Consider the following 240,424-nt stretch of genomic DNA (forward strand, 5'->3'; position numbering starts at 1 on the left):
ACGTCAGCTTGATCTAGGTTTTCACGCTCAGGAGTTTAACAAAACATGGCATCATCATTCACAGACCTAGAGCTGTACTGGTTGTTATTAAAAAAAAAAATTAAGACATTAAAACCCTTTAACATTCACATTAAACATTTCATACTGATGTCGAAGTGTGGGGACTACTATGGGTAATGCTAGCACTTCTTGCTAAATGATATAAGTTTTTCCCCAAAGATCAAGTTCCCAGCATTATGCGATTGCATTAGGCATGCGGTTTTTGGATAGGAAAAAGTGTACAAGAAAACAATGGGGAGAAAGTCCCGATTCTTCCACTCCCGCTTTTTTTACAGGAAAAGTTCAGAATATAAATGTTAAAAAGCTGTTTAAAAAATCCAAAGTTAATAAAAACATTCAGAGTATGTGTTAAAATCTATAACATATATGATAATATATAATGCATATAAATGTTTAAAATTTGGAACCTGTCTCACAAAGTCTTTTTTTTTTCACATTTTTAACTATAGAAACTGACAATATAGTGAGAAAGACTTAAGAAAGTAGCCATACTTACATGTTGTTTTCTTTTGTTTTCTTTTCCAGAATATTCTTCACTTCAGTGGTTCCTTCTGCACACCAGGAATTGGAAGGGGGGAAGAACACAGGAGAAGGTGTCTTCCTGTGCAGAATGCATTCTGACATCACTCAAACAATCCTAATTTTAGGCTCATTTTGACAAAACCACTATAGTTATTGCTGGTAATCATTTTGTCTGTACCATTCATTCTTAGAGTGAAATTACGGAGATTTTAAGAGGAGGGCAGTCTGATCAAACGCACTTGGTTCTACTTTGAGGAGCAGGAATAATCAGGGTAACTGTACAATCTACAGTTCTGTTGGTCTTTGGGATTATTATTTCTACTGGGAAATGGCTAGGAAGCAGAGTCTTATCCTCACTCTTCTGAGATCCATGAGGAACTTTGTGCCTTTTGAAGATCCCATGATCTTTTAATATTATATATGCAATGTTTAAAACAAAGGAACACAATCTTAACTAAGGTCTGTAGTCTCTTTTGTCCTAATTTTAGTATTAACGGTAATTAGTGTACACCATTATTGATATGATATTAATAGGCTTGCAGAACCTAAGAGAATGGATGAAGTTGTACTTCAGTAGCAATATTATTGCTTTTTCAATTTGCATTTCAACAGTACAAGAGATTGCATATACTTCTACTTAAAGGTCTTCAGAATTGTTTTTGCCTCCCCAGGCTATTTCTTTTCCAATTATTCTGGCGAAACACTAAGATATTGCAAAGCAGACCTTTCCAAACAGTTAGACTGAGCTCTGTCTCCCTCTCTGCATCTCCACTGTCTTCAGCAGTCTTCCCGCTCTCTTTAAATAACCTGCATCCTTCTCTTCATCTGAATGATGCTAATATAAGATCCTATTAGGACAGTGTAAATAATGCATATCTAGAAATTGTACCACCGTCAAGGAGTTGAAAGCAGCAACACGAGATTTGTGTTAAGAACCACTGTTAACTGCCTAAAGGCAGTATGATATTTAATGAAATGTTTGCAATATTTAAAAAAATGCCCATGCTCCCAGTATAATTTGCCTATTTACGTTTCCTCCATCATATTTTTTCAGAAGGTAGAAAACATGAGTCTTAAACAAGGAGTTTGTATGAATCTATGACCCTGTATCACTGTTGTTGTCTGAACTCTTTCTTTAGTGACATGTTTTAGATTTTGATTAAGTTTTTTTTCTTTTTTCCTGTTTTTTTTTTCCTTTTTTCTGTGACATCTGTTTTGTTTCAACTGTCTGGGATAGGAAATGAGGAGCACTTTCATAGTCAGATTGCCTGTCTTTGCTCTAGCATCTACAGGTACCATTCATTTTCCAGCTGAAATATTGTTTTGGAATGTTGTAAAATGATACTCCCTTTATGTCCCAAACTATTCCTACAGCGTTGGTCAAAAAACTGAGAAACACCTAATTTTGAAGCATAGTCATAGGACCAGGTCACAAGTGTAATTCAATGCTCTTTATATAATGTTTTTCCCCTGGTTGTTCTGATGATGAAAGAAGTACTGAGAATTTATTAACTTGTTTAGCAAGTGTGTTTTTTGTGGGGTTTTTTTGGTTTTCTTTATGCATGAAATTGAAAAGTAAAGATGGGAGAAGTCCTTGCAAACTGGTACCCTACCTGATCTGGCCAGGAAAAGGTCATCCTTTATAGAGTCCTGGTTTATTAACAGGGATAACTTTTTTATTCAGTCTTATATGAACCCTCACAGCTGGGTTTTCCCCCACAGCCTGTTTAATATTCAGATACATTCTGTAAGGAATGCCCCGATCAGACTGTAGGCAGACATGCATGCAAACTCTACTCAGTGTGGCGCCTGTTCTCACCTATGATTTTCTCCAGAAACATCATAAGCCAGCTGCGTGAGTGAGTCAGAAAAATTACCTATCACTGTGCTAGAAGAATTGATCTAGGAAGGGGGTTTAAGGCAAATTTTGCTGGGTTAACTGTCATTAAAGAAAAAAAAAAAAGCATGACAGGTAAATCCATTGGAATTTGCACCTTCTCAGGCTGCGATAACAATGTGTTCAGAAAATTTCAAGATCACAGGTACTCAGATTCACTGAACATCAAGCTATCGCTCAAGGTGTCACAAAACCGTTATTGATTCAAACTCTCCTCTGATTACAACTTTTCAAAATTCAAATCTCACCCACTAAGATTATTGAACAGAATTTGAGAAAGGCCAACAAAACCATTTTAACATTCAGGTGCTTTGTTATTTGGGACAGTTGAGAAGAGAAAGAGCATTGAATCTGGAACCGCTTCAGAATACAGACCACTGTAAAGCTCAGGCTGTCTAAAAAATGAAGACAAATTAAAGAAAATGGAAAGTGATTTCCTGTTCCCTGTGTGCAGAATTACTTCACCAACATTGTGAAAACCCTAACATTCATAACTGTAAAAGTCATTAACCAAACGTCCTCCAGCTTGAAGAAGTCTTGTTTCTTACATTTCATCAATACTTAAGACATGGGACAAGACTGAACTGTTATTTTTGACCACCATTCTTGTTCCAAATTTGGCATTATGACCTCTGAAAAACATTTGCTTAATTGACATATAAAGCAGATTAAATTACTCACTTCTGCTCAAGGTTTGTTTCTTTGTGGTGGAAAGCAGTTTTTTGTGTGTTTTGTTTTTTTTTTAATTAATACTTCAGAGTGACAGCCAAGAATGGGCAGAGTTGTTTCAGGTAGATGAGTTTGAAAGTTTGAGACAAATGAAAAAAGGTGGCTTAGAACAGCAGCTCTACCTTAAGTATAATTAGTTTTTTTCAATTGTTATTAATTACTGTAGCACATTTCATCTGAGAACCAAAAGCTTCATCAATATTATTGCCTGCTGTATACTGGTGGTAAAACTGATGGCTAAGTTAAATTCAGCATTTACTTTTCTTTTTTTTTTAATTAGTAAGTGAAATAAATGCTGAGTCTAAGTTCAAGGCCCTGGATGCTAGCTTGCCTCTGTGTGTGTATGTATAGGACACAAACTGGACACTCTCTGCCTCCAGAGTTTCAGCCCATGCATTGTGCCCGCTCCAATCCCATGACAAACAGCAGTAGCGCAGCTTGCTCTTTTGGCTTGTGGCTGCACCAGACCTCATTAGACTCCTTTATTTCATGGTACGCAAGAACACAATGACAAGAAAATGACTGAAAGACAGTGGTGGCTGAGGCCTGAGTCAGATTGCTGAACTGTGTCTACAACACGACACCTGCATAGGAACCTACACCTCATACCCTCGTGGCAGGAAGATGAGGAATTACTTACCTGCTTGCCTGGAAATTGCATTTGCTTCTTCCAGTCAAGCACATTGCTTCTCCATGGCCACAATTAGGTAAGCATGAACACAGCTGTACCCTGGAGCAGATCATTTTTTGACTGTTACGCTTAGTTCACACTGAGATAAAACCATTTTGTTGTTGTTGTTGGCCAGTATGCTGGTATTTGAACTTGTGGGGTAAGCAACTCTGTCTTATTGTATGGCCTAACAGAGGACACGAGCCCTAGACCAGGCTCTGCAGTGCTTTTCAACACTATGCTCACTTTAAAAGGGACAGAAGAAAAACAAAACAGAAGAGAAAACATTTCCATATCTATTGTTTCAGGGGTTCAGAATACAACTTTTGCCTGGTGTCGTGTATATCAATGGAAAGAATGTGGCAGGGCTGCAGGCTGTCCCCTCCTTCTCCTCCCAGTTTCCATTTAAATGCCCAACACATTTGAGAAGAACAAATGTGTTTCCTATTTTCCGCACAATAGGGATGCAACTTTTAGCTTCAGGGGACAAAAAACCCCAACAACTCAAAGTAAAGTGCATAAGTTCATGAAACAACCCTCAGCACAAGAGAGACTGGAGAAACTAGAAAATTCAATAGGAGACACATAGAGCAATAAAATTTGCCAGATGTGAAGTTAGCGTAGTAGGAGCCAGGGGACTTGCAGGTCTGTTCTTTTTCTAGCAATTATTTCCTGGGTGTCTTTGAGTAAGTGAAAGAAACTTATCTTTAGGTGGCTGTGGTGTGTTCAGTCCCTGACTCTAGGAGTCACACACATTTTGTGTTGCCTCAGATTACCAAAGTGGGGGCAATAATAGTCCATTTGTCTATTCATCCTCCCAGGTCCTTACAGCAAGTACTTTTTTCTTTTTTTCTGTTTTTATATAAACCCAAGGAAGGCCTTGATAAGACCTAAATAATGGTCCTAAATGCAAGGATCTGACCCTGAACACCCTGACCCAACTTCAAAGTTGACCCTGGTTTGAGTGTGGGGTTGAACCAGATGTCCTCACCAAACCAAATTGGCCTATGTTTGTATTTCACAGCAGTAGAAATTCAGTGTGTGTTTTAATAAGCATATAGGTTTGTCATGAAAGTCTGCACGTTGACAAACTGCAGCTTTGGGATCCAGACAGCTTTCTACAGTTCCTAAAGGCTTCTTGTGGGAGGTTACTCATGGTGACTCCCACATCCATCTTGGGTTCAGCAGGCTCATAGATCTGTGTACAGTTGGTGAGCCATAACACATCTCTCACATTAAACAGGAGGTGCAGTTAAGCTTTTTTCTGATGTGAGATATCTAGGAACAGCAAAGACAATTTGTGAAGGCAATCAGTCAGTCAGTGAGAGCTAGTCCCTTCCTTCCCCCCCCCCCCCAAATAACTGTGGCTAGAGTAGCTAGAGATTCTCTGACTTGGAAAGGCTTTGAGCAAGTCTCCCAGTAGTGGTAGACCTGGAAACCTTGATGTCCTGTTTTGAGGTAAAACAGAACCAATTTCTCTTCTAACTAACTGCACTCTCTGGAATTAATGGCATATTTTTCAGTGTCTACCTCTAGCAGATAACGTCTGATGTTTATAGTTAATACCAGGGAATGGTACGCAGAGAGGCTCTTGCTTATACTTATTGCTATAACAGCCAAGCTAACTTTGTTATATGTCCCGTTGGAGGGTCGGAAGCAGAAGATGGTAGAGGGGTTGCACTTGTGAGGAGGAGCAGACAGAACAGATGACCCAAAATTGATCAACAGGGTATTCTATCCCATCTGCATCATGCTCAGTATAAAAGCTGAGGGATCAAAGGGGTCAATCTCTTTTTTCAATGGACAGCATCTGAGGAGGACTCTGTTTGTCTGCCTTTGATCCTGATCCTTGCGTTCCTGAATCCAGATCTGGCATCCACTTCCCATCCATCACTGAGTCCAGTCTGGGACTTTCCCAGTGCCTGCCCGTGACATGATTCTCATCCTGGGAGCTCGATACTGATTTTGTATATACTGTATATATTTCATTATTTTCTTATTAATGTTATTATATTTTCCTTTTACTATTAATATTTCATTATGGTTTAATTTCTTTTCGACCCATAAGTGTCTCTCTCTGTTATTCTCTCTCCCTCTTTGAAGGAGGAGAGGTTAAAGAAAGCAATTTTTGTTCATTTAGTGGCCTACCCAGCCCAAACCACAACACTTAAGCAAAAAACCTACGCCCTGCCATTAAGGAGTTCTGCTGTGTTTAGCAGAAGAGGATGTTGCATGCAATGCCTGTGAGAAAACAGCCACCAGAGAACATACTGAAATTGTAGCGTCCATCTCTCCTCCCGTGAAACAATCCATCAAGTGTTGACTAAATGCTGTGACTGCAGAACCTAAGGGAGCTTTCTTTCCACAGGAGTAGAAAAAACACCTCTTGCTGTGTGTCCGAAGGAAGCCCGTAGTCACCTGCTTTTGTTTGCTTGTGTTCTTTCTGTGATCTAGTCAGGATACACGGCAAAGAGCTGCCAAAAACACTCATATTGGTTAGGAAAGAAGTGAAGCAGCAACAGGGAGGTTCAATATGTCTGGGTAAGACAAAAGTGCAGATCTGCGACAATTACAACTAAGCATCACAGTCTGGGAGCAGAAAGTTCATTCTGACCTCAAAAAGCTTCATCTCCCCAGGTGACAGGTAGCAAGAAAGAATCTAAACCAGAAAAACTACTTTTGGAAAATAGCAACAATGTCTCTGAATTATCCACCACTCCCAAGTCCTTGGCTTCAAGGCCTTCACATACATATAGTAATTTTTTACAGATATCTTTTTTTTTTTTTTGGATGACTGAGTTGGGACATTGAAAAAGGCTGCAATTTAGAAGGATCTGTGAATCTAGATTCCAGAAAGATCAATATCAGTGTTTGCTAATTAAAAAAAAAAAAAAAGAAAATAAAAAGATAATCCAGATACTGTATTGCTGTCTTTCCAAAATCAGAATATAGAAAATTATAGAAGCTTTTGAAAAACAAAACTTAACCATGAGAAGGTTGGAGGGTATTAATACTCCAAATCAAACAGTGCCTAATAATCCTAGTTAGGCCTTAGCCCTTATTCTGTCCCCCACATAGGAACACAGATGCTTAACTTCTGTCTACAGATCTGATCTCCTTCATTATTCAAGGGGGAAAAAAATCCTAAACAATCTGCAGAGCAGTGCAATACACAACTAGGTCACCCAGGAGGAGGTCACTTTTTAAAGATGGTCACTACAAGTACAATCGAGCTTGATGGGAAATCCCGTGTAAGAATTTTGGGGTGACTTGTGGAGTCATGCACACATGCATGCAGCTACAGACATACTGCTCCCATGGTTTTGTATTAGGGGACATTTCAATCTACAAGCTTCAATCGACAGTCTACCAGCTGTCCATTGGTTTACTATAATATTAATTCCAGTCATATCTGTGAATATATACCAAATATCAGGCCCTCACTGCAACATTAGGTAGCACAAACTGAAAATTAAAATGGAAAAGCTTAAGTGACTGAAAAGACTATGGAGAACTTTTAATAGCTGTGTTGCACTGAGAAACTGTTAGTTATCCAGTGACCCCTTATTCTGCAATCGTCTTATTCAACTGATCGCAACTGATTATATCTTTCCTTCCATCTTATATTTGGTAAAAGGCAAAAGCGAGAAACAAGGAAAAAGAGTGAACAGCCAGAATAATGACCCCTTATGTTTATATGGAGCCTTGCATCCCAATATTATCTACTTCAGGGATGATACTGAGATCCATTAGCAAAACGCATATACTCCTGAAGCTAAATATATATTCATAATGGAGTGAGAAAGACCAGAGCTTGTTAGAATACCATCAGTTCTGTCAGCAAAGAGATTTATGTGACACATACATGCATTAACAAAAGCAGGCAGGTAATCACACCCTATTTCTAGCAAAGACAATCCTCAGCCTGCTGGCTAATTATGTCAGCAGCAAACTTCCAAATTCTAGACACCAAACACTAGTCTGAATCACATAATAACATTGTTTGACTCATGGTGGTTCAGGCTGGATGAGGCTTCAGGATCCAAAATACCATTCAGAGCTACCTTTTTAATCTTACTATTTCATTTTTAAATCTCTTTTTCATTCTCCTATTAAAAAAAAAAAAACCAACCACCCAACAACAAAACCCTCCAACTACTATGTACCCTCCACCTTTTGTCCAGCATAACAGAATATCCACCTGAGCTGACCTACACCCACCCTTTGATGAGAAGCTTCCTGCTTTGGTGAGAAGCCTCCTGATCAGAGGGCTGGAGCCCCTCTCCTATGAAGACAGGCTGAGAGACTTGGGGTTGTTCAGCCTGGAGAAGAGAAGGCTCTGAGGAGACCTTATTAGCAGCCTTCCAGTACCTGAAGGGGGCCTACAAGAAAGCTGGGGAGGGGCTGTTTGCAAGGGCATGTAGAGATAGGACGAGGGACAATGGTTTTAAACTAGAGCAGGGTAGGTTTAGATTAGACATTAGGAAGAAGTTCTTTACAATGAGGGTGGTGAGACACTGGAACAGGTTGCCCAGAGAGGTGGTGGAGGCCCCATCCCTGGAGACAATCCAAGGCCAGGCTTGATGAGGCTCTGAGCAACCTGGTCTAGTTGAAGGTGTCCCTGCTTACTGCAGGGAGTTGGACTAGATGACCTTTAAAGGTCCCTTCCAACCCAACACATTCAATCATCCTATGCTTTCCTCTAACTTCCACAGAACACTGCACCCCAAAGTCCAAACCTCTCAAATGAGAGTGAATTACCCTGTGCAGTTTCTTGTGAAGCCATTATGCTCTTTGGTGACAAATGCAAAACATACAAGGCTGCAGTCCAAAAGTTCTTCTGACAATTAGTGCCACTGATTTTTGTTAGCTCCCTGATTAGATGGCAAATTGATTACAGATATTAACCAGGCAGTGCTTCACCTGGCTTCCTGTCACGCTACAGATTGTCCATTTGAGTCCCAGAAGGTAGTTCCCATTTCATATCCATGGGACACAAAATCTTTATTTTTCAGGGTCAGCCCACCTCTCTACCTGTGGGATTACTTGCCTTACTGATGAATGAGAGCAGCAGGATCCACGCAGTTGGCACACTCATACTTTAACTCCACATTCACATAAAAACAGTTCCTGACAAAAACACACACACTCAAACATCCCTAGTGCCATTTAAGATTATGGACAGATGGGGCAGAAGAAGAGAAGGAGGAGCTCTGAAGGTTTGCTGGTCCTGTGGTATGCCTGCTTTGAACTAATAAGGCTGCAAATATAATTCTCATGTATCAATATCGACCCTTGACCATGAAAATATGAGACCCAACACCTTGAAATTATGGGACCGCTTACAATTTTTACCTATTTTTAAACTTAACAGCCTTGGCGATATCTCTTACAAGCATCACTACCTAGTTTAAAAGATCCCTTGAGAGAAAAAATGACAGTTTAACTGCACGGAAATACTGAAGTCACCTGGCTGCAGTGAAACTGCAGGGTTTTTCTGGGGTATTTTTTCCAAAGCAAATGATTCCTGTCAGGATTCTTTTTTTTTATCCCAATAACGGATTTAGTTTTTTTCATTGTAGTTACATTCCTATTATGAAAGGCTTAGCTTTTTAAAGAAACAGTTAAAAGTTATTACATTTCATATGTAAAGAAAGGTTGCATGAAAAAGGGAATTCCTCACTTAAGAAATTGCATTAGCCTACAAGAAAGATATAGATATGCATGTATGCGTATAGAAATATATATATGAATTGCAACAGCTTTATGAAAGATTTTTGTAGGGTGAGTTGGCTAGAAATCAGCCCTGAAGCAGCTAACATAGCTGAAACGATGAGGAACAAGGGCAAATTGCAATGGATGAGTGAAGCAACAGTTGCACTGTTTTCAGAACTACACACATGTGCAAGGCCACGCACCTTCAAGAATTTTGGGCACAAAATTGGTAGGATGTAAAGCTATACTCTCATTTTTTCGAACTCACCACCGCGCAGCTCTGCCTGCAGGTGGTGGAACACCTCCAGATGTTGCTGTGAGGGCAGCTCTGAGCACATCAAAAAGTGTCTCTTCTCCATGGACATTCCCAGAGAGCAGCTGGCAGCCATTTGGTGCAGCTTGTTACCCCAGAGGATCTGGTGTTTTGTACCACAGTGCTTATGAACGTCAAAGCTGTGCTTGGTGGTGCTTTCTCACTGTGCAGAAAGGCCTCATGTAACTCACGGCTGGGTTACATTCTCTTCCAGCTCCGGCCAGTCCTGTGCAGGCAGAACATTCAGTCTTTTTAGCACTATTATTATTAATAATAATATACTTAGGCTGTCTCAGACAGCAGGAAAAGGGGGCTTAAGATATCCTTTAAGAGAGACAAGCACGCAGCTGGCTGCTGGCAGCAGTGGTGAGCATCAAAGGGCCTGGAGTGGAGGAGGGAGCCAGAAGCATGTGTGAGGGAGGTGTTTTTGTGGCAGGCGCTGTCCCAGAGGGACAGGGCAAAGGAAACATCACAAAATGATTCAGAAATATGATTTCAGGATGGGAGAGCAGAGGCAAGGGAACTGTTAGGAACTATCAACTTGCATGGGAGAGAGGCCACGAAAACTTGGTGTCAGAAGCGGCGCAGAAGCTCCCGAGTGGGGCAGGGAGGGCAGCTGCTGAAGACAAGAAAGCAAGCAATGACCATGACAGAAATTTCTTCAGTCACACACAGCTGGGCAGAAACAAACAGAGCCATTATAATCATGGGTTGGTCTAAAACAGTGCTAAACTAAGAACCTACGATAATTGGGGGGTGAATCAGAGAGAAAAGCTCCTGAGATGCATAGCTAAAACCTGGAGGTGACCTATATACCTACCTTACAGTTCTGTTAATCTCTGCTGGATCTCTTATGCACACACTGAATGCTGTGCTGACAATCTGAGCTTACTGTGTGACTGAGATTTCCCGGGAAATATTAGGGGTATCATTAATCTTTTCCATTACCATGAGCTTGAAGTTGGCTTATCCAGAGGCCTAACACTCCCTTCCCACCCCTCCCCTGCCCTGCCACACACACAGAGGCAGAGTTTTGACCCTTGCATCTCTTTCCTCCACTCCCCCTAACTCTTCACAGCTTTCGAGTCACACCAGTCTTAGCGCTCTGCCAGAAGTGGCAACCCAGCCCCACTGGCAAATAACACAAGGAAACTCAGCCCAGCCAAGGCATGCGCTTTTTCACTTTTATTCTGTACATTTCCACACAAGTCACAATACAGAAAAAGCGTCCCAAAGGAACAGTAACCAGCTCTTTCACTGTATACAGATTTCCTCCTTCCCCCAGTTTAAAATCTCCTTGTTTAGCAACACAGTGATCGAGATACTTTGTATAAAGAGGAAATGCAAGAAAATCAGGGAAGAAAATACTTTCTCACTTTGTTACAAAAAAACCCTCCCCCTTCCCATTTCCCCCTTCACTGATGATTACCTGGACCCTGATTCTCTGTTAAACGTATAGCTTCGTTTTGTGGGTGCTGCTGCATGCCTCGGATTCCTTTTGCCAGCTGGCAGCCTCATGATGCACAGCTCCAGGGCATTATGCATGGGGTCAGGCAGCATAAAAGAGCCCTTTGTGATGTTATTACAACTCCTGGAACAGATGTGGGTTCAGATAATAGGATATGTACAAATACTGGAACTCTGGATGCCCATGAAATGTTGGCTGAATATGTGCATTTGTTATTTGGCTTTACTGCTTTACCAAGGGGACTAAAGACGTAATGGAGCGGTCCAGATACTGACCTCTGTCACACCTTAGTTCACCTGGAGTGAATTCAGTGCAGAGGAGATCAGGATCTGTCCTTTATCCTTCCTCCACCACCTCCAGGAAGCAGTAAGTGAATATCCACTATATAGCCTGATGGAAACTCAGCCTTTCCATTATAAGCCTGTTCATCACCATCCCACATGAAAACTCCTCCTTAGCCTTGTTCGTTTTTGCAGGAGATATACCTCCAATTTCCTAACTCTTTGCTAACTGTTGTCCTCATTCTTTTTCAATTTACATCTCTCATTTACCAAGCGGCCAGAGAAGTTGCTAGTGTGAAGGCCAGAGTCTGCTCCCTCAGATGTTTGTGTTTGTTCCCCAGAAACACTTTGCATTGACAAACTCAAGTGGTGATTTCTGGGCTGTTGGTCAAAATACTGTGATACCTCAATGACAGGACAGAGGTGACAGAAAGAGGTATTTCTGAGGTGGGCTCTCCTAAATGAAACACTCTGTGCTCAATGAACTCAATGTGATGGAATACAGCTGCTCTAAATTTCAGCAAAATAGTATCCTCTGAAGGGAGGGCAACCATCTGAATGCTTTCGTTGCCTGGAAATATCACCTGAGTTAAAATTTTTAATACAGGGTAGCTCAAACGTGGAAATCAAGCATAAGCAGTGCAAACCAGCTCATTAGAAACTTGTCATCTTCCAGCACTCTTTACTATCTCAATTTAAGCCAGCTAAATTAAAAAGCACGGGACAGGGCTACTCCCATCGTCCTTCAAAAAATGGTTCCAAAAGAAGCAGGATACTATGTGAAAGTAACATTACAAAGCATGACAAAAAACTCATAAATAGCTAATATACAGCAGGTTTTGGCCTTGCAACACAAAGTACCTTACCTGTGTGTGTATGGGGAGATGATATTATCCCCATTTTACAGATAAGGAAACTGAGGCACAGGAAGGTTAAATGACTTCCCCAAACCGACTCAGTGACAGGGGCAGGAATAAAACCTCAGCCCCTTGATTTGCTGCCTTCTGCTCTATCCCTTTGACCACAGTACCTCCAGTGAGACATGCTAATAAATCATAAGAAACAGCAAGTGCTTTCCTTATTCTGTGACGCAACCATATGACACACAGCTGGACTTGTAAACTATCATAAGACAGAAGCATGTCATTAAACATAGTGATCATTTTTTGCATAACCTTTATGTTTTGCAATAAAACAACAGGTCAGTTCTTGCTCAGAATAATCCCAGTGAGCTGGCAGTGACAGTCTCATAAACCAGGTTCAAGTCCTTAAGTACATTGTGTTTTCATCAGCACACACTTGCAGCTTGATGAGTATTTGTGTTCAAAGGAGAATCATGTTTCCCCACAATGAATCCTCGTTTTTCCCAGTGAAAGGCGGCAAAGCCATAGCTGTTCTAAAAGCTGTGCAGAAGCAGAGTAGCAATGACAGTGGCACAAAGGAAGGACTGTAGTTTGTAGCAAAATGTTCTGCTCAGTGACTCAGAGAGGACACTGAAACCTCCATGGACTGCCAGAAGGTTTGTGTGGGAGATACAGAACATAAGTCCTCAGCTATATCGTTGGCGAGACTTCCCAAAATCTTTCAAAAGCCTCCTGCTTCCAAAGAGCTGGCTATATCCAAAATGACTGGCACAGAATTTACAGCACAAAATAACACGGGCAGAAGAAAAATAACCTTGACTTCCCACTGTGAAAGCACGTTTCACCTTGCGAAGATTTCTACAGAGAAACGCTGGCAGTCATATTCCACATTCCTTCCCCCAATGCACTGCACCCTGATGGGCCAGCGGCCAAGGCTGGCAGCTCCCAAGTCCATTTGGAAAGAGATTTTTAACCCTTGGTTATTTCAGTTTCCAATAGAGTTACAGGAGAGGGAGCACATGCAACCCATAGCGTGAGGGCAGCTAGATGGCACCCATTACCAAGGGCTGTCCCACACTGGCTGCTGTGAGAGGAAACAGGCAGGAATCCCCATCCTGGGGCTGCCCCCTGCCCTGGCACCAGGAAAAGAAACACGTTTCATAAAAAGAGCGTGGAAGAGCCCTTAAGAAAGGAAGGCAGCTCCTACGAGCTTACTGATATCCGTATGTATTTTACGCTCCACCTGGCACATGGTGGAGTGTCCGGAATAGGTAGCCTCCAAAGAGACGTTACTTTTGTCAGTAAGGCGAGAGTTGGATCTCACTGCACATAAGGCATCCCCCCCCTTTCGCTTTCCCCAGATCTGTGAGGTGCAGCAGTAAGCTAGAGAGAGACAAAGCTCCCAAGAGCTGCTTAGTGCTTTGAAGGCTCAGCCACTTATTTTCTTTTCTCCCAAAGCTGTTGTGTGATCAAAGGAGGCAGATGGAGAGGAATTGCTCTGCAGTGACATGTGAACGGAACAAAAAACCTGATAAGACTCGGCCATCTTGTGTGATTTTTCTGATATACGTGCTGAGCAGAAAACTGTGGGGTAGCAGGGCCACCATTTAGCACAACAGACCAGCACACTCACTCACCAGTTGGAAGCAGCTGCCACTTCTCGCAAGCACGTCACAGAGCAAACACAATCACATTTGCCCAGGCAAAGATTATTTAACGTGAAAATTGCAAAGGGAAGGAACATGAGAGTAGACCCCCCCAAAAATATTTTTTTTTTTCCTATTGATATTAAAACCAAGTCTGAAAATGTTGAAATCAGCCCCTCAGGTGTGAAATACCCAAGTCCATCATGCTTCCCATCTGCTTAATCCTGAGACATTACAGCTACCCTCAGAGGTGCCTTTAGTGCTGCACGTCCAACTCACCCCTAGTACAGCAGAATCTCCACATTCCCTACCAATGGCTGGGCACGGCCAGTGGAGACCCGGCCACCTACGACTCTAGTCACGTAGAATTGTCCCAGAGGCAAGCACATGAGCGGGATTTTGACCTTTCCAGTCAAAAACAAAGGTAACGTGAGCTGGGGAAAAGAAGAGGTCATCGAAGAGTAAAGACTTCAGTAAGGAAGGTCTGAAAAGGACAGAGCAAAAAAAGGGAAGGAAAAGCAAAGAGCATTCAAGATTATTTTAAATCAAATTTAAGTAAAATTAGGTTCCATTTCCTTCCTGCCATTAGCTGCCAGCAAGCTTCACCTTTTTCATAGCTTTGACATGAATTTACTGCTCCCACATGCCATGGAGATAAGGACACTACTACAATAGCAGGAAAACCACAGGAGAATACAACTCGCAACTGGTCTCATCTCCTATTAAAACAAGCACATCAACACCAGTTTCTCCATTCTGATCAAGAAAAAGAAACGCCTGGTCCTGGGAAAAGGGCTGAAGCCACGGACAGGAGAGGGAGGACAGCTATTCACTTTGTGGCCTACAGCAATCATTGATGTGGCATTGTTTCCATCCATTTGGAAGGAAAACCTCAGGTATGGCTAAAGAGCAGGGAGAGGTGTCATTGCACGACTTAGGGCTCGTGTGTCACTTTGCAAAGCCTCAAGATTTGCAAATAGAAAGGTGTGCCCCACCAGCCGGTGTGGTGATCCCTGCAGATAGATGACATAAATATTGGGAGCAGTGCGCTTGGAGAAGAAATGCACCCATCTCACTTTTTTAAAAGTGGATACATCTAATTGTAGGATGTGGATACTCATTACAGTGACATTCAGTAGCTAGCACTGCAAGTGCCTGAACAGAAAATAGCAATGCTTATGGAAACCATTCTGTAGGGTCCCCATTCCCAGGGGCCAGCTTAGCTTTGCTTGTCTAATTTTGCCTTCGTTCATTTTTTTGTGTGAATGTCATACAGGGAAAAAAAAAAAAATAAAAAGGCCTAGAAAAGCAAGACTATGTATTAGATCCTAATTAGCCAAGCAGAAATCACTCATGTCTGCTGCATCAAGCTCAAGAGCTTCTTGAGCTTCTCCATACCTGCAAACCTAACTGGCTCCTGCAGGTCCTAGACAGGACCCAGGTTCCTGAATACATGTAGGAACAGGGACAGCCTTCTCTCTCTGCTTGGCCACAGGCTAAGGAAAAAGCAATAATTGAAGGTCATGAAGGCAGTTGGAACCAGAAAGCCATTTTTCTCATTAAAATAAAGTGCAACACTAAGAAATGAATTGCTGCTGTGGTTCATGCATTAGTAGTTAGATAATTGCCGAAGCACTTGTGGTATCAAAGCACTGGATTGCCTCCGCACACACTTCGCTGAGTGGTAGGTTACACATCAAGCAGCCTCCTAGACAGGGACTAATTGAAGAGCCAGGTGTTACACTTTGCCAGCAAACGGAGGCTGGCTCTAGATGAAGCAATTACATATGTAGTACTATATTGCTAAAAGAAGTAGTGCTTATTTCTTGCATGTCAAAATGCTACAGCTTCTATGTACTTTGAATATGAATCCTGGAGCTGTGAACTCTGAAATCGCATTCCCAAATCAGGGCTCTGTTTCTAGTGAATAAGGGCAAAATAATATAGAAACAAATTTCTGAATAAAGTATGTCTTTTGCTTTCTCAGATATTCACCTTCTTGTATGTGTGTGTCAACAGAATCACTGCCACCTTAAATTCCTAAAATCTCCTCCATGGAGGGAATGCAGGAGCATAAACTGACTGCTTTTAAAGGGCTAAGCATAAAATTATTTCCTGAATTATAGATGTGTTTATGTTGAAACAATTCCTTTTGTTGCAAGGCTTTCCCCTGCTTAGATTCTAGAAGTCATCACATGCTACATCAGAATGAGGAGTTTTTAAAACGAGCTGCCTGTCTTCCCCAGTCCCTGGGTAACTAGATACACATGTACTGCATAGGATAGATTGTCTTTCTCTTTTTTTTTTTTAAAAAAAAAAAAGAAGAAAAAGAAAAAAAAAGTCTGAGAAACAAGAAACTGCAGCCAAGACTGGAATGTGGCACCTTATAAATAAGGCAGGAGACAAGATGCACTCTGATGGCTGAATACAGTAAGGTTATTCAGCTCTAAGCCTGCCTAATCATTGAAGTCAAATGTAATGAATTTACTGGTGCGATCAAGGCCTGAGGGAGGAAATTTTCCCCTTTTGCAGGAACGGCACCATATGTGGCCAGGAAATCCCTTGGCCAAGGCCGGGGGCGTTGCTCCAGTGCACATGTACGGAGAACGAGAGAATGCCACTGTGGGCATCACCATGGGCAGCCATGCTGGAAACATGCTGGGAAGGGAAAGGAAGGCCCCTGAGCTCTGGTACCTACGGAGGATCTCAGGTAGGCAGTCTGGAGAAGCGTGGTGCCATGGCACAACTTGGAGTACCCTTAGCCATGGTCACTGCTTTGACTGCTGGGTAATCCATCCCTCCCCAAGCCAGATTTTAAATAGAAGTGAGAAATTGCCCAAGTACTTGGCCTACTTTTGGGCAGCCCAAGCCAAGCACGGAGCTGCTCATTCTGTACCGGTAACTCCTCAGCAAAGGCTGAGACATCCTGACCCCTCTATATATTCTGTCCACCTCAAGTGCCGGGTGCAGGGCTGGGTGAGGCATTTCCACAGTGCAGCCACAAGCTGCATCCTGCCCTTCCAAAGGGAGTTGAAGCACTGAAGCTTAAGACACATCCTCCACATGAAATTCTGGTCTTCATCAATATGCTAGCAAGTCACTTTTAGCCCATTAGTGAGTCACCATTGCAGTCAACAGATTTTGGCAGGCAGGTCATGGGATTTTAAAGCTGTGGCGATCCATTACTAAGAAAAATAGTTGCCTACATTGTTGTTAAGAAAGTGAAATGAAAAGATGAGTACCATAGTGAACCCTGTAATACTGCATCCTGTAGTTTCACAGGTGTCCAGAAAGGCACAGGTTTATGATAAGCTGTTTCCAGGACTGCTGAAATGACTGAAGATGCTCTCATTTGATGCTTTAGATTAATTAGGAAGAGAATAACCCAATGTGACTTTTACTCAGATTCAGTAAGGAAAATAAAGGGAGGAAATAATGTCTGAGGCATGGAAAAGAGTAGGTGTAACAGCAATAGAAATGTTACTTTCAGATCTTATACAAAAACTTAAACACCATTCTTATAAAATACATCTCCATGGATGTTAGTCTGGTGCAAAAGAAGCAAAAAGTGAGGGAAAGAAAATATCAGGCCTCACATGGACCAGCATGAGGAACTGCTTCCTTCTTGGAGTACATGGAGTCCAAGGACAGAGTTGTCCTCGGAGTGTTTTCAAGGCATCCAAATTCCCAGCATGTCCATACATTTCTTGATTAAACCCCCAGCAAGCTTAAGGCTACCAGTGTACCTTGCCCATTTCATAGCTTTTTCCCAGACTCAGATTATCTCAACATGCTTTTGATATACTGGAAGGGTCAACACATAAGCATACCCCACAGGAGGCATCTGGGATGGCTGAAAGGAAAATAGACACCTTCTAGGTGAGATTGTGTGTTAGTGACTTTCACTACCATTCGTGTCACTGTCACAGCGAAGACAAAGACAAAAATGAGCAAAAGAGACCATTAAATGCTACTCAAACAAACCTCCCACGGCCACACCACCAGAAAAACCATGCGCCCCACCTATTCATTGACAACTGCGCCAGCTCTGCAAATGTAACTGGGAAGATCAATGGCAACAAAACATCAATTTTGTTCTATTTTCTTTATGACTATGGTGCTTCTATATGACAGTCCTCATGCAGATGGGGCCATCTCATGTAGTCCAAATCCAGGCTACAGCACCATGAGTTGAGTCTGAGCAATTCTACTGCTGCTGGGGAAAAGCAAAGGTGACAGGTATCAGTTAAAACATCTACAGGCATCTGAAAGTGCTGAAACACAGACAAGCCATCACGTGAAATGGTGAAAGAGCCACTGGAGTCTGAGGCCCATTTTGTAATGGCCAAAATTTGCCTTGAACTCCTGCCTTACTTGAGTCACTCAGCCTCACATCTCACAATATTGAAGGATGCTATAATTAGTGAGAAACGTATGACATCGTCATGTCTTGGATAACACATAAAGATATCTCTAGCATTGAAACATGAAATAATAAAAGTAACTGATGCTATTAAATAACAAAAGTAAGTTTATTTTATCAACATTATAAATATTTTCTTTCCCTCCATTTAAGTCCAAAATGAGATAGTAAAACCAGTACAATGGAACAATTCAGGAGCTCCTCAGTTCTGCTGAAAAGGGTCCCCTTTAACAAAAAATTAAATGGAAAATGACATTTTGTCAGTCCAGCAACCCCAGTAGCTGAGCATCTCTAGGTACTTTGTCATTCAAATAGCACAGTTCTAAAAGTGTGTGCGTGTGTGTGAGTCTATATATATGCATACAAATATTTATAAATATACATATATATAGTAATATACACACATAAATAGACACAGCCACAGAACAGACACTTTTAGTAAATCAAAATGTTTATATGTAATTTAAGTGGGTTCTCAGCTGCACACTGAAATGTGGGCCCTGCACAGCGCAGGCACAATGACGCTGTACTAAGCTAGACCCCGAGTGCTCAAGAGATTCAATACGCACGTGTCGACTTTAACTGCTGCAGAGTCTGTCTGCTTCTGGTGGCTGTCCGAAATCAAGAATCCCACAGCACTTGAAGAGGGGTAAGGAATAATCCTGCAGCATCCTGCCCCCAAACTCCTTCCCTCAGCGAACCAGCTTCTGATATCCCTGACCGTGTGGCGAGCCATTGCAAAAATCAATGTATGTACTCTGTTATCTACAAATACAATACATCGCCAGTATCTAATGCATTATGTGTGCAATGCTTTGTGAGGCCTTGAATATTAAAGGCACTACATACAGCCAGCTCCTGTCCTGTCTACAGTGCTGGGGTTTATTTTCATCCTACAGTAACTGCCTCCTACTGAGCACACAGCACGGGCGGCTTTCCAGAGGAACAACAGGTTCACTCTGATCATAGCATCGTACTCCAGCTGCCAGGGAAAAAGGCAAGCCAGATTCTCTCGTGTGCTCTAAGCTCCTTTGAGCAGTTCGAATGGCTCAAAGGACCTCAGGAAATCTGCCCGTCCTGCCGAGCTACTGCAGAGCCAGCCCCTGCTGCAGCCACCCCCCTGGGTACAAGGGATGTCTCACCGAGGGGAGGACCACTGAGGACAGAGAGGGACCAGACCCAGGTCCCTTACCATAATTCACATGTGGCCTCTGGAAGCTACCTGTAATTAGAGCAAGCCTTTGCTGCTCCACCTGCTTCATGGGTCTAAAGGACCAGGGACCTGCAACAGGCTCACTGACCGTCCTCTGCTCAGACACCCATCTGGCCTCAGCACAGGACAGAACCCAGCCCTTGGTGTCATTGACGCTTCCTCCATTTCTCACTTCAGTAAAACAAAGCAAAAAGATAAATCTGATACTAATAAAAGTCTTGGTTTTCATCAAATATATAGAAATATTACAGCAATGTCTTTCCTCACAGCTGGGAAATGATGCAAGGCTTACCATGAAACCACAGCGTGAGGATCTGCCTTGTGGAAATTTCACATACACCAAAATTATACTCTGATTTTTTATTTTAACAGTTGCCAAATTCTGTTTTAAAATAATATATGCATACTGACCTTTGCCACGAGCCCCTGGATGATTGTCAAGGGAAGGAATTTGGCTTTCGTATTTTATTTTTTAAACGAGAAAGGTAAGGACAGAAAATAAGACAAAATACATTTCATGTCGCCATTGATCTATAGATTACAAATACATATAGTTTCCTTCCAGAGGAAGAAATACTAAAGAAATACTTTGCTCATATCAAATGAACTTTTGAAAACAGAAAAAAAATAAAAAATGTATTTTTTCAGCTCCTCCCTCTCTGCCACAACAATCAGTCTTGTTTAAAAAAAAAAAAAAAGAAAAGAAAACATTTGCATTAATTTCATTTCCGCAGCTTCTACCAAGGAAGAAAAACTTATCTGAATAATGACCTGAGTTATTTTCATGGTTTCCAAACTGCACGTAATCCCGATGATCACGATCTACTAGACACCTACACGTAGGTGTGTGAAAACAAACACCGGTGGATCTTTCAAAAAAAACAAAGCAAAATTCAAAAATATATTGCAAGAATTACGCCAAAAGTGGGCTGTCAGCATGTTCATTGGAACTGTTCAGACAAAGTGGAAGTGGAAGCTCTGCTATTTCTGGCAGCTGATTTGTCTGTAGTGATAGAAAACCTAAAGGTGAACATTTTGTGTATGCCTGTGTGCGTGTGTGTTTGCTTTCTCTCCTTTTGTAGTTATAATCTTTGAGGTAAGACAGAGAACAGACAAGTACAGAAGACGCGGCTGGCCTTTACAGCAGCTAAGCAACTTTACATTTCTGAGCTTACAGTGGGTAATGAGGCAAAGAGCTGCTGTTTGTCCTTCTCCAGTGGGACAGCCTCTCTGAAACTTTGTTCCTTTGGGGAATCGGACAGTTTACAGGTTCAGCCAAAGACGGTTTTCCTATTCCCAGCGTGACTGGGGTGGTGATCATTTGTTTGTTGACAGCAGCAAGCCTAGGCTAACCGCTGATGTTCTTGGTCTCCTTCCTACCTCTGGCCGTAATGCAAAGGGGACTGGGTCCGTAAGTCAGTCCATCAGAACCCCCTTCCTCTTGCCTGGATCTCTCCCCAGTGTAAAACCCCTCTTTTCAAAAGTGAAAAATAGCTATTAACTTTTAGACAGGTCTGAAACTTAAGCAGAACTGGGTTAGTCATTATATGCGCAATGGTGGTGTGAGAAACCTGACTGGCAACTTTCTGCTCTGCCATACAACGTGGTGTATCCCATATAACTCCTTTCAATTCAAATGACTGTCTCACTCACAAGGATATTGGAACCATATACCCAGCAACAATGAGGAAGTTAGGTTTTGTTACTGCTGTAAATCTCACTGTGCCCCACACCCTGGGAAAAAAAGACAATAGACAGAGTCCCCTCCAAAACTGAGAAAACTCCTCTGTGACTGAGCACTGAGGACGCAGCTTCCAAGAGGATGGACGGCAAGGGATGGAACGCAGCCAGTAAAAACACTAGGGTTTTTCCTAAGGGCATCCAGAGCTCCTAAAATTTTTTTTGCTACTGCCTGACCATTTGTGAAGACTTAACACAGAGATAACAGGTACTATTTAACTGATGACAAGTGAGGGGAATGGGAGAATAAAAGGAATGCAGGAAACTGTAGAGATGGAGGAGGGCCTGGTTGGGTGTCTTAATGTCCCAGTTAGTTTGGTTCCCCCACATCCTCTTTTCTCTTTCCTTTTTTTTTTTTTTTTTTAAATAAATTGTACAGATGAACATGGGAGAAGTTCATGCTACTTGCTGGAAGCAATAAAGGTAAATTTCCGTGGCCCATGGATTCCACAGACCTTTGAATGTGTCCCGCCTTATCCATCATGGGCTAACTTATGGAACTTAACCGTTCCGTGGCAAGACTCAGTAGCCCTTAGAAACTGGTGGCATGTCCTCAGGTATTTTCCACGAGAGTGAGAGACACTTTGATTCCATCAGCTTCTTCCTCACATGATGCCCGAGTGCCTCAGGTGCAGCCTTGCGATTTCCAAGGATCCTCTTTGATGTTTTCAGACATCAGACTGCTGTCTCCAGATCCTCATGGGAAACCATTTGGTAGTTTTGTCGACTCTCCAGGTAGGAGGCCAGATCTGGGTCACCAGCTTGCTGAGCCCTGTCACGAGGGGTCTTACCCTATAATAAAGAAACATGAAGAGAAATCTTGTGCTAACATATTTAGAACAGATGAAAGCATGACCTAGAGAAATTACAACAGGAAGGATAAAAGCAAATTTGGAGAATTTACATATTTGTTGCACAAGTTGCTGTTAAGTGAAGTTTTTCTGTCGGAGTCATGAGATTCTGAAGATTTTCAAAGTCCTTGTGTGGTTTAGGACAAATCATGCAGTTCTTCAACTATTTGATAAACCACACAGAAGGGCTGACATGCTGGACGGAACTGATTTTTCATTCCAGGGCTACAATCCCTATGTGAATGAATATGATGCACAGTACTGTAGCTAACACTTGAAAAGTGCACTTCACAGACTATACACTTTTCTAAGGATGTGCAGAGAGAGATGCCCAGCATTTGAGATGAGTTCAACGTGTCTCATTCTGTCTCAAGTACAAATCATTTTTCAGTGCATCAATTCACTACTTTGTTATATGAGCTAACTTATGAGTACTGTTAAATTGGACCACAAGTCTTGATCCTAAACTATGAAAAAATACTGGAAACACGTTAATGTATCTCCACAAAAACACTCCTGCTTCTTGGATTTCTGGGCAGATGAAGATTAACAAGTCAGAAGCCACTTGTCTGGATTTCAGCTGTTGTAGAAATTATCTTTTGCAATGTACAGTACTCTCATCTGAAAAAGAGATGATCTCTCTTGCCCTTGTAGGTTACCCCATATAATACCCTACCCCATAGCATAACATGGTAGGAATTGTTTTTAATTGTCTTGCTGCAGCAAAGGTGCTTCTGACACTGGAACCTAAACATCCAACCACCTCTCAGCTGCTGGCCACAGGATGCTTATGTTCAGAAATGCCAGAGGGGCAGCTTCAGGACCATGTTCCCAAGTGATCAGATTGTTGTATTGACAGAATATTCCTAGGGTTTGATTTTGCCCAGGCTTCTTTCTCAACCAAGCGTACACCGAGAGAGGGTTGTGGTTAGTGTCACATCAGTGAGCACAGGGGCAAGCAAGGGCAAAAGAAAATGGTTAGCCATCCTCACAAAGCAAGTCAGCCACAATAATCAAGCCTCACAGACGCTATGTAATCGCAAACCAAGGCTCCCCCAGGTGGTCCTTGCCCACAGGCCTCTCTTTTGACCACACAGGAGGAGGATGCTGCTGTGCCATGGAGATGCTTCATTCACTCCCAACACACCGAATAGTTTGAGGCCAGGCTCCCACTATGGTGAAGATGACCCACGTTGGGGACTGAACTGAAGTCTCTTGTACTTGTTTAAATCAATATAGTTTTCTAAATAAAAATAGCTTGTTTAAAAAGAACTGCTTTTGGCACACACGAGGAAGCCTCAATCATGCACACAGCAGGGACGGATGTTGATCGGTCTCGCTTGGCTGCAGTATTTTATAACTGGTTGACGGGGCTGGGTTACCTTGGAGTCCGTCTTTCTCAGAGAGGCTCCCGCATCCACCAGGAGCTGGCAGACGGCACGATGGCGCTGGCAGGCTGCCTTATGTAATGCTGTCTCACCCCTAGACCAAAGTACAGAAACCAGCAGTGAGACACATCACACCAATGTACATTTATGAAGTATGAGGTGCAGAGGACAGACAGAGAAGGATGTTGTATTTCTGCGAGGTTCCCTCTTGCTGGCAGATAGACTTGTGCACTCTCTCCCTTAGCATCTACATCCTTTGACTCAGTAGGAAAGCCTGCAATGCACAAATAGTAGACGAAGAACTGCTGAGGGGTGGGAAAGAACCAAGCATAGGTTTTATGTATTCAAAGGACTGAATGTCACATTCCCATCCAACCACCAGTTCTGCTAACTGCTGCAAAGGCAAACTAGCCACCTTCTTATTTCACAGCAGGAAAAAGAGCAACAGTGTTTGCTTCTTCCTGCAGTTTCTTTCCTCGACCTCATTCCTGGACATATCCTAGAAAAATCCTGCCTATCAAAGCCATGATGGGAGCCCTTCCTGCCCTGGTTCTGATACCCTGCTCTCTTAGATGTGTTTTTGTTTTCCACTACTGGACTGGTGAGCTACTGGGGAAGCTTGAAAACATGCTTCTCAACAAGAGAAGGCTGTGTCGTGGGAGCAGATCTATTGCAAAGCTCCTCTCTCAGACTGGGGCTACGTGTAACAGGATTCTGAGACTGACTGTAGTACTGAGGTTAAAGAAATCCATCTAGATTCCATCTAGATATCCTCCTAGGAAGAGGAGGAAAGCATGCTTTGAATGGGTTGAAAACGTGTCCCACAAATAGGGCCATTAAATAACTTCCAAAACAACAGATGACAAGAAATACATGTAGCAGGATAAATCTTGCACCTATCTACCCAGAAAGCGAGGGTGCATAAAGGAATTTCAGCCTCAGTCCACAACTGGCCAAGTTGAAATATTAATAGGCAACGTCATAATGAATCTGCCTCTGCTGCATGAGAACTACATTCAGAAAGGGATACTATCTGACTTCCCCCTGAGGGTCAAAAGACAAATTCATGCTGCCAGTTACAGCTTGAACCTTCCCTTTTCAAGACTTAGCAGTATAAGGAGCTTTGTAAAGGCAAGTCATCATAGCCATGTTCACTTGCACTGTATTTCTGTGGCTGTGCTATGCTACTGGATGAAGAGAAACAGGCAGTCTATCCATACTCCATCACCCCTGGACTGCACACATGCACCTTGTGCAGAACCTTTCTGGCATTCTCTGTTAGCAGAGGAAGGCACTGTGGGATGAAGAATGGTAGGTTTAACCCCTATAAGAAAGGCTACTTTTGCTTCCCATATATTCCATATGCTTCCCAGGATTATTCATGCTTCCCATATAGACTCTTTGTGACACCTTGATTATATAACAAGACATGGAGCAGTTGGTAATTGGAACGTAAAGTCTTGTTAATAATAACAGAGGCGATCAATGTTTTAACTACTGGAGATAAATCTTCGACTGCACAGGCTGTGGCCACTTGGGACAACGAAGGCAGAGCACTCTGGATGAATCAAGAAGGGACTGAAGAAAAGGTGTGGAGCAAGAAAAGTAATTCCCCAATTCCCTAATTCCCTCCCTTCTGACTGAAGAAAAGGTGTGGAGCAAGAAAAGTAATTTACCCTTCAGGTTGCTTCCTCTGTAACTGGACTCCGGAAACATCGAAGCCCAATGCAGGACTTGTATTCCTCTAGAAAGATTAAGGAGGCATGGGAAGGAGAGGAAGTCCTTTTTGGAGTTCAAGAAACATTTGTTTTAGGGCAGAAAACCACATATGAGATGGTTGCTTGGGTTTGGGTGGGACTTTTGCTTGCTGGTTTGTTTTTTAAGAGACGTGCCATTTTACAAGCTTTTTTATTTGAAAGTTTGCACTTGAAAACCAAGAGAAATCTGCTAGGATAGTGCACATAATGTGAAGGGCAAGGTAGGTTGTACTTACGTTTCACTGTCTGTCATGTCCAGCAATTCAGATGGACCTGCAAAAGACAAGTCAGGTATGTCATATAGCGTTTGGCTGCATGACTAGAGGAGTATAACAACCAGGGGAAGATTCTGGGTCCAAATATGTAAAAGCAGCCAACTGAAAGCTCAATTTGCACAAATATGCCAAACTTCAAGGTAGTATTTGCTTGTGCAAGCCCTTGGCACTAGGAAAATTCTGAATGCAGAGTCTCTGCTGGAGTGTCAGCACCAGGGAATAGCTGCCTCTAAATTATACTGGGAATGAATATTCATGGAGTTTATTTTCTCTTCACCTTGCTCAATTAAGTGGTTCACATAAGTACAGTGCATTGAAATTGCTGATATACTGGAAACCCTGATATATTGCAAGTTAAAATCTATTGTTAGTACTAGAGGGAAAATGTCATTAGGAAGTTGAAATTAGACAAATTCCACCCTGAATGACATCCCTGTGCTACTCCATTTAATAGCGTTATACAGAATGTAGATCAGGGTGGAATATTCCCAGCGGTCTTTATATTGATATGCAAATCCTGTACTCTGCTGGTTAGCAATGATCAGGAAAGTAAGAGTAAGAAAAACAGAAAAGATTTTTGTTAAGTGGGACAAAATAATGCATTTATGCTAATGTTCTTTTGTCCTTGATATTCACTACAGGCAGGTGTTTATAGCAGCAAATTCCATCACGGAATTACAGTGATATGGAAAGGCTAGGCTCTGGATAGCATTCGAAACGAGAAAAACTTTTCCCTTTGCAGTCTGGCTTATTATTCTCCTCTCCACTGCTCTGGAGCATAGTGCCAGATGGTATGGGGCAGTTAGCAAGGGGAACAGTGAAAGTTTACAGGAATTTTCCTTCCTGTGCATGAATATTTCTCTTCAGCAGACTTTGAAATTCAAGAGTTCTCAAGAGCTTGCAGCAAATCGCTCCTGAAACTGAGGAATTTCGCACTACTTACTTACAAAGGCCTACACACAACCTCTCTGCACTCCATTCACTCTGAGTGTGTGTAAAAATGGATCAGAGCAGCCTGTATCTCCCTCCCTCCTTTTACAACATGCACACACAGTACCACTGGGGCAGCTTGCACTGCCTCAGCTCCTGAGGCTGCAGGTAGCTCCTTCATTTCATCTTTTGACATCATGAGAAAGAGGTGGTCAAAAAAGTATCGTGCTTAGTCCCCAGTGCACAGGGCATTGCATACCCATCGTGGCAGTTCTCCAGACTCACTAACCACTGTCAATTCCTAAAGCACAGCACCCTGACTCTACCACCACACATCCTCATCTCCTCACTTGGCAGTTATGTGTTCAATCCTCCCCATCAAAAAGAAGAATCACTCATGACCTCTGAGCTTCTGAGCTTCCATAAGCATGAAAAGGGATACAGGGGGCTAAGCAGGGCCCCTCATTGAGAGGAAAAAAATAATGCCTGAGAAACTAAAAAGAAAAGAAAAAAAACTCAACAGATGAACAAAAAGACTCCTTTACATCTCCCAGGAGAAAAGAAAATCATGTTATCTCAAAAATAGGGGCAATTCTCCATGGCTTGCTGCAATGCCACATCCCAGTGATAGGTAACCAGGAATGACCTGTAGCATGTTAGAAAAGACATTGCCAAGTAAACTGTTATTTCTGTTCATGGATGGGATAATGAAGGTTGTGATCCAAAGACAGAACAGGGTGACTGGGCTGGCTGCATTGGGCACAGAAGTACTTGCCCTTGTAAGTGGAGGAGAGTGGAAAAAAGTGTTAGAACATTATAAGGAACGATGGAGAGAAGTTAGAATACGACCTGAGAGGGAGGAGAAGGTGGGGCAGAGTGGGTCTGGAGAGATGGGAAGCCAAGGGTGAAGGAAAACTGGTCTAGAGCAGGAAGAAACAGCAAGGCTAGGACAGAGGAGCTGAGTGCTGAGGACTGACTGGGCAGCCTGCGAGCACAGACCTAAGGAGGTGCCAGGTACATCATGTGAAGGGCACTCTCCTGGATGCTGTCCCAAATAAAGCATTTCATGGAAGTGCCCAAACTCCATCTCCATCATACATAAGGGACAGATATTGGGGTTAATCGATTAGCAGCACAATGTGGTACCAGGATTCATTTGTTTCATTCTTTCTGGCCTATGTCTGAAGCTGCAATGTCCCAACTCACACACAGCCTGAGCTGTGCCCTTTACTTCTTTATTTTATTCTCACTTGTGCTTCTCTTAAACCATCTCACGCCCTCCTCCTAATTCCCTTTCCCCTCTTTTTTGGACCTCATTTTTACATCAGTCTCCCTGGCGCTGCCAACCGACCATTCCAAATCCCCCTCTGCCCCGGGACAAAAGCTGCACAGATGTGGGAAGGGCTGGCACTGGGAAAGCTAACGGCACTGTCATCCTGACCCAGCGGGGAGGCGGCTGTTTTACTCTGGGACAAGAGGCAGAGAAAGAAAAGGGGACCAAGGCGCAGAGAAAGAGAGGACAAAATAACCCAATAGAAATCCGGAAGGGAAATGCATGAGTGAGATTTCTATCAAGGAAAACAGCAGGGGGGGAAATAAAAACAAAAGGTAGAAATGTGTGGAGAGGTGGAGAGAGGAAAAAAAAAGAGAGAGAGAAAGAGAGAGAGAGAGAGACTCAAGGGCTAAAGAATGGCAGGATGGGGGGGGTGGTGAGAAGTTCGCATGAAAGGAGCTGAAAAGCATGACACACTGAGGGGAAGCCCAGCTGAGATCACTCTCTTTCCTTAACATCTCCGATAGACTGTCTGTGTAGAATTATTAACTTTTTTCCTTCTCTCCTTCTGCCCCCTTTCACTCCTCCAAAGCCCCTCTCCATTTTCTCATGAGGCAAAGCAGCCTGAGCTGGGGATGGGAGGAGGGAAGGGAAGGAGATGCTCAAACGCAGCTGCCTTTTAGCTGAGCTCACTACAACATAAAAGAGAGACTAAATGACCATATTTCAGAGTCATTTCCAAAATATACAGCACCATGCCGTCCGAAAGGCCTCCGGCCCACAGCACACCCTGCCCTCTCCAATGGATGTGGTTACAGCTACCCACAGGAGACCCACAGCTATTAACCCCTGCCAGTCCCCTGTCCTGTCAGTCCTTCATAGAACTCAGGAAGAAGAGTATTTGCATTAAGCCGTAGTGTCGGATATTATCAGCATTTCTGGGTGTTGATCTGTCAAAACTCTCTGTTTAATAACTTGATTGAGGTAGTTATCTGGGGGACAAAACTGGATTTGGTTCCTTGCCTTCAAAGAGGGAATATTTTTAAAATAATAGTAATCTGCAAAGTCAGAACTATTTCAAGACTTCTCTCAACTCCACACTCCTCATATTCACCTGATGTGAAGCTTAACGCTCTGGTTTTTCCTGCTAGTGTCTTTTAGCTCAGAATTTCCACTGTATCATAGAAGATAGTTGCGCTATAGGAACATGCCTTCCATCGTAACTGTCTCTCAGCCATGTTGACCTAAAGTTTGGTAAACTTACACATTAAAATAGACTTCCTTGTGCCTTCTAGGAAAGCTAAGCTGTTTTCTGCTTGGGGCCCTCACAAACGTCCACCACCCTAAAACATTCTGCAAATCTAGATATACCAGCAAATGTCAGGCAAACTCACTCTCCTCCAGTGTTGCTTTCTGATGACTATTCAAACTTTGTCCCTGATGTACATCTCTGTCATGGAAAAATTTACTTTCCAAAAGTCTTCTTTGGAACTCCTGAATTTGGTCAGGATTCAAATCCAAACTCACTGATGGCTCTCCACTGTTGACTTTGCAGTGCTAAGAGTAACAAAAGCATTCTCCTTCTTACCAGAGGATGCTACCTAATGGAGCAAGGACATTGAGGTTTGAGGTCACAGAAACATTCAGGATAGGATGCTTCACTGACTGACTGTTCCACCAGAAGTTCCCACCACAAACTCCTAAGGCAACTGTAAACTTATTTCCTCTCTTCTGTGTAAAGTTAAAAAATCCTAGGATGAGCTTCAGAATTCTTGTTTGTCTTTCCAGCCTCTAGAGAAGAGAAGACAAGGAGAAAGCAAACCTTGAAATGTCTTGTATAATGGTTATACATTATAAATAGTTCAGAACTGCCAGATAAAGACTCCAAGCCAAATACAGATGATGATTTAGGAGGTCCTTTTTCTAATGGAGCTTCTTAAACCCTCACTAATTCTGTTTTTGTTAAGCAAGTAAACAGTTAACTCTTCTCTAATGTGTATGCATTAGGATGTGAGGCAGTTGCTGACTGCAGCACTAAACAGATACCTACTGAGTTTGGCCCTCAGTTTCAAGCTAAGTGTTCCTTAGCCCAGCTACAGACGGATCTTAAAAGGTGACCCTCCTACTACAAGCAGAAGACCCCTGATTGAGGAAGGCAGTCTTGAACAACAGACAGGTCTGTGTATCTGCCCTTCCTGCACAGGGGATAGAGAGAAACTCTTTTGCAGGAACAGCAGCCAACACAACTGTTCCTGCAGCAGTAAGCAGCTGTCGTCCTGACACCTACTACATTAGTGCTTCAGCTGCTATTCCAGGCTTGCGCTAGTCCACTGCTAAGTGTCTGGCAATACTGCACAGCGGTCTCCTTGTGTGACTCATCTCTGCTTTTTCTAATTTAAGAAGAGTTATTTTCCTCCCTTTAACATCTGAAATCATTCTGATCAAGATCTCAGAATAACCTCTCGTATTAATGTACCCTGCATGTTTGCAGAAAGCATAAAGCCATCTCCATAAAGGACAGCCTCAGCATCACTACACCATTTTCCCTCCTTCGTGATCCCAGTGCTATGGGCCCCACTCTTTTATCACATCTGATTCTACCCCACAGGCAGCTACAATTCCTGGTACAGTGCTTTTTTGTCTTGTCTTCTTTTGTTGTTTTTTAAAAATATTCAGAAGATTTTCCCTGTGTGATTAATAATGGGTTTTCTGTGCTGTGTGCTGGAGGGTATTTTACAGTGGAACTCCTATTAATATTAACCCATGTATGGGAAGCAGACAAAGTACAGAGGAAGTGTGGCTGGGCAGAAGTAATTGCCAGAACAGGAGTAAGACTCATTTTTATCAAGGGTGGATATCAGCAGAAATGAGAAGCTAGATACAGGGAAAGCCTCAGATATTAGTGGCGTTGGATTGGGTCTTATACACTAATTAATCTTGAGAAGATGCCAGAGAACGCAACAGAAAAACAAGGACATTATGATGATGATGATTCAGCAAGAGAGCTCGTTTGTGACTGAGAAATGCCCAGGGTAGAAATGAGTTTCATTAATTGCTTGGTGGGAGAAGAGAGGAGGCCCCTATTAGAGCATTGTCCCATGCACTCTCTGATCCCCGGAGAATGTTAAACAAACAATGCATTCGGAGAAGCCCAGAGGACATATGTCTGGAGAGCTGCAAAAGCTTCCTGCCATCCTTGGGGATAAAGGGGGGAGGAGAGAAACTGAGCTGACATTTGCTCAACCTTCTGGTTTGTCTTTGTCTAACAGTCCGTAATCCCCCACATTTCTCTAGTCACTTCAAAAATCCCCCTGGTTTCCCTGCTCACATCCTTACCAGCTTAAATGATCTTGTTTTAAACCTTCACCAAAGCAACGGTAACCAGGTCAGACTGAGTAAGTTAAGGTATATGTGACTACGAAAAATCTTGGAGAGGCAGCCATGACAGTGAGTTGGCACAGGTCATTTCCCTGTGAGAGGAGAGGCAGTAAGAAAATTAAATTATGCCTGTCTACAGAATTCAGAGGTACGTATTATAAGCAATGTAACTGATGAGATAATCCAGAGAAGTTAAACAGGAGGTAGAGTTAGCACTGGTAAGACTTGTTACAACTGGGGAGAAAACTAGCCAATATTTGGACATAAGGCCAACTACACTTAGCTACTGATGTGTAGGTATCTATACATAAAAGAGTAAAGTAGCAGTTCAGAACCCTCCATCAGGTAGCTGGGGCACAGTTCAGTTGCCCACACACAGATATTTTGTGCCATTTGGTATGCCTACGGGCAGGTTTGGGATGCGTTTGGAATGACAGGGGTGCTTGGTTGGGGTCCAGCTGCCAATCCAGTATGGGTCTCTTACAGGCCTTGTATGTTATCTTGTAGACCCATGCAGATGTCCTGGATATCCAAGGGCAAATGGCATTAGACAGTTATGTTATAGGTAAATGAATGAAGCACACAGGTAACTGTCAGCTGAATCGTTTTCTGGGCTCCAATGACTATTTTGATAGGGCCTCCCTTAAGTTTGTCATGCCAGAAGCCTGCTGCTACTAAAGATGCCCTCCTCACTTCCATCTGCCACTGAAAGAGGACAGGTGTCCTCTGGTACCTCTGTCATACACGAGCAAATGAACTGAGTCATAGATCTCTGTTGAGAGTACAGGCACTTAGACCCATAGATTACATGACACCTATATGTAAACACCTAAACTTAGTCAAGCTTGAGCTAAATCACACGCCAATTAACAAAAATGTTAACAGATGGATTATTGCTTCTGCCTTTCCTATGAGTTGCACTTTTTTCTTCTCCCTCTACAATTTCTGCAGTAACTTTTAGCATCGGCTAACAGTTAGTCCAATTGCCAGAGGCAGTTTCACGGTCTCTGTGTTTAGTGCTTACACTGCTGCTGAAACAATATAGCTAATTTTGACATCCAGAAGTCAAAAGAACCATTAATATTTTAAAGAGGGATCAGAGAAGAGTTACAAGAATGTTTAAAGGACTAGAAAACGTTTCCTACAGTGCAGGAGGCTGATCATTGAGACTTTAGCTCTGCGTGCAGAGCAGTGACCGTATTACTGTACCACTCTCCAGCAACCAGAGAACAAAATTATGGTAGTTCAACAGGCAGAAACTCCTGAATGTGACTGCCTCAAACGTATGTACACACAGAGATTGCTGCATAGCCTGTGTAAGCATGCCTATAATCCTGTTACTGACAGAGATAAACAGAGTTGAAAGGAAAAAAGGGAAATGGCATGATCACAGCCTATAAATATAAATATAAAATGGAGATGATAAATTTTCGTATTGTGTGGTCTTCAATCTAACAGACACATAATATTGGCAGGAAGGGAAGCTAGGTAAATACAGTCTAGAAATAAATGCAGAGTCCTAAACTGAAAAGATTCAGTATTAAATACTGAAATACCACCAATGGTTGGATGGGCTCTCCATCGCTGTAAATGTTTTAATGGAGATTAGGTGCTTTCCACAACATATGCTGTAATTGAAAAACAAATTAGTTCAGAGGATTCCTATGCCAGAGGTTCTAGCTAGCGCATCACACTGCTGCTTCACAGACCCCCAACTGATGCAACTGCAAAAACACCCATCCTCCTCAAAAGCCATCTTTATTTTTGTTTCCATGCTTTCCCTTTATCTGGAGCCATCGCTGTCATTGCTATCATATCCCTAGCTTCCTGCTCAGCCATGCTGCAGGCGGACATTTTGCTGGGGTGATCACGAATGAGCCAGGGCACTTCCAGCTGCATGGTGTGGTTTTACCTGACCGGCGCTCGGCTGAAAGTACAGCGCTCTGTGGATTTGCCCACTGTGACTCACCGTGCTCCAGAATGTATTTCACAATCTCGCCATGCCCAGTCTTGGCAGCATGGTGCAACAAGGAGCAGTGATCGGGTCCTTGGATTAACAAATTGGCTCCTTTTTTACAGCATTCTATGAACTGGAGAAAAAAAAAAAAACACACCAAAGGATAAGATGGGAGGAGCAGAGAAAGAAACATAGAGGCAAATTATTTTCATAGAAGGACAGTAAAAAAATGAAATAAAATAAAATATTACTTTAAAACCAGCTTTTAGGCCCCAATGACAAATTATCTGAAACTAGAAGTATTGACAATTATATGGGTTAAGAAGAGCAGTTTGTATTTCCTAAACAATGAGACATTGCTAATATACTGGTGATGAATTACTGCTTGCTAGCAATGCTTGCAAAACCACTTCTGGTGAAGCTACTGGGATATTTAAAAGTTTTCCTGGTTTGTTGTACCTCAAACCAGGACAAAAGGGTATGCATTTGACAGAAAATTCTGTTTTCTCTACTGGAAACTACAACTTTTCTGTAGCGCAGAAGGCAAACACTTTCTGACTAAACCGGAAAACTCACAATCAAAAATCCACGAGGCAGTGGGGTTCAGCTGCCCTTTTCAGCCTCTGCCCCCTGCCCAGGGCTGGTGGAGCGCAAAGAAAGCACTACGTGGGGTAAGAACAGAGAGGAAACAGCAACCAGCCAGGTCTCAGAACTGCTGCAGACTCTGGGGAGGTTTGCAGTGCAAATCACTGCAGAAAAGCGGGAGAGGATTGTGGCAGCAGGGCATCGTTTATGACGCAGTACATCTGAAGAAGGGCAAGAAGATTCCCTGTCAAAGCAAAGTCAGGCAAAAAGTTTTCAGGAAGCAGAAAGGGGACAGTATTTTTATGACTGCTGGTTGAAGGACTGCTCCCTAGATGCTGCAGCCACAAGCGCAGGGGCAGAGGTACAGAAGGGGCACCTGCAGGCAAAGAGTTAGCCTAACAGTACTGTCATTTTTACAAATGGCTCCAAGCTGGCTTCTTGCAGATAAAATTGCAATCATTAATCACAGTCCTCATCCAAATTTGAGGGCATGTTTTCAAATCCTGACTTGGCTACTGAAAAGTGCAGCCTGAATAACTGTCAGTTATGGTACTTCAGAATTTGGGCACAAAACATTTTTTGCGTGGTTGCCTTTTCCTCCTGGTAACTAACAATACCAAGACACTGTATGTTTTGAGACATCCATCAGACGATAAAACAACAAGCTGAGGTTTGTTCTACCTGGTCTGGTGGTTGCCTGGGCAGAATTTAAGAAGCCTCTAGCAACTCTAGGGGCTTGGCCACCAACCTCACTGCTGTAAAATATCCTTTACTGTGTAAGGCTGTGTCAGAACTACCCTGCTGTTCAGTGTTGCATTTGCCAGTATAGTAATTTCCCTGTTAGTACCTGACACATTGGTCTGTGCAGTGCGCTATGAATCCTGGGCTGAAAGTTGCTAACACCAGATCCTATTCACTCGAATTTCACACCTCACCTGACTGATGTGTTCCCCTAATATTCAGGGTTTCCTGGAAAGGCTGTAAAATGGCACATGCCAGCAGTCCCTACAGCAGTCTATTTATGTTTTGAGCAGAGGTGTGATAAAATTTACAGTATATCAGACCTGCAAAAAGCTGTGAAAGAGTGGACACTCAGTGTTCTGTACTTACCTTCAGCAGATCACCAGCTATGACTGCCTGTAAAAGTGCTGCAAAAGACAAATAGAAAGCTAATGTTAGGCAGAAAGCATTATGCATATAGCCTCGCAGCTGAGAACACAGCTCACAGTATGTGCGAGGTAAGATGGATGCCTGAGTCCACTTGCATTCTCATATACTACCAAAACTGATGTGAACCCTGCACTGACATGTTGGAAAGGCAGAAAAACGCCCATGTTGCAGGGACGTTGTATGGACATCAAGCCAGCATTTTCAATACTGCCCTGGAACTGCATGCTTCTATCTGAATTTTTCTCTTCAGACACTTCAGGGACCTTTCAACAGTCCACAGGGTGGGCCCAAGTCTCTGGCAGCTGAGCCATCACTAGAGACATCAATGTTATAAACACACAGAACCTGAAGGTATCCTCAGACCTCTCAGATTTTTTCATACTGATGGTGGAGAGGTCAGTCAGCCTCAAATACAGAGTCCCAAGTTGTAGACGATTAGGTGGCAAAAGAGAAATTTCTTAATAATTATTTGTATTGCAAAAATATTTTGACATGCCTGGGGCAGCAAGTCCCCCCAGTTTGGCAGGGTCAAACACTGAAGAGGAACCAGTCCGCTACTTTTTAGCCTTGGAAATTTAAACAGACACAGAAGAAAATAGAGACAAGTGAGGTAAAATGAACAAAGGCTCACAGCAAGGCAGGGCAGGGCTGTGCACAGAGCCAGGGGTTGCTCACTACCCACTACTGTCTGCCCCATGCCCGTTAAAAAGAAGAAGGAAGGGAAAAGCCTGGGACTCCATATTGCCCGATGTTTAGACTGCATTCAGATAAAAACACCATGGTGGCAAGTAACCACAAACATGAGAAGTTGTTACAAATCTACTGCTATCCTGCTACGTCCTCCTTTTTCACTCCCTCTCCCTATCATGATATATATAGTAAAAAATAATTATGAATAATCTTTCTGGGAAAGGACTTACTTGGTTTGCATCCTAGAAAGCATTAAACATCTGCCTCAGTTCATACTTTTTCAAGAGTGCCTAAGCCGATTTCTATCTTCAAGTCTAGGCAGCGCAATCAAGTTAAGCATTTGCTCAAGTGCCATCCTTGATAAAGATGCCAAAAGCTCACATAGGGAGGAACAAGGGGGAAAAGAAAACCATAGTATAGCCTTGCCTCTGAAAAATAACACACAGGAAACTGCACAGTGTGAATTCCATGAGGAGCTTGTTACGGCTTCATAAATGACAACACATCCAAGCCAAGCACTACAGAAGAGGAAGGGCGTGCAGAGACAACTCAACAAATGTTCCTTTCTTTGGAAACACCTGGGGTTGTGTGTGCCTTTCTGATCTCGGCAATGCCTCATGCCCTGGCCACACAGCAGCAGGAAAAGCAAAAACCCCTGTCCAGCTAAGTCCTGACTTTGGTAAGCAGTAGCAGCAATTCTTGTAGCATTGGATTTAGGGCAGTTTTTATGGTGACCATGAGTTGAACTAAGTTCTGAAAATCTCCCTGGCACCTGTGGGAGTGAGGACACACAGATTTGAGGCATGGAAAAAGACAAACACCAACGGGTAAGAGCTAGAACTGGAAAAATATATGTGCATCTTTTCTTAAGATTTCATTTTCAGTGGTTTACGTCTTTCTTATTTTTTCCAATAGTTCTAATGCTGTCTCAGCCCAAATTAATAGCAGAGCAGAATTTAACCCATGTGTCATTCATTTTATCTCCCTCCTTTTTCACCTATCTGGTCTCACTGCCACATTTGTTCTGTGGGCTGCTCCAGTCTGGACTTGTATAAATATTTTTGCTCTCCTCACACACATGAAAATCAAATGAACTCGTGACGCCAGCTTTTCATCGCCTTCTACATGCAACATTTTAAGACATGGCTTCTCTGAAGGTACTTCCTAAGAGGCAGAGATACATATTCTTATGCAAACCATGTTTAAGATTATAGTTCAGAAAAGCCAGGAGAGAGATCTAGAAAACTATGAAGTGAAAAGAAAAGCCTGGCAAGCCGTGAGATATCTTCTACGTTGAGTATCCATAACCAGAGGTTGGTCTGATGATAAAGCTATTAGGATAAAGCAGCTCTAAAACACATTCAACATAATTAGACCAATCTTTTCCTCTTTCCTAAGCCTCCAGTCCAGCAAAGCATTTAAGGCAGGTGCTTAGCTTTGAGCTAATCACATTCTTTCCACCAAGGCTACCTGCACACTTAAAATGAAGTGCTTTGCTAGAGTAGAACCTATTGCATAAATGAATACATTATAGATCAACAAAACCAGCTGGCATAACAAGCAGATTAGACTACAGTAAAATAATTCAGTGCTATAAGCCAGGATGCTGGAAGACTTTGAAGCTATTGAACTAGAAATGGAGACAGGTTCTTTAGAACAGGCAACACATTTACATAAATATATGAATATTGCTTAGCACACTAACCCCATAAACCCAAATGGGACTGCTGGGCATATTGAGGAGGAGGGTGAAGATGGCAAAAATCACCTGGTTGTTAAAGAGGTGGTAAAACAAGCAAGCAGATGGCATTGAAAAGAGAGAGCAGACTGAGAAATTGGACAAAAATGCTGTTAACATGCAATGCCAGGCTAGCTTAAAATTAAAAACGTTAAAGTGAGAATAGTTTTATTTCTTCTGAGCAACACTGCACCACTGGTGTAATATATAACATGAATTATGCAATTGTTTTATCATATCATAAAATACCTTCAGGTCTAAAGATGCCTCAAAAATTACTTGATGTAATAAATATTTAAATCAAGTCACTATTTTCTCAAGTCCTCCTAAGACAAGCATTTGTCATGACTAATAAAAATGTTTTATTACTTTTTTCAATTATTTAGCAAGCAGATTTATTGCTGGTGAAAGGTGACAGCTTGACAAGACTGGAGACTGAAGTGCTCTGTCTGTATAACAAGGAAGCGCTCGGTCTGCCGCGGTGGTAAACTCCCCAGGCTGCCTTCTCAGCAAAGCTCAACCCTCTCTACCGATACACCCCTGCGGACAACCCCTGCTCCATCCCTGCTCCATCACTGACCTCTCTGCTGAAACTGCCAGCAAATGTGTCAGTCACTGCCCAGGGTGATGGATATTGACAGAAACAATTACCTGCTAGGATATGGACAGCCAGAAATGTAGACTACGTAGGTAACAATTGCTAGAGACTAGCAACTTTTAGTTTCCACTGGGTAAATTTTGGGACCAGGTTCTAACCACCCCCGTGGGCCAACTTACAAAAGAAACCTCATTTAAAAACAAACAAACAAAAAAAAAAAACAGGCATGAACAAAGGAACAAAAAAATCCCCAAAACAAACAAAAGCCCCACGTATTTGACTTATAAATTAAATACTGAACAGCTACAAGCGGATAATGCAGTAACAGAAAAAAAAAAGCCATGTTAAAAAGGCTGCTAATTGAATTATGGTAATGCTGCAAGCTAGTGCAGCTTGAGACAGAGGAAAACCACCTACTAGTACATCCACAAATGTAAAAAACAATACCTTTCCTGTGGCACGTGTCACTCATGTTATTTCTATGTTAGTGCCCACTGTTTCTATTGGAAACAGTTATTTTTATTTCATATTCTAAAAATATATGTTAATGTCACTGAGTTACAATAAATATTTTTGTTTCCCAGCCATAAAATTAACCTACTAAATCACAATTGCTCTCTGGTTCTGCATGTGAAGTCAGGAGCATTAAAACAGTGCTGCAAAAGTCAGTCATTCAACACTGGGAAACAGATAAAGGAGGAGTGAGGTATTTGTACCCAGTAACTTCAGGGGCTGCAAGATGCCTAGGAGGTCCTACAGGGCTGCCTGGATGGTCAGGAAAAAAAATAACCCTCCACAGAAAGCAACCTGGTGTCCCTGAAATAGTTCCTGTTGCTCATCTCCCTCCATGGGCTGCAGAAGTTCCAGGGAAAATGACCTCCAACTTCCGGTACCTAAATTAAGAGCCAAACTAAGACAGACAGGGGATCCTTCAGAATGACATGATGCCAGAAGCCACATCTGATCACCTGCAAGAAGGACAACCAAACAAGGACAAAGTGGAGAGTCCTCCTTTTAAGGGTTTCCAAGGTATGATACTCCTGGGACCAGGCAATGCTCATGGTCTCAGAAGTTTTGGGAGCTCTTTGTATAACATACAGAGAGCAAAGTATTAGTTGCAATAATACATCTTTACCATGGGTTAAAACAATGCATCTGATCGGTGTATGACAACATTTAAGCATATGGGAAATTATGGCAGAATTCAACTGCCACGACTTAACAGAATTAGGGCTCATAAAATCTTTAGCTCTTTCAAAAGACACAGTAAGACAGCTGACAATCCGAAGTGATCAGGACCTTGTAGAAACCTTATTTATCAGGCAGTGCCTGCAATTGTCCGTGCCTTTCTAAGACACAGCTAACACCCTGATTCAGCACTTGGAATTGATATGCCATCCACATTTCAGTGCTCATTGTTTCTTACTGGTTAGAGGCAGCTAATAAAAATATTAGACATTAGAACTTTTTGTGTGGGGCCCCCAGAATTTAAGCCTCAGTGTCCGCCACCATCTCCTGCTAGACTTGCTCAGGGGAACTCTTAAAGTACACTAGATGAAATACTGCCTCACTCAAACCTTGCTGAGCTGATAATGAAGAAGAAACTGCAGCAGAAGGTGACATCATCAAATTTCTTGAGAGTTATTAAACTTAACTTGGCCTGTCATTACCTTCCAGAACATTTCCAGCTCTTTATTGCTGTTGTAGACTTTGTGAAATTCATAGAGCCAGAAATTTAAAGTAATTACTGTTTTACACATTGAGAAGTTAAAAGCTGACCCTGACTAGAAGAGTGCTTTTACACAGCTGGAGTCTTCTGAGCTGTTAAAGATCAGCATTACAGAAATGATAAGAAAACAAGCCCTCGTTCATAATTTCCCACTAGTTTTATAGAAATCAATAACAACTTCTATTTCAATCACTCAAAAAGCTACGCTCTCAAGGGAGTGTGAAGTCCGTATAGATTACCATTGAGAAACACATTCTTTTCTCTGTAAACAACAATTTGCTCATAATAGCTTTGTACGATCTAGTAAGGATCAAACCTAATATGAAAAACTGACAGTAACATAACTTACCCAGAAATGTACAGAACTGACTTTTTTCTATTCTAGCCATAATCTTCAACCTTCAGCCCCTGCAGATGAAAGGGGTGGAGGGCACCACGGGGATTTGGCTTGTGAACTACTCCCCTTCCAAGATGACTGTGAAAAACAAGCATCTAAGATCTAGAGCAGCACATATACTTGACATTTCTGAAGGGTCTGCCAGTGCTATAGAAAAGTTGTAGGGATCTATGGTGAAGACAGACAGCAAATTTCTGCATTTGAGCTTTTGCAAACCCTTTACTTCTTCCCAATATTTTATCTACTTTTAAAGTTACAAAAAAACCAAACCAAAACCAACTTTAAAATACATGTGACAAACTGTCTACATAACTGAGAAATTAAATTACAAAATTAATAACGCTTTGTTGGAATGACTATCAGCACGCAGGTCTTTGATCTACTGACAATCTCAAGTCTCACGAAAGCTGATGATGCTTAAACATTCCTCTTTGAAGCTAAGCTGAGTGGAAGGAGCAATTAAATATTTCTTCATCTATTTTATGCACCTGCAAGTACTGGAAGCAACTACTGAAGACCATGACAAACAGTAAACGCAAGTTAAGCCTTGTGGGTTGAGGGGTCTCCTAGATGCTGGCAAAAAAACACAGAAATAAATCGTTAAAGCTTTGTGTGGGTACAAGAGAAGCAAAAAAAGCTAGAAAAAATAAAAGCAGCAAAAGCAAAATGTCCACTATGTACACTTGCTGGAACTTCTGCGCAAGAAAATAACTACTTCTGTGTTCACTGAAAAAGGACTTTACATCAAAGAGCTGTCTGACTCTGACAACCAGATTTTTCTCCTGATAGAATGGGGCAAAGGTCCCTGACTATTGGCTAACTGATTGGGCCAAAATAAGCTGCACCAGGCTTAAGGACAGCATAAGGACACTCAGGCCCTTTGCAGCCTGTTATTATAACAGTGAACAACTTATGCCAAGATAAGGACACAAATATTTGGTCCTAACATAACCATCAGGACCGAATTTTTCCTTACAGCTGTGCACAGGAGAAGCTGTGTTCAGCCAAAAAAATGTCCATTTCATGTCTATTTACCATCTATACTGATGGGGAACCTGCCTGATCATAAAGCTTAGTAGTGCTGTTTGATGGTAAGACTCGTGGCTATATGTGTGTCAGATGCTAACCTCCATCTTGTCTTCTTTTTATGATGATTTCTACCTCCACATTGAACTAAAGCTGAGATATGGTAGACGATAAAAAGGCTTGCAGCAAACAGAAGAATATTTTTGCACAATTTTTATACTTTGGGTCTGAGCAATCAATATGGAACATCTTCAGCAAAAAGATGGCTAACAAACTAGGAGAACCAGTTTCACATTTCAATGCTCTAGAAAGAGGCTGCATTACAACTAAACAAGGGGCATTTTGATGGGGAATTTAATTGACTGTAAACCTGAAGAGACAGCAACTTATAAATGCAATTATAGCTTAAAAAGAGAAAAAAAAGGCTCTCACTAGCCCTTTTAGAAAGTCTAGCCCTATATGTTAGCAACATCTCTTTCTAATCTATCATCAGCCATGAGAAAGAAGATGCTGGTTGTCTGCCCCTGAAAGAGCTGTCTGGCTTGGGAATGGAGAAAGGTTCCTGGAATTGCTAGAGGAGTTCTGCCTCAGCCCAAAGGCTGTATACAAACCATGATGGAAACATGACAACAAAAAGACTTGCGGTTTAGAGGCTTCCTGCCTAGAACATAGTCCCTCTTGTGCTGGCTAAAGCAAAGAGTCATTGATTTTTAAAATTTTTCCAAAATGTGTTTGCTTACTGCCACTATCCCAAAGAAACAGGTGGTAAACAAGATGTCCCCACAGGAATTCAGCTTTGGGAAAGGCTTAGGCTTCTTAGGGAATCCTAGAGCAACGGCACCAGTCTAGGTAGCTCACAGCAGCAGTGCTGTGAGGCACTGCTTCCATGAAAGAAAACCAAATACAGAGCCTGAGAGCTCAAAACGCTCCCAAGAGACCAAGAAAACCGGCAGTGCGGCAACCTGCTGCAACCAAAAGCTCGAAAGCAGATCGGCTGAACAGCAGCCAGACACAGACGTCTGATGACTATCCAGCAAGGGGAATATTATGAAGGCCTTCACACAGCATCTCGAGCTAATCCAGCTGTACAGGAAAACATGTGCAGAAGCACACATTCTCCTGTGGTTTGAGAGACACTTTTGAAGCAAGCTGGCCCTCTGAATAAGTCATACCTCAATAACATCTATTTCTAGGATCGCATAAAGAGGTAGAAAACCCTTCTAAACATTGTGGGCTGTCCTTTAGTTACAAAAGCACCTTATCCCATGAGGATTCAAAGGAGAGAACTGACACAGTTTTGCCTGCATCTGTTTGCCTAATTTAGGAAGAAGACAAAAATTTTAACATGCAAAAAAAATCATCCATTACTCAGGTGGTTATAAATATGCATTACAAACCTTTTCCTTTCAAGAATTTTGGATTCAAACAACACACAGCATCAAACCACTGTTTAGAGAGGAAAAAGGAAGTAAAAACAACCACACAGGCTTGCTGGAGGGAAAGAAAGGCTAAATTCTCACTTACACAGAAGTCCCTTCATACAACTCTGGAAGGATAAAGAGGCTTTCAAGCAGATGTAAATTACACTCAAGCTGCCTTTAAGGCCCCATTTGCACTGTCAGACTAGTTTAAAGGTACTTTGATGCCAATTAGAGTCCACCCTGAATTGTTTATGTGGCACTGGTGCTGAGCTGAGAGTGCAGTTGATAGTTAGGAGTGGAAGTATTCAGACCCTAATGCCAAACTTTTCCTGCAAGACCGTTTAACTCAGATTTACAAAAGAAAGGGATGACCATAAAGAAAAAGGGCTTCCTCTGTAAATGGTCTAAAAACCCAAAGAACAGTTGCAGATAAACTAAGTACCATCTGGTAGACATCTTCACTTTTTTTCTTTCCTTTTTTCTTCCACCATTTTTATTTTTAAGCCAACACAGGAACAATTAGTGTCATTCTCAGGAGCGATGTGATGGAAGAAAATGTCTCTGATCAAGCGAGAACACAAGGCAAGGAAGACTGGCTGACTAATGCAGCCACTTTATCAATAGAGTGGCATTACTTTGGCAGGAAGAAAATTCTAGGTAAAATAATTAAGCAATGATTTATTTTGTATTTAAAAACAAAAAGGCCACATTGTTTCCCCGCTTCCCTGACTTGACAATCACAGGCACCCCTACCACACTCCCTTCAGTTTTTTGCCACTGCAAGGCTGGCTGCAGTGCCTTTGCCTGTCAATATCTAAGTAGCTCTTCCTCAACAAGCTAGGGCCTCACAGTAGGACTAAATAATCTGAAAGTCAGTTCAAGCATTTATTTGCTGGCCAGAGTCTTCAGCAGATGGAGCGAATTGTTTTCTTGTTTTGCTTTAGCAAGTTGCCACTCTTATCCGACCATGAGCAGCCCCCATCAGAAACACAAAACAGGAGCAAAGTAGGTTGCAAGGTTACCCAGGGCTTCTGCTTGAAAATAGGTGCCCTGATTCAGACAACACATTCTTTACTCCTCCTTCCTCCAGAGGGGAAAAGGGATAATGGCAGTGGCCATCTGGAAAGAAACATTCCCCAGTTTTCCTCTATTACTTGTTCAGATGTCCACATCTGCCAGACCTCTTCATCCCAGCTGCCTACTGACCCCTCAGCCTGCTTAGATGCAACGAGAGGTGGGACGTAGGCACCTTTTAAAGGTTTGGGGCAGAGAGGACCTCCCTCAGCCATAGAGATGTGCTTTGACAGAATGCCTTCTCTTGCTATGGGTACGACGGCTCTGCGTTGATACCAGCCTCTGCTGAGCTGAGAAGTAAATGAACAAACTCAGAGGAGATCCCCAAGGAACTGTTGGCTCAGCTGGCCACAAACATACTTTCAAAACACTATCCAGGAGGGCTTTCTTCTCAAAGTGGCTAATTAATCAAAATAAATACCTGCAGTCAGGAGCCCCCTCACTGTACTGTCTTTGATTTGTTCAGAGAAAGCATTCCAAGACATCTCAATTTGTTGCTAGGTGAAGGGGTGCAACATCACCCTGAAGAATATAGCTTCTCAGCTGGAGCTGCACGAAAGCATCACTCTCTCTTTTGAAGAAATCCAGTGTACAAAATAGAGGTGCCTTTTTTTTTTTTTTTATAAATTCTACCAGCACTGAGACATTTGGGTTCATCTGTAGTTCCCTGCTCGTCCTTCTATTCAGGATGGCAGGATGCTGAAAAAAACTCTTGAGGAGAACGTCCCTTTGCAGACTATGCTGAGCAAGACTAGTGGGCGGTGGCTCCAGAAAGAAGAAAGGAGGCTGGAGAGTGAAGTCCATGTTCCCACAGGCCACCAGGGACAACAGGAAATCCCACGTATTGGAAGTCCCAGGAAGTGTTCTCAGCTCTTGAGCCCTTTTCTGGGGATCCTACAGCCATCTTTGCATGGGTTCAGGCCTCCTCTCTTTAATGGAGCAGACAGCACTGGAGCAAATACCATAACGCACAGCACATTTTGCCTACAAGGCGGCAGCAGATACTGCACAGCAAAGCATGTTGCTGTGCGGCTGCTGTACTGCAAAGCAAGAGCTGCCACTGCCTTCCACGCACACTTTCCTTGTAATTCATACAGCAGCTCTCTCTATCTACACCGATATCTAGAAACAGAATTACACCTTCCTGCCCCAAGCTTCCAGTTTGAACTTGGGCTAAGCAATCCCTGTGGAAAATCCCTCTGTTCTAATAGAGGCTAATTTGAAGGTCAGCATTCAAACCTGCTTCACTTCTAATGCACTCTTGGCTCTGCAAAAATCCCTCCCAAGGATAGGATATCCATACTGGACGACTCTAAATATTGTCATGGAACCACCATCTGCCAGAATGTGAAAGATCTTTGAGTGTTGCCATTCATCTTTCCAAGCAGAAATATCACCCTTCATCTTCACCCTTTGTATCATATCATGACTTTGTAATAACCAACTGTCTCCAAAATTTCTCTTTGGAATATATTTGCCTCTTGTCTTAATTTCTCAGTTGTCCCCTGTTCCCTCATGAATTTGGAATCTATTGCATGAAAAAAAGAGAAAACAAACAACAACTGAGTTTAATCACAGAAAAGCTTGCTAGAAATTATGCTAATGCAGCAAGAAAAGCATGTCTGCTAGAAGCAATCAAGGCAAAAAGCCCAGTTTCACGGGTTTATAGAGAAACAAGAGCAAGAGACCAGAGACATAAATATTTGGAACGTCCTGTCACCAGATCAGAATGCAACTCAGATGCATAACAACTAAGCACTGGGGTTGACTGCTACTTAAGAGGCATTAATATAGCCATTTAAAACTTTGAGTAGTTCCATCAAAGGCAAGGTTCCTCTGTTTGAAGTTAGGCAAACAAGTATTGAGCTGCATCAGCTCCAAGTTGCCATTAGATAAATAACATGCCAATGTCCACACACTACTCGAGGGTTTGCTGGTATTATTTTTTCCCCAGAAGACTGAAATGGAAATGGAACTCATTGTGATCTTTTAAGAGCATTTCCCCTGGTTGCTCAGGTGATGATGAAGAACAGCCAAATCAGTTACACAGGGTAACCAAAGCATGGTAACGATAACCCAGATGAAACTAGACCAAAGATAATATAAAATATAAGAATATTATTCAATGCATTAGCATAGAAAAGTTTGTATCCAGATTTCTGCAGGCCAGCTGTGAATAAGAGTGCATAGGGCATGATCTAGCATACATACTGTGTACAGTACAGTATTGAAAGGTGCTGGATGAAGAAAGGGTTTGGTAAACCTCAACCATTCACCCCACGATAATCAGGGAATGACCATGTACTGGCCAGGCGATGCATTAGAAGCCTGCATTCCCATCACAGAACCATACCTGATATGATTTTTTTCAATAGCCTCCAACAGCTTCACACCTCCTGAGCATAAGATCAGGATTTTTATAGAATGAAAATACAGCAGGTGGTACCATTCACTAAGAGGGGGGCTCCCTGTCCCCTCCCTCATGACATCCACCAGGTCTTCTGTGGCCCTGTCATTTGCCCGTTGTTGATTCTCAGCTAGTCCTAGCACCCAAAGAAAGACCATTGTCCTCCAAGGCTGCAAGACATGTAACTGCATCAGGGCCCACCTGACTGAGCAGGTAGCCCTTCCATTTCATTCTTCACAGCCATCACCCTAATCCCCTGTCTAAACTACTATGCTTTGGTATTTACTTAGCTTGTTCCATTTTGTCACTCAGAGAATTTGGGGATTAGGGTTTTTTTCTGCTCTATTTGTGATTTTTTTTTTTTTTATTAAAAAAAAGAGTGACAGAGAAAAGGAAAGAAGATGGATTTCACTCTTTTGTTACATATTTTCTAACTACCTCCTCCAAGAACAAAGACACTAATCTTCTAAAATCTTTAAGAGGTTTGTTTTTTTCTTTTGAAGTTTGGGATTTTCTAGCAGTAGTGTTTCCCTTTCTGTGCCAATTAAAATGGCTCTGTTTTGTAACTGATAAAGGTGCCTTTAACTCGTGTCCACAACAAGGAGCATTGTGTGCTGTTACAATTGTTCAGTAGATGCCCAGTCCCAGACAGATGGTGCTTTATCCTCACCCTCTCTTCAAGACAGCATAATGCATTGTCTTGTCAGGGATTAATGGAAGTGCCACTCACATTAGATGCTAATTCTGGTAGCAACTCTGTTGCTACCAGATAGATGTTACAGCTACTGCATGCAACTAGTGCTTGGAGTGGGCAGTCCATACTGAGGAGCAGCAGGACATTCAGAAATCAAAGTGAGGAGCACAAGGCAAGAACCTATGTAGAATGCAACCTCATGGTCAAGGGGAAAGAGACATTTGGAAACGGAGATAAGGATGATGGAAAGAAACACAGAGCAGAAGAAAAAATGAGGACTGAAGATTAAAGAAGACAAAACAAAGATCAGGAACCGAATGGGAAATTAAAACAAAAGATCCAACACAAATAAGAAAAGCACCTTTCTCAGTAGTGGCCAAGACACCACGTCACCAGAAAATCAGCACTAGAAAGGTGCCCCATAACAGGGAAGAGTAGCAGAAACACAGGACATGTGAGGGTAGGTTATTCTAAATTGGATCTCACCCCATTCTGCGCCCCAAAGCATTAGTGCCTTATAAAACTACACATAAATGTTTAACATCTTGAATAGCCACACAGTTGAGTACTGATTATTAATGAAAATAAGAGTGTCAAAACTGATTCCTGGATACCTACTTCAAGAAAAAATACCAGGACAGGTCCGCATAAACACCACAAGGGACAGACAATTCGGAGATAAGTTTTCAGATCTGTCCTGGATCCTCCCTTTTTTGTTTAGATAAGAGATTTCAGATCCAAGACTAATTTTAGATGCTTCCACATATGCATAAAGTGGGCTGAGAAACACCTAGGCTCAAAACAGCTTGTGCTACCGCACTTTCGTCATGTTTTCTTTCTAGTACTGTGGTGACTTACCATGGTCTGTATGTGGCATAGCGGGAGAGAGGAAATCCAAGTATTGGACCTCTCTTTCTGAGAAGCCACTGGGGCATGTGAAATCTTTTGTGTTTGAGAAAAACTCCTACATATTTACATGGATGAAAAATCTAGTTAGATACTCCACACAAAACTTCTAACTAGCACTATCATGTCACTAATTGGTCAAGGGAACATAGGCCTTTCACTCTGCATTTCAGCAGAGGTTTCTTATGGGAGAAAGGGAAGAAAAGGAAGGAAGAAGCTATTCAGAGATGTTCATCAAACCTGAAAAGCCAGACCCAGACCCGGCAAAAGATAGTAGATGGCAAACAGAAAGATTTTGTGAAAAACTAGAATAGTATAAAAACAGTGGAAAGAAGGAAAGCGTTACAGCAGCAGGAAATACTAAAGTCTAAAGATATACAAGGAAATACATTTACACTGTCTGTTGTTCCATTAATAGATAAAAATGGAGCAATAGAATAAATGCAAGGGAAATAAAAAGAGTAGTCTATCACTAACAAGCTTATGCAGTGACAAGCAGCTTAAGTTCAGGTCTTAAGGTCTTGAAATAGTATATTAGACCATAAAGTTTTCAAATTTCTCCTGAGCGCTGGAAAAATAGGGTATACTGTTAACTTCTCACAAGTCTCCAGTACTTTATATTAAGAAGCTGTGGTCATGGTAAAAATCAGATGAACTATTAAACAAGAAAACTGCCTCTGGTTCACAAAGTCAATAGGCTGTAAATCATGGGAACCTGATAGGGTACACCAGCAAATTCAAACTGTATACTTCTACCATTCTCATGCTCTTATTTGTCAGGGGATCCACCGCTAAAGGACACTAGGAATGGACTAGGTGGGCTAGATGTATATTTGGTCTGACAGGTTTGTCCATTTTCGTGGCTTGCTTTATAACTTTCTTTACTAAGAAATGACACGTCAAGGAGATGGAAGAGAATTTATTAATGACAACATGTTTGACAGCCACTATACTGGACTAAAAAGATATTGGCCAGAGCCAAGGACAACGTAGGTTGATACCTAACTCTTCACTCCATGCTCCAAGTGCACGTACTTCAGCAACATACTTCCAGGCTCAGACCTCCTTACATCTCTATTTGCAATAGTCCTTACTATTCCCTAACTGGATCCTTCTTGAATAATACTTATTGTATTGGCCAGAAATTTTACTAATTGTGTAATTGCATACAAATTAAATGCTAGGAGAAAATAGATTTTTTTTTTCTTTTTTGGTCCAAAATTATATTCTAGATTCAGAGCTACATGATGAACTTTTCCACTCAGCTACAGTCTAATCTTTTTTTTTTTCCTTTCCTTGTGCAACTCTACCAGTGCAATTACCACCTCACTTGCAGTATGCTTCTGAATTTCAGTACCAATGCAACCATACTTTTACTGTACTCTGGAGGATATTTACACCACCTAGCTCTAAGCACCGAAGTAGGTCATAGTTATTAACCAGAGAGTTACTGCAAACTCCCTCTTTAGTCCATAGGCAAAGATCAGATCCTTGAGTCTCCTTCAGAGCAAGCATATTACCATAACCTGCAACTCTTGCTTCCCAAGCCATGAGATTTTTATATGTAGAAGCTCCTAGCGGCACTAAATTCCATACCATGCTACCAAACTGATTTTAGCGTTTACTCAAGTGTCCTGGTTTGGGGTAAAACAGAGCCAACTTTCTGTTCAGTGAGAGGCTCTGTTTACACTTGTTGCTGTGGCAACCAGTGTCAGCTGACTCGGTTGTTTACCCTGTGGAAGGGTTACCCCTGTGGGCAGGTCGGGTGACCCAAACTGACCAATCGGGTGTTCCATCCCGTCTGCCGTGCTCACTATAAAAGGTGAGGGATCAATGGGATCAGGTTGGCTCCTCTCCAAGGGCCTTTCTTCTTAGAGTCTTCTCCAGTGGGCTCTTCTTCAATGGACTGCTTCTTCAATGACTGATGTCTGAGGAGGACCCTGTCAGCTCATCGGCTTTTTGATCCAAATCAGTATGTTCCAGTTTCCATTTGTCACCGAGTTCATTCTGGAAATTTCCCAGTGCCTGCCAGTGACATCTCCCTGAGAGCTTGATACAGTTTTGTGTATGTTTATATATATTGTATCTATTTCACGATATCCTTTTTTTATTTTAGTATTAATTTTTCATTACAGTAGTTTAGTTTTTTTCCTAAACTCATAAATCTCTATCTCTCTTCTTCCCCTCAGAGTGAGAGGTGGGGGAGAGCATCTGTCATCTTGTCATTGGCCAACCCGGCTCAAACCACAACACCAAGTTAACTTGGGTTCAAGCCTTCAAACACAATCTGCTACAAGGCGCTGTCCTGTAAGAGTCATAAGAAATCAGCTCATCTGCATGAATACCATATATCACCCATTAAGCCCACACTGAATTTTTCATAGGTGAATCCCTATGCAGTTCTGTGAATAAATTGCAAACACTTGCAATAGTTCAGTTTGCTGTAGCAAGATTCGTTTTACAAATAAGACAGGCTTAACTTCTGTCAGTCCAAACTAAATGAACAAACACTTGATGTCTAGGGGCGAACAAAGTTTGAGCATTATCAGTGTCCTTTTTCACCACCACAACTGCGTTAAACACAGCTGACAGCTAGTCTTTGGTCTCATTTTTAACATGCCATTAGTATCTATAAAACACATCTTACCTTGATCTTCTGAAGAGACTGGTGACCTGGAATAAAACAACAAAGTCCAATCAATCTTTGGTATGGAAAGGCCACGAATAAGGTTTGGTGTCACTGTGGGGAATAGAGTATGTAGGAATTGGAAGGCTTTATTCTTGGGCTAACTTAGAAGGGAGGGCTGGAAGGCATCTCACAAGAAAAGCGCAGAAAAGGGCAGAGACAGAGAGCAGGTTCGGCAGACCAGAGTGGCCTTATGGAGTCATGTCCATAAGGCAGCTGCACTGTTAAGCACTCATGCCAAGAGTTTCTGCAGGTACTTGGCAAAGAACTTATCTACTGCTGTTACTGTTGGAAATAGCTGACAGAAAGTCCTGATCCTTCAGAGTTTATTGAAGGGATCATAATTAAGTGTGGCCCAGGAGGAAACCTCACAGCTAGGGGTGGTTGAGGAAATTATAGCTTCAGAGGACCTTGCAGTCATTAAGGTGGCCATTGTGGTGGAGAGCATAAAAGCAGCATAAGCAGACAAAAAAAAAAAAGAAAAAAGTCTGGACAGATGTAAGTACAGTAAAAAGTAATGTAACAGCAGCAACACAAGAGTTACAGGATACCCTAACCAATGGCTTAAGTCTCTGATAATACATCAGGGGTTATAAAATATGAGAGACCTCTCCGTGCCCCTGATGATGAACAGAAGGTCCCCACTGAATTCCATAGATTTGTGACACAGCTCCCATCACTCAGGATCACACCCATCATTTTATTCAGCACCCACAACAAAGCAACAAAAAGACATGTAAAGTATTGGCTCTACATTTTTCCCTTTGCCGCAGCAGCTTGGATTAGCAAAACTGGGGCTAACTGTACAGCCAAATCTGGGATGTGCCTAAGTTATTTAGATCAGATTGACAGCACAAAGTGGATTGGACCATTGCCTCAGCACTTCCCCAACAAAGATTTTCAACTGCATATATAGCCTTCCCCCCCAACATAACAAGGAGTTTGTTCCTGCAGTGAATGGAACAAGTCATGCTTCCTTTACAGGATATATTTAATTTTGCACCAAGCTACAAAAAAATAGCAAATTACTAAAGATTTAAAAATGTTAGTGTTGCCAGCAAACAGATGAAAGCTGACATAAGAAAAGCAGCCACAGAGGGGTGAAGGGAAAAGAAGGAACAAAGAGGAAAAGAGCACATGTATATTTAACTGAGTCAGCAGGGGCTGGAGGAGGGGGAAAGAAGAGTTAGAAACCCTGGATTTAGAGGAATAAAGGAGCTGAGGAAGGAGTCATGATCTCATTCCATAATGGGTTTAAAAATTAAGGTTGAGGAATTATAGGACATCAGAAGCAGATATGCAAATATATAGATGCAAATGGGAAAGATGAAAAGAAAAGAAGGAAACTTTCCTAATGAGGTACGCAAATTTTTATTTTTAAAAAAGAGATTTGCAAAGAAAGAGAGGAAAGAGTTACAGCACAGCTGGAGCAATGGTCACTGTGAAAGGAAAAAATGTGATCGCCTAATTAAGATTCTGACTGTGCAAGAAGCCAATGTGTCTGTATGGATCAGAATTAATTAATCCTCTACTCCCATTAAATCCTCTGATTGTTGCTGAACATCCTAGGCATGTATCCTGTTCTGCTGCCAACCAGGCCAGCTCTGCCCTTGCGCTTCAACCATGTCTGTAGAAATACAGTAGGAATGCAGGTTACTCAGAAGATTAGGAGGCATCACTAGGACTCTGTCCCGCTGCTTTGACCTGTTAGTTACAGGCCTTCCCCAAAACCCCCCAGTAGTAGCCCTTCTGAAGGTCAAAACTCGACACACAGTGTTTCCTACAAGGTTAAACAGTGCAGAATGGGTCATATCAAGAGGTGCAAAATTTTAGGTACTTAAAAATATTTTTACGTGGAGGAGTCATGCCAGGTTCCTTAGCTCACACATCCTGACTCTCCATCCATTGCTAATGCAGTATCCCACAGCTTCAGTAGAATTTATTCCGTTGTTTTGTTTCTTAATTGCACAGTTTCATCACCTTCCAGATCTTTATTTGAAACAATAAAATAAACCATACAGATTATCCTATAATTTGGCTGTTCTTTATGGCAGATGTCATTAGTACCTGTTAGATTTCTTACTGTTCAACCACTGCGTTCAAGGCATGCAACAAAGGCACATGGCAATAGTATTTTGAAAAATACATACTAATTTTTGGCAAACTGAATATGCATAAACATATTTTTCATCTCTCCCTTCAATGTTTTAATCGAGAAGGTGGTGGTATTGTAATAGTGTCTCTCCCGTTGTTGATGCTTTAAGGAACTAGCGTTGCCACTAGCGGTGTTTTCATTTGAAAGGCTTCATCAAGCATCTTTTGAAACTGTCTAGCGTGGTATCCTGAGAAAATAAGGTTTATATAATCACAGCATCTTGATGTGTACACATGCACCTCACTGCCTCAGCCCAATAAAGTTTGAGCTTATTGGCTCATTTCGCCCATCGTTAACAGAGGGTTTGGAGAGCCAGTTCCTGCTTTCACAAGGAAAAGAAAGAGCATAAGCCCAAACTTTCTGATGTAGCTGCAAAGCCACAGAAAGAGGTTTTGAATATCTCAACCACAGGAAAGCCTCAATGAGAGCTTCCACCAAAGGTTCAACCCCAATAAGCTAGGCTTCCTTTGTTCCACTACTGATGTAAAGTATTTCGGCAAAGAATGGAGAGGACTTTCAACATTCTCCTACAATTTCAGGCCATATGTTTTAGCAGGGGGAGGGATTTTCCAAACCATTCAAGTACTGGCCTAACTACACCAAGGGGAGTCTTGCTTGTGAGTATAATGTAAGGAAGTGAGGCTGCTGAAAAGTCCACACTAATAGTGTTGGGCATTTTATGCATTGTCTGGTCTACCCCGTGCTTATGGGAGCCTTTAAGGGAGGAAAGAAAGAAAGTCTAATGACCTGCTCTAAAGCACATACACTCACTCCAGAGCCACAGGGGACTTTTCCTGACAGCAAAAAAATCCAGTGGATGCTCATATTTCCGGTCACACATCTTTCTCTCAGGTCTGTAAGAAGTGTGAGGGATATACTGTGGCAGCACTGGTCACCAGACAAGTGTCCTGAGAAGGGAGGATTCTCAGCTGCTAACATCCACACAGTAACCATTTATCTAGTGCCTGTCAGCTGCCCTCAGAGTGATTCTAGCTGTGTGTTTGACTGTCATAAAGAAGCAAGTTATCATTCCCACAACTTCTATGCCTTAAAAAAAAAATAGAGGCAAGTCAGAGATACTTCAGAAGAACTAACGTGCTGTTAAGATCTGTGGTCCCACTGGGGTCAAAACACTTTGCCAAATGAAATCTTGAAGAGATTTAAATTTGGTTAAACATAACAAAACAAATCATACCCTGAAAACCTTCAGAAAAAGGTTCAGGCACTGCAATATCCTGTTCTTGACCGTTTCAGAATGGAATTGCTTGTTTTTCATATTAACTGTTACTTGTTTCATCTTGGTGTAAAATTGTAGAAAGGTTCATCACCCACCCCCCACCAAATGAGTAAAGACAGGCCAGATTGTCTATGACTGGCTATATTTCCAGAATTGTGAGATTAAATTAGCTCTTCTACCAACAATGCCCTTTTCCCATGCGTAAGTGTGAAAGGGGAGCCCAAGTTCAAGTATTTTCACCAAAGGCATTAATCTGACTTTTCCCCTGCCCTGGTTTACAGGTGCTTCATGAAAAGCTATTGCTGTAGTGGCCAGTTAAAGGGAAGACAAATATTACTATGACGATAGGGAAGGGGATGAGAAGGCAGGAGGAGGGGAGGTATGTTATCACCTCCATTTGTTGTCCATGTTGTTTGTACCCCTCCTTTTGCTATAGGTCCTACAGTAGTGTTCTCCTGTTGCAGGATGGCAAGCTCTACTCAGAAGAGATAACAGCACTTGGAAGCCTCAGTCTGCAAGGGGAGGTTGTGCATTGCCTGTTCCACCGCTCCCTATGCAAGCAAAGCAGTACCTTCTGTGCTTAACACAAGGATCTCCCAGGAAATGAAGTATACGTATTTATAAATGCATAAAATAGCCTGAATAATAATGTAAAAAAAAACCCCTACTCATACATTCACTAGATGCTTCCAGCAAATTGGAAGACTTACGATACTGAAGACATGAGACATGCCCACCTAAAACAGCACTGTGCCTCAGAGTCAATGGTCTGATCCAAAGCTCACTGGAATTTTCCCACTCACTCTTACAGGCTTTGGATCAATTGCTGGCAAAAATCTAATCCCCAGGATAGCCAATACAGCCTTCAGTATTGTACAAGCCTTCTCCAAACAGCCAAACACTCACAGCTGTTTCCAAGTGCACTCTCCAATGTGCAAGCACTAGATTTGTTCAGCACTGGAAGGGTGGAAGAAGGAATATTCATTTCTAAGGAGGGAAGGGCAGGGACTGTCACAATTTTGAGCCTAGTCAACTGAGGCTTAGGAACCCAGAGAAACACAGCCAGCCTCCAGCAGATGAATTCTAACAAAATTTCAGCAAATGGGTACATTATTCATGAAGACAAAAGCCTCTAGAGAAACAAATCCAGAGCTGATGTAAAGCAGCTATTTTAATCAATAAACCTGTAGCAGAAACCATCTGCACCAGGCCTATTTAAAACCAGCCATTTACAATTTAAAGGCCAAATGACAATCTGTGTGCAGCAATCCTGCTGGTTTTTATGACCATTTCCCTTTTTCCCCTGCTTAAGCAATGTATTTCTGCAAACTTTCAAATTCAGTCTGACAATAGCTACCTGCGATGAGGGGAGGGAAAGAGCTTTCGGATTAAACCCATTCCTTCTCATTTTGTGTGTACATCTCTTCAGAACTGAAAGTGGCATCCCTACTGGGATTTATTCATATATGCTCTGATTGTAGTTGAAGAAAATTTTTAGCACAAAGTATTTTTAAAATAAAGGTGAGGAAACCCCCTCATTCAGCAATCAGCATCAACACCTCTGGGACTGGCAAGTGCCCTGCAGCCCCAGCTGCAGACAGTGCCTCGTATCTTACTGGCAGAAAGACAGAGCTGTTTGCTTTCCTGGTCCCTCAGCATCTCCTACTTGGAGGCACCCAATAAGAGTTAAAGATAATGCTCAGGCATGGGCATCACCATTTTCTGCCATGGAACTTGATGAAAAATAAAAGCCTAAGAATTACTGAGAGCTTCCCCATACTTCTACTTTGACCCTAAATGTGCCCAATTCAGTGACATTACAGGCTGGGAAAATGAACTACCAGCAGCCTAGCAAGTTCAACAAAGGCAAATGCAAAGTCGTGCACCTCAAGAGGAATAAACCCATGCAACAAGACAGGCTGGGGGCCTAACGGCAGGAAAACAGTTTTGCACAAAGTTGCACAAGTTGAATGTCAGTCAGCAGAGTTCCCTGCGACAGCAAAGGCCAGTGACATACTGGGCTGTGTTTGCAAGAGCACAGCCATAAGGTACATCAAAGTGATTTTTTTACCCTCTACTCAGTACTTGTGAGAGTTGAGAACAAGACAGACGTTGACAAACTGGATTGAGTTCCCCAAAGGGCCATGGAGGTGGTGAGGGCATGTGAGGAGAGGCTGAGGGAGCTGGGTTCATTCAGTAAGAAAAGAAGGCTCAGGGAAAAATCTTATTGCTGCCTTCAGCAACCTAATGGGTAGAGTCCAGAGTCTGCTTGAAGAAAGAGGAGAAGAAGCAACAGTCACAAGTTGGGATGTGAGAAATTCAGATTGGATATTAGGAAAAACTTTTTCACTGTTTGGATAACCAAACGGGGGAACAGGTTGTACAGAGAGATTATTGAATCTGCAGTTTTGCAGATATTCAAAACTCATCTGGACAAGCCTCTGAACAACTTCATCTAACTGGCCCTATTTGGAACAGGGGTTTGGATTGGGTGACCTTCAGAGGTCCTTGTCAACCTAAATTTTTCTGCAATTCTATGAGTCTCGCTACAAAGCTTTCTGCTTTTACTATCCCAGATTTCCTGTCATTCTTTCCTCTCAAATATTTCTCATAGACAATGGCCACACTGTCTCAGACGCATGGGAAAATGCTGACCAGCAATGCTCCCTGAATACAAAAAATTCCATTCAAGTTATTTCTTATTTTGCAGAAATCCGTTCGGACATGTCCTGTTAATCCAGAACAGCAACCTGGAGAACCTAATTTTTTCTAATGCTACTAAAAGCAAAGTTCGGTACTTTTTCTAGCATCTCTATAACTTCCTTCTGCAGCATCAGTCTCTACCTGCGCAAAAAACAACGCCTCAGGCTGTTCACGAGCATTCCAACATACAGGAATGTAGCTTGGGGCTTCTTAGAAAAGTAAGGGCAGCTCAGATGTATTCCTTGCTGTGTCTCAGGCACGTCTGTGTCCCTTACATTGTTCCATATTTTTTCCTCATTACTGTCTAACTTTTTATCTCTTACCATTTCTCTGTCCACTGTAGAATGCTTTGAATGAAGGCTTGGAATACCACAGCGCAGCTATACCTGAAGTTGTACTGACACCCAGAGGAGCTGGCTGGGAATTGCTGCTTAACACGGGAATAGATTTTATTGCAAAGTCAGATGTAACCCCAAACATGCTTAACCTTGATTTAAAAAAAGAAGAAGAAGAAGAGAGAGATGTTCTAACACATTCATCTTGAAAAAGACAGGTCTACCTTGGAATCAAGGTCAAAACATGACTTAAGAAAGCTGGATTGTTATTTCCTTGAAGAAGAAAGTATTTCCAAATGACCAGAAGTATCACTGTAGGGTGATTATGTATTGTTTGTTAGGTTGTTTTTTTTTAAAAAAACTTGGCCTCTCTTTCTCTTATCACCATGTGACACCAAAGTATCTCCAGGAAATGTGACATTCATTTTGAAAAGGGTCTGATCCAAGCTTCTTTGAAATGCTGTTCTTCCATTTCAAGATTTGAATTAAATCTTCAAAATCCTCACTGACCTACCTGTGAATTTCTTAACGAATCGGCAGGGCAAAAGGCAAAGGAAGGGCAGTAGCTGGTGTAGCTCTAACTGTAAAAGAAAGCGAGATCTAGCCACTCCATGTAATACTTTGGTGAAACAACAGACTGGATGTCAAAGGACTGGATGCTGTTTGAAGCAGCTCTTCATTAAAAAGACCTGGGACAGGCACTAAAGGGGCTGGGTGTACACACTGCCTTAATAACCTGCATGAAAAGTGGAAATATATGTTAGGCACAATCAGGTAAAAAAATCATCTGACCTCTTTCCTCAACAACAGATCTGTGTACTTTTGCTTTTTCCAGAAAAAGATTAAAACAGAGATCATTTTGCTATGACCTTAACTTTTTATTTAACCCAGAAAAAGGAATTATTTTGATAACCGCAAAGCCATACTGCAAGCACATTGGGTATACATACCCTGAATCAGAAGTCACAAGCCCCACTTGGCCTTCAGGCTAAGGGGAGATGAAGTACATCAGCTGCTTGGTATCTCAAGACATCACCCAAATAATTGTAGGCCAGTTTGGGTTTCTAAACAATCTAGAAGCCACACTAAGTGGTGTGTTTGTTACCACAAAACAAACCAGTGACTCCTGATAATTAGCCTTCAGTGGTTTTGGGAGAAGAGACAGAAACACAGGAATCCCTCCAAAACAGGTTCTTGCAATTACATTCATAAATATGTGGCCTGCTTTTCACAAGCGCTAAGCACTAAGCAACATTCACTTGCTTGCCATCTTTAAAAAGAAAAAACAATTAAAAAAAAAAATCACTTCAGTTAATGTGTCTAACACACAGGTCCTACACAGAGCAGAATTGCTGAGCCCTTTACACTCCTGCTATAGAGTAATTAATGGAGAATAAAACTTGCGATGGGAGTTTCAGATATGGTTTTGTGCTGCACTTTTAGGCACCTGGCACAGAAACAACAATTTAGGAGTCAGGGTTACACTGGCTCCGGGCCACCTCTGGCTCTCTGATTTCAGCTGTTGGCATAATTCACCAGGCCCATCTGTCCCTGCTGGCCCATGGGCATAAACACTGCCAGGAACCTCAGCAAGGCTATGTGTTACGGCCCCACTCCTCATGTATTTCCCTCCCCTGCACGCACCTCTGTGCCAGAACTGCTAAACGCTCGCTCAGTCTCAGCTACCAAGACAAAGCTGTGGGGCTTAGTGCTCCTTTCCCAGTGCAGAGGAGCAATAGGCAAGCAAGGACAACTTTTCTCCCTCCCCATTTGAATGCTTTTAAGCTTTCAGAAGTTTCTCCTCTTACCTGAGAAATTCTTTGGCAGGCATTTTAAGAAGAGACAGTACCTTCTACACCCTGACATATAAGCCCACGGCCAGGGGGCTAGGACGCACATCCTAGACATGAAAGGGCAAGGGCTGCTCCGTGCAGAGCAGCCACGCCAAGATGCACAACCCGGGGAACGTGCTCACACTGCCCCAGCCCAAGCACACTAAACCCAGCACACATTCACAGGTACTTTCTGTTTCAGGCAACTTTTTCCAGAAGAAATAAACTTCTTTCATGCACACCTCCACCAAGCAAAAACAGTTCACCAATATATTTTTCAAGCAGCCCTAGTGAAAAACCTCAACCTCACTTTTTGTTCAAGGAGTTAAGTGAAGGCTTATGCCAAACTATTGCTTCCAGCGTTATTCAAATACCCTGAACTTTGTGGGTCTAAAATACTAAATTGCAAACCTCAAAAGATGACCTGTTTTCACATGACTATGTTTTGCCTCTAGCTTTTTGTTGCATGATATTTTGACAATTTCCAGTTTCCAGCCACAGCTGAAATCCGAACATGCACATATCTGAAGAATGACGGAAAGTTAGGAAAGGCTTGACTTTTTGGAGTTTCACACTGTCAACTCAGGCAAAGTAGTACTTCTTTGTGATAGCCTAGAGCAGTTATTTTACCAAACTACATTTCTATTCTCTTTGCAAGCCTGGTAAACCAGAATATGGATATCAATAAATACAGTCTGGATGCATATTATGAGATGTCCTAGTGTGAAAGCTTGGACACACTGTGTATTCCAATGTGTGTGTTACATATGTACAGGACTGTGTTTCGTACCCATGCCCTGAAGCTTATTAGCTTTGGCTTTAATAAGACAGCTTGGTACTGAGTGAGAGCACATTAAGAACCAGCCTCCTCTCCGAGCAGATGGCAGCTCCTTATGGCAGGGACAGAGCACATGGACATAGGCTCGCTATGCCTGTGCAATGCTCAGAAAACTAGGACCAGGATGTTTTATTTTTTTGTCTTGCTTCAACTCCTACAAATAAGTAACAAGCACACACAAATATAGACATATATATTACCTAAAACTGCAGGCTTCGATTCTTTTCCAACCTTTATTGGACTGGAAGCCTGCCGTGCCAGAGGATATTCACCCTATATTTATAACAGTGCTTAAAGCAAGCCCAGAAGAATACAGGCTGTCAATCTTCCTATATCCCACTAATAGACCCAGCTAGGCCCTCTTCCAGTGCCTTTAATGTCACTGGGGGCCATGGGTCTGCTATTTCCACTCCATAAAGCTAAAGAGAGGAATATTTACCCTCTACAGGGGCATCGTCAGCTCCACTGTCTACCAGGTGCAGTTACCACATGCCTGACACTTGCAGGAAAGCAGTAGGCCCTAAAGATCAAATTATCAAATGTCATTTTCTTTTACCCAGCCAAACAGAAAAGAAGGGTACAAGACGTGACTGTCTTGATATGTTCCCCTGCCTTCTTTGCTGCAGAGCTGCTTTACTTCTCAGAGCAGATTCTGCTTCTCAATCCAGGGGCAAGCAAGGATGGAAGTAAAGGGGAAAAAAAAGGAAAGAGCTGTAACAAGAAGAGAAAAAAGAAAGAACTCTATTACTTCTGCCTTGGCTATCAGCCAGAAAGTGGAAAGCAGATTTATAGCTGTTATGGTAAACAACTTAAAGAAAAGTAAGGCATTCAGCTATCTGTACTCTGTCAACATCAATTTCATCTTTCAGACACACTCCAACAAAAAACCACCTTATATTCCACTTGGAAAATGCTTTTTCATCCCCTTATCTACTGGAACTATTCAGAAAGCATTTTCAAGCTAGGGGGTACTTCACTTTTCCAATGCTGGGGTAGGTAGGTCCGTTTGTCAAGCACATGCATATTCTGTTGCTTGAAATCACCCCAAGGAGAAGAGGAGAGCCGGACTGCTTGCATTTCCCTTTTGGAAAGCGGGATGCTAGTCAAGAAGCGAGATCTCTCTAAAGAAGCCAATTTGTAGTCTCTTGGTGTGTGGGGGTGTTTTGCATGTCACTGTCTGCCAAAATAATTTGTCAGCAGGGTAAATTTCCTCAGCTGCGTATCAGGTGTTGAGATGCTACAGAAATCATTAAGAGCCCTCCTTTTGAGGACTCAGGGGCAAGTAGGTGGGAAAAGAGGAAACTAAAAATCCCACCCAATCCACTCCAGGGAGCCACATTCTGAATAATAAAATTACTCGGTAATAAGTACTGATGAGAAAAAGAATATCTTACAGGATGCAGTACAGGATGTACTCTATTTCTGCCACATATTGAAGGGGCAGAAACAAGAACCCACCTCATCAGATGTGCCTACTGTTGTAAAAGCCCCTTAGCAATTCAGCAGCTCAACAGCAAAGGCTGGAGACTTTATTCTGGAAGAAAACAAACACTATTTGCATTGCACTCACATACACAAATAAGGCCATAGACATGCAAATCTAAATCAAACTCTGATTTCTTCCTTTTCCAATTACAGTTAACAAGATCAGAAGCAAAAGATGATGTCTTAAAGCTCAGTATTACTGGGAAAGAGATTGCCAGAAGGATGTGTAAGTAGGAAATACTACTGACTGTTGCAGAACTTTTAATAAGTAAAAACCAGGATTTTTCTACACCCCAGCTCTCTGTAGAGAAGGACAGGCTTTGGCAGCAGTGACATAAAAATTCTACTAATTAACAAGGGAAGAAATGATTAAATAAGGTTTTCCATGTATTCAATCACTTAAAGGCAACATCAGAAGTTGCTGAAAGTTCATGTTAAACAGTTTCCAGAACCATCTGATTCTCGCCGTTTGCAAAGATCCCTCAGGTCTGGTGGATGCAATCACCATAGAGCCACAGCTCATCCTCTGACATAGCAGGGACCATATGTGGTAACACATTCCCTAGTCCTGCTTCCGTATCTTCAGACATCAGAGCAAAATGCCAGGATCTTCCCATGTCCAGAACCATCCCTGAGATAGTACCAACATGGCTGAAGTAATGCAAAGCCTCTTGAATCCTGAGTTAAGAACGTCTGTTCTTGTGTTTGCCTCACCTACACAGTCTGTACATGATACACTTAGGATATACCAAAAACATATTTCACGTGGGCCAGCCTTTGAAAAGATATTTTGGTGCCAAAGTTCCTCTGCATACCCTGTGCTTTTAGCATAGTTTTCCTCTCTAAACTGTGTTCCTTTTTTCTGCAGTTGAATCAAGGTGTATCTGCTAATCAGACATGTCCAGGAGTCCCTTCTCGTGGCTATAACCAGGATTGAACATCACTAGAACTAGAGACATTGCTTGGGGAAAGTGGACATAGATTAAGTGACGATGTGGGAGAGGCTCAAAACTAACTCATGAATTAATGTTTGTCCGGGTGAAAGTCTTATTTCCAGTTTCATGACAAATCATTTGACAAATTCTTATATATTCTGTATCTACAGCTGGATTTGAGGTTGCTGTATAAACAGCTCCAGAAGGAAAAAGAGAACTTACAGAAAAATTGTAAGAGCTGGACACTTAAATTAGCTTCCAGATAGTAACAGATACCAGCAGCAGTAGCTGTCATTAAAAAAACTTTTGAAATCCCACAGGCTGTAAAGCAGCACAGGGCACTAAACAAGATTTTTCTCTGCTGTCAATCTGGAAAGAGTATGAATTTCACTGGGAAGTATTTCTGTCTGCAGAGCTACAGTCTCCAGATTGTTCTCATATTCAATGATTGTACCGCAAAGTAAAAATAACTATCCGGTTTTTGTGTGTATCTGTGCTGAACTGACTATACAGAGAAAATAAGAGATTCAAACTATTTCTGGAAGGGTTTGATTTTAAAAACATAAGAATCTCACAAGAAAACATGCTATCTTTTGTTAGTCAAATTCCATCATTTTTAAAAGAGTTGCTATTGTTTGTCAGGCTGATTTTTTTTTTTTTCTGGATGGCAAGAAAGGAAGCTTCAAGACAAATTATTCAAGCAATGCCAAAATTCTGCTAGATTTTCATTGTTACACTGTAAGTTTTTAAGGTAATTAGAAAGGGCAGAAATATATCTTTTCAGAACCACAGGCACATATCTTCAAGGTATAATTCCAAAGGAAACCAATAATTATTCCTTTTTTCCCCACTGAAAATATCAAAAAGCAATGAAAGCAGCTAAAATATTGAAGTATATGGAGAGAATTAATATTCACAACAGGAGCATAAAGCACATGAAATTCATTATTTACCATGCCTGGGCACTACTGTGTAAAAAAATTAACACGTGCCCTCTTTTGTCAAGGAAGTCTCCAGAAATGGGGAAGATTTACAGCAGCAATTGAAGAAAAGATTTCCTAACAGTGGATAAATTGTAGCTTCCATCTGGAACGTGCACAAGATTTTAAGTATTGTGATTGCATCACACTGACAATAGCAAGAGCTTTCAAAATACAGGACCAGACCCCACACTGAGATGCATCACTTTTTCCCACTCAGTCTCACTCAGGAAACTTGCTTTCCCTCAAAACAATTTCTTATCTGTTTGCTATATTCTCATATTTTATTTTATTTGCTTTCTTCAAAGTACTTTCCCTATTTAACTCATGTTTATCTCTCCCTGAACTATTCTCAGTTCTCTTTACATCACTTTTCCTCTTCTTTGAGTCCTCATCTTTCCTTTCACTAATGCTTCCTCCTTTTTAACACCACTTTCCTAGTTAAGAGGTGGAAAACTGCTTTAGCCAAACCTTTCTCATGCTCCACTAAGGTATTAAGAGAGTGGTGCCTTACAAGCTATTTGTAAAAGCATCTAAGGCAACAGAAGAGAAATAGAAGGGAGAGTTGAGTGTAAATGGATACTGCATTTTCTTATGCTCTAATTATATTCTAAGGACTACACAGGAGTGTACAGTGAAGGTGGATGGTGATTTATGGCTTCACTCAAATAAGATTTGTTTGAAAGCAATCAGTACTCATGGAACCTTATTTGGGATTTAAAACAACGGAAGGTAATTTGTACAGGTGTACAAATAGCTGGTTAAAACACATGCACATCTCTCTTGTGGCTTAGTCTTGTAAATGTGGCTTGAACTAAATCTGAACCAGAAAACTAATTCATATTTTGCTATCGAAACACACCAGGGCAGATTACTCTGCCTATTTAAGAGCCGATGCTGAGTTTTCCAATGCAAGAGTTTTGGGGAAACACGTGCATTTTTCAAGTCTTCACCAATCTTCGAAATTTTAAAGGTTGACCATCACTAGGGAGTTCCTGCCTAGTGTGTTCAAATCCTAAGGGTGACCTCTTTGTATTTTCTTAACTTTCACTAGATGAGCATTCCTTCTCCTTTCTATGTGCAAACTTGCATCCCTGATGCTATTCTCACCTTGTACCACACAAAGATTTCTTTTTGGAAAAAAAAACCCAAACCACCTTGTAACATCTGTACTGTCACGCTGATTTCCTGGGCAATGATCTGATTCTTGTGGCTGAGTTAAAATACTTGGCATTCAGCCTTTTTCTTCTTCCCTCTCAGGAACTAGGTTATTATTGCCTCATAAAGCAGTGCCTGGGTGGTATTACTAGCTAATTAATGTCTATTTAGTGTAAAGGGCTTCAGCCACCTTCCAGCCCCCACAGGTGTTTTTTCTTCCTCTCCCTGACAGGACCAGATGGCATTTTGGCCAACCTTCACCCACCCTTCACGAGCCATGCACATAATTCAGACAATGCATCTAGCAGCTTTGGAAACACATTACCATCACAGCTGGACAGATGCTAGAAGAGTGGTTGTTACTACCTCAAACAATGGGAAAATGAATGACTTCAATTAAAAGATTTAGATGAAGCCTCTGCCACGGTATAGTCACCTTTTCATTTTTGTATGCTGTGGTGTTTTTTATTTTGTTTTATTATCCAGCTTTCAGCACATAACAGGGTGACAAACACGTAACTAGGAAGAGGAATACATGGCCAACAATGAATGCTTACAGCAGACTGTGAGGGAATGGTCATCCCCATCTCACTGCGCCATTTGATAAATCAGGATGACGAGCCCATTCATGTTCAAAGGAAGAGTCCAATTACATGTTTCAGTGGAGTCAGCCCAGAATACTTTGCTTTTTTCAAGATCAGGCACCAGTAGTTCAAGTAATTGTCTCCCCGTTGTTTTTTTGTATGCACCTTTCACACTAATTTGATGTTCCTATTAAGCTATGATCTGCCCCAGTTCCTGGTTACTGCATCAAGACGCTGTTTCATGTCCTGCCCAGTCCACACATCAGTCACACATCAAAGAGCCGTCAGAAAGGGAGCAAAACATGAAATACCATTAATCAAAAGCCACCTGAGAATTAACTAACACAAAGCTCACTTAATTAAAAACAAAAGCATAAATAATTTTCTCTCAGAAATACCCCTGCCTCAAAACTATTTCAGTCAAATTACTCTTCACCCCAACAGCTTGTGATCAAAAGCAACACCAAACATCATAATTATTTTTAGATCACATGTTCTCTTCTCTACTTTCATTGACTGAAGTAATTTAAGGGATCTCTCTATTTTAGCTACACTCCTCGCTTCTCAGAAATAATTACTTCATCTTAAAGAGATTATGTGTATATGTTGTATGTATACACACACACACAAGTATATCTAGCAATGCCAGGGACACGCTAAGCAGCCTGCAGCCATACTATGACCAGCTGTGGTCTTATCAGCTCCTAATATCTGAGGAGGTCACTCCCAACCCCTGTTTTGGAGAAAAGTGGCCATTGAGAAAACAGCCCCAGTGGGTCAACTAATGACACTTTCTCTCACAGCGGGTCCCTAGTGACAGGTTATAGGGTATTGCTCTTCAAGGTGCAAATGCTGCACAGTATTTTTGACCAGATGTAAAATCCCAGACACTGATGACTCTTAAAAGATCCACGAGAACTCCATGTACAGGAGGAATTATCCCCTCTATGCTCTGCCGTATTCCTTTTCGGGAATTTTGCTAAAATCCTTTCCGCAAGTTTTATTCGAAAAATAATTTCTGATGGGACAAACCTCTGTAAAGAGCCTGTGAGCTACTTCAGCTGTCAAAATATAAACATGCTTTTTCTTTAAATTGCCAGCTTAGAAAGGTTTTTTAGGTTGCAAAGTCAAACACCCAGAAGCTTGGAAATACCAGAGCTCGTGGCATCTGAGCATCATCCCCCAGCCCTGTTGCACTCAAGCATTTTGACAACCTTTAATCACATTGCTACCTGCTACGTTCTTCTACCAGACTCTTGCCCCAGTGTTTAAGTAGAGACCTGCTTGATATCCTTTTTGTATTTTGTATATGCAGTGCACAGCCTCAAGTTTTATTTATTCCACGCTACCAAAACAGTGTAGAGAATGTAAAATGATTAATTTTCTCCTAAGCATCTCTGACGGAGTCTCCGCATAGTATCCAAGTTTTTTGTGACCATGAAATTTACCCTCACTGTGCTCCTCTCAGGTGAGGTTGCAATATTATCTGTATTCTGCAGCTGGGCAAATGATAGTCAGAAGGAAGGCAGGCACAAACTTTCCATTAATTTTAGTAATACAACCTGAGGCACACAGAAAGCCTATTTCTCAGTTTCTAACCCTTCACTCTCTTTCAAAGTCTCCTTGTAATGGCCTCCCAGGAACCCATCGTACTTCACAGTGGACATGCATAGAATGAGGACCCCGTTGTTGCTGGCTATTTGTGAAAAGTTTGTTGTATATCTGCATCATTCAGAAATTCTGTCAGGGAAATTGAAGCGAGAAGCCAGTCCTCCAGAGCAGCATTCAACTGCCTTACCTGTAATAATACCTTGCTTTCTCCACTGCAACCCCCCACCTCACTTCTATACACCATCCAGCTTACAGCAAATGAGGTAGTGTCTAAACATACTTCAGAGTTTACCCCCCAGTGTTACGAATAATCTGCATCAATCCAGAACTCCAGATTCTGGGGAGAAACAGCCACAGACCCTTTCCCCCCATGCCCCTAACCTGTCTGACTCCCCTCTTACTTATCTGCACCCCATGTTCTCCTCCTTTTCCTTGTTCCCATTCTGATTTCCCAGACATCCATATGTCCCCTGTGCTCCTAATTGCCAACTCCCATCCCCTAACCCTGCTCCCCAAGTTCCTGCACACACTCTTTTTGCTTCTACTCCTTTGGCTTTTGCAACCTCTTTTCCCTGTTCCTCCATACACCTTCCCTGACCCACTTCCATGTGGCCATGACTGCTGCTTCCCTTTTCTCCTCGCTACTGGAGATCAGCTGGTGAGCAGCTTCCTTCAGCCCAGTGGGCAGGCCGGATTAAGCAAAACGGGGCACAACTCCTTTATGAGCATGTGCAGACAGAAACTTTTGAAAGCAAAGCTCTTGAATCTGAGATGTCTCCAACATTCACGAACAACATCGTCACTAGGGCAAACTCAGGAGTGCTTTTCTCAAGACAGCAAAAGGCATCTCCCCTGTATTATGGTGACACTTTATTGAATGCCAAGCGCCCAAAACTTCATTCCAAAGAGTTCATTCCACTACCAGCACTAAAATGCCTCAGGAAACAACCACTGGATTTATTTATCTTAAAGAAGGTAATTTAAAGCAACCCATTTCCCACGGATCTTTTCTTCAGAAACAACTGACTTTTTTGTTAAAGTTTTAACTAAAAGAAAAAGAGAAAGAATCAAAGACTGAGTCTTACTATGAAAATTTCAGCCAAAACAATTAAAGTTCAAAGAAGCTATAAAGAAACAGTTCCTTATAGCAGGCAGTGACAGGTACACTTTACTCTGGGCAGTGCTACTGACTTTGCTTGTAATTAATAAATCTACCATAATTGTTCCAGCTAAGCAAACATTTCCAATCATGCTGATGTAAGCAAAATCGTTCCTCTAATCCATTAGAGGTTAGTCCACATGTTGTCACCATCTCTCCACAATGCCTAAAATTGTCTAAGTATCATTTTTCTCCCAGCTTTGCAAGCCCCAGATTTCAGGCCCTGCCATTCCAGTCTGTGGAAAACTGCACCACAATCCACCATCCTGTGTGCAAAGAGCACAAAACAAAGAACTGATCCAGAGTCCCTCAGGGCAATGGGAGAAAACCAGATGAGTGATTCCTGGCAACGCTACCCAGATCACCCTTTCTTACCATGACATCTCCTTCTCACATCAGCAGTTTCCAGTTTGCTGGAAAGTTTCCGGTTTGTAGCCACACAGCTACGCAGCCTCCCATCCACACTACATCTGTCCTGGCAGCCTCCCATCCAACACTGCATTTCCCTGGAGTTGTACTCATCAGGCACCTTGCAGCCCCGTTCCACACAGAAAGACAAAGTGCAACAAGGACCACATGGTCGCTATTTCTAATTTTTCTATACTAAGTTTTAAAACCCATCCATAGGGATCCAGATACAATATAACTAGAAACAAAAAGAAGTGATGTACACAATTATACATTATATACTTGGTGGGGAAAAAACAACCCGAAAACACTAGAGTTTTTCAAAGCCAGCAACAGACTTCAGACAGGTACCTCCCATCTAAACTTCAGTACTGATTCCCTATCTACTGCTGGTTTTGAAAATCTAAAGTGAAAGGACCAAAAAGGTGAGAACTACTTCTAAAATAGGTAAGAAGAGTAAGAGACGCTCTTACACAAATCTGAATGCAGCAAGCATGATTGCTGTGGTAGAAATCTCTTATATAAGGGAATTATCAGCAATAAACCCACTGGTCAGTCCTACACTGACAACAGTATCTCTGGTTCAAGTTTATATGAAAGCTATTGCCTACATCTTTGAAAATAAGCAGCAATTGTAGAGGTTTCTGCTTTGTCACGTTGCATCAGAGCTACCTTAAGGGTGAGTGTTTCCGTCTTTCTCATAACCAGTTACTGTGAAGGTTCCCTTAGCTGGAACTTCAGGCATCCAAAATAATGTATTTACTTTCGGAAACTTGGATCAAGGTTTATGAAGAGTGCAGGGTGCCACAGAGAAGAAACAAAGGCAAGAACATATAATAATGGAGAAAGAGGAAGAAACAGAAGGGAGGAGCAAAAGAGAAGAAGCAAAAGGACTGCTGTAATTTCAGCACGTCAGCACAATTCATTAAGCTTAGAGGAGCCACTAGGAGTTGCTTGTGGTGATGGTGACAGTGCATCATCAAGCAGAGAAATGCAGAGGGCTCTTACTGCAGCATATGTGTCTGGCTGGCGTCCTTTTGTTTGTCAGGTACCTCGTAGTGTGGGGAAATCTTGCCGAGGCCACTGTCGCTCAGCATCCTCTTTCGAACCGCAGGGTTCCACCGATCTGATATTCTAGGCAGGGAAGAAGGAAGAGAAAGGCATTCACCTCTCAGAAATTACCTCACATGCTCCGCTTTGAAGCTCTCTTATGCTCACTGGTTCCCAGTGTTTTTCCACCCAAAGCAAGCTAAAATAGCTTAATTCACTATGAGTACGAGACTGTTTCTATAGATGAATAGGAGCATTTCTGGTCTGCCCATGGGCTGAGAAGAAACAGAGGCGCTTCACCATCATTCTTACGCCCAGAGGACTTCAGAGCCTGGTATCAGAGCCCTGACCATGCAGAGAAGGGGTTTGTAACTCGATCAATACAGATTTATGACAGGACAGATACACTCAGAGGTGCGAGGAGATTGAAAGGTTTAGAGTCCATTAGCCCTGCTCTGTGTTCCAGGATGCCTGATAGAGTAGACGTTATTTCATTGTCATCCTGTCATTACCATGGCTGCATCTGATCCTGTCCCCAGCTCCCCGCCTAAGATCTGCCCTCCCATATCTCCCAACCCTTCAGAAAAGGGGACTGGAAAACAGATGCCCAACTCTAGTACAACTGCTGAAGGCCACATCCCAGAGCCACTCACCCAGAGGCCTGCTCCACTACCAGATCAGGCATTCCTGGTGGCGTCCCCACCTGCTGTGACATTACCATCTCTGGGTCCAGAATAAAAATCTCGTCCTGCGAAATTTCCGTCACAAAGTGCAAATGTTCCTGTTGGAGTGATACAAGGAACAAATAATGAACCTGCAGCGTCACTGGTCTCTCCAAGCACCCAGCTGGCTATAGGAAAGCTGGGCACACATCAGGGTCTCTGAAGAGCATTCATGGGATTCTGTGTATTTATTTAAGTGCACACACATACACACACACTAAAACCAATGCCACTGAAGTCACCAATAAATACTTCATCGACTTCAAGCCAAACAAGATTCCCAACCAGCAAGCTTCACACTCACAGCTTAGAAGGCTGCCCCTCAGTCACCCTATGTCATTCAGCTGAAAACTGGAGGTCTCCCCAAAAAGCCAAGTTTTGCATTTCAAAATGAGAACCAACACGCAAAGTTTGCCCCCTGCTGATGGCTGACAGACTTTCCATTGTTTGGGGATACTCTCACAGACCTCCTTTGCTTGTACCGCCTGGTTTCGCATCTCCATTACCAAAGCTCTCTTTCTCAGTCCCTCTTTTTTGTTATTGACACAGAAGGCTCAATGTCCTTCAAAAAACATCAAGTGAGTAGGCCTGTCTATATAGGCGTATGGGTGGGAAACTGCCCACAGTTTGTGGGCTGGGACCATCACACAATATGAATCTTTTCCTCACAGAAACACAGGGCAAAGGAGCAGGAGGGAAAGACCACCATTTGCACCAAGTCAAGTATTAAAGAAATGCAGAATAAGCCAAACAGAGTTACATTGCCCAGTTTAACCTATAGCAGCATCTTCACCCTTGCTTTCCAAATGTTGAAGCGCAACTCCATCAAAGCATTTATATGACTGTATGCAAAGAAGCCCTGTGGTGGCTACACACAGACATTGAACCCGGGACGTCTGAACTACAGGCACAGCTCCTTCTGCTTGAACTAAACCACCAGCTGATTTTGCTAGGAAACAGTCATACGTTCCTGTGATTCAGAAATAGCTTACAGAGTTCTCAGGGGGAATTGTGTTTCTCAGAAAAAAATGACCACTGTGTGAAATCAACAGTTTGCACTTAATGCTGAACCACTAATTGGCCTGTCCTGGCTACAAATCAGAAACACCAAAAGCTCTGTAAAATTTTCAAAGTGTCTTTTAGAAAATATATTCAGATTGTCTAATCTGTACCACAGGTTTGAATCCAATGGAGCTACACGTTGTTTTGGGGTTTCTCAGGAATATTTGATACAACTCTGGTCATAATTTTCAACTCGTAACATCACCTTAATTTCCATAGTTATTCCATGTCACACACACAGGATCAGGACCTCTGGTGACTAAAAGCATCAGCGAAAAGATAAACTCAGATACTCTGGTGTCACACAGATGCTCTTAGTAAGACATGATAAGGATGACAAATGTAGAAAATTCTGATCTGTACATCAGATTGGTAGTAAACAGAAGGGCAGATGGTCAGCAGATATAAAACTTAAATGAAATTACATCAATGAAAAAACGGCCCATAATTTTTCTCTACTTTTCATGAGACACCAGTAGTATTTTAGAATACACAGGAGGAACAGCAGATAATTCATTTTAAGCTGCATTTGACATAGCTTTAAAAAAAATAATCTATACAAACGGTAATCGAATAAAGATTTACCTGAGATCTATCAATGCGGTAAAAACGATCAGCAGAAGTTGCTGCAAGACAGAGAAACAACAGAGCCACAGTGAAGAAAATGGTCTGAGCAGAGCTGCGTGGCTAAGATGGGCTGAGCTAAAACCACCACCTCGTAAAACAACCTCTGTGTCAGTGAAGTCACAGCAGTTTCACAAGCACATAATCAGATTCATTCATTATGTCCATATTCCTATCCCTTTAAATGGCAAACTTAAAGGCGAGGGTTAACAAAACAATATTCACTGAAATTATTAACTTGAAATAAATATTTAAAAACATTTAAAATGGATTTCAGGCTTATAAGAAGAATTGATTACATTAAAAATGTGACAGAAAAAGCTGCATTGTTCCAGTGAGAGTATAGCAAGCATATCATGAAATTGATGGGTCTAATAGGATTAATTCAAATTTTGAATCTAAAGAACAATAACATGCGTGGGAGCTCTTTGTAAACCAAATGCACGGCCACAGATATTCACCCAGAATTACCAATACACTCAAGGAAAATTTATGCTACTCATGAAAAACACATGAAAATAGGGAGATTCACTAAATGAAGCACCTAATATGAATCATGTCACTGCCAAATAATATATATCACCAAACACAGAAGTGATTTCACCACCTACAATGTACTTCATCAGATGGGATTTTTTGTAGTTGTTTCTGCTTTGCATTTTGTTTGGACAGTGAAATCAGATTCGTTCATTCGGAAGTTTTGACACAAGAGCACAGTATGTAGCAGTGTAGTTTTTGGCACTGCAAGGGAAAAAACCGAATGCATCTACCCACCCAGCTTTCTCCAAAACCCAAGCAGAGTCTCAATATGTTTTTTATCAATTTCCCTCATGAGAGACAATGAAGAGTGATTAGAAATTGTCAAGAAGAAATTGTTTTTGTTTAGAACAATAAAAATTTCAGTTCCCACATGCTGAAGCTTTTACAAAAGCAGATGCCATCCATCTTAGCTGCTAATTCCAGTGCTCTGGAGCCTGATGTAAAACCCAGATAAGCTGTCTGCTTTGACAAAGTCTGGGTCAAATACAAGTGCAGCTCTCCAGGGAGTTATACAAAGTGCAGACTTACAGGGAAAGGGAGGCACTTTTCTGTCACCTAAACACTACAGTACTTAAAGAGAAAGCAGAGCAAAGAACACAGCCTTACCAGCAGCAGTGCTTGCCACAACCGGGCACTGTCATGCAGTAAGTGCTGCTCATCACAGCAGAGACACTAATAAACCAAACCTCTAACCACCCTTAGAAGAATGTGCCTCCTTGGGGTGACAAAGCTACAGCAAGACATTTTGATTGCTAGATGAAGGGTCCAGCTCCTTTTTAACCCGCTTAGTGTAACAAGAAGGAACAGTTACCCTTCCATAGTAATACCCTCACATGCACTATCCTTCACATGCACACCAGAGGCAAGCAGCATGCTAGGGACAAGAAAAGGGAGATGCACTTACCATCTAGGAAGCACCATCTAGGAGAGAGCCTCTGAACAGAAAGTACTCTGGGGAAAGAGCTTTCTTGGTCCTGGATAGGGCAGGGAAATTACATTAAAAAATAACAAACTTTTTTCTCTGAAAAAGACTATTTTCTAGTCTCTGCTTTTTGCATTTTGCTCTACTGACACTGCAAAACATGCAAAACCTACATAGCCCAAACCCGCCGGATAAGTCCTCACTGACATCAGGGTTCGACTGTGATATAGAAGACAGTAAACTGACATGGTTAGCTTTAGCCACATCCTCAGCAATCCTCTTTCCTTTAGCATAGCAGCACCAAAAATCTTTGCATCAAACACAGCTTTCTCAGCTGCCTACAGCCCCCTTTATTTGTGGGAACACAGGAAAAGAGAGAGGTGAAAGAGGTCAAAAAGATACATATCGGTATCAGTACACAACAGACATGAACTCTAAGTACTATGTTCATTTCTTTTCTGCCTGTCACCTTCCTTTATTTTAGTTCAGTATTTTTACGCTCTCCCACCTGCACTGATCTGCCACTCAAAGCAGTTGCCCACTTCACCTGGCCCTAGTGTGTCTCAAATGCACATCAGGGTAAAAGAAGTGTTATTCTCCACACCCAGAATACAGAGAGCGCAGACCTGGGAGCCACCACCACTGGCCAAGCAAACAGACGTCCTACATCAACATCTTCCCATTCTGGCTAAAAAGATGGGCTTCCTGGAAGCCGAGGGACATTATTTCAGGAACCAAACCAAATGACTGGGGAGGAATTAAAGCCTTCTTCCTGACTCGCACTCACCAAGGAGTCAAATAGGCTGCCTCCTGCATTTTCAGCTCTCGCTGAGCTGGAGAGGCAAAAGGAATCTCAGAAAGCAGAGGGTGGTCGTGGCTCTGTCAGGGGACGGCCAGCCAGCTTCCTAAAGCCACTGGGGAACACAACATTTAACCACAAATAGATTTGCAGAGGGCAAAACACAACAGCATAGATGTTGAGCACACACCCAAAATTTGTATAGAGCCAGATTCTGTCCTTATTTACATCTTAAGCAGGAAAATCAGCATATTTGCAAATTATGTAAGTTCAGGCACATACTGGCTCAAGATTAAACTTTACTCCTCCTTCAGACAACAAACTACAGAGTGGAATATCAAATCACAAGGCAAGAAAAGAAAAAGTAGAAGCAATGGGGAGGAAAGGTACCCTTGAGAAAAGTATTGGTGTGCATGGAACCCACAGAATGTTAATAATGTATACGTACATGTATTCATAAAATGGGCATAGATTGGTGAAAACAGACCAGGATACAATGGTATCTCACTGGGACTTCTCAGAATATCATACAGGAGCCCAGCACCTTTCCTGACAGTAGGATGCAGGACAAATTATTTTCATCTTGGGAATTGTACAGCTATATCAGGTGAGTTGTTGTTTGAAGGTCCAACATCAGAAAGTAAAGGCTGGATGAAAGAGCAAGTTCCAAAAAGAGATTTCAAACAATCATGGGTTTTCAGCCAGAAGGGACAACAGAGCTATGAACGCCTAACCCCTGGCATAACACAGAAATCCACCACTCCAACCTGAGCTACAGCAGACCTTTTAGAAAGGCACGCAGCCTAAGTGAGACACTCCAAGTGACGCAAAACCCACCATTCCCTCAGGAAACTGGCACCGTGCGCAGGGTTTGAAGGAAGAAAGTGAGGATGCTTTGTATACAAGAAGAGGGAAAGTGCAGAAACACCAACACAGAGTTAAAATGAAAGTTTACGGTATATCAAACAGATCCAACACATCTGGGACATTCACGCAGATTCTCTGAGGTTCACTGTTTGCTATATATTTTCCTCTGCTTTTGCTGACGGGTGTTTATATCATTAAGAAAACCTAGAAGTAACAGATATTTCTCAGCAATTTATCTTACGGTTTTGCAAATCTGATGTATTTCAAAAATACTTCTTATCTGAGTAGCCACGTGTGAGAAAAGAGTTAAGAAAAAAAAAACAAAAATGTATCGACAGAAAAATGGGAGTTTCATCAGTTCAATTCCCCAGACTGCCCAGACATGTGTCAGTAAGACCATGGGGAAGAAGCAGTTTGCTTTCTTCAGCCTTGGGAAAATCTCAAAGAACGCTGAAGGAGGTTGTCATTTCAGTCTGGCTGGGTTAAAAAAATTTCCAAATTGATTACAGAGCAAATGATGCTCTTAAGTTAAGAGGCAGACATTGCTCTTTGATTTACATAAAGGTGTCTGACACTTTTTCAGACACCTGAGAAAAAAAAAAAAATGAGGCCACGCTGATGTTGTACAAATACGCACAAGTCTGTGGCTTCCCCAGCTTCCTGGTCAGCATGGTGCCTGCATGCACTATGTGTTGTTTTCAAGCAGCTGTGATGATGATTAGCATTTTGATGGACACTCATTTCTCAGCCAGGTGAACGCATACCAGTGCCTGGCATGATGCTGCTACAAAACGTTATTAATTTCATTTGGTATCATGACAGCTTTTGCAAGATTCATCTTATTAGCTTCTGCCTCTGGAATTGACTGGAACCATCTATTATTGCCTTTCCTTTCTGGTTATCCAGAACAGAAAAGCAAAGGCAGCTCCAGACAACTAATTCGTTGTCTCCTCATTACCCTAGAGTTTGGCTATAGTCCTGGCAACAGATCTTGTCTGAAATAGTACTGCAGCAACTTACAGACTTTGCTTGATTAAAAAAAAAATATATATATGTGTATATACCTTCTGATGCATGATACCTGCATCTATAGACACCCTGACAAAAATAAAACAGCTTCAATTCCTTCCCATGTTCAGACTCACAGATTTTAGTTGATCCCCTAAACCATTCTCTCATGTACAGTTTTTTGTCCCCGACCTCTATGCATTACAGGAGAGATGAAGATAACAACAGCAGAACATTCCATAAAGTGAACTATGTCTGCACATGGGGACCCAATGACATACCTCAGTGGTAATCTCAGTGGTTTAAACATCAAATTTAGAACACACCTATGTCTTTCTCTATTATGGGCTTTTGGAGTTGCAGGATGCTTAGGTTTGCCTAAGCATTTACAGCAACAAAGGTGTAAATGGGAGAGTCAAAGTCTTTCTAAAATCCACTATGTTTGCCAATGTCTATGTATCTACATGCACAAAGCTTTACGTATCTTAATATTTAGCCCACTATTTGCAGAAAGGTGAGGACTAGGATACAAAGGACAAAAGGAGGAAAATATTCAAAGATGACAGTGCATACTGAAAAGGTAGATGATACAAAGAGTAAAAATTCATAGGCCTGGCAGAGTACATAATGCTGGGAAAATGAAGATAGGAATAATGCTGGTAAATGTAAATTCAAATCACAAATTGTATATTGTCATATTCTCTTTCCAAGACTTCATTACAGTTCAACTGCAGAACTAGCTTGGGAAGTTTCAGGCCCATAAGAATGGTATTTTATAAGCATTAAACTCATTAGAGAAACAAACTGAATGAAAAACAATTCTAGCTTCATTTTTCTTATTTGCACCTGGGCTTGCTGATGTTGTTTCTGCTGACTCCTCATGTTTTGAGCTGCAGAGGAATCATGCAAGAGAACTGCATTTATGAGACCTAAAAGTACCCGTGACACCTTATTAGTGAGGTAAGAAGATAGTTCCATCAACTCAAGTACCTTATTCATGCCCTTTATCCCCTGCTTTTTTCTGCTTTCTATAGTATGTAGAGGGATACCAACAAACATGGAACGAACCTCAAATCAACCTAACAAGACAGTTTGTAGAAATGACCCACTGAGAATAACTCAATGTTTGAAGAATCCAGGATAAACAAGTCCTGAAGACAAAACACAGAAGGGGGGTGCATTCAAAATGTAGCATCATAAAAAATTGATAGCATGTTGGGGATTTCACACTGATAGGCACTGGAGGAGATGGCTAGGCAATTAACATATACTTCTATAACTGCAGATGTTAGAGCCAAATATGGAGCTGATTTCCAACATGTCATACTCTCTTTTGGCCCTCCCCATACATGCAGATTTAGTTAGCCATTTTACCTCAGGCAGTTCCCTACGCATGGAGCAGTCAGCAGCCACTTTAGGTTAATTTATAATGAGCGGAACAGAATAATACAAGCTGTTTTATTAGCCAATTCGCTAGACACTAGTGCTGCTCTAAAACTCAGTTCCAGGAAAATGATTGATACAAATGTCAAAATATGAGGTTAAAATTGGACAGAAAAATGCAGGAAAAATCCCACGAACTGGTATGAACAAGGCAACTCCAGGAAAACATGCCAAATTGCATTTTCTCATAGCGTCTTCCTGCTTTCAGTGCATTTACAGGCATTCTGGCCAAACTGGAATTCTGTATCACCCAGGTGATCATTAGGCCCCAAGAAATTATCTACAATTTCACTGCAGTGGGTTCCTGTCAGCTGGGTCTTTGTATGCTTTCACAGTGAACTCATTCCTGCTGATCCCAACAAGACTTGCATTGTTAAATCTAGGAAAAAGGCTATCAACACCGTGCAAACTTGTCTTGTGATCCTAGGTGGGTGATGTGTCGATTGGCCATTGTTTGTGTCAAGTCTCTGCACTAATGCCAGACCAGCTCAGGAGCCAGTAGAGTTAGTCTGTTATTTACTCCCAGTTTAACCACTATGCAGGTCAATATTTTACTGAGAGAAGCAAATATTCTTGAACAATACTTCCAACTGCAAAGCCAAGTTCTGTATTGCATAAATTGTACAATGAAGTTGCAAAATGCACAAAGAGATCAATTTTAAAAACTAGCCACCTAAAACTAGCACCTGTTTGTCACATGCAAATGACACATTTGTGCCAGAATGGATGAAAAAACTACTCTGAAGATTATATTAAACTAAAGGTAGACGACTGTGCTGCACCGAATTATTAACAGGTTAGGCCTGCTGGCACACCTTTTTTCTCAGTGATAGACTTTATTGCTACAGCTATGCAATATAACATGTTATTGTTCAGTTTCTTAGACAGAGAAACGATTTTACTTTTGTCATTTGTCCTACAGGACACATGCTCTCATTCACTTCAAGACACTAGGCACTGCTACTGCGATATCACTCACATCATCATGCTGTGCTAATTTTAAAGATTATTCTGTAAGGTTTGCAAGGAAAAGGATTGTCCCAGGGAAAGCAGAATGAACCTCCAACATTTGAGGCTAAATGATAATCAGAAATTCATCTAACATACGGGTATCTAAAAAAAAAACCAAAAACCTGTGTTCAAACGCAAAGAGTGCAGTCCACATTGTTAAGCTTATCTTTGTTCTGATACTAAAAGGAAAGCTTATCTTACCTGGTAATGAACTCTCTGTGTAGTAGAAGTTACCGATTGCAGGTCCTAGTAGGAGGATGAAAGACACACCAATGATGAAAAAAATTAAAGCAACAAGAGCTGTTTGCAGTCCCACTATCTGATGTGGTTGGGCAAACATAAATAATTTTGCAAGTGTGTCTCACTGAAACAAACACCACAGAATAGTCATGGAAAGCTCACTTAAAAGTTTTGATTGGCATATACTTGGTCAAAAAAGTGGTTTTAAAGATATAGAGATTATGTTAATGGATCTTTACCATATCACTATTTGTTCTATGAAAAATATCCAAATTTAGAATATCAGCAACAAAGTGAAAGAAAAGAAGCTAAAACCCATAAATGTTTTTTGCAAATATTATTGAGTAATTAACACACTAAAGAAAACCACTGGCAGTTTTTTAAGACAACCTCGTGTCAGGGAGGTCATATCAGAATGCCCCGGCTATTCATCAGGGTTCAGGAATTTAATTTATTTTAATAGAGATTTTGTGAAATAGTTTTAGCTCATGACATTGCTTACCAAAAAGCCTGGCCTACAGAGCATAGCTCCTCAGTTGGCATGCTAGTTGGCAGAGTGCAGAAAGCCTTGGCACCTCCATTCCCAGCAAATGGGTCTGAGCCAAATCGAGCACACACAAAAAAAGTAGTACAAACCCTGCAATAGGTTGGAGAAACACAGTTCCTCCACAACCACTATGGGTAATTCAACCAGAACTTCTAACTGTGCTTCCTCCAGCACTATACAACTACTCGCAAACCAGTACTGGCCATATTAAGTTGCCTGAGCTCAGTATGACATCACATTTGTTATCTGCTGAGAACATGATAATTATTTAATTGTTATTTTCCACCACTGCGTACCTGAAATATGCATCACCTTACAATACGGTTTTATGTCTGATAATAATAACCACACCTCAGGTGTGACTGATCAGAAAATGCATTTGATGAAAGTAATCCTGGTGGAAATGCAAAAAAGTGAAAGCCTGTAGTGAGATACTAAGGCCCATATTCATGCTAAAAGCGCAGAGTTTCAAACTGCAGAGAAGTCAGAGGATCCCAAAGAGTTCAGTGGGAGGGATGACGTTCATAGCTCCTGTGTAAACTGGACCATCTATTTAGAAACCTACGTAAAGTCCTCACACTTTTAAGTATTGTTCAAAGATATCAATACAAGATTAAAAAGTCAGAAATAGTATATTAATGAAAATCTGCTAGTTCTATCACTAAATGCATACACACTTCAAATTATACAGGTAATGGAGCATTTGGAGTCTCCATTTCCCACACTGTATTGTAGAATGAACCCTCATGAGGCAAGGTGTTCAAGACAATAAGAGCGACATTATTATTAGCTACATGAACACATATTTCTGTATATTTGGAAATATCTAGTAGATATTTGTAGTGCTTATTGGTGTCTCAAATTACTCCATGACAGTATTAGAGAATAACATTTGCATAATTAGACCTACTCAAATATCACAATGTTTATCTTTACATAACACACTTTCTAATCACCAATTTGTATAATTTCAACAAGGTATGCGGAGAATCCTGGTATTCCATTCCAATCCAAGGAGAAGAAAACACACCCATCCACGTCAATTCTGTTATCATTGAAAAGGCGTCAGTATGGCTTTTCATTTCCTGCTTAGAAAATATTTTTTAGTGCTACTCCTGTTTTTATTATCATATCACAACTCTAAAGTTTTGTTTTCAGTGGTAGGCAATCTGCAACACTTAATATATAGTTGTTGCAACTATTAGATCTCTGCACTCAGAACTGAAAGAAGCATGACGTAGATTAACATATGATACCTGAATTCATAAAAACCTCACCTCTTGCAGACGGTCAATGTACATACGACAGGTCTCCAAGTCACAATCTCCTCGTACCACTATAATTCCTAGGGGAATGGCTGGAAAATCAAAACCAAAGATAGACCTCTTTAACTGAAGTCTCTTGAACATTAAAAAATTACCAATACGCTTCATTTTTATATTTTTTTTAAGTTTCCCCACAAAAGTGTTCTGCTAGCTAAATCTTAACAGTCATTTAGAAGCAGGAACATATTATTCATCATTAGTTTCATCCATTTATAATTATCAAAGATTCTGGGTTTCAACTGTCTTTCATACTGAAGAAACTAAACCAGATTCAGTTAAATGGTGTACTTTATTGTCTGATGTCAACATCAATTATTAACTGCAAAGAAAGGAACATACCCCAGAACAAGAGTTAAGGGACGTGCTCTTATGCACTGAAATAAGAGAGTGATATTTCATTTTCAGAAGGTCTTAAGAACGTACAAAAATGATTTAATGTAATTAAAGTCACAGCCTGAAGTCACAGCCTGATTTCAGAGAAAATTGTCCAGCACCTTGTTATTTTGATGGAAGGCTGCTTTCAAATCAAAACAGACATTATTCCATCTACACTCAAAATTGACCCAGTATCTCCATATTTCCTCAGAGAAAAAGAACCGAACTTGTAAAAATACAGCAAATAATTCCCCTCAGTTGAAGTCTGCATTTTTAGTAACAGGGGGTTTAGGTTTCCACTGCCATTCTGTTCTTGCAGACAAAAAAAAATAAATCCAAAAAACCCTACCCACAAACCACCAAACCAAAAAAAAGAAAAAAAACGCAAAAAGAACAAAAAAGGAAAAAAGTATGTATGAACCCACAAGGAAGGTACCAAGAGAGCTGCCTACTAGCATCTCATTAAATAAAAAGAAACAAGTGAAAACTCTTGAGTACCTGCGTTTTCTAAAACTGAATCACTAAATGACGTTCTTTTTTCTCCCTGGAGGGTCTTTAATCAAACAGTGGCCCAAAAAAAGTAAGGGAGCAGCAGGAAAGAGATTTAAATCCTCGTCTGAAGTATTCCAGAAGGAGAGCAGAATGTCAGCTTATAAACAATTTTGGTAACTGGGTAACAAGAAAGCAACGTAAAGTCACTGATGGTTCTGAGATAAATAGAAAAAAATAACTGTGCTGCAGCCCCTCCTGCTGTTCAAAAGAAGTTGATTAAGAGGGCGAGATATTTATCTACCGAGCCACTCTTCATTCCGATAAGAGAACAAGAGAGCACTAAAAGATAATGGGGAACACGGCTTACATTTTTGTGACCCACTGAGGCTAAAAGCACAAAACGAAGCTCAGTGGTCTCAGGGAGGAGAGATGGGGAGCACCTACATAAGTCAAGGTCATTGTGGGCCTCAGAGGCCAGCACAGAGCTCTCGGGACATATCAGTAACACTGTCAGCATCGTGTTTGTAAAGCAATTTGAACAACAGAACAGCTATGAACCCGGGAAAACCAGAAGCAGTGACAAAAAAACAAACCAGAAGGAGAAACAAGAAAATAAAGGGACAAGGCGGGAAGACCAGGGAAGAGCTCGCAGTTCTCCTGAAGCAACACTGACATCGGATAGTGATGCCAATCCACCTTCTCGTTTTCAGGAAGGCCAGAAGAGAACTGTGCTCATTGCGACCTCCCAGATTTTTTCATTATAGAACAAGAGACTGAGAAATAAGTGAGTGGAATGAGGGTCAATCACGAGGTTTGCTTTACGTGCTCCAACGCGCTGAGTTACAGACTGATTCTCTTTGCTTAGTGTTTCTTATTGCTTAACCCGTTCTGACAGGAGACCCTTAAGCTCTTGGTACTGAGTACTTAATGGCTATCTAGTTTCAATTCAGCAGATCCCTCTGCAGCCCTTACTGAAAGAAGCGTTTGTTAAATTCATTTATAGCACTAAAAAGTGAATTGCAGCAGACACGACTACACCTCCAATAGCTACAGAGCACTGGGAAGCTACACCACTGGCTCATAAACTGTCACCACTGATTTTGTCTTTTTTCTATTGAATTCCTTCCCTCATGGAGGAGTAGATGCACTTAATGGGGACCAGAGCTTTGACCTGTCGAAACAACGCAGCTAACACAAAACTGAAATCCTCCACTATCACCATTCCTGACAGCTCAAAGGAGAAGGAAGGACCTTAGGAACGCCTGGAACTTTTCAGACACTTTGGTGGATTTCTTTAAAGACAACACTAATACGCAATAGATAATTTAGGGTGACATTTATGGGCCTCATCTACGCAAGTGAAGAAGAAAGTCGCGATTCACAGTTTCGCTTAAATTATGTCCCATTTATTCTTGGCGATCATGGAACAAGTCTGGAATTCTGGACTGGGTGACTTTGTTCTTAAAAAGACACGTGCAACTTTTGCTGCCTGGAAATCCTGAATTAGAATGACCTATGGTTTTACGGGTCAATGGCTAGCAAAGGAATAAGGTTCGTGAGGTGGATCTCAAATGGTTCCAGTCTATATGGTTCATGCTCATTTGAAAAATCTTTTAAGTCATTACTGGATAACACTACAGTATATAGAATCATGGAATGGTTTAGGTTGGAAGGGACCTCAAAGATCATCTAGTTCCAACCCTCCCCTGCCATGGAGGGCGTCGGAACAAGATAATCTTTAAACTCCTTTCCAATCTAAACCATTCTATGCTAAAAAGTTGCTTGCCAAAGGTGGTTGGGGTTTTTTTGTGGGTTTTTTTTTGGTTTTTTGCAAGACCCATTTGGCTTTCAGGAAGAAAAATGTTCCCAGCTCTCATTTTTATTGTAAACCACAATAAGTGACACAATGCAGCCAAGATTTTCAAAAAGTGCTTCACAATAGCTGCTGTTTGAAAACAAAAGCAAATACTTAATGACTGATAATGGGATTGAAACTATGAGATTGTTGCTCATTTTAAATATAGGGCAATGCTGTGCAATAGGGGCAAAATGAGGTACGTTATGATGAACCAGTTAGAGGCATAAATTTAACATGCATGGCATTCAATGTCATTGTGGGCACTTCCGTTCAGGAATGAATGAACTTCCGCCTTTTCTGAATAGCCATGTGTGGATGAGGACATGGACAGTACAGAACAGTGCTGTGGGACACAGTGATTACAAGGTATGCCAGCTGAGAGGACAGTCTTACATTAAGAGCACAGGCACAGCAGAGCAACTTTCGTGTACACCCATACACTGTCCATTCCTATGAATATATGGATATATCCAGACATGGGAATATGCCAAAAATAAGGGATAGCCTCAGATCGTGAGCCAAGCCACAGCATTCAAGTGCCAGATATTTTTCTCCTGAGGCGCCTTCTCTTATGGCCCTTTGCGTCCAGCTCCCAGTGTCTTCGTGCTCCCTGAATGGTGAAAAGGACTTTGTCCAGGGAGCTGCAGATACAGATTCTAATGCTGCAGTGATGAGCAGCAGCAGAAGAATGCCAGGAGACGAGACAGGCAGACAATTGCTTCATATTCTGAAGCAGTACTGTGGAAAGCGTTTTGTTCCCAGCAACAGTAACCAAAATCAAGTACCAGCAGGAGGAGGGTGGGGTAGGTGCAGCAGTAGGGCCAGCACGATGCTCTAATTGACTGCAAGATTAGTAGTGATTTCCTAAATCCTCAGAAATTAGCTATGGAATTTATAAACAAAGAAGAAATCTTCCGCCTATTAACTGCCCATTATGCTGAATACCTAAAGCTAGTGAACTCTTTAATAGTTCTGAGAACACAAACGGAAGAAGCCTGAATATACTGCATATGACACCATGAAGAAAAAATAAAATTCAATTAACGTCCCCATTTATTGTTATGAAAGGATTCAATTTGTGATCTAAACACCATGATTAACCCACTCAAATCCCAAACAAAACAGCCTCAAGACAGATCATTAAGTTAGATGTGAATGCCAGGAAAACTCATTCCAAGTCTGACATACCTCAGGGGACTGGAGAGATTAGACATTAGGTTGTAAATGTTTAATGTAGCAAATAAAGGCTCCTCACTACTGACAATGTTATAAAAATGTCATTTTCCTGAGGGGTTTCCACTGATATTAGAAATGTGAAGGACTAAATAAATTCTTGGGAGAGGATTCTAAAATATTCAGACATGTATATTACAAGATTTGGCTTTCCCAAGTATGGTTTTAATACAACTGAGTTTGTACAAAAGGATTTTCTTACCACACAAATCTAAGCCATGTGTCTCTTCAGGTCCCTTTTGTTTATTATACTGACAAAAACTAAGCCTCCTTAGGTTCACTGATTGCTAATTTTCTTGGCACTAGTGGTCCGGTTTTAAAATCTGCACGTCAGGAGGTAAAACACAATGGAGGTTATCAGACTAAACCAGGCCACATTTGAGAAGGTGGTCGTCCCCTCCAGGCTCTCAGTGACTTCCCCAATACCCTGCCACAAAAAGGAAGAACCTGCCCAAGTCGAAGAGAGAACTTGTTCCAAACACCACATAAAAGGAAACACGTTCTAGAAAGAAAACTATGAAGAGCTGGGAATTGAAACTGGCAGGGAATGGGTATCAGGACAAAGGGCTGAAAGAAGAGTTCTGGCTGAACAATGAGTAAAGATTTAGGATTAAGGAAAGGAACAGAAACCTGAGCTGCAAATCTGCAGAAACAGACTAAGACAGGCAGGAAGGATGTGCGTGGGATGGGACAGCCAATGGGGACAGCCAGGACTGAAAAGGTAAGAGGAAATCAAATCAGAAAAGTAACAGGAAAGGAAATGGAAGAAGTAGAATATACACAGAAAAATCTCACAGAAAAGTGTATACCAGAAAGAGAAACTATATCATGATTTCCTGGAAAGTCTTAAATGTAACTTAATATTCTTCTATTTCCCCACTCTTCTAGGGTCAATATATATTTATATCTATTTGTATTACTGTCCATGTCTTCTAGTTTAAAGGAGATTGCAAACTTACAGGTGACAACTTCCCCACTAGCTCAAAAGGCAGAGGACTGTGTTGAAGGTAGATAAGCCCCATGTGAAGTCAAGAGAGTGTAGATTTAGATTAAATGTAAGGAAGAAATTCTTTACAATGAGAGTGGTGGGACACTGGAACAGGTTGCCCAGAGAAGTTGTGGGTGCCCCATACCTGGAAGTGTTCAAGACCAGGCTGGATGGAGCTTTGAGCAACCTGGACTAGTGGCAGGGGGTTGGAACTAGATGATCTTTAAAGGTCCCTTCCAAGCCAAACCATTCTATGATTCTCTAACCCAATTATATGAGATGAGATTTTAATACCTCGGATTTAGTCCTTCTTCCCAACCCAGGCAACGATATACCATGTTAAATAAATGTTACTATGACTACAAGATCAAGAGCTCAAAGTTTGAAAAAGCCAAGATTGAAGGTGTCTATTTCGGCATCTGTGTATATATTCATTGTGCTACTCCCTTTATTTATCTGATCACATACTACTTTTTCTTCTGTTGTACTCCTGTGTCTTTCTGATCTTTGAATGCATGTGTGTATATGCATGTGGGTCAATCAAAGCGAGAAATGTAATTCACTGTGCTGTCTGGACAGAGCCCACAAGGTTTCATTCATCAAAAGGCAGAAGGAGATATTTCCTTTGGCACAAACAATGCCTTTGACAACTTTCTCTTTGTTTTTGTCATTTCTGTTTCAGTTACAAACATTTATCAGTGGTTTGCATCTGTATATACCAGCATAAGAATCTGGGAGATCAGTGGCAGCAGAGTTGCCAATATTTAACTCACTGCTGACTTCTTACCCTCTTGGTTTCATCTTGCTGGGTGACTTTAAGGAACCCATCCAACCCTCTCAGTTTCAGATCTTATTAAATCAGTGTAACAGAGAAATGCATGAATTAGCTAACGTCGACACAACATATGTTGAGAAAGCAAAGCTGTTAGAGCAAGGCAGTGACTTTTATGCAGAGTGAAATTTAGTAGACAGTTTGTAGGTAATGCTGCCTTTTACAGAGCTTCTACAGATTAGCCACCGTGTCCCCTAAGAGACCTCCTGACACATACTTGGACCGTTAGCGCTTCCTTTACAGGATGGAAGAGGAGGTTTGTAGCTACACAACCCATCTCATCTAAAGCCATCCAGATCAAAGGTGCTTCCCAACATGAGCACAGTTCCTTCAGTGACTAATCTCCCCTGTCCTGACTCCATCTGCTAATTCAGGATTCCCTCACTATAGTAGCCACCTAGCAGAAGGTCCTCTTCTCCCCTGTGCCCTTTACATTATGGATATTCAGGATGTAAATACCAAGTCCTTGGTGTTCACCTTTTCTTATTTAGCTAGTTGCTCACAATCACATGGAATAGTCTCCAAATTAACTTCACCTGCCATATCCCTGAGCTCTACAGTATCAGAATGCATTTCACAGATCAGTGACTCTCAAACTCTGGTAAGTATATCACTGGTATGAGGAAGCTATAGTATCTCTGTACCTGTACACATCCCAAACGACTCACAAGCTTGTCACTCCATGTGTACCTATCCTGTGTACCTAGGATAGGAACTCCTCAGATGACCCCAAAACCGTCAGATAACCCACAGAAATTAAAGGCAGGAACACATGCAATATGGACATCTGGCTAGATATAATCTGAGAGACAGAATTCGAGGTTAACATCACATTACACCACCCCCTACTGGCACACACAAACAAATCATGGAGGCTGCAGAGAAAAGGATTGTTATATTGCAGATAGTTCAAGTTGTTGAACTAAATATTCTTCAAAAATTGCTTTTTAGATTAGTGTGCCATTTTATTGAAGACGAGACAAAGAACAGCTGCCTCTGTGTAAAAGACAGTGTGGGAGACCTGGAGCTGATACAGAGCTGAGAGTCATTTCTGATACTGCCACCACTGTGGTCAGGTATTATTCCTCCTTAATCTTAGTGGTATTGAGCAAACTAAGGTTGGTTCTCCATGGCTAGAGCATACAAAGCAACAAAGTAAGGGCAGTAAGAACTGATGTATCGTATTTTAAAAAACAAACAAAAAAAAACAATCAACAAACAACAACAACCTGTGCAGCTACTGCTGATGTTGAGCTATTTCACGGCTTCACCTTCATGGTGCAAATCTACAATAGTGTTGGCAGGAAGGACTCAGAAGGGTTGAAGACCACTTGATCACTAACTAGTTTACGGTTGGTTGGTTTGTTGTTGATTTTTTTTTTTAATGTAATTAATTTCTGCATATACCTCCATTGACAGGAATTTCTTAGTAACATCGGAAAGGGGAAAATAAAGTGTGATAAATAGAAAGATTTTGCTATTTCGAAAATAACTCAACTTTTCCACCACAATGCTGCTTTGGATCACACTTTCCTGACAGAAAGTCAGAGAGAGTGCACAGAAGATATGCAGGCAACAGAGACAGAATTAAGTTCTGTCCATCTAGAAACATGAATCCAACTCACTTTTTGAATATGATACTCTCGGTTATGGTCATGCTACAATTATCATATTGGGCAGAAAGTGGTGAAGCTGGTGACCAGGGTGGCAAACGTTTGGGGCATAGATAGGGAAATGTTAGAGAAGACAGCTACATTTGCAGCAAAGAACATTACAACGTAACTAAAATGCCAACATACGTCCCTTTCTTAAAGGGGCGCATAGAAGCATTCACCCCTCCTCACTGAAGGATCAATAAGCATCCTCTGTACCATCATCAATCATCCCACAGACAATACTGAGATGCTGACAGAAGAAAGAATGAAGGAGAAAAGGAGCATGGGGAAGGAAGAAAGGGACAATTCAGAAACAGCATCTTGGTTAAATGCCAGCTGCAGCGACAAGAAAAGTAGAAAGCAACAGAAGGAGAATGGGCTAAGAATGGTCATGCCCTTTAGAGGACAAAATGACATTCTTTAATTGCTCAGGAGGTTTTCAAAATGAGGTGTCTACCTCCAGCAGAGTGAAGATTAATCTTCATGGAACAGTTTGTATGATGAGTTGTTATATGTTGGGAAGTGCAATTTTAGGTGAAGTAGTTGATAGAATCAAATCAGTATTTCAAGCAAACAAGGGGAGCGAAATGTATTGACTGTGAGTTAAAGTGATCCAGATTATTACACTGATGTCAGAGATTTCAAAACTCCATTATGGAGACATGCAACAGGCAAAAAACCATAATAGCTTCTTTGCTATTTTTCCTTCAGGGATAACAGCATGACTCGTTATTAACTGGCTTCCTTTTCCTGTTCAGATTGCTGTGAGATTCTGGTTTGGTTTTCAAATGATTCAAAAGGTAAAAGTGCCCCTGTGGGCAGGGGATGGATAGCAAGTATAGTATTCTGGAATTAAGTTGCAGGTGTTCTGCCAAAGCCTGACAGATATGTAAATTGAGTCTTTTGCAAGCATTTAGGGAGACATACACGCACCTGAGAGCTACAGTCATGCTGAAGGAAGCTAACCCCACTGACAGTAACAGGCCTTGTAAAAACAGTATTGTAGAAACAGGGCCCAATACAAGTGTTCTAGTATTTTGCTAGTACATACATATTATCTGCATTTGAATTTTAATTCACACTAACAAAATTTCAGTTATTCACCTGCCATGGAAATGTATTTATTTCCCCTCCTCTCCCTCCATAATCACTTTCTTTGGTAAAGGACGGAGAGTCTCTTCTCCCTCAACACTCCTCTCCTCCCCCTTTAGCCAAATAACTTTTAATGGCAATGCTCCATGAAGTGGTTTACTGATGAGGGCATAGTCAGCATGCTTATTTCATGTAAGTATTTAGCATGCCATAGAGTCAGGCAGGCAGCAATCCATCGACCTGCCACCAGGAAACCATTTAAAATTTATCCAATTAGCTATGTCAAAAATGCAATTAAAATGGCTATCTGCTTTTCTTAAAAGGAAGACTTATGTGATTTTCCAGCTTCCTTCTTTATAAAAACTTAAGTCCTCTAGTGTAACTATGCCACTTGATGACTGGCTATGCCTCAATTTCCAGAAGAGATGCAAGCAGCTTGCAGTAAGTCACAGGAAAACCGGCACATTAGGTCTCTGCTCAGTGAGCCACAGGGATTTCCCATTTTCTGCGTCACAGAATTCAAGCCGGCTAGAATATTTAAAACAGTTTAGTTTCTGACTGTTTAGGTAGCACTTCTCCTCCTGTACATAATTTCCTTCAGTCGTAAATAGCATCACCCAGAAGTCCTCAAATCAAGATCATCCTCCTGAAAACTAAAGGTTGGACAATTCTGATAGGAGACACTTAAGCTCTATGTCCAGAGAAGACGACCGATGACTATCAGTGTATGCTGTAAGTTATATGTTCTTACACAGGACGTTCCTAATAACTGGAATGGGTAAGGTGAGGTATCTTTTCTGATTTATTTTAGGTTGATGGGGATATTATTTACTTTCTCATATTTTCACGTAAGAATAGTAATGCACAAGCTTTACTGAGACAGCTAAAGGAAGACAGATAGGAAAAACAACTTCATGAAAAGCATCTGCGGAGAATACTCCAGTCCAGCTATGTTATATTATCAAGCTGGCCATGCAGCAACTTGAAAGAGAGATAAAAGGGTCTTACTGCAAATGGCCTGCCAATGTCTGAAAGCAAGCATTTTAACTCTTCATGGACAAACATCTACTTTTTGAATCACAGACAGCAACTGATCAAATGCATGTGTAACTTAAAACCAGATCTCAGAGATTCTAGATCATTCTATGGCATTTTGTGTAGTGCTATCACTATGGTCTTTTGCAGGTGACAACTAACATAAATCCTCATTTACAAATGCAGTGACAACAGTGTAAAGAGATGTATATTTTGTGTCAGAACATGTAAACAGCTTTTAAGGACTACATAATATATACTAAACACACACACAAATTTTACATCCATAGTGAGGATGGATGAGAATAGTTCTCCTCAGATGGGCAACCATAGGATGAAATATCAAATGAGTCAGATTGTTTCTAACAGGGTTGGATAGATATGGGTTCAACATGGCCTACTCAAGGTCCATCCAAGGTCAAACTCTCAATTTAAACTTGAAGCAAATTCCTCTCCAGTGAGCCGTAATCCTCATCCTGTTAAAATTCTTCTCCATCCAGTGATGAAGGCTTTGATTGCTTTAATTACGACCAAAATACACTAACAGAAACTTCAGAAAAGGTCATCAGGACCTATAATAAAATTTAAGCCATTTCAGTTCTTTTGTTGGAAGGAGAGCTGGTGAACTGGGAGAATAAGGCGGGGTGGGACTAGAGGAGTGAAAGTGAAACAGTTTAACTATCTTCCAACAGTAAGATAAGCAAACCAATTAAAAGGATTGTCATCCTGTAATTACCAGAGAACTCTGTATTACAGAGGGAGCTGGAGCTCTGTTGCACAACAAACAGTCATGCTTGTAATTTAATATGAATAATGAGCCAGATGCATGAACAAGACCATTAAATTGTTATCACAAGCAGCCATGTCCCTCATTGATTAATGACTCTATGTGTCACCAAGGAAAGGAACTCCATTTTTAAGTATGGATCATCATCATCCATGTTGCCAAAGCAACCGGCTGTCTGCTTTTGACTTACCCCTGAATGTGGCAATTAAACCATTATATGAGGAAACAAAACAGTGATTATTCTCTTATGTGGAAAACTGAAGGCTGTTAAAGAATAAGAGACTGGGGAAGCCAGATTTGTTTCCCAAGATAAATGCACCCGTGCAAGAACCATGTTCAAGGTCAGAGTACATTCTCAGTACAAAATAAATCATAGTCCCCCGACTCAGTTTCAAATTCAATGCTAATCATAAAATCTTGAATAGTTTCACACACTAGTAGAAACCTAGCAGAACAAACAGAAAGACATGAATAAAAAAAATGTCTGAAAAACACTTATTTTACGGTAAATAAAATCAACTTGCAGAAGGCACAGTTAAGTAAGAAAACAGGTGAATTCTCTATATATGCTTTTTATAGGAAGGAATTTTTATAGAGCGAATAGGTATGTGCATATACACAGATAGATGAATATACACTCCACATGACTCATACAAAAATGTATGCTTGACCCTGCGTTTGGGGCTTTTTGTTGTTGTTTTGGGTGGTTTTTGTTAATGTAAGACTCATACAGAATGTTCTACCAAAAGCAGCTAAAACCTGGCTTCTTCCAACTTACAAGCTTCCCGGAGTTTTTCCTTGTCGTAATGTAGCCCCTCATATTCTTGTAAATTAATCCTGTTCACTCTGATCCGCAGACGGTCTGGGATGGAATGAGGACTGCAAGAAAAGAAGAAACTTCTTAGATGAAATGTTCCATGGAAGATCAAAACGGAAATAGGATATGAAGTGATTTTAGTCTTCTCTGAAAGAAGAAAAAGAGCAAGACTTCAAATTTGGGGCAACTCCTCACAGGACCATTACTGCATTTAAAATTAAGACAACCCACCACACAACAACATAGACATTAGACCGTAAATGACAAGCAAGATCAGGAAGCCCACCTGCTGGCTGTGTGGTCTGGAATTACAGAGGTTTTTCTGAGTTCTCCAATGTCTATATAGCTACCCCTCCCCTCTGCAGTTTGCCTTTTTGTACATCCCTAAACCCCTACCACATCCAGTAGATCTGTCAAACTGTGTTTCAGGTCACAGACGCTTTCTTGGGAAGCCTCTCAGGACAACCGTTCCTCTGCCCATGAGAGCATCCACTCTCGTATCCCTAGAGGATTCTCATTCAGCATTTCTCTTCCAGGAAACAGGCAACAGAAATGTGGCTAAGAAATGCATTTCCACAATAGTGAGTCCAATACACAAAATCCAGGAGGACTTTCAAAAGAAGCAGCAGCACAGGAACCTCATTTCTACAGATTTCAGGCAGATTTAGATGCCTCAACTGTCTATATAATTTTGAAACACTCAGTGGGTCCCTATCTATAAATTTAGGTGTCCATATATTGATAGAAAGTCGTCCTGAAAAGCTTTGTGTTGATTTCCTGCTGGCTTCTACCTTATTGTAACCTATTACTTGATTTTGTAAGTTTAGCTGAATTCTATGTAAATTAACTTGGCTACATTTGCATTTTCTATTTTTAAAGATAGATAACCTGTGTATTATCATGCATATATCAAATGTCTGTCCTCTAAGAACTGGCCCCTGGCTCAGTTAAAAGCAGATTCTTTATCCTGTGTCTTCCACCGAAAGACCATCTATTTTCTCTGTTTTAATCTAGCTACCAACAGAACTCTGCCAGTGTTATGACCACCAAATACATGTGCTGCCTTTTAAAAGTTGAAATACTGTGCTCTGTCATAAATATGCAGACTTACTTTTTTGTTTGTCTCGGTTTTAAGGTATTTGACCCACAGTATTTGCACTGCTAGTTTAAACTCCAATCAGGACAAGCCACATTTAAAAAATGCAAAGTTTTTCTTTCTTTTTAAATGAGTACTTTTTTTGTGCCTGAAAATACTGCAGACCTGACAAAACGCATGGTTTGTGACCATCTCTTGGTAGAGCCTTTGGGATGGCAATTAGTAATTATTTCAGCATTAGTTTAGCGCATGCTTTCTTTCTTGGTATAAACAGCTCTGTCACATCTGGACAGATGAAAATAAGGATGGAAAATCAAGTCCCAGTTAAAAAAAAAAAAACTTTTTTGGCACAAGCACTCTGCCTATAAAGTGATAAAGGATAAAGAATTGAGGGTGCCTTCAAAATTGGAGTGTAAGACAACATGCTAGAAGGAGCGGCACTGAAGAAATTCACATTCTGAACCAGAGTTTCTATATTAATGATGAAAATAAGACTAAAATACATGAAGAATAACTTAGAAGAAATCATAAATGCTTAATGGTGGCAGCAAGACTGATGCACTCAGACACACGTAGGCTGCCCAATGTTTTGCCTGTGCTGATTGAGAGGGACTATTGTATCAAAGTGTCCCAAGACATCAGCAAACTGCCCATATTTAAGATAAGCTTTTGCAGTTTGATAACAGACACCTGGGATGGTAACTTCCAGCACAGCTTCAGGGGGCAGCTAATTCAGGTGCCCTTACATCATCCTACAGAACAGCACACTCCACCTGCAGGTTCTACAGCTGGCTCAGCAACCCAGAGAAGATGAGTGGCATGCAAATGGAGGGGAAAGGTGCATAGATGGAACAAGAACATAATTGCACTGAGTCTGACACTTTTTTTCTTCCTTTCTTTTCTTTTCAAGACAAGTTTAAATGTCACCTTGCTGGCTGAGAAACTAACACGGTCTGAGGAGCTACATTCCATTCCAAATTCTATAAAATGCTATTCAAAACCAAAAATTATAGGACATTTTATTTTTAGACAAGAAAAGATATGAAAATGTTTAAGTCAGAAAACATAGGAATTTAAATGCATAGTCTTTGTCTGTGGAGAGAAAAGAAATATTTCACTGCACGTAGTAGGGTTTATGAAAATGACAGACTGACAGCTCTGACAAGTGAAGCCTTTTATGCACTGGCACAATATGGGAAGAAGCTACGTTGCTTTTCCCATAATGTTCTGCTACCGCCCGTGATGATGAAGGTAGCTGTCTTCCAGATCAGTTCACAACCTGGGGATTGTTGGTAGGTGTGGGGAAGGGACTGCTTGTAAATTACCTCTACTTCTTTGAGCTCAGCAGGCAGGAAAAGGGGTTGGGAGACAGAATTCAGCAACTTCTTTCTGTTTGTTATGGTTTGAGAAACGCACAACAATTTATCATCATTTAGACAATTATTCTATCACCCAATGACCCCTCCCCACCCAGGAAAGGGAATTGGAGAAAAATAAAGAAATCTGAAGGTTGAAATATAAACAGATTTAATAGAGTAAGACTAAATAATTAACATTAATAATACTAAAGAACCTATATATTGATCTTGATGACAATATAAAATATACAACGATTATACTCAGCCAGTTCTATCAGCAGGAAGCTATGCATTCCCAGCAACGGACAGCAAACATTGGACACTGTGAGCGCTACGGCTTCGGGAGGAAGGGAAGGGCTCAGGGGTCCGGCACCGGGGCAAGAAGTTCTCCGGATTGCCGCCATTAAGGGAAAGCAAGCCCTACACAGCAAACTTTCTAAATTTATATTGAATGTGACGTTAATAGTATGAAATAATCCTGTTGCCCAGCTTGCATCAAGTACCCAGATCTCGCTCCTCCTCATCCCAGCACCTGGCTAAACTCGAAAACATTGAGACCTTGAAACCCACCTAGCACAGCTGGCTATAAAGTAAATATTTTCACAGATTCAGGCACTAGAGTCTTCTAGAAGTGCAGTTTTCCCAAGGATTAGAAGAGAAATTAGTCCTGTATTGCTCAAACACTGTTGTAACACTTGAGAGCCATCCTTACTCTGTGCTGAATTAAGATTAAGCCAAGTGTAAACCCAACCCAAAACAAACTGTCTCAAACTGTGGTTTCTCCTGAAACCAGAACAAAATCTGTACTTTTGTGTCAAAATCTTTCAGCAACCCAAGCTGGAACTCTGTAAATAATATGCTTTCCAATCAGCAGTTCAAAATAACCACTTGACCAAAAGCTGACACTCCTGCAGAAGAATTACTCAGCCCAGCACAGGGAATATTTGCCCACCAAACCAGAAGACCACCATGGCCACCTCCCTTCTTGTTCTTTTCCATTTCTTCCTTGCTACAGAGCTCCTCTGTGTATGATGCTCAGACCCTCCCTTCCACTCTGTGACCCAGTGCTGCTCTCGTTACTAGAGGGAAAAGAGTTTAGCACAGGAACTTTTCATCTTCCTGAGGTAAACTGTAATTTTAACTCCTAATAGAAGATCACCAACTCCTTTTTCTCCTTGATTTGTCCTCTTAGATCTTCATTAGCAGATATTTAAGTGATACTTTTGTTTTAAACATCCATTGCATCCCATTAGTCTGGCTTCCCCAGCAACCTACTGGTGTTCTTCACTGTTAAGAGATTAATTTTTTTTTATGTATTTTTGTAACTCTGCACTGTCTGTGCGGAATTTACTACAGCTACAAGATCTTTAATACTTCCCACTCACAATTTCACTTCCTCTCCCTCCACAAACTGGCCTTCTCATGTTCCTTAGGCGCATGGTAGGACAGGAGTGTGCCTGCTACAGGCAACTGGAGACAAGCCATGCTCTATTATGGGACATACTGGGAACAGGGCAGGTAATCCTCTCCCCAGCTTCCATAGGAGCTTGTCCCAGTCATGCAATTGTTTCCATTTCCAGATGTTGAGGTGAAACAACTCAAGCAAGCCTGGGGTCACTAAAAAAACCCGTAAGTGTTAATAAATAATTTTTTGTCTGATCCAGAAAAATCATCATTGAATCAGAAGTGATTTTAAAAGCCACTGTTTCAATATTTCTGTTTAGTACTTATATGTAACTATAATGTTTGAGTTTTCAGAAGTGATATTTTTTTCTGTGGTTTCTGGTTTAGATAAGAAAGATGAAGGAAAAGAAAAGGAAGTAGGGATGTAGCCAAGTTTACACACTTAATCTTTGACAGAGGCAAGAATTCAACAGAACTCCTCAGCCAAAATTTCAATCCCTTATTCCCAAGGCCATCAACCCATTCTTCCCCAAGGCTACACCTTCATTCGGGTAAAAGTTAGGGTTTCAATAACAGTACAGTGATATTTTTTGTGTTGCTTTTTTTGTGTTGCTTTTTTCCCCCCAGAGTCCCACCAAGATTTTTTACTTGTAGCTGAAAAAGGAATGCCTGAAAATACTCAGATGCTTGTCTGAATATTTATTATTACAAATAATTCTAATAACTGTCTATATTCTCTACTGGAGGGGGAAAAAGATCTAAAAATCAACAGCAAATCTAAAATATTTTTGTTGCTCCAGGAGCCACATACACTCTCCAAAAGCACCTTTTAACTAGAAAATATTTAAGAGGATACTTCCGATACTCTTGTAAAAAGTATAATTTTTTGGTATATCAGTGCACCGCATATCTCTGAATTTGCTTCTATGGAAAAAACAAGCACACCATCTTAAATGCAGTGGGTTACCTAAGGAGAAATAGTTCTTTTCCAGGTCAAGTGTGGGAGGGTAATCAGATGGCCAGTGTCAGAGTTTCCTGTTCTCCTGTTTCTCCTCCTGTTCACCCCACTTTTTATAGACATGGAACTACTCCATAAGAAAGCTGTGTGTGCTAAACATAACAACTGGAGAGAAACAGTTTAGCTTACTTAGTTATAAAAATGAAACCTTGTAAACAGCAACCTTCTATAGAAAATAAACTATTATCAGAAATATGAATGCTAAGAGGTCCTTTCTACAGGGTAGAGGTTTTATATATCTAGCTAAGTTCAGTCACAGGTAATACATTCATAACTCACATATGTATATGTATGTGCTTACACACAGCTATAAATACATATATATACACACACATACACAAAAAAAACATTTATTCAGTAACAGAAATTGAACAGTTTTGTTCATGATTTCTTTGCAAATACTCTGCTCTGTCAGAATATGGTTGTTGGCTGGCATTATATTAATGTCCCACTAAATTTTATTACCTATTCGATATAGCTTTGGCTCTAAAATTCACTTTGTGAATATTCATTCTCTGTGCTATCAGACTGGCAATTGACACCAGGGAATATTGTCCTCATCATTCAACTAATTAACTCCTTCATTCACAGAACTCATGAGTTCCATACAGAGTTCTATTAAATGCAGCTGAGGAAAACACTTCTACCATCAATACTTCTGTAGTCTTCACAGATACTGATAATAATCCATATTATTATATGAATTGCATGGTTTATCTTGTTCAGACAAACTCAGTGTATTAAGAAACCACAAAGCTTAAGTACATAAGCATGTCCATGTAAAAGCTAATAAATAGGGTGATGAATGTCACTGAAAGCAAGCATTAGTACAGCATTAATAGAAATGGATGTTTCTAAACACTGTATAAAACAACTTGCTCAACTATAAGGAGAGGGAAAAAAGCTTTACAGATAGAGCAGTAGACAATTGATAAATAAATTTGGGGGGACTGCTGCACTGCAATTTAACATAAAATATTTAAATTTCTTACTCCTATTATTCTTCAAAATGGTGTATTACATAGTCAATGAAAAGTAATTTAAAGTACAGATGAATGAATTCCATTACCTCCTAAAGAATCTAATTAAGAACCTCATTCCCCAAACACAACAATCCACTGAATTACATCCTAAAGGTCATATGCCTCATGGGACCATAAATACAGATTCAGGTCAACTGAAACATTCTGTTCATTCATGTTGATTAGCTATAATGGTTTCATTTAAAAACAAACCTAAATAGCATAGATAGGCTAGTTTACCATATTGAATTTTAGCTGATGGACTTTTGATTAGCATGGACCAGAAGTGCACATTCGGAGCATTATTAAATAACAATCCAAACGAGCCTCGTAGAAAAGCTATGCACATTGTTTAGTCGGAACAAACTATGAAAGATTATACAGAGATGTTATGAGATCCTCTCAAAATTATTACGCTCACATCAAAAAGATATGTAATTTCAGTAAGAGGATTATTTTCTTTCCTGTTTTAGCTGCAAAAATGGCTGAACAGTACAGGGAAATTGTACTACTTTCTATCAGAAAAACAGCATTTGACTTCTCCACACAAATACAGAAGATCACCTAGATATTGAATAATTCCTATTATAAAGAACAGGACATGCTTTCTGGAAATTCTTAAAACCTGTAGACTTTCACTGAAGTAAAGCCACACACACCTATTCTGAGACTACCAGCAGAACCTGATCTACTTCCATTCACCAAGAAAACACACTCAGCTTTTGATGAAGCTGTGACTTCCTCCTCTCACCCCTATTAATCATCCATCAACTGGCAAAGAGATGCCAGCCAACTCATTTGGAGCACAGCTGCTTTTCCTAAGAAACATGTTCCAGTCACCCAGGAAAGAAAACAGGCAGAGTGAGCTTGGGTCCTGCCCTGGGCACTCCTGCCCAGCAACCTGACAGCTCTTCTGCCAGGTCATCAGGTTGATTCAAGTGGGAGGACAGACTTTTACATTATACATGCCCTAATGCTTATCTCAATTATTTATGAACCCTGTGAACAATTTCTTATGCTTCGTGTCCGCATAGAGAAAAGAAACAATAATAATAATAAACAGTACACTACAACACTACAGCAGCCTACGCACATACAGATCTTAATACAATTCCGTAAACATAAAAAGAAAAGGAAATCTTCTACTGCCCCTCCTTTGCAAAAAATAAACTTTAGAAAAAAAACAATCACACCCCTCTGGGGCATGTTTGCAGTGACAGATTAATGAATTACCTATCTCCTAGAGAGGAAATAAACATGCAAAATTAATTAAATGTTCCAGCGTTTAGAACAATTGGCAAGAGGAAAGCAGCAACCAGAGGAGAAAAAGAAATTAACCTTACTTTTAAGATCTCATTGAAAGAGCTTGGAAATGATACATTAAAAATAACTGTGTTTTTCATAGCATTTATCTACTTAAAACATAAGAGCTGCCACAACAGAGCAGAATCATCCAGACACTTCTGATGGGCAAATTTCAGTGCTTCACAGAAGTCCACTGCTATTTTAAGGCAAAGCTCTTACTAAGCTCTTCACCTAAAAAATACCCCTAAAAATATAAGCTCCACCACATATTTTTTTTCTTCCATTTGCTGAGCGTTATCCCAGGTAAGTCAGGTTAACCCAACTGTACTAAACCCTTTTGTACCTTCTTACCTTACACTTGCTTCAGCAAGTGCTTGAGTGTTTTGCTGTAGAAAGGCTAGACCCACACATACACTTAAACATGCACCAAAGCGCCAGGTAGAATCCTGGTCTTTGTTTTCTTTCTCCTTCAGCACTCTAGCTGCAGTTCTCTCGCACTTTACGCTTCCAAGCACAGTGGATTCTCTGATAGTAACGATCCCACTAAATAGAAGCCCTCATGCTAAACAGGAAAAACTAACAAACAGACTCAATTCCCTACAATTCACATAATGGAGAAGAAGAAAAAGATATATAGATATATATATATAAGCATTTCCATCCTTAACTATGCATTTGGAGAATAGCTTACTAACACTTTCTCCCTTGTGCCTTGTCTCCTACTATTCTTTATTAGACAATCCTCCTATAGAAAAAAACCCATGTTCAACCTAACCCACAAAGATGATTCTGTTTGGCATTTGGATCTCTAAAGGCAAAAAATTCTTTCCTATTACTCCTTTGCTATTCACAGTTTTTATATGCATACCTTGCTGCAATCATTACCCTATAAAAGAGTATAAACTAATAAGGGGATGCTTGTATTTTCATTTATGCAGATTTTGTAATAAAAAAAATAAATCACAGCTTATCCACAGTGCTCATTTCACTTGTAAAAGATGGTAAGAGCTATGTAAGTCAATTATGTTTTATTTTTCAAATGGTAATTATTTTTTTTCAGAACTCCTTTGCATCAACCACTCAACGCAAACGTACTCTCACACGTGCATCCTTCTCATCTCAACTGAACATCCAGCTGAAAAATGCAAGTCTTTACCTTCCTTTTAAAAGAGCCTCAATTAAAAATACAACACTTATGTTTACTTATGCACCCTGTATAAATATTTGAAATGGATCACACTACACTTCTACTCTCTTTGCAAAAAAGACCATATGTGCCTGATAATTTTTGGCTGCCCCAAATTCCCCTGCTGCAGAAAACCTGAAATTTATCTTAAGACAGGCTGTATCCATCACCAGGTCTCATCAGGATCTGCCCTGCTGTTCAGCACTAACTGGAAGTGAAGCTCTTTATGTTGTTCAAAAAAAAAAAAAAGAAAGAAAAAAAAAAGAACATTAGAATCTCAAAGCAATCACATTCCAAATCAAATTTCCCTAATACCTCATGGGTTCCTATTTTAATTTGCCAGACGCATTAATTGGCAGCCACAGTGCAGCAGCATGTTTAATCTATTTTTACAGATTTTAAGATACAGAACATCTTTGACTTACAAATTAGTTTGGGGCTCACAAGCCTCTCTCTCCCTGCCTTATCCTGACAGCTGATATCAAATGAGCCATTTAAATGAGCTATCAAAACTTGGAGGTCATTTCCAAGGGACATCCCTCAACTTGGAAGCAATACCCATTCTCCCAGACCCACAGCTTACTTATTTTTCTGTGTAAGCAATAAGGCTTATCTCAACCTTTTTTCTAGAGGCTTGCTTAGATACTGCATCAGTGAGACAAGTTACTTGTATTACTTTCTGTTCCTTAGCAGAGTACAGCAAATATGATCCAGGAATAAAGCACACTGAATTGGAAATCTTTCCTTGTTTGCAAAATAATAATGAGGAACTTGCAGCTTTCTGAAAAAAAAAGAATCACAGAATGATTGAGGTTGGAAGAGACCTCTGGAGGTCATCTGGTCCAAGCCCCTCCTCCAGCAGGGGCCACCTAGGACAATGTCCAGGGAGCTGTTGAATATCTCCAAGGATGAAGACTCCACAACCTCTCTGGGCAACCTGTGCCAGTGCTCAGTCATCTGTACAGTAAAAACATTTTTCCTGATCTTCAGAGAGAACTCCTGTATTTCGGTTAGTGCCCATTGCCTCTTGTCCTGTCACTGGGCACCCCTGAAAAGAACTTGGCTCAGTCTTCTTTAGACCCTTCCTTGAGATACCTATAGACACTGACGAAATCACACCTGAGCCTTCTCTTCCCCACGCTAAACAGACCCAGCCCTCTCAGCCTTTCCTCATGGAAGGAATGCTCCTCAGTAGCCTTCATCACCCTTCAATGGACTCTCCCCAATAGTTCCTTATCTCTCTCACAGCAGAGAGCCCAGAACTGCACACAGCACTCCAGCTGGTGCCTCACCAGTGCTTACTAGAAATTAAGGATCACCTCACTTGACACGCTGGCAACGCTCCTAATGCAGCCCAGGATACCATTAGCCTTCTTTGCCACAAGTGTACGTTGCTGGCTCATAGTCAACTGCGTGTCCACCAGGACCCACAGGCTCTTTTCTAAAAACTGAAATTTGCTTTTAAAATTATTCAGTCAGTTTTCCCAAATAACTCTTGTTTTATTCAACATTTTATATGCCATCTATTGCACGTGCTCAGTCTTTAGAACAGAAAAGTGTTGGTGCATTGGGTTTTTTTAGCATATACCATTGGCTTTCTTCTATGATATAATAGGAATCTTTCTTGGAATCAAGTTTCTGCTCTGAATACCTGGATTTATAGCTCTGAAATTTGTGATTTTCCAACATATATTTCAAATTTGTTTCTTTGATAGTCCTAATGTGTTTGAAAAGATGTCCATCATAAGAGTGGCAAAGCAAGAACACAAAAGGGATGTCGACACAAAGCAAAATATGTCTTTTTTCACTCAATAGTAAAAAGCATTTCTGGAGACAAACAACACTGCCTGAGTTGACATATTATATTAACATGCATTTTGGGTTTTTGGTTGAGAATTTAGGGGGTTTTGTTTGTTTGTTTTAATTGTGGACACACCAAGGTTTACATAATATGGCATGTTTCCATAAACAGGATGAATTAGAAGATACCAACTTACAATGGTACAACAGTACAAGTACTTTTAAGTGCCAATTCACCACATTTTAAAAAAAGACTTAAGGCTCTTGAATAATTTAGCTAGTATCTAGAAAGTTAGTACAGTGGAGTTGCTGACAATCAATATATTGCCAAGGAGCAGGGGAGTTTGGCTCAATCTTCAATGCAGCTGCAGCCAGTGTCGCACCGCTCCTCTGGGGGAATAGTTTCCTGTTTCAATAAGCTCTATCTGGAGGTATGGCTGAGAGATCAGCTCTATCTGGACACACAGCTTATGGCTGAATTTGTTCATAGTATGTTTTTGATCAAAACCAAAGGATGGAAAGCTCTCATCTCAACTGTTTCCAGGGATGGTGCCTGGCACTTAACTTCAAGACCTGCCTGTTGCTATGGATTTGTCTGGTGACCTGGACTCTTAACTGAACCTGGTCACCATCACCAGACATGCCCTGTTCACCTTAGTTGGGTACTGTGGAAGTGTGCCTTTGCTGGTGAGGCCACTGCCCTATGCCTGCCATGCTGTCACCTGAGCTCACGCTTCCCATCTGTCACTGGATTTTACTACCCCGTCTCCTGGCTGAATGACACACAGGGTAACAGCAAGAGACTATGGAACTTTGAAAGTAGATAAAAGCCAGATACTCACACAGTGAAGGAATCGGGGGGAGCCGAGACTCTCCTCAGGTCGGCAGACTGCACTTTATGGATACTATAAGGCAGCAGGAAATGAGTGGCCAGGAGAAAGGCAGCACACAATGTGGACAGACAAGGAAAAAGGCAGAGGGGATGAGAGAGAGAGTGTGGAAGAGAAGAAAGAAAGAGAAAGACATACAACATTTAAACAGAAACAAAAGGAATGTGTCACATAAAAGTTGAATGAAGAGACATGCAGAGCTCCAAGTTCACACTAGGAAGCCAAGAGCAACAGAAGACATGCGAATGGAGAAAAATCACTGCTACATGGCACACAGGAGTTTTCTAAAAGACATAAGTGAGGAGGACCAATGACAAGCTAGGCACATGACTATACAAGGAAGGTGAGGAGCCCCAGGATTTGTTCCACAGACACTGAAAAGTTTCAAGGCAGCAGACTTTGGAAGCAGATCCAGAAATGCAAAGCCAAGATCTGAATGGATGGAATTGTCTCCAAAGGTTGGCCAACTTTAGTTAACATTTAAGAAAAAAAAAAAAAATACCCTTACTGGAGATTTTGTATCCACAATGACAAATTGCTGCCTCCATTCTTCTTTCACGTACCTTAGGGAAACATGCATTTTATATATAGTGACCCCCAAGACTGACTCTCTTTTAGTGTTTATACTCAGATGGACCCTTTCTTTCTCTAAAGGGTACGGAATATGTTTTATCTATGAGTTCTTCCCTCTTCTTTCTCTTCCATCATGCAGGACATTCTTCCTCAACCCAAACTAAAAGCCTGTGAAAGCAAAATACCATCTTTTGAGGTTTTGAGTGATCATCAACTGAGATGTACTGAGCAGCATACTAAACTGTAGTTTCTAATCATAAAGTGACTCCTGGAAAATTGAACCACAGCTTCTCTTCTTATTCCATAGACATTTTGTTTATATCTCACAAGAACCATATTCTTGGCTTGATCATAGAAAACTAAGCTATATGTTGTCTCTTTTACATGTTACCATGATCAATAGTGGAGAATAGGAATGAGAACTTAGCTAGCAAGTCTTTTAAGGGAAGGGGAATACGAATGTAATTCACTGTTTTGCAGAAAAACTGAAGTCTGATGATGTGGCTGTAGCAAAAATTTGCTTTTGCTGATACAAAGAGAAGAGACACATGAGAAGAAAAGAAACCCACCTTTTTTTCCCCCACAGTTCCACTATCTATCTGCCTTGTTTCAATCCATACCCAAGGGTGAACAGCATCACCCTATCCTGTATATTCCTTGCACCTACGAAGTTGTTTCTGGCTTGAAACACTTTATTGGATTGTTACTTATCTCCATTCTAGAGCAATACATTGTAGGATGAGGAAGAGATTATGCCTGCCTTTTACATTTGAACAAATGAGAAACAAATAAGAAGCACTGTAACTGTATTCACCAAGTAACTTTCCTCCACTATGCTTCAACTCAAAATTTTAAAGTTATCAGAAGAGTACAAACCATAAAGATGTCATTGTCACCTACTCAAGAGAACTCATATGTGTATGTCACATCAAGCCAGCTCAATTTTCCAAAAGCAAGTATTTAAAAAATTAATGCTTGATGAATAGTGAGGAGAAAGATCACTAGTTGCAGCAACTAGTCCATAAATAGTTCAGCACAATTCATATACTGAGAAATTTGTTTGTAGGCAATTCAGCAGTGAAAGATGAAATAACCGAATAAAATATTAATTGCCAGTAATTTGCCCAGCTGTGACAAAATGCAGCACATTATATTTACTTGTTCTCTAGCAGCTTGGATGAAGTTTTTCATGCTGCTGCTATCAACAGGGAAGGGAGGCTCCTTCAGTTTAAGTAGCCCCGCAGAAACACTGGATTTTTATTCCTTCATTTGATTCCGTGGCCGACCTTTTGGGTTTTTTTTTTTGTTTTGTTGGTTTGGTTTTTTTTCTAAGACTATAAAAGACTAGGACCTTCTACACTGTCAAAAGCGCTGCTGAATTTTTCCCCACACTTTGAAAAAAGGTAAATTATTCAGTAACAAATAAAACAAGGACTCTCAACATATAGGAATTTCAGAGTTGAAGGTCTGTATAGAACCAGAAGGGGCAGTTTCTGGTACAATTAGAAGGTGCTGGAAGAACAAGAGTGAGAAAATGGAGGGAAAAAACAGGTCAAACAAGGTCAGATCCCCTTTTCTCATATACCAGCGTCCTCTCAGAGCGTCTACAGGTTTTGAAGGAGAACAGTTGCAATCACAAAGATGGGCAACTCTTACAGTCAGTAAAGAATCATATTTCTAAAGTGCTTCTGCTCCCAAGTGAGAAGCATGAAATCTCTGTTCTTCTCACTCAGCTATTACATATGAGCTCTTCAATTTTAAAATACTATTATTCCCTCACTCAAGCGCATCCATAAGGCAAATGACAAACTCACTATCCTCTCTAAACCCCCTCTCCTTAAAACATCCAAAGCAAAGGAGAACAGAGTAAGAAAACAGAAACACAGTGTAAGACTTGTTAAAATTGAGTCTTTTTCTACTTATGACACTGGACTAGCTAAAACTCCAAAGAGCATTCCTACTGCTCTCCTTATCTAGCAATATCATCAAAACCGACAATAATAGCAACTCTGTGTTACTGTGATGACACATAATTTTTTTAATCACTTTCCTGGCAAGCAGCTGAAGAACAGCTGTCTAACAATTAGTGGGATAGCTCCAGAACCACTTACTTATCTCACACATCTAACATTCAGATGACAGTCACATAAGAGAACAATCTATTGTGTTTGATGGAATATAAGGCTTTCTGTGATATTTCAATAGTATAGGGAGATATACTCCAGATATCAAGTTAAGAAATGTAGATAAACATATTTAATTGAAAGTTTTCTCTCTTGTGAAATACTGCAAATCAGCATCATACTGATTGAACTTCTTACAATACTAAATGCTTTCTAGAGCTTAACCTTTAACGTACCATTTACTTTTTATCATTCCAGGAGATTCAGTTCCTCTCTCTCATTCCCCTTCAATAATTGAGAGCAAAGTACATACACATACAAAGATACAAGTATACATGTAGATATAAATATATACACACACCATTTCTGATACGAGGCTGAGACTAGAGTCCCTGACAGATCATTTTGATTTTCCCAAGACACAGGTCTGTAAATATCTCAGCCAAATCAAAGGATGGTCAGCAATGTAGTCTACCATAGCACATTGAAATCAAGCTAAACCACAAACAAGATCCTCTTGACAACTGGCATATATTATGAAACTGTATTTCTATACCACAGTTTAAATTCAGATCTGAAAATCCAAGCCTAATCATGCTAATTATCAGATCAAAATACCAGGAATTTCCATTTTACATTTGCATTATCCTCCCTCAGTGTAGAAAAAGATGCCCCAGGATTGCTCGCTGCTCAATTCTAGCTTTCGCAAACAATCAAGTTGTGGTTGGATGAAATCAGGCATCGCTGCCTACAGGCAAGAGTCTGCTATTCTTCACTGCTCAAGAGAGATGAGTATACCTTATGTATTTTCCAGGCAAATAGGAATTGCACATTACAGATATGGGCTTCTACTGAAGCTTAAAGCATTAGTTTCAGTAAGAGAACACAGAGTGCTAAATTGAACAGGAAGATGTTGAAAGTAACCAGAGAGGCTTTGATTACACGAACAGATTGACAACAGCGGATGACAAGAAGCTCTAAACGGCTGGACTCAAAGTTTGAAGTGAAGCAATATCTTCCACTAGATGATACAGGTGAAAGACACAGACAACCTTTAAGATATCTGAAGAGAAAAGGTGTGCCTGAAACCTTGTCTGTTTTTTCCAGTTATGTGAGTTTAGACTAATGAAAGATATTACATCTCTTCATAAACCTTCCCTTACCATTACAGCTGCAACAGCAAAATCCCCCACCCACCTCCCCAGAAAAATGAAATCCTCAGTGCATGGACATTGGATGTTTGAATGAAATGTGGATCCTTGATAACTTTAGGCTTTTAGGTCGGTATCTTTGTAGAAGGGACAGGCTGGTTTGCTTCACTTTAAGAATACTTGATGTAAAACAGCAAAGGCACTTACTATGTCACTCATTTTAGCAGCAATGAAGGCCTCCTATATGAGAAGTACAATAATCAGTTCTACAAAATAATCTAAATTATTTTATTGAACGGGCATTTTCACAGGTCAAAATTCCATACTTTTTGTTTTGTTTTAAAATATTGATGCAGTGCTTACAATAAAAGTTTTATTATTAAAAGGAAGGTTAGTCTTGTCTTTCCTTCTTTGCATGTTCCTGGTTTCCAGTTATCTTAGGGTTTTTTCTATTTGTCTTTAGACTACTAATTTCTCATTTGGGTTTTTATACTGGAGCAGGATTCCCTACAAAGTGCAAACAGCCCTTACTGGGCCTCCAGTTCCTTCTCCATAAACAGTCACAGGCAGCACGCTCCCACACCAGAGGCTACGAGATGTCCTAAGTAATTCTTGATTATGGCCATTTGTTACAGGATCTCCAATGGAGCTTAAAAAGCAGATCGATAAAGTTGAGAAAAGGAATCAAAAGAACTTCAAAGGCAAAAGGCATACATATGCAGAACTGTCAGAAGCCAAGAGGCACACTGCTGAGCCTGCGCAAACCTCTCTAAATAACTGAAAAATACCACACCTCTCTAAAAAGCAAGACAGAGGGCAACCCATAAGATAAAAAGAGTAAAAGAAAATCAGGTAAGTATTTACAATATGGTGGAAAGGGAGTTCAGAAGGTGTGAATTTTTATTTTTTTTTTTTTGTAAATGTGCTGCAAGTCCAGTACATGCAAAATCTGTGACTGAATATGCTGCCCCAAGCGGGCCTCCTGGCATTAGGACGTGCACATATCCAACTCACTCATTCAGTAAAGGCATGGATGTTCTCCTCTTGCTCTTCTGCACCATGTTGGCTTGGTTCCTTAAGGAGATTCGAATGAGTGAGGGGGCCAATCGACATGGTTCGCCATCCACTTGCATGGGAATAGACTTGTATGTTAAAAGTGTCACCTCACGGCACTGATGCAACCTCTCTCCATGACCACCCACCTGGAGAGCAGCCTGGAAAAAAGCAGAAACCAAAACCAAACCCAAACAAACACAAGCAAAAAAACAAACCCAAAACAAACAGGAAAGACAAAGAAAAGACACCATAGAACAGATAGTTAAGGCAGTTAAATCCGAAATGCAGTTTTGCTGACAGCATCCATTACACAGCCTTCCATGTGTAAGGCATTCTAACAAGTCACAATAAATGTATTTTCACTCCAAAATTGAAAAGCAGAACTTAAAATTTCACAAGGAAAAGGGGTGGGCAACAAGCAGATACCTAACCTTATGAATTGCACATCTCATCACCTCGGTATGTGTCAAGCTGCATGATGCACAAATGAATACCTGTACTTATTCTTAAAGTTTTCAATTTGTTTTGGCTGGTTTGTTTTTACACTAACAGTAATGATACTAATTATTTGATCTTTAAAGCAACAACCCTAATTGGGTACGTCTGCAAGACAAAAATGATTTCCCCTTCCTGAACACAATACGGTTCTTAATGTGAATTAGATAAATCTAAAATCCTTGTTATGAAAGCTTACACAGCAACTCAACCTTGAGACAACTAGACAGGCTGAAAAGGACAAGCAGAAGGACCTTCTTTAAAAACAATTAAATATCACATTTTAAAATTCTGTTCAAAGAAATGAAACACGGAGGGCAATAAGCAGATCCTTCAAGTTCTAAGCAGACATGTTTGGGCATAAATGTTTTTTTTTTAATTTGCAGTGTGCCTATTAACTCTCATCTATCAGATGCAGAAAAAGATCCTGTATTAATGCACTAACAGAAAGCAGCCTAAATAGAAGTCAAGACCTTAAATCCCGCTCTGTGTGTTTAATATTATGGATCAAATGATTAAATGGTTGACAATACTCGTAACAACACTCCTTATAAAGCACTTCTCTTCCTTGGTCTCTCAGACCTTCTTGGGTATGACCAAGCACATGTGGGAGATGTATAGAGCAAGTTAGGATTACATCAACACAGTCTGGGGTTACAACGTTCCTCAGCATCACAGCCAATGTAGACAGACTTGTAGACCCTCAGTTCTGAGCTAGGCTTCCTTTAAAGAGAAACAGCAGCTCAAAGGGCTCTACTACAAAAATTCCGTCCCAACTGAAGTTGTTGGTAGCTTTGAGATCACTCTAGCTACTGCAAGTGGCTGGAGACACGTTAGCAGCAAACCCAAAAAAGATTCCAGCTGAAAACTGCCAGTTGGTACATGCTAAATAGACTTTTGACAGCATTTTCAGAAACATACCCTAAAATCTTCAGGGGTGAAGTAAAATATGTTCATTCCACAAGATCTTCTAGACTAACAAACTGAATTCTGCTTACTTGTAGATTATTTCCCTAATCCACTAGATCCATCAAAAAAAAAATTAAAAACGAATCCTTAACCCAGATTTATAAATAAATGATTGCTGATCAAGGCAACCTTTTGCTTACTTTGAAGATTAGATTTGTCTGAATTTCTCTTTGCAGAAGCAAATGCCATTATCATGAGTATTCACTGAACGCGAGATGCGCTGAGGGCAGGTCACGCAAAAAAACAAACAAACAAACAAACAAACATATGAGTTTAGTGAAAACAGGCTTATCCATGTTAGCTTTAACCTAGTCCACACAAGACACAGCAGCAACAAAGGCCTAAGAGTATGGACTTAAGTGTGACCTAAACAAACTTGCCAGAAAGCCCTGATATCTGCCTTCTGTTGGCCACGCTAAATTCAAGCTGCAGTGCCTTCAGTAGCTTAACACTAGCACGGGGATAACTACCAACTCCCTGACTGCATTTAGTCATCCTCTGAAGAGACTGTCACTGTGTTTAACTGCTGTGATAGTAGGACACTAGGGTATTTACAGTGAGACTGCTTTTATAGTCACTCAGCTTTAGATCACTTTAAGGACAGCCTTGACAGAAAGTGCACCGCCAAATTGTTGTCCCCAGCCCGCATAAGAAGAGAGATAACATTTGTGCCGGAAATATTACGAAATTTTCCACAGCTATCACTAAATTTTCACAACATGTTTAGTGGGCCTATGGTAACTGTATGGGCATTTAATTGTATATAATATTTCACATTTGTTTCCAGTAGCCAGTTTTACCAAAAAAATTTTGAACTTTTATGCCATAGATTGAAGTATACAAAAGCTAACAAAACCAGCAGCTTTGACCATAGAACATTCCCACAGTAAAATCTTGCAAATTAACTGTATTTTGCACATGGTACATTTTTTTAAATTAAATTGCACTTCTTTTATTAGAAAACAACAATTTGCCCCTCTCATTTAAAAACCTAATAGCAGAGCATGTTTTGGCCTTAGTGGACTGAATATGTGGAATCATGGTGGTTCTTCAGTAATGAGGACAACTTTGCACTCTCTAATGCCACCCACAGAATCCACCGAGTCTGGTAGCACCTGCAATATACTCACCAGTGAAGCCATGGTGAACCCAATGACTTCAATGTAGCCATCATCATGGCGCTGAGGCTCAAAGTCTCTGTGATCTCCAGGGTTTCCCCAGGGCATTGTGCCAGCGCAATACCTACAGAAAGAGGTTTGGAAAGCAAGCTTTGAGAAAGCAGTTTGCCTTGATGGGTCCTGACTAGTAGTCTGACTATTAGCCTGTTCTGCTCTCCTCCAGAAGTAATCCAGATATCCATTCCAGGATTCAAATTCAGGGAACATTGAAAGTTACGCTGGCAAGGACTGGACAAAAGGGAAAATCTTGTTCTTGTTTCTAAGCTGGTACATCATCCGTAAACATATCCATCATAATTTTTAGCAGGTTCCTTTGCGTGGGGAAACACCAGGAAATAGGTAACAGAGCAGCAGCACTTTGTTCTCCCTACTTGCTTTGCTTTCTGCAGATGAGCTGTTGAGACAGAAGGCTGCTTAGGCCCTCTGCAAGGCAGGCATGAGGCTGCAGCAGCAACTCCATCCTTGGAGCTCCATTTCCTCTCTACCTGCTCGCTCAGAAGTTCTAGCAGCATAAGGAATGCAAATCATTTCATAGCTTGAGAAGGCAGTAAGAAATAAGAAGCAGGAGCAGATGCATCTGTGGCATCTATCTTTCCTACCATTAAAGAATGGATGTAAAAGTGATCTAAGAGTGATAGAAGGGGGAACTTTGAAGAGGTGATGTCGAATAGAAGCTTGCAGTGAGGGCAGCGCAGGACTCAAAAGATCAAGCGCTTGGGACCGCATGTGGAGAAAAGTAGTAGGTTGTCTAAAGCAGTGGTCTCCAAAGTACGGTGCATGCACCACAGAGAGTGTGCAATAAAAATTTACAACTGCCAAAACAATTAGGGTGTGCGAAGAAAATATTGTTTGTACTTTTAATAAATAAGGAAAAAACCCACATTAAAATAGTGCTTGTTTCATCTTTATCACATCCTTAATTTCTATTTTTGTGTATGTTTTATAATGTATGTAATATATTAGTACAGTAATACATGTATATAATTTATAAATAAGTATACATATGTTGGGGTGGTGTTCATAAATTTTTTTGCTGATAAGGCTGCACAATCAAAAAAAGTTTGGAGACTACTGCGCTAGAGAGCAGGAGATAGAAATATACCTGTATTCTTAAAAGTTGTCTATTTGGGACACCTTCTAAAATGTTAAAAAAACAGCACCTCTTTCGGTGGTTTGGTGTTCCTTTACTGGAAAAATACTGATCCTTCCCCCAACACACTACTGCTTTCCTGCCCTTTTTTTCCCGCCCCACACTTTTCTACTGTCTCTGTATCAGGTTTTTCAACTTTTTAAAGGATAGTTTAGCTGCACCCTGAACTCAGATCCCATTCCATATTGCTAATTAACAGTATTATAAGCACCTAGCTCTCAAGAAGGCAGCACAGCAGCAACACTCTTCCTGCACATCCACCCAATCTAGGACAACTTGTAGGTATCATCTTTTTTTTTTTTTTTTCCTTGTATAACTCCAAGCATCTGTCTTGAGCTTACCTGGGTATGTTTAAAAACACTATACACTGGAACTTCAGCTCCTGGATCTTTGGAGTCAGGTCTGTACCATCACACTACAAAGCCAAAGTGACAGAGCACAGAGAAATTGCTGAATGGAGCCACAGACAAGGGAAGTGTTGCTGCTTTGTAACAACTTTCCCAAGACTTTCCTTGGAATGTGTTGCAAATGTCATGCTCAAAACTGAAAAGTAACAGAGCCATTAAACTCTCACCTCGCTCACTCTCCATTCCGCCCCTCTTCCCACAATACTATGACACAATTTCTTATACTTACCACAACTTTAACATGCTTGGATAAATCTCTTGAGCTTCTTTGCAGAAAGTCTGTAAAGGCTGCCTGCAACAGAAATAAGTGCAGGAATTGTCATCAGCACTTCATCTCTTCCCTCTTTTCTTATCCCACCACAGAGCTAATGCCATCCTTTTGGTCAACCTATTCTTCTTGCTCTCAGGAGCTATGGTTTGGTTTTGTTTTGGTGTTGCAGGGTTTTTTTGTTTGTTTAGGTTTGTCTTTTTTCAATCATGATGCTTCTCTTTTTGAGAGGTTAACCAAAGAAGATCCTTGGGCACACAAGGATTTAAATGCAAATTCTTGCTCACATATTTGTTTCCATGTTTAAGGCACATGGGTATGGTGGGTGTCATCATCTAGAGTGTCACGCATTATCAAATTAGTGTTTCTCTCTGAATAACCGCATTTTAGAATAAAGCACTGTCTACATACCTCCTGAATGCAGAAGTGGGTGACTTTATTTACATATTCACATATGAAAATTAGTTACTCCAAATAGCTGATCTCTGCCCTCCACTCCCTACATCCAAGAGTATTCCTCAAAGCAACAAAGATACAGGCTAATACTTGGGGAATTTCACTAGGAAAGTCAATATCAATGTGCTGCCCAAACCCTGAAAGAAGCAGAGCAGTGTGTTGAGAAGCTGATGAGCCAGAAGCAGGGGGAGCAAGACATGACCAGTATTATGTCCAAAGGAGTAGCATTTCTCTCGCCCACTAAGCACTGTAAAACAAGAGTGCTTCAGGCACTTTCCAACAGAGACATGTCAGAAACAGTACATGTGCGCTTTAAATTGCGACAGGCACAATGAACTGGCATGAACTCCTAATGTGAGAAAGTGAGGAGAAAGGTACTTAAGAAAATATTAAAACAACTAAGTTAGCATCATTCTGTAAGACGAATCACAACTCACCCCTGCATAAAACATTTTATTTCTAAATCGGCTGTTGAATTTCTCTGGATTTGCTTCTGTGAAAGGATAAAAAGGAAAAATATGAACACCCTAATAAAACAAGTAGACTCCATTGTGTTTTCACATTCCCTGCTAGCACTATAGTGCTTTTTGCACACATCACTCAGTGAAAATATTAACATAAATATAGTTTTCCTGTGTGAGCCCCCCATCTGTTCCATTATCTGTTATCAGATTTCAAACATTGATATTGAATTCTTTCCCTTTCCTGTAGAGTGAAAATAGATGGAAACATGAGTAAAGAAGTAACAAGAATACAATCAGTCAATTTAGCACCTCTCAGACTTCATCTTGTGATCCCTTAGTACCATTTGGGAGACTTATTTCTGCCAATGCAGAACAGACCCTAAGAATTATTAAAAAATCCATGAAATATTAACCCATGCTTTGAAGCAGGAGTAAAGCACTAGTAAATTATGAGATGAAACAGACACTTACATTCTTACAATTGTTACAAAGAGGTACTGAGAAATAGACATCTCTACCCAAATATTCCTGTAGCAAAAAAATAAGTGGTTGTCCTAAAACCTGTTTAGAGAGCTGTTTCATTTTTATTAGACCATAAGTGATCGAGAATTTTAAAAGTCCAGCAGTAATGCACATCTAATGGTTAATCATCCTCACTGTAAAAATAAATGTGGGGTGTTTTTTTTTTACTATCTTGAACTTTTCAGACTTCAACTGCCAACTGCTAAATCTTATTATACTTCTCTGTCAGATTAAAGAGCCCCCAACTATCAGATATCTTCTCCTTGAGTAAATACTTATAGGCAGTGATTAAATCGCCTCTTAACCTTCTTTCCGATAAGCTAAATGGAGCTCCTTTAATCTACTGGTATAAGGCATGCTTCCCAGAATACAGGTCATTCTCGTGCCTCCTTGGGAACTGCTTTCCTAGCCTGTGGCATCCAGAGATTTTAGAAGCAGCACTTCTGACACTGTATTCAGTGGTAGTACCAATCACCTATCCTTGCTTAGAAATTCTCTAGTGAAAACATCGAAGTATCAAGATAGTCCTTCTGGCTAAAGCATCACACTAGTGTGAACACTTCCAAATTGCTTCTTCTCAAATAACCACTTGAAACAATGTCTTTTGTTCTCTTTGTAGTCACTACGTCTCACAATATAAGGGTCCATTTTGTAAGAATGGGCTACTTTGTGTGTCTTGTTTGGTTGTTCGCCCAGCTACTGTGTCATCCATTTGTTGTGTTGTGGGTAAGGCCAGAACGCAGTCAGCACCACCTCTTCATCAAAAGATTAATTTAACTGCATAAGTAAATCTCATCTCACTCACTGAGCTGACAGCTCTTTACAGAAAGTCTCAACACCCCATGCTAAGAACCAGGAGGCTCCTGAAGGCTCAGTGCCTGTGCTGCAAATTTTCTCTGATGTGGCTACCTCTGATGGCTCTGGGCAGCAGCTGCAGAGCACCGGCTCTTACATGGATCTTATGACAAATATTGACCAGAACCAAAGCCCCAGTTTAGAACAGAAAAAGAGCCTTTCTGAGGTCAAGGACTCTGCAAGTCCTTCAACATACTGAACTGCTCCTACTTCTGACATAGCAGATGAGCATGGGTAGGGAGGAAGGTCTCTCTGCAATGTGGAATAGAGCCTAAAGTTCATGAGCGCAACTTCAATTGTAGAAGTCAATCACTGACTGCATATCCAAAGCTCACTTCATCTTCACCATTCTCAAGCCATCAAGGGAGTATGAAATGAAACGTGTTAGACTCTGTGTATGTGTATTGAGGGGGGTGTGCGTCCCGCAAATAAACAGTCCTGTAGAGCTGAGGGATCAAACAGCATGTCAACAGGGATAAAGCACATTGCATGTCCCCTGCTCCACCGAAGTGTAACAAGGGAGGAAACTGAAAAGAGCTATCCAGAACACTTCCTGAAGAAGCAGAGCTAAATACATTAGGCTTGGAGCCAGCCCTCAAGGCTCAATCTGATTAGTTACAAGAAAAGTGTAGAGGTTGCCATGGAAAAAGGCCACATTCATGGACAGGTTCCTCTGAGACATTGCAATCACTCACTGCTTTTTCTGAATATATCAGTTGACCAATCTCTATTGCATAAAATGCCCTGATAGGCTGAGCATTCAAATCAATCTAATTTATTTCAGTTTGACGGAGGTGCTGGAGGGGGGAGAGTGAGAGACCGTAGTGTGTGTTTGTTTTATTACTATATGCGATTACAATAGCTCCACATAAGCAACTGCATACAACCACTTATCTTAATGGACCAAGTGCAACAGCCATGAAAGTGCTTTAAGTTTTGCTATGAGTTTCTCTGGATTGTCATCATCTGTAAGTGAAATGCAAATCTGTTTTGCACTGCCTAATTCCACATGAAACACAATAAAACCCCCACACCAGCAACACCTCCAAGGCTGCAAGCTTTTCTCTACTAAAACTCATAGGGCTCATTTGTATATTTTAGCATTTGAGAGGGTAAGGAAGACACCAGCAGCAATGACTTGTAAGAGTAGAAACTTGTGCTATGAAAAGCTCTCCTGGCCACACGTACCCGCTCACAGACACACAGCTTGCTCTGCCAAGTATTTTTTCACCCATGTAAATTTTTAAAACACTGGCATCTCTAGAATAACATCCATTCTTTATAGGGCTCCATTACTTCATTATTAAGTAATGCCTCCATTAAGTGAGAAAGTAGCCATGCATTTCATCTATATGGTATATTCACAGTCACATTAGCAATGCATAGTGATACGCATTCATAAAAAAAATGCATACAGCTGTCATCATTTCATTCCTGTGCCCTTTTGTGGCCCCTCATTATTATTCCTAAAGCTTGAAGCAGTCTTAAACATTGTTAAATATGCATTAGCTCATTCCATCAGGTATCCTGATCTTTATTTAGCATGGCATTAGAGTGCTATCTTTTCATCTTGAAATGACACTCTTATAGTATGAAAGTGAAGATAAGAGGAGGTTGTCGTTCAGAAAAAAACCCACACCTGCATATGAAGCTGAAATGACCAAAAAGCTAAACAGAGACAATTGAAAGAGGTTTGTTTATGTAAGTATGCTTGGCAAAACCATATAAATAGAGCAGTTCACATCAGTCCAAAGCGCACCTGTTAAGCCACATTTGGATCTGTATAGGGTGGTGTAACTGCCATCAGCAAGGGGACAAATAAGATGCTACAACAGCTCACATTCCTGACAGTTTTTCGGACTTCATTAAAACGTTTCACTTGCATAGAGACACCCTGGATCTCTACCAAGTCCAATGATATGCTATACTCATCCATAGGTAACAGCTGTTCAGTTTGAGAGCAGAATTATCCTCCTTCTACCCTGCTACTTCCACAGCCTCTCAGCTTTTCTCTTCCCACCACCTCCACGCTGGAGGGAAAACTGGCACTTGACTTGCATTTGTTTTTCTTTCTGCTCTTATTCTGACACTTCTGCATCAGTATACACTTCCTTTATATCTGTACTTGGTATCCCCATTAGAAGATAAAAAAAAAAGAAAAAACAAACAAAAACAACACTTTGAAAAGCTCCCCCTTTAGCCTTTTTTCTCAAATGAATGCCATTTTCTCTTGTACTTTTTGAATTTTTAAATCATTAAGTCCCTTGGAAATTCATGATACGATAACTTCCTTCCTAGTTGCGTCTGTATCTTGGGTTTTTATGTTCCAGCTTTCCTTCTGAATTATAAAAACAGAATGCTAAATTCAACTCCATTTGTAATTCATAAAATAACTGCCCATTCCCAAGGCTAAGGAAATAAAAAGTTCATATTACCTCTAGATTCATGGAACTCCAGTGTAACATGTGCATCAAATCCAAGGCTAAAGTAATTATTGAAGACACTGAGTGGAAGCTGTAATTGGATAATAAAAAGACATGTAAAAATAACATGAATGAAACATTCCGTGACACACTAGGAATTAACTACTTTAAATCTGCCATCTCTTGAAAACTCAAGAAGAAGAAAGTGGAACACATTAGGGAAATGCATGCAGAAGGTTAGTAATGGCTTGTGGAAGATGATCAGATAAAAAAGCCTCAAGAACACAAACATATCTATGTACTTTATGATCATATACATATCTTTGTAAACACATCAAAGGGTTCCTTATGTTGTCATTGAGATTTCCCATAATGCTGCTCCACTTTGTCAATACAAAGGTTTTCCTAATTGCTGTCACTTGAAGCTCAACATGGCAAATGAAACTCAAGCTGTGTCCTTCCTGCTTCAAGTAAAACCAGGAGCAATGCAAGTCCCAGACGAGAAGCCCTAATTCTATTGAGGATGCATGAGGCAGGGAAGCACACATCTGGCCTCTTCACCACTACACATGCCCAGCATGTGGTAAGAGAACAGTAGCATCTGATAAATAAGATGGAAATTATAACTGAGAAGAGGAAAATGGTTCACAATTATTTTTTTTAATTATAACACTTCCAACTTCTCCACTCCAAATGATACATTACTATAAGCGTGATCCCCTCACGAAGATTTCCTCATTCTTCAACTATCAAGATCATATGGAGACCCACACACAAAGAAGTTAAACACAAAAATACACTACTCCTTGGTGTAAAATAGGAAACAGTTGGTATTTATTAGCAAAATCCAAAAGAATAGAATTCTACATCCTTTTTTTAGCCTTATATCTTTAATTTAGGAATGGATGGTGGTCACAAGGTTAATTCTCCTGCCACCCCAGGTTAACTAGAGAAAAAAAAACACGCAACAATGACCTTTCAGATAAGATGCCAGGTATTTTGCCAGGACTTCATTCTTGAGATAAATTGTCAGTGTCTGAGACTTAAAACAAATAAATGGCTGGGATGTATTACATTTCACACACCTCTGGAAGCACTGACACATGAAAAAGCAAAAGGAAGAGATGCAACTAGACAATTAGAAAGTTTTAGAGCCTCCCCACTCACGCATCTTATGGTGCAACCCAAAGATGCTCTTAAGCATCCTATAGTCTCCCTGGGAAAAAGAAGGCTCTAACCTTACGTGCCCCATCCTCCAGCTCGTCCTGTGGCAAATCAGGGTTGCGCTCAACCTGGAGATTCCAGCGGTCCAACTGTACAATGGTCCCATCTTCTACATGGCACAGGATCTTGGACACTGGCTCGTCTGTATAACCCTGACAGCAGAGAGAGTGTCATCAGAGTATCAGCCATGGGTAGTGAAAGCAAAGCAAGTCACTCACCAATTACCTGGCAGACTTCCCTCCTTTCATAGAGGCCAGATCAAATGTTCCTAAGAACACCTCAAAACATTGCTAAATTTTCATATACCAAGCATTTTAACAAGCCGTTGCTGAGGCATACAAGTCTTGAGTAGGCAAAGTAAGACCACAAGGAGAGGAACTCAAAATGTGTTTGCCTTGCCTGGAGTAACTCCAGTGGTGTAGTTAAGGATAAACACCGAGAAATAAAGTTTAAACTATACTTAAATTAGAAGCCTGCATACCCTCATCATTACTTGGCCCGAAATACCGGACAGATACATCTATGTACACTTTTATTACAACAACTACAGCATTAGTAACTCAAGATCCCAGACTGGAAATTGAACTGAGCTATTGTGCCTCACTGAAGCAGACCTTGGACACAGCCCTGCCTGCTTTTTTTAGCCAAAATGAAGTTGCACCCAACTACACAGCTAAATCAGACCAGCAAGTTGAGAGCCCGCGCATAAAGGTACCCCAGCCAGTGCTTACCCCACCCCAGTTGAGGGTGCGGGCAAGGTCATTCCCAGTGCCAAGCGGAAGGACAGCCACAGGAGGTGGGGGGCTGAGTTGCAGCTCATCGAGGATGGAGAGGATCCAGCCCACCTACAAAACAGGAAGTGCAGAGGATTGTTAGGAAGATTAAAAAGGATGTGAAAAAGGAAAGAGACATATTTTGATCATATCCCCTTTACAGAGAAGATCGAGTAAAACAAAAAGGAGAGGGAAAAACGAGGATGTCTGAAATTTAACTCTGCAACTGCCTCAACTGAGGTTTCACCTTTCAGAGAACAGGTACAGCAGTGTTTGTGAAGCTCCCTTGCATCAGAAGCAGTGGGATGTAAACACTGTACACAGAGTTACTAAGGAAAGGGAGCACATAAGCTGCTGTTTTTTAAGCAGGAAATGAAAACACATAAAATTACAGCTGGCCAAGGTTGCCTAACTGTTGGTCAAAAAAATACTGTATGTAAAAATGAGTGAAGAATAATATGGATGATTCAGGACATTTTTTTTTAAGAGTGCCCTTATGCTGTCATGAAAGAAAATATGAGAGACACGTTAAAACAGCACAGTATCTCAGAACATGTCCTGGAACTGGAACAGAGGGTCCAGATCAAGTCAAGCATGGACTTGCCCACAGGTCTCCCATTCCTCAAACAAGTGCCCTTCTTGCTGAGCATCTCTCATTTCAATCATTGCAAAGCATAAACCATATATATTCTAGTCATACATACACACGTATATAAATAGAGACTAAAAGACTAGAATAACAAACTGTAATGCTCAGGGTTGAAGACTTTGGGTTGGAACAATGAATCTGACTCTTCTGTATCATAAGTTACTGGTTATTTTAGAAGAGCTGTTTCTCTCTCCAGTCCCTGTTCCAGACTACATAAAACTTTTACTGCAAAATATTTTGTTTACATCAAATGGTAATTTCCAAGGCAGTAAAAAAGAGTTGCTGAAACTTTTTGACTGAAATTCTTTCTTCAAGAAAATAGGGCTATTTCTTAAACTATTTCTCATCTTTACAAAAAAAATAATTATAATGTGAAAGAACCTGTGCTGCATTTATAATTAAAGAATTAAGAAAAAAATAAACATAAGATAAATTTTGATCCCTTTTTTTTTTCCTGACACCAGCGTTCAAAGATGCAGTCTCTACCAGAAATGTGAACTTTTAAATATGACATAAAACTGAAATCGGGACTGTGTCTGAACAGGATTTTTTTCCCCCCCAACTATAGGAGGAGGAAAAATCCCTAACTCCCCATTGCTATGATTTCAAATATATTCTTACCCCAAACTGGGATGAAACTGGAGCTTCACGAAAGGTACCTAGCACAACATGGGTTATGTTATGGGTACCACCGTTGGAATTTGAAGGACTGGAGATAGGGTAGCCTGATAGATATAGCAACCGCCACCCTATTTGATATTCTAGGGTATGTCTTTCTCAAAGTATCTTGAAGAAATTTAATTAAGTATAAACAGCATTTATCAGACAGTTATTTATCATAACCAACTGTACAATAATTAAAGCATTCACCTGGGATGTGAATCCACATTAGGGCTCATTGTCTGACAACAGTCATCTGAACCATTTACAACTCTCATGAACTTGGATGTCACCAAAGATACTTAGGTCTATCATAGTCATCATGGTAGGACTAAGTACAGTCATTAAGAAATTTTCAGAGATATATAATCCTCTACTTTTCAAAAATCTATCCTTCAATATTGATAACAGGAGGCAGAATAAAGGGTCCCAATGTAACTTCACCAAGTCCAGGAGTTCTTAGAGTCTTTTGTCATTAGCCCTTTGTCATTGCCAATAACTTAATCCATATATCTGTGCCTCGGTCTCTCACTGGTGCTGGTAGCATTACAATCCCCACCACTTTTGTAAATGCTTTTAACAGAAACTTCAAATTACTAATTTATAAGTACAACATTGCTATTTAACTTGAGGTCATTTCTAAACCTTGCACATTAGTTTTACAATCAAGGATGACAAAGACTATCATTTCCCTGTAAACAGAAAGCTCCTGACTGCTTTGAAAGCAAAGCTTTCCACTTATGCCCTGGAAAGGAACAGCAAGCAGCAATGATGGAAAAGTTACAATAAGTTCTGTTTCACCTCAATAATGAAAGGTAACATCTGGTCTCATTGAATATTCACTAAGTCCATTTGAGCCAGATTTTTCATTTCTAGATGTAATGGCTTTGGGAATAACTAGATATTAATTTGCTTCAAACTGAGCAGCAAAGTTAATAGCAGAGTGCTGCTCATACTAATGAGAAGGTGCTGCCACCTGTCGCTTCTACTGCTCAGCAAAGGGAAAACAAAGGATGGTCAGACTCAAATGTAGTTGCATTTATTTCTATTTTAATACTTTCAGGATGAATAACCCCCCCTCCCCCCAACAAAATATTGGCTTCCTCAGATGGAAGCTGCAAAATATTTCAGAAACAGATTGAAACTCTTTTTTGCAGCTATGTCTCCTGCTAAAGCGATGCCTTGCAGGTTTCTTCAGAAACATTCACAATTCAGTAGTATCTTATTGCCCCAGGTACCAGCAAAACAGTAGTCAAATCACGTATTTTCTTCACTCTTGCAGAGGAAGCACTGGTATTAATAAGCGTACAGCTACCATTTTAAAAGCTGAACAGAAAGTTCCCCCAGAAGTTCAAACAGGGATGTGTTGAGGTTTGGTTCAGCTCACTACAAAACCAAACAAAAAATTAAAAAAAAGGCCAAAAAAAAAAAGCCTCCCCATGCCTTAAATGTCTACATACATCTATCCTGGCCAGCCATTGCACCTTGCAACCAGTAATGCATTTTCTTTACCATACTTACGGTTACAACTATTATCAAGTGCTTGTTTAGGGAACTGATCTTCGCAGTAATTAAAGGTCAGTTTTTCAACAGTATTTAAGCACTCAGTGGCACAGACTGAGATTTACAATATTCCTACGTACTGGAAAGAGTTATGCAGTTGCAATGCCTCCATTACCACTCTCGGCCTCCAGGCCCCAAACCACAGAGTCTGTCTCCAACTCAAAGCGCCTAAATCCTGTAAAGATCTGACCCTTTTCGCTTATCCAAGAGCACACAGAAGTTCAGCAAAGAAAAAATATTGACCCTGGACCTGCCAGATCCCAGGGTAGTAGTATGACCAACGCAATATCCTTCCTTACAGATGCTTTGTAAAGAAAGTGGGGAAGCTCACTTTCTTTAAGCACAGAGGAGACGCTGTTTGACTGTGCTCAGACATCATGGAGACGATAGCAGGAAGGTGCAGAAATTCAGATATAGTGGCCCCCAGACTGTGACTTAACCTACTAGACCCTCAGACCTGTGCAAAAAGTGAGAGGAGGCCAGCAAAGTTAGTCTTTGGTTGTTTTTTTTTTGAGCTGTACCAAATCTTTGTGCATAAAGCAGATCTTGGTCATTAGGATCTGGCCCCATCACTCCACAGGCCAGGCCACACAAAGTTTTAAGAGTAAATTTCACAAGCGTAAGGTACATTATCTGACTCTCCAGCCATCACAAGGTGGGAATCCCACAACTGTGAGGAATTTATTCTCTTGGCAAAGAGCACAGGGCTGCCAGGCACCAGCCACCTACCGTCCCATCCCCGCCGCAGGCCAGGATCCGCAAGTTTGGCACTTTTCTGTACAGCTCCAGCCTGGCCAGGGGACATAAAGGGAGAAAAGAGGGGGAAAAAAAAAAAAAAAAAAAAAAAAAGAAGTCAGAGCAATGACACAGGCACTTTCTATGCACTTTGACAGTTTAACCACCACTTATTGCATCTTCCAATATTCATGACTAAAGGTGTGGGTGGAGGCAGAAAAATAAAGGTGTAGGTGGAGGCAGGCAGCATCTGCCCCGCTCCAGCCTGAGCCCTGTGGCTCACTTCACACCTTCACACACACACACACAAAACCACTAGGATGTGAAAGGGGGCCTTCCTCCATGGTTAAGCAGCACCTCTGGAAAAGTATGTGATCAGTTACGCATGTTCCCATGCTAAATCTGAAAGGCCAGATTCTCATGTTGTCTGTAAGCATAACAAAAATCTTCCATTTTTGTATTACCTTAAAGCAAACAAATATAAACATTGAGGTTTTTAAACAAAATTTAATTTTCCTCATCAGGATTTGCTGAGCCACTGTTTCTGACACATGTAGGACATGACAGCTCCTTCAGCTGGTAACTATTTCTTTAACACCACAGAAAGCAATAACATCTAAACAGAGCTCTTTCTCTGGATATCTGATCTAAGATACAACCAGGAAAACCAAAAAAAGCACCCGTTGTAGACTTGTTCCTTCAGCTGCATGAAAGAAAGGCATAATGAAATATCTCCCAATGGAGGGGGTACATTCACAAGTAGAGAGCTGAGTGACCAGAGGACCTAATCCTCCTTTAACTCCATTACACAGCTCTGAAAAACGTATGCATACTTTAAAGCTTCTGTACATCACGAGGAGAGCAGCAGTGGGGGTGTTTGAGCAGGAAAAAAGGCTTGGGTGCTCTAGAAGTATGAATAGCAAATATGTGGACCATTCTTATATAGGTAAATATTTGATTTTACATGATTACTCTATTTTTGCGCTGCCTAATTGAAGCAAGTTTCCCTATCTGAAATGCCACAGGATAGTCTCTTAACCCTTAGCAGTGAGAATCACGCCTTTAAAGACAGGTCCTCCATCCCCTGGAAGAGGCTCACAGCTATTGCCTAGAGAAGCCAAATTAGTTACTCAGCAAGTAGAGGTACTTCCAGTGCTGCTGTCATGTATGGAAATCTGGAGGCAGCTTCACCCCATTGCAATGCTCAGACACCAGGAAATGGTCAGGCACCATTGGTGCCTGACCAGCGGGTCCGTCTTGGAGCCGTCTGGACCTGGCTGTCTGACACAGGGGCAGCTCCTTACCTCTTGTCACAGAAGCCACCACTGCAGCCTGCCCCACCACGACTACCAAAACCTGGACACACCCAATGCACAGTCTACCGATCTACCCAAGTTAGACATTTGACTGCTTTCCTGATAAGAGAAGAATTATGGTCTGCAGCACTGAAGGCTTGAGAACTTACGCATCTCTTGGCCCTTCCTGAGAGAGATCAAAGACCTGGCGTGGATTCAAATACCACATAAACGTTTGGAGAACCTTGGTGCCCTGGGAAACGAGAAAAATCAAAGAGAAATTATGAATAGCTTTGTGATTATTAGAAATAATAGTGTTAAATATTCACTATATTTGGATTGCTTTACAAAGAAAACATAAACCAAGAAAAAGACAAACTAGGAAGTGGCACAGCAGATGACTGCTCTATAAAATAGAGCCACCAATCTAGGCGGGGTGAACATGTATACATATAGACTAAATTTTACAACACAGATCATTAACAGTTCATAAGAACAGATATTCAAGGTTACACCAAAGGTTCATCTTCCACAGAAACCTGTTCTCCTACCTCTCACCACCTGCAAAAAGAAATTTCTGTTATCCTACACCACTCTCGGCCATCCATGACAGCAAGAAGTTGAACAAGCTTATGGGCAAAGTCACCATCACATTGAACAGTGTCCTGCACAACATCCAAGCAATGACACTACTCTGACCTCCACCATCACCACCATGAACACTCATAACTGTAGCCCTCTAACACCTAATGAAGCAGGAGCCAAGGACCCTGAACTACAGTTGCACCAATGTTCCCTCACTTGGTACAGTATGGCCAGCCCATCACCTACAGATATAATTTCTAACTTCTCAATTCATATTGAATTGGGTTCATATTCCAGACACTCTTTTCCCTTCGTTTTTGTTCTGCCCAGACACAAAGTGGCAGGGTGTCTTACTAGCGGAAGAGCGCTAAGGACCCCATGGGGCCCACTTGTATTTTCAAGTAATGCAAGAATGCATTTCAGACATAGCCTAGGGGGTGCCAGTCAGGAATTTTTGATAGCTACCCCTTCTGAGCTATTGTTCTCCTGTCTGACACTTTCCCCTAAGTGAAGAACCAAGAATAGTAGTCAAAATGCCTAGGAAAAAGAATAAGAACAGAGAAAATAAATGGGATGTTTGCTGTAGGTATTCTCCAGCCTCAGCTATTTGGAGTTCATAGAACTCTTGAGACAGAGGAGGGGTCCAGGACTTTGGTAACCTTCAGGATTTCGTCTTCTAAATCTCTCCTTCAGCCCATGTAAATTTTTAGCATCCACAGAATCCTACAGCAAGGAGTTTTGCAGATGAATTACACACTGTGAGAAAGGCCAAATTTTTTCTTTGTTTTGAATCCAAGTCTTAGCAGTTTCGTTTTATATTCTCTATATAAATATATATTAATATCTAAATGAGAATAAAACTACTCTAATTTGCAGAAACACTGTTGCTAAACTAAAAATTTGTGACCTGGATCCAGATGATGTTCTTACCTGATTCCCTCCACTTTTTGGATTGACAAAAACCAGTAGCGGCTTCATGAGTGGAGAGGAGATAGGCTTTATCACAAATGGCCGACCTTTGTTATCCTGAGAAACAGAAGCAAGAACAACTTTAGTACAAGCTGTATGTGTTTCCACGGCATAACACATGCAGGAGACCAAACCTAACTCTGACAGAACTACCTCAGGTACTGGAACCAGTACAGCCATGTGAATGTGGTGCTTATCTGAGACTAATTTATCCAGCTGAGACAACTGAGTAAGAAGATAAAAGGGGAAAAAAACCAAACCCTACTTCAGGCCAGCACAAAATTATTTTAAATTGTTACTCAATGTTATTTCCCAAAAAAACAATTATTCACACAGCACTAATAATGTGTCATATAAAGTGCTATTTCTAATAGGAACAATTTTCCAGTGGAAAATAGAATGACATAAACTACTTATTTCATTACTCCCATCTAACAGACAAGTTGTATCAGCACTCAGTTGCAGATGATCTGCTTTTGATTTCTTGGCCTTGCCGGCCCTCCCACCTTTGAACAATTGCCACAGGCCAAACATGACATGTCAATGAAGAAGCCATTTGCCTTGCTACTCCCTACACCTGCAGGACACTAGAGACTCCAGTAGTTAGGACACCCCCCTGGGCTGTGGCAGGCACAGATTCAAGTTTCTGGTTTGCAGTTGTCCCACCACCCAAGTGAGGACCTTAACCAGAGAGCTCTGGCTATGAGATGAGTGTCCCTCCACTTCTCCCTGTGAGGCTGTTGTTCATCTACATAAATAAACCACTAGGCAGGATCTGAAAACACAGTCTTCTATAAGTTATGTGATAAACCAAACCATTCATCTATTTTCTCTCTCTCTGTGGTCCAGTGCCAATTTTCACACAAGCAGAATATTTCCAATATAAGAACTCTTGAGGGAGATACCCTCAAATCGGACCAGACCCTTGTGTCAATGCACTCACCATGAATTTCACAACCCCAGTTTAACATCCCATGAGCCAAGTCTCTTACATCCCAAGGGAATGCTGTTTCATCAGGCTGCTGGTCCTTCTGGAGTCTGGTATGTTGTTTTGTGAAAAATCAACTCAGGAAATAAAACTTCTCATGCAAGTTTTATCAAAACTGATTTATTCCCACAACCAATTCAATAACATGGAATTTTTCAGTGGGGGGAATAAAAATTAAACACTGCAGTAGAAAAAACAAAACTTTAAAGTCTGTATTTAGACATTTAAACAAAAGGACCCTGATTTCCAAACCACTTGAATACCTACTTCATTGCCTCTTTTGCTGGCTTTTCTTTTAAAAGATGTTCTCTTCTTTCGCCGTGTTGAAGTCTTTAATGAGTTCTACATCAAAAGAAAAAAGAATACATGAAAAGCAAAACAAAATTTAGAAGACAGGCCCAGACAGAGCCCCTTTACGAAGCTCTTCCATGCATGTCCACTTGGAGAATGATAAGAGTATCTGGCACATGCTCGAGATTTAAATTACATGCGCTGCATGCTTTACACTTCCACACCACCGTTTATGGAGAAAGCCACACACGGAGACCAGACTGGTGCTTTGGAACTGGAAACTTTCCCACGCTGTGAGGGGGGAAAAAGATCAGATGCTCCCATAGACTCACATAACACCACATGTTGTACCTGCCAACCCTCCCAATAGGGGTAGGAGACGCCCGTTTCCCCTTCGGGGCTCCAGTCTCCTGCCCAATCAGGCTCGTCTCCTGGTATGGAGACCACCTGCATAAAGATGTAATAAAAAAACATGATAAATGAGATATTTTTCATGTTTTTTTTAGGAAAGAAAACAACAAGTTTTAGCTCTGGCAACCATTCTGACTCAACATAACGTAGGCCACCATGGTGTATGATGCTGGCACTGTGCCGTCAGTTCCAGCCTATCAAGAGACTTGTGTAATCACCTGCTAAGGAACAAACTGAATTTTCAATATTTAAGGATGGGGCAAGGGGTGTTTGTGGGTTTTTTGTTTTCTTTGTTTTTAAATAAGAGTATCACTTAATTACATAGAAAAAAAGCCAAACTATAAAACTGCTTGTAGTTTTGCAGAACCTATTAAAATAGAACTAGCATCAAATTTATTCTCGAGGCTGGCAATAGCCTGCTCAAAGTTGTTGAACACAAAAGTATTCTGGTGTGATAAGAACAGTTTAAAAAGGGGATTTTTTTTCTTATTTTTTTCTAATTATTTTAATTCAGTAACTGAAGTCATACCTGCAGGATATCCTATCCCTTTCCATAGGATCGAAATTTTGTGTTATAGTAAATACTGTAAATATTTTCTCAGTATTTCAACTCTTAATCCAGCTTTCACCAGGAAATTAAGTAACACAGGGAATTAGAGGAAAGTTTATTGATTTTTTTTTTCTGGCTTCAAATGGGGAACAAGATCCACTCAGCTCATCCAAAAGTTCATTTCTGTCTTGACCTTATTCAAAAGTGTACCAGTAATGAAAAAAGCCAATGACTAGAGATTATCACATCTGTAAGCAGTGATGTCTTAATCCTGCTTGCTAACCAACATTAACAAGAACAGCTACTAGATTCTATTTAATACCTAACAACCGATTCCAGAATTTCAAGACGTCAGTAAAACACACCAGATATGGAAGCTAATATTTCCACATCTCTGAGAAGTTAAGAAAAACTAACAGCTACCTAACTCAAATACCTAAAGACATTTTCCTTTTTCACCCAGACCAAGAGAAGCCTGCCACAGAGCACAAGGTCTCAAGATTTTTGTCACCTCTCTCAACACTCCTTGTGGACCAGGATATAGTTGTGCCTTGTTGGTTACTGAAAATACTGAAGACAAGATGGCTCTGCAGAGGAGGACGTTTGCCCTTTCAGACTATATTTTGGGATACCTAGTCTGATACAAAGTGATCTTGAAAGCATAATAAACCACAAAGACTGCACTGACTACGAAAACGCATCGGCAATATCTCCTGCGTGGTTCTTCACTGCCCTACCACAATAGACAGATTGACTGTAAACAGTCTTATGTCAATATAAAGGTACAAGACATTACTCTCAAAGCTGCCTCCCATGAGGGTCTCAGTCTAGTTCCTAAGGATTTCTCTGCTGAAGGATTCTCCCTGGAGTGAGGCAAAACACAGGACAGAGAGAAGATATCTAGTCTACCTGCAGTCTTGCTAGTGGTCTGCTGAAAGGTCAGGGGCATATCAAGCCTTTTGCCAGTGCTTCAGACTCTCCAGATGTAAAATTCAAAATACTTATCCTTTCACTGCACTTCAGTGACTTCTGCTGGAAAATTGTAGTCTGTAACTCAAGTTAGGTGTTATACTAGGCAAGTACTTAACTGTATCTCTGGAAGAAGAGCTGTACTTTTGATTCTGCCTTCACAATGGATGGACCTAAGTCCAGTGGCTTTCTTCTGGAAAGGGCAAAGACAGTTCAGTAAAATCCTAACTAATTTTAAAAGAATAATTTAAAGAATGTTTAAATGTAGTTTTCGTTAAATCCCATTATAACATATCTCTTTTTTTTGCCTATAGGTGGGGTGGGAAGAGGCATACAACTATATTAGAGAAACAGTTTTAGTCTAAGCCTCCATTCATGATTATAAAAATTTTCATTTCCACACTCAGAAAGGCACTAAAAGTATGCTATATCACAGCCATGTTATTTCACCTTTTTTTTTTCACCTGTAGTGTTAAGATAACCTAAAGCTTTGCTACGATGATTGCAACTGCATGTCCATAGCAAATGAAAGGCAAAAAAGCTGCTTAAACATATGCAGGTTCTCTTTGCAAACATGCAGAAGAACAACAGCCAAGAGTAATCATCCGTCTTTGCACATTGAACTGAAGAAATGGATGCATACTACCTTGTCCACATAACAAGTTGATGAGTGTTTTATAAACATGTAATGTTATTCAGCAAAGTACCTTATAGCAAAGCATACCTTTAAAAATGGGTACCATATGTAAATCCTAACTTGCCTCTAGAGAGGAAACCTCTCCTTTGTGGATCTCAGTTTGGTCATCTTCAAAAAGAGATTTTTGGTATTATTGCATCGTCACTATAGTTCTCAGCAAGCTTAGCTAGATGAACAGAAGAATTGGAGTCTTCCTTGTATGGTGGTGTTGGGTGGTGCGAGGGCCATAGACTATGTCAAGCAAATCCAATGAATCCTTTCAACATTTTCCTTTACAACATTTCAGCCTTCATTTTCAAAGGCTTTTAACACACTGGGCTTCAAATGACTTAAATAATGAACAGCCTCTGGGAAGGTCAATCTTGACCATCCTCTGACTGCTCACAAACCACCATCGGACAAGCCAGCTGCTCTCAGAGATTGAGGAAATAAAGAGATAAACCCAGAAATATAAATATTCACTAGCACTTTTTCAAGGTCCTCAAAGGAGGAGGAGAAAACCCCATGTTTACTCACCTTGAACAGGAAAAACTTGGAATTTTACAGTTACTGCCTTTGCCTTCCCAAACACCAGACAAACTGAATCAGTAAGTACATCAGCCAGATCCTCATTATCTACTTTTCTCCCACAACATAAGCATATAGCAAGTCCATTCCTAGAGCTAACACCACTTGGGTTACCAAACCTCACCTATAACAAAATACCACCAGTCAACAGGAAGGACCTGCTTTCACAAACTAGGAGATGGAATTTATTTGAACCCCAGGAAATCAGAGCTGGTGTCAAAGAACTGCGAATGCACTACAGAAATACTGGAAATCTGTAAAGAAGTTACAGAAGTGGCTCGCATTATGAATAACGTGGAATAGGTATTGGGAGTTTTCCATTCATGTAAATGGGTCATTACATACAGGGCTACCACCAATCCCAAAGCTATTTGAATCATTCTGAATATCCTTCATCTTGCAATCAATTGCTTGCAAGAAGCTATAGCTCCCCATTTAGAATGAAGGTTGTAAGCAGAGATTTGTCCTTAACCAATTATACCATTATGCTTCACTACCACAACATTTGTGGTAATCAGAGGGGGAGTGTGCTCTTCATTCAAGCCCAACATTTGAAAGGTGGTGACCCACGTTGTATAAAATAAGCATGGAAAACCATTTTTGTAGCAATAAAACTAAAAATCAGGGCACAGTTTTGCTACAAAAAGCCATCTTATTTGCTTAAAACAAACAACCAACAAACAGGATGAAGGCACCACTAAAATCAGTTTCATATGAGCAGGGAATTCAGTTCAGGAGTTGCCTGTGACCAATGTTAGTAGTTAATTAGAGCTGAGGAAATATTTTATAACAAAAAGGCTTCTGGCCAAATTTATTCTGATTGTGGAATATGCAAAAAACAGATTGTTGGTTTCACATTTATTTACTGTCTGAATTTACAAAAATTTGTGAATACTGTGTTTGTATTCTGTGGACTGAATGCAGTGAATATTTCACAGTGTTTACCAAACATGCATATAGGGTGAAGAGGGTCATAATACACAGAAGGAGAGCTGGCCAGAAACAGCAGGAGAGAAGAAAATATTTCCTAAAAAAATAATAAATAAGAAAACAAGACTTCTGCCAAAAAATCTGAAAACACATCTGAAAGATGCGTCAGTGTTTTCTACAGCAATAAGGAAGCATTCCCCAGAACTAATACCTCAATGGGTGCTGTTAAGAAGTTTCATGGAAATATGCCCATTGGGTGTGCTAAATATCATTTTGATCTAATGCTTCAATTACTCAACATAAGGTTTTTGCATGCTACTGACCATGAATTTCAAGGACTTGAGATGTGATGGAGAGGGAATATTGGACTGAAGTACTTCCTCTCCGCTCATGACTCAGGCATACAACGCTGACAGATATTTTCTTTTAGTGTAACATTTTAAACCTTTTAAACATTTAAAAGCATTTTTCCCATGAATTATAATTAGCTAGATTGGATTTATTTTTTTATTTGAACTTTTCTGAAAAAATAATGGACAAGAAAGAAAATTCTCTAAAAATAAGGAAGATGCCTTGCTTTGGCCAAGTGCCAAATCAAAGGAAAGTTAAAAGTGTTGATTTTTTTTTTTTTTTTTTTACTAAAAGTTAAAAAATAAAATTAAAAATATGTAAGAAAGGCTTCTTTTAGTCAGGTCAGGCATTGATACATCTATCAAGTACCAGATAGGTGTGGAAAATTAGCCAAGGAGATTAAGTCTCTGCCAAGGACTCAAACAGATTCTTCAAGAGAGGAAAAAAAGATTTCTCTAAGGCAGGCTGGAGTAAAACTAGCAGAGAAATAAGAGCGTAGGGAAAAAATACATATGCCAAGGAAACCTTTTTTCTCAGAGTGGAGACGGCTAGGAATCTTGCCTTCTCTCTCTGGACCTAAAGGAGAAATAGTGGTCTCTTCAGCTGACTTTTTGATTACTCTATACATATATTTCCCCTTCCCCCTAGCTCGTCTTCAATATCCAGCTTTTTAGAAATGCTACTCATGCACAAATCTGACATTCATATCCCTAGATTGGAACTAAAAACTGAGCAGTGTCACAACTTAGACCTTTTTCCAGTTTTATGGCACTAATTTTGTCTCAGTGTCTTGCCTACAACCTGAACTTCTCGGATCCTTGTTGGCAACGAGGACACAGAGTCAGAAAGCCCCGGGTCACTTCTCAAGGACGGACACGCTAACATTAAGAACCACACATCCCTACTCTATAAAACCAGGATTCCTGTGAATGGAGGAAAATTACAAGAAAACACGAGTGTGAAGTTTCAATATCCCGGACACTATTCACTTCAGGGAAAAAAACAAACAAACAAACATCAACTTGTTTCAGTGCTTCTGAAATAAAATTTTTCCCAGCATTTCTGGCTCCCCAATATGTTCAGTGTTTGGCTGTTTCTTTCAGGTCTATCTTGAGTGAAAACAGACTTTCAAAGAAAAAAAAAAAATACTTCTTGCATGATGAGAATCCCCTTTTAATTTTTGGCCAGCTCTCTTCTGGATTCCTTTTCTCCCTTTGTGTTCACCAGTGAACAATTGTCTCCAAGACATATCACATCCATTACCAAAGCTTTGAAGTCTAATGCTTGTTACCTTCAACTAAATGAGCACGTGGGCTGACTGCTCACATTCAGCAAGCACTGATGTAAATAAGACATGATTGTTTAAATGTCCATTAATGGCAAATTCAGAGGAACGCCAGTCCAGCCACAGCCAATTCTTACTCCAATTCGAGTGAATGTTTGTGAACAGTTTTTCCCTGTATTTGCTCAGCTCTATTTAATGAAACATGCTTGACTGCCTAAAACAGAGGGGATTTCTTGCCATAGGCTCATTGAACCCACAGTTACAGGAACAAATCCAAGCTGAATTTGCTCAGAACAGAAGTCACATTTGTTGCTAATCATCCAAAATAGGGAAACTTACTGAAGGGCTGGATGGAGGGGCAGGAGGATACAGGTTCATAATCACCATGGATGTATGCTGGGTTTCAGGGATAGAGACACGGTTGAACAAGCATGCCTTAGTGAAGGAGTTCCGAGCGGCGAAGCCAGGCTGGCCCTGCGCAGCCATACAGCTTCAGAAACAGACATCAGCATGCAGTTACCTGAGGTTTCTTCACCTTAATGATCCAGGTGGGAGGCACAATGACAGCAGCGTGAGCCCCCAGGGAACATGGCTCCTCAATGTGATGTAGCATGAAACAGGTGACTTTATTGTGAAACTGGAAGAGAGGAAGAGAGTAGAGTCAATAAAGAGGCCAAGAAAGACAAGGACAAAGGGAAAGCATGGAGAAGAGGGTGATGGTACAAAAACTGGGGCAATGTTCCCAACTCCACTGTCTTCAAGCCCTTCAAACCATGGAGTTTTAGCAACTAAAGATCCGTTTCCCTAGCCATGCCTTCTTACCAAAAAAAAAAAAAACCACCAAAAAAAAAACCACCACACCACCAAAAAAAACTCCAAAAATGAAACAAACAAAAAAAACCCCAAACATCAAAACCTCCAAAAACCCGAATCACTTCTACACAGATCACAAATTGAAGACCACAACCTAGTTTGATGCACTCTATGTATTAAGAGTTCTTTGGCTTCCTAAGCTAGCAGCAGCAGGGTGTTGATGGGAGGTAGCTAGTGACTACATTCTTCTCGAGGACTTGTGTCAGCCAGGTGAAGTTAATGGTGTCTTTGAACAAAAGGAACAGAACTGGCAAAACTGGGGGTGATTCACAGAGAGGGAACCTGGAAAGCTGGTTCAGAGCCCGGAAAAATGCTACCAGATTCCCTGACTACTATTCACTTACCGCCAACTTGCACCAGGAACAACTGATGGCCACAATCTCTTTACTATGGAAGGAGAATTTCTGCTGAAAGCCCTAGAATAAGCAGAAAAAAATGATTAAATTCCTCCTGACTACAAGAAGATTTACGCCAGGTGACCGTGCTAGGCTAAATCAGTTTATTGAAGTCAGATACATTGGCTCAGCCTCAAAGCTCTTAGACATCAAATAGATTTTTGGGGGATAGAACAGTGACAGCATTCATAGCGAAGGTTCAACTGGGACATTTTCATATACACTTTTAAAAACACTTCTCCAAAATGTTATGTTTTTTCTTAGATTTTGTAGTTAAAAACAAAGGAAGAAGAAATACAGAAGTAATGCCTATTTTAATGAACAAAATATTCTCTCATTGCAGTGTTGTTTTCTCTAAATACAAACAAGAATTTGAATTTTCCTTTTTTTTTTTTTTTTAAATACAGAGTGGAATCAACTACAATGCTGTATTGAAATGTTCTGATTGGGAAATTAAGTTTATTGTTTTATTGAGCTGACTCAGATCAAGATCTTTTAAGCAAGTTCCAAAAACACAAATTGTCTGATTCGGATCAAACAGATAAAATAAATATTTCTTCATAGCTTTAAGGAGAAAAAAGCCCACCATTACCAGCAAATACAAGATTTTATTCTCCCACAGAAGAGTTTCATTTTGTAGAATGCAATTTCAGCAGACATATCACTTTGCTCTGAATTCTAAAGCTGGAAGAGATCATTGGGTCATATACATCCTTCTTGCATATAACACATGCAACAAATGGTAAGTTACAGACTAAAAATTTGTGTTCAGTTAAAGCTTATTTTAGCTAGAGAAAGAATTGATGTGAATTGAAGAATTGCTGCAGAGATGGAAAGTCCAGAACTTCATTGAACAGTTTGTCATAGTCACCTTCACTGCTTAGGTTTCAGATTTGCAGTTGTCTGGGTCCTTTATTCATTGGCTTCTATCAAGCCTCCCCCTACTACATAAAGTAGCCCATCACTACCCAGAATTTTCTAATTCAGTCTCTCTACCAAGTCATGAGTTTGTGAGGCAGTTTTCTTTTTGAAAAGCTGAGTTCTACCTAAATTTCCTACATGCTGGGCAATGCCCAAGACCCAGTGCAAAGAATTATAATCTGATTCAGTAACATCTAACAGGTCATTGCCTCACTGCTTCTGTAATTAAGGTCCTTCTTATCCTAGCCGCTCTGGAAAGGAACAGGAAGATAGACACCTGCAGGAAAAATGAGCCTATTGGTGCCCAGTGCAATGACGCTGTCAAGCACACCAAGAAGGAGATTTAAATGAACAACCAAAAACCCATCCAGAGATGCACTGGTCTTGTTAAGTGAGGGACTGAGCTCCAATATGTCCATACATGGTAGCTGAGGACAACCCTATCAACACTCTGAAGAGGAGGCAGCTCTCCCTGTCTGCCTGCCATGCAGAAGTGCACACTGCAGCTTCTTCAGGTGTCCCCAGCATGTATGCAAAACAGCTTGCCAGGTGGATCACACCACCAACTAAGGCCTAATCCTAACAAGGCTTGTGTCACCTCTACCTAGATTTTTTTTTTTTTTTTTTTTTTTAATCCTTCCCCTAATGCCTCAGGTTTTTCATTCAGAGAAATTCAAAGAGATTACATTCTTCGTAATGATGGTGACTTGGCATATTCAGGTTTAGTAATGGAACACAGTCAAATGGCTTCACAAAGACCAGCTGTCCAGCTGCTTCTGGCTGGGCAGATCTAGCCTGCCATTTGGTGTGGGCACAAGAACAGAGTGACAGCACGTATGATACGAGTGCTGGAACGAAGGTCTGACACTGGACAAAACACACTATTCTCATTCACTTATACAAACGCTTCTTAATGTTTCTCACAAATCTCACTCTTTCTTGTCCTAAAGTGTATTAAAAGAAAATTATTTCAGCCCCTCATTGGCATGAAATGTTTTGTTTTATTCTCCTTTCTAACAACCAGGGGAGAAATTCTTCTCTACCAAAACCTCCACTAATAAAACCTAAAATTCAGTACATTCATTCCACAGCCCATAAGTGGTGTATTTTAAACATACGGACTGAGCAGCTTGTCTGGTTCTAGATGGACCATTTTTCATTTATTCAGTAAGCCATTTGGCTTTTAGGGAGTCATTAGAGAAAATGATACAGCAATAACAACATATTAATGATAAGTAGCAATAAAACATCACTTTTCTTCCTCAATTGCTTTACAAATATGAGCTAATTCTTCATATGGATACATGTTGGAGGTAAGACAGCAATTATTTGAAAGCTAGCTTTACAAATAAAGGAACTGATAAAACAAAGCAATGCACTGCAGGTCACAGTGAGATTTGATGGAGACTATCAGATTGAAACACTGGGGCCCCCCATATTCCACCAGAAATGGTCTCTTCTGCCTTCTCTCGATAAGAGGGAAAACTAAAATTCAGCTATCTTGTTCCTGGGTCATACAAGGAGGTCTTCTGCACAAATTTTGGGATAGAAAATTAATTTCACCTTTGTGAGAATAACAGCCCAGAATATTAGCCCATGTTCACTGGCACCCAATTCCCATACCACACAAGAAATCCCATGCTGTGAGCTGCTCCTGCAAAAATAAAACAGTTGTGCACACCAGAGGAAGTGTATTTGGAGCAAAAGAGCACCTGAATCCCTAGCTTGTGTCGATGATTACAATCTGTCTAAATAATCTGGATCAAAGTCCACGTTAATACAGACGGCCATGCACAAAGAGCACAGAGGGATTACTAGCTCCAATATGTTTTTGTTATATTCTCAAATGTATTTATCATGAAAGAGTATTTTCACATCAGTGTTAGGGGGACTAATAAGGGGGGTTTTGCATGTATTTTCTCATGTTATTTATTCCCTTTTTAATGCTCCCAGAGATATTCCAATGCAACGTTACTGTAGTGGAGACTGGTATTACTACAGCTTCAATACAGATGGCAACAGCAGCACTTGGATGGTGATCTCTGCTAAAATAACAGAGAACTAGAATTGCCCCACAACTACTAGAAATTTCAATCCTACCATTATATGCAGGGAAAGCATACAGCTCTGCATCAATCCACAGGCCCTTAAAGGGGACCAGTAACACAGAGAGAGTGACACTATAGCTGCCCACTGCATGGGTAGAGTGGACACACTGCTTCCGACACCACAGAAAGTTTAAAAAAAAAAAAAAAGTCTGTTTAGCATGGTGGCCGAATATGCTTTCTCAGCCCTAGAAAATCCCTAAGCCACTGGTAACTGGAAGTATATGAAGAAAGGATAACTTTGCATTCATCTTTAAGCTTCTATTACTGCACACAGTCATGAACTGGATGCGGGGCCACATGATCTGAACATTCTTATGCTGTATTACATAAGGGAAAAAAAAAATCTGCTTTTTTGTGATGAACCCAAGTAACAAACAGCTAATAACAGCTAAAAGCTACAAAACTATATTTTTTCCTGCCTGCAAGAGAAAGGAATGAGTTCTTAAACACCACAAATGGTATAGAGGACGTGGTTTGGGAGCATTTATTTGCCATCTCTTCCAACACAAGAGCTATGGAGCATTAGAAAAGACTAATAAGCGACAGGTTCAAAACAACCAAAATGTAGTTCTTCTGACAGCATGTAGTTAAGTTTGGGAATTCCTTGTTAAAGGGTGTTGCAAATGCTACAACTTTACCCAAGGAGAGACTAGGCAAGATCACAGGAGAGAAAGTTATCATAGGCTGTTAAATATAAAGGCGCCATTACTGGAAACTCATGAGACAGAAATTCTTAGAAGCTAGGAGACTCTTTTGGGGATGCATCACTAAACACCTCCCCCATCTTATACTTTTCCATAATAAGCCACTATTGAATACTGGGCTCGATGGTACTTTGTCTTAAGAGATACGGCCATCCTTCTATTACAGTCTCCTGTTCCAGAAAAAGGGGAATCATCACATCAAGTAGACAGAAATAGATTGTTTGGTTCCACTGCACTCGGTAAGCTTTTGAACTTTCTAGGCCCCCTTCGCTGGCACCGATATCTGCATATAGTACTTTTGCAGTACAGCAATGAAATCACCCCTGGGAAGGAGAAGAGAACTGAAGCCTAAATGAGACCACGTAAGCTGTATCTGCGCTAGCAAGTGGCATGTAATAGTGGGAGCACAGGCTCTGTTGGTGCTGACAACACTATGCACAAGGATTTTCAGAGAATTTTACTTTGAATTAGCCGTATTCTGGTCCTGTGGACTGAGTGCCCGTGAGTAGCTGCAGAGCGTTAGAACAGCGCCTTGCATGTCAGTTTAATCTAAAAGGAATTCCGTTCATTTGCTGCAGACTGTTCCACATGTGAACCATGGTAAGGGATGACAATCAGTAAAATTCCTTCCAAACTGCACTTCTGATCCAAGGTGAGACACTAACATCAACACCTCTGTTCTCCGGTTCTCAGGAAGTGTCAGCCATGGCACAGAAGACACACAAAATATAAAGCCACAAAGCCAGGCTAAGGGTGTTGAGGAGAATGAATCCCTTTCCACTGGCTTATGACATGAAGCGTGAGATGGGTGTATCCTCAATGTTCATTTCTACTTTCTTTACTCAAGCTATTATTAATCATCATTAAAATACTTAACCATCCAATTCCAGCCATGGGATAGGACTAAGGTTACACAGCAGTGAGGTCTATCAGAATCATTACGTATTCCATGAATAATACTTTCTTTTATTGCTTTAAATTTACTGCCATTCCATTTCAATGATAGTTCCCTTTTTCTTGCATGACAAGAAAATATAAAAGTTGGTTTTCACTCAGAGGTATGAGAAACATAACAGTGGAGCACAAGACAGACAAGTATTTTGCTGTAATAGGAGGCTGCTTGGCCAATAAATATAATGGGATTTTTTTTCTTGTTATCATTTTCCCTAATCCTTCTGCTTCTTGACAAAGAGTAACTCCACTACAATACACCCATGTTGGTCCTAACTGAATACTTCTTATTCAAGGCAAAAACTGTTATTTCCTCTTAACTTCTCCGTAACAGTCAGGGCTGATAGGAATTTTAGGATGGACTGGTCACATTGCCCACATGAATTTACCCAGCACAGCTTTTGATTCGATAGGCAGTAAGTACTCCCATTACAAAATCAACACTTACTGCCTCTAAGGGAGATCCAGGCCAACATGGCAGAGGAGGAAGGGAGCATCAGTGTAAAGTCATTCCATAAGAATACTGCATGCAAAGTGCCTTGTTGCACTGTTTGCATGCTACTTGCTATAAATGGGCATCACATTTTTGTGGCATACCTTGTTGCAGCTGGTAACTGGTGATCTACATCAATATCCACATACAAATCTAATTTTCCTCTGACTTAAGCGCTGTGCCATGGACACGAGATACACTTTCTTACTAGCTGATGTTTAGAGGGAGGCAAAAATATAATATAGTGCTAGAGAAAGGAATTAAGACCCTGTATTAATTTTATTTTTAAATATCTCTCAACAGATTTCAGGGGTTCATAATATTTCAGAAGAAAGGTCTTCAGTAGCTAAGGTACTTCTTAGTCCTTTTTATAGCTTTTTAGAAATAAGCTTTTATAAGCTATGCATCAGAGGAAATGTGAAACAGTCTCACAAATTTTACAGTCTGCCAGGGCAGAGAGAAAGAAACAGCATTTCTTTTTCCAGAAGCCTGAAAAAATAGGCCATCACGATTTTGGCAGAGAGGACAGCACTACAAGAACACCATATTGGCGCAGGGTTAGCTTAAAGAAGAAAGAAGCTCAAGGAGCCACAGCCTTCCTCCTCCTCATTTTCAGCAGCCAGTGCAGCGCGATGTCACAGCACACACAATGTGCTCATTCCTGCAGATGCCACTGCCTTTTCTCTTCCCACGTGGGAATCAGGGCTGCTACCACTCAACATATCAGGCTTGTCATCAAGCCTTAAGAGAGGCCAAGTGTTCAGGATAGAAAAATTTCAGTGACCAGACGGACCTACTGGCTACCCTGAATTCATAAGTGCCCAGCGTTGTGCTTGTGCTGCACTGGAAATCTTACCTTTCCACACTGCTTACACTTCCCCTCCTGCCTCCGCCTGTGCACCCAGTGGTGTCGGACAAAGTTCTGCAAAAGGACAAAAAAATGTGTTATAGGAAGCAATGTCAGCTTGTCCCTTCAGCCAGTGCAATCTTTTCTGGAGCAAAATGCAGCGGTGCCCATGGGAAACCCCAGACACAACCAAAACTGAAGGAGGAATAAGGATGAGATGGTGTCTCTTTTATCAGGGAGTGTTATGACAGGACACAGGGTAACAGCCTCAAACTGAAGGAGGGCAGATTTAGATGGGATATCAGGAAGAAATTCTTTACTGTGAGGGTGGTGAGGCACTGGAACAGGTTGCCCAGGGAAGCTGTCAATGCCCCATCCCTAGAAGTGTTCAAGGCCACGTTGGATGAGGCTTTGAACAGCCTGGTCTAGTGGGAGGTGTCCCTGCCCAGGGCAGTGGGGTTGGAACTAGATGATCTTTAAGGTCCCTTCCAACCGGAACCATTCTGTGATTGTGTGTTCTTTATCCATGTTGAAATGCAGCCAGAACTACTCTCTTGGTACTCTTCTACAAAAAGAAGAAAGTTCATTACATGATGCGGAAATAATCATCACCTAAATACAAAGCACGGAAGGGCCCAAACACTGCTGTGTTCAGCCACAATGCAGGGCCCCGCTCTATTCTGCTTGGAAATGCAGCCTTATCATGCGAAAAATCACAAGTCAGTGGAGGAGAAGGGAAGGAGGGGAGGAAGGAGCAGTCATTGAAGCAGTCTTTTTCTCCCTGTCTGGACTACTTACATCCTGGATGGCAGCAAGAGGTGAGCAAGAGATGGGAGGGTGAGAAGCACTGCCGCCCCTCTTTCCGTGAAGGCGAGGGGGTTAAGAAGGGGCCTGTCTGCGCCATGCTGTTACGCCAGCAACATTGAACCATCAAGGTGGCAGGGAATTGAGCTACCTCTGCTAAGAGCAAGCTGGCCACCAAACCAACTATCAAAGTTCAGACGTTGTTTTTTTTCTCCTCTTTTTTATTAAAACACAAATAAAATGCCTAATGTGTAAATTAAGTTTCAACGACTATTTTTGGCCTCTTTTTTTTTTAAAAAACATTGGCTTCTAACTATGTAAGACAGATAAATGTAGCAATGAGAACAATAGATGTCCAGCACCTTCAAAGGAGCTGAACTCATACAGTAGCCAGTCACAAACTATAAGGGGTTGGAATGTTTGATTATTTTTTTATTATTATTTTTTTACTAACTTAGGACACTAGAGATACTTCTAGGGGAAAAAAAAAACCAAAAACTAAGGGTGAGGCAAGTGGAAGGAGAGGAAAGCAGAGAAAAAAATATACTAGTTCAGAGGACAGGAAGAAAACAAGAAATGCTACCCAAAAAAAAAGAAGAAAAAAGACAGAATAGCTAAATGAATGGGAAAAGAGACAACACAAAGATGAAATGGTTTCCGTCAGTGTAAGTAATGGAGTGCTTCAGCTAGAATTCATTTTATTTATTCTGGGGAGGAGAAAATGTCTCACAGGGAACCAATACTCCATCTAAGATTCCTCTAAATCTAAAAGCTCCGCTGCAGCTCCACGCCAGGTGAATCATCACACAAATAAAATGAAAAGCAATTGTCATTTGTCCATTACTTACTTCTCTTGGAGATCTGGAGCCTCCTTCTCGGAAAGTCGGTTTGCAGCGAAAATTAATCTAGCATTAAAATAAAGCTGTTAGAACTGAAAGTGAGCTGAGACAAAATTCATTTCAATATGTTGATCTAGGCTGGACTTCCAAAATATTTATTATCCATTACAATATTAGCTTGTTAGGTGAACAAAATAACTTACTTGGATGGCAGAAAATCGCTTTTCATATGGCATAATAATTCTGCTTGCTAGACCTCCACACAGCCCTCATCTTCACTAATGCTATGGCCGCCTGCTCCGTTCAACTATTTAAACTGTCGCCCCCTTGCCTAGAAGGAAACCGCTTCATCTGTTTGTTTTTTTCTAAAGATCATTTGCAACCAAATTGGACTTAAGCTGAGGTCTCAAAAGTTAATAGGAGCTGGAAATCTAACTCTGTAAGACCTTTTGACACAACCCAGCTTTAAGTCTTCATAAACAAAGCCTGTGGAGAAATCTTCCTCCACATGAAGAGCTGTGCAAATTACCCTAAATTTCTACGTTTTGCTTAGATGAGGCTGCTTTTTTCCACCTCCTCAACCACAAACCCTTTGGGGAGCATTTTACTGCCTCATGCAGTGCTGTTGCCTCCTTTAGATAGGAGAGGAAAGACAGAAAGAGGACAACAGGAACTTCCATGAACAGAAAACATGTTTAGGAAAGTGAAGAGAAAAAGCATTTAACAATCATGGGAGTCCTAAGAGAAAAACCCAAAACCTTTTGAGATTAATAGAAATAAGAGCAGGGGGGATGTAGAAAAGAAAAAAAAAATATACCAAAGAAAAAAAGAGAGGCACGGGAAAAGGCCAAAGGATATGTGAGGTAAGGATACACTAAATGAAATGGATTCAAGCTTAAGTTGACTAGCCTTAAAAGAACAAAACGCTTAAGGATACTGCACAGCTATGTTTTTGTCAGGAAGGCAGAAGGATCAAGTTTCCCCAAATTTAAACACAATGGTTCACATGTAAATAAGTTCTTCCCTCATTTAATAATGGCCTTCAAAATAATAGCTCAAGGGATGGGGAGTGAGAAAAAATAAAAAGATAAAAAGTAAACAAAATACTTATTACTTAAGAAGAAAGAAAAGCCGTAGCAATATTAGTCTTCCTCCCTTGCTCTTCCCCTGGAGTTGCAATGCGTTGTTTCCATGCTGAGTCGTGACAGGTTGGAAAGACCTCCAGCTTATATTTATTTTACTTACAACTTACACCTTTGCAAAGAGGGCCAAGCATAAGATTTATGTACCAGTTTTAAATTCCACAGGGTTTAAGAGGGATGCAGACTTTATAACAACGCTCTACCAAGAGGAGAATTTCATGGTCTCCAGAATGGCATAAACAAGCCTAAAAGAATGGGGTTTATCTAAGTGCTCATTTGCTCCGGTTGGCAATGCCACCAACTTGCTGGGCTGTGGAGAGTCAGCACTGCTGCTGATGAAGGAAGTCATGAAAAATTCACTGGTAACATTTTGTGCTGAAAGCATGTGCTAATGCTAATTTCACTGTGGGTAAAAGCATCGGGGGTGGAAATGGTACCTCTCCAACTTGGTATTATGGCAATCACTGTGACATTTGTCAACACAAGTCCAAATACTTGGAAAGGAAAAACTCTTTCCAAAGGGTTGCTGCTATAAATTTGTTATGCATCCACTTCTTTTATGGAAAACAACATTGCAAAACATACAGGAGTGAAAATGAAGCTCTAATGAAATCAATGGGGAAATTCCCACCCATATTTCTTTACACATATCCCACCACGAAAGAAAAACAGTGGGGGGAAATTTCTTCAACACATTAACAGTTAGGCATAATGAAGAAGAATCACTGATGGGAAGACAACTCTGTGATAGACATTCTATAGGCACTTGGGGGTAAGGACTCCTTGAAGGAACTGAAAAGCAGGACAGACACTCACAGAAATAATGGCACTACAAAAAAAAAAAAAAACCAAACACAAACAGGTTTTGTGTCTTCCATTTTAAAAACAAGAACTTAATTTCTGAGATTTTGAGGACAAAATGGTATAGTCTAGTAAACACTGTGAAAAATGTTCATAGTAGCATCTTATGCTGCATCGGTCATAATAAATATAGCTGTAATAAGATGAATTAAGCTGAGTTTAGTTGAGGAATTTTGAAAGGCCAATTTTGTGCCTGAAAGGATACTGCGTTTTTTGTCAAAACAGCTATGAAAGCCTGCTTTGGCATATGATGTTTTCCAGCCTGAAACCTTCAGTAAAAGAATTAAATGAGTGTTGTCCGTGTCAGGCTCCAGAAGATGGCAATGTCTTACCTTCTCTAACTGCTCCATGCAGGCATTGTGGACCACAATTTTGCAGGCAGCACACTTCCTCCGCAGAGCAGATTTCTGCAAGAGGAAAGGGAGATGTGTGTGCATGGAGGTGCACTGTTCTCAGGAGGAAAAAAAGTTAGCTGTGAAACGGGAGACGTTTCTCTCCTTATGCAACATATGCTTATTCCTCTCTCGGTGATCTCAACTGTTCCGTATATTGAAAAAAGGCCCGAAGCTCTTCCAGTTAAGAATTGGACTTTGTGAAAGACAGAGCCGCAGTACTTCAGGATATGAACTACAGGTAAAAGGTTCCCTTTTAGGCAGCAGGTAAGGCTGTTAACAGTGCAGATCATCATTCTAAAAGGGACCAGCCCAGCAAGATGATGAACAGCACCAGTGTAAAAAGGAGAAAAAACATACATGCAAATCAGAGAACTCGGACCAGTTCGGAAGAGTGTGTCATTTCATTCTTATCATATGATATTTAATTGGATGGGCCTGACCATCGACTTGCAGAAAAATACTTCAGTCATTTAGCAGAGAATGATTACCTTCTCACAGAATGCTGTTAAATGTTTATGAAATGTTACAGCAGGGATAAAATTCTCAGCCTAATTATGCTGGTTAGTTTTATTAATTTCAGTAGGGCTTTTAAAATAATTTCCATTGAATCCTCTGGGCTAAGGCTTATCAAAGGCAAGAGAATACATCCAGGAGAGAGAGAGAGAGAATATATTTACTCTTTTTTTCTTGCATATATTCAATTCAATAAACCAGATGGAATTAATTTTCATAGAATTTTAACTTATAGACCTATGCTTGAGGGACATAAAATTTGTAAACGCATGGTAAGTTGAGACTGATTTGCCTCAGATTTTTACATTGAATTTATTCACGTTCATTTAAGTTTCTAACAAGTTATTTCATTAGAATATTCAATATATTGTAAATAAACTCAACAAGAAACAGGGAACACAGCTTTGGCTCACATTGTAGAATAATTATTATAGTTTTACCTGGTCTCATAATGATGAGTCTCATACTTATCTCTGTATAGATACACTACAACTGTGCATGTTCTCATATATGTGGAATGTTGTTCTAATGTTTCACCTGGAGAATCATGACATCGTATAACAGGCTAAGCTTTCATGTGTTTTGTGACTCATTAAGTTTAAATATGTTTTTAATCTGCGTTTGCCCAAAAGAGTGAGACAATATAAAGGAACTGATTCCTAAGATGAAAAACTGCAAAAAGCAAACAAAGCTAATGCCTTACAATCGGATCTTTTTCTTTTTTTTTTTTTAACATCTTGCTTTTTAAGTTGTTCTCATGATTTTTGAATGCTGCTGGCATTGCAAGTAGTAACAACCATTTGTAGTGAGATGCTAGTAAAAATTCAGATTTTTCCATTACTTCTAACTTCTTTGATTTATCATGAAATTTCAGCTCCATATTCCAGAGACTGAGTTTGTGTTCTTTATAGGCTAACACGTTAAAGCAAAGTTTATGCAGTTACAGATTAATTATTTCTCACCACTTCTCCATCGAAAACATTTCATCTTAAGTAGTTTACATGTAAAAGAGCTAAGTCAAAGGAAGACCAGGACAGGCACAGAAAGATGCAGCGTCATCAAAAGATTCAAACTGGAAAAGCATTAGCCTTTTGACAGATCAGGTTAAACTAACCACAACTAAAGTTAACTCTATTTTCATTTCCATCTCTAGTTCTTAGTCTAATGAAAGCCCCACACAGTGTTATAAACGCAGATATCACTTTCCCCAAAGGGAACCAATACACTAGTACCTGAAAGTGAAAAGACTCTCAGTCAGGTCAAGCAAAGGCCAGGCAATTAAGAATTGAGCAACTTTAAACCCTGCTGCTTCCTAAATACAACTCAACATCTCAGGCCTCTTGGTTGGAAAGTCTTGTCACCACGTAAGATGACTCCCAACATTCCCAGATAAAAGCGTAAATTAGTGGGTCTAATTCACCAGCTACTGCAAACAGTCCTTCCAGCTCCTAGAGAGATACCCCTCTAAAGCTATGACACAGCCTTGCAAATCGTATGCAACATATTATTATATTTCCATGCTACTTTCAATGAGCTAAATTATAGGGAAGTATTTACTCATTTTTTTGAAAGGCAAACTTCTATTAAGAATACATGAAAAGTCGTATTGGGTCAGACCAAAGGTCCACTCAGCCGAAAACCAAAATCCTGTCTCCAGCTTTTTCTGGAACCCGGTGCCTCAGGACCAATATAAGTGCAGGGCAAACGCACAATGACAATCCTCTTGATTATTAGCCCACAATCAGCAGTTTGCTACTGTTGGGACTTTGCTTTGGTACTCTTTGTAAACAGGCACAGGCCTACCCAGGCTTGGCTTAATCTTATATGCCATAAAGTAACCAATTTTCCTGAGAAGCTATAGGGGATGGATATTAAGTTGAGGCTATGGAAAGCACTAGTGTTTTGGATCAAAGTGCCCCAAAAAACATGAGTGATTGGTGAATCAAAATGCTTCAATTTGTATCAAATGTTTTTGTTTGGTTTTTTTTAATAAAAACAAATAGATAGTATTGAAAAGAGTCCCAGGCAGTATCCACAAACACCCCAGAGAAGACAGCCTCCCCTTACACTTTGCAGTCCAAGAGCATGGATGCTCCCTTGAGCACTGATTCAAAGCAAGGCCTTGAACACAGGATCACACTGTCTCACCAGGTTTCTTAAATACCAAGATAAGACAGTTGGTTTTCTTCTTTTCTTCTGTTGAAGCAGTTTAACTGAAATACTAGGTGAAGAGTTGCTGAAGCAGAGTGGAAGTATAACAGTGACTCCTCAGCCAAAGAAGAGACACACACGGGTTAGAGATCAATCCAATGAAACTTTTTTATCCACAGCAGAAAAGCTTCAATAGGAGAAGGAAAAGCTCAAATATTCTCAAACAGAAGAAAAGCTTCAATAGGAGAAGGCAAACACTCAAATATGAGTGCACTCATTGCTGGTGAGTGCACTCAAGAGTTTGGAAAATTCAGTTCAAATCCTTGCAGTGACTAAAAAATCACAAAAATTTGATCATACTCTACTCTCAGAGACTGCAGCAAGTGATATGTTTGTGTATATAAATAAAATAGGCTACTTACTTTGAACATTTCTAACTTTTTTTTCCTTACCATGTTAACAAAGCTACTCATTACATCCATTCTCATTGTGTAAACAATCTGGATCAGTCAAAATTGTCTGGGGCTTTTTTCCCCAAGCGATGAAGTATTTAACCAGCAGCCTTTTGTCCCTTTTGCATCCGGGAGCACAAGCATCAACAGCAGCAATAAACAATTCAAACCCCTAAGATCCTGAGAAGTATATTGGTCTGACATCAGGCTCATTACCTCAGAAAGAGAAAAAGAAATCTGAAAATAACTCACTGAGAATTTGACTTGGCAGCTTTCCTCCCCCAGGTAGCAGAGGTCCCCAGAAACATTTGTCTCCAGCCACAGATGCTCTCCGTTCACAGCATTTTCCTGAGAACAGATGATTGTTAATCTTGTTTGTGAAATTCAGCTGAGTACAGAGAAAAAAAAAAAAGATCTGATTTTCATCACTAATTTAGAAAAAGAAACACACACACACACCAGCAACCACACAACCACGTGTTGTTTTGTTTTTCTACAACACAAAGCTATAACAGTATTACCCTGTCTGACCACCCCTGCTTAAAGGATGCTGATGATACAATGAATGATGTGTCACCAATCCGAACCAAAGTATTTCACTAAATGTACACAAACTTTGTCCATGTTCTTCCCACATGCTACCTAGATTAACTGGGACTCTAAATTTCATAAGCGTGAAATGTATGCAGACTGTTAAAGAAACAGAAAGTCAAGAAAGGTGAAACAAAAACATGATACTGAAATTTGAGAGCTGGGTCCAGAAGTGCAAAATAACATTAACTGTAGGTTAGAAAAAATATTTTCTTTAAAATGGCTGGATCAACACTGTATGTTTATGAAAACATCCACAAAACATTAAGAGGCAAAGAGAGAGCAGATTTTAATTTTATACCTGAAAGAATGATACATTCAACTGAGAACACTCTCAAAAAAAAAAAAAAATCTACCTAGCACACTGAAAACTAGTAGTGATTAACAGAGCAACATCTAATTTTTCTTTGATAGTCTCATTTGACCGAATGTACCTTAATTCTACAAAAAAATTTTTGGTCTGAGGAAATCTGTTTGTAGAAAGACTACTGTTTTCACTTGGCTGTAATCCTGGCTTGACTAAAAAGCCTAAGAACTCTACTGTACACTATTTGAACAAAGTGAATAAACAGGATTGCTGTTCAGCCAGAATTAGAGCATGATGGAAAACGCTTTGACAGTCTCTGACATTTGGTTCCCACACTGCAGAAGTCACAAACGATGACGCTTACCAAACAGATGGCGTCCGACAGCAGGATGCTCTGAAATAGCCATCTTAGTTAAAATAATTTATTTAAAGTACCACTGACAGTTTCAAAGCGATGAAATGAGAAAGCTTCTCTTGCCGTGTGGATTTCTTAGGTAATATAGAGAAGCAGAAGTGGCAAATTCTTTGGTTTCTGGAGAACAAGCGCATTCACAACAGCCAAGACCTATGCAAGTTTGCACATGGTGCCTACCAAAACTATGGCGCTCACTTCAACTAAACCAAAAGAATAAGACGTTGTTTGTTCGTTTTTTTTTTTTTTCCTGGAGAGAGGTCTACTAGTCCACAAGTCTTCTAACTTCATCAGAAATGTTCCCATTGAGGTCAGACCCAGTATTATCCCCCAGCACAAGGGGCCAGATGAGAGTGAGACTTGGATTCCAGCCCACTGCGATTACATTCTGATTAAACATCACTTAGTTGCACACCATTCTATACCCCCATTTCTTCTCATCCTTTTGTCTGCCTGTCCACCTGAACTATAGATTCCCTGGGACAGAGATTTTCCTAAACCATACAGGTCAGTGCATGAGAGTATAGGTGAGGATTTTCAGTACTTTTATAATGCAAAACAGTTTTTAAGGACTTGAATTAGCTTAAAAAAAATTCTTCAAGCCTTACTCAGATGGTAAGTTATTCAGATTGTAAATTCTTTCCTTTCAAGTTTATCCTTATATTAAAGCAATTTTCTCTGGCAAGAACTATATCAGTTTTACAGCGCTTCATGGAAGCCTAGCCACATCGTACTAATAGAATGACTATGCTCACAGTATAGCCCAACATATTAATGTCCTGCCCAGTTTGTGAGGAGCCAGACAAGACAACCAAAGCAGGAGGATACGAGCTCATCAGAGTGTTTGACCTGAGCACATTGTCTGCTGACAAAACAATGCAAACTCAACATTATAACCCAGAGCTAAATTTGACGGATTATAAAAGATGTTTAGGAAGGATCAACTGTGAAAGCTAAATAAGAAGGCACACAGCTCCTGGGACATAATTTTTAATGAAGAATCAAAATTCCATTAAAAAGTAGATTAAACATTCCTTCATTCAGGCCATGTCCACATAACTTGCCATCCAGGATTTCTAAAGATAAAATGGCCTATTTCTATAACCTAGTTTAGACTCAATGAGTTTGTTCTCTGTTGTTCCAGGCTGTATCATAGATTCACACGTCTGACTTTAAATCACAGTGTAAATACAATCAGTAAGTAGTATACAAGGATGACCTTTGTAGCTCACGCTGTGATAAATTTCTGACAAGACTAGATAATAAAAATGTAAATAACCTGATCTGGTACGAGTGGCACACCTCCAGATACCTACTGTCACAAACAACTTCACAGCACTGTGTGTGAAGACTCACAATTTCAGTTACAACAAACTGACATTTGAAAAAATCTTCTTCCATCCCGAATCAGAGCAAAGGGCTGAGATTTCCCAAGACGAAAACGCCCTCCCTCAAAAAGCTTTGCCTGTCGATTATTTTGTCTCAATAAGATCAAAGCGAATTATTTGAACTTCACTGTTTTAAATTTTACAGGGCGCTGCCATTTATATGATGAGACATTCTGTTGCCACTTGTGAAAATCAAGATGATATAGTCAAAGGAAAATGCTTTGACCTTTTCCAAGCCCAAACTTTCATTCAATTCTAATAGGATATTTTGACAAAAATCAATGCATTTTTATGAAGAATTTTGACTTCAGGAAATCAGTATTTTCTACTCCGAAATTTACAGGCAGTATTCCACAACGTGCTGGACAAGAGGGCACTCCATCTACCAACACTTAAGCTGACAGAGGTCACTGGGACTACCTCTAGTACGAGCTCCTTTTTAACACAGAACTAAAGCACAGTAAAGGCTACATCATCACTTTTTATTTTGACACAGATATTTTTCCACAAGAATTTTGAGTTCAGCAACCTTTTCATATATAATTTGCCAGTTTGGTTTATTTTGCACTTCATGTCTTCATGTTGGGTTTAGGAGTAAATGGCTACTGAAGAGGCAGTCGTCCTCTTTCTGACCCTGACCCCTTAAGACCCCAGTCTCATCATCTTGCCATTTCCCTCATGCTGGATCTGGTGGCTGTGAAGCTACACATGAATCAGTTGAACTGCCGGAAAAAATAGATAAATTTTATCTACCAAATCAGCTAGACAAAATGACTGACCTTGTGACCACATAACTGCTGGATCTGACACAAGGAGTGGTGGGTTAAAGGTCGGTTCAGTGGGACTGATGCTTTTAGTACCAACTCAGTGTTAGACCAGCTTAGCTGATCTGTCAAATCATGCTTTTAGGCTGACATGCTCTGCTTTGACTTGCTACATAGAAAAGGGATACTGTCCGTCATCGTGGATAAAACAGCAATGAATGTGGCCTAATATTGCACAGTTAAAGAGAGAATTGAGAATTCTGATTCCTCGCCTGGCTTCCCAGCCCTTGTAAGTGTGTGTCCTCGGTGTCCTGTGGAAAGAAAGGGCCCCTGCTCACTGAAGCGGAGGCAGCAGTGCTTTCCTGGCAGATGCAGCCTGCCTCACAGGGGACGCAGGAACTCAATATGCTCTCCCAGATGGAGACCTCCCATTTGATTGCTCCTGATCCATTACCACCTTAATAGCAAACAAAAATAATTTCAGAATAGCAAACATTCCTTGCATGTGAAACAAAAACCACACACAATCCCCCCTGAAGTGAAAGAGAAATCAGAATTCAAGAACTAGGAGTTTGGGAACCGTGTAATTACATGTACATGATCATAACTTGCTGTGCACATTTCACTAATTCAACTAGGTTTCTTCTCTTAAGTGCCCCAGCGTGGTTAAATGACAGAGCAAGTGTTACCATTTTCCTAAAGCCCTTAGTATCGCCATACCTCACTGTTCAAGCTGCAGTCAGCATGGTTTCAAAAGCAATGCAGACAAACCTGGGTAATTTAATTTGCCGTGTCAAGCAGCCATAGATACTCAGCCAAACAAATACACCAGCCAGCCCAGCTTTCTAGTTCAAAGGTGTTGTAACTCCAATTGTAACGGGAGGAATGGAGCTCTCCTCCACTCCTGCCATGACTGACCTTATGCAAAAAATTATATAAGACAGATTTCTAAAATAAGCCAGTAAGAACTCTTTCCCTTTGTTTCTCCCTTTCCCTCTCCAGTGAGAGAGATGAATCTTCTTACAAATACACATTCGGGTGATAAACTTGATTGGTGTAAAATCAGTGCCCCTCAATCTAAATTTAATTAAGCATATTTGTAAACAAAAATAATTAGCTTTAACCCTTTTCTTTATGAGATCACTATCGAGAAGAAACAAGTTTGCATGTCTTTTTTCCCAGATGTCTTTCTCTCATGTATGGCTTGTCTTTTACCCTTAACTCTGAAATTCCAGAGTCTGCAATGCTCATGTTGAACACAATAGCAGTGTCCCAAATGTTTTTCCGTTGATATATATTCTCAATTTTAACTCCACCTTAGCACACTTTAATTTGGGAATATTCTTCATGTAGAGGTCATCTTTTCTTTAATTATTACAAATGTAATACACAGGCATAAAACAAAACATCATGGAGAAGATACGTAGGCTCCAACTTTCAGAACTTTTTTTGGGTGTTCAGCTTTTAGGTCACGGTTCATCACATTCTCTAGCTTTTTCTGCCATTCTCCTTTCCCCTACCATGCTCTCCAACATCCCTGCATTAGTTGCCCACTCCTGTAGTCTCTGCTGAGCTTCTGAGATTGTTGTTACCATCACCTGAAAGATCATATGTATGCAGAAGCAGAATAACAACATTTATTTTCATGAAGGAGCAATGTCCAGATGCTATCAACTGAGACAATGACTCCCTATGTTCTCATGAACCATTATTTTGGCTGACAACAGCTTAACTTCAGTCCTTTTGACAGCAATGGCAAAAAAATACCTATTTTCAAGGGTACCTTCTGTAATATCGCTGAATCCTCTACACCACTGAAAAAGAAAAATAGAGGCGGCCACCATTTTGAAATTCAGTATACCTTTTTTCTCTTTAGATCTCTCTGGAAAGAACATTAGTTCTCAAACCTTGATGAAATAGAAACAGTAAAGCAGTACTACTGATCCTGAACACATTGCTTCAAGTGTCATCCGCACACCAATTTCCAGCAATTTAAGTATGCACAGAGCTTTCACTCATCACTATTTAAGTGGAACTAAAGCTCCCAACACCTCTACACATTTTTATATGATTAATGGGATACCCATACCCCCATAAAATCCTCCTAGCTGGCCTGACCCTTCTTCCACTTGTTGCATTGGAAGGCGGAAGGAGGATGTGTTTGGTCTGGAGGGGTTTGTGGGGAGGAGTGTGCAGGGGTGTTGTTGGGTGGGGGTTTTTTGTTTTAATATTTGAGTTTTATCTGGAGATCCTTATGTATCCATGCAGGCCTTCTGATGCTTTTGCTTGACATACTGCATGTGAGGATGGACTGTTCTTGAGCACTGAGGAGGTCATCTTTGAATATCAACTAGTTTTCCTGGACCCCTTTTCTCCTCAGAGTCATATCACATGTTACTCTTCCAAACAGCTCCTGGAATAGGTCAAAGTCTGCTCTCTTGAAGTTCAGGGCTATGATCCTGCTATTTGCCTTGTTCCCTCTTTTCAGGATCCTGAACTCCACCATCTCATCATTACTGCAGGCAAGACTTCCCTGACCTTCACATTCCCCACCAGTTCTCCCTTGTTTGTAAGTATGAGATCCAGCAGAACACCTCCCCTCATCAGCTCCTCAGTCACTTGCATCAGGAAGTTCTCATCAATGCATTCCAGAAACCTCCTGGAATGCTTGTGCCCTCTGTTCCTTCAGCAGATATCAGGATGGCTCATGTTGTCCACTTGAGTATCAGGGCCTGCAAACATGAGTCTTTCCAGTTGTCTGAAGAAGGCCTCATCTTCTACCTCCTCCTGAACAAAGCATCTGTAGCAGACACCCACAAAAATGTGCCTATGTTGGTTTGCCGTCTAATCTTGATCCATAAGCTCTTCGCTTGCTCATCATCCATTCCACAGTGAAACTTTGAGCATTCCGATTTCTCTCACATATGAAGGACAACTCCCCATCCTCACCATCCTGGCCTTGTCCTTCCTAAGAAGTCCGTATCTATTTATTGTGCCACTCCAGTCATGTGTGCTATTGCATTATGTCTCTGTGATCCCAGTGAGATCACAGCCTTGCAATCTTCTGATATTTAGTAGAAAGTATAAAGAAAAACTTTTTCCTGCATGTTAGAATATCCTATGGAACTGAATAGACTCTCTCAACCAACTAATTTTATAGAAGCAGGTAAAAGTAAAACCTACAAAACTGGTATCACATATTGCCAAATGCCAGTTTTCAACTTCTACTCAAATACATAGTTTTCTATTCCTGTTGAGATCTATAAGATTTTTTTGTGTCTTTAGTACATATAAATTATGGTATAAGGTTATAATGTTTCTCCTGTGAAGAATATTCATCTTGCACCCAGAGAACTCTGTGTACTCACAGAACACAAAGCATAGATCAGTTTCAAGTTTTTTCATTGAACTCCAAAAATGGAAGCTGCATGTCTTCAAATGCCTCTTAATGGACATAACTAGCATTCTAAGGCGTGTGGTCATGGGCCATAAATGCCTACTAATGAGAAGGTAAGAAACTGGCATCAACAGTCAAATGCATGGTAGACAAATAAAATGAGACAATTTTGGCCAGTGGGAAGCTCAACACACTAATATCCTAGGTGGCTGTCAAAATTTTTGTGGGCACCAGAGAAAGCAAGAGCTAAAAGGCAGTACTTAAAAGAAAATTGCAGGATGACTTCGCACAAAATCTTATGGTTATTTTCCTTGGGAGCAAATGGCAGTATGAAAATATACAAAGGCCCAGATCCATAATGCTACATAGGCACTTTATGAGGTGGCTCAGTCTGTACCTACTTGAGAATCTGAGCTAGAATTGCTTACATTATCATTTAACTTGTGGGAGTGATGGCTAAAATGGGGAAGGGTAGGAGAAGAGGCTACGCATAAACACATCACAGGGACAAGCAGTTAAGATGGTTCCTTTTTCGTAAGGCATATTCTGCATTGCCCTCTGGCTATAACATCACCTATGCCAGAGAATGTATACTGTATGGCCCTGCTGTGAAAAGACAGCATTACATTAGACAAAGCTACAAGTTAGCTTGAATTAAGTGTAGCAAATGTGATGAAACTGGGCATTTGTAAGTATGTGAGAGAAAAGAAACCTCAGGGATGCCAGGCAATAACAAAAACAAAAATAAAGCAATACTGTTTCTTATGTAAGGGTCTTAAGAGACATCAGAATCATCAGCTCCATTTTACAGCTAGAGACGTTAACATATTGAGTGGCAAAACAATTCATCTGAGCCCACTCACAAGGTAAGTGGCAGAGCAGGGAATGGAAATCCCACTCCCTGAATCAGTGTCCTGTTCACAAGATCATCTGATAATGGCAAATCACCTTCAAGGACTTACCAAAAATGGAGACTATAGCCAGGGAATTCTTTCCGGTTATTACTGTGAAGATAACAAGGAGGAAACATTTTCTACTGTAAAGTCAAGTGACAACTTATGTTCATGTCACTTAGACTTTGGAAAGATCTCCCATCATGAGTCCTTTGAGAATCATCCTCAGAAATACTGAAGAACAGGATGATATGTATGGGGATGCAACACACACTGACTAACGCTGCCTTCCAGTGTTTAAATACAAAGACTTTCTGTTTGGCTCCAATACATCTTAATCCAAATATCTTTTCACTCTACCAAATACACTTCTGGTATTAAATATTAGCACTTAAAGCTTAACTTTTTTTTTTTAATTGATATTCACTACCCATGATAAACTTTGGTCCATTTCAGCTTCTTCACACCTCCACATCACGTCCTTATTATCTTTTTTACTTATACTGTGCCTCAGATTTGAGAAATGCCTTTGTCCCCCACATTCACCAGTTACTACAGCTGGTCGGTTCAGGCTCCTTCCAGCCACAGATGTCTGCCACTCACTATCATTCCCTTTTCCCCACATGCCACGGGGTTGCCTCCCTTCTCCAATCCAAGTGTGATGTAAAGCAGCAACACCGATCTGAGAGGCTGGAACAGTTGAGAAATTGAACTGATCAAAAATCTAAACCATAAGCCAGGAAGTGCAAAGACACCCCATGCACACAATTAAAACCCACAATATTTCATCAAAATTCAACAACTTATACCAAGTCTTGCAGCATTTATATGTTGGGATCACATGAGGAACCACCTGGTAAAATGAGTAGCAAACAATCAACTTTGCAGAAGGGTAAGTTGTGGTTGTTGGCCTTGGGACTTAGGTTTTTTATTTGGGGGTTTTGTTGCTGCTGTTGTTATCTAAGTATAATTTTGAAAGGTGTTTAGTTTACCTTGTTCCTAACCCCTCACATAGGTGACTGATCCTTCAGATTTCTACTAGACAGCATTGATGACTCTAAGCAGGCACATGTTTTAATACCTTGCTGAATCAGGACCTGGGTTTCCTGGAGCAAAAGATCAAGGTATTCTCCAAAGCTCTTCCAAAAGGATTCTATGTAGATTTTCAAACTCATTTTAACACTCTGTGTTAAAGTACAGTACTGTAGAAGTTCATAGTGAATATAATCCAGCTTCCTGCAGCATAGCCTGTAAAATTTCATCCCCCTTAAACTTTAAATGCAACAGCTAGGGTTGAAGCTGAGCACACCATCTAGGAAAGCCATTCAGTCATGGCACAGAGAATGGAGATAAAACGTAAGCCATATTCATCAAAACATAAGTTATCTTTACCTAAAAGCTACTTGGGTGGCTGGTGCCTTGATACTGCAATGTACTGAGTTCTTCACCTATAGCCAAGTGTAAGATTTATTGCATGCTTTGCTTTAAATGGGACGTTTGTGTGACCTGCTGGCTTAAGGCTCGACTTCTTAGTACGTACCAGTGCATAACCACATGTAAGGTGCATGGGAAAGGTTCAAAGCTGTGTCAGGGGAGATTCAGACTTGACATTAGGAAACGTTTCTTTACCGAGAGGTTAGTCAAACACTGGAACAGGCTTCCTAGAGGTCAATGCCCCAAGCCTGTCAGTGTTTAAGAGGCATTTGGACAATGCCCTTAAAAACATGCTTTAACTTTTTGTCAGCCCTGAAGTGGTCAGGCAGTTGGGCTAGATGATTTTTGTAGGTCCCTTCCAACTGAAATATTCTATTTTATTCCATATTGTCCCCTTATGAACTAGCCCAGAAACATAAGAGAAGAAAGACAGGAGGGATGGAAACATATGTTCTCTGTGTCTACAAGCCAGCTTGGGCTCAGAAGAAATCTAGTCATACCTACAAAGCACCATGACCAAAGGTTTCTACTACCTACTCTACAGACCCAGCCAACTCAACATGTCTTTAGCCTTACATTTTAGTCTATCAAGCAAAGGTACAAAACCCTGCTGTGCTAAAATCAGATCCCCTTTGAATGGCAGACCTTGTCAAGAAGGCAGTGAGCAAACGTAGCCAGACAGTTCCCAAGCTGGAAAATCTGAACAGCTCTGTCCTGTGATGCTCAAGTCTCCACAAGTTTTCATGTCTCTGCCCTGTGCTTCATTTCATAACAGAAGCATGTTCCTAATGACCAGCACTAATTCTGATAGGAACACAATGTCTTATGTTGATTTAAGGATGGAGAGAGCACTAACCAGAGATACTGCTCAAATTAGCTGCCAAAAAAACCCAAACACCTACAGTCCACTCTAAGGCCGCCCTTGGTTCCTTCACAGGTCCATTGGAGACTGCAATGTTGAGGGAATGCACAGGAGCCAAGTGCTGGAGGCCTGACCTGGAGATTGCTTTCCTGCAAATTGAAAAGAAAAAAAAAAAAAAACAAACACAAATAAATGGAGTGTATATCCAATATAATTACTCAATACAATTATCCACCCCACCCTTCTCCAGAAATCAGAAGAGGTAGTACAGCATCTAATTTCAGCTTGGGTGAAATGGTGCTTGAATGCGATCTCCTGCTAAACCAGTTTAGGAAAAAAATAAAGTAATCTGATCACTGAAAATTACTGTTTAATGAAGATCGGTTCCTCATCTGGCACTAAGCTGAAATATCAAATCCAGTGGACTACATATGGTTCTGTTTGCCAGTTTCAGTGGAGCCCTCATTCATTACCCGATTCCTTACACACCAGCTAAACCTACTGAATCAATGTATCCATGATTCCAAATAGCCTTTATTGGAGCAACGAAGTGTGAGTTTATACAAAGAGCGTAACACCTGTTGCTTTTACTTAGTTTATAGGCTGGGAGAAGTCATCCATTCGGCATCAGACTACGTAAAATAAGACATGGGGACACCACTTACAAAGGAGAGTTTTACACTACCTTTTTTGATCATATCAGCATCCCTCAAGGTATTACAGCTTCTTTTCACATATATTTCAGTTCTGTCTTTCTGGTGCAAAGTCATTCTTACAGCTCTTGGAGCATAGATATACCCTCCTTCAGAAGTCAGAGACAGTGACCAGAAAACCTCCTGGAGCTCCACAAGCGCTGAGAGCGTATCCACTGCCTGCTTCCCCAGCGGCATCCAGCCCTACCAGATCAGCCTCGAATTGTGAGCCATCAGGTGGAAGGATGCAGAGTACACTGCTGATACAGAGCTCAGCTGCACCTGGACAGTAGGTTTCACAACGCTTCATAACATTACTGCCTTGTGTATTTTAGCACCTGATGGTGATGGCCAAAACAAGCTCACAGCTTCAGCTGCAATGATTCAGAAGGGGACAAAAACATCTCAAGGAGAGATCTCCTTTTGTAAGCCAAATACACTCATCCCCCACAAAGTGAAATGACAGTCTGTTTGTGTAAAGTGCATTTTTGTGATACCACTCCCACGGTGCAACAGCTATTTATAGCATCTCCTAATCTTACCACTGTCCCAAGGCAATAAAGGTCAATTGAGCCAGTGATGACAATCCAGGTCAGCCATATGCTAAATAAATCTTTTCATTGTCCTGAAAACATACAGTGCAATATATATCCCACAGCAAAGGAGCTTGGAAGCCTCACTGCTCACAGTGTACGTCCAGAAAAATTGAGTGGGATGAATCAGAATCTCTTAAATTCCCTTTCCTGTGGGTAGCATGAACAACTCAGAACATTAACATCAGCCTCTGATCATCCAATGCCCCCTTTCTGCTTAACAACACGGGCAAGGTACTGACATTAAGGGTTTTCTTCCCAAATATTTTGCATTTGATGAAAACCCATTACAGGGAAGGAGCCCAGGAAAAGACTTTCACTACCTGGCAATGTATCAGGAAAGAACAATTTAGCAAGAAAGATTTTATGCCATACGTGTCAGTACAACATAAACTACATGTTTTCTCAATGACTGGATTAAGGCCTTAAAGAAATAAGCCACAAGAGGCCACAAAATTAATATTATTTTTTAAAATATGTTTTTCCAGAAAGCTGTCCAATATTTGGCCACCCCCTTCCATGCTGTTTTGGGCATCAATTCGGTTGTTAGTGCTTCCTAAACAGAAGAGTACATTGTGTCTATTCAGTGGTTTATAACACAGTAATTTGTTTTGGTGGAAATGGGGCAGTATCACATTTGCCACCCTGCATCACTGACAGTGATAAAGCAAGCTTACTTAGTCCTTCCCTCGCAACAAAGGAAGGTAGCACCCACTTTGTGTAAAGTACTACTTAAGCAAAGGTGGCTGAATAATAAAGTGCTAGCAGTTAATTATTATTTGATGAAAAACGCCAACATTTTCAGCCAACACGGCTTACAGCCTATTACTTGTCAAGCAATACAGCCTGTAAAGTTGTATGCATCCACTAAGCAAATTTACTAAAGCAAAGTCTGTGATGAATATTCCTAGGAGCAAATTTATCTGACCAGTCTGAGGATAAGACTTCCAGCTGTAAGGCAAATTCAGCAGAGACTTAAAATGTAAATATGCCTAATGAACGGCTACAGACATCTCAGCGTCAAGCCTTGGATGCTGTTTCAAGTCAGAATTAGAGATGTGCAAGCCTCCTGCAGCAGAACCTGAGACTTGGCTCGCGTTCCTTTAAAAGCAAGCTGAGGCTGATGAGCCTTTTGGGGGAGACTTGGCACAGATTTGTGCCAACAGCCTGCCCTTCTTCTGCATGCCAAGCTGGATTTATGGCTTTGTCTGGAAAGCACACAAAACACACGCACACGCATGACAAGAATGCCTTTTTTTTTTTTTACGTTTGTTTTAACATAAAAGCCTTAAAACAATCTCAGGGATTGCAAATTTGCACCGACCAGCCAGAAGTGACCCTCAGGCCTAGGGGCAGGTTAAAAATGCCTACTTTTACACAGCTTCTTATCAGAACTTTATCTCAGAACAGAGAGACACACAGAGTGTCAAAACACGCTGCATGCATCAGAGGCCTTTCCCATTAAAAAAAAAAAAAAAAGGAGGTCAGGCTAAAGAGCAAACACATGGCCTTCTAATCAGTATATGGCAGACAGGAGAGGGGAAAACAGAGGGAAAGGGAAGGTAGCACAAATCTGATAACAGAACAGATGCTGAGTATCCAGGTGACCATATCCCATATTACTTTAAGTAGCAGATTACACCACCTGGCACTTTTCCAATAGCAAGGTGACACAACTGGCTTTTAGTTATCTTTCCCAGCAATTTCATCTCCCCTGTGCTGAGTGCATGAATGAAAACACAGGCTCAACAGTCAGCCTTTCCCATAGAAACAAAAGTAATCACTGTTCCCCTGATAAGAGAGAGCCAGAAAAAGTGAATCTGTGCTTTCATGATATATTCCATGCTTCGGACTACAAAGTCCACAACTTTGTTAAAAAGGGCACACCAGCCAGCTTGCTGATGTAGCAACCAACAGCAAGGAAGTGTCACATCATAAGTAATGAGCTGTGTTTGGATAATTATTTTTTCATGTCAGTAATTTGTAGTAGATGTTATTATCAATTCAGCGAATACACCACCATTGTGAACAGGCATGGGTGCACATATATGTGTATGTCATTAAATATACACCAGACAAAAATATCTGATACTAATTCCGTAGTTGATACCATTAAGGAAATCCTTTGACAGAGCAGTTCACTGTCCTGGAAACCAAAAGCAATCAGACATTCAAGCTATTCAAGTATAATAACGATTATTTTTTTTAAAAAAGCATTACATTTTCATTTTGCTGAAGAGTCAGGCGAGACTCAACCTACTTATTAGATCAAAGGATACATATTTGATTAGGAGGGATTTGAGTTTATATCCCAGGCTTTGGCTTTACTGAGCCTCTTCCTCAGGCATATAAAAAATCCTCCAGTGAGTTGTTTAGACTGAATAGTTATGCCTGAATCCTCAAAGACCACAAAAGACAATTAGTCAATAGTATGCAGCTCATTTAAGTGTTAGAAAAATCTATTTGGAAAAGAAAGAGTAAGTTAGTGCTGCACGTGGTTAACAGATTTGAGTGTCATTTTAGTTGTCACAGGTGTTGGAGTTGCTGCCTTTCCAGGCTGGGATTATTACCCTCCTTTTTCATAGGGGCAGAAGTTACTATTGGGGTAGTCTCCCAGCTGCGAGGTTGAGAGATCATAAAAATGCAGAGACCGGCTTCCACAGATCCCATAGCTAGGACATGTGCCAGGAGAGAGATTTTTGGGAGTCTTTTCTCAAAATTAATCTAGGTAATTACAGAGAAAAGGACAGTCATTTGTATACCAATGTTTAAGTTACAATAGCTCTGCTTTTCTTTGAATTTTCAATGTAGATAAACCCTAGACCGGCCAGCTCTGTGCTTTACCACAACCACAATTTGAAAATCCCTGTACAAGGCCAGAGAGTACCTGCACACTGTATGGCCAATTTATATGCGCCTGAGTTTGTTTGGAGGTGGCTTCCACTCCTGCAATTTGGTGTTTATGAAAGTCATGAACAAAATGTACTGGCTAAACTCTGGCATTATTTATGTTTTCCCCACGCATCTCTGCTGACTGCACGGCACTCCTGCAACCTGCTGTTCCCAGCTTGCCTTCCCAGCATGTAATGTTCTCCTTTCCAGCTGACCATGGGGAAATGACTATTTCACTGCAACACCAAGACTCCCAAATTTTTTTTGCATTTGATATAAAAGGAGCCAACTTCTGTCAAATCCAATAATCTGTCTGGTCCAGTATCCCATTTCTGACAACAGCCAGTAGCAGGTGTCTAGAGAAGCACTGGCACAAATTGGGTGATCCTTCCCCTGACATACTCCAGTCCCAGCTTCCAGTAATCAGTAGTTTAAGGGCTTCCTGAGCTGGAGGCTGCTTCCAGACCTTGGCACTTAATAGCCTGTAATGGCTCTTTACTCTAGGAATGTGTTGATCCTTCCCTGAACCCATTTATACTCTTGGTCTCCACAGCAGCCTATGTAATGAGCTCCGCAATTTAATTATGGGCAGTGTAAAGTACTTCCTTCTGTCTGTTTTAAAAATTCTGCCTGATAATTCAATTGTGCATCATATTGTGAGGAACAGCGAGTAACCACTTGCTTCTCTACACCTCCTGTGATTTTATGAATCTATCCACATACCCCTCCATTCACCCTCTCCCCCAAGTGGAAGCACCGTAGACCACTTAGGCTTTTGCTGATACTGAAACTGTTCTGTCTTCGTTAGTGTTTTCAAGTCCAATTATCTCTTTTCTGAAGTAGGATTGCCAGAACTAGAACAACAATTCAAGATCTGGCTGCACCAGAGGGTTATCAGTGCTGTCATCATACTTTCTGCATTGTCCTCTTTTTCCCCTCCCTTTACTTGCCTTTTTATCACTATGAGCACTGAATTAATCATTTCATAGGACTACTTGTAATTATCCAAAGAACCCTTTCCAGAGAGCTAAATGGTAATATAAAGTCCAAGCTTCAAAGCTTCTTTCCACCCCCCCGCCATGTGCATTATTTTGCCTTCATCAATTTCACATTTCAATTGCAATTTGCTGCAGAGTCATTCAGCATCATAAGATCCTTCTGCAAATTTTCCACAGTCAGCCTGTGCCCACCCCAACTAATTGTGCAGAGCAGTAGCAAGCTTTACCCCCACGCCCTTTGCTCCCTGTGAGCAGAAGCACTTGCCCCATCTCAGGTGCCTGGTGGTCCCCATTGGTAAACTCCTAGGTAGAACTCTGAAAACCACCCGCCGATTGCTAACCACCCCATTGCTCACTACATTTAAACTGTTGTTTAACCACGCAAGGACCATCCCTTTTAGCCCTAATTTCTGTACCAAAAGCTTTTTTCCTACCTCACTGGAAGCTTTCTGGAAGCCCACGTGCACTCCCCTCAGCCAGACCACCCCAGTTCATGGGCCTTGTGCCTCTATCAGCAATTTATGTGACTCAAGTCCTGTGTTCCTTAGGAAAAAGTTGTGCTGGCTCTCCTCCAGCACATCCCATTCATCTGTGCATTTATTAATCCTGCATTTTACCACCAGCTCTACCAGTTTCTCCGATTAAAACTTGCTGCTGGGTTACCCCATCAGCACTCTGTGAGACCCTGTGGGACCACCCCACTCCTTTAGGACTGAAGCTGGTCTAAGGGAGCTATTATAAAGTCCTCTCGGCGATTTCTTATTTGAATTCCATCAGAATATTTAGCAAAATCAAAGCTTAGTGACTAGTTATTGGCCCTTTTGTCAATGTGGTCTTTAGCCTCTTACATTAACCTTCCCATTTTCCTCAGGTTAATCCACACAAATAGCAGCTCAGCCTAGAACACTCTTAGGCACCCTCAACAGTGAACACTGATGCAATAAACTCAATTGTGACTAAAAGAAATACACTTTTCCAAACCCCTCGTGAAATACTTGCTTATGCATCTGTCATTGCCTGCTGCCCAGGGAACTAGGGTATGAAAAGCAAATATTTGGGTAGCTACCCAGACACCAAACACCAACATCTCCAAGACCCCAACAGATTTTTTTCCCCGTCTCTCTCAACCCCTCACCACACAGACCAGTTTGATAAAAGCTGCATGGAAACTGGTACATCTCCATGAAACACTGCAGCTTTATGCAGCTCTGACCAGCTTTGCTTTCAGCCTCAAGCCTAGCCCTCCTCTACCTAATACGCAGCTCATGTCCACTAGAGACCAACCTGAAGACAATGAAGCAAATTTCCAGTAACAATCTTATCATGTACTTCAAACAGCAATCCCAGCACTGAGAAGTAACTGCAGTACATCAACTCCCCAACCAAGTTCTGGTAGGAGCATTTGGATCTATTGCATCAAATACCACATTCAGCTTGTATTGATCAGATGCAAGGCCAAACAGACCCACCCAGCCTTTCTGTGACCATCTCCTTGAGTGAAGTAACAAATCCAGTAGACACAAGAAATACACAGGAATCTTATGAAAGGAAATAAGAGGCAAAGCAAAAGACCTGCAGAAAGTTTGATGAGGATAATAGAGGAAGAGCCTCTACCACATGATGTTGTCTTTTCTGAGTCAACACTGCAGTTCACAGCCATTCCCACGTTCTGCACATGAAGGGATATTCCTTAAAAGGAAGTCCTTTGGTATTCTTACCCCTCAAACTCTGCGTACAAGAGTGGCAAGTTACTTTTCCTACCCCAAAAGGACAAAATAAATTCATGGAACAGGTTGTGCGTTAAAAGAGGCATTCACAAGTTGTGTCATGAATATCTGTTTGCAGTTTCTTAAATGCAGACATGCAAATCATCACTGCCCCGCAGTCATACTTGGAGCTTGGGTTAGTGTCAAAACAGCACAAGTCAGAGTAGTTCAAATGCCAGTCAAAGATCTCTAGCTTCACCAATGGGAATATATTAAGCAACAGATTTTACCTTCTGGAAAGTAAATTATGGGTTCAATTAGAACTAGAGCTGTGCTAAATTACTCAATCCCTTAAGTCTTATCTTACATCAACAGTTCATCTTCTCAGAAGTCAAAGAAAGCACACACCTTTACATCAATTCCTATCAAGGGGACCAATGTTTTGGGCTAGATCTAAAAATCACTTTGGAGTCTATATTACATCAAAATCATCTTTTTGTTCCTGCATGCCTTCATTGGCCAGGCCCCAGGTCCAGCAAATTCCCCTGAAAACTCTCTAACAATCCTCAGCTGCAATATGGAAACTGAAAATGCCTTAGATCCAAGAGCTGGAAAATTAATCAGATAATTATAAGAAAAAGTCAAAGTTATGTGGAATGCTCTCTGAGCTCCTTTCAGAGCTCGGACTTGTACATATCACTGGATATTGCCCATTTCTGTTCACTTAAGGTTTTTTTGCCTTTATTCTTAATTCATTCTCTAGATTTCTTTCCAAATAGGATAAAACATCAAGGGTACTTACGGTAGAACTCAACTAAGTTTTAGGACCAACAGAGTCTCTCCCAATCTTTTGTTTAAATAGGCTATTTCTGAAAAGATATGGGCAAATGTGGCGATTACTCTTACCACAAGAAGTGACAGACCTTGGAGGACTCCTTGCGGTAACAGAAATGTCAGCATTAATTTGTGAAAAGGAAAGGAAAGAAGTGATACAGCTGGTGATGCAATAAAGATGAAGAGTATCCTTTATCCCTGTAATTCACAAAGAAAGAGACTAACAAAGGAGCTTAGGAAAGCAGGAAAAAAGTCAAAATGCTTTCTTGGACTGAATTATTTTGCTTTATTTTGGCTACAGTCAAAACCAATTTTTTGTTTGGTTGGTTGGGGTTTTTTTAGCCTTTAGCTTTTGAAACTAAGAATGCCAGGTCTGGAAAAGACCATCTAGATTATGAAATCTAGTCTTCTCTATTTCAGGCAAACTTAAAATATGTTTGAAATCATAAAGTTAAAGACCCATCTCAATCTAGCCCAGTTTTTCCCCCTTTTATTTCTATTGAGAAGCTATGCCAGATCTCTACTCTTATCATTAATATACTTTTCTGTAATTTCCATTCAATATGCAACCCCCTACACAATTTTCCTTAAACTCCTATTATTAGGATTTTCACATTTCATCCAAAGAGTTGAAGACGAATGCACAATTGATGATTTTTTATATGAACCTTCTGCAGAATAGAAGGCACCTGAAAACCTTGATCTAGAAATCTTTAAACCCTTGGGTTAAAACACTTTGAGTGAGGTTATGTAGGATGGAGATGTGCACACGGAGTTGGAATCTCACATTTCAAAGATTCTGGAATCAATCAAGTAACTGGGATGATAAAATTTAATCACTATCTTTCCAAGTAAACAATGAGAAATGCTCTAGGGAACTCTGAGCATAAATGATTTCCAGCTGCATCACAGACTGGACATCAGCTTTGCAGAACATTGATAGGTTTTTACTATTTTGGAGAGCAAGGGAAGTCTGAATGGGAAATATTTTCATGACAATACATTTGATCCAGACAAAATCATAGGAGATGCAGGGCCTGCATTCTGTAGTTCAAGTGTAAACAAAAAATGACAGTAAATTGGATGGGCATGACTACAGTATGATCATTATATTTATTTTTTTTTTATCATATGCAAAAAATGTATGTACTGATTTTCAAAAGGGGTGCAGATATTCTGCTTTATCATTCTGCCAACCAGAAGAAAACAAGAAGATTAGGGTCTTTTCTCAGGGTACTTCTTGGTGGTATCAAATAATCTTCATTTGATCTGGAAGATAAAGAAAACAAAACACTACAAGACAGGGAAGGAGGACTAAATCCTCAGCAGTCTAGAACAACAAAGAAGAGTTATTTTTACTTTTTAACATTAGTCTTGGAAATGTTTTCTTGTCTCTCAGATGCTAGCACATTGCTTTCAAAAATAACCTAATTTAAGGTAATTTCTCTGTCAGACCAGGATCGTCCATTGGCATAAGCTATTTACACAAGCTGAAATGTCATTATGACTCAAGAACTATATGGCCTCACACAAACTATATAATGAAGTATTCTGATTTTCTTCTTTGCTATAAATCAAATGCGTGCCTTGCAGTTTTGATCTGTAAGCTTCAGAGAGTTGTTTCAAATGTGGATTTTTTGGAAGCTATTTCCATGTCCCTGAATTGTTAAGTGTCCTTTTCTTTGTTTGTGTAGTCTCTCTTCCTTGAAAATGGAAAGAGTCAGAAATTCTCACCATGCATCTCTGCATTTTTTCCCCATTATAAGCTTCCATTTAGCAAACAAGGGTCTCACAGGGGTTAAAAGTAAGTGTCTTCAATTTCTGAGCATGCAAACAAAATTTGAAAAAGTTAATGAAGATCCATACTCACTAGTCAAATGAAAAATACTTCAAGAGTTCTTGGAATATTATATTTTGTAACAGAATTTTGTTACCAAGTATTGTTACAAGAATCAAATTCTCTTCCTCCCAGGTGCACAAATAACTAGGACTCAAGGAATGACCCAGAACATAAGCAAGCTTTAAAACAATCCAAAATAACAAAATTCTGTTTTTTCTAACAAAAGCTTTTGAAAGCACATGGGACAGAGAAATACCATCTGTCTTCTGAAAAGCAAGTTAGACTTTTCACTTTACAGAAAGATAAGAGTCTAGATAACAGAGCAGGGAAGGGAGTTCAGGCTTTGCCTGCATACTTTTTGGGGGGTGGAGGAGGGGGAAAGAAAAAAAGCCTACATTTACTTTTCATTAGAGTGACACTTGAGAAAGGCAGATAAAAAGTAAAACTACCATTCAATAACCAAATAAATTATATTTTCTCTCTAAGGAAGGAAGCCCAGCAACTGAGATAAGACAAAGCATTTGTCCCCTACCTTCTTTCTTCAGGGCTGTATGAGATACAAATGCAGACAAAAAAATTCAACAAGTGCCTTTTTCTTCTCATTCCTCACTACAAGGACTATAGAGTTCAGTGGTGTATACTGCTGTGCTTAGAAAATCTTGTTCTGAGCGCCTGGAACAACAGGCTCCTAATTCCTCCAGGGCTGGTGGCTGGTAGGCTGGACAAGCACTACTGTGCTCCAACCATCTGCACCTTTGTCCCCTCCAGGGCATTGCTGAATTTCTTTTATTTCTTCTGGCATGGTTTGCATGCACCAGACTAAGTCCCAAGGGAGCAGGCAATGTGTCCACTGCTTCCAATTCTTCTCCTGAAGGGGTACAGCAGAGGGTGGAAAAAGAGGATGTACTGCAGTAAGTGAATAGCAGATGAAGAAAACAGAAAGCAAGTGGCGAATCCCCAGAAAGCCTGCGTAGCAACCTGTTCCTGCAGAACCCCATCCAAAGCTCAAATTCAATGAAGAGGTTTTGATTACTTTTAACACGTTTCAGGATCAAAGACTGGAGGCTTAAGGACAGATCTTCAATTCTTTACACCAGCCAAAAAACTAAACAAGGAATGAGGGATCTGAGTAGAAAATATAAATCAAAATAAGTCACCACCTTCCCCTTTCCCTGTCACCAACTGTCTGACAATTCAGAACCAAGGAAAAAAGTACACCTGATGTGACAATATTCCCTCTTCCTTCAATCCACAGAAAGCAGAAAACTTAAGAAACAGCTTAAAATAAACTTCCAGAACCGAAGGAGAAACAGAGCAGGGATTGAGTCAGAGGTGTTAACCTCAGAATACCCAGTGTGTTTATAAAACATGAATCCATACTCATTTAGCCCTGAATAAAACATGAGTTGTCTACTAAAAATACTTACGTTTGAAGCTTATTCTCGATAATCAACTTTGGAGTTACACGTAACCATTCAGAAAAATCTGTCTCTGTACTGAACCTTAACATTTCTGCCTGGAGGAATGTCTCACATCAGATTAAGATGACACCATTTGTATCATGTAATGTTACAAATCTCATTAGAATCACGTTGAGGGCCCGCTGCCTTCAGTACACAGTGGCCACTGAAATGGTGCTGCAGGGAGGGTCTAAGGCACTCACGGTCAGGAGGGAGAATATTGCACTCCCTCCCGACACCAAGGGGCAGCTATCACAGGGTCATGCCTAGGTCTGAGTCTTGGAATAGGAAAGCTTTCAGAGGGACACCGAGGCAGAAAAGTGCAGGCAGTACATCAGCTAGAGCAATTATCTTAATGGTCGAGAAGAAAGTGGAGATCTTCAGCACTCATCAACAGGTCTGCTGGATCTAATTAAAGAGATACTGTAACTGGAGTCTTTTTTTTATTTTTCTTTCGGAACTAATTTCAAAAATGCTCATTTTTCTCATGATTTGTCCTTTAAACAATTTTTCTGTTTTTAATCTAAGTTCTGTTAAAATATACATATGGGGTTTTTCTTCCTCCCTGTTGACTCACCAGTTGTATATAAACAGGCTAAAAACAACCACACTACAAAGCGCTGTCAAACGCACATAGCAAGCAAACGGCAAGGGAGGGGAAGATTTGTTTTTTCCCCTCTAATTTGGTTTTGGCTACAGTAATACTGGGTGCTGCTTCTGTAGTGCCTACATAGCTCCAGGAAGAGACACGGTAAGTTGTGGGTGCTCCTTCAGGGTCAGATAAATCCTCAGACACCGTGACCTGCCAGCAGCCTTCTGACTTCAGCCCACCTCAAGCTGGAAGAGGTCTGGACATTAACCTCATGACAGGACACGTCACACTGCTTGGGCATTATTTTAATCTGAAAGAGATTTTGAGAGTACAAAAGGGACTTGTAATGCCATGGTCTTGGTTCTTGTGTTGGTGTATCATTTATTTGCTGGAGTCACTTGGAAAGAAATACTTATTTGAGATGAAATCACTGAACAAGACTACCGTGGGATAGAAGGAAAATATTATCTGTTTATGCACTGTTTTTATTATGAAAGAATAAAACCAGCTTCTGAGGCTTCTTTCTATCAGTGAGCATTAAGATGTGAAGATAACTGTCAGCATGGGAGATTAAAATCCTTTACCACAAAGTTACCAGAGGTATCAACTGTACAAACCTCCTGCCCGCTTTTACCCTGGAGCACCTCACCCTCTGCCCAGAAGTAACACTTGTAGTGGGGACAAAGTAGGTCAATTGCCAAATTCAATCCAGCTTTGACCTCGTCTTTTCTTGGGGCTTTCAACAAGGGAACCAAGCATCTTTTTCCTCCTGCACACAATAAAAATACATGTCCCCTCAGATTTGACCTGTGTGGGAATGCTGCCTCATTTTACAGTGACACACAACTAAATAGTCATTAAATCATGCTGTTTTCAGATAGAACTAACAATTGCTGTATTAAAATCAGTGAGCGAAAGTGGACTGCTCATCATGCCTTGAACAGTCACTCTCTCCAGATACAGCATTATTAAAAGGGGGAAAAAAAAAAATCCAACTCCTCTGAATTAAAACTAAGTAGCACTTTTCTTGAAAACTTGTTTCATTACATCAGCCACATCAAAAGCACAGTAAGGTACAGAAATAAATTTACTGCATTTTCCCTGCACTTATTTTAGTGTTACATCACCTATTCAAAAAGACACACACACAGAGAAACCATTTCTTTAGATAGCAACCATCTGAGAGATGAAATCACAGCTTGACAACAAAATGACCATTGCTATAACCAACAGGAGCAAAAATACTCCGAGAACTTTTTGCTGCTGACAGATACAGAAGATGCCAGGCCAGGCCACCATCTGCGAGCTCACTGCATATGTTTAACTCAGGAGAGATAAAACCTGACCTTTTCTTAGCATGGAAATCCAAACCACTTTAGAACGTCTGATCCAATGAAATCGTAGCATGGATGTGAAAAACATCCAAGCACAGGACGACTAGATTACTTACAGTTGCTTCTTATGTCACTTTCCCAGCACTCAAAACTGCACTGGATCACTAGGTGTCATGCTGATTTTGGTATTCATGTACTCTAAAAAGAGAAAGAAGTCTCCCCCAAACTCCATCCTAGATATCCCTTGAATAAACGCAGCCTTCACAAAATACCAATGGACAGTGAAAATGGATGAAAGGCAGGAAAAGAAATATTTTTAATATAGTGCTAACTGAAGTAGTATCATTGCCCTCCTTCTAGTGATATTCCTCAGCAGAGGTAACAGCACAGCTCGATCAAACCAACCTGCTTGCCTGGGGACCTGAACCACAGTGTGAGTCACCAAGGAGGAGGAGGATGTGAGCGAGGAGGCTACACGCGCACCCCCACAGTGCGCTACCACACCAAGCCATCCCAGCTTCATTCTTGTAGCTGCCTTTACCAGAGCAGAAGGACAGAGTGAACACAGTGAAGAGGAGAGAACATGAACAAATGCCACATAGTAAAAGATAGATAAATCATGAAATTTTAAGAGAAACATGCTAATTTCTGCTCTACCTAGGATTAAAACGTACTTTTTAGAATTGATTTTTGCTGCCCTCAAGGTGAACATAATCAGCTACTGCTGCTGATAGGGGAGGTGCCCACAGAGGAACCGGACTGCTGGTACGGACTGGGGAACTGCAGAGCAGAACCCTTAACAGCAGAAGTGCGGTGCTGTTAACAAACACCTCTTTGCCAGAAGCTGGCAAAGAGTTCACATACGGACACATCCACATCAGCAACAGGGAAGAGAGGGGAATCCACTGCTTCCAAATTTTGCAAAAAGTACCTAATTGGCACAGTCAATACAACCACAAGACCCATCCTTGCCGGCTGCCCTCACAGCGGGTTGTCATGACAACTCCACAGGCAATGCTGCTTCCTAACAGCCATGAAGTGATACTGAAAGGTTCAGAAAAGTTCCTACAGAGAAAAATCCACCGGGGAGGCAATTGCAATTACCCAGTAGGAGCCTGGCAATTACAGGCCGGTAACTTCTGTAAAGCAAATACCACGCTGAAGCTCTCACACAGGTAAAGTGCTGGGCAGCAAGAGATTAAAAAAAAAAAACCAAACATAAACAAAAAACCAAACAACCTCTTACATGGGAAGCAAAACGGAAATAAAAGTAGTGAAATAGTCTTGCCATCCTCATCCTTTCACCCTCGATTTTCTTCAGCACTTTCTCTGTTCCCTGAAATGAATCAGGATGCCCACTCCTCCCTAACACTTGGGGACCAGAAGCAGCCTTCCTGGTAACAAGAGACCACTGCTTCAATCGGCAAGTACCGTGTACCTCTGGACTTCAGTGAAGCAATGCCACTTTGTACCACTTGAGGCATTATCCACAAATAAGTGGTTCTTAACTGATGAACACTAACATACCGAATCAGTTCTTTAAAAGTAATACTAAGCAAGGACTGAGTTAAAAAAAAAAAAAAAAAAACAACAAACAACTGTAAGGACTTTCAGGGAAAATTTAAAACAACAAGAAAACTTCTCTGATTCTTATTGCTGTTGGGAAGCACAGAAACAGGTAACTTCTATATACAGCAGGAGCTAATAAAACATTATAACCCACACCAAAAAAAGCACAGAACACAAAGACTTTGTTTACCTGGAAAATTGCAGTGCTTCAACTTCAATGAATTTTTGAAATACTTTAATCTTACTAGTGCAAATCAGAATGTGGAAATTACTTCCTCTTAGTAACACCTTATTGTGATTGAGGTCAAATCTGTGCCCCTCAGACCTAAGGTAACCTAAAAAAAGAAAAGTCTGCTAAGGGAGTACCAACAGAAGAAGCTGTAGGTGGTCTGAAGCCATTCAATTCACACTGGTATGAGAATCAAGTGTAAACTTACTGCTCAGTAAAGCTCTAAGAAAAACATAACAGTAAGTTGTACAATAATAAAACTCATACAACGTACCGTGCAATGAATACTAACTCAGATTCTTATAGGTTTTCCAGAACCTCCACCTATTTCATTATTCTGATTGCTTTCATTTTTAAGGCATCTGGTTTCAAAGAGCAATACTGAAACCACAGCCCATCCATAATGCAGCAACGCCTGCCTGAGTTTGAAGAGAAACTGATGCAGTAATTTTGGTTATAAAAGGGTCATGATTCAAATGCCAATGACATTACTTCAGCACTGTTGACAATGCACTGCTAATCAAGGCACGCAAGAGAGATGAGGATGAATACCTACGCAGCCTATTTGAGTGCTCATTTTGGGTAGGCTTTTAAAACAACATTGCAGGTAGCAGCAATACTGTAAGCTTCATCTTCTTGACAGGCCAGGACTCAACTTTCCAAAGCTGAGAAATGCTGCATTAACTGATGAAGACTGTAATTCCATCTGGGGGAACACGATAAATTTGAGCTTTGTTCTCCTGGCCTAGCATGTTACCAGAAACCTGTGCCGGAGTTACAGAAGTAGTACATGCAGATGAGAGTGCATTACCTCATTAATAAAGTGTTTCAGGAGCTTTTCCAGAAGCAGCAGCAAGAAAACAAAGAGCAACTGAAACTTGAGAGAAACTATTTGTTATAGCTTATGAGTTAATTTATAATGCCAAAATACACTATTAACTAAAGCAACAATTTATTTGTAACTTCATTTTAAGCTCATCAGTAACAAAAACCTCTTTACAGCACCATACATTGTAAAATTTCATTTCTACCAAAATGCATTATAAAGCAAGGAGTACACCAGCATTACGTAGATATGAACCAGAAGAAATCTCTTCCTCAGACATAATTTGTTTCCATAGATCTCAGGATCAGCTTTGGTCAGAGCAGCTAATAGTTTCATCAAATGCTGAGGATTAGGATGTTTTTCTTTTAAAACAGAAATAAAAGGTATTTGCCATCATATCTCATCTGAATGTCTGCAATCTAAATTTAGAGCAGTATCTTAACCTTCTAATCTATACAAGACCTTGTTATGGTCACTTAAGTGTGTCCATTTTCACTGGCTTGAAATTCAAATGAGAGAGGAGAGCACTAACAATAGTTTTCTGATAAATACTCCTAGGAAATATCAACAGGGAGAAGGGAGGATATTTTTATTCTACACTATCATACATATGATCTGTCTCGCTAACATTACCTTCTTCCAAAAACCACCCAAAAATGGACTTACTACTGAGTTAATTGCCCCCAATTGTAGAACTCACCAACCTCATCTCTCCCCATAATTTCATGTGACAGAAACACTCTCAAGAAAATGAGGCCAGAGTCTATACAGAGGGAACCAGACTAACTAGAAACTTGCAGTAGTAGTAGGTTGCCCAGAAGTAAGACGGTGCCCTGAGCCTTTCCCTGCCATCCCCGCTTTTAGGAATTTCCTCCCCATGTTTAGGAATTTCTTCTGTCACACTGAAGATCAAGTGGCAAGTCTGGTGCTAGTCCCCCCAGACAGAATATTTCCCCCCCACCCCAGACACCTACACACCCCTGTCTTCTCATAATTTAAGAGCTGCCTGACATTGAAGTAAATGCAAATACGCTTGCCATCTTTGGTTCAGCTCCATATGTGAAGTCCTACATTCAGGGAGCTCAAAGTGAAATTATGTTACCTCCTTTCACCAACCAGGTTCAGGGAGGCAAAACGTGACTTTGTCAAGGTTGTGGTATAAGAGGAGGAATCAGGTGGAAACAAAATTAAAGCCACTGCTGAATCCAAAGCCACCTCTCTGATCCCATTTTACTATTTATATTTGATATTTCATGCAGGTATCTTGTCACATTTTAGGTTTAATTATCTGCATTGCTTCTTTGACACTTTGGAAAGGGACATTTATATATGTAGTTCTCATTATTCCAAACAGGTTTTAATATTTGCAATTCGAGAGTTTTCTGAAGGTTGTGACAGAAATGAGCAAAGTTCAGATGCAAAATAAACGAACAGCTTCTATTCAAGTGGAGAGAGAAAGAGAGGACATTTTTTAAATCAGAACAGCAATATAAGTCAGATCTGGAAACACTTTGGTGATTTGTAAGGGGAAACAAGAGGATGTATAATGTTAAAAATCTTTAGTTGAACCAGGTTTCACCTAAGACAATAGGAATATTACTGTCAGCATAGATTGGATCAGTATTTTATCCCTCAACTAAAGTAACTGGGTTTAAAACTGTAGTTTCCTTTGCCACTATTTAAGCCTTTTTAACAACATTCTTTACTTCCCCTTTCCTGCATTCCACTTTTCCATGCAGTGTTCATGGCGCCAATTATAAAGAATTTTACTAGTCTTTTGCAGTAAATATACTGTAAATACTTAAAATATGTATCAAGCCTGAGAGTTCACAATATTAGAATTATATTTAAATATTCATTTATAATATCATGTGTCATACTAAATGGCTACCAATATTTACCTGCAGAAAAAAAAAATAAATATATCTGCACAGTTACTGGCTTCTTTTGACACTAAACAATGAAAAAAAAAATTAAGTCATTTAGACACAAATAAATCTAGCATTAGGGAATCCATGAGCACAATAATGAATTAGAAAAATGTTCTAGATGACCTTGTTCATCTAGCAGCTGAAGTACAACTAATACTTCCAATAGCTGTTCAGGGATTTATCTTGTCTAGCTATGACTTTCAAGTGATGGGAGCCCCAACACTTCCCTTAGGAACCTAACCCACAGACTAACAGACCTCTGGGACAAATTCCTGGCTGTTGTAAACTGGTCTGGTTCCATTGGCTTCAGGGTAACTAGGCTGATTTTTCACAAGCCGATATATTGTTACAGGATTACAGAGCAGAGAAAAGTTAAATGTCATTTTTATAACTGTCCACCTCATTTAACACAATATCTCTTAAAAGACTTCAGCGCTGCAGGCTTCTTTGTTTTAAATGCTTAAACAAGAGAGAAAAATGTTACCCAATAAATAAAAGACCTTTAAGATTCCAAAGCCATTTCCCCATGTTTCCATGGAAATGGGGACCTCGCTCCTTAACCAAGATGACATTAATGATCAGGTGCCTGGAGTCACACAAAAGAGAAAAAGAGGACAGAAATTACCAGCTACTCAACAGCGTGTCAATCTGGAGCGCAGCCTCCCCAGTTAGGGGTAGGACTTGATACCCCTTTTGCAATCGCAAAGCTTCAGCAGAAACAGCTCTCACAGTGTGAGAACAGAGGCGGGCTGCTGCTTTATTTTTAAGCTGGCTTGCTAACTAAGTTTGCTAACTATAGAAGTAAAACAAATAAAACAATGTCATCACCATCTGAGGGAGGAAGAGGAGGAGGAGGAGGAGAAAGGGCAGCTTTAATAAAAGCAACACTATGAATGTGATGCCACGCTCCAGCCCCCTCGCAATGTGTCTGTATCTCGGTTTTATCTAGCCCTGCCACCCGTGGCTAAATGCTGGGGATTGGAAAGGATCACTTTAGATTGCTGTGTTTGTGATTATCACCATTACAGCATGAGCTGAAAACAAAAATCAAGGCTTTACTGAGCTAAGAAAGTATACTGCAAATGAAAGACCCTGCTGTTAAGAGCTATTGGTGTAACAGCGAGTGGAAAGGAAGCAGAGGAGTGAAATGACTTGTCCAGGTTCAGTCTTGGCCATGGCAAAGACAAGAGAAGCCAGGTCTCCCCGAGACCCCCATCGCATCCCCCAGCCACAGGAGAGCACTGCCTCTGTGCTGTGCTGAGAAGACTTTCAACCTGGCAGATCTAAACGGCAGGTGACTTAAGTCACTTCCCCATCTTCGTTCATTTGTGTCGAAGTGTCCTAACTAACTGCAATATCATCATTTTTCCCTGGGCAGAGCTAGAGCTTTTAAAAGGATTCAAATGAAGAACGCGCAAGATGAGTTTGTATGGGACCCATTCAAAGGGGAGGATCTGGGCAAAGGAACACCACCCACCAGACAGGTGCTAAAGTGCCAAGGAAACAATCCCTCCTACTTTGACCAGAGAAATCCTTCTGTGAGCCTTGAGATCCAAGGGAGGAAAAAAGCACGACGTAGGAAAAATGAAACCTACATGTCACACACACACAGGTGTACATTTGACAGAAAATATGCACCAAATTACTATTTTTCAGGACATTAAAAAAGGATACCTTAACACAGTATTTTCTGATTACTTCTACATAAGTATTTCTACTTTGGATCCTGCTGTTCAATGCTGCACAAAAACATGGCTCTCCTGAGGTGTCACGGGGACCAACCTCTTGGGAACTGCTGCTGAACTTTTTGATTTTTAACACAGAATTAATAGCAATAAAGTGAAATCAAGACTGAGTCTGTAAGCAGGCTTGCCAACCAGAAGTCACATTGTGGAAATGAAAAAAAAACCACAGACTTAATTTGTTAGTATTTATGCTAGCATACTATGCTAGCCCCAGAGAGGCTGCATAAAGGAAAGAAAAATGTTCCCTTTCTCCTCCCAAATTTACACCTATAAAAGGGAGTGGCTCCAAGTTAGTCTACAAAGCGGACCAGCCTGGGATCCTTTGCATCATGACAACCCATGAAGTCAAATGTGGAAGTTCTGGGGCAGTAGATCTAGAAGTCTTGGAAATTTATTTTATTTTGGGTTTTTTTTGGTTTTGGTTTTTTTTTTTTTTTAATCAATTCTGTACAAAAGGGAGGGCCTCGTCTCAGAGGAGCTCAGAGCAGCTCAGCATAGAAGGAATGCCAATGGTGATTCTTCCGCATAGATTAGAATAAAAGACTAGCAAACATTCAAGAGTTTTTAGCTTTGTTTGAGCACGAAACTCTCAGTAGATTTCACTGTGAACCAGAAACAGAGAAAATATATGCAAAAGAGATATCTTGTATACAGAATTTCCCAAATGCTGCCATGATTCTACACGTTAATCTGGAAATAATTATCATTTTTCAGAATACATATATTTATAGCATGTTATATAAAGAGCTGGAATTCAGAGAACAAAAATAATTTTCAGAGTAATATGTATTATATATGCATAAAGTACTACCTGCAACAAAAGTGTTCTAGCAAAAAAAGTAAAGATTTGGGTGACTTGTTTTACAGCTGTAGAGTTTTCCTTGTTTTTATTTGAAATATGGTCAAGTCTAAAACCCCCACAGAGGTCCAACCACTAATCCAATTCTGCATCAATCATCATGCAAGTGATCAGCTTGAAGCCTAGTCACAATGGCAGCAAACTAACTGTATGACATTGAAATAAGATTCTCAAGACACTTTGATGAAACGGAGTACTTAATGCAGAGGAAAAGAGCAGTTGGTTTGTTTTATTTAAGATCATACTAATCAAAAGCAGCAGTGCTTTGCCAACTCGGACTCAAAAAAACTCAGCTTTAGATAAAGACCAGGACCAGAAATAACTTCATGTTTTGAGTAAACTCTGTGAAGATACAAAATGTAAACACTAAACACAATCTGTGATATTGATTACAGTAAATGCATGAATCATGATGCTGTAACTACATGTCAATATATTTTAGGCTGGTATTACTTTTGAAGCTAATACACCTGTAAATCAATCAAAATGAAACTATCTGAGTATAACAACAATCAACTTATTTGGCTTTTGCTGCATTTAGTATTTTGGCATCCTCCGGCATTTATTGATTTTTCTAATAGTGCCACCATGATAGGGAAACAATAATATTTTGACTTTTAGAAATTAAAATGGAAACAAGATTATACTGGTGGCTTGTTCAACTCCCTACAAAAAACTCAAGAGCACAGAAGGAAATCAAAGCTAGACTCTCAGACCATTACCTGAAGCCAGAAGACCCACATGTTCTTTCCCACAACTGTAACTGCTTATTGGTAACAAAGCGCTGTGCTAACCTACCAGCTTAAAGAAAGGTGATGGATGGTGTTTGCATCTTCTCTAAGTGGTAATTAAAGGGAACAAATGGAGAAATTTCACTGAAGCAGGCAAGACCAAGCATAATGTGAAAAAAAGAAGGAGAGTGGGTGTAAAAACAACTTTGCCTTTCCTGTTCTTTAATTTTTCTCTCCCCTGTGGTTCCCTAAGCATTAATTTTAGTAGAGGCTTGGGACTCTATTCCGGTACAGGATATCTCCAGAGAGGAATTTAAAACCACATATAGGTAACAAAACAAAAACATTACCATATCAATTTACTTTAAAAAAACGAGTAAAAGCAAAATGAGCATTAGTCTAGAATAGTGTACAGTCTTTGGGGTAAAAATTAGAAACATGCGGTCCGTTATGGTAATCAGACAGCGCAGTTATGAATGTTGAGGGATAAAGTAATAAAAAAGACCAAGCTGCTAATTATATTCTTGTCAATTGTGTTTGGAAGACAGGATCTGAGCTACCAGAGCAAGAGTTCGAATTGCAAAGCAGGAACAACATTTTTCAAAGTAAGTTACTCTTCTTTGCATCCAAACTTAGTTTAGCTCGCTGTTTTTCACAGTTACTGGATGAACACCTCAAGAATTCATTGTACGCCTACACTGCAGCACGCTGTTCCCTGTTGAGATGCCAGGGCTTGCTCTGTCACCAAAGGACATACAGTAGCGTTCGCATGACGCTCTGGTCGGCAGAACTCACCCAGCCAAGAAGCCCAGAGTTCCTCTGTGGTAACACAGACGTGCTGCACCCTGTGCCAGGTGTACCTGCTCGTGTGTCTGCACCCCCCTGTGCCACGTGGCATACACACACCACCCGTCTTGCATCTAGCCGCTGAGTAATCTCAACGGGGCCAGCAGAAATGGGCACTCCATGTTCCACCCTCTTCCCCAAAGAGACAAATCCTTGCTGTGAAGGCAGCTCTCTTGAAAGGCTGCAGAAAGCATCTCCCCTCCCTGCCCGAGCTTACCCAGGTGCATTAGTAGGAGAGCAGGGGTGGTAGCAAGGAACAGAAACAGGATGCTACAGCATTGGGCAGACCCAAAAGTGACCTCTTCTGGTTGCTGCTATTTGTGCCACCATTATAAAGTGGCTGGAAAAAAAAATAATTTCCAAATATTTTACTGCAATGACACTACTGTGATGTAAAGAAAGATGAAATCAAATCAGGACCCATCAAACTGCCATACTGAGAAAAACTAAAGCATTTACTATATCAAACCCAACTGTTCACAGGCCAGATTAAGCTTCCCAGTCTAAGGCCCTGTTTTTAGTTGTATATGAGCTGCACTATCCTTTAAACACACAGGCTGAATTTTCCTATGACAGGTTGCTGCCTCAGGATGATGAAGGTTTCTTTCAATTTTACCAAAAATACTTGAGCTATAACCCAAAACAAGCCCAGTAGAAAACATGTTATTTATTTGGTATTGAAAACATACAGGAACCTTTTCTTTGATCTACTTTTTGCAGCAGTAACTCAACTCCATGACAGACAAGCACCTTTTGTTGTCCTTATGGAAATCCACTTGAACTTGCCCAAGGGGTAAGTCTTTGAAATTTCATACGTGTCTCATGCTTTCTAGAGCTTGCTCTGAATTAAAGAGCTGAACTGCCTGAAGATCTGCACTGAGGTCGAACAAGCTTTTCCCCACAGCTGGCAGTCTGGGATGCTAAATCCAGGTTCAGATGAAATGAAATTAAGGCGCATGTCTCCGCTGCCTATAATCCTAGCCGGCACATCCAAACGGCATGAAAAACAAAGAATTTTTATGAAGACATGATGAGACACCAGCTCACACTGGAGAACAACTTGAGCATACCAAGAACTAAACCAGGCAGGAGCAGAAGAAAAGCCTAGGACTAGGGTTTAAAGTGAGACACTGGGAATGAAGATTACAGCTGATGGAGATAAGGAAGTCAGAAACACTGGTAATGCTGCTTTTCCAACGCAGACACCCAATGCTCTTTTATTCCCAGTTCATGAATGGGGCCAGCACAGCATCCAGGATCAGACAGGACCACTGCAAAGTGTTCATGAAACACTGGCCACTTGTGCTGTGGTGAAAATCAGGAAGAAAACAAAACAAAACAATAAGGCCATCAATAAATCTTCCCTCATTGCATGGCCTGAATAATGCCATGAGAAACAATAAGGAGAAAACAAAATGCTGAATAGCTTCTCATTCAAACATCAGTGGACGTCCTGTGCACAGAGGGAAACAGGAATTATGTGGAAAAACAGTGTGTAACTGTGTAATTAAAGACTGAATCATAATGCATATGTGCAAGCAGGTGGGAAAACTAACGTCCTGGCATTTCCTAACTTCTGCGTGTTTGATTTCGCTGTCCTGATAGCACTCTTTTTCCATAGGGCATGGATGTGTGTCCAGTACGTAAACAAACACTCGAGGCTGTAATTCATCATTGTGCTCTCCCAATCGAACTGTTGTAACCCTGCTGAACCACTTCCTCGCAGGTGCAGCCATCAGCTGGTGCTCTCGCATCGCAGCAAGGACAGCAGTCACCTGGAGAACTGCTGCTGGGGAGAGTGCCCAAACCACTTCTATCCCCACTCTATAGAAATACCCTGAAACGGAATTAGAAGAACAGGTCCGTTTCTACAAGTGAAAGATTGACAAGAAAGGTAATAAATACAGGGGGAACTGTAGGTGTTGCAAAAAATAGCCTTTAAAAGAAGATTGTAGCTAGTTCAAAAAGACTAGCGCTCGCAAGCAACTTACAGCAACCCAGAAGAAGGAAACCCAGAGGAGAAGTCAGTAGCTAAGGGAATAGGTTCCAATATCAAGCTGTCTAAGGGTTTCTGCAGAGTAAGTGAAGGCATAAAGGAAGAAAAAAAGAAAAAAATCTCAACAGTGTCTCCTTTTAAGGGACTGAAATTGTCTGCAGTTACCCAACCCAGCTCACAGACCACACTCCATTTCAGGCAAGTTCTCCACCTTCCTCCCATAACTCCTGCCTGCCAATAGAACATGTGATAATGAATAGTTGGACTCTGATAATCTGAGTTTTGCCATGTGAAGCACTACGTGGGCAGTTCAGAGGCTGTTGATACACATTGTTTCCTCCCCTTGCAGAGATATGTTTTTGGTTTAAATTATTCCACCTCAAAGCCAACGCAGTGACTTGAGGACTCCAGGGGCTGACTGTACTGTATTCATTTCCAGAAGAAAGAAAGGAGGAAGGTCACATTTTACGTTCGAATTACCTATAGAAAAGCTTGCAATTCTTCCAGTCATTTGATATTAAGCGTTATTAAATAACAAGTGAACGATGACTTTATTATATAGCAAGTTTTGTAATTTTCACCTCCTCTGCCTGTACACTGAATGTGTGCAGAGGAGTAGGGGGGGAACAGAAAATAGATGTCAAGAAACGGAACACCAGCATGTCCTAGGAATAGTTGCATTTCTGCTCCCACTCCTGGCTTCTCACATCTCTGACCAATCTTCCTCAGATAGCATGTCCTATCCCCATCTCTCTCAATGACATCCCGTCCTCAAACAAAGTCTTGGGGTACAGCAAATCACTCAACCACCCCTATCTTGCTGATTCAACTGGAATTAGCTAGCAGTTTCTCCTTTGGGGAAACTGAGCTGTGGACCACATAGCATCAGTTAAGATCAGTCCTAGGAACAAAGTGGAGCAGAGCAAAAAGTACCGGCAGAGGGGAAGGGGAAAAAAAAAAAAAAGAAATCACACACAATGCAAAATGTCTTGCTAGCATGATCTCTTTACATTGTTATAGGTGGGTGTGCTTTAGTAGCTAGATAATATGTTCTCCCTCCTCCCTGCACTTTAAAGCCCATCTTAAATCCACCCATAATGCTGCCAAAACCACCCTGCGAAATTCAGCAGAAGGTCAAACCAGATCACCAAAATAGACGCACCTCTAGGGCTTTCAGTGTACCACGGAACCATTTCCTCCTTCCAACGTGCACTTTATGTCAATCATCTTGCTACCTTAACACATACACACAGCAATATGTGCAATAGCCCAGCCAAGACTCCATTTTAATAGATCATCACAGTCTGTTCTAAATCAATTAATGACACATATTTTGTTCAGAACATTCACAACTAGTTTTTCCATATCTCATAGTATGCAATATGAACCTAAGAGTTTGCAGCTTTGTTACCAAAGCTAATCAACCCTCCATACTATAATAACAAACACAATGAGCAACGGACTAGGGAACGACAAAATACATTCAGCAAGAATAAAAGTGTCTCTGTGGTACAGGTCAATTTTGTCTGAGACTATCTTAAGAAAGATGTATTATTTTTTTTTTCCTTTGCCACAGGAGCTATCAATCATATTGGGGTATCAATTCTGACACTGCAGTTTGGCTGGGTCTCCCCAGAAACACACCTCCATTGCTGGTCACATAGACTGCTTCAGAAGAAGCACAAACCAGCAGCAATAGTGGATCTGATTCTTTGGGGCAGCTCTGTTACAGGTAGAAAAATCCCAGCACAGCTAGAAAATTCCCACCCCAGTTCCACCTGCTAGCCAACTTATGTCCTCCTTCAGCATTAATTCAACCTGCTGCAGTTAACTGCTTTTGAGCTAGTGTCCTCAGTTATATTTATTTATACAAGCACTGCCTACCACTAACAAGCCATACAAACAGCTGAACCCGATATACAAGAGAATCTGGCAGTCAGTGTTACAAAATACTTTCCAGCAACACTACTAGCAGTTGGTTTCAGTGAGGAAAGTGTGGTTCTGCTGGAGTAGAGCCCTGGTAAACAATTTGTTTCATTTTAAAATAAAAGGCACTATTTTGAAAGAGGTGTTATAGTACAGTTTTCAAAAACGCCTAATGACTTGAAAACCTAAAAATAGCCTCAGGAATTTAGCGCAATCACCATGATTTGGCAGTCAAACCTAGAGTTAGACCTTCAGATTGCGGGCAGAAGCAAGAGACAAGAGCCAAAGAGGGCACAAGTCAATACAAAGGGAGTCAACAGGGACACGCAGGGTGGGAGGGGACAGGCCACGCCGCAGGCTCAAACCCAACAGCACCCAGACAGCAGTGTGATCTCACAGCCACTATATGTCCAGGTCCTGGACACTCTGGGGACAACCCAAGACAGCTCCTAACAGCTCCCAGCACCTCCAAGAACCGCTCCAGAGTGCGCTGGGGAGATGCCAGCTCCTTGCTCACATCAAGGCAGTGCATGGGGAGGCCAGGTATTGACAAAGAATGTGAGACCTCTTCAGTCACCTAAGTTTTGGTTTGGTTTTTTTTTTTAAGCTGTTACCTGTGTCAACTCAGGAAAGCTCCATTCATCTAAAAGTCACAGGAGAATGCACCTCCTGTTTGAGGCCCTGGCTTTGGATTTAAAGTGTTTCATTTAAGCCTGACCGTGATCAGCTAAAGCTACACTAAGAAAAGTAACATCAGTAGAAGTATTAGCATCCAGATTAATACTGTGAGTTTAAATTTATCTCAGAAATTAAAGTGCTACAACCTCCCCTCTCAGTATGACCTTACTTTGCTGAACAATTTGTCTCCTTAATCATCTATACTTCCTCTTTTCTTTGGAGCTTCCATAAAAAAAAAATACTCAAAAACTCCCTAATATAAAGTATCTCCTACTGCATTTAGAAAAGAAGAGGAGCAAAGAACACAAGTATTTGCAATGGTAATATTAATGAGAGAAAAAAGATAAGAGCTACTTTGACACGAAAGATCTGTTGGAGTCCTAGCTGGTCCCCCTGGGCTGCGTTTCAGACAAACTAAGTTAATTCCGTACAGGCTCAGTAGGAGAAGGGGGAAGAAATTCTTAGTGAAGAGGCCTGGGATAAAAAGAAAAGTCTTGATTTTCCACTTCAGCACTTTAAGCTCTAATGATTTTTTTTTTTTCCACACAATAAGTCGTACCAAATAGATATCATATAAGAGGTATGAAGTACCTTTTCCCCAAAAAAGGTTTCTCATCTTTAGAGACACACATGGAATATCCGGCCTGTCAAGCTGATTCAAATTGAAAGTAAATGCATTGTTAACAATAGGATCTTTCTTGTATGTGATGTGTTCTTCTGTATCAAAAAGTGCTTTATAAAGCGTGATTTAGTTTCCTTATAGCCCTCTTTACCAGTGCTCCCTCCAAAAACACAAGAGACTTGAATATTCCCCTTACTTTCATTACTTTGCTCTCCTTGTTATCCACCAGAGATTAGATCCTGTATCCCCTTAGTTTACTTCCTGTTCAAGTTTAAATCATTATCCTCCTCCCTTTTAAATCCCCTCTGAAGGCCTACTTCTCCTGCATTACTTATAGAAAACTAGGTAAGCATAGCTTTTGTTCTCTTTACCTAATTATCATGCAGGTCAAGAGCCAAAGCAGGGGAAACAGGGAGCTGAAGTATAAACAATGCTGGAAAAGGGGAACAGAGCACCTCTTTACAAAAATCAAAGAATGCAATAGCTACAGAACCACATGCCTATCACTTGCAGCCATCAGCTAACAAATTACACTGCTCGTATCACCTTTCATCCCTCCCACACCTTTCTAATTCAAAACTATGATTACATTTCCTACTTTTGCTGGTATAGAGTTAGCAATAAATTGCTTTTGTGGGAAAACATTTTTTTAAAATACCTAACCAAAAAGATTGGAAGCAAGGAGGTATGTTGCTTTTTTTAAGTGCAGAACTTTTTCTGTCAAAGTATCTATTTTCTCTCAGTTTGACGCACTACCTTATGATACATAACATGCTGGGGGGCTGCTTTATGCACTGGGTACACCTCAGAAGGGCTCTGAAAATGAATAGCCAGAAGGGCAGGTCCTTGGGTGAACTTACAGACTTTAAACAGAAAAGAAGGAACCCCATGTAATCAATCTTTCATGTGAGTTTTCCAGGTTGTTCATTTCAGGCAAATCAGAATATCCCCATTGCTTGTATTACGCCAGTGACTAACAAATCCCACACAACTGGCACCCCCATTGCGAAGAAAAGAATTAAACTCCCCCAAAACTTTATTTTCCTATATCTTATATGACAAGACCTACACCTTTCTTATTATAGGCTGAGGTAGCTGGGAGGAATACGTCTCTCCAGCCAGCTAAAGCCATAAGCCACTCATTCCCCAAGCCCTTGCTGCTAGAGCAGAGAGGTGCCAAGCAGATGTATGAGACACATGAGAGCAGACAAAGGCCACTGGCTGTTCCTTTGGCTGGTAGTTGCATCCACAAATGTGTCCAGAGCTGTTATACTAAGCAGGTGCCACCCACGCCATTCCTCAGCTGCTCTCAGAACAGGACAGAAACCGCTTGCGCAGTACCAGCCTCCACTGACCCAATGCTCTTATTTCCATACCACGCGTTACTCGCACATCTAAAGGCCCGTAGCGAGCAGGAGGCATCAAGCTCAAGGGGGGATGTTCCAAGCCTGACAATCCTGGTCTGCGCAGAGGCTGAGAAACCACTTGTTGCAGATTAGAAAGGTCAGCCCTGGACCCCACGGGGAGCAGGGATGGCGCTCTTCCCCCAGCGTCCCAGTGCCAGGAAAGGTTGTTTTCCCCAGCCAAAGATAACCGTCAAAATACCAGCACGATGGCGCAAAACACTTGCTTGAAATGAACAGTGAATCAGAGACAATATCATCTGATCCCATGCACCTTAGTTTTGGTGCGTTATACACAGCTAAGAATGAATTCTGCTCTTCAGGTATCTTTTCTTCTCTCTCCCACTTTTCTTGTAAGGCCCCCTTTCCCTACATTTTTGCAGTTTGGGTTTTTTTTAGTTTTGGGATGGGGTGTTTAGGTTTTTCCCTCCCCACAAATTGCTTTGCAAAACATTTTTTCTTTCCAGTTTGCAAGGCAATGAGGTCCTTGAGATCAAAGGTGGATAGACTAAGGCGCCTGAAAAATCACTTGACTCTCCCAAAACTTTTGTTTTCCTCATGGAGGCTGTATACATCTCATCATAGGACTGAGGGGACCACCTTGACTTCTCCTTCAACTCCAGCTACAATCAGTCAGAGAAGAGGCTCAAAATAAAAAAAAAAAATTAAGAAGGAAGGGAAAAAACAAAAAGACTTCTGAACTGGAAACTGTTGCAAAGAGATGAGGTTTACAACAAGGCAATGTTTTCTTTCTTTACCACATTACTCTTCCTTAATGTAACAGCCAAACCTCAGAGGACTGGTGGAGGGCACTGCGTACACATATACAGGAACTGGAAATTACTTTTCATTGTTTTTCCTGGAAACTACGTGCCAGCTTCTGTAGAGAATCTCTTTTTGGCATGGATCTCGAGGATGCCACATGCTGAAGAACAAGTGGATATAAACTGAGCTCACTGAAGTCCGTGATACTGCCTTGCAAAAAAACCTTCACTACAGCTTCGACCAAAAAGCAACTGCTGTTTTTCAGCTGGTATAAACTGAACAGCACAACAGAGCACCATCAGTGTGCAGTGGCCCGCACCATTCTGTACAGCCCTGCAACGAAGACTAGAGCATCAGGAAAGTTGGGGGGGGAGAGGGAATAGCTTCCATTCCTGTTCTCTTGCTTTGCAAACAACAGAAATCTGACAGATGTAACCATTTCCTTGCCTGGCAGCTCAGCAAAATTCCTTCTTTCAGACTGATCTTTATGAAGTTTGAGGGGTTTTCTGAGCATGGGCTGCCCACCTTCAAAAGCAAAACAAGAATCACGTGGGTAACATTGGTTATTTCAAGCTTGGTGAACTTTCCCTGTACAGCTAAAATTCCAGCTTTCCACACACAAACTGAAACATTGAAACATAGCAGGAACCATCCATAAAATAAAAACAGGCTCCAGAACAAAAGCTCCAGGCAGAAGAGGATTCACACGTTTTGATGCAGAGTTTCGTAATGCATACATTGTAGATAACAGATCCCACATTAAGAAATATGGCCTCCTTATATATATTATGGAGAGGAAAGGAATTAGGTTCCTCCAAGTAATGTATCAACTAAGCTGGCTGCTAGGGAAATGCTCAGAGAGCGTGGCGAGGATGGTCTCCCTTGCTCAAAATTCACACACAGCCCTGACGCCTCTGGGACAGCACGCACCTCCATGTCTATATCACTTTGTGTGGATGGACGTCAGCCCACCCTGTATGCTGAGCCCCTCTGAGCCAGCAGGATCCAGTAATCCTACTAGTAGGGCTTTTTGGATCAGTCTCAGCATCATGTCAACACGGTGAGCTGGTTCTCAGGCTCAAGCTCACACACAGCCTGTACTAGCTCAGGGCAAAGGATACAATAAGCTCACCTCTGTCTACTGTAGACAGACCTCAAGACTAAAAGAACAACCTTACCAAGACAGACCAAATGTTTACCTAAGCCAGCAGCTTTTGTCTGCGGCCAGTTGGTAATAGATGCTTGTAGAAGGAGCACACAACATGGCAAGACTGAAGGTATATTATTGCCTTCCACAACCCCATCCTGCCTTTAGCAAAGCAAAGCTTTGGGCTCCTTGAGGTTGTCTGTGTCAAATCCTCCTAATTCATGCTCACCAATGGATTTTTACAGTGTTCATTTATTTGGTCTTCTAATAGAGGTATGTTTTTTGTCTCTGTGACATTATGCGGGAATCAGATCCACCTTATAATATTGAATTGTGAGCAAAAATAACTCCCATTCTTTTAAACCTGTTTGACAAGTTTATTTGATGCTCTCTGGCTCTTACATCATGGGAAGGAATAAATTAGCGTTCCCTACCTGCATTCTGCTTGCTCCTCATGCCATTCAAGCTGGTAAAACTTTTTCTATCAAGTCTTTTCTCATCCATAAACTGTTCCGTTTCACTGATCAAATTACTATTGCTCTATTTGCCTTCTCTGACTTATATTTGCTTCTCTGAGCAGTAAGCAGAAATATTCATGGAGTTATCTACAGTGACTACTAAATCTCTCTCCAAATGGGTAATAACTAATGCACAGTCCATCCTTGCCTGAGTTAACTGCAAAGTAATGCAGATGGAGAAAAACACCCCTCTGAACACAGAATTGCAGCCCCATTTTATAGCACATCCATTCCCTACAAGTGATCCTTTTGCAACGCTGCAATTAATTTTCATTTTGGGTAGCCTAGATACAAGTTTCATCACCCCACAGTTCATTTCCTGTTTCCAAACAGTTTCCAAGAACATATTTAGCAACAACCATTCCAGCTCCATGTGAATCCCTGATAATATCCCTTTAGACCAAAAACTGATCATTTGCTTCTAGTCTTTAATCAGTTACAAGATCAAGAATCTTCACCCCTTGATCAATGCAATTTAGTTTCTTCTAGACTAGAGATGATGAATTCCGTTCAAAAAAAGAAGCAAATACAGATACGTTATGCCAATCAGATCATAAAATAAACAAACAGCTTTGGCAGAGGAACCAGAATTAGTGTGACTAAATACTGCCACTTCAGTATTCAGTATTCCCATCTCCAGCCTTGAGCAGTTTTACAGTCAGGCTTAGGGATTTGTCTGCATATCAATAGTAAATCCAAATCCCTAGAGGATTCAGAGTTATCTCAAAGCTCACATGTATTGGAAATAAAGCACTAGCCGCTCACCCCTAAAGCTGTAACATACGACTCGCTCTTGCTCACGGGTTAGTTATTAGTGGTCCAAAGAAGGTGGCTGTAAGAGGACAGTAGTTTTGCTAATTCACGGAGCATTTCTGGAGGTTAAGGTACAACGGAATAACATGCCCTAGCTGCATGCAGAATAAATATCTCCCTTTCTTCCACACACAACTCAAATACAGTATAAAAACGCAGAGGTAGGAAGCATTGCTCAGTTTTCTCTGTGCCTATTTAGATTAAATAGATTTAAATATACTTAGGTCAAATGCAATCAAAGCGTGCCTCGATAGCTGCCTCTACTGCTGTCACCAGACTGCTTAGAGATTTATGCTGCCTTTCAGCTGCCAGTTAACTCTGACACAGCAACCTTGCCACACCACTTCACCAGTACGGCCAGCATGTCCCTGGTGCCTGCAGGAAACTGGGAAGGACTGAACAAATAAGAAAAGAAGTGGAGGTGCTCACAGCCTCTGCCGCATGAAACTGGGTCGCTAAGGAGGATACACCAAAGACACTTAAATTATTTTAGCCCGCTAGTAAGGCTTCATGAGAAGCACTCACGATGAAGAAAAAAAAAGTCTGGGCACTCAGCTGCATATAGTTTTTTATCTCTGCGATTCCCCTCAGTTCACTGGGCTGCGCAGACAATCATTTTCTATACAGCCCAATAGTTCCATTTGTTGTCTCAGACTTCTTCCAATTTCAAGCCCTGTAGACTTCAGTTCTGCATTGTTTTTAGAGAAGCATTGTAAATCTATTCAAATTCACACGCATTTCTAAATTAAAGTGCATTTCTGAAGCCTTTCTCACCTTCTCCCCTTAAAAACATCGGCATCCTTGATCCGAGAGGAAGACGACAACTACAGTTCCGTGTCAATGGTTCTGATCACAGAAAGGACAATAAAAACCGAAATTTGTTTTCCACAGAAGTGTATTTAAACAGCAATGCAAAATACTTATAAAACAAAGAAAGAAGTCCCTATCCTATGGATAAAAGGCAAAAATTGTTGCTAGCACAGTTTTTCTAGCGCAAGCAGCACAGCCATGAAACTTTTCCTGGAGGTTGTAAATAGGACATGACTGCAACAAAGATGACCACTGTGCTAAACAAAACAGCTATAGGGTACGCCTTGTGGAACAGAAAGTACCACGGTGAACTATGTTTGAACCCTACCCCTTTGCAGGGCTGAGGTAAAATTGAGAGAGTTCCAAATGCATGCCAAATAATTTATAAGAGAACTGAGCCTCATATTGAGCAGGAGCAAGAAATGCTGGGCTATAACCGAAGCCCAGAACATTTGGATTTGTTCTGTGTTTAGGAACACCAACACTGGTATCAGCAGAAACATTTTCAGAAAACCATTTCCTTCCCACACAGGGAACGGCAGAAGAGGATGCGACCCAGAAGAGTGACAGTATTGATCAATTCAAGTGTTTATGGACTCTATAGTGACAGCAGTTTTGTGTTTTCCCATAGAGCATAATCCTAAACTGCTCAAGGTCCCACTTTGCGTAATACCCTTTCTGCACTTTACAGGAAATAATCATATATTTACAAGTTCGCCAAAATATGAATTGACCCCTAACACTGATGAGCTTCTAAGCAGTAAATAGTGAAGAAACAACTTTGTTCTGTAACTAATTTTAGGCACATATTCCATGGAATTCACATCCCAACACAAGGTCTGCTGACACAGGGTGATTTAGATAATGACCCAAGGAGAGAAAAAAAAAAAACAAACTCTTAAATAATACCACTATGCTAAGAATTTTACGTGCTAATTTTCTCACCTAAAACATCCTGCAGAGTGCATAGTCTGTATTAGGTAAAGCAGCTATGCAGAAAGGTCATCTGTCTACTTTGCTTCGAAGAGGATGAGATCCACCTGGAAACGTACATAGGAGCGTGCCTCCTTGTCTGTCAAGAGGAGAGATACCCCAGGGGTTGCACTTACAACCTAGACCCAACAGCCTTTCTGAGAGAGGTCAATGAATTGCCAATATTGCTAGTGAGACATCAAACCTATCCAGTGGAATAACAAGAGCTTCCACAGCTCCTCATGTTGCTCATCTCCCTACCTTAACTCACCCCAGCTCACCCAGCCCATGGGAGTTAGTTCTCAGCCTCACCTCCAGGGAGGTGAGAGGGACGCTGCACCGACCCAAGGCTTTTCCCTTTGGGCAGAGATTTTTGCCATCAGGAACTGCTGACTGCTTTTAGTACCAATTTGTAGTAGCCACACTCATTTTGACACCAACTGCTGAAAACAACAATGTAAGACAGATTCCTGTCGTAAGCAAAATCTCAGACCTTACATTCACGGGGAAAAACTGAGTCGCGCATCATCTGTTCTGCCCCTGTATCACAGTCTTTCCAAAATATCCAGATGACAGGCTATTTCTCTCCTGTGAAGGGGCATGAATCACAACCTACAACTCTTTAAAGGGTTAAATATACCAATCCCTATACTTTCTCCATGTCCCCACACCTCCAATGCTTTTGCTAAGGGCACAATCCTCAGTTTTAAAAATAATCTTTTCAAACCTGATTTAAAATAGCAGTTTCCCACTCAAAAACAGGGCCACGTGAGATGCTCTCAGTTCCTCACAATTGCATACATATTCACCAGAAAAGAGAGCAGAGAAGTGACAAAATAAATCATTTCAGATGCTTTCTTTAAATCAACATAACAAATAAAGACCTTTGGCAGGGGAGCACTGTGCTCCTCGTGGGAGGTCCTCTCCAGCCAAAGGACTCCAGTGATACATTCACAATTCAGAATGATTAGATGAACATTTTCTACCCTGAAGCTGAGGGAAAACCTTGAGTTAAGGGAATTTCAGTAAATATGGAAACACCTGGCGAGTTTCATTCAAGATCTGTGCAGGCGAGGCAAAAGTAGGAGTTAGGCAAAGGTTTCCTACCTCGATGCTGCTTTTGATTAATTACAGTGAAAGTGCACTCTTTTTATCGACTATTTTAAAGTAGAATAAGATTATTACAGGAGAGACTGATCCCTGAGAAATTACAGTAGACATCGATGAACCCAGATACCCACTTAAATTTCTACTTTACCTCCCTCTGTACTCCTCAGAAAACTCCTCTTCTCTTTTTTCTCCCCCTTTTTTGTTTTTTTGGTTTTTTTTTTTTTGTTGTTGTTGTTTTTCCAAGTGCAGTAACACTGTTTAGATATCCTCACTGAAATATCCGCGGTGACTTTTACTCCTTGGAGAACCCCACAGCTTTAGAGCACGTCACTATATGTGAATTTAGATCATTTTCACCAGCACACATTACTTGACATTTAGAGAACGTCGCCATGATACATAATCCCTGGTGCACCAAAATCTACTTGGAGATTTTTGACATCCTTTACAATCTCTACCAAACACTTTCTCCTCTCCCTTTCTTCAAATATGACTACTGCAAGTGAAAACTGCCCTGCTGACAGGCCTATGAAATGCTCTGCTTCTCCAAAAAACACACAGGCAGGCAAACAGATGGGAATCTTTACCTTCAGCTTTATTTCAGTGTTGATACTATCATGTAAAGGGATCGCCCCGCTAAAGGAAGAGGGTGCTCAGGGTCTAAAGGCCACAGAGCTCTTCACCTCCTTTGTTCAGTCGGGCTGCCCTGTAACATCACAGAATCTTCATGGTTGGAAAGGACCCTTAAGATCGAGTCCAACCAAACAACCTACAATCTCTGTCACTAGAGCATGCCCTGAAGCGCCACATCTAGACGTTTCTTAAACACCTCCAGGGATGGTGACTCAACCACCTCCCTGGGCAGGCTGTTCCAGTGCCTGACCACTCTTTCAGTAAAGTAATTCTTACTAATATCTAATCTAAACCTCCCCTGCCACAGCTTCAGACCATTTCCTCTGGTCCTGTCATTATTTACTTGGGAGAAGAGGCCAACACCCACTTCTCTCAGGTGGCATCCAAGAGTTGAGAGCTACACAGATGGTCCCTGTCTCCTTTAAAAGAAGCCACAGCACTGCGTACGCATGCTTTCGCGTGCTTGCAGCATTTGGCATGGGCACAAATACTCATCTGGAGTTTTAGGAGAACGTGTCCTTTCTGTGCTCATCTTTGACAATTTGGTTGCACTGGGGTATTTGAGACTATTCAAATGTTAGGAACATTTGATGAAGCAACCATTGCACGCAGATCTCCCAGAAATCAAAGAATAAGAATACCCTGATGAGCTATATTCATCTATCTCCAGGGTGAGATACAAAATGTATGTACTGCTTCAGAGCAAAACAAACCGGAACTTAAGAACCTGCTATCTAAAATGAGCATTCTTTGGCAGGCCAGAGATGAGAGCTGGCAGAAGTTATATTCACTTTCTAATTATTATTGTCACCATTTCATGGTGTGTATTACAAGGCCCGACACGTAACTTAAAGAAAAAGCCCTCTGAAAAACATAGTAACTCAAGCCTACCGCACTACACAGTCCTTATTCTGTGTCCATGTGTAATCCCACGTCTGTGCAACTTCGTTCTTACGGAGTCTAACAGGTGTAAGATTCCTCCTTCCAAATGAAACTGTAATTTGACCCTAGAATTATGCCCAGCCAGCCATTGCCCGTCATCACTCTCCGGAGACTCTCATTCAGTCCCCCTGCAGCAGCGAGGCAGCTTGCCCATCTCCTGATGGCCCAGACCTGGCTGCTCCATTTGGGAAGTAGATCCCACACTGGTGCTTTGTCAATTGTCACGAACAGCTGCTGATTTTTCAGGATATACCACATGTCCTCATCGGTACCTCTGCTATTTCACACTTTATTCCCTGCAGTAACCCAAGACGAGTATCATCCGGTCTAGGTGATCTGCCACCCCCCAGGTTCTCAAGTTGCTTTATATAAACCAGGCACAAGCAGATCAAAATACAGAGTATTAAGAGTAAGTAATACAGAGTAATGTTTTGTTCCTGATGTAAAAACCTCAAGTTTGCTTGCAACAAATATTTCCATAATATGAGGTTAACAACTTGATTTTAAATTTAATCATACTGGGAAACTGAAGTTTGCCTTGAGGTCACCACAGATGCATCAAAATCAGAGCTTGCCATCCTGAATCTGACTGCAAACTGCTGCTGTCTGAAAATTTTGAAATATGAAAATAGAGTATCTTTCTCATAGATTAAAGATTACCATCAGACTTCCAGTTTCCTCACTGGTATTTCTGATCACTTCTTCCCCTCATTTCAAAACAAAAAAACCAAACCACCAACAAAAAAAACCCAAAACAAAACACAGACACCAGTGGCATAAATCTAGGTTTTGGGCAACCAAGGGCTGACCCAAGAGTTTCCACTGTAGAGTAATTACTACCGTCACTTTAACGAACTATGGCAAATTTGACTTTCAGTTCCAGACCAAGTGGAAAAAAATGCCTTCCAATTGCCTATACAGCTGCAGATAATAATTTGACCTGTGATTACCTTTGTCCACAGGAGAATAAAGTTGTTAAAAATATTCAGCCTAAAACCAACTTATGAAACGTTGACCATAGTTAACCCATTATGCATTTTACACATGAGGAAACAAGAAAACGTACGCTATATCCACCATTTCCAAAATAAGGGGAATGAAAGTGTCACTTCCTATTACTTACATTTTCAAAGTCAATTTGAAATTAAAACATCAGACTTGAAAGGGACACCATTTTCCAAAATGACTATGCACCCAGGCTCAGCAGATTAGCTTAGTGGTCTCAACATGGGTATCCAGCATGATTGTAATACACTTAATATATTTAAATATTTACAATATACTTAATGTATTTAATATAAATGTATTAATATAAAGAATATATATTATAAATAATATATTTATATTAAATATAAAATATTTACAATATACTCCATTTAAAACATTATGCACATTCAGAAACTACATTATGTTTGCTGCTAAAGTCAATAGAAACAATGAAGCTTTTAGCTGCACAGAGAACAGCACACCCAGAGTCAGGCAAACAGGTGACACAAGTAACAGCCAGAATAATTCCAAACTGCCAGACCCAGGAGCACGTTCAGCATCCCCTGTTGCCCCTTTTCTCCAACAGTTACTCCCAATGTTGCAAAGGGAGGGGAAGCCTCAACTCTCAGTTTTTGGTTTGTTTGGGCTTTTGGTTTTTCTTAGGGTTTCAGCTTATCAGTAGTGCTGGATAAGTTTGACTATAATAAGCTGACTAAAGAGTCTTCTGAAAGCAGGCGTTCAGACAACATTGCTCTGCCCACATGCATGAAATCTCTTTCTGGAAATTGAACCCCAAAATATCTGGATTTGGTTTAAACATCCATGGCTTTCCAGGAGCTTATTTGGAATTTTCCAAGCTTTTGGCTGCAAGATCAGTCTGTGCCTCCCATGAGGACCAGCTTTCCTCATGGGCTCCTTGCTGCTTGGCTAGAGGCACGGTGCGAATACGTATGCCCAAGAGAAATCCTCACCCCTCTCCACGTGGGTCTGCCAAAACCTCAAGGGAATGTTGGCAAAGGTCTATGCTTATGAGACACAGTCCCCATGCTGAGATAGAACAGTAGACACACAGAAGCAGAGAGGTAAAACTGGTAAACAACAAATCACTAAGCTTTATAATACTGAAAAGAGTGCTTTCTAATTCCCTAGAGATATTTCAGCAGTGAAAGAAGTTTTGTTTTTATCTTAGATGACCTATATATCAGTATTAATTAGTAGTCATTAGAAGATATTTTCTAATGGAAAACAAATGTACTCGGAAAGGAAGGACTTTCTAAATACTATGAATTTAAAATGAGGCACAATTCTCATACAAACTTATTACCATTTATTCCATTGTTTTGTAGATGCACGTTTCACTGAGAAATGACTGAATGTTCAAGCAAAAAAAATGTGATTTCAGAAGTCCAGTTCCTCTGTGAGCACACTGCTATTTTCCCTACACAGAAAGGTGCAAAAGGCAAAGGACAACAACCTCTAAATGAAATCACAGCATCACACAGTTCTGCTCGTTCAACTAGTACTTTGTTCTGGAGAACACATTTTCAAAAATAACCTGAAGCTTATAAGTGTCTTGTTACGAACAGGATGCGATCCTACACAGGAGCTGAAACTAGGGTTGGAAGATAAGTTCTTTAATCGATTGTCTGAAATATTCTATCTTCGTCAGATCAATCTTAAATTGCCAACCGAGGGTGGAGAATTATTCCCCTGCCCCCTTTAGAAGTGACAAATGAAAGCAATTTTCTGTGGTAGGAAAGGGAGAGAAGTTTTCAGGTTTCATCGATACATGTCAATATGGTATTAATATAAATGTCTCTTTTAATACCTCCACAAGTAATCTCAAAGAGTCAAAAAGTCATTTTTCTGTTACATGATGAATAAAATGCACTTAAAGATCGCTGATTAACCAGGTTTTATATAGAAATTATGTCCAATTAACACAATGAAGTTCCTTAACTTTCCTAATTAATGAGCATTATTCAGTATGAAACCTTTTCCACTATTATTTTGTTTTAAGTGTGATTGATGAAACCAAGTGCAACCGAATAGCAGAATTCCTCTGGTCCATGCTCAGTATGATGCAGAAATTGTTGTGAAGGTCACACAGGCAAACAACTTCCTGCCATTAGCCTGTGCCTGGAACATGAGGGAGGTCGTCTACAAAGGCAGATGGAGCAGGGGGAAAAAAAAAAAAATCCAACCCCAAAGCAAAGCAGAATGTCACAGGAACCAATGAAAGCTGTAACTGAGCCTGATCTAAAGCCCACTGCAGATGATGACAGTCTTTCCAGATCCACCAGGAAACCCTGTGTCAAACCCTCTGCATCAGATGGCAGAACTCTTTTCGGCTTTGCAGGAACGTTGAATTCCTCATCCCTTGTTTGGCACAGGCAGGGATGTCTTTCCAAAGACTGTATTAACTTTTGAAGGGAGTCCTATTCATCCCTTCTCAGCCAGGAATGACCCCCAGGATACCCTTTCAAATGGGGAGGAAAGGGTTATCTGTGGGCACCCAGGAGGGAGAAATCACAACACTCAGGTGTGAGAGCTGCCCAGCAGTAGAGAACTATTCCTTTCCAGAAGCTAATTCAAACATTCCTTACCATTGCCCAGAAAAAAATGGCATAACCGATGACTACAAGCAAAAGGACTGGCATTTCTGAATGCATACTGTGCCATCCCTCCATCCTTCCCAAGGCCCCTCTGCTCTCCCCATCTCCATTCTCATGCCATTTTCCGCAGCGCTGTGTGTGCACGGTACTGAATGACATGAGCAAACATGATCCAGCGCAATCAGTGAACTGTGTTGAACACGGTGCATCTAAAAACATCAGCGGATACAGCATCACGCGTGATAACTGTCATTCTTTGTGTGTTATTAGAGGAAGGAGATACAGAAAGCTTGAAATACATTCAGTGCTTGCAGACGGCAGTCAAACAAGACTGGCCATTATGTCACTGAAGAGCTTAAAATTCAACAGTTCCTGCAAGAGCCCACTTACCAGCTATCCAAGGAGTCTGGCACGGACAATTTACACCTGTTCTGTTTCCTGCTGCTTTTGCAAAAAAAATCCATGCATCCCACATTCATAACTTCCAGGAAAAGTGAACAAAAAAATAAATCTGAAAGTCCAGCACCTCAGAGAGCCAGGCTAGGTAGGAAAATAGAGAGGTGTTCAATTTTTGAGGAAATCTTCTCCTGTTTCAACTCATAAGCCCCCTTCCCTGCCTCCCACCACAATATGTCAAGCTGAATCAGGGAAGTCTAAAGCGGGAGGAAGAAGTATCAAAGGCCAGTTCTTGTAAGAGAAGTGGCGCCTGCAAGCTGGTCGGTAGGAGCCTGCTGAAATGATGTATGGCTAGGTGGGGAGCGTATATGTGCACACACATGCACACAGACGTCACACCCTTCCTTGGAAGTGGATTAGGCGGCAGATGGTGTCAGAACCTGAGCTGCTGTCAAGAGCAGAGTTCACGCTGTCCTACCCCCCTGTGCTTAGAGAGGAAAGCGGCAAAGCCCAAGCCATCGGAAAAAAAAAAAAAAACACAAAAAAAAAAAGGCTGATAAATAGCTGACAATCAGCTTTGTCATTGCCAACGAGTGGAACGACACCCCTTCGCTTGCTCCCTTCTTCCCCCAGAGTCCCTACAGGCAAAATCCTCTCTGAAATGGAGACAAAAGAGGAAACAAACGTAGACATGCAATCTCCAAGCATAAGAAATAGCAGAGGCTCAGTTTTCATAAGGAAACTAGAACCTGCTATTACCAACCCAAATATCAGAACCCAGGACAGAGAGGGGGGAGGAGAACACCCAGCTTAAGGTCTATTAAAAGCAAAGAAAAAAATAAAAAAAAAAAAAGAAGAAAAACCCACTGCCTTTGATTGCCAACACAATGAAAATAAATGAGGGAAATAACATTTGGGAGGGACGTACCAGCTGAAAGCAGTCACAATGACTTTGTGCAGGAACCCCTGTTATTAATAATTATTACAGATAATAAGGGTTTTCAGGCTGAGCAAAAGGATCTTTTCCACTTCCTAAAACCTCATCTTTCCCTGTCCTGTCACCTACCTCCCCCCCTTTTTCTCTCTCCTCTGAGCACCTGCTTTACATAGCTTTCCTTGTATTATCATTAGCTTCATGGATAATTGATAGCTGAGCTTGTCCAGCTGATGCTAAGAAAAGAAGACAAGGTGGTTAGACACACACCTACTATAAATAGACACACAACATGGCCAGCATTTGCCAACATCTGATGATGCCTTCCCTCCTGGGTCCTAAAGTTAGCTAGTTTCTGAAAGTCAGGGAAGCAAAGGAGAGCAAGGTAAAATGCTTTCAATTAATTTTGCAGAGATTGAAGGGATAAAAATAAGAGTGGGACTTTATATTTTTATGACATGCTAAAAATACCCACTTCATGAAACCTTCAGCACAGTTTGCAAAGCACAGTTTAAAAGCCTTTACTTTTTTTTTTTTTTTTAGCAGCAACCATGAAGCTCAAAATACTTAGCTAGTGCTGGGGTCAGTCTTTGCCGGTAGGGCCGAGAAGGGTCATGAGAAGATCTCTTTGCTGAGCACAGCATGCAGCAGCTACGCAGAGAATAAAGCAAAAGTAAAAAAAAGAGGAAAAAAAGCCAAAACAACCTCACAATTGCACTAAGCCCCAAGTTATCTCTGCAAAGCGTAAGTGCTCGTGCTCGGGAGCTCAGAGGGCGAAAGGCTGTCGGTGGGCAAGTGCAGGGGAAGCACAGCTGCCTCCGCATGGCTGGCAGGAGGCACAGGCTGCCTCAGGCACTGAGTCAGCAGCAAAGCCTCCAGCCTCATCACTGGTTTGTTCTGGACACTTCTGGGGCAACCTCCTGACCCGTGCTTGATCGGACATGCCTGAGGTAGGCTTCCAGCTGGAAAATCCTTGGCTTTGCTTGGCCCATCACCAAAGGCTGGGGGAAGTATGCTATTCCACCACGCCTACACCTTCTTGCTGATGTCCCTTCTCCATGGCACCTTCTAGTCCTGCAGTATAGAAATTACCTTTGCATGATTCACCCAGGCTCTCCAACATGCTCACCCCACCTCTCAACAGTCTGCAGAGCACACAAAGAACAACCTGCCTTTCAGGAGCCAGGTGGTGTTTTCTGCCTTTGACCAGAGGAAAAGTGCCCCTAAGAAAGGATCCCTGAAGCGTTTCTACCTCTGGCTGTGAAAGCCGGGCATAAGCACAGGCTGCTCTCAGTGCAATTTTTCTTCCTTTTGCAAAAAGCTAACCCAACACAATTAGGCTCCAAAAGTTATTTGCTCCTGGACTGGGGCAACTGTTTGTCTCTTTTTGTCTTAGTCATCGTGGTTGGTTCCACTTTGCAGATCATATTGATTCCCCCCCCCCCCACTTATTTCTAGCGTAAAATGCTTATTTCTGGAAATTCTTAGTGCCCTCCCTCTACAAACACTAACACAGGCTGTTTCTATTTGCCAGGTCTCGCTCACTGGCAGCCAACTAAGCTTCGTCAGTACAAATAAGGCAAGCAGCAGTTTAAAATCCATCCTGCCTCAGGGCAGCAGCTGCAGCTAAGTATTTTGCCCCAGCACGTGCTGAGGTATCAGCACTGGTTTTGTCCTCACAGGAGCTCCCTTTTCAGAACTGATGAACTCGCACATGCGCTCAGGTCTTTCTCATTTTCTTTCTTGGTGGTAATCTCCACCTGAAAGCCATTTTAGGCTGCAGGAGTAGAGCTATGTGAAAATAGACAACCGTTTGTCCTAATTCTCAATCGAATATTGAGATGGAGAAAATCTGGCACTTCCAATTGGAGAAACCATTTGTCTCTCACAATTTACCACAGCAAAGCCATCATCACATGCAGACAGTGCCCTGTCATGACACAAGAGCAGTGTCTCAGACCACAGGGAAAGGGAAAAAGAAGAGAACTTAAGCCAAGCCTCTGTGCAGCTCTGTGACAGGCAGCAGGCACGCAGCAGGAACGGTGGTACAAAGCCACACAAGTTTGAGGAGTGGGAGGAGGACGACTTTCTTAAAAAAGCTCCAGAGATCTGCATAAGGTGGATGTTTCATCTTGAGAAACTTGTAGCTCAAAGCTAGCAAGAAAAGCTGCGTCAGGAGCAAAAGAAAAAAACCCTCCCTTTTATAAAAATTGCTTACCTAGCCAGTGCTGGAGGGCAAGCACACTACAGGGAAAACAAAGAGAAAAAGCATTCAAACAGTTTTTCCTCTCACTGGCCAAAAAATACACACCAGAATGGAAGCTTTAAATATTTAATGTCCAAAACAAACAAGCCAATTTCCCTAAACAAGTCTGCTGTTCAAGACAAGCCAGCAGCGCTCACAATTACGACAATAGAGGTTTTACATGCAGCTGCACCAATACCAGTTGGGGACAGGTAAAACCCACTTAGAAATGAAAAAAAAATGAAAATAAAAAAAATGCAGGGTCACTTTACAGTAGCAGAGAGCCAGGGATCAGACTAAGAACAACTGACCTTCCCCGTCTTTGTTACGCTTGCATGAAGCGGTTACCACCACCAGAAGAGTGGGAGGCGGTTTGCAGGGATCAGTGGTAGGAGTCTCGATAGATTATGCTATTATTTTGAGATTCTGTAAGAGAACAAATTAACCTTCTTTATAACTCTTGGCTTACTTTAATAGCTTTAATAGATGTCATAGGCTGGAAATACCATCTAACATTCCTTTAATTTCCGTGCAGATTGTCCTCCTTACAATGAAAATCCACTATTTGAGACCTTGAGGGGGGAGCACTGGTGCTGTTAACCACACAGTCAGACCCTCAGCTGCTTGACTGGTGTCTTGCTCATACCCCCATGAGTGAAGCAATCGCCACCCCAGCATCAGGAATGCCTTTCCCACAAGCCTCAGACCAGCAGAAGCCATTGGGATTTTTCCACCTTTCCTTAAAGCAGATGGCATGGAGCGTTTCCCCGAGATAATCTCAGTATTTTCACCTCCAGATTCCCACTCCTGCAGGGACCCAGGAGGCTGGAAACATCTGGCATCTCTCTTGATGGTTCTTTGTGGCACAGAAGAGTTTTTCAAGTGTCGTGCTAAGAGGCTTAATCTTGCTACAGGGATATAAGAGTCCCTTACAATTTTTCATACAAGAAAATTTAGAATATCTTTTCTTTTTCCAGACAAGTCTAGAGCGTGCAATTGTTATATGGTTACCTGTGATCACAGAGAAAGGACCCAATGGCCAGCACAGTCTCATTCTTTATTCCCCCCTACTTTTTTTTTTTGTTCGTTTTTAAGTCTCTACTGTTTTTCCCACCACCTTTTCAAAAATTGAAGAAAAAAAAAAGGGGGTGTTTTTGACAGGCACACAAGCCTGTACACCTCACACAAGCAGAAATGCATTTTTTCCTGTAGATTAGCCAAAGGTGTGATTGATTTCCACTCGTGTTCAGCCCACTACTGAAATTCTACATTTCAGATGCAGCTGTAATATAACACCTTATTTTACTTCAAATAGGGCTGAACACCTAGAAGTTACTACTAATGCAGAACCCCAGTGCAGAGTACGCAGAGGAAACAGGAGTGGAAGGTTTCCAGATGAAGGGAAAACGTCATTTCCCAATGAAAGGGTAAGTAAGATGGAGAAGCGATGCACTAAAACTGGCTCCTGATGGCAACAATTGCAGAAGGAGATCAGAAGGGACAAGGTGGGAGATCAGGTAGGCTGAAACTAAGCCTGGGAAAGGGAAACCTTCCTTAGAAACATAGTCATGCCAGTATTAACTCCACACAAACAGCTCAGTCTGCCAGACTCTCTGTCTGGCTGAAGACCCCCGAGGCTTCACCCCATCCACCACTGACCCTGTTGACTCAATCTTTGACTATAAATGTTATAAATGGGAAATGTATAAAAGGTCTGGGAGGCAGAGGGGTTGAATGGCTGCAACCCCCTCTAGAAGAATTCCTTCACAGTGCTTACAAACCAGCTCATGGATTTGGCATTTCCCCCTCTCTGACAGAGTTTAGCCACAAGTGAGTGCCTAGGGTAGGTGTCACAGCTTTCCTTAATACGCTGTTTTGCAGGCAGACCAGAACAAGGGAGAAGTAAGATGCCACAGGCTATACTCATGAATTCATTCAGAGCACAAGACGCATTGAGGTCTAGCATAGAAGTCGTGGCATTTCTAGGCACATCACTGTTGCCGCAAGAACAAATCTTACGGATTTGCAGGACAATCCCATACACCCTCCTGATTTTTTGCCATTACTATCTGGGCAGCTGGAGCTAATAGGCATTTCCCTATAGCTCTGCCAGCCACAACTTGTCACGGCTGCCCCAGCGCAGTCAAGGCAAGCAAGAGAATGACAACAGGCTCCCTCCCCAAAATAGTTTGGGCGTTGGTCACAGAACAGTTTTGAATGTTATAGGGTCGTGTCCTGTATGGTTCCGTCTGTCGGCCACTCAAGATACGCAGATCACATCTGCTTCTTGAGGACAGCATTAGCTCCTACCACCAAATTCAAGTCTCTAACATCAGGCCTTTATACAAATTACTCTAAAACATGTATGCTACCCAGTCCTACGAACACTAAGAGCTTTCTCTGAACCACAGGAAGGCGTTAGAAACTGGAATTAAAGTGTGCCCTGACCCTAAATTTATGAAGCAAACATATGGGCAGAGGCAGTGTGGAGGACATTTTTCAGCGCTTTTCAAGACAGGCATGTCCTGTAGCTCTGGAGACTTCATTTCCTTTGGGAAAGGCATTTGTGCCCTAGCTGTCTACTTCTATAGAAATGGGTCTTTTTACAGGGTCAAGGGAAATACAAAGATAAGATGATATGGGAACTCACAGGAACATGTCTATCTGAGGAGCTCCTGACGGCACAGTGTTTGCAAAGTAACACGCTGTCACACTTGGCTTTTGTTTCTTTTTTCTGTTTTGTTTTATTTTCCCACTTTTTTTCCTTTTTAGCGCTATTCTTTTTTTCTGAGGTTTTTGATGTCCACAGCTCTCTCCAATTAACCTTGGCTCCCACACACACACTTTAAAATGAGTGCTATGTATTTCTAAAAACCTTTGCTTTCCCTAGGTAATAGGACATTTTCTCCTCCTTTTCCTGCTCCCACTTTTTGGTATCCTCCCCCCCCACGCCTGTCTAATTCAGCATTCTCATTACACTTATTTTCTTTGCCTACCTTCCTTCTTCCACCTTCTCCATTAAAGCTCCTCCCTCCCATTGCCTTACAAATCCCTCCCTTTCTTACCCAGTTCATTTTCTCTGCTAACCATTCCTCCCTTCCCCTTTTATCCTATTTGGTTCCAACTCCCCCATTTCATTCCTACCCACACAGCATGCATTGTGCCTTTCTCCCCCCACCCTAGTTTCAAACCTCCTCATTATATTTCATTTTCCTGAATTCTATTCAGGTTCGTGTATCAGCCTTCTCTAGGCTCAAATGCTTCCTTCATCACGTTACTGCATATTTCCCATCTCCTACCCTTTCTTCCCTTCCACATTCATTCCCCATCCACTCTCTCCAATTTTAACTATAGTAGGATAGGTCCTCTTATTAACAGCTATGACCTATCAAAATTTTGGACATAAGCTTTTCTGATCAGGAATAAAGCCCCTGCATCCCCCTGTGTTATTTTTGTGTGTCTATAAGATCCATGCATGCCTTAGTCCTGCTACATGCAGTCTTCTCCTACCACTCATCCTCCATGTGCTTTCCTAACCTGGGATGAACCATATAATTTAACCCTGGACAGTCAATGCTCATGAAACCAGGCACACATTATATCATGCAACTCTCAAACAGCAGCTCTTTCTGGTAGGACAAGCTCACAACTTGCTATTTAATCCTTGAATACCAAAATCAGCCCAATTTCAGATTTCACTAGCAGATTGATTGATGGACTCTCTCTCACACACCCTTGCCGGCACAAGCTCGTGCATGTCTGTGTGTGCGTACCCCAGGATGAGCAGGGAGCGCTGCACTGTGTCCACTGCTCAGCCGCAACGTGAGCTCTAATGGAAGCTATGCCAACCACCAGATGCCAAAGGACAAATACAATTCCTTCTCAGCATGAGGTGTGGTTTTTTTTCCAGTAGACAGAATGGCATGATTATAATGAGTTATTAAAAAAAAAGTCAAGAAAGTGAGATCAACAAACAAAATCCAATTAAGGAAATCACTCAATCAGCCTCCCAGGGCTGGGGTTGATCAGGGAGTCATTCAGTAGGACCTCCAATACACAGCCTTGAGGCTGTACAAAGATGGTTATTTTCCATGCTGTGCTGATCTAAACAAAGGCTATACTTAACCTCCTTCTGCCTTCTCTCACTCCCAGAATCAAACGACTACACGCTTTGGCATTTTAACTCCAAATGGAAAAGCCACAATACCTGGTGAGAGATGTTGTTCTCAGCAGGAGGGCTGGCGTCGAGCAGTGATCAAACACAAGCACCAAGCACCCAGGCTCTTGGAGCTACTACAGCACTGTAGTTTAAAAACAACCCAATGAAACAAAACCGACATTTTAAGTTTTCTGCTGAAAGAGCAATGCTTGTATGTACACTTATCCCCTCTGATTTTGAGATGGGATGGTCTGAAGGCCAGAGAAGAAAGCTGCTCTCCAGGTGTCGTCAGATCTGGGAGAAGGAACGTGGCTCCTAGGACCTCCCAGAGCAGGGGTGACAACTACACATCATATCCACAAGCCTTAACTAATGCCCCTTCTGCACTTGGCACTCAGCTTCTAAGGTCCCTCCATCTCACCCTCACCATCTCCCATTCCTCTCTTTCAAACCACACAGAGAGGGAACATAATTCAGGACCATCTGTAAAATATTCTGCCTCGTGACTTTAAGACCTAGCTAAACCAACATGGAGAATTCATCCTCCGCCTTTGGTGCTGGTTACACAGAAACGTCGTTCTTCAGCAAAGGAGCTGATGCTGCTGCTGCAGCTGGGAAGAGGTCTTTTCAATCCAAAGTGTTGGGCCTTGTGCTAAACTATTTCACCATCCCCCTCTCCTCCCCAAATCCTTGAGGTGCTTCTGCTGGTAGCCAGTTGCCATAGGAACCCTAATCTTTATCTGTTTTTCTTGTTAAATAAGCTAGCATCAGTAGTCTCCTTTATGGGCTGCTCAGTCCCTCTCCTCCCTTTAGCCTTCACTCCCTCAAAAAGAGATTTAAAAAAAAAAAAAGAGAAGATAATATGTTTGACAGCCCTCCTTTCCTCCCCTCTCCCCTTCTCCACAGCTCCTATGAGCTTTTCGAGTCCAAAATCCAGAATTCAGCAGAAGCGGCCACCATGATACAGAGGGGTGCATGAAGCCTGTGTGTTCTCTGGATTCAGCAGATAGGAGAGGAAGCAGAGCCAAGACGGAGAGCAACAGGTAGGATAACACAACTTGGAAGCCAAACTCTACAATGACAGAGACACCTAATCCCAATTATTTTAGATGAAAGCTTTCCAACACTTCCCGTGACACCCCCCACCTCCTGCAGTCCCCAACATCAGCCTTGTCCTACCTCACTACACCTGAAGCAGTGCAATTTTAATGCCGTTAGTGAGAGGACAGCCTTGAAAAGACATTTCAAAACTGTTAAGCTGAAAATGGAAAGCAAAGAAAGCTAAACGCACAAGAAACACCAAAAAGACAAGAAGTCTGCAGCGCCTGGAGCTTTGCAGCATGCAGCCGTTTTTTTCCCCTTCTATGGGCCAGAGATCTAGGCCAGAATTATGTAGGTCACAAGCAAACCTTGTTTCAGCTGGTCTTAAGCCAATTCTTAGAAGGCGATAACTCCCACTCAGAGACCCTTCCCCCCCACACGTGTTTGCTTGAAAGAGACAAAGAACTGAAGTGGCAAGGGATGCTGGGTGAAAGAATAAAGTTGTCTGGCTTTGCATGCACGTGCAATAGTCTAACCACGCTTTCCATCTCAGCAGGCATATACATGTGCTAAATGCACAGATTCTGAAGCTGTCCTTCCCCTCATCGTGCTTCCTAGTGCAACAAATACCATCCAGAGAAAGAGCGATCCTATCTCGTTCACTCGAATGGAAGAGAAGACCTAGGAAATTATATAGTGTCAAGGTAGGAAAGAACAGGCAGAAGGGGAATCTCAAGAGGCTGTATTCCCACTGCATCCAACAATGAAGCAGGGATCCTATCCACCTGAATCTGAAATAACTAGGTACTCCTTCATTCACACCACAACAGAAAAAAAAAAAACACACCAAAAAAAAAGCCACCCTCACACCATAGCAGAGGCATCAGTTGCAGGATCATCTGGGCATACCCAGGGATCTTCAGCAGCTGTGCACTGGCATATGAATCATGGTTCTCATGGAAGACTTTGCAATGCTCAGCCTGTCTCCAGAGGATAAGGGCACAACTCCGAAAGCAGCTGGACTGATGATTTCTAGCTAAATCGAGACTTGGGCTCGCCTGCGTTTAGCTGAAAGATCCAGCAGCTCTGGCAGGTCAGCGCCAGAGAAGCAGCTGCTGCTACAGCATGTTTTGCAATTAATTGCCCTATTGCTGCACTTTGCACGTAGGTCCCCTGCTCGTCCAGCATGCATGGATGCTCTCACATCTCTATTTAGCAGGACCGCAGCTAGGCTTCGCCCGGCTTTTTTAGAAATACAGGTCCTTAAATTAGCAGCCCTTTAATTAAAGTTCAGAGTTCAAGCATAATTCAGGTGAAGACTCGGCTATCCAACTCTGCTCATGCAAACTTTACCCATCCTAGTCCATACTCTGCCAAACTGTAACCTCTTAGGATCTGGACCCTCTTGACATCCCTGCTACTTCTCACTCCCAGGAGAGTTGGAAACAGCAGGCAAGCATCAGTCTCTGGGGATATTTATGTATGTGTGGTCAGGCCCACAAACAGCAAGAAGAGACAAGGGAATAAAATAACATTAAGTAAAAGTTCATCTAAGGTTCATTTATATGCTGGATGAAGATGTTGCAAATTCCTACTTTAAGTGAATCTGTCCTCTGTCAGAAGTCTCTCTTCCTTGATAAATATGGTCCTTGTTCTTCAGGAAAGCAATTTTTAAATCCAATTTAAGTTTCTTCTCCCACTCTACTCTGCTTTTTCCATTTCTCTGCAAGGGCTGCTTTTTTGAAGAGGTGCACACAGGAATCCCAAGTGGCTTTGCCAGCCCCTTTTTATAATGTATATTCCAGGCTGACAGAGTGTACAAATCAGCAGTAAAACATTGTGGGGGTTATTTCTTCTGCTTCAATCCCCATGAGCCTCCAACCTCCAGTTTTGCTCAGAGGCTCAGAGCTGAACAACCTTAAAAAGAAACTAAGTTAAAACAATCAAGCTTCCTCTGAGTTTGCGTCTGAACTAGAAAGAGGTGGCCAGAGGCCGAAGGGAAAATTGTGCAAGATTTATCCAGTAAGCATTAACGATTTGCTGTTTATTTGAAATTAGACTTCCAGTCACTCAGAAGGTTTGCACGCTCTATTCTCACAAACTTTGTGAGGAAAGCATCGTAATGAAATAAGTGGGCATTGCAAAGAGCTTGAGGGCTTAGTCGCAAGAGCTTGGCACAGCAGTTTTTGTTCCTTTCCCCTCCCAGCTCAGCCCATACAAAATTTTCACAGGGTCCTCCTCAGTTTATGAATCGCTGCTGCACTAAGACTTCTCTGCCATCACCCCCACTCCCTCAGTGACTCAGACTTATTAAGATAACTTCTCTTTTTCTAGTTCCTCACCTCCAACATACCCAGTGCATTAAGCCACACACTCCTGCACATGTGTAAAATCCTCCCCCAACCACCCTCTCTCATCCAACTTTCCTCCTACAGTTCTTGCACTCCCCCACCCCGAGATGACAGAGCCAGTCAAAACCCACCCAAACGAGCTCACAACCTTTACTTGTGCTCCTGGCTGCTCTCAGGCATCCCATTGTGACCTGGTGCTTGTAGATACCAGGACAAACAGGTCTGGGGTAGGAGTATAGATCTCTTCTTCCCCCAGCACAGCTTTTGGCAAAGTCAAGGTTTGTCCCATACAGAAGACCAGCCATGACCAGGTACCTGGTGGGGAGAGGCCCACAGCACTGCAATGCAGGTAACCGTATATGCTACATAGGAGGTAGGGGCCTGACCCATAGGCTGTGTGCAAACCACACTCATGGTGTGCTATGGACTGGTTGTGGAACCGACTGGCTCCTTAGCAGGGCAAAGCTTTGTCCCACACAGAAAGACAGATTTGTATACCACTACTTACACCAACTTTAAGAGGTCTCAGGTAACAAAAGCTTCTCATCAGGTTTTAGGACCAGCAGGCACCCTAATTTCCCACCAAACTACAGATGTGTGTAGGCAGTGGTGCTTGGCTGGTCACTATCGGTGACCTATGGTGACCACCATAGGTAATGGGAGGCTGAGGCAAGACAAGAAAAGAGTCCTTCCAGCCGCTGGGTCCCATTGCCTCTGCTGGCAATAGAAGGATCATGAGCTGCAAAGAAACACTGGCATTGAACGGGGGAAAAAAGGCTTTCGCCAAAGCCAAGGATTTGCTCAGATTAACATCTTGGCTGCTGTACAGGGCTCTGAACACATGGTTGCACTTGCTTTTGTTCCTGCTTTTCCATGACCAGCAACAAGTGGGGAGGAACGGGATGTGCGTGAAGAAGTAGGACGGGGCAGGAGCAGAGAACATGTTCCTGGGACATTCAGGGATACGTGTAGGGAGAGTTGTCGTCCTGGATCAGAAAGGGCCTCGGGACTGGGAGGCAGAGGGTTTGCTGAGCTGTGGGTCGCGTAGGGAGGAACAGGGACACGCTTCTAATTCTGGCAGCATCAAGTGAGAGTAGGGAAAACAGCTGAGGAGAAGGTTGAGGCAGGAGGAGTGCACAGATCAGATTTAAAGAAGAAATCTGCATCCTTTGTACAAAATGACACTCTTAAAATCATCTTCTGTCACACCTTTGTACTGATTAAGAGACAATGTTCACTTCTGAAGCATACTTCTGTGAATCTTCATTTCCTAGCCACTGGCAAACTGCTGGAAATTCCTGGAGTAAGGCAGACAGCTTCACTTCGTGTGCAAACCATTTTGCTGATCTGTAGAGCTGTTTGACATGCACCACTTCTACTGCAACATTAGGGTCTTTCTTGAGCAAAGACATCTAATTTATCCACGATGTGCATAAATGAGTGACCCTGCTGGAGACCCAGGAGAGAATTTGAACTTTGGCTGTCTTGGGTGATTCACTGCAACCCTTCCAACCACCTTCTTCCGTTGACCAGTATTCTGATTTGCCCTGCAATATCCTGCCTTTTGGAAAACAGGAGTCAGATTCATTTTGTTCCTCACTCAGAGGCAGACACACAGCATATATCTTCTTCTCAGCGTTTAAATGTGCAGCATAAGCCTTGCACATAAAACACCATCAGAGTGAAACAGCATTAGGAAGAAAAGATATAGGAGAAAGGTTGCCCTCTTCACTTCTTCAGTGTTTATGTTGGGTTGCATATTTCACGCTCTGGAAAGTTGCTGGATTACTTTGCTCAAAGTGATATTTAATCACTATAATTATGGGTCCTGATAACTGGATGGAAGAAACGCATGTTCGTTATTTAGAGAGCTATTAAGACATCAGCAGTAACAGAGAGACAGCAGCTAAGCCAAGACACCTCATCTTTGAGCCTGAAGGTATCATTCCTGTGAAAGGAGATACCAACATCTGGACACATACTAACCTAGGCCTCCATCTGTGATGAGCTGCCAATAAGTGCTTCAGCTCCCGTTAATTATGGTGGTGTTTCTACAATGACGAGATGACTTCTCTGTGGAAAAGAGCTCTCATCAGGAAATTGGTTCTATTGCAATTAACATCTTTGAATATCCAAATTTAACATCCTCCTTGAGCCTTCTGCCTTGTTTCAGGAAGTTTGTGATCAATCAAGTCCTGAAATAGAGCTGGAGATCTGGGATTCAGAAGAGGGGGAAGCAGTTGTATGTTTGGGGGCAGGAGGGTTAAGTACACAAGAGCTTCAAAATCAGCAAGTTGATGCCTCTAGCAGCATTTCAACATCCCATCCTCATACGTATTATTTCCAAGAAAGCTACTATCATCAACATCACCGCTATTTAAAGCCAGAATAGGTGACATATCCATTCCGTTGCCTCAGTCCTGTCTTCAGGTTCAGCTATAGAGCAGGATCCGAGACACAGACAGTCAAAACCACATAAAATATTCTTATCCTCAGGACATTCAAATACCACCTCCCAGAAAAATGAATGCAGCATGCCACACAACACACCTTTTCTCTTCCCCCTTCCCCAAAAAAGGCCACAGACTTCTCAGTTTTGACTTTCTAGGGCTCTCTGTCACTCCATCAGTCCCTACCTACTGCAGGTCCTTACAGAGCTGAGGAGAGAATGAGCAGATGCCAAAGGAGAAAACAAAACCAGCAACGCATCTTGCTAGTATTGCTCTGGACCACATTGCATCTGAAATGTCCAGTACTTCCAGCAGCAGCACTGCCTTAACCTAACTCACAGGAAGAGGGCAAATAAGTATTTCCAATATATTGCTTTCTGGGATGAAGGAAAACAGGTTTTCTATCCCAGGCACACTTGAAGAAAAGGATTAGACCTAGCCAACAAATTTTTCTAATCTTGTACCACAACAAGAAATCTGAACAATAAATGCACTTACTTTATATCACCATCAACAACTGGGGGAAAAGCAGCCATCCACAGATCTATCAAGAACTTCAGTGCTAGCTAGCTATTAAATTTTAAAATAAAATTCACAGCAATGCCAACAGAAGGCTAAGTTTTATGTCTTCTAGGTCATAACCGTGATTTTTTTTTTTTAATAGTATAAGAAAGACCCAAAAGAAATTTTGCTGTATTATATTCAGTTATATAAAATTTTATTTCCTGCTAGATGGTGTTATACATTATACTTTCCCCAACTTTAAAAACCCAACAAATACTGAGTGCTTATATACTTAGCTAGGCAAATCACTTTAACTTAGAGAAATGCTACATTTGGTGAAATGAAAATAAAACATAATACCACTTCAGGTTCTACGCCGCCATCTCTTGTCATAAGTGTCCAAAAGAAGCAAAAAAAACCCAAACTTTCAGTAAAACTTGAAAAATAAGTATAAGAGTCACATGATTAAGTCCTATAAGCTTTAATCCTAAATCAATCTTTGTTTTCAGTGGGGGATGCTGCTGAGAGAGACAGGAAAAGACTTGGATAAAAGTATGTTCAAAGAACTCTAAGAGGTAGAATAAGAGAAGTGAGAACTAGTGAGCTGATGGGTTAAAAAAAAAAATCACTGCACAGCATGAGGGCTTAATAGCCAAGAAGCCAGGGCAGAGGGGGCTTTCGATGTTCAGCGCCTGCCTGTGAGTGGGCCCTCAGGCAAGAGAGCAGCGTCAAACTTTCTGTAGCGCTTCATGCTGCATCTTTCAACTGAGCAGGTGAGACAAGACAATGAAGTTACCAACTAAATAACATCTTTCAAAAGTTACACCCAATATTATGGCTCATTAGTGACAGTTAGGAACTAATAATTGGGGTTCCCTTGTCCAAAATCACTCTGTATTTAATATTCTCTGTGCAGTGGCTGTTACAAACTCATCACCCTGTCTTCCAAATCACGGCAATGTGTCTGCACTTACAGTGAAAAACATCTTGACCATGAGAAGTTACAAATAAAATGTTGAGGGGTTCTGAAACTACTAATTTTGGGGATTTCAAAACCAGGTTAATTTCAACAAAAACTGACAGGAACACAAAAGATTTAGAGGATAACAGGAAAGCCAGCTCTAGGGAATCCCATAAGAATTCTGCTCACTGTGGAAACCAAGTGGGAAATAACCATCAGACATGAGCTCTCGATCTATCCACACAGGTAAGCAAACAGGAGAGGTTACTTCAGTTGCTTCTGAAGGCAGCCCAGCTTTCCGTGCCTGCTGCCAGTGGGTCAGCAGCAAGGAGCACCTGCCACGTTCAGAACATCACACCCTAACTGCAGGAGGAATGAGAACTGCAGAGATCACAAGCATTAAGCAAACTTCATTCTCAGAGCAGGTCAAATTTGAGTCCTCTCACCCTTGATAAAACCCCTCTAAAATTTTTGCACTTCAAGGCATAAATTCACAAGAGGTTATTAAAAGCGTAACATTATCCAGAGTTTGCGAAGTTCTCTGTCACACCCCAGAACTTCCACTGTTCCACACCATACATCTGAAGCCACTTAGTCCTTGGTGACATTTAAAGATGAAATTCCTCTTCAGCTCCTCACTCAAATTGCCATGATGGAAACCAACAGGGTGAACCCTTTAACCTTAAACAGCATCTTTGTTTCTCTACTACATAAGCTTTGTTATTGTACACGTATGAACAACATGCTGACACACACATTACCACAACTTGGCCCATGTAGATGGTCCACATAGATATATACACGTGGCAGCTTGGACCACATAGATGTATACATGCAAGCATATACAGAAGTTTCCAACCTCCGCGTATTCCAAGGATGCTTGTCTTTCCACCGGTCCCACATCCCTGAGAAGTTCTGCTGCCTCCTGCCCCTGCACGCGGTGCCCGTCTTTCTTGCCAACTGCAGGAGCTGCCCAGCTTGACGGCAGGAAAGCAGTGGACCCAGGGAGGTTTGAGAAGTGCCCTGCAACTGCGCCAGGGTACTTGAGTGGGAAAAGGGGGGGGGGGGGGGGGCGAGGAAAGAGGTGGTTCCTGAGATGTCACTGGAACAGCTGTTATATCAGCAGGCTCCACTTCCCATTTTTTATATTTAGGTCAAAATATGAGTAGTTACTTATAAAAGGAAATAAAAAACCACCAACCTCCTTATCTTATTTTTTCCATGGACAATGTTTGAACATCAGGATAGCAAGTGAAAACAGAGCAAGCAAAACCCATATAACTTCCAGATTCTCCTGAAATCTTACTTTAAATCTAGGGACCATAAGCATCACAAGTTAGAGTAGGAAATAAAGAAGCCCTTGCCTTTGCCTCAAACAGATAACAACCACTCTGGCTTTGCTAAATGCTTTAAGTGTTGTAGCCTTTCATAATGAGTAACAGAGTCAAGCAAAGCACATAACACTCACCTTTGTAATACAGTATAATAATAATGATAACACTACCACAGTTTGCTGGTACATCTTTACAGGACTAGGAAGAAGCTACTGTATTCATCTTAGAAATATTAGGAGCTTTGCTTATAGTCACACAAAGAGTCAGAAGGGATTCAGGACTAAATTTACTTAGTTTACAATGCGCAGCAATAGTCCATCCCATGCTAATGGGAACTCTTCTGTGAATATGTTCTTTCTTTTGAAGGGCTGCATGGCTGTTTAGCTGGTTCATTTGCTATTTTGTGCCACACATCATCAGCTCTTCTGTGCTGGTGTTTTCCAGCCTTACAGCTGAGGATTATCCCTTTGGGCTGATAGTGCTTTTTCCAAAAAGGTAATGCTGTGAAATAGGGGAAACAGGTATAACAAATCTGGAGAGCAAAAAAACCTTTCATAGATGTCTGGCAACTCTTTAATCTTTCCATTCCCCAAATGCATGCTTCCCCTTAACACCTACTAACCTCCTACCAAAGTGGCTGAGCTTCAGTGCACACACAAAGTCTCCACCCCAGGAGGTGGTCACAGCATCCCACCTTCCGCAGCTTGCCCAGGCTTTGCCACCCAAGGGCCTCCACAGTCTCAGCTCTCAAGCCCAGCTCCAAAGGCTGCTAAGCCACCTCAGCCAGGTAGCAGTTCTGTCCTCCTCCTTCCTGGGACATCCCATCACCCACATTTTTCTGGCACCTGTGCCTAGTAAATCAAGGGACTCACTGACCCTGGGTTACATCGCTGACCTTCACCTTGAGTAGCTTCACCTTGAATAACTACTGCCTCTGCTAGAAGTGACCAACTCAGGACACTGGCCATGATACTCCCAAAGAAGCACCTTCAATTTGAAGTGATCTCATCATTACTACTACTTTTAACGCTTGCAATCATTTCTGCACGGAGATAAATAAATCCCCATCTTCTCTCAGAGACTGAGAGACTCTTCTGAAATATTGCCATTCAGCGTTTTTTCCAAACAGCTTCTTTAACATGTCTTTTTTTGAAACCAAAGCTGACTCACCCTCTAATGCAAGATAGTCTGACTCACATTTAACACTTTGATCTCCATGCTCATTTTGGTCAGCAACTGGCTCAGCCATATCCTTGTACTATATGTCAGGGGAAAGAAAGGAGAGAGCAAAATGTACTTTAAACGTTCAGTTCCAGACCATTGAGAAACGCTCAGGATAAATCTGCAGAGAAAGGAGAATTGTTTCAGCACCCAGAGACCTATTACAAATTAGAACAGAAATGAAATTTTTCAGCAAGAGACAGATTTGCACTTTCGTGTTCCCAGATTCAGATGAAAAGGGGGCTCTGTACAAGAGATATTTTGCTAGAGGGGTTTCTTTTTCTATTTCGCCTCGTCAAAATCCTCATGATAAAACTGAATGGCACCACTTCAGAAATGAAATAATAATCCAGAAGTAATTTCACATTTACACATAATCTGAGGTGGAATTTATTACTTAATACTGCTAAAGTATCTAAAAAGGGGAGCCCTAAAAAGTGAGGCCTGAATTTAGGTCAGATATAAACTGCTACTGCTTCACCCATGGGAAGTCCCCAGTTCAGACAGCAAGGGCAGCATCAACATCCCTGTTAGATCCACACAACCCTGATCCAGGAAAGGCTCCCTTGAGATGGATCCAGTTAAAACACCTGCAGCAATTTTCCAGAGGAATCCAAGAAGCTGGTGATCGGGTCTTGTTGACATTAATAGGATCTGGGAGACTGGTCCCCTTCAGCTTTCTTTGAAAGGTCTCCAGGTTAGCCTCAGAGTTTGGCCTTCACCTTGCTATGGAGATCACTAATAAAACCAAAACAAGGACTTTGCCCACTTGGGAGCAAACTAATATCTCCTATACACAGGCTAACTTACAAGTAGTAACAGCTTTCAGTCCTAACTGAAGTGAAACACGTATAAACTCACAATCTATAATTTGTTTACTAGGCTTGGGTGTGTTTTTTTTTTAATCATTTTCTGATTAAATAGGATGAAAAGGACATAATAGAATGTGGGAGAAGAGGTGAGAAAACTTGACATAACGACTGGAAATTGATTTTAAGTGAGAGAAGGTGTAACAGGCTTGGCTTATGGACATGTTTTGGAAAGCAGGGTGTGGGGACCTCAAGATACCCATATAAACACATATAACGAACCATTCTTGCTCATGATTCTTACCTAGATATCAACAGTCAGAAAAATTCCCCTCGCTTCACATACTTCCTCTGTGCTCGGGCAGCTGTTAGCACTCAGACCCGCTGCACCCACATGTTTTTGAGTTCAGTCTGTGTTTAATGTCTCATGAGATCACAAAGACCTGCACTTTCAGCGGACACTTCCGTGGCCCAAGCAGGAAAACCGTTTGCCTGGAGGCAGGAAGCGCTGCCGGTGCCCATCCCTGCAGCATCCGAGCTCTGCACAGGCAAAGTGACTTTGAGAGACATTGTGCTAACTTGCAAACGTGTTTCATACCCTGTTGGAAAGGAGCAACGGCCTTATCCTGTTCCTCACCCACAGCTGAGGCACGTCCTAAGCTCTCCTGTCACGAGGGGCGCCTCCATCACCAGCCCCAGCAAGGAGAGCAGGCACTCAGCGGAGAGACAGTCTCAGTTTTTCTCCGCTGTGAGGTAGCCAAAGGTCCAATTTATCATATGGCTCCACAGTTTGTCAGCTGCGTGTGATCACTCGTGAATAATGTTCTCCGGCCCAGCTCAGAGGCACATACCCGTACCCTCTCACTGACCGTGTGTCACAGGCAGACAGGCACACTTCTCCGAGCCGCAACTGATACACACTTATCCAGTGCTCTACACGCACCGCAGTTAGAGTTAACCTATACAAAGTGATTCCTATCAGACGCTTCAACCCTCTCTATCTCAGGAGTACTAACGTGCTGCCTCCTTAGCCCACAACATTAGGAAGAGTCTGCATAATACACCTGCTGGGCAACAAAGGAGCAAAGCCAGGTGACAGACCTGCCACCAGGATAATGTACTGTCCGTCTCCTCCAGCTCTCACCAGGACACTTTTCCTTCCCACTGCACACCTTGCCTGTGCTGCAACCAAAAAGGGAGGAATGTGGTGCAGCCTGTTGAACAAAAAAAAAAAAAAAAAAAAACCAAAAACAAAAAAAAAAACCCTCTGATTTCACAGGGTCACAGTCTCTTAAACTGCAGCGGATTTCAGAGGAAAAGCTGCATCTGAGAAGCCACCTGGGCAGAGCTTGGTCCCAGCTGCACTCCCTGGGCTCCCAGCACGTCCACACAAGCTGACATCACTGTACAGGTGGAACCAGGTCCCTGGCACAAACCTTGGGGAAGCCTGGCACTGAGCTGAGGCGTTCCCAGGACAGCCACAGCCCTTGGAGCACCTCCATACAGGTAGGGAGAACTTTGCAGACCACTGGACAAGCATAGATGGAAAAAATAAGGTAGTTCCGTGGGTATGACAGTCTCTAATTAACTGAAGTTGCATACCCAATGGTGAGCACACCTCCTCCATGTGGAGGAGCTGATAAAATGTCTGCAATCCTAGCTCTTCCCCCAAGGAAATACTATTGTGAACTGGTAGGAAACTCAACTAGATCACCTATTTTGGAAGAGAACCACCGAGATCTAAGCAGCTGAAGGTTTTAGCTCCAATGCTCAGGTTGTAGGTGCAGGCACCAGCCGTCTGCCCTGCTCTGGGCTTGTCACTCCACCCTGCCCTCTCCATTTACTTCTCCGGGACTTGGGAGGACAGAGCTGCCCAACCTGCCTGCACAGCTCAGAGCAACACTGTTCCTATTTTGTAAAATACCTGCCTTAGTGGATAGGACGAGGCAGAGCACTGCTCATGGCATTTATAAGCTGCTTTTCCCAAAGCACTGCACAACAGCAGGGTAGGATCCTTGGCAAGCAGATCCTTTGCCTGGGGGCACAAGGGCAGGTTGAGGCGAAATGCTGTATATCAGGCTGCTTCAGCCAGAAGGAATGAAGGTCAAGGGCTTTGGGAAAGAAAAGACAGCTGAAAAACCGTGCTAGGAAGGCAGCAGTCAGTAAGAGTCAAACCTACCTGCACTACACCCACTGAAATCCTCTGTAACACTGGAAAAATCCTCATCCTGGCTAAAAATCAGAGAAAGTCTTAGGTGCCCCAAACACATGGGTACCCAAAAGAGCTCTTTGCACACCTCTAGAAAACTTTTGGAAAATCCATTGTCTAACCTTTATTCCCAAATTTCATCTCCCGCAGTAAGAGGCCAACAGCTTGCCCTCCGCCATCCCAGTGCTGCTGCAGGGATTAATTTATTTCTGTACGTGGTTTTGAAAACCACTTTAGAAGTCTCCAGAATTTTTCTCTCTTCCCAGAAAAAGCTTCAGAGAGAAGGGTTTGTACTCAGCACGCTGGGGCCAAGAGCAGGGCATCAGCAGCACCCCAAGGCAGAGGGTGACCCCGCACAGCATCACAGGGACACCTGGGATACAGGTGACCGTCTGCAAGCCAGCGCGCTCTGGTAAGGATTCCCACACGCTGTGACAGTGGGTCCAAGAGTAGCTATGCTCGAACGCTCACAGCAGCAATAACCAGACGGTGCTATTCTCTCTCCTCTTCGAAAGTCACAGCAAGGACCAGCATCGTGGTGATGAGCAAGACAGCTGGATCCCAAAAAAAAAACCATACATCAGGAGCCCTGTGTTTCTGCTCCCATGCGGGCAGAAACACCCATTCCTCTACAGCTCATAGAAGAGGCACCAAGAAAACTGAGAAGGAAGGAGACAAAAAGAGTTAAGCAAATGTCACAACAGCAAGAGACAAAACAAAAGCACTGATACCCACAAAGAAGCCCTCAGGCAGTTTCTTGCCAGCAAGCCCATCCCCAGCACTACCCACAGCTATTCACACTACTTTCCGTCCCGTTACGTATTAATAATTCTTGTCGATGGCCCTTCAGCTAGTACATTACTGCTGGAGTGGTTTGGGTCAGAGCAGTAAACAGCAGCAAGAACAGTCAAGCGGAGGAGACCCTGCCTGCCTCCGAGGGAACGTGCAAGAGCACCTGAGATGGCAAAGCAGCCAGCACAGATATTAACTCTGCCGAAGAAATTCAGCATTTTTCAAAACTTTGCCTTATGAACTGCATACAGTCAACAGCATGGAAAAATTGTATGAACTGACCATTTAATACAGTAGTTCAGATGCCATCTGCTTGGGTGCAAAGAACCCTGTTTGCCTGATTTAATTTGCTCCCTGTTAAGTAGCCCTCCTAGCCTTTATAGCACTGGCAAAAGCTAAAGCATCAGATGACCTATCCCGAAATATTCTAGCTCCAGGAATCACGATTTTCCTGACACAACCATTTCCAGACAAGCCATGAAAATCTGAAGCACCCTCACAAAGGAATTAGTTAAGATGCTCCAAGATTCATTTAACATTTATGTATCACGATAATCATGTTTCCCATGTTTATTTTTTAAACCAGCTACAGTGGAACGTTAGCTCCAGTTGCACATAGTTTTCCATGCTTAGAAACACAACAGAAAAGATTAATGGAGGGGGAAAAAAGTGTGGCTTCACACCTGGAAAAGTCCACATGAGACAGGAGATCTGTTGCTCATTCTAGCATCTCTATATAAATGAGATTTTCTTTACTCCATAGCATCCTGATAGACCCCAGAAGCTTAGAGCAATATCCTTTTGGATGCACAACTGTTCCTTCAGTGCATATTTACTGACTTTCTTCCAGCCCATCGTTCTTTATTTGGAGCTATATTTTTATGCACAAAACAGTAGTTTTCAGAGGAGGCAGGAGTTATTAAGAAGTTCATCTGTTCCAGCTGCTTATTCCTCACTTAAACTCATCATTAATCCTCTTTTTATGACACCATAATTGTCCCTATGGCAACCAATTATGATGTCACAAACAAGATTACAATTTTAGATAGGGGAACAGAATTAGCTTCTTCGTTATTTGTTTCGGTCCCCAGCGGCTGTCACGCCTGATCAAATCACTGGCCTGTGAGTTCAAGAACTCTCTTTTCAATATCCCACCGATACCTGGTATTTTAAGGCAGCCAGAAACACAAGCAGCGGCACGTGCCCAGGGAAGGATGGAAAGTTGTACTGCACAGAGAGGATCCCTTTCCAGCCCCTGCAGGTCATTCTCTTGCCCCCTGAAGCAAGAAAGCATTGGCAACTCTGGTGACACTGTGGGTAACTCAGTAGTCAGACTTGCTACCGATATGATTAATTTTCACGTAAAAGCCTAATCCTTCTTTGGATCCTACTAAATATTTCCCTTTGATGATTTGCTGCAGCACTGAATTCCCTATTAAATACGCACAAAACAATTGTCTATGGCAAGTAAAGGAAAAGCCCCTGAGCTCACTTATTTCATCGCGTTTTCTTCTACTTATAAACCAAATAACCACGTTCTATCATCTCTCTTCCTGCAGAATAATCACAAACACACTTGAATGCCTGAAGTGATTTACATTACCCTGATCCAGTCTTTTTTCATTTCATCTGTACTTTTTCAAGCTGCTAACAAGTCAAAGAAACAAAAAAAGGAATAACAACAAAGAGTTCAAATATCAGCCACCCAGCTAGCATTCAGCACACCATCAACAATTGGAGGTGTCACATATTCAAGACAAAGATGATTTGTCCTCATTCCTCCCCCCGAAGGTTTGGTTTGTGCCATTCTGGTGAGGTGAACGAGTTAGGGTAGCAGCAAGAGTTAAGCTAAGAGCAAAGCTCATTCAAAAAAGGGGACCGTCCCATGGAATAACACCAGGACCTGCACAGAGGCATCAACTGCCCCACCTCTGATACATGGTCCTTTTACCAGCCAGGTCTGGCTTTGAACCATTAAGGAAAAGTCCTCAGAGACCAGCATAGTCATGGGCAATCCATGCACTTTTACTTTCCAGGTAATTTGTAGTAGTTCACGGAAAACATGACAAATGTGCACAGATTCCATAGAAAAAAGAGACAGAGAGGGCAAGAGATTTACTTCCATGTCCTGCATTGAGACCGAATCACAAAACAACTGCCTCCCAGCTGCCCTTACAGCAGGCAAAAAGAGCGCCTTTTAAAGATGCAGTTCACAGCAGGCAAAATGGCAACGTCTCTGTTTGGCTCTAGAGCTACTGCAGCACTTTTTAAAATTGACATACTTGCCAGTATCCACTAAAAGAAGTCACCACATCCACTTCAACCCAGATCTCTCTCTTGCCCAAAAAAAAAAAAAAAATCCCAAAAAGCCTCCCCCTGAAAAAAAAAAATCAAACATGTTTTTTTACAGAAAAAGTTCCCTTGTTTTGTTTTTTTTTTAAAAAAATTTGGAAACATTTGTCAAATACTAACAAGCACGTACATCCATTCACCTTATTTGTAGAAGGGCTCCACATAAAAACTAATTTTAACTTTGTAAGACTGCTCTCCACAGACTGCCTGCAGTCAACAGAGATGGGCTCTTCCAGAGGACAATTTGGAGCCAGAGCCTGAATTCAGCTGGCAAAATGGTCCTCTGGAGAAGACTGTCTTGCTTGCTAATGACTGTTGAGGACATCAAGGGAAGGTAGCCTCCCCAGCCCGACATCATCCTCCAAGAATAACTCCTCCCCTCCTCATATTGACTTCTTCACACGTATCAGTACTTGCAATTTTTCCAGAGCCAGTAAGAAGTGACACCCACCGTCAAGGCGTGCACGCGGGGCTGATTCATCACAGCAGAGCCATTAGAAGGAAATGCATTAGTCTTAATGGCAAGAACTGCACACTCACACGGTCTCTTCCCAAGAAAGTTCTTAAACCCTTTGGGAGTCAGATGTCGGGAACAGAAGAACCAGTACAAGTAGACACTGCTCTTCGACTGACAAATCAGCAACCCATTGCTCAGACATAATTTATTATCATAAACACTGTCTCACTATTTTCTATATCATTTGTATTGCTTTTTGGACTGTAGTTACCAACACCCTTCAGCCTTGAACAGAAGACAGTCATCAACCCCTTACATATAGCCATTAAAAATATGCTGGCTGCCTCTTTCTCCATTGATCAGGTTAGTCGGCTAGGACGTCCTCAGTCCCGAGTGCCAAATCTCACGGAAATTTGACTTGTACAAAACTCTTGCCCTGTTGACCCAAGCATAGTGTGGTGCAAACCCAGTGACCAGAACACAGGTGGGAGAGACCACCACCCAGCCGAGATCCACCACCTCGGTACCCCTCCCTGAGAGGGCGTAAATGCAGATCTGACCACACCATGATGGGAGGGAGAAAGGGGCAGCAGAAATGGCTAAAGAACAGGTCAACACTTCCCAAGGGCAGGAGCTTTTTCAGCCCTAACGTCAGAGATCACTTTCATCCTCTGTGTAAGATAAGAGTTAGTGTCCAGTAAGAGACTACCTGGGGTTTTATTTAACCAGGTGCACTCTGCCACTAGCTGCAGAGGCAGTCTCCCAGGCACCAAATATTCCCAAAAGGAGAAGAAAAGGAGGGGGGGGGGGGAAAAACCAACACATCACAAAAAAAACCAACCAACATTAACCATACGCCTGACATATTCATCTTTCAGCCATCCCTGGAGAACAGCGTCTCTGTTTAGCTATAAAAATGTGGATGGCCATCCACTACCCAACATTACCCTGATAATATACTTTAATCACAACATCAAGCAGCTTCTGCTAGCAGTCAGAGGACAGTTCATCTTCCATGTTCATTCAGTCTCTGGCCCTTCAGAAGTGTTGGACAGCTGATTAACACTAAATGTGTTAATTAACGTGTTAAACACATTTCTGTCATAGAAAGTTAATCACGACCAAGAAAGTTTCCCAGATGCTACCAAATAACAATTTTGCCTTGCCAGAACTCAGCTTTTTCATTCTTCGGTAAGCTTTCATATTGTAAATTAAAACAAAATAAGTTTTCTTTTCTGAATCACAGTGAAAAAAATAACTCAGCGTGAAAAAATTCCAAGGAATTATAACATCAACTATTCGATATTTCAGATATTAAGATGAATATATTAATGTGTTGTTCATCTTTTTTTTTTTTTTGAAAAAAAGAAAATCAGCATCTTACCCAGAAGATTTCAGTTGGAAAATATTATGTCAAAATTCTAAAGAAAAAAAAAGTTCCACTGGAAATTTTCAAACCACTGTTCTCCATTTATAGCAGAATGGAAATACAAGCGAATGTGTCTGTTGTGGTACCTTCCCATGTATTACCTCATGCCCTTGATTTAGAATGCGCGAGAAGTCACTTTATTTTAAGGAACAATCATGTGGTTTCCCATTGCCGCTCTGTCCTTTGCGGAACACCTTGGAAATCTTCCTCATCTGTTTTTTGCAGGCGCCCACAGCTCGGCCTCGTCAGGCAGGATCCCCCCAGGTGCTCCTGCTGGCTCCCACCACCGCCTTGTTCGTACACCTCTGCCACTCGAGTCAGACGCTGACGCGCACTGTTGTGCCTGCAGCCGCCTAACGCTAAGATATTCTCACTGTTTTGCATTCATCCTCCTATTATTTGTGTTTTCACACATAATAGGAGCCGCTTTGTCTGCCTGCATAGTAAATTCACCTCATTGTCTTACAAACTTGCTGCGAAAAGCTGTTCGGATTGATTCACAATAGGGCCAACATTTCCATCAAGCAAAATATCACTCTCAGCACCTGACAAATTGTGACACCGTTTGCACAGCGACTGAATCAGAAACAAAAAGCTCCCGCTGGATGCTCGGGCGGGGGGCTGCTGGGGAAGGGGCTACCATGCAGGGAGTGGAGGCAACTGCCCAGGCAGGGCTCAGCCACAGCAAGACGCAGGAGAGGCCCACGTTTCCCGGCCGCAATCCCCAGGTTGCCAGTGGGAGTGGGCGGGAGAGCTGACTTGCCAGAGAACAGCCTTTTGAGGCAGCAGGCTGCTCCTCCAACTGGAGGGGAATTCTCATCTTTCTCTTTTTCAACCTTTAGATCAAACTGGAGGAAGTTGGGCTATGATTTTCCACCCCAGCTTATTTCCTCCTCCTTTTCTTTCTCTCTCTGTTTCACATCCCTAATGGCCTCTTTCAAGCTTGGAAAAATTGCTGTTATAAAGCATTAAGTAGCACAGCTCAAGCATGACTTCCCACCCTCCCTTCCTGTCCTCGTCTCCTCTTTCAATTGCTTGTGACCCACTGGAAGTCATAGCATACCAGGTTGGAAGGGACCTCAAGGATCATCTGGTCCAACCGTTCTTGGCAAAAGTGGTATCTTTGGTCAGCCGAAGGGTCCAAAAGCCTGACTGGGGCTGAAGTGATCCAATCGTCTTCTCATGACCTACAGCTCCCTCAAACACAAACAGGGAGAAGCAGGCGCACACCGGAGCTTCCAGACCCAACTGCAGGCCCTCATCCACATCCTCCAGGAGACAGTCAGCTGCAGCTTTCATTTAGTGAGATGCACAGCTGCAGAAGATAGCAAAGTAAGGTCATTGGTGACAGAGAGGCAAGGGCATCTGGTATCTCGGCACTTCACATGTGAAAAAGGATGATCTCTGATTTTCAGGAAGCAGAGAGACATGAGTAATCTCAGGATAAAGGCCAAAGACCAAAAAGAAAGTGAATTACCTTCTTTTTCTGCTAAGTCAGAGAGAGGCATAACCAGCATGTGATGAAAGCTTTCCCTGCGGCTGCCTGCGCTGCAGCTCTCCCCGAATAAACAATGGCCCTTAGCGGTTCGGAAGTGAGGGGGAATGAGCCCAGCACTGTCACAACCACAGGTCAGCTCCCCTCTTCTTTCCACCTCCCTCCCAAAATTAAGTCATCGCATCTTCTATTCCCACAGAGAGACAGGGGGAGCTGCGGGAAGAGAGGAACCCCCACGTCGGGGTTCAGCAGCTGTGGCTTACTCTTCTTCTGTATTCACTTCGTACACTTGTTTCCTTGAATTCGGTACAAGACCGGGTACTAACATAAACACCAAACTCGAAGTCTTTTTTACCAAAGAAAAGGGAATTGGAAACGTAAGCAACTATTGTGTGGACAGGTCCAGGATGTTTTCACAGTCCCAGAGCTGATGGCAGAATTACATTCAGTTGCTTTCATTTCAGCGCTAAGGAGGTAAGGGTAAGGAGAGTGGAGCATTTTGTGCAATCCAGGGATTAAGGAGAAAAGACCATATTGCCCAACCAAGGAATTGGAGGAGACTTTTCTTTTAAATTCCCTGTTATCTCTCTCTCACATTTTCATCAGAAGCAAGGTGAAAATTGGGAAGAACGTATTACTTGATCTTGAATAGGTGACTCTGGGTGACTACATACGAGAAAATAAAAATATCTGTGTGTCATACTAAAGATCTCTTCCAGTTACCAGTTATAGCCATCGGAGATAACTTAGCTTTGTGTTTGTCATTGAAAAAAATTAAGAAAAACCAGCAGAATTTACTCCATTCAAAAAAAAAAATGGAAAGAGATCATCCCATATGAGTTTTTTCTGCACTTAAGGGGGAGACCTCACACACAAGCTCTCTGGGTCCATCCTGCCCTGTGCCCTGCAGAGCATTTCTCAGAGTGCTTCTGGCTTGAATGAACATACATAATGCTTGGCTTATGCTATTGATGGCCATCACAACCCCAGGAGGGGCCTGGGCAGAAGCTTGCTGTGGCTGGGAGAGCCCAGGCTATTCCCAGAGGGAAAGACACGCTCTATCCTCTCTGGAAAGCAGAAAAGCTGCGCTCCAGCCATCCCTCCCTTCGGAGGGAACCTAAGTCTTCCAGGCCAGACTGTGAACAGCCATCCCTGCTAGAGGTTGTGGTTTTTCTCAGATAAAGGTTTGATAGGCAAGTGGATGCTTTGGAAAAGAACTGCCACCCCTAGATCACTTGTCTGAAGGCCATTAGGTTAGCTGTTTCTAAACGGTACGTATGAACTTTGTGAGGGGGCATTTTAATGGCTATATTGGTCTCAGTCCAGCTCGTAACTGCCCCAGCATCACAGCCAACATTAGTCGTCCCTCCCACTATCTGCTGAAAGAAGGGAAACTAAGAGTTTACAAGACAGAGAGCAAATCACCCAGCACTCAGTAATTTTTCCTGTTCACTCTAGATCATAGTGCATCTATCAGACGATGATATGGCACATCAGGCAACGGGGAAATGCAAAACATTGTTTTGCTGTTTGTTGTCCAGGCTGAATCAAGATTCACAAGGTCAAAAGAGAGTCATCACAATACTATCCTGTAACCAAGCCACTGTGAGTCTGCTCCAGCACTGTTTGCTGTGCACCAGCAGGGCTTGTTGAGCATCTTTCAGCATTCCTTCAACACCTGAAAAAGCTGGGAAAAAAATAAAAGCTGAAAAGCTGGAGAAGGCAACTGGTGCCACCTCCTCTTTGCCATAGGTCTGCACTACATTGACAGGGAGAAGTCAAAAAACAGCCTCTTATCTTTACATCCAATTACACACAAAACATGTACATAACCACTTTGCAGCCTCTGCCACATAGTCGACCACTGTAGGGCTTGAAAACTTCCAATATTGCAAATCTAAAGGGGAAAGGAAGCAGCTTATCCTGAGTGAAGAATCAGAGATGCAGCACGGGACCATAAAGCTCATACTAGCCTTGGAGGCAGGAACAAACTGTCGGAGAGAGCTCAGTAACTTATATCTAACCTTGTAGAATGTGAAGCCCAGTATTTATGTACTTGTGGGTTCTTCGTTCATCGTACCGTGCACTGCACAGCCCCAGGCACGTGAACGCACACGAGCACAGGTGTCCTGGCAAAAAGGCAGATTATAGAATAAAAAAGGAGATGGAGCAACTCAAAAATAAAGAAAGCCAGGAATTCTACCGCAGTGAAAACTGGTCAGGGACAAAATAAAGAAACTACCTGCTCCAAAGCCAAACATACTGCCCTGAAAGAGAAGCGACAGTTGCAACTGTTGGCCACCTGCAGAGACAAAAATGAAAAATAAAGAATAGCTTAAGTTCTTCTCACTAATGGAAGGCCTCCCACAACCAAACATGCCAGCTGCATCGGCACTGCTGCTAATTCCTTCTTCAATGTCATTTTAAATCAGGCTAAAACCTGGAGGTGACTATAGTGCCAGCAGCAAAGGATCCTATGAGCACAGGCAGCTGGCAAGACATGGGTACTGGATATCCCTTAAGGCAATAGCATCAAAGGCATTTTTCTTTTGTTTCCTACCTACACGGGTTTTTAACATGTGAATTCTCTCAGTGTCTCAACTTACAGCTAACCTCAAAACACATAATGAAACTTTATTCACGTCTTTGGCATTTCACTTACTTTCACAGGAGAGTCCGTTGCCCTCTTGGGCATCATCTCGAAACCATAAATCAGGCTAACATCAGCAATTAATAACCAAGGACCTGGCCTAGCATGCACCTACACATGGCATTTCATTGCCTTCAGAGAACCTACAGGATGCAGTGCTCGAGTTGGAATGAAACTCGATGTGTTTTCACAACAAAAGGATATACTCCTGGGATCATTCACTAATTGGATAAAAGCATAAGAACTACCCCATTACCATCCCTAGAGGAAACTCATTAGCAACCTAATGAAATAAAGTGATGACAGGAAGGTATTTTCTCATCATCTTTTAATGCTAACAGGCTTCAAAGCCATTTTGCTTCCTCACCCTCTCCTATGGTGCCCAGAAACCCCATGGCACCTCTCAGAGCATCGCAGGCAGTCCCCGCTCCTGCAAGTTACACAGCATCAGGGAGCAGTTTCAGAGCACGGAGGGATTCTAAGATGTTCAACTCATCATCTTTGATGAATCTGTGCAATTGAAGCTTAATCCCTGCCCCACTTGGAAAGTGTTCCCCAGTGGGTCAAGCTTCCTGATGAGTCATACAATTTAGAAGAAATATAATCTGGCTATTAGGGGCTTTGCTGTTTGTTTTTAAGAAAAGCCAAACTCGGAAACATTTGGAAGAAATTAGGAATATTGAAACAAAATATTACAATTCTGAAATATTTGGGGGTTCGTGAGATTGCAAATATTGAAGCGAGTATTACATAAGCACAGTGATTCTTATAATTATGTCTATATTAAATATGACCATTTATTTTTCTCCTCCTGTAAAAAGTGTCACATCATACCCCCAAACACTCGTGTATCACATACCCTTCATCAGACATACTTTAGATGTACATATTAAACATACATTCCTTAGTAACAACAAGGGAGGAACGGATAATTTTGAATCCATCTGAAGAGTATAATAAAAAGCAAGACAAGGTATTCATCCACTACATTCCCACTACCCGCACCTACACCTCTCACCACTAAACACCTTCCTCCAAGTCCCTGGACAGTCAGAAAGAGCCCACGTCTCTCCACCAAGAGCTCTTACGTACAGTCAGACAGCCAAAGACATCAATACTATTCATCTCTGCAATGCATCTATAGCCTTGCTGAGGCTATAGGGCAGCCAGCGGCACCGTTCCCCAATGCCAACAAGCAAAGGTACATGCCATCAGCAACGAGCTAACAGCAGCCTGAGAGAACAGCATCCTACATCTCTTATCTCATGTTTAGCCACAAAGGTACACAGGAGGAGCAATGATGTGTTAAACTGGTATGCCTCAAACCTATGTACAATTAGAGACCTCTGTCCTCTCTGAATACACGCCATTTGTCTGTGACAATGGGGATTAGCGTTAAGTAGCCTGTAGGGCCAGTGAGCTGGAAAACTTTCTAGGGTAGAATTTGAAGCCATAACCCCTCAAAAAAAGTGTAGGCAGACCAGACGATAAAATAGCAGTTTCCTGTTATGAACTGTAAATTTTGAAGTTAGCTAAGCTTTCAAACAGCTGTTAAATGGAAGGGGATTCTGGCGGTGCCATTCAGAGATGCACTTGAAGAGAAATCCAGGACCAAAAAGTTCAGGACCTCATTACCAAGTCTTTTTCTAGCATAAGTGTTTCAAACCACTAAACTTCCTCAAAAATGCAGTATGGAAAGTATTGGGGAAATACCAGGCTCAGTCCCAGAGTACAGACAGGCTCAGCCCTACACCAGCATAGTTCGCCAAGAGTGCAGGTATTTAGTGACCATTAGTTCCTCAGAACCAGCTAATAAAATCTTCCCCTTCCCCTCACTACCTTTATTCTGAGCCATTTCAGCACAGGAGCTGGAGATGCTGAGACATTTAGAAGAACCTCTTTGTGCCCTGTGGCAGTCTCAGGTTACCATAGCTCTTTAAGAACAAACCCTCCCATTTGCTCAATGCACAAATGATTTGGAGGCAAAGCTTGGGTATGTTGTGCTCTAAACAAGATCAAATTATAATATTCATGCAGAGCTGTCTTCTGCCCCTCCCCCAACTTTCAGGTTTTCTCTGAAAGTTGCAGTTTCAATTCTCTTCTGTTCCCCTCTCCTTGCTCTTAAAGCTAGGGTTGAGTATGATTCTATCCGTTCCCACTTTGTCACACAGGTTCCATCTGCCATCTTAAGTCAGTCACTTTATCTTCCTGTGTTTCTCAAAGAGGATTTACAAAGAATCAAGTAGCTATTATCACTTACAGGCCTTACAGGTGAAAAAAGCTGAGACAAAGTATAATGGACAAGTATTAGATTTTTTTTTTTTATTCAGTGTTAAAAAACAAACAGCTCCTTCCTTGACACTGTACAGTCTCCTACTCCATTTGTGGGTCTCCTCTGCAGACAATTCTAGCGAAATCTAAAGTGAAAAACCTCCACTCTCCTTCCTATCCACAGTGACCCCAAGCCCAGTGTTACCTTCAGAGGAGGATTCAGGCACAGTCTGGACAGGGACAGCGATGCAGAATCAAGGCCAACCTTTGGCACATGGCAGCCAGCACACATTAGACAAGGCGGTGCTGGTGTGAGGTCCACATGCATCTTAATCACCAACAAAATCCTGCTTGAATTAATTTATAGGCAAAACACAAGGTAAGTTTCCAGAGAGGCAAAAAAAGTGCCTTTACAAGCTGGCTGAGATGCTATCAACCTCCCTGTTGGCAACATGAAGCGGGCTGCATATCCATCAGCAACAGCCTTACCAGAAGCTCGGCACCCCAAGAGACAGGGTTACGGGAGAATTCAGGGGCTGGCACAACACGGGCACCAGGGCAGCAGTTATACCCACAGGCCAGCACATCCACACCGAGAGAACCAGGGAAAAAGAAATAAAGAGTGCAGTATAGACAGAAATGAGAAGTGAAACCAGAGACCTGGTGGCTTTAGATGGGCCTGCAAACCTTGGACTCCGCTCTTGGCACAGCACTTTGCATCAGACCTAAGGCCTTCAACAATGAACAAACACATTAAAATTTTATATGCGTAACTGTGTATAACCTCCAAAGAAAGGACAGTTAAATAAAGGGAGAAAACCCACACACCATACACTGGAATTAGCAACATAATGACATCCTTCATCTTACATTCCCAGGCATTCATACGGAGCGTGCACCGAGGCTCCTGAACACATAGCCCAACCTGGTACACTTTCCTCAGCCCACACAAGGTCTTATAGGAGGCTTCTATAGACTCTGTACACATACATTCACACATATACAATCTTCTCTTAATGTACTCTTACGTGCTTTTTCACATACGCCCAGTCCCACACGGCGTTTCTCTGTTAAGAGTGACAAGTGGTCAAATGATTCAAAAACCACAAAGTGGAAGGGGGGAAGCTCAAACATCAGGGGTGCACAGGTGAACGGTATAATTGAGTTAATGCATCACTCCCACATACAAAGACTTAAAAAAAAAAAAAAACAACCCAAAACAACAACTTTGTAGAGTGAGACACAAAAAGGAGCTCCAACTTTCCACAACCATTTTATTCCAAGGTAAAGTTCCATATCGTTAATTCTCTAACTAGAAGAGGTTGCTACAAAGCTGCAAGCCTCCCTTGCCTGATTATTTTCTTCTTCTACTTTCCCTCTCCCTCTTTTTCTTAATATCTGGGAAATCCTTTGGCTGATAGCGTTCCATACCCAGGCTGTGCTGGATTTACCAATAACGAAGCAGGAAGAGCATAGAAGAACATAGAATAGCCAGAACAAAAGTATTTCTTCACACACATACCCCCCAAGTTATGAGGCATCTAATTTGGCATTTATTACCCAATGAAATCTTCCTCCTGCGACAGTCCCAGGGAAACTGGAGTCTACAGGTTTGTGCCTGTGCAACACAACAACTTCATTAGAGGCTCCCGCTTCCAAATCACTGGTGCGTTTATCTCCTTCTGAGTACGTACGCAATTCCATTGCGGCTCACATGTAGCTCTACCTGGAGTTAACATTCACAGCATGTCTTTTGTAAAGTACTGCTAACCTCAGATACAAAAGGGAGGACACGAGACATGTTCTAAATTCAAAGACAGTCCTTTTACTTTGTGTGACCTAGACACGCTGACGGCCAGACTTGCAGCTGCATCTCAAAGTCAGGAGGGAACTTTAAATGTCAACCTGTTTTTCCCATGGTATTATTCTTGTTTCTGAACTACACAAGCTTTAGGGTACACAGAACTTACACATCAAAGCTTTAGGAGTGAAAGAGCTTCTTGAAGGCCCCTTCAGGTACCGAAAACGTCCAGTGATGTGCTTTGGGAGAAAATGATAAAACGGTGACGGATGTTTTGGGTGACAAAGTAAATTGAGTCACTGTTATGCGAGTGGGCGGTAACAACTCTGTGCAGTACATACCCAAAACTCTTAACAAAGACAGTTGTAAGCAGATCTTATGAGATTAGGCTAGGGAGTGAGAATTATTTTCTTGACATTTGGTAGAAGACAAAGATTCATCCATCATTTTCATACAGAACGACCTCACTTGTTTTTAGAAATAGGATGTATTATGATTCAAGGAAACTTAAGAAATCAACACAATCAAGAGATCAAAGGCTTGTGTTGCGTGTTTTCATTTTTACAAATGTCATTCAGCTTTAATTATTTATAATGCTTCACAGTACACTAGTAAATGCTGTCATATTTCATAAAATAATTAAGTCTTAGTAATAGGAGACACCTCCACCATCCTGTCTCTATTTAATATTTACTGAGAAGTGATGTGCGTTTTATGATCATTATCATGTCTGTAAATAAATGAAGCAAAATGAGGATGTTTCCTACCCTTAAATTTCTATTTTGGTCCAAGGCCCCCATCTGTAGTCCCAGGTATTTATACGCTCATCAACAGTGACGAGGCTTGTGTAATGAGGGATTTCCCACTATTTCTCTGCCGTAACTTTTTCCCCTTCAAATGCAGTAACAAAACCCACTCTAATTATAACTCCAGCTACTTTTTGCCACAACAGACAGGCAGATGGTGCGGGAGGGGAGGCCAGCTCAATTCTTGGCTTCTGCTTGCAGAGGAAGGGTCAGGAAAGCACATTAGGCACATCCCAGACAGACTTGTTTAGGAAGTTGGAGAGAAACATCAGCCAAGGAAACTCAAACCACCTGTTTTTGACAGTAGCATTTCTGAGTGGAACTGGACGGCCAGTGGACACGATGAGTTAAGAAAACCAGCGCCTCCAGCCACTTCCATTGCTAAAAGCGAAACTCATGGTTTCCTGCTCAGGCAAGCCACCTTAGCCAAAGACGAGGCACGATAACCAAGCCACCAACCCACTGTCTATTGGCAGCACGGAACGCCGAGACAATTTGTTACGGCCCCGCTTTTGGAAATCCCTGAGCTGCGTACAAGCAAGAATCCTAAAGCCTGCCACCCGCTGCATCGGGCAGGATTTCTGCCCTTGGTCATAGTGAAATTACATTTCTCTAGATAAACTATTCCCTAGCGACAAGCGTTTGCCAAACGCCACTTGAGCTCTCACAAGAGGGCCATTAAAACTTACAACTTTATTTTTATTTCCAGTGCCACTAATCAAGATTCCTGGGATTTCTAAATAATAATTAATAAGAAATTAAAAACCATTTGCATTATTGATGGTTTTGGTTGGTTTGTTTTTTGGCTTGTGTTAGATGTTTTGGGGTTGGTTTTTTTTTGTTTTGCGAGTTTCTTTTCTTTTGGGGGGTTGTGTCTGTTTGTTTTACTTTTTACTGTTTCTCTAAGCTGAAATAATTAAATGACAAGACTGTATTTCAGATAAGTTTTTAGAGCTGCAAACATCTGCTGGATAGAGCTCTATTTCCAAGGTTTTCTCTCGTCATAGCTTTTTACTATGGAAATATTCTTACTGAGCGTCTCTTTGGTTGAATTTGAATTTCTCTTTATTTCAAGAATTACTTTGGGAAAGCTACTTTAACCTCTACTTTAGCTAAAAGAGACTATGAGCTTCCTCACAGAACTTTGCAGTGACAAAATGAAAATTTAAAGGAAAGAAAAATTTACCCACTAGCTTTGTATCACAACATCTTGTAAATATTCTGCTGGGTCTAGAAATGTAGGGTGTAAATACTACTCCAAGAATCAACCTGTAGAGAGCATTTCTCTCTGGCAGGGGTACACATTTAATTCCCTTTTTTTTTTTTTTCATTTGCCAATTTCTTCACAGTGGGATGGGAAACTGAACTTTTGCTTCTATCGGTTTATGAAAAAAACATTTTTCATTTTGTGAGCCCATAGTTCAGATTTTAAGCAGAAAAGCCGAAACATCGTTAAGGTACTTAATTCACGGAGAGGTACTTAATAACACGGAGACCAGCTCTGCAAGATACCCCTCATCAAAGGATCGACCCTTCTGATCGCAGACCGCCCCTTCCCTCCCTCGCCAGCCCCGCATCGCCAGCCAGACCAGCGGCACCCACCTCCTGAGCTCCCGCGGCAGCAGCCCCCGTTACATCAGGCAGGGCAGGCACCCCGTCTGCAAATTAAGATCCACTTAAGGGATGTGTGTTGGCAGCGCACACACGCGCGCAGAGAAACAGGCACACTTTAAACCCATTAGCTCACGCAGAAGCACAGATAAGTGGCATATCCCCACTGTGTATGTATACATAATCACAGCGTATTACTAGAAAGAAAACAGCAAGCAAACATCTACTCTTAACGGGATGACGAGCTTCTGGTGCAGGCAACGAGCTTCATGAATGTCAGGTGCAAGGTGGGTATGGCTGGGAACATGGCAAGGTCAGGGGAGTTTTCGAGCTCCCTATGAGGCACACCTGTATTATTTAAAGCAAGTTTTTCCTCCTCATGGTTCATTATGGGGGGACAAACATGCCTACATTGGTATTTACTACACAAAATCATTACATATTTAATATAGCAGCTTCTACATTGTAAGCCACTGGCCACATCAGTACAAAATATTGTCTTCTGAACTATGTTAAGTCCTGGTTTTGGTACAATTCTAGAGAAACTAACAAGTTATTTGTATGCAACAACTATGTCATTAGCTAAATAGTTCTGCATTACAATGAAAGCAGTTGCTGTTCTGAAACAAAAAAAAAAAAGGAGAAAAACATTTAAGCCAGATTCAGGTAAGCCGTAGTTTCATAATAGGGAGTAAATTCATACAGGAAATATTTTTCTTCTTCTTCCTTTTTTCCCTTGTGACAATACCTTGACCTCTCTTTCAGCCACCCGTTTCGTTCCTTCAATTGCCACCAACAGAATTTACGTGCATTTTCATGAATCTTTATTATTTTAAGCAATTTCCAACTGTTGGATTTTTTCCTGCATGTATAAATACAGATATTATGGTTCTATGTTAATGTAATGCACCTGCATAGAGAATCCTAAATGAGCTGTTCGAAAGTCCATATGCTGCCTTGAGTATTTTCTATTGCATTAGTGGATAAGGGAGTCCAAGTGCCAACATAAATAGATTTTCCTGTATATAATAGAGTCATTTACAAATGTATTTCAGCACCATAATTTACTGAGAGAAATGGTAGCAATTTAAGGAGCCTGGGGGGTGTGGGGTGTGGAGAGCTCAGTGGAAGCCCTTTGCAGAATTTTTCTAGTCTTCTGTCTACTCTGATTGTTCTCATTACAGATAAATAAGGGAGTGTGCATTATCTGTAGGAAACTAGCTCCAAAAGAAGAAAAGGCATGGAAATCCAAGGATGCAAAGAAAGTGTACATTCTCACACATACCCTAAGCCAAGTAGAATGAATAATATGCATCAAGAGATGCTTAGGAAAGGGCTTTTATGTCTAAAAGTTCAGGACTTGCTGTACACTTGCCTAGACAGAGGAGAGGCAGAAGGAGGAAGAGAAATAAGCCACACCTTTCCTCCTACATGCATTTATTATGAAACCCTTACAAACAAACACCATGCAGAAAGCTTCAAGGATACCCCTGTCTTTAACACACTTGTAGTTGATCTAGAGAACAGGACATTATAAACAGACTGTAATATCCCTCCCCAAAAGGGGAAGATGCCAAACCTAATGCAACAAAAATGAAAATGCATAGCCTGAGTAGAAGCACCTCCAAGATTTATTGCAAGCCCCATGCCTTCTGTACCAAGACACATTAGCAAACCTGTCTCATTAGCAGTTACTTCAACAGCCCACCTACAGAATCTGCCTTTACCTGCAATAGACAACTTGCCCCTAAACACCATGCACTAGGAAAACTGTGAGAGTAGAGATGGAAAAGTACCAGGAGACAACTGATGTAATGCTCTTTAGGTGTCCAGGAAGTTTTCCTTTTCACATCGCTTATTGAGTCTAACACGAATGAGCCCAAACTTCACACTGACCAGTGAGACCATCAGCCCTTACGGGGAAGTCTCTCTGCATACATGAAGTCTTATGTAAAACTTCAGCTATGAAGAGTGTTTAATTACATTGGTTTTAAGCCCTACCACATGCAGCGACTCAAACCGTTACTAAGTTATCTCAGATGTAAATTGACAGCACATTAATAAAAGTATCTCCATGTCAGAGGAGATTCTTCAGCTAATTTACCTAGAGCCAAAGGCACTCTTTCCTTGCAGAGACAAAATAAGTAGCAGCTCTGTGTTTTCTGTCCTCCCAGTTAAGAGGGCTCATCCCTCAGCACGCTGGAGTACTAGTTACTGATGGTGTGCTGCCTCCGCTGGGGCTTTGCAGCCAGAAAGCAGCCAGGATTAGGTAAGACTTGAGAACTTTTTGGCATAAAGCTTCTCAGACAGCAATCACTTTCAGCAGCTGCTGACCATTAACAGATCTTAGGTAGTAACAGAAGAGCAGACCAGCCCCTTCGTACAGGTGTATTTACCGCAGGAAGAAAGCTATTTATTTGACAGCAGAGACGGGGGTTAAACAGATGGCCATAAAAGTATGTAACCCTGGTTATGAAAGTAGCACCCTGCTTTGGCTATAGCAGGTCATGTGGCACCCCGGGGGCTGCCCGCTCTCAGCCCGCAGCCACGCGTGGGGGTGCTGGGCGCAGCAGCCCATCACTTGTATCAACCGCTGGGGCTTACGCAAGGGCGGCCGGCACGGGTGGGGAGCGGGCAGGGCCGGGAGACCCGCACTCCGAGACATTTCCCACAGAGAGACACCCCCCTCGGCAGCAGCGATGCCACCAGAAAGGTCTTTCCGATCGCTTTTGCGAACGTTTGGAGGCGGCGCCGGGAACACGGGCAGCCGTGTTTTTAACTGAAAACGGCAAAGCGTAAAGACGTACCTATTCCCCCCGGCAGCCGGGAAAGATTCCCTGACTCTGAGAAACTCTGAAGTTCACCCACGGCCACCGTCCCCCTCCCCATCTCCCCTGGCGCTGCCGCGCCGGAGGAGCACCGCAAACCTGGCGGCAGCGGCGGGGCTGGGAGCAGGTCGCCGGCTTAACGGAACGCCGATCTGAGGGGGGGGCTCTTTTAGGCTTCGGGATGAAGAAAAAGCCCCCGCAGGCTCCAGGGTGCTGCCCTCACGCCGCTGCCCGGCCGCACCGCCGGCGGCCGCCTCCCCGTGTCCGGGAGGTGCCACCGCCGAGAGGGACAGACAGGACGCCCGGACCCGGACCCGTCCCCGCCCGCCCGGCACCCACCTGTAGGACACCTGCTTCCTGAAGGTGAGGCTCCGCAGCTTCTCCTCCAGCGACTCCTCCGCCGCTGACAGCCCCGGCTCCTCCGGGACCCCGGCGGCACCCGCCGCCTCCCCGCCACCCTCGGCCCCCCGGCAGCCGCCGCCACCCGCCGCCCCCGTCTCCTCCCCGCCGGCTGAGGCGGGGGGGTTCATTGCGGCGGGGCAGTGGGGCCGAGAAGGAGGAGGGGGGGGGGGCAGGCGGGGACCGGCCAGCGGCTGCAGGCGCTGGGGGGCAGCGGCGGCGGCCGGGGGGACGCTGCTCGGGGGCCCGCGGGGCGCGCTGCGAGCCGCGGCGGCTGCAAATGGCAGCGCGGCCGCGCAGCATCCATCGGCGGCCGCACTGCAGCGGGGCATTGTGGGAAACTCCCGGCCGCCCCCGCCCCCCCGCCACGCCCCGCCGACCGACAGCCAATCGCCGCGCCGGGTCCGCCGCCACGCCCCCCCCCTCCGCCGCCGCCACGCCCTGCCCGCGCCCCGCCCCCGCGACAGGGCACCGCAGGGAGCCGGGGATGCCGGGCCGGGGTCTGGCATCAGCCGTGCCCGGTTCCCTCCCATCGTCGCGTTAAAAATACCGCTGAGAGGGAGCGCGAGTGCCCCAGAGCATCCAGCGGTGGCCCAATTTCTTATATCCCATCCTTGTTTATGTATAAACCACTTTTAATTGTTATTTTTTTTCCCTCGGGTAATCTCAATTTATCACACTCAGAATCACGGAATCACAGAATCACAGAATCACAGAATGGTAGGGGCTGGAAGGGACCTCTGGAGATCATCTAGTCCAACCCCCTGCCAGAGCAGGGTCACCTACAGCAGGTTGCACAGGAACGCGTCCAGGCGGGTTTTGAATGTCTCCAGAGATGGAGACTCCACCACCTCTCTGGGCAGCCTGGTCCAGTGCTCTGCCACCCTCAGGGTAAAGAAATTCCTCCTCATGTTTTGGTGGAACTTCCTATGTTTGAATTTGTGCCCGTTACCTCTTGTCCTGTCGCTGGACAGTAATGAAAAGAGCCTGTCCCCATCCCCCTGACACCCACCCTTTAAGTATTTATAAGCATTGATAGGGTCCCCCCTCAGGCATCTTTTTTCCAGACTAAAAAGACCCAAATCCCTCAGCCTTTCTTCATAAGAGAGGTGTTCCAGTCCCCTAACCATCTTGGTAGCCCTAAATCAAAGCGCCCCAGGGGATATCTTTTGACACAAGCATCACAGTGGCCCTGAGTAAAATTAATTGTCCTCCCACCTTGTTCCCCGCTTCTCCCTTCTGTTCACTGAGGGGGGGGAGACTTTCCAGGGATGCATTGGCGTGGACTATTTAAGCACATGAGCCGACAGCAACAATAAGATTAAAAAGTACAGAAAAGGTCAAGGTCTGGGGCTACACAGGAATTGTAGCAGGGATTATGCAGAGCCAGTGCTTTGTTTCCAGCATCCAAAGCTTCTCGACGCAATCCAAAATAGAAAGACGTAAGAAAAAAAAAAAAAAAAAGAGGTGAAGCAGGGACGATGACACTCCACAGAGAAGGCAAACCCCAGAGGAACAGATTTCAGAACCAGCCCTTCTCCATGGGTCACCTCCCTGAGTGGCCTTGCCCCTTCTTCGTGATCCTTGTGCCGCAGCACAGCCAGGGGCGTGATCGAAAATCAAACAGGTGACCGCCTTTACCTGCTGCCCACACGCACCAGCGTGCAAATGGTGCAAAGTGGGGGGCATCAATCCCACTTGTGACGGTCAAGAGGTCCTTTACACCTGATTCTTGCTCCTTCTCCAACCCCACTTGAAGATTCAGCTTCTCCATACTTAGCACATATTGTGTGTACACCTTTCTCCTCGACTTCAGCAATTACAGGCTCTCCAAGCCAGCCAATTAACATTTCCCTGTCTTTCGTTGGCAGTAGAGAAGGGGGATGAAAAGTAGATTATTTTTTTTTACCGCAGTCCAAGCATTTAAAAGTTTAACCAACTTTCAAAATGATATTCTACCCCATGCGTAAATGATGATCTACATGCAAATATGCTTCCCCCAATATGGATATACGTGTTCTCCCCCAAACCTCAGAGTACTTTTAGTTACTAATGAAGTACTTAAAAGAACGCATAATTAAGCAATGTAATAAATGGCTTATTACAAGGAAAACTAAAGCTCTTACACAGAACTGTAAAAAGGTCTGGGCCCTGCTCTGAGCTGCGTGCAGAGAGAGGTCTGTGAACCAGCATGGAGCTCTACCGAAACCATCAATGCCTTTTCCATGCAGAGCAGGGACCTCAGTTGGAAAGCCTCCAGCTGACCTTCCAGGGAAATTAGCAGCCAACACTGCTAGTGGAAGCATCCAATTTAAGAGCATGTGGCAACTATTTTTTTTGCAGAAAGAAATGAAATCCTTTTGGGGTGGAACTGTCAAAGACCAGTTTGGACCTAGCCCAACAGCCAGCTTCAAGGATGAGGAGCAGCGCCATAAGCCCCCCTCTAGCCATCGAGTTATCCTCAAGGTTTTGTCGTTGGTGAAATCTGTATGTTCTGTGTCGGTCTGAGAAGCTGCCAATGCCATGCGCGGAAAAAAAAATACTTTAATTGCAAATTAATTATTGCAGTTGGAGAGCAGAACAGTGTGCATCATCTCACAGCTTTATTCTCCTCGCCTTTGGTCCCTGTGAGAACAGCACCACAGCCTCTGCCCCGGCAAACTGCTCCACCTCCCCCAGAGCATCGGGAGCAAAGCCTAACGAAAAAAATCAGAATTTCCTAACCCCTTCCTCCAGCGAACAACCACACCACTGAGCCGCCTCCTCCAGCACAAACCCTGTTGTAGCTCCTGCTTGTCAACAACCGTGTTGCCCACATGAGCGCATTTACGCTGTGCTCCGGGATTACCTGTTTTTCCTCCGACTGCTGCAATTTGCATGACTCATTTGTGACATGAAGTGCTAAATCGGCTTCCTATGCCTTTTTCTGAACATGAGCAATTATCAAGAGAATCTGAGGCTCGTGAGGGAAAGCCCAGCTTACACAATTACCCCCAGGCATAGCTGTCAATTCCTGGGGTTTGAGACAGGCAGCGACAACAGAAACTTCATCAGAGCATCACGTTTGCTCCAAGACGTGGCTGCAGACATGCCGCTGGATCAGGAGGGAAAGGATGAGCACAAAAATAGATTTTTTTTTTAGCAGGTTTTGCCGGTATCTGGGATCATCGCGCTGGCAAAAGCCTGAACTCCCACAGCTGGGATCTCGTTTCTTAGTGCCAAGGGCTGGGTTGCTGGGTTAAAAGGAGCACCTGGCGTCACTCCTTGGTGATATCCCCGCTCATCTAGGAGGGCTGAGAAGCTTCAGTGGGTGAGGAGGCCCTTTTCCTGGCTGGGAACTTCTTGCCATACCGCGTGCCTTGAATAGCAGGGTGGGTGGTGGGAATGAAAGAGGAAATGCAGAGAAAGAAGGGGATTCAGCCTTTTAGAATAAAGCTAAGGGAAGGAGGCTCAATCCATTACTCACATGCCTGTGTGCACAGGCTGTGAGCGCTGCAGTAAGTTCTATTCAGAGTGGGAGGGACTGAAAAATCCTATTCCTGATGGAAAAGAGGTGGATATATGAAAACGGGTAGTGCGGAAGAAAGGGGTGAGGCAACCTTACTTGCTCAGCGTGCCAGGCTAGCCAGTGAGAAGTCTATATTAGAACTCCATATTTGTTAAGAGCACACAAAATTAATCCTCAGGATAACCCTCAACATTTGCCCTTCAGGAAAACATACAAAAATACTTATATTTATACACATATGCAAGTGTACATGAGAATTTGTGTTCCCTGAAATTTTTTTATTTTTTTTTTTTTTAAACGTGACTAAACAAGCAGCCAGCTTCTCTCCCCAGATCCAATGCTGATAGAGATGCCCACAAAACCATTCACTTTCGGACAGCCTTTGAAGCTCAAGTGGAGCATCTGTTACCTGTTGGGTAACTGAGGGATGCTGAAGCTTAACATGGAGCAACCTGCCCTCACCTCAGCAGATCACCATGTTGGGCAGAGCAGATCTGCCAGCACTGGCTCCGTTTAGCTCTCTGGTGAGTTACTGCTTTCTGTTATGTTCTTTTTTTTTTTTTTTTTTTTTTTTTTTTTTTACCGTTTTACAGCTATTTCTCAGCACTGCTCACCTCTCTGCATGTAGGCTGCCATAGCTAGAAATATGCCCTGATTCCTGTCGTTAAGGTGTGCGGTGGAGGTGACAACAAGGGCCTGATCCTGGCTTGGAAGTGCCTGGGTGCTGCCTTTTCACAAATGTCATGGGTCAAACCAAGGTTTTTACCGAATAGGTTTATTAAAAGAGGGATAACCATAACCCAAGCATTTCTTTAGACAGTGGAAGTGAGACAACCTGACAAACATGGACTTACTCTGCAGTTGTTATCTTTCCTTGGTTGTATCACAGCAAAGATAAGGGCCAGAACTGCTAATTTTTGTCCTTACTGGAGATCCACAAAAAGAAGTAGTTTTATAGTAACATATAGAACTCGTGTAAGCACAATTTAAGATTAATTCTATTATAAAAAGTTATTCCTGGCTTCTGTAGGGTCCGTTTGAAGCCCATAAGAGGCAGTACTGAGAAAATGAGAAACCAAATCAGTCAATTCTTGAAGCACAAAGTGGGGGGAGAGAAGACACACACGAGTTAGTTACTCATTCAACACGAAGCGCAGCAGGCTTTTGTTTCTAATTACTACCTCGTCTGGATCACCCTGCTTTGGTTTATGTCAGCGTGCTTTATAGAGAGGAGGAAGCCACCACTAGTTCCCTTTTGTGGACCATGAATCTGAAGCATGGAGAAGGGTCAGACAAATTCACCAGCACACCTTGACCCAGAAGTTCATTTCCTCAGTCCCTCTCCAGTGCTCTCTCACTACAGGACATGGCTCCTACAGAATTATTTTATTTATGGCAAAGATGCAAGCTTTTGCTCACTGCTTC

The 240,424-nt window shown here is 41.6% G+C and overlaps 2 protein-coding genes across 5 annotated transcripts; both read right to left on the minus strand.

Annotated features, from left to right (window-relative positions):
* Positions 1 to 21,881: 21,881 nt before the first annotated feature.
* DGKI (diacylglycerol kinase iota) lies at positions 21,882 to 132,512 on the minus strand. 4 transcript variants are annotated; one of them, XM_054211161.1, is made up of 28 exons: positions 132,396 to 132,512; positions 126,080 to 126,166; positions 124,798 to 124,893; positions 123,453 to 123,535; positions 121,982 to 122,042; positions 118,339 to 118,452; positions 117,622 to 117,759; positions 116,396 to 116,474; positions 112,557 to 112,612; positions 111,625 to 111,687; positions 111,330 to 111,403; positions 109,791 to 109,902; positions 107,155 to 107,354; positions 91,176 to 91,276; positions 89,294 to 89,305; positions 86,360 to 86,382; positions 80,003 to 80,116; positions 78,140 to 78,184; positions 72,789 to 72,862; positions 71,310 to 71,316; positions 69,594 to 69,721; positions 68,899 to 69,024; positions 50,432 to 50,457; positions 35,045 to 35,082; positions 33,362 to 33,482; positions 25,773 to 25,809; positions 23,774 to 23,873; positions 21,882 to 22,332 (listed from the first exon to the last, which is right to left on the minus strand). In XM_054211161.1, exons 1-28 carry the CDS (start codon positions 132,486 to 132,488, stop codon positions 22,216 to 22,218), a joined length of 2,325 nt encoding a protein of 774 aa, XP_054067136.1. In that variant the 5' UTR covers positions 132,489 to 132,512; the 3' UTR covers positions 21,882 to 22,215. The 4 variants fall into 4 exon arrangements, with proteins under 4 accessions (XP_054067136.1, XP_054067138.1, XP_054067144.1 ...); XM_054211163.1 differs by lacking the exon at positions 68,899 to 69,024 and having other exon boundaries at positions 71,310 to 71,350; positions 72,793 to 72,862; XM_054211169.1 differs by lacking the exons at positions 86,360 to 86,382; positions 89,294 to 89,305 and adding an exon at positions 102,246 to 102,308 and having other exon boundaries at positions 71,310 to 71,350; positions 72,793 to 72,862; positions 80,003 to 80,082.
* A 4,468-nt stretch (positions 132,513 to 136,980) lies between these two features.
* LOC128908235 (diacylglycerol kinase iota-like) lies at positions 136,981 to 196,570 on the minus strand. Its single transcript, XM_054198025.1, has 7 exons — positions 196,377 to 196,570; positions 156,413 to 156,521; positions 146,577 to 146,672; positions 143,146 to 143,220; positions 140,715 to 140,876; positions 139,177 to 139,242; positions 136,981 to 137,046 (listed from the first exon to the last, which is right to left on the minus strand). The coding sequence occupies exons 1-7, from the start codon at positions 196,463 to 196,465 to the stop codon at positions 136,981 to 136,983; spliced, it is 663 nt and encodes a 220-aa protein (XP_054054000.1). The 5' UTR covers positions 196,466 to 196,570.
* Positions 196,571 to 240,424: the final 43,854 nt, after the last annotated feature.

This window comes from Rissa tridactyla, chromosome 1 (genome assembly GCF_028500815.1).
Source record: "Rissa tridactyla isolate bRisTri1 chromosome 1, bRisTri1.patW.cur.20221130, whole genome shotgun sequence".
NCBI classification, from domain to species: Eukaryota; Metazoa; Chordata; class Aves; order Charadriiformes; family Laridae; genus Rissa; species Rissa tridactyla.

What these genes read in the sequence shown, in the direction of transcription:
- DGKI (XM_054211169.1), bottom strand. Translation starts at nt 132,488, where the DNA reads ATGCTACATCACATTGAGGAGCCATGTTCCCTGGGGGCTCACGCTGCT. An exon ending in CAGGAAGGGCCAAGAGATGC is followed by an intron (nt 122,043 to 123,452) that starts GTAAGTTCTCAA and finishes TCCCCTGGCCAG; the next exon opens with GCTGGAGCTGTACAGAAAAG. An exon ending in GGTTCACCATGGCTTCACTG is followed by an intron (nt 107,355 to 109,790) that starts GTGAGTATATTG and finishes GCTTTTTTCCAG; the next exon opens with GCTGCTCTCCAGGTGGGTGG.
- LOC128908235 (XM_054198025.1), bottom strand. Translation starts at nt 196,465, where the DNA reads ATGAATGTGGGATGCATGGATTTTTTTTGCAAAAGCAGCAGGAAACAG. An exon ending in CCAGACTCCTTGGATAGCTG is followed by an intron (nt 156,522 to 196,376) that starts GTAAGTGGGCTC and finishes TTCAATTTGCAG; the next exon opens with GAAAGCAATCTCCAGGTCAG. An exon ending in GCTGCCAAGTCAAATTCTCA is followed by an intron (nt 143,221 to 146,576) that starts GTGAGTTATTTT and finishes TTCCTCTTGCAG; the next exon opens with AAATCTGCTCTGCGGAGGAA.